This window comes from Panthera tigris, chromosome D1 (assembly GCF_018350195.1).
Source record: "Panthera tigris isolate Pti1 chromosome D1, P.tigris_Pti1_mat1.1, whole genome shotgun sequence".
Taxonomy (NCBI): domain Eukaryota; kingdom Metazoa; phylum Chordata; class Mammalia; order Carnivora; family Felidae; genus Panthera; species Panthera tigris.
This window is the reverse complement of record NC_056669.1, coordinates 11,990,241-12,278,598: the sequence shown is the minus strand read 5'-3', so window position 1 is coordinate 12,278,598 and position 288,358 is coordinate 11,990,241. Positions and strand designations below refer to the sequence as shown.

Sequence of the window (288,358 nt, the reverse complement as noted above, 5' to 3'; positions counted from 1 at the left end):
ATGATTCATTTACTAGGCTCAAAGGGAACCACGCAAAGAAAGTACTGCTCTGTTAGCAAGAAAGAGAGGGAATGCTATTGGGTAGGGAACCAACTTTGGCTGCCTCCAGCATGATGCAGAAATGATAGATACGATTACAGAGGGAGTGCTTGTGTTAACCAATGTGACAAGCACTCAGGTACTAAAGGAAAACTCTTACTGGGTCTTGCATGAAATTATGGAATCATTTTTTTTTCTTGTTCATAAAATACCTCCGGTGAGATGTGGGGTTATTTCAAGAATAAGCATTTCTGGGGAGTAACCTCCAAACATCCCCAAATTACACTTAAAAGTTCAGAGTTTCCCCTTGAAATTAAGTACTGTGCTTCCCACCTGTCACTAAAAAAATGAAAAAAACACCAAAAAAAAAAAAAAAAACCCAAAAAACCAAAACCGGCCTGGTCATGAATTCTGCCACATTTGCTTATATGTTGTTAATAATCTCTTGTTTGTTGATTGCTGCTTCCTGCCAACGCAAAAGTTAGCAAAAGTTTAACTAGAAAATGCTGTGTTAATGTCAGATATTAGTGGCCATTACCAAAACAAACTATATTTCTTTCCACAACTGTGATCCGTGTATAGATGACCTTAAACTTGGGGTAGTCACCCCCAAAGAGTGATATCTAACATCATTCTGTGATGTCCTGACAGAAAAAGCCAGATCTAATTAAAGCAAACAGCATGTATCCTGAAAACTATAGAGGACAAGATATAAGTGCCATGAGAACAGAAACCTTATCTTTTCCACAACTATAACCCCAGTGCTTAGGGATGGTAACTGATAAATAAAAGTGGCTCAATAAGTATTTGCTAAATAAATGGATACATGAATACAAATGGAATGAAATTGTTAATAATGTAAGCATCATTAATCCAAATCAGTTAATATTTCATCATTATTAGAATTGCTTCATCACTATCGGAATAATGAATTTAAATTTTATAAGGAAGGCAACTGAATAGTAAGAACATGTCAGTGCTTAGCCAATACATTCCAAAGGAGAGAGTGGCTACACCTAGTGAGCCCAGATTTCCCCATCACTCCTCTTTCTTCACAGTAAGAACGCTTCACGAGCCTTTTGTAGACTGAATGAAATCCCTCAAGACCATCCCAGCTCTAAATTCTGATTATCTGACCACCGAGCAGCCTTTTGGCCCTTGATACAGGTGGCCAGCTACTCAGTACCATAACGGGGCTCCTTTGAAATAAGTCACTTCCAGTCACTAGAAAAGTACAGCCACCACCTTAAGTTAATAAACTGACACTCTATGGTATATAAGAAACATCATGTCAATGCCTAAGTCTCTAATTTTGGGGGGAGATGGTCAGAGAAGGCCTGTCAGTGGTGCCAGTTAAGAAGTAGGCTATCATGCTCGGGGTTGTTTATTGCTCCCAAATCTCCAATTTTGTATCTGTCTCACAACTGCATCTTGCAGGTGCTAAGGTGGCTCCACTTACCTGGACCTATCTCCCTGAGTGAGTGCTGAGTGACAAGCTAACTCAGTTCTCCTTTGTGGGGCCCTCAGATCTGAAGAAGGTCCGAAGTCCTAGGTAACCCATCCACAGGGGTTGTCTATCTCAAACATGAAATGACCCATTTCTTCACTTTCCCACATAATCATAGGTCCTGGCTATAAATATTTATGATTTGGGGGCCCTGAGTGGCTCAGTCGGTCAAGCAGCTGACTTCGGTTCAGGTCATGATCTCACAGTTGATGAGTTCGAGCCCCACATCAGGCTCTGCGCTGTCAGCTCAGAGCCTGGAGCCTGCTTCGGATTCCGTGTCCCCCCCCCCCCCGCCCCTCCCCACTTTCTCTTGCTCTCAAAAATAAACATTTAAAAAATAAAAATAAATAACATAGCATAGATAAAGAAATACATATTTATGATTTGTAGCCGTTTGGACAAGGGGAAATTATTTTAAATTATCTTAAAGTGTTTGGGGAGTTAAGACTATCCCAAAGTCTCCACAAATGACACGAGGAACAGAACCTAGGTGTGCAGCGGTCCTGTCCTCGCTTCTGCTAATTACTTACTAAAGGTGGCCACCTGCCCGCAGAGTTGGCTTTCTCTACTGCACTCTGTCCAGGGACTACAGAGCACGTAGATCTTCTCACGCCCCCACATAAGTATGGCTCTAGAGCTGATGTGTGTCGTAAATATCTGCCATCCCCTGGAACTTCCTGGGAAGACATGTGATGCCTCTTCTCATGTAGGTTGCATCTCAAGGGACCATTTGAGCAAGGTTCTACCTGAGGAGGTTTAAGATGGGAACGTCTGGGGTGGAGTCTGGGTCCTTGCCATGGAGGGGATTGGAATAGCAGCAAGTTGGGAGAAGGTGATGAGAGGCCCGGGCCATTGCTATAAAACGCATGAGATGTTTCCAGCTTAACCTCATTGGTTACTAGTGGCACGGAATAGGAGTGCACTTTCCCCACATACAGATCCAAGTCTGGTTGAACATTCTCAAACACCCTCTGCCCAGCAAGGTACTTTTGAGACATCATCGGGCTGTCCCGGTCAATGCCTGTGATGTACTGTGGATATTCTCAAGGTAGTTTTTGGTTCCCAGGGCCACTCTTTGGACAATGCCTTCACCACTGCATCAGACGATGGAACTGGCACTGGTTCTGGGGAATATGGCTCCTATTCCACTGCATCCACTTCGGGTTGTAGAGAGCAGCTGAATTACGGTGACTGGCATCTGCTTAGGCCAAGGCACACAAAGAATGTTTACTAGGTAAATTGTGCCTTCATGGTGGGGAGAATGAGCGAAGCAAGAGATCAGAGAAAGGAGGGTCCTAGAAGGTGTCCCAAACAGTGTTGGCAGTTTGACTCTTACTGTTCAGCTTCTTGAGAGCCTAATCAACTCCAGACAAATGGATAAAACTCACTTTGTGGGTATCAAGAGCTGGGACCGTAACCTGGATCATTTCCCATGACACCATCAACGTTCTGACTTTAGAACATCCTCCTGTACCAGTGGCATTCCTAGTTAGTAACGATGATATTTCCTTTTTTTTTCTTCTCGAAAATATCTGAGATTTCCTTCTGATAATTTAAAATTCAAGACTTTAAGAATGTTGTATTTTGGCTATCTTATATTTGTTATTGAAGGATGCTTCAAAACTGACCTCGAGAGAAAGAAAAAGATCAGCAACGGAGCCACTAGGCATAGACCCAGGAGGGCAGGAAATAATCAGAAAGCGCAGCTGAGACATTCTCCATAAGCAAAGATAAAAATACACGTAATACCTCAAAGCTAATAACCCAGGAGGGTAACTGGAAGAATGGCTTTTCACAAACCTTGAAGACGATAAAGTAGTGATGAGGGTGTGGAGCGGAGGAGGGTGGTTACAAGCAGGACTGCAAATTGAAAGCATGGCATATAATTGGTTATACTAATAAGGGGTGGGGACGGAGGGACACCGTAGTTAGACATTTTGATAAACCAAATAAAGGATGCTCTGTGGGCTCCAAGGGAATTTACTCAGTAAAGGCAGACGGCTTCTACTACCAATTAATTAAAAGTAGGAAGGGACTGTAATTGTGGCTGAGTTTGTTCCCAAGTCAAAATGCATTAGGAGTGATTTCAAACAGTGGTTCTCAAACTTGACAGTGTGTCAGAATCACCTGGAGGGTTTATTGAACATAGATCACTCAGAAACCCCACCCCTAGAGTTTCTGATTTGGGAGGTGTGGAATGGGGCCTGAGAATTTATGATGCTAACAAGTTCCTAGGTGATGTGGGGTGCTACTGGTCTGGGACCACTTGCTGAGAACGACCGATGTAGAAGAACAGTAAAAAGGCTTAAAACAACCCTGTTCCTGACTTATACCCTCACGTTCCACAAAAATAAGGGACTTTTCATGTTGTGTATGTCTATAAGAATTAAAAATCATATTATGAAAAAAGGAAATAGAATGCTTTTTTCAATGATAAGGAGATTATTCCTCTTTATGATTTAAGACATGGGAGAAATTCAAAGTAAAAAAATAATGATGTGTAGAATTACATAAAAATGAAGACTGTGCAGTAATGAAATTCCACAAAACCAAGACAAAAAGAGATGTAACAGAATAAGAAAAAATGTTTGCTATAAATACGGCTGCATATTTAAAGTTTAATGTCCATAATGTATTGAGTCATTCAAACCAGATTCCCAGTGGAGACATAGCCTGGGACACACACAGGCAGTTCATACACCAGGAAAGCCAACATAAACCCACATTTGGAACACTAAACCTCACAAGTAATTAAAGAAATCCAAATGAAAACAATTATAAGGGGCCATTTAACACATATCAGATAAACATGTATAAGGATAAATGATAAAACTCAGCACCACTGTGACGGATGGGAATTGGTTGCTGGTACAAGAGTAAATTGCGTTTTGTTTTGTTTTAGAAAGAGCCATAAAAATGATCACACCAGAAAATGTATCCCATATAAGTAATTCATAAGAAGAGCAAACTTATAATTATAAAATATTTATAGCAGAATTATTTATAATAGCTAAAGAATGAAATTACCAAAATACTCAATAGTAGGGAAGTAGTAAAACAAATAATGTTATATGAACCTAATATTCATTCATTAGGAATGCAAGCACACGCAGACTACACACAGAGGAAGCGTCTATGCCGCACTGAAATGTTCGGGGGAAAGTACTGGGTTTGGAGCCAAGAGTCCTGAAATCAAGTGACCTTCAGCTAAGGATGTAAACTCTCCAAAGGTAGTTGTCTACCAATGCAGTTTTGCTCTAGCCCAGCAGTTTTCAACCATTTTGATCACTATCAAAACCTTAAAACTTTATATTCTCATCTACTACACACACGCACACACACACATGCACACACACACACACACACACACTACTGGTAACACATGGTGGTCTATTCTGTTCTGTTCTCCATTTCATTCCTTTCCATTCCATTTTAAAATGCGGGTCACTACATCGATTTCAAACCCACTAATATATCACAAGCAGCAGTTCATAAAACATCCGTCTCATTTACTGGAGTGCTGAGACTTTACTGCTATCCCTTCTCCACCTCTCCCTTCAATATCCGCACCCTCCCGCAACCACACACACATACACAATATACCCCAAGCTCTATGAGAGGTCGTGGCCCAGCAGAGCCGGGAGATGGCAGTAACCATAGTAGGCATGCAAATTTTATACCCCGCTAGGTATGAGGGCCTATATACCAGGAGGAATGGTGGTTTTTAATGCAGCTGGGGAGCTTGTTGCTCGGGTGGTATTAACAGCGATCTTAAAACTTTCTTAGGTTATTTCTTCCTTCCTATGCTCTCCCATAACTCCAATCTCAGGAACCGCATGACTTGGAAAAAGTCACATGATCAAATGCACCTACTGCTTCTCCAGGCCTGAAGGTACTAACCGGCTTCGATAAGGATCTGGCTGCCCATTCAGCTTCTAGTCTTGGCAAAGTCTATGATGGTCCGGCCTAGCTCAAAAGCCCTAGTTGGTAGCAGTGCTGCTTTTCTCTGTGTATCTTCCATGACTTAAGCTCTTCAAAGCAGTGGTTCTTGAATTTTAATATACTTAAAAGGCACCTAGGTAATTATTCAAGTTGCAAATGCATATGTTGCATCACCAGAGAGTCTGATTCAGTGATGTGGTGGGTCCTGGCAATTACATTTTTAACAAACACTCCAGGTGCTTTCTCCATATGTGGATAAATCCTTCTGTGGGTCCCACTGCCAAGGGAGAAGGCTGACTGGGATCCAGACCTGGGTTGTCTTGGCCACTGCTTTTCTTCAGGTATGTCTAGCGACCCTTAGTTTTCTAATCTGTAAAACATGGGGAATATACCCTATCTCTAGGCCTTTTGCACCTCTACTCTTATATGCTTTGGCTATGATATTCAATGAAAGAACAAAGAATTTTTTGTACATTGTTTCCAATTCCATTTTGTTATAAAAAAACTATAAATATAGTTAAAGTCTAGAAGAGATAATATAGATATACAACTAACTGCAATATGGAGAAACTGGAGATGTGGCTTTAAAAATAAGCTATTGAAATAGTACGTAATTTTTTAAGAAGTGGTCAAAAACAATGACAAAGACATCGAGGAAGGTGAGAACCAAGAATAGACCTCTGACTTTGAATGCAATAGTTACACCATCGCTGATGACCTTAGAGAGAGCAACTTAGTACAGCCATGGGCATGAACATCCTTCTGTGGTTCGACAGTAATAGTAAATAACAAGAGTGAGCAGTAGCTCAAGGGATGAGCAGAGTTAAGACAAGATCTCTTTCAAGGTAGAAGAGCCCTTTGTAGCCAGATCAGAGTCCCAGGAGACTCTGAAATTCAAAGGATTGCAAGGAAACAAACTTAGCAAGAAGATGGGTTTCTCGGAGAGGAGGTAAAAGAGGATTTTCTACTAACTCCTCCTCCGACACGGGAACATCGGTCAACCTGCGAGCAGTGGACTCCTCTTACACCATAACACACTTTAATTCAAGCCACATCTTGGAGGAGAAAATCTTGCAGCTAACAATCCAGGTGCCGGTGTCTGGAATGGGAATGTTCCTCAGAGAACGGACATCTGCACAAGGCCAGGTCCCAGGAGAGGGCACCATGCCTCACCTTATCAGTTTGGAGACTAGCACTACCTTAAATGTGTGCTCAGCTTTCATTTCCCAGAGACTCATATATGTAATTTCAATTCATCTCCACAACACAGTGGTTAGTGTCTGTTTCTTCCTTCTCTCCTCCTCACCCGCAACTCCTCAAGTCCAAGGTTCCTGCCAGAGGAGCCCATGACACAAAGGTCGGTAGCCCTCTGGAAAGGTCACTAGTTATTCAAGCTGGCAGGATAAGAGCCCACTATTCCACGGTAAGGTCTAGGAAAGCTGAATTGGGAGGGCTAAGCCCAAGTCAAGTGGGGTCTCCTCTCTCCAAACTCCTATCCAAATTTCAGAGCTGCACTCTCACGGGTACCTGTGGCTGGAGGGTTGGCCAGACCCCACAAGGGGTCTGTGTACCAATTGCACTACAAGGACGTTTGGGTGTGCAAGACAGATCCTGCTGGTCCCTCTCACAGCAACGGGAGGAAGAAGATGCAGAAGGTGTGCCGGTCTAAGCCCTGACCTCTAGTGCTTTCACACATACCCCCACCCTCCAGTGTAACTTGAGGAAGGATACATGACCCACATATCAAATCTGTAACTCTTCCTTCCTTTTGGGAAAGGAGTGCAGAGTAGGTGGAAATCAGGCTGGGAGGTCCCACTTTTATGGGCCAAGACTGAAACATGAAACAAAGAACAGAAACAGCCCCTCTTTCTTCACAAAACAGGCAAGGAAGTTATTGCGATCCCATTATCCCCATTTTACAGATGATGAAACGAAGGAACGGGAAAGTGAAATGATTGAGTTATTATCACACAGCTGGTAAGTAGTAATCTTGGTCTGCTGATGCTGATGCTGAAGGGCGAGAAGATGGCCAGCGCCCCGAATCCCTGACGCCCACCCTGACGCCCACCGGCTCATCAGCTTCCTACTGGTGCTGCTCTGTGGAGATCGCAAAGCGAACCTAGACAAGGAGGGCTGGCTGAGGCACGCAGTCTTGCTCTCAATCTGGTCTTCTGAACAGGTGAGCTGGGAGGACATCTGTGAGCCTGTTTGTCTCTTCAACCCCAGGGCTAGGATACAGGATGGCCTACTCCATGCTGCCTTTCCTCCCTAATAATACAGGGGCCTCATCCCTATCTGGACTGAGCCCCCATTTTTCCCCTCTCAAGACCAGAGGAGGGAAAGTAAAGATGCTTCTCTCCTGAGCGAATATGCTGTTTTGGAGCACATATCATCAGGTCCCACTGACTCAGTACCCTGGTTTCCATCTAGGTGTCCAACCTTCACCCCCTCCAGTACCACCCCCCCCCCCGCCCCCTGCATAGCCTGTGTATTTAAAGGGAAGCACACTCAGTCCCAAGGATGGACAGATTGAAGGCCATCAGTAGGTCCCACCCCTCCCCCATGACCGTGACTGGAACAGGAATGGCCATACAACCTAATCGGGTCAAGGACACACACACAACAACAACAACAAAGACAAAGACACATTTCCTAGAAGATTCTAGGGAAAATGACTTCACTTTTCCTTAGAAACGACTTGAGGGGCATTCTCTTTCCTTGGGATGTGAACACGCAGTACTTAGTCCTCAAAGCTACTTGCAGCCATCTAGTGGCCACTAGGGGAAATACATGTATTGGAAGGCAAAGAGGAGGAAGAAAAACCAGCTGGGTCTTGGGGTCAACGCCAAGTTGCCGGAGAAAGCCTTGACTGAGGCCTCGTATTTCTACTCTTTTCAGACATGTGAGCCAGTAATTTCCCTCTAGTGCTCTCAACACAATTTGAGTTGCGTTGTCAGTGACTGCAGATTTACAGTTAACATGTACTGCAAAAAGCATATGAATTTAGGGAGCCTGTCTCACTGTTTGCCGGATTCCTGCTTTAGTTTTCCAAGGATAAGATGACTGCCAGAGTTGGAAGTCAAATTTTCCTGTATCAGCCAAATGGGAAGGAAGAGGAAACCAAGCATAAGAATACAGATCTTTAATAACATTCCTCCAACACGCACAAATTTAAATGAAATAAGAGACTGGTATAGAAGCCTACACTCAAAACCAAATACCAATATTATTATAATTACTACCTTTGTAACACCCCCAACTGAACGTTCTATCCCCTGCAATGGTGGCTCAAACTCCATAAATTCTATTGTAACCTTGTTCTGCTGCTGGTGGGGAAAGGCAAGCTTTCGACTACTATCATATCTTAGAAAACCTGACCACTAGACCCCACTCGTGCTATAGTGTCTGTAAAAGATACAGAGCTCTGCCACATCAGATCTTGTGTCATCCCAGAAACTGCTCGTTTTCTTAATCTTTGAAAATGAAGCCAGTGAGATTACTACCTAGGACTCTTCAAATTCGAAAAACAAGAAGGATGATTCTTCAGCTTGCTTCAAAGCAGAAGTGGCCGCCACAAGCCTGCCAGGAGGGGGGGAAGAGAGGGCAAGAGTAGGTAAACACGCCAGGGATCTTTCTAAAGGAGGTCTGGGTCCTCTCCCCTCGTAATCAGCCATTTTTCTTACTCTAATGAAACCCAGATGCTTCCGATAAAAGGAATGGCTGGTGTTCAAGCCATTTGCTGATTCTGCCTAGAGGTAGAGGGAAAGCAAAAAGCTGTGCCCCACATCATTAATTTTAAATATCCTATTTTGTTTTATTTTCAGAATGAAATGGTATGGAACAGTGTAATGAGCAAGAGAAATATGGAACCAAGAAGCAATTATATCTTCAAAGGAACAAAATGAGAGCAAATAAAAGGCCTCGCACACGTTAGCACACAAACAGGCAGATCAGAACATCATTTACAGAGTCCAAATACATGCCTTTTGGTTATGTCTGTAAATTATCTTCCACAAACATCATGTTCTATCACCGAAGACTCATTTCTGGGTTACAAAAATTGGGTTTCTCGAGAGGCCCTAAAACATATCAGATTCAGTCTCACCAGTATTGAGTACCTCTGATCTGCAACCATTATGTTAGGTGCTAGGACAGCAAAATAAGTAGGGCGTAATCTCTGCCCTCAGAGTGCTTACCGTCTAGCTATGCACGAGTGACCATAACACAGCAGGTGCTGGGTGACACAAAGGAGCGTACTGTTAATTCTGTTTGAGAAGACAGGAGGAGGCTTTACAAAAAGGTAGGTGGGAGCTGAAGCCACGCAGTATAAGCAAAGCATGGGCTAAATAGAAGATGTGGAGGCCAGGTCTTCGAACTCTCCCTGAGAAGTGCCAAAGACCATTCCAGAAGTGGATGGGAATCAGAACCTAGCCTCCTGCCGGAAGCCTGGGGCCACACCAAAGCCATCCACTGGTGAACTGAAAATAAGACAGTTCCAACTAAATTTTTAGAACTGTTCTGGTTGGGATGACAGGAAGCAGTGATTCCTGTGTAGAAACAGGAATTGAGCCTGGGGCACCTGGGTGGCTCAGTTGGTTAAGCGTCCGACTTTGGCTCGGGTCACGACCTCGCCGTTCCTGAGTTTGAGCCCCACATCAGGCTCTGTGCTGACAGTTCAGAGCCTGGAGCCTGTTTCAGATTCTGTGTCTCCCTTTTGCTCTCTGCCCCTTCCCCACTCATGCTCTGTCTGTCTCTCTTTCTCAAAAATAAACACTAAAAATTTTTTAAAGAAAAACAGAAATTGGGCCTATGTATGGCATCCAAAATGGTGCTATATGGAAATGGTCAAATATTGGATCAAGTGGACATATGATATACATTGGACCAAATGTCCAACTGTGTGCATCTCAGAGGACCAGACTGAGCCATCAATGAAATCATTAAATAGGGAGGAGCAAGCATGAGAACAAAATTCCCATGCACAATCAGTTTTCATACAAAAATTACAGAGCACATAATGACACACATAACAACGAGAGCTGGCTAGCAGACCCAAGAAACAGGACAAATCACATCTAAGCATAGACATAATGGTACCACTCACCAAGGTGTTTAAAACAAGTTAGTTTAGGATCCTTAAAGAGATAAAGAAATAGCATGCTTACAATGAGAACAGGTCATTAAGTTGGAAAGGGCATATATGAATATGAACCAAAAATTACAGAAAAAATAAAAACTGAGAAAAAACTGAGTAGGTGTGATCAATAGACTAGTTAAGGTAAAATGAAATCCATATATTGGCAAAGAGACACTGGCTAGATTCTCACCGAGACCCTTTCCTGTACCTGGGCACATAAGAAAACTGTATTTCCCAGATGCCCTTGCTGTGACATCAGGGCCATGTCACTGGAACAGGAGTGAAAAGAAACTTTATCACTCCCAGGCCTGGCCACAAAACATCCCAGATAATTGTTGTGATGGTGGTGACATCACAAGATATAGGTCATACATTGGAGGACACCTGTCAAAAGAACCACCCCCCCCCAACCTGCCTCAAACTGTGACACAGGCAAGAAATATATCTTTTTAAGTTTTATTTATTTCTTTTGTGAGAAAAACAGAGACAGCACAAGCGGGGGAAGGACAGAGAGAGAATCCCAAGCAGGCTCCATGCCACCAATGCGGAGCCCGAGACGGGGACTGGTCTTGTGAACTGTGGGATCATGACGTGAGCCAAAGTTGAGAGGTGCTTAACCGACAGGACTACGTAGGCACCCCAAGAAATAAATCTTTGATCTGCTTTCTGAGTTTGTTTGTTGTACAGCACAGCATAGCTCGGCCTGGATATGCAGCAAATCACTCTGAAAACAATAACACCAGATAAATACATGGAAAAAATGAAAATAAAGGTATAGAGAAGAGACCAAGAAGTTCCAACATACGTAGAATATGAAACATATGTGTTCCAGGTAGCAAGAGTTGTTCACGTGGGGAAGAGAAAATACTACAATAGATAATCAACTGAGAGTGTGCCAGAAATACAGAAATCCTTAGGATACAAGAAGTCATTCTGTGTACTGGTATATTTGCAGTAGTAATTTTCACAATAATGATTTTAAAACTTGTTGACCAAAGCTTAGAAATACACTGTAATCTTTCTATAATTCTTCATTCATTCATTCATCCATATAAGAAACATCAAGAGCCCATTACCTGTCGGGTCCTTGTAAGGAACTGGGATTTTATAATCTAGTGGGAAATGAGAGAAGTCATTGGCAGTTACTATACGGGGCACACTACAGAGAAGAGTGGGCATGAGAGCATTTGGACAGAAAATGGCACAATACATTTAGGGGCGCCTGGGTGGCTCAGTTGGCTAAGCGTCCAACTCTTGATTTCAGCTCAGGTCATGATCTCATGGTTTGTGAGTTTGAGCCCCAAGTCAGGCTCTGCACTGGCAGGGAGGAGGCTGCTTGGTATTTTCTCTCTCTCCCCCCACTTCTGCCCCTCCCCCACTCATGTCCACACATGGGCGTGCCCTCTCTCTCTCTCTCAAAATAAGTAAATAAACTTTTAAAAAATAATAAGAAGAATTTAAAAAATTTTTTAAAGATGTTAGGGGCACCTGGGTGGCTCAGTTGGTTAAGAGTCTGCCTCTTGATTTCAGCTTGGGTCCTGATCTCACGGTTCACTATAACTGTGGAGCCTGTTTGGGATTCTCTCTCTCTCTCTCTCTCTCTCTCTGCCCCTCCCCTGCTCATGCTCTCTCGCTCTCTCTCTCTCTCAAAATAAACTTTAGAAAGAAATAAAAATAAAAAAGATGCTAGTAATCAGGAAAGGTTCAAGTAAAGGAAACATGTGGGCAGGTAGCTAGACGTAATACCAGAACAGTAGTCAGGAGCCCGATTCTGAACTAACGCATTTGCAAAATAGCTAGAAGCCTTAGAAAGAACGTGCTTCTGGGATGATTTTAAGAACAGTAGAAGGTTTTCCTAAAATATCCCTGGCCCACTCACCTACCTGAAAGGCCAGCGCCACTCAAAGCAGCCGTGGACCTTGACTGGGACCACACATCCTGCATTTCCCAGCATCCACCCGAGAGCAGTGTGTCTGAGCCAGGTAACAGCACTGCTGTGATCCAGTCCCCTTATTTGTGACAGTGTCTTCTTCACCACCTCAGAAATCTTCCTTCTGTAACTGTACCGCCAGGATTTCTATGTAACAAGTGGGGGAATGGGTCAAAATGTCAAACTTAAGAGGCCCAGAAAATGGGCAGAGCCTGGGGCTGCAGAGGGAAGAATGTCCAGGAGGCAGAAAAAATGGGTATCCGTGGGGTGTGACAGCCAATGCTCAGGGCAGAAAAGCTTAGGGGAGACAAAGGAGGAAAGAGGAGAAAATTGCTGTAGGGCTGTGGGCAGAGTTTCAAAAAGAGAATTTCTAGGAGGCCTCGCAGAAGACCTATGTTACTTTTTTTTTTTTAATGTTTATTTTTGTGAGAGAGAGAGAGACAGACCATGAATGGGGGAGGGGCAGAGAGCGAGGGAGACACAGAACCCAAAGCAGGCTCCAGGCTCTGAGCTGTCAGCACAGAGCCCCTCTCGGGTCTGGAACCCACGTACCATGAGATCATGACCTGAGCCAAAGTCAGACGCTTAACCGACAGGCGCCCCAGACCTGAGTTACTTTTCAATGCTTCTGGACTCAGGTGTTTTTGTTTTTGTTTTTGTTTTTATTTTCAGATGACATTGGTAGAGCTTGGCCACAAGTTTTACTTGGGTTACATATTCATACACTGTTTCCTCACCGTGAAAGTCCTGAGGAAGCAGTGCCCATCACAGTCAAAGGAACCTGTTGCTGCGTGAGAGACAGAGAAGAGGCAGTTAGCAGCCTCTCGTGAGCAGGAAGTTTCTAGAGAAGGAAGAGAGCTGGGTGGTGTGGGTTAATGGAGACAAATTTCATCTGCTTTGTCATTTTGACCAGATCCATTCTTGCTGTACAAATGATCCCAAGTCCATAGGCCAAGGCCTTGGAGAAATTAGATTGGTCTGAATAATAGAAAGTATAGTCAAGGGAGAATCTGTTGAAGGTGAAAAAGTCACCCGCAGAGCCAGGCTGTGGCTGTCACTGTTCTCAGGTGCCCCCTCAGAATGAGGGGGGAGTGGGGCGGTGGTTCTTGGAGAGGGTCAGTTACTTTAGAAGCGCTGGGAGTGGGGAGGGGGAAGGGGGCCTAGGTTCTTCCACGGGATGAACTCATCAGAGCAGCTCAGGAAGGTGGCCTGTGAGAGAAAGGAGGGTCCTCTATTCATCTGACGTGGCGGGGCGGGGGGGGGGGGACAGAGACCAATGACAAGCATTCCCTCTGGCAGGAAGAAATGTAGAAATGCGCATAGGCAGTGGCCACCCCTTCTCTAGAGATCCTGGCCTTTCCATTCCTGAAAAGATCTGAAAACTTGCTCTGAGGTGTGGAAATTGCTCTCACCAGAGACATTCCAGAGCCTCCTTCCAGCCACAAACATTCCACGCTGGCTCCCCTCATCTCCTGTGACCACTGGAAGGACTCAAAGGAAGATTGTAAGCAGCTCATAGTGTGAATGGGGACAGTGTCTTGGGGAATGGAGTGAACTTATGTTCAGAATCAGAACATCTAGGCCACAAATAGGGCTTTGAGTCTCAGCTCCCCTTTGGCGGGAGGAGTCACGCTGTCCCTGTCCCCAAGGTGATACTTCTTTTTATATCCAGCACAACGGCCAGTTCCTCAAGCGTCAGTGGATAACAGCAGAGGAGTCGATAGCCAGGGTTCTGGCCTGGTCCGAGGCCCAACTCGGACCCCAGAGACTGTGGGGGATGATTACTAAGGCGTCTTCCCTGGGCGGGGGGGGGGGGGGGGGCTTCCCTCCTGCTACACGTGGCCTTCTAGATCCTGGGTCGTCAAAGCATGACCTTACCCCTTCTCACATGACCCGGTGCCGGACTGCTACTAAAAGACTCTCATGGCCCAGGGTCATGCCCCCTCTGGGCCCCAAACTTTGCTGTCTGGGTGCCAGCCTTGGTCCCCACCCAGGTCCTGCAGTGCCTATGCCACTGTCTTCGGGCAAAGAGTTCAGACAACTCACCTGCCACAACTGACTACAAACCTTTCTTGTCTCCCCCCAAAGCAGAAAACCCTTCCTTTCAGACAATAATAGTCTTGGCCGTGTGCCTCTCCAGCCAGTGAGTGAATTCAGTTGTGGCCACACCTAGCGCTCCTGCCATCATTCCCACTGCTCCTCCCTCCCTCTCTCCACTGGGGTCTCCTGACACTCTCTGAGGCCCACTGGCTGATTCTGCTGAAGGTCCTCTATTTCCTTTCCAAACATTTCTCTCCCAGGGCTTGAATTCACAGGCAGGATAGTCCACCAATGAAGCACGTGGGCTCTTGAGTCAGAGAGCTCTGTGTGCAAAGCCTGCCTCCCGCACTACTTACGATGTTACCCCGGGCAAGAATTACAATCGCCACTAAGTCTCGGTTTCCCCACCTGTTAAGCGCGAATGATAACAGTACACCATTCAGAGAATTCTTGTGCGAAGATGCAACTGTAACACCTCACAGAAAGATCTCCCTGTTTTGTCGTCATGATTTTTGACTGCACACTAAGCACCTGAGGCGCTCACAGTGTGGTCACGGACACCAGCGGAAGAAACAGACACATAAATTACAAACTTCAACTCAGAGTAGCAAATGCCATAATAAAAACACAGTCGATTCTCATTATTCACAGAATCTGTATTTGCGGATCTGCCTATTCGCTAAGATGTATTTATAACCCCAAAATCAATATTTGCAGTGTTTTAGGGATCATTCTTGGACATGCACAAAGTAGTGATGCATTTGAGGTGCCCGACATGCACATTCCTAGCTGAGGCTGAACAAGCCAATATTCTGTCTTATTTCAGCGATCCTACTTTGAGTGTCCCTTTCATGGTCTATTTAGTGCTGTGTTTTTTGCAATTTTGTGCTTTTGTCAGTGATTTCACCGTTTAAAATGGTCCCACAGCATAGTGCTAAAGTGCTGAAGTCTCTTGTCACTAAGCAAAGAGCTTGTGATGTGCCTTACGGGGAAAATACATGTTACATAAGCTTCGTTTGGGCACGAGTTACAGCGCTGTTGGCCATGAGTTCAATGTATGAATCAGCAATATATATTAAATAAGGTGTCTTTAAATACAAACACTCATAAAACCAGGTTGCGTATTGATCAGTTGATATAGATGTTGGGACTAGAGGCTTTCAAGACACTAACCATGTGTTTCCCCCAGGAGCAATGGCTCAGCATTCGCTCAGCATTTGCGATGACTAGATGACCGTATAGACTGCAATCACCAAGAATAACCAAGAATCACCAAGAATAACAAGAATCAACTGTAGGTACAAAGAGCCCAGAGAACCCAGAGGAGGATAAGTCAGCTGTGCCAAGGGAAGAAGCTTCTCAGAGGAGGGACTTGAGCTGATTTGGCAAAGGAAAACTGAGAGCTTCCTGGTGGATCAGAGGGCTAGTGCGATTGAGGGAGGTGAGCCAACACACTCAAGGCTCGAGGGCCTGGAGGCAAATCTGTGAACTACTGAGCTAGAAGTCCAAAGGCAACCCATCATTCTTTCATTTAACAAGGAACGACCGAACATATCCAGAGCCAGGCAGGAATGGATGGGGGCTGAGAGTGGGGGCAGAGCTAGGTGGGGCCATTGAGAAAGACCCCAGACGCCACGCTGAGGGGTCGGAAATTAATCCATGAGCAACTGGAGGATCACCAAAGGATCTCAGGCAGAAGTATAGAGTGACCTAGTGCAGCCACTGTGCAAAAGGCTTAGGTAAAATCAAACGTTGTCTTATAGTTGCAAAGTAGACTAAGTCACCCAAAGAAGCTATGACATTTCCTTCCCCGGAAACGTTGAAGGGCAGTGGAATCTGTTTCTCAAGACCAGGTTTTGTTATTCCCTCACTAACAGCTTCGAGGGTCTCTCATCTGAATTAAATACAGATGCCTCCAGCCTGTCTGACTCGGCCCGCTTCTCAGAGCCTCTCTTACCACTTTTGCACTTCAACCCTGCACACCAGCCATAGGCAAGGCATCTCAGTTCCTCAGTGAGCCATGCTTTCTACTGCCTTAGGTCTTGGCTGCATTTGGTCTGGAATATGGTGGCCCCTCACCCCAGCCCTATGCCTGCAACACATGCTTTGCTTACCCTCCCTGTCCTCCAGTCTCAGATTAAAAGTCACTTTCTCAGGGAACCATACCCAAGCACGTTCCTACGGGATGCTTTTCACACTGCATTGCTTGACTTGATTTATGGTCCATCCTTGCCAAATAGGCCGTAAGCTCTGAGCGGGCAGGACCACAGGGTTAGATTTACTATCTGTATTCCTGGTACCTAGTACCTGGTACCCTAAAGGTGCCTGTGAGCCCAAAGGCAGGGAAAGAAAAGATTTACTCAGGGGACTTTGGCCTCCAGCTCACCTAATCTATGAATTGGAGGTTTTTCATCACATTGAAGGTTGAAGGTTCCATTCTGTTCTATGGGGATTGCATAGTCCCCCAGGATCCAAGCTTCCTTACACCCCACATTCTAATGATTATCGAGTCACTGAGAATACAGAATTTGCCCCCCAGCCAGCAGGACCCTCTGTGAACTGTGCAACAATTGATTCTTCTCCAATGCACTAAGTGCACTTAAATATCTATAATTACAGTTGTATTCTCTAGAAGGACACTAATTATCTTTAATTCATGGATTATACTTATTGCCTAGGAGCAAGAAAGGAAAAAACACATTGCAGTGGTGGGGAAGTGTTCTGCTTCTTTGATTCATAGTGGGGTTTTGTAGAATTCTTTCTACTCACCATTCGATGTCCAGCTGCCATCCTGTTCCACTATGGTAGGTCATTCACCCTGATATCTAGGGGCTAAGAGGAGAGAGGAAAACATGGAACACTTCCAGGTTAGTCTCCAGTTAACTTATCTTACTTCAGTGTGTGGTCTTCTAGGCTCTGAAACTTAATTTGTCACTGTGTCCATGGCCGCTCTGGTCATTGACTCACAGTATTCAGACTCCTAACAGATGGAGTCATAATCAGAAAGCAGACTGTTTTCACCTGGTGAGAGGAGTGTGCATTGCCAGAGTTGGTGGTTGTGATCCAGGGGCATTCCTGTTCTCATACCCCAGGTCAAAGGACATTAGATATCTTTGAGGTGTGTTTTAGTCTAGTTTACCCTGATAAAGCAGAGAGCATGATTATTCCCACTTTTCAAAAAGACTAAGGCTCAGAGAGGTTTCACCCAAAGGTCATGATTTTCTGGATCTTGTCATCCTTTAGAACAAATTCAGGTAGAGGCCTAAGTTTTATTAACTGTGATCTAACAATCAGAAATATAAATGGATATGTCATATGTGAATTTTTATTGAAAGCCCTAGTAACTTAAGTCAGTGAAGCCTTAACCTGCTAACAGGTGGGGCTCAAATTTGAACCGAGTGCATATAAAGATTTCAGTCTCAACAGTTTTCTCTTTGTCACTGTCACTTTGTGACTGTCACTACAGTCACTCACCCTGTGTAGTATCCCTCTCATCTCCAGGCATTTTGTGCTGCTCTTCTCTCTGCCAGGAACTTGTTTCCCTCCCCTCTGCTCGGATAAATCTTATTTCTCCTTTAAGCCTCATCTTACACATAACCTCCTCCAGGAAGCCCTTGCCAACCTTTCAAGACTTCTCTAGATTCTCTTCTGCTTTCCCATCTATACCACAGGACATATTAAAGCTGACTCCCCACTTGCCCATGCCCACTTGACTGTAAGCTTTGGGAGGTCAGGCACCAGGTCTGACCTACGTTCCTCTCTATCCAGCACTTAGAACTGTCCCTGGCATTCAATAAATACTTTCTGAGGTACAGGAATTAATAATAGCCTTCTAAGGGTTTAAATTTGGAAAAAATGAAGTTGCAATTTGTTAGAAATAAGTCCATCAATCCAGTCACTGGAGGGACACAGAGACTCCGAGCACAGTGAAGCAAGGCTTTAATCAACGTTCTTACAAGAGCCAGTGTCTGATGGAGAGGCACGATCTGGGCAGTTTCAGCAGACAATTTATCTCCTAGTGTGCAAGTCCCTCCCCTGGTTGCTCATTAGCTGAGCACTACAGAGGTAAGTCCCTCCCCTGGTTCCTCATTGGCTGAGTACTACAGAAGTTACAGCCTTACCAGAAGTCACCTATGCCCATGTAAGGCAAAAAGCAGTCTGATTGCAACAAATGTACATTCCCTGAGGTGATGCAGAGAATTTCAGTCCCCCCTCCCTTTATTCTTTGGCACATGCTGATTGCAAAGCCTGCAAAACTAAGTCGGCAAACAGAGAGGGGAGGAAGAACCAGGAAGTGAAGTGTCTAAGGGTTTGGGACTCCACTGGGGGAGGGGGCAGTTTGTATGCATTTCCAAAAGATTGTAAACCTACCGTTAAAGTAGATAGCACTGCTTTTTACTTGGTATTTCCGAAAATGAATCATCTCCCTTCTCACAGAGTGCACCACAATAGAGGCAGGTGGGTGAGAGTTGATGTCGTTTGGAGTGCTGGGGTTCAGATCTGACGGCCAAGAAAGAATTCCTGAGACATCTTTGGTGCAAAAATGTGGTTTTATTAAAGCACAGGGACAGGACCTGTGAGCTGGACTGGGATTGTGAGGAGTGACTGGTTGTATACTTGGGAGTTGGAGGAAGAAAGGATAAGGGGAATTTTCCCAAAAGATTTTCATATGCGAAAGAAGACTCCTAGGATCCTGGAGGCCCAGCTATTGTACAGCTAAGGTTCTTTTTCCCTCTAGAAAAGCATTAAGACAGTTGGGAGTTTCTGGAAGAATGTCATTCTTGGCCTGTCTGAAATATATGTCAACGGGCTTCAGATTATAAGGAAATTTAATTTTATCTACGTTTCTTTCTGCCTTTGTTTCCCACATCGAGTGACATATACATTATTGTCCCATTATCATGAACAGCGGGAGAGTTTTCGGGCCAGAAAATGTTGTCCTTATGCCGAACAACAGCTGACTTGTTTTGAAGTGACAAGCACAGTGAACCTTCTAACTGACGTTTTCCCTCTTTGCTTTGGGGGCTAGGAAGCTCACAGAACCAGCCCCCGATGAAGCCAAGAGGGCAAATTTTCTAATTCTAAATATGGGCACTAAAGTTTCTTTTAAGGAAAACACCCTGAAGTTGTGAAGGAAGTGAAGCCACAGGGGTGAGGTCTAGACCTGAAGCAGCCAAGTGAAATGAAGAGCTGGGTACAGATATTTGGAAGGGGAGGCAAGAAGTCAGGGAGAAGGGGACTGGAGACCAGAGAAGGGACAGCAAACCCACCTGATGAGAGGCAGCTAGAGAAAGTGAGTCACTGAGAAAGTCCCCATAAGGTTAAAGGCAAGGGTGCCCGTATTTTAAGCTGCCGCCATCCCACCACATGAACTCCTTCCATTGCCTCCAAGCCTCAGCAAAGTCTGTTATTCATATATGTTAAGTGCCATGGGATTCCAGAGAATGAAGGGATCGGGAGTGTGGTCAGAGCATCACGTGGTACAGAGAAAGATCAGCACATGCTCAAAGTAAGACGATTCGCAAACTGGAACTCAGTGCCAGCAGGAACACAGACTCAGGGGTCACCTGAAGAAACCTAAGTCACTGCCCCCAAGGCCCCCCTGGAGGAATCATGGATTGTGTGAAGGACAGAGTTTTGAGCCAACTTCCCTTGAGCCTTGAAGAATGAGATAAATGTAGGTGGCACTGTGTTAGAACTCTATTTTAATAAGTATTATTCTCTGATCCAGGAACCATCCAATGCTGGACCTCACAGCTACTTAATTCAGCCTCTCACTTTACAGCAGAGACACCGGCAGGGGAAGAGGAAGTTCCTTGCCCCTGGTCACCGTCTTAATTTTGTCCCCCCTAAAATAGGACGTTTTGACTTTCACTTTTGTAAACCTGAACTCACAAGGAAGATTACACATTCCATGAGGGTCAGGGTCCCTTCAAGTGAGTGGAATTTCCATGGCATTTAACTAATATTATAGGGCCATGAGAAGGAGACAGAAATACCCTCCTCCTGGAAACATCTTCTTCTTATGGCGCATGGGCACTCACTGTCCCTGCTCTTAAGGAAAATACCAGTCACCCTGCCTTCGGCTTCAAAGTGAGTTGGTCCCAGTACCGTTGATCTTTCTGAAGAGAAATCTTACCTTTGACAGTTCCCATCTCCTCTCCTTTTTTAAATGTTTGAAAACTCTTCTCTGGTCACTGCGCCCAGCGGTCCCCTGAATGTAAGTCTTGCTGCAACAGTGTTTGGATGGAACACACCCAGGGAGGCGCCTTCTTCCAGCCCCCGATCACCCTGCAACCTCCTCCATAGCAGCAGCCTTCTCCACCACCTTCACGCCCCCTGCCTCTGGGACCAGCCAGCACCGGCTTTTGAGCTTCGCCCCTATTGCCGACCAGCCAGGAGCTCCCAGATTTGCAGAACGATTCCACCCACGTGGAGGCCGTGGCCAGCTGCCTGGCCAACCTGCATCTTGCGGGCCTCCTTCCCTACCTCTCTCTGGGCTTCTATTCGCACCGCGACGATGTGGCATTTCCTCCGCCAGTGGGCAGACGACCAGCGCCAAGGCACTGAGAGCCCCTTGATGCCAACCCTGCACCGCGGCTGTGCCCTCTTCCAGGACGAACAGAAGCCTCCCAAGACTGACAGGGCAAAACCCTGAGCTCAGTGGAAGCCTCCGCCACCCCGCCCAGGAGAAAACCCTGAAGCAGGCCCTTCTAGATCTGCAAGCCCTGGGCCCCGCCCACACACACTCGGGGTCTTGCCGGAGGACCGAGTCCTAGAGGAGCAGGTGAACCTCATCGAGAAGATGGGGTGCACCTGCCTGAGCTCCGGGGGCCGGGCTGCGCAGCGCCTCTTCCAGAGACTCACCCTCCTGCCCCCTAGCAGCCTCCAGAGCCCACGGCTTTTGAGGGGCCCTTCTGCACCCCCTGGCGTGGGGGCTTCTGCCAGAGCCTCTCCCCGCAGCCCCTAGGCAGCTTTTTAACCACCCTGGAGCCCTCTCCCAAGCCCTAGGCCAGATAGAAGCAATAATGCTTTTTGCGGGGGGTGGGGGGTGGGGGGGTGGAGCTTTTCTCTAAATAGAGAAAGACCTCTATAATAACCAACCAGGGAAGAAAGTATTTCCTGAGGTCGGAACAAAGGCAATATTAACTCCCAATTATTTGGGGAGGGTTTGAAATTCAACTCTAACTGGTCCCCTGAATTCATCAGACACTACTCAGCTAAAAATTAAAGTTTTAAGTATTGCGGTTTGGCCAGCAATTATAGAAAGATTTCTTCACTTTTAAATATTAAAATTAAAAAAAAAAAAGCTGGGTTTTGAAAAAGCACAAAAAACTTCTTTTTCCTTTTTTTTAATAAACAGGAAATAGAAGGCGATGGTGAGTTAACTGCATAATCTAATATTTAACATTTCTTATGCTAATCTTGCCCAAAGCCTCTGTATGGTTTTATTAAAATTTGTATGTTCTGTATAGGCCTAAAAAGGAAAGTTTTACATGTATGTATCTATAAAAATAATTATACATATTTTTTTGTTAAAGAAAAATAGGTTGACTTCTCCCTTCCCCTTTCCCTGGCAGCCTCATAAGTGGAGTACACAAAAGGAAATAACTGTGGAGAGGTTTCCTGTTTTGGAAGGTTTAACTCAATTTAAATTCCTTGCAAATTCAGAAATGAGGGTCTCCAAAAAGAGCCACGTGCGCCCTCTGCTGGCGGCCGTACAGCCAAGGAAACATCTCCATTCAGGGCAAAACTTGCCTAACAACAGAGAAGAGACAATGGTGGAGAGGTTCCGGAAAACCAACTCACTGCTCCCACTGGAATACGTCAAGTAGAAAGCTTCAGTGATTTTGCTCACGGTGCTGTTTTTCTTTGTGACAGACTTCCTTAAAGACCCGGAATATCTAGCACTTATCCTAAGGTTCTGTGAGAGTGTGTTACTTTCTGGTAAGTCCCATGATGCCAGAGTCTGTGAGACCTTCAGCATAACATCCACGGCACCCAAACCCAATGCATGGCACATAACGGGGACACGATAAATGTCTACTGAATGAAGGAACAGCTATGAACAAGGCTCTGGATTCGAGGTGCCCGTGGTGCTGACTTCGATACGATGCATACTCGAGACAGGTTTCCCCAGTCATAGCTGGAGCCTCTCTATGACGTGATGAAGAGCTTTTGAAGAGCTTTTTAAAGAGCCTTTGAAGGCCATCCTTACTGATTCCATGAAGGGAATCTTAATGAACTTAGCAACATGTGGCTCAGCAGCTTTCCTAGCAGGGGTATCAAAGTTAATCTGGTAGCTATGTATCCCTTAACAGATTGCAAAGTGCCTTCACAGGTATCTCATTTGCTCTCAATAGCCCTGAGAAATGATTATCACCCCTATTTTACAGAAGGGCCCTGAGCCCAAGAAAGGTGGAATGATGCTTTCACAGCAATCAAGTGATAAGCTAAGATTCACACAGGTTCTCTGTGTCCCAGCTCTGAGCTGTTCCACCTCTGCCTAAGCTCCATAAGATGTAATGGTCCCCTTGTATTCTCCGTGTGGCTGAGGCTAAAATTAGATGGGACAGTCACAGCTTTTAAAGATCATCCCTGGGGGCACCTGGGTGGCTCAGTCAGTTAAGCATCCGACTTCAGCTCAGGTCATGATCTCGAGGTCCGTGAGTTCGAGCCCCACGTCAGGCTCTGTGCTGACAGCTCAGAGCCTGGAGCCTGCTTCGGATTCTGTGTCTCCCTCTCTCTCTGACCCTCCCCCGTTCATGCTGTCTCTCCCTGTCTCAAAAATAAATAAACGTTAAAAAAATGTTTTTAAAAAAAAGATCAGCCCTGTAAGTCATATCATGGGCACCTCCTCTTATTAGTCTGACAGCCAGATGATGGGAATTACAAAGGCTGGGCTGGTCAGGCTTCATGACACCAAATGGGTGAACAACCTTTTTAATAGCTTTCTCTTCCCCGGTCATTGACCAGGACATTACACACAGACTTGCGTCTTCCTGCATCATAAAAGTTGGCTCAGGGGGAGACTGTTGAACGCTTCCCAGAAAGTGGACCGAAAACACTTGTGCTGGGTCAGTGGTCAAAGAGATTTATAAGTTAGCACCAGAGTGACCCCAACTCAGTGTTTGTTACTGACTTGGTTGGTCTGTTTGATTTCAGGGAAAGCAAACAAAACCCAGCAGCCAAATGTTTGCTTAGGTCCTGACTTCACTTGGAGAACAAACCTATGAGGATCGTGATAGCAGGGAGTCATTTCATGGCTTCGTACGCAGTGTTCCTCAGCTTGCCTTTCACTTTCTGTCTGCCAAACACACCCCTGTTCGGCCGGCAAGACCCAGAGCAAATGCCACCTTTCCTGACATCCCCCGTCCAAAGCACCCTGTGCTTACTCATCTCAGAGCTCCTACTTCAATGATTTTCACCGTTTCACCTCAATTTCCCCCGTGACTCACATTTCTATAAGAACAGAGGTCGTATGTTTCATCTCTCTGTATGGAACACAAGTGTTGGCCTCCAGAGAGGAGTCCCAGGAGCTTCCAAACTTTTCTGATCACAACCTACAGTAACAAATACCCTAATCCAGTAACAAATACTTATGGTTATATGTACATACATGATTGTTTTACAAATTCGAAGAAACTTCACAAAATCATGCAATACTGAATTGCTACTATCTGGGATTTTTGTCTTCTGGTTTATTCTCTATTATTTTTTCAAATGTTCATTGATTCATTTTATGACACACGAATGACAATCTGCAGCTTGAAAAATTTTTGTATAATTGAATTCATCTGGCCCCAACTCCAGGTTTCTGTCTGCAGCTACGGGATGGCTTCAGATGGGGGGGAGGAGGGTGGGGTTCTGACCCAGGGATGCCACAGGGAAGAGAGTAATGAGCACGGGCCAAATAGGGAGAAAACAATGTTCTTCCAATTCCCTTTTCAGCCCCTTGACCTGGGTTTGGGCTCCTATTAGTAGGACTGAGTGTTAGAAACTACTAGAATGTGGGGACCCCTGGGTGGCCCAGTCGGTTAAGCATCTGACTTCGGCTCAGGTCATGATCTCACGGTTCATGGGTTCAAGCCCCGCATCGGGCTATGTGCTGATAGCTCAGAGCCTGGAGCCTGCTTCACTTTCTGTGCGTCTCTCGCTCTCTGCCCCTCCCCCACTCCCTCTCAAAAATAAACATTAAGAAAAAAAAAAGAAACTACTAGAACGTTATAAAACTTTGGGCACAAACCAGGCTACTTCGGGGTTCTAGATCAGGAATGAGTAAACTACAACCTTCGGGCCAAATCCACCCGTCCACCTGTTTTTATAAATCATGATTTATTGGAACACAGCCATGCCCGTTAATTTGCATATTGGCCATGCCTGCTTTTGCTACAACTAGAGATCTGGGTAGTTGGGATTGAGACTGCGATCGCATGTACTATTTGTAGATCGAGTAGGTACTATTTGTCCCTTTGCAGACCAAGTTTGCCCACCTCTGGTATAGACGGAAAGCGTCCCCTATGTCTCTGCGAGGAAACCAGCCTGGCTCTGAGACACCCAAAGGGCAGCTTCCTTTTCCAGACAGGCGATGTCATCCCTTCCCCAGCGTTCAGAGGCCAGGGATGTGTACCAGCAGCAGCAGAGCCCAAGCAGGAGAGGCTGCCCGGGGCAGATTCTGGTGTGGACCACGGTTGCAGGTTGGGGAGTGTCTGGAAGCACTTGGGGTGTTATTGGCGTGAGCCGGCTGACACTGGGGGTTCCATCTGCATTCCCACTGCCTGGTTCTAAATCAATAGTAAGTAAATGTATGGCTTCAATGAGAAAGGAATTGGCAAGTGACACAGAAACTATTATCAGAGCTCCTCTGGCAGGCGGTGCCGGAAAAGAGCCTGCGTGCCTGCAGCCCAGGACGATTTCAATTCTCTCTCCTACGTAGTGATTCAGGACAACTTTGCTCTGCAGTTTTGGCAAGTAGTTTGAAAGATGAAGACTGCAATTGGGACGCCCGAGTGGCTCAGTCAATTGGGCATCCAACTCTTTTTTTTTTTTTAATGTTTATTTTTGAGAGAGAGAGAGAGAGAGAGAGACAGTGCAAGCAGGGGAGGGGCAGAGAGAGAGACAGAGGGAGACACCAAATCTGAAACAGGCTCCAGGCTCTGAGTTGTCAGCACAGAGCCCGAGGCGGGGCTCCAACCCACTGACCGCGAGACCATGACCTGAGCCGAAGTTGGATGCTTAAGGGACTAAGCCACCCAGGCGTCCCTGGGCATCCATCTCTTGATTTTGGCTCAGGTCATGGCCCCACCGTCATGGGATAGAGCCCAGTGTTGGGCTCTGTACTGAGCATGGAGTCTGCTTAAGATTCTCTCTCTCTCTCTCTCTCTCTCTCTCTCTCAAAAATAAATAGAGAGGCCTGGGTGGCTCAGTTAGGTATCTAACTCTTGGTTTCAGCTCAGGTCATGATCTCTCAGTGTGCATGTTTAAACCCAGCATTGGGCTCTGCATTGACAGGGCAGAGTCTGCTTGGGATTCTCTCTCTCTCTCCTTCTCTCTCTGCCCCTGCTTGCGCCCTCTCTCGACTCTCAAAATGAATAAAATGAACTTAAAATATAAACAAACAAACTTAAAAAAAAGATGAAGAGTATGATTATCACTAACAATAAATATGATGTGTTTACCAACTGCTAAGCATTATTCTAGGTCCGTTATATGTAGCAATTCCATTTTTTTTCTCATGACAAGAAATTCTACTTGAATCTCAGTTTACAGTTGAGGAAACCAAAGCACAGAGAGGTTATGTCACTTGCCCAAGGAGAAACAGCTACTTGCTGGCAGAACCAGAATCTGAAAACAGGATGATCTTTGTAGTTGAAAGAAAGAAAAAAGGATTGCTGCGATGCCACAGATGTTGGCTCATTCATCAAATCCGGTGGGTTTTCTTGCTTGTTTGCTGTCACCTAAGAATTCGCTTAGCAAATCACCAAGCATGTGCCTATGTTTGTTCTCTTTCTATCTGTGATTGGTCTAGAGGTGGACGTGTTACTCATCTGGGTCAATAAGCTGTCAGAAACCTGCTGGGGGCTTCTGAGAAAGATCTCCTCACATGAAAACCCTACTCACAGGCAAAGGCAAGTGGAAAGATAGATGTGACCTGGCTGCTTAATGATGCTCTTGAGCCACCATTTTCTCCTGGAAGTGCCTACCTCTGAATTTCTTATTAGTGATACCAATAAACCCCTACTGTTTGGACCATTTTTAGTCAGCTATTCTGTCACTTACACAGTCTCCATTCCATTCCACTGTACTTTGTCCTTCATAGCTCTATTACAATCAGGAAGTATCTTATTTATTGATTTCTTTCCTTATCCCCCACTTTCTCTTCTAACACACAAACTCCCTGGGGCGCCTGGGTGGCTCAGTCAGTTAAGCGTCCAGCTACGGCTCAGGTCATGATCTCTGGTTTGCAAGTTGGAGCCCCACGCCGGGCTCCGTGCGGACAGCTCAGAGCCTGGAACCTGCTTCAGATTCTGTGTCTCCCTCTCTCTCTGCCCCTCCCTTGCTCGCACTCTGTCTCTGTCTCTGTCTCTCTCTCTCAAAAATAAATAAACATTGTTTTAAAGAGCTTTAAAACATAAATTCCCAAGAACGGAGTTCTTACATCCACCACTCACTGCTCTGTCCCTGGGGTCTAGACCATGTCTGGCCAATCTAAATGTAAACCCAAGAGTCTCACAGTGCAGTGGGGAAACAGAAAAATAAAGTTATAATACCATGTAATAAATGTAACCTTCGAGGTAAAAATCAGAGAAGATTGTCCACTAAGGGGCTGTGCTTTATAAAACTGTTGCCAGTGTGGTCTCAGATTTCCCCCTTTACCCAAATTCTCATAGATAAAAGCTCTATTATTTGAAAGCTTGCTTTTAAAAGAGATCACACAGCATCCATTTAAACCAGGCAATCCAGTTGTGCAAATGTGAGTAAGGACTGGTCCTTTGGGGAGGTGACCCAAATGCCTAAAGTTTCAGAAGCTGTGACCTTTGTTCCAGGCTAGGGAGGTACATGGCACTTGAGATGGACAGGACCCCAGTCTCCACAAACTTCGTTGCTTCTTTGGGGCCCTGGTGGCTCCTGGGGAGTTAAGTGCGTTCTTGCAGAAAGGAGGCACAGGCCTGGTCATCCCACCTGCTTACAGGAACAGGGATGGACTTGGCCTCCTCCATGCAGCCTGGGTTGGCCTGTTTGTGTCCTTCAGGATGGAATCTCTAGAAATTGCAAATGTGAATGTCCTATGAGATTGAACAATTGTAAACATCCCCAAAATGGACTGATACTGTGTTGTGACATGATCAGCCTACGCAACCAAATGAACAAACACGTGCTGATAATTGGCTCTCATGCTCGGACTGATTGCCAGTGCAGGTGGGGGGATGGGAGGGAAGGACTCTCGCTTGTGGGAAGCAGCGATGTCTGCTGTCAGCAGTCCTGGGAAGAGGGAAATCTAGGGATGAGAAACAGACCGGAGAGATGGGTCTCAGGCTTGAGGGAGGACACTCCTCTCTCTAGGAAAGGGGTAGGCAAACTTCCTCTGTAAATATCCAGATACCAGATATTTTAGGCTTTGCAGGCCACACCTCTGGTTGTTGTCACAATTACTCAACTTTGCCATTATAGCATGAAAACAACCATAGACAAGACATAAATGAACGGGCCTGGCTGTGCTCCAATAAAACCTCACAAGACAGGCAGCAGGCTGGGTTTGGCTCATGGGCCATAGTTTGTCTACCTCTGTTTTAGAGCACCGGGGTGAAGGGATGGGGCCTAGGAACCAAAGGAGGTAGATACACCATAGGCAGGTAAGCCTAACTCCAAGTAGGTGCTTGCCCAAGAGTTATGCCAACAGGCTACCTTCCAGAACCCTGTAAGGATGTGAGCTCTGAAGATACCTGTTTCTTATAGCAGCTATAAGACAGTACCTGTTATCTCTCTTGCTAACTCCTAAACTTGCCTTCAGGTAGAAGTCACAGCCTTGGCCTAGTGTCTTAAAGGAAGCATGAGAAGGGCCTGCCTTATATGGGGGACCCAGGAGCAAAAGGGATGGCTGTTCTCTGACCCCAGAGGCGGTGGTGGCACCAGTGGACCCCAGCAGAGGATGGGGTCCCCAGAGAAGGTGGCTGTCGAGGAACAGGAGAACCATGTTCCTGAGAGAGAAGGAAGCAGTGGAGCCCTAGGAAAGAAAGCCAATCACCGCAGACACTGCTCTGTTGGCGTGTGTGAGTGTGGGCCGCCATGACTAGGATGCTTAAGGAAAATGAGGTCTTCTTTTCTAATCACGGGCAGTGAAGACTGGGTGTGCTGGTTGCTCATCTTCGGACACACAAAGGAAGCACGGAGTAGGTGGTCAACCAGTTGTTCCTTCACTGACTGACCGTGCCCATCCCATCCTACATGAGCTGGAGAGCCCCTGCCGTTAGATTCAGCTCAGCATAGTGACCAGGCAGTTAGAACCAAGAAGTTAACTGCTTTATTTTCAATCACAGGAGTCATACAGATTTGCTCAGCTTCCGCCCCACCAGAGAGAAAAGCCCTTCGTTGTCGCACATGGTGGAAGAATACCTTCGAGAGATCACCTCAAACTGCTCAACTGAGAAGCCAGCCTCTCTCACGGCAGCTTCTATTGCCTCCCGGCCCAGGCAGAGGCTGGAGAACTTCTGCTCGCCGATCATGTAGTAGCTGCTCTTCAGGGCATCCACCACCACCAGGAAGCCCCCCGGCTTTAGCAGGCTGCTGAGGTTCCGGAGGGCTGTGCAGTAGGCAGGGAGGTCTGGGCAGGCGGCATCCAGGCACAGCGTGCTGAGCAGGCAGTCGGCTAGGGGCAGGGGGACGCTGCCCAGTGGCCGGCTCTGGGTCACGTCGCACTTGAGCACCTGTGTGACCACACGCCTCAACTTCTCCTCCTTCTCCAGCTCCTTGATTCTGAAATACACAAACCAACAGATACCACTTGCTACCCTATACTCATGATAACCCCGGATCTCTGCAATCAGGGCTGAAAATGGCAGTATTGTCCCAAATGTTATATCCTTGGGGCCATCCCTGATGGAAAAATGGAGGAAGAAGAAAAATGAAGGATGTTTAGTCATATTAATGTGACTACGTTACCCTGTGCTGGATTAAATCTCTTTATAACGTGAGTAATAATATGGAAATGATAACAGAAGTACCTAGCTGCCCGCTTCGACCATGGACTGTCTCCAAGAAGTTATTCTTCCTCCACTGCTTAGGATAGTGCCTGGCTCATTTATTACTGTTATTGTTATTATTATTATTATTATTATTATTATTACTTATTTATCTGTTTGTGTATTCATTATTACACTGGTCTCTTCTGCCAAACTGCAACATGGTGGTCATTCGACCGATACATATCAGGTAATAATGGCTTTAAAATGTGGAAACGGTATTTTTGCGTAGCTGCTGATCAGGCTGGGGCATGGGGTCATCCACAGACATTTAGAGAAACTGTTGATAAGCACCAAACAACGGTGGCCAGGGCCCCTCTAGAAAGAAAAGAACCTCTAGTTGCCATTCTCCAGCCACAAAACAAAATGCAGAGAGTGTGTTTTATGAAGGGGCTCATTTTCTTGGTAGCTTTGCTCAGAATACTTTCCTTTTCTGCAAAATCAGTGGGGTTTCCGGAGAGAAAACTAGTTCACGAAAGAGGCAGAGAAGGTGAGAGCTGGAGATGAAATAGAGTGTCTGGGATCCTTTCGGAATTTGTTAGGGGAGTCATGAAGGAACAGGCGGACAGAGGATCCAAATTAAATAAACATGTAGAGTACACAGGAGAAACTGGAGAAAAAAGAAAAGGAGAAAAAAGCAGAAAATCAGAGGGGTAAGAGAAAAGCAAGAATGAGTGTTTAAAGTGCCCAGAAGGCCACAGAGCCCAAATAATAGGAGCGATGAGTGGGTATCTAGTGCTTTGAGGAAATTAGTCAACAGAGCCCCAGGGGTGCAAATCTAGCCTTACGTTCAGGAAACACACAGTCCATTTGCTGCAGGAGAAGACAGCCTCTTCTTGACGGAGACCACAGAGGAAGGCCCAACATCAGAGCAGGTGAGAGAGGCACGTACTTCGGGACCACTTCGGGTCACAAGGAAGTCAGTGGTTCAAATAAAACTTGAAGATTTACCTCCACATGGAAAGATCTGAGATAATATCAATTGGTTGTGGACCTCCTATTTAAATATTTAGTTAAAATCCTAAGTCCCATGCATAGACTCAGCTATTTATAGACATCCTATATGTTATAATTTTCCTAAGTTTAACAATAAGCCTATGAAAAAAATTCTCAACATTTTTGGCCGTCAGAAAAATGCACATCAAACCATGAGATAGCACTTCGCATCCACTAAGATAGCTGTACTAAAAAAAAAAAAAAAACAGAAAATAACAAGTGCTGGCAAAGATGTGGGGAAACAGGAACCTCCACACACAGCTGGTGAGAATGCAAAATGGTCCAGCTACTTTGGAGAAAGTTCTAGAAGTTCCTCAAAAGATGAACACATAGTGTTGTGGATGACCATTGGATTAATTCTTTCTCCCCACCCCCTTCCGCCCTGTACTGGAATCCCCAAGAGGATAGGATCCGTTTCTCATTCCTTCCATCTTGGATCCCCATTGCCTGCCTCTTTCCTGCCACATCACAGAGGTTTTAAAAAAACAAATGTAAAATAAATGACTGAAAATGGGAGTTGGGGTCAGATGAAGTCAATTACACCAATATTTTTCAAACTGCTATTTGTCATTCATTCACGTCTCATAAAGTTAATCAATAAATACGGGGCACCTGGGTGGATCAGTTGGCTAAGCATCTGACTTTGGCTCACATCATAATCTCCTGGCTCATGAGTTCGAGCCCCGCATCGGCTTTGTGCTGACAGCTCAGAGCCTGGGGCCTGCTTTGGATTCTGTGTCTCCCTCTCTCTCTGCCCCTCCCCCGCTCATGCTCTGTCTCTCTCTGTCTCTCAAAAATAAATAAACGTTAAAAAAATTAAAATTTATCAGCAAACATTTGAAAAAATAATGGAGAATAAACCAGAAAACAAAATCCCTGATAGTAGTAACTCAATATAGTATTATTTTGTGAAGGTTTTTCAGCATCACTTTGTTTGTAACAGCCAAAAGATTGAGACAATCTAAAAGCCCATCAACTTACGAAGGGATTAATTGTGGTATACCCACGCGGTAGAATAATACTCAGTCGTAAAAAGGAATGAAGTGCTGATTCATGCTACAACGTGGAAGAACCTTGAAAACATTATACTAAGTGAAAGAAACCAGACACAAAAGGCCACCTATTGTGTGATTCCATTTACATGAAATGTCCAGAAAAGGCAAAGCTCTAGAGACCAAAAGCGGACCAGTGGTTTCCAGCAATTGAGAGGATCCAAGACGTGAGAATGACTGCCAGTAGGTACAGGGTTGGTTTGGGGAGTTATGAAAATGTTCTAAAACTGGCGTAAAGATTGCACAACTACGTGAAGATACTAAGAACTATCATACTTTAGATGGGTGGGTCTTATGCCAGTTTTATCTCAGAAAAGCTGTTATGCTAGAGAGAGAGAGAGAGAGAGAGAGAGAGAGAGAGAGAAGTAACATAGCAAGGTGTTAGTTTGAGGGAAGTCCTGCCAGACAATAAACTGGTCTACACAGGGAAAATTACCTCTGGTTGGGTCTACCTACTCCCCTATCAAGGGTAGAAATGGTAGTAGGGTAACCAGTTTGTCCCGGTTGGTCTGGACTTTCCCTGTTTTCCCACTGAAGATCCCATGTCCTGGGAACCCTTCTCAGTCCAGGCAAACAGGGAAGGTCAGTCATTCTAAAAGCAGGGAAATCCATTACAAAGCTGCCATTCAGCCTGATAGAACGGGGATGGTGTGGCCGAACTTTTTAAGAATAAAAGATAACAATTCAACCTTATGGAAGTCTGTGTGAAACACAGATTTGACTAGGTAAAATGAATCTAGAAGAGAAACATTCAAACAACCTATCTGCACATATGGATAGCCTGGGTGTATACAAAAAGCTGAAGAAGTGGCAACGTGGCAGGTTTGAATGTGTTTAGAGATGATCCTTCATATTCGGAACACCACGGGCATGTGTGTTTACGTGATTATGTCAGAAGCAGGTGGACCTCTGGGCCCTGTTGTCTATGAAGCTATTTGAAAGATACAAGTTACCACAGAACGAGTACCTGCCAGTCAATTTACGATGGAAATTGTTCCCAAACTGGAAGATACACTGTGAAGTCTAGAAAGCTCATGGAGAATGTGCCAATTTGAGAGGCAAGTTGGCTGGAAACACCCACTGTTGTGGAGACCTGCTTGTCTTTGGGCATCGAGCAAACACTGTAAACTTGGCTGCCAAGGTAGCTGTGTACAGATTACATCTCAGGGCTTCTCGGCACCAGGGAAATGAACTCGCCTGGAGACACAGGCAATTACCGCTCAGCTTCACGTCCAGCTCCAGGGGTAAGGAATAAACACACACCAGAAAAGTGTTAGGCAGTTCTACAGGGAGATAACAGCAGTGTGGCCATTTCTGTAGTTCCAAAGATCTACCCTTTCAAATGAATCACTATGCAAAAAAGGGCAGGTGTTTCTTCTGTAAATAAGCGATCCACAGAAGCTGGGGAGAGAGGGGATAAAGAGTAGGACTCCTGGGAAGAGCGCTTTGTGAGAATGTATTCCTGCACTCCAAGAAATTACCCCGAGGTTTACAGAGGTTCCTCCTGCCCCATCTCTGCAAGGCAGGTGGCGGACCAAAGCCCCGGGATGAGATCTTTCGATGACACTCACTGCCTCCCCCAAGCCCCATACTCAGAGGTTCCAGCAGGCCCTCCTGAGGGAGAACCAGCAGAATGTATAAAGGATATAAAAAGCTTCACACACTTGGATATCAATATAAGAATTGTGTGAGCCAGGAATAATCATTGGTAAGCCTCTGGTACAGGCAATCGCTGACTCAGGTGAAAGACAGACATTTCAGGAGGGAGAGGCTGGAAAACAAAATACATGTAGTCATTTGTTTGACTTTTTTGTTTTTTATAACCTCTTTGATGTGACAGGAAAGGGGCGGGCGATGGGGACCCAAGATAGAACAAATGAGAAATGGATCCTATCCTCTTGGGGATCCCAGGCTGGGGCAGAGGGGCGGTGGGGAGAAAGAACTTATCCAATGCTTATCCACAAAAATGACAAATTAATACTAGGAAGCAGAGGGCCGACAGAAGAATGTTGGGGCTTGACTTGGTCTGGAGTATCAAGGAGATCTCCTCCAAAATGGAGTCAGGTAAGCAGAGGTGCAGGAGGTAAATAAATAAGAGTTCACCAGGCCAAGGGGAGTAGGAAAGGGGAGATGTTCCAGCCAGGGGCAACAGCATGTGCAAAGGCCAGATGGTGGGAGGAAATACGGAGAGAAGGCTGATGAGGCTGGACTCAGAAAACAAAGAACAGCGTGGTAGGAAGTGAAGCAACGGGGTTTAGCAGGTGCCAGACGAGACGAGGTTTTGGGGACCAGGTTAAGAACTTTGCTTTTTACCCTAAAAGCTGTGGGAAGTTACGAAATGGTGCCACCAGATCTACATTTGAAGGTGATTGCTTTGGGACGAGAGTGGAGGTGGAAGGCCACTTAGGAGGGAGAGGATGGGGTCTTGGACCAGGAAAATAGCCTGGAGAGAAAATATTGGAAAACATACACTGGTTTGAGAGAAACTCAGAAGTAAAATGGACAGAATTTGGGGCACTGGGGTGGCTCAGTCGGTTGAGCGTCCAAATCTTGATCTCAACTCAGGTCTTAATCTCAGGGTCTGAGTTCAAGCCTTGCTGGGCCCCGCACTGGGCGTGAGACCTACTGAAAAAAACAAAATGGACAGAACTTGGTGCTGATCATAGACCATGACTGACAGGAAGAAGGCAAGAATGGCTTCCAGGCTCCTGGCTTCTTTAATTGATTATATGATGGCAACACCCAGGGCAGGAAGCATGCAGAAGCGGAGCAAACCTGGGAAGACTGTAGCTCTATTTTGGGCACTTTCAGACACATGAGTAGAAATGTTTACAGTTTGAAGGAAATGGCCAGGTGACATTTCCTCAGTCTGCCCTGTTCATTTTCCTAGGGGAAGAATGCAGGGAGAACATCTAAGAGAAAGGGATGCTTTTAAAAGGGAGAAACTTTTCCTAGGGATCGCTGAAACGATCACCATGACCGTGGAGATGCCAATTCTGAGAAGGAACATCAATCTTTTACAAGACATGAAAATACAGACGCCAGTATTTCTCAAACTGTAAAATGCATACAGCCCCCTGCAGATCTTATTAAAATGCAGATTCTGGTTCTGTAGGGAGGGAGCCAGGCCTGAGAGCCTACATTCCTACTAGACTCCCAGGCGCTATGGAAACTGCTTAGCCTGAGGACCACAAGGCAGGCAATGTGCTCCAAGCTGTAGGGGCCAGAGGTTAATCAGTGCCGTCTTTTAAGATCTTTTCAGGTAAAACAGGCTTGAGTAGTCATTTCTACCTTAGCATTTGACTCTCTGACCTGATAAATAAATAATGCGAAGCCAGAATTTGGTACCGATGGCTTACAACTTTTCCGAAGGTTTTAAAAAGGAGTGGTATTGGGGCGCCTGGGTGGCTCAGTCGGTTGAGCGTCCGACTTCGGCTCAGGTCATGATCTCACGGTCCGTGAGTTCGAGCCCCGTGTCGGGCTCTGTGCCGACAGCTCAGAGCCTGGAGCCTGTTTCAGATTCTGTGTCTCCCTCTCTCTCTGCCCCTCCCCTGTTCATGCTCTGTCTCTCTCTGTCTCAAAAATAAATAAACATTAAAAAAAATTAAAAAAAAATAAAAAATAAAAATAAAAAGGAGTGGTATTCTAAAAGTATGAGTCACACTCCAAAGGCAGAGGACCAGGAGACAGCTCAAATTGTCTTCGGCAGCACTCAGCACAAGAAATAGCTTCAGATAAAGAAGAAATAATCTCAGAGGAAATAGGTTGTGAGCTGATAGAGGTACTTGAAGATGCAAGAAAGACATACGTTGAATGGGATCGCTATCATTCTCAAAATAGTTGAAGCCACAGGATCTGGCACAAGGATAAGAGCAAGAATGCAGAATTTTCCTGCCAAAAATATAGTTCCTTCCTCTAACAGCGACTGGGAAGGGACACTTTCTCAAGAGCCAATTGTTAGGAGCTGACGATTCTGGCAGGAGATAAGCAATGCTTTTAGTATCCTGCTAGATTTTAAGGGTTCACTTCTGAATGAGATGGAAAGGCTTATGATAGCTAGGGAAATTGAGAAGAAAGTTTTAAAAGCCTTCTTGACATATGATTTGGACTTCAGAAAGGTGTATTGTCTGACTGACTGAAAACTCTTTTATAAACTTTCCCTGAAATTCTATAAATCCTGGGAAATTCCGTATTTATTGAATAATTTGGAAATATTGTCCGAATCCTCAGAGTTATGGGTTAGTTTTTTTTTTTTTTCTAGTTAGTACCAGTTCATTCTGTGGAATCACAAAGTCGATAGAAAAAAAAAAAGAAGTTGGAAATTACATTTATTTTGAAGAATGTATCTTTAGTTTGAAGACTATCGCTAGCATAAAATTCTAAGTAAGGAGTTTCTAGGATTAAAATGGCATTTGAAAGTAGTCTCTCTCAGCTTCTTGCCAGGAAAAAGTAGGGAAATATTTAGCAACATTAAACAGTTTTGCGTTGTTGTTCACTTATAAAGGCTACACAAATATATTCCCGACACACACAGACTTAGAAAATGTCACTTATGTGTTCTTCTCGAAAACACTATTTGAAGACCTATTCTACAGACTAAAAGATGCCTCAGAATTAAAAACTTAAAAACTAGAAAAATCACATTAAATGAACATAAAATAAAACTAAATGTTCGTATAACTGCAAATACGATTACAGACTGATAGCAAATATCCAAATTGATCCTTGAAAGGAAATATGAAAATAAGACTTTAGGGGCGCCTGGGTGGCTCAGTTGGTTAAGCATCTGACGTTGGCTGAGGTCATGATCTCATGGCTCATGGGTTCAATCCCTACATAGGGCTCTGTGCTGACAGCTCGGAGCCTGGAGCCTGCTTTGGATTCTGTGTCTCCCTCTCGCTCTGCCCCTCCCCTGCTCTCTATTGCTCTCTCTCGCTTTCTCTCTCTCAAAAATAAACATTAAAAAATTTTTTTTAAAAATAAAATAATGCTTTAAATTACTATATTTGGATTTAAAATCACCAATTTTAACAACAAACACTGGGGAGATAGATGCCAGAAGGACTTTGGGTATCAAAAAATGTTAAATTCCTCATATAATGAGGAACAAAAAAAATTACTGATTCTTACCTGGCCTTAACAAGCTGAATTTGTTTCCAGAAGACCTGCATTTTAAGAGATACTAAAAAAAAGTTCTTCAGGTGAAGGGAAATGATGCCAGATAGAAGCCTAGATCTGTAGAAAGAAATGAGGAAAACTATGCAGACAGATATGTGGATAAACATCAAAGACTTTATATACGTTTGTTTAAAATACTACTGACTAGTGTGCATATACTTAAACTACTGAACTGTCTACTTAAAAATAGTTCGGGGGTGCCTGGGTGACTTAGTCAGCTAAGCATCCGACTTTGGCTCAGGTCATGATCTTGTGGTTCGTGAGTTCGAGCCCCACACAGGGCTCTCTGCTGTCAGTGCAGGGCCCACTTTGGATCCTCTGTCTCCCTCTCTCTCTACCTCTCCTCTGCTCACAAGCCTGTGTTATCTCTCTGTCTCTCCCTCTCTCTCTCTCTCTCTCTCTGTCAAAAATAATAAATAAACATTTAAAAAATAGTTCAAATGCTAAATTTTATGGTATGTGTTTTTTAACCACAATAAAAAGTAAAATAAAATAAAATAAGTAAAAGCACTACTGACTTTTTAAAGCAAAAATAGTAACAAAATATCATAGTATTATCCTAGAAATAAAGTAAAATCTAGGACTAGTGCAGGGGCAAGAGTGGATGTAGGAATTACACTGTGGTAATGTCTTACATGGCTCATGAGGTAAAATGTTAAAAATATAGGGGCGCCTCGGTGCCTCAGTCGATTAAGCGTCTAGTTTCAGCTCAGGTCATGATCTCACTGGTTAGTGAGTTCGAGCCCCCTGTGGGACTCTGTGATGACAGCTCAGAGACTGGAGCCTGCTTCCGATTCTGTGTCTCCCTCTCTCTCTGCCCCTCCGCTGCTTGTGCTCTGTCTCTTTGTCTCAAAAATAAACAAACATTAAAAAGTTTTTTAAAGAATTAAAAAATATATATGTACTGTAATTTCTGGAAAAATTACACATGCACACACATGCATACACTCACACAAAACACAAAAGAGGTCAGTAGAAAAAAAGCCAATAACAGAAGATAAAAAGGAATACTAAAAGTGTTCATATTTATACTAACTGGAATACCAAACATTATTCCATTCACCAAGGAGAAGCAGGAACAAAGGCACAAATGAATAACAAAACAGACGGGACAAATAAAAAATACATACCAGGATGTTTGACTGAGACTCAACCATACAATACCAGTAATTACCTTAAATGTAAGTGAAATAAAGAATCCAGCTAAAGGACAGAAATCATCACACTGGGTTGAAAAGCAGGGCCTACTACATACTACTGGCAAGAAAAACATTTTAAGTATAAAAACACAGACAGATTGAAAACAAAAGGGTGGAAAAGATAAACCATGTCTATTAGTTATCTATTGCTGCATTATAAATTACCCCAAAACATAGCAATTTAAAACAGACAAACATTTATCTCACAGTTTCTGTGGGTCGGATATCTCGGTACCAATTAGCTGGGTACCTCATGAGGCAGAGTGTTGGCTATGTCTTCAGTCTCACCCGAAGGTTTGACTGGGGGAAAATTTGCTTCCAACTCCCTCCAGACAAGCAAGTGAGAGGGAACACCCAATAAGGAAGTCATGGTCTTTTGGTAACCTAATCTTTCAGAATTGATGTGCCAATACTCTGTTAGACTATACTTGTAAGCATCTAGTCACTAAATCTGATGGACACCCAAGGGAAAGCAATTAAAGAAGAGATGAATATTTGAGGTGAAGATTACTGGGGACCCTCTTAGAGGCTAACACTTCATGCAAACACCAAGCATAAGAAGGCTAATGTGGTCATATTAATATCAGAGTAGACTTCAAGACAAAGTATATTACTGACAGTAAAGGGATTTATTTCTTAATGACAAAATGATCAATAAATCAAGAAGACATAACAATCCTAAAAATATATGCAGATAGAGTACAAGACTTCAAGCTATGTGAAGCAAATATTAACATAATGATGGGGAACAAGAGATAAACCCACAATCATAGTTTGAGATTTTTAATACCTTTCTCTCAGTAATTGATAAACAAAAAATCCTGTAGAAAAATCTGAAAAATACTATCGATCTACCTGACCTCATTGATATTTATGAAACTATAACTTACAACAGGATGATATACATTCTTTTTAGTGTAGAAAGCACATAGATTATTCACCAAAATAGACCCCATGCTGACCATAAAATAAATCTCTGACTACAACAAAATTTAAATAGAAGCCAATAACAATATCTAGAAAATCTTGAAATTTTTGGAAATTAAGCAACACAACTCTAAATAACTCACCGTCAAAGAAGAAATCACAAAGGAAATCAGAAAATACGCCAAAGTGGATAATAATAAAAATATGACATATCACAAATCACGAGCAGCAACTAGAACAATCCTGAAGGAAATTTAGAGCTTTAAATGGCTACATTAGAAGAAAGAAATATGTGAAATCAGTGATCTAAGCTTCTATCTTAAGAAGCAGGAAAAAGAAGAGTATATAAAAACTAAAGTAAATGGAAGAGAGAAAATAAGGGGGAAAAAAGAGCAGAAATCAACACGACTGAAAATGGAAGGACAATAGAAAAAAATCAACAAAACCAAAAGTTGGTTCTTTGAAAAGATTAATAACATCAATCAATCTCTAGCAAGATTGATCAAGATATTTTTTAAAAGACAAATTGCCAATATCAAGAATGAAAGAAGGAAGATCATGGTAGATCCTACAGACATTAAAAGAGTAGTAAAGACGGGCGCTTGGCTGGTTTAACATCTCAATTTAGGCTCAGGTCACGATCTCACTGGTTGGTGACTTCAAGCCTTGTGTCGGGCTTTGTGCTGATAGCTCAGAGCCTGGAGCCTGCTTCACATTTTGTGTCTCCCTCTCTCTGTGCCCCTCCCGCACTTGCACTCTGTGTGTGTATGTGTGTGCATGTGTGTGTGTGTGTGTGTGTGTGTGTCTCAAAAACATCTCTCTCTCTCTCTCAAAAATAAACATCAAGAAAATTTTAAGAGTAATAAAGACATATTGTTAAAAAACTTATGACAATAAAATTGACAACAAAGATGAATAGGATAAATTCCTTGAAAGATACTATTTATCAAAACAGACAAAGAAGAAATGGAAAATCCAAATAGCCAGTGAAAAACATTATTCTTAATTTTAAAAACATCATACACATGAGACAACCCTTCAGGTACAGGTAGCTTTGCTAGTGAATTCTATCAATCATTTAAGGAAGAAATAATACTAATTATACACAAACTCCTTCAAAAATAGAGGAGGAAGAAATATCCTCAACTTACATGAATCCAGCATCATGCTGATAACAAAATCTGCCGGGCATATTTCTAGAAAAGAATATTACGGCTCAATATCGATCATATTTGTAGATGCAAAAATCCCTACCAAAATATTAGCAAATCACATCCAGTCATACCTAAAAAAGATACTACCTCATGACCAATGGGTGTATTCCAGTTAGATTTAAACAGTCAAAAATCTTCCAGTATAATTCACATTTTCGGAATAAAGAAGAAAAGTCATATGGCCATCTCAATGAATTCCGAAAAAAATTGACAAAGTTCAACATTTGAGTTAAAACTCCCAAGAAATTAAAATGTAAAGAAATTTAGTCAGATAAAGAATATCTGAAAAATCTAACTAATATTATACTTAATGTGGACACTAAAATTGGACATTTTTCCTTATGATATGCAAAAAGGTACATAGGTCGACTTCCAACCTTTCTATTCAATATTGTTTTGGAAGTCCTAGCCAGTGTAGTAGACCAGAAAAATAAATAAAAGGCATAGAGCTGGAAAAGAAGTAAAACTATTTTTATTTGCAGATGATATAAGAGTATACATAGAAAAGACTAAACTTAATTAATGAAGTCAGCAGGACTGCAGGACACAAGGTCAGTATATAAAATGCAATTGTACTTCCATATACTAGGAAATTTTTATATTTTATATTTTTTCACAAGGAATATCATTTTATTACTGTAATCACAAAATCGTAATTTTTGCATCTACAGAAATGCGTAAGTGGACATTAATCAGTGAATTGATAATTCGCTTCATAAAGAGGGCAAACATACTACAGAATGTATTGTAAAGAAAAAAAGATTGTAAAATTCTCTGGCCTTGCAGTGCACTTTTTAGTGCAAGTATTTAAGACACAATAGTGTTCAATTAAGCAAAGTATATACTAGCAAATTAACAATAACATTAAAAAAACATAAAACAAGATTTTTTTTAATGCTTAGTTATTTATTTTGAAAGAGAGAGAGGAGAAAGCATGTGCATGCAAGCTGGGGAGGTATAGAGAGAGAGAACCAAGAGGGCTCCACGCTGTCAACACAGAGCCCAATGTGGGGCTGGAACCCAGGGACAATGACATCTTGACCTGAGCTGAAATTAAGAGTTGGGCACTCAAATGACTGAGCCATACAGGTGCCCAAAACACAGGAAATTTTTAACAAAACATATATAGAATATGAGAACTACGAAACATTACTGAAACTAAGGAAGTCCCAATAAATAGGGGCGCCTGTGTGGCTCATTCGGTTGGGCAGCCGACTTCGGCTCAAGTCATGATCTTGCGGTCTGTGAGTTTGAGCCCCGTGTCAGGCTCTGTGCTGACAGCTCAGAGCCTACAGAGCCTGGAGCCTGCTTCAGATTCTGTGTTCCCCCCATTGCCGCCCCTCCCCCACTCGTGCTCTGTCTCACTCTGTCTCTCAAAAATAGATGTTAAAAATTTTTTTTAAATAAATAAATAAATAAAGTGATAAACCATGTTTATGGACTGCAGATTCCTTATGTCCATTCTCCTAAAGTGATATGTAAGTTCAAAGATCACAATCAAAATCTCAGCAGCCTTTTTGGAAGAGATTGACAAGTTTATTCTAAAATTTATATCAAAATGTAATGGCACTAAAAATGCTTTTGCACAGTGAAGGAAATCCTCAACCAGACAACAAGGCAGACTACTGAATGGGAGAAGTTATTTGCAAATGATATATCTGTTAAGGGGTTAATATCCAAAATGTATAAAGAACTTATACAACCTGACACCAAAGAAACAAATAATCCAGTTAAAATGGGCAGAGGACCTGAATAGATATTTTTCCTAAGCAGATATACAAATGGCCAACAGACACATGAAAAGATGCTCAACATCACTCATCATCAGGGAAATGCAAATCAAAACCACAACGAGATATCACCTCACACCTGTCAGAACAGCTAAAATAAAAAATATAAGAAATAACAAGCGTTGGTGAGAATGTGGAGAAAAGGAACCCTCATGCATTGTTGGTGCAGCCACTGTGGAAAACAGTATGGAGGTACCTCTAAAAAATTAAAAATAGAATCACCATAAGATCCATTAATTCTACTACTGAGTATTTATCCAAAGAAAACAAAAACACTAATTTGAAAAGATGTACACATCCCCATGTTTATTGCAGCATTATTTACAATAGCCAAGAAATAGAAGCAACCAAGTATCCATCCATAGATGAACAGGTAATGATATGTGGGGTTTGTGTGTGTGTGTGTGTGTGTGTGTGTGTGTGTTTGTGTGTGTGTGTGTATCCAATAGAATATCACTCAGCCATAAAAAATGAGATCACCTTGCCATTTCCAACAACATGGATGGACCCAGAAGGCATAATGCTAGGTGAAATAAGTCAGACAGAGAAAGACAAATACCATAAGAATTCCATATTTTTAAAATTCCACCATATGTGGAATTTAAGAAACAAAACAAAGAAAAAAGAAGACAAATAAAAGAAATAAACTCTTAAATACAGAGAACAAACTAGTGGTTGTCAGGACAGTGGTGGGAGAGGGGTAGGGGAAAAAGGTGACGGGGATTAAGAGTACACTTATCATGATGAGCACCAAGTAACTGAATCACTATATTGTGCACCTGAAATTAACATAAGACTGTATGTTAATTATACTTCAATTAAATATATATATTATACAAATATATACAAAAATTGCCAAAATAATTTTGAAAAATAACAGAGTTAGAGGATTTATACCCTCTGATTTCAATACTTACTTTCCCTGGTAAAAAGGATAAAAGACCCAGTGGAAGTTTAGTGACTCTACATGCAACAAAAACATTAACTGGGAAACACAAAAGAAAACTCCCAGTTCGTTTATATCACTATAGCCTAAGGAATTGTATAATCAGTGAATCACCTGGATAAATTATATCCGACAATCCACACTATCAGTTAGTGTAGTAACAATATGTAAGAAAACAAAGTATAGAATATTCCAACTAAGCTTGAATTCAGCACAGCATTAAAAAAATGAAAGGATTAAAGAAGTAGAAGCAGACTATAGAGTTAGTTTCAGAAGAGAACCTGATTCAGGAATAAATAAATTTGGTAGAGTGAAGAGGAAGAAAATTTAAGCGCACATATAGAAACATGAGTTGACCATAACTCCAGAGGAAGAGTATGGAGGTAGGCATACCCCTGGGGACATGTTAAGACCACATGATTTTAAATTTATCCCTGGAATTCCAGAATATTACTTCACTCCTGTTTCTCAAGTTCAGAAACATCAGAGTCATACCTGATACTTACCTCTCATCATTCCCCATGACCAATCATTACCAACTCTTATCCATTCTGTCTCAAAGATTCATCTTAAAATCATCTTCCTCTCTCCATCACCAACCAATCCATTAGTCCAAGTCATCATCATCTCTTACCTGGATTAAAGTGTCTCCTTTCTGCATCTCTCATTCTCCTCTAAACACAGCCATTCTCCACACAACAGCCAGAGATCTTTGTAAATGTAAATGGGGTCACATCACTTTCCGGGTTACACCTCTAATGCCTTCTCATCACACTTGAAGTACAGGATCTTTAGCCTGCCCTCAAAGCCCTAAGTGATCTGACACGTGCCTGCCTTCTCTGATATAAGGTCTAGGAGACACAGGACTTCCTCCATGTTGCCCACCAGTCTATCCGAGTAGCTAGAACTGTGTGGCACATCCTACATGCCCAATATGGGTTCACTGAATGAACAAACACTAGTTCCTTTAACCAAGAACCAAAAAGTGTTAGCACCTGTTTCTTGAGGGAGATTGTCTTGCTGGGAAATCAGAGCCCTTTCCTGACCAAAGAATGGGATATGTTAATTAAAAATACGTGTGCTTTTCCATTGTGAATGAAAAGCCAAGAACAGGAAGGACAGAGGATGATGTGCTGTGCAACACACAAAGTGTGCAGTCCATGAGCAAGGGTGGGGGTGCAAATACAGGAAGAAGTGGATTGGGGAAGGAAGGGAGTTATGTAAAAATTAAATCATGGGGAAGAAGGTGTGGAAAGACAGGGCGAAATGCACAAAAAAACATACAGTAAGAGCAGGGGGGAAAAAAAGAAATGTAAAGATAACTGAGCCTATAAGAAGTAGTGGACAGGTCTAGTAGGATCCTGGGAGGAATACTGAAGTGGTCTTTTTAGACAGTTTGCGAAGAAGCCTGTGGGGCTTCAGCAACATGCTTATAACAGCAAACAGTCAGGTGGGCGGGACAGCAGAACTGGGCTGAGCCACTGCAGGACCATTGCCAGAGGACGGAGGTACATCAGGACAAGGGAAAGACAAAATGAAATGCAGACCTCACCCTTCTGGCTAGTAAGCCATTGACAATTTCTCATGTGGAGAGAAATTAATCATTTAAATAAGACTTGTCCACATAAACTGACTTGTAGACAGAGTCGGCTAAGAGGTTGATCATTAGTCGTGAGTAGGTAAAGCTCTGATTTTTGTGGATGGAGAGGAACACATTCTTTTCAGATACTTCCTTTATGCTGCTAATCCCAGTTTAAAAACCTGGGCAGCTTTTAGTTGTCTCTGGTGGTGTCAGCATTAGCCACCCTCACAGCAGATCCCTAAGCACTTGGGTAGTTAGCAGCAGGATGGCACTGGGGAACACCCAAAAGCTGCTGGTTGAGGAGACAGTTTCCCCTCTTTGTTGAACTTGGATAAATGTCATTGTCTCATGGTATCTGACCTGCATGCTGTGCCCCCACACTGGTCTGGGAAGATTTTGTCTCCTCTTGGGTCAGTGGCCATTTCTTCAATTCTCGTCTGTGCCTTCTGCTGTTCTGGTGGGCACGCGTGCACACGTACACGTCCCTCTATCTCGTTCTCTCTCTCTACCTCTTCTTCTCCATCCGGATTTCTCTTTGGCCTCTCCCTGTTCCCTTTGCTTTTTAACTTGGGCTCTAAAGATAATTCTTGGTTCAGAAAACTGAACTGTCACTCAAGGACCGTCAGAAAGCCCGGAAGCAGACCCTGGTTTCTCTACCTGTTCCCTTCGAGCTCGCACACGTAGGTTACCACTGGGGACCAGTCAAAGGCCCCTGGTTCCTTCTTTAGCCATTTCTGCAGCTCCTGCAGGTTCTGCTCAGTGTAGTCGGTGACAATGATCTCCTTGAAGGATTCACAAGCAGAGAGGAGCTGGTAGATGGTAGGGCCAGAGCCAATGTCGATCAGGAGGTCCCCCTTCACACCATCTGGTTTAGAGAAGGGAACAAGGAAAGGGGATGAGGCCTCATATGACAGTGGACAGAGCTGGTATGCACTGTTTTCACTGGGACTGTGCTAGAAAGTCGCAAAGACAGACCATCTCTCTACTCACTCCTCTTCCCTCAAAGGTTTTTTTTTTTTTTTACATGATTGCATTTTCCATTATCCAATCCAAGCTGGAAGCATGTTGCTGGAATATTTTTAGGTGTAGGAGAAGAAAAGATTGACATCTGATGTACAGACCTTTAATCCAGATAGAATGCTACACAGAGAATATAAAAACTATTAAGAAATACTTGGGGAAAGTTAAAATTTTGTTTTTGGTTTTGACTTTGGTTTTGGGGAGAAGGGAGTTGAAAGTTCAATTAAAATAAAATTGACTTTTCATGTCTCTCTCTAAAAAGCATCCAATTCTTCACGTATTGGGAGGTCTTTATCTCATGCACATGTGCAACATTCCTTTGAGTTAGGAACAGAATAAGTATTAGAATCTCCATTTCTTAAGTGGCCCATCATGGTTCAATGGCTGGCTCTGGTCACCTAAAGAATTGATGTAGAATCAAGGACAGAACGCCTGTCTTTTGGTTTCCATTTGGCACAACCAAATGAGACAACACATAAAAAAGCACTTTGTAAATGGTAAGCTATCCCTATCAACATTAGTTTTCATCCTTGTTAAATAAATGAGTGATGCCAAAAGGGCTGTCACATCGCAATGTCTAGACACCAACCCAGCAGTGCCCTGAGATTCTATTTATATGACTCACATTTTGGTGGGGAGACATAGGGATAACACACACACTTACCGAGGCAGAATATCTTGAAAAGATTTTTCAGAAGATGCCTAAGTATCTCATTTTCTGCAGAGTGTCTTGACCCAAAGTTGTAATATTTTTCTAGGTAATCCCGAGGGTTAAAATGTCTCAGATAAGTGTCCTTGGAGGTGAAGGTCGATTCCATTGCGTTTTGCTCCTGTGTCCACTCTTGCTCTCTCTTTCTCCCTCTCCTCCAGGACTCAGGGACTCACCCTGCAGAAGTTGTCTTTTTAAGTCTCAGGCTTCAATCCTTCTGTTAGTCCAACCTACCCCTTAGAGACTGTTATTTGGTTAAACACTAACTGGCAGAAACATCCAAGAATGTTCTGGCTGTTCTGGGAAGTGATGAAATTTTTGGGTAAGGGAACCTAGGAGAAGTGGGTGTGGGAAGGGGAGGGCCATGAGCTGTATGCAATTCTCGGCCAAGGGGTGAAGTTCAACTGCAGGAGAAAGCATCTGGGCTCATCGGGGAAATCATTTGACTCAGAGAAGAACCACTAAGGCTAGAGAGGTGTGTCATGTCCCCAGAGCACCATCAGTTCTTCTTGTAATGATTTTCCCAAAAAAGAGCCACAAAGAATGGTTTAAATTAAACAGTCTTAAAGAAAGCAAAGAGGGGAAAGAGGAGGATTAGGAAATGTCTTTAAGGGCTAAGAAATGTTGGCTAAAGAAGGAAACTCAGAGGAAATTTGGAAAGAGGGTAAAAGTAATTTTAAAAATGGGATGAGGCTTCCTCCAATGTCTAGGCAAGCCACAATCCTGTGATCCTCTCCTCATGCTCTCACATCCCTCCCTCCCCTCCCTGTACATGTGCAGAGTCCCAAAGCTACCAGTTTTCAGCAGCTGGCAACTACTTCCTCCCTAAGCCTCCCCACTCATTTCAATCCATTGAAATCCTGATGGTTCTTTCAAAGTGAAATGTATGTTCTCTACTTCCTTTAAGAATGCCTTATATTTCCTGTTCTGAAGCTCGCATTGCCCTTAGAATTCTCTCACCCAGCCAAGCCCTTGATTTTGTCATGTCATGTATTTGTTCCTGGTTTTGTCTGTGTCAATCCTTCTCCCAAAACTAATTTTTTACATGAATGATACACTAAGCTACCAGCTCCTTTAGATCAAGGACTACGGCTCAGTTCTCTTTGTGGTCCCCTGCCTATCACATCTACATAGTAGGTTTCAAAACACTGGTTGATGAGTTGACTCTTGTCATGTTGCAGCAAATGCAATCGCAGTGAGTGCCCTATATTCCATGAGTGATGACTTAGTAAGGGACCATCTGGCTACAAAGCAGAGAAACTCACTCAAAGAAGCTCAAGGAAGAAAGGAATTATTAACAGAATATAATGGAAACACACTGGGGCACCTGTGTGGCTCAGTCAGTTAAGTGTCTGACTTTGGCTCAGGTCGCGATCTCGTGGTTCATGAGTTCGAGCCCCACGTCAGGCTCTGTGCTGACAGCTGAGAACCTGGAGCCTGCTTCAGGTTCTTTGTCCCCATCTCTCCCTGCCCCTCCCTTGCTTGCATTCTGTCTCTCTCACTCTCTCAAAAATAAACATTTAAAAAAAATAATGGAAACACATTGCAGGGTATCTCACTGGGTCTCACCAACCGAAAAAATCATTAGGCAGCTAATTTCTATCTCCCTCTCTCTGTCTTTCTCTCCCTCCTTCTCTCTTTCTTTTTGTCTCTCGTTGGAGGTATAGGGTCTTGATTCTCCACAAACAGGCTTCTTTTGCTCATCTACTACACATTGCTTCATTCTGACTGTTCCAAATGGTGGTCTCTGTGCCTGACCTTACAGAATCTTCTAACCCATCTCCTCACAGCTGGCTAACTAGGTCTGCATGGTCCAAATCCACAGACCTTAGAGAGAGAACCTGTCTGGTCCAGTATGGGTCAGTCATCGATGCTTCTCAGTAAGTGTTGGGGTACAAAAGAGGTATGTGTGATATTAAGACTGCCCATTATAGAGACTTAGATGGAACAGACAAGTTGTCTCAGATTATGTAATTGTTGGACCTTCAAAAGTCAGATCACAGACTGGAAGCACGTAGAATCAACACGAGGTATCCTTGTGAGTGGCTCGGAGGCACGGCTGCTGCAATGCTGATTATTTCCTGCTTCCCCCAACCACCCTGGTAGTGGAGTACAACCACCAGGGAGCATCCAGAACTCAAAGTCAAAAGACACAAATTGCCATCCTGATTTGCCAACAACGGTTTGTATGACAATGGCAGTTAGAAAAACTAATTTTTGGGTTTCTGAAGCCTCAGTTTCAATAGGGATAATAATATAGGAGAAGAGAAAAATTCTCTTTTCCATCTTGGGATCTCTGGCTGGGCCTAAGAATTAAACTGACATGAGACAGATTAATAGGAGAAATGAATGTGAATCTTAGCAATATTTTACATGGGGGACTTCACAAGAGAATGAAGACCTCAAGATGTGGCCAGAGTGAGAAGCTTTTATATATCTTTTGACAAGGAAACAATCAATTTGTGAAGAATTGACAAGACAAAGGGGTTTGGCCTAGGGGTAGTAAGTGATAAATAAGTAACTAAGAAAGTAAAGATTGGCTTAACAAGGTTTGTACAGATTTCTCAGCCCCAAATTTCCTGTGTCTGGTGATAAGAATGCCTTCCTTCCTCCTGGTACAGAGAGGGTACCTTTCACATGGGACTTTCATCTCCTGCTTACAGGAAGAAAAAGGAGGATCAGAGCAACCTTCCTATACCTACTGTTTTTTAAATGCCTTTAATTCAAAATAATCAAACGCCAAAGTGACATGTTTTGGGGTTTTCTTCAATAGTATCTATTCTGTTCAGTGTTCCCTGTTCAAGGTATTGAGAAACTTAATTCATAGTTTCCCTTACACTGAGTCCTTACCTTGGGAAATGTCCCTTTTTCCACCCATGAGTCTGTTTAACAGGGAATTTTAAAAATAGTGGTTATGTAGCTTATATGTGGCCTTGATACAGTAGTACCCCTCGCCCCCTCATCCCGTCATTAATTCTTTTCCTACCCTTTTCAGAAGCTGCCAAGATGGATGGTCAGAATCAAATTTTACTACAGATAGAAACCCGCCCCCGTGTTGGCCTGCTGCCCACTGTTCCATGAATGTCTGTTACAATTATGAACGTATGAATATACAAATACACACGTGGTGAAGACGTCCTTCCAAAATCAACAGCCTCTGGAAGTTTTTCTGGAAGGAAAATCTTCTTTTCTTTTTTAGGATTAACATATACTCTATGAAAACAAACTGTGTAATCATATAAAACAAAGGCCAGATTTTTAAATCAGATCCTGAACAGTTCAAACAAAAATTTAAGCGTGTGGCTTATTTCATTATCCCAAACTGAATTTTTCTTTTTTCCTTCTAAATGGCCCACTATGGAATTTTTCTTAGAAGCAATTAAACTAAAACCTCCAAATCCTTTCCTTAGTAGTTGTTATGAAAAAAACTAGAACCCCGTATCCCGTGTCTAAGAAAGATGCATAAATGAAATGCTTCCTTCTTTATCCGGATTATTTGGAGTCTCCGGAAGTCTTAGTTTCCTTTTGGATATGAATTCAGGAGCAATTCAACATCCCAATGGTGAAATGGGACCAGTCCTTGAGTGGAGTTGCAACAGTACCCTCATGGGCATCGAAGGGCACATCTGCTCGTCCACTGGCCTTCCCACTGGAACTAGATTCCACAGTGATTCTAACAGGCTTCAGTGAGCAAAGAAATTTAAAATGCCTAGGGTATTGGCTCAGAAAGGCAATCCTCTCATGGAGACAAAATGTAGTGAAGACAGAGTTCCAAAATCAATAGACTCTGGAAGAAACAAAGAGCACGAAGGAAATAGAAAGGGAGGAAGAGAGGCAGGGAGAGTGGAAAGTAGGGAAGGAAGGAAGGAAGGAAGGAAGGAAGGAAGGAAGGAAGGAGAAATGAAAGGACTCAAGAAAGCACATCACTGCCATCTAGCCTGGGAACTTGGTCTACTGGTAGCTGCTCTTCCCATGAGGTCAGTTGATAAAACATTTGCTTCATTACCTCAGGTCATGACCTCATGAGAAAATAGTTCTGCAATACTAGTGTGCAAATGATCAAGGTCTGAGATGAAAAAAAGAATGAAGAACAAGTAAGGACACTAACTTGTGGGTAATTCTAATGGATGTATAAAAAATAATGTCATATGTGGTTAAAAACAAGCAAGATGGAACTAAAATACACAATATCAATAGCCTATAAATTTCAGGGGAGGGTAAATACATGGAGTTGAAGTGTTCTGGATCTTTGAATTGTCCAGGAAGGGTAAGACCTTGCTGAGGGTAAGACGTTAGTTAGGCCTTGCTAAGTAGATTATGCATATTGTAATTCCAGGCAGATGATTATACACTGCCCATACTTCCTGAGCCTGAGAATTGTCTCTGGTTGTAGGAGTCTGTTTGGCCCCTACATAGAGCAGGTGAGAAAAGCTGGGCAGCAGCCCTCAGGCCCTCACCCAGTGACAGAGGAGAGTTGCTGAATGATTATACTGGCTTCCTTGGTCCTGGGATGAGAATGCCCAAACAGGTTCTATGAACTCTTGCAGAGGTCCGCAGCAGAAGTGAGCCCCAGTTGCCCACAGCAGAAACTGGTTCATGAATGGGGCCTGATTGCCTTCCTTTCTTTCTTTGTCTCACTTTCCCATGCCCTCACCAGTGCTTTGGGGGATCCAAAGTAAAATACCTACACTGCAATCTTAGGCACCACAAAAATAACACAATCAGATTAGTAGAGGAGAGGAAATGGAATGACAAAAAAAAATTCAGGAGGAGGCAAGAACTAAGAGAGAGAGGGAAAACAACAACAACAACAACATAGACTTGTCAGACAAATATAAAGCATAAAATAAGAAGGCAGTCGATGGAGAGTTAAAGATAGATAAAAACATCAGTAAAAATATGTAATACGTGAGTAGCAGGATTCCTCGACTAGACTTAATGGATGCATATAAAATACTTCACCCAACACCTACACACGTGTTTTAACAATACAAAGCACATTAGAAGTTACCCTATACTAGCTTACAAAGCAAGCCTCCACATATTTCAAAGGACTGAAATGAAACAGAGTATATTTTTGACCAACGTGTTGAAGTTAAAAGCCAAAAAACCAAAAAGATAACTAGAATACCCTGATTTGTTTGGAAGTTAAGGAACATACCAATAAAGAACCTGTGGCCCCCAAAAAGCAATCAGAGTGAAAATTATAAAATAGTTTGAACTCAGTAGTAATGGAAGTACCACATATCAAAATTCGTGGGTTGAAGCCAAAAGAGTATTTAAGGGGGAACTCTAACCCTCAAATGTACATACAGTAGCGTAAATGGGGGTGTGGAAAGAAAATAATATCATAGAGAAGAAACTAATGAAATAAAAAGCTAAAATACAATTGGGAAGATCAGCAAGGCTCAAAAATCGGCTCTCTGAAAAGACAAATATAATTAGCAAATTTCTGTTTTTAATGATCAAGGGGGAAAAAAAACAAAGGAAAATGCACATACACCCAATGTCAAGAGTGAAAATGGAAACTTCATGGCATATGGTACAGACCTCGCAAAGACGGCTATTAGTTACCGTGAATAGCTTTATGCCAATATACCGAATATTTAGATGGAGACGTTCCCAAGTAAACGTACAACACATGCAAAGCCTGAACTGACCTGTAACCATCAAAGAACTTAAGTCGAACATTGTTCCTTCATGAAACCCTCCAGGCAGATGGCTTCACAAGCGAGTTCTAGCATATATTCAAGGAATCGGTCATTTTATTTTTACCCAAACTCTTTCAGAGGATAGAAAATGAGAAAACACCCCTCAACTAATTTTATAAGTTGAGCAAAACCATAATGCCAAGGTTATTTATGAGAAAGAAAAATTACAAGCTAAAAATCACTCATGAACACAAATACAAAAATCCTAAACAAATTCTTGTCTAGTCCATAAAACAGCAAACACTTATATGGTGCTTACTAGGCGTAGACACCGGTTTAAGCATTTTGGATGTGTTACTAAACCTTACAATAGTTCTGTGAGTTAGGTACTATTATCCCCATTTCAGCGTATAAGGCACAGAGAGGTTAAGTACCCTGCCCAGGCCACACTGCTAGGTAGCTGTATAGCTGGGGTTCAGACCTACAACAGTCTGATGGGACAGCTTATTCATTTAGTCGTTACACTATGACCAAGCGGGTTTATTGCTGGAGTACAAGGCAATTTAACATTCAAAAATCAATTAATGTAAGGGCGCCTCGGTGGCTCAGTTGGTTAAATGTCAAACTCTTGGTTTCGAATCAGGTCACGATCTCGCAGTTTGTGAGATCCAGCCCCACAGTGGGCTCTGTGCTGATTGGGTGGAGGTTGCTTGAAATTCTGTCTCTCCCTCACTCTTTGCCCCTCCCTCACTCATACTTTCTCTCAAAATAAATAAATAAATTTAATAAAATCAGTTAATGTAAATCATCATATTTACATATTTAAGGAGAAAGGTCTTCTGATCATTCAATAGATATATGGAGGTGGGGGGAGCTCAAAATCCATATTCATTCACAACAGTAACAATAAAAACCACTTGGCAAATGGAGAGTAGGATGGAACTCCCTTCATGTGAAAAGGATTACCTACAAAAACTTCAACAAACATCATACTTCATGATGACACTTTTAAAAGCTTTCCCTCTGAACTGAGGACCGAGGTGAGAATGCTAACAATTGCCAAGTTTTATTTCTTCTATCTTAACGATTACCAATGTTATTCAACATTCTACAAGGGGTCTTGGACAGCACCGGAGGTAAGAAAAATAAAAGGTAGAAGCATTGGAAATGAAAAAGTTAAAATTATTATTAAAAACAGATAAGATAATATATAGAGAAAATTTAAAATAATCTACAAAGAAACTGCTAGAATATAAAAGTCTAGCAAAATTTCTGGATACGAAGTGAATATAAAAAATTAAATTCATTTTTAACCAGCAACAGTTATAAAATGAAATTTAAAACAGACTTCATGCACAATGGCATTAAAAAATGAGAAGTACCTAGGAATAAATCCAACAAAATATGTACAAGACATTAATGGAGAAAATTATAAAATTTTATGAAAAGACATTAAAGAAGACCTAAATAAATGGAGAAATAGACCACTTCATGGCTTGAAGGACTCAACATTGTAAAGATGTCATTTCTCTCCAAATTGATTTATAGACTCGGTAAAATCTCAATTAAAATCCCAATAGGTTTTTGTTGGAACTTGACAAGCCAGCTCTAAAATTTATATGACAGTGGCAAGGGCCAAGAGTAGCTACTCTTGAAGAAGAAAAATAAGGTAGGAGGGCTGGCTTTACCAGACATAATACTTATTATAAAGCTATAGTAATGAAGACCATATGGTATCGGTGTAAGGACTGACAAATAGACTAATGAAATAGTAGAGAGCCCATAAACAGACCCATAACTTTATCAACCCTTGATATACAGCGGAGGTGATATCCCAGATCAGTGGGGGAAAAGATATACTCTTCAGTAAACAGTGCCAGGGTAATTGAGTATCCATAGGGGACAAGATGGAATAGGACCTTCTTTGCACACTAGACACAAAAATGAATTCAGGTGGATTAAAAACCATAGACGAAGGGTAAGTCTCTGAGGATTTAGAAGGTAATGTAGAAGAATATCTTCATGACGTTAGGGGTAGAGAAGGATTTCTTAAACCGGATACAAAAAACCATTCATCAGAAATTTGAGATTTTTTAAGTTTGAGTATATTACAATTAAGACCATCTGTTCAACCAAAGACACATTAAGAGAGTAAAGAGACACACCACAGAGTGGGAAAAGTTCTCACAACTCATAAAACTGACAAAGGACCAGGATCCAGAATTTATAAAGAACTTCTGTGAATCAAAATGAAAATAAAGAACAACCCAGAAAACATGAACAGACCCTTTATAAGAACCCTATGAAAAGATGCTTAATCTCATCAACGAAATGCAAGTGAAGTCACAATGAGATACTACTACAGAGCCATCAGATTGGCAAAAATAACGTCTGCCAGCACCAAGGACCTTGAGCACAGATATTCTCATGTATTTCTGGTGGGCAAATAAACCGGTACACCGTTCTGGAAAACAGGCTGGCACGAACTAGGAGACTTGAGTTGGGCATACCCCATCTCCAGCAATTGCACACCCAGGATCATACCTAGAGCAAACCTGGCACAGGCACGTGACTGTTCTTAGCAGCATTGTTTGAAGTAGCCCCCAGCAAGAAACAACCTAAATGTCCAGCGACAGTCGAATAAATAAATCAGAGTATACAGCGATGGAACTGCACCAATTATAGCTACGGGTATCAACGTGGATGGTTCTCCAAAGACGGAGAGGGAGAGAAACAAGAAGATACACACTTTTATTCCAATGATATAAAGCTCAAAACAGGCAAAAGTAAACAAGCTTATCTAGTGATGCATAAAGGAATAGCAGACTATAGAGAAAAACAATCATTACCTTAGACGTCAGGATGCTGGTTGGCTCTGGAGGGGAAGAAGGGGGTGCTACTAAGACCCTTCACTGTTCTATTTCTCAACTTGGGGGGCAGTTACCTGGTGTTCATTTTATATTCATCTTCAGACTATATGCAAATGTTTTATGAGCATTTCTATATATGATCAAGCTCATGATAAAAAAAAAACAACAACAAAAAAACATCCTGCATGTCTAGGTGCAGGACTGCTTTTGACATGTGCACAGATGTAGAGATAAAGAATCCTTGGTCATTTAGGTGGCCCCAGGTTTCCTCCCTGAGGCGTGCCCAGAGAGGCTCCTTTTACTCAATTTCACCCAATGGGGTTACAGCATTCAAGGGCACCGAAGGATAAATGACTGGTTCAACAAAAACGGGGCAAGAATGGTGGGGAACATAACAGAAACTACCACTCAAGTTTCCCTTCTCCAACACCAGAAAAAGTCTGTGCTTCAGACATCAAGGCCTACTTGAGATCAGAGGCCCGGGATGCTCCAGAAATGATTCAGACTCCCGTAAGCACTGATCTCGCCTTTTACTCTCCCTGGCTTCTGCTTATCTCCAAGAGCGAGCCGCATCCCCAGGTACACCGCAGCAATTAGGAGCCTGCTTCTGCTGCCAGCGCGGGGCAGGGGTTTGCTCCTGCTGTAGAGACGGGCCTGCGCTGAGCCTCTTCCTCGTTCTCTGCTCAGACCAGAACTGAGGCCAGGTGTGAGGCCTGAGATTGGAATCCAAGGCAGAGCCAAATTGAGCAACTCCCAGAGTCAGAGGAACCAGCAATTTGGAGCCTTTCATGTGCTTGGTAATTAATAATAAACAAAATTACAAGCAAAATGATAACTCATCAAATTTGATGCGGCCCCACAGGGTCTGCTTTAGGTTTTAATGAATATGGATGGTGAGTCCAGGGATGATTCATCTGAGCCTTAATTGCAGGGAGGCGGGGAGCCCTTTCCTTGAGTCTATCACCTCTCTGTTCCCCTCTCTTGTTAGAGTCATAGCTCCCTGTGGGCAAGAAAGGAGGCTGTCCCATCAGAACGCGAGGGGGTCCTGTGTGTGCGTTTCTTAGGGTTCTAACAGCGCATCCTCTCACGGAGATTTGGGTTTTCAACCTAAAGCCACACAGCTACTGGTTCAGCCAAAAAGTTTAGTTCTCTACTTATCTATACTCATGATTTCCAGATTTCTTTTTTATGCGTATTTATTTTTCAGAGACAGAGTACAAGTGGGAGAGGGACAGAGAGAGGGGGAGACACAGAATCCGAAGCAGGCTTCAAGGCTCTGAGCTGTCAGCACAGAGAATGATGCAGGGCTTGAACCCACGAACAGCAAGATCATGAGCTGCCATCAGACGCTTGACTGAGCCACCCAGGTGCCCCGAGTCTCCAGATTTTAAACTGGCCACTGAATCCATTGCCTGGGGTGCAGGAAGCTTTGAGAAGGATGCCAGAGCAGGGAAGGAGAGGAAGGACACAGGATGCGAGCTCTTCTTGGAGGAGAAAAGAGAGAGCCGGGGTGGGGGTGGTTGAGGGAAGAGAAGGAGATTCCTGAGCCTCAGCTGGGCCCAGTTCCGTAATCCAGCAAAGAGGTGCCCAGCCCCAACTCACCCCCTTGGCATGGTTTGTGAACTGCAGCGACATGGCATTTGGGGGCTTTTGGCAAAGCTGGGGACCAGCAGCTTGGCCGCGGCAGGTGGCCGTCAGTAATGACCAAGTTCATGAGGCTGAAAATCATGGCGGGGCTTCTACAACACCCACCTGGCAAAAGCTGAGAACTGGGGTGGCTTCTGGGCTATACAGATGATTCTGCTTTGCTTCCCTGTGGTGTGATGTCCCTTTGTCATGCACTCACTTACCATAATTGCTACCTTCTGATTTAGGTCTATAGTCTCCGTTTCCACTGATTTTTTTTCCCCCTTGTTTCCTGCTAATTGCCATTTGCAGTATAATACATATATTTGAAACACCTGTCCTGCCAGGTTAATGTATGTCACTCTTTTCCTCTGCGTTTAATACAGATGTGAAAAAGCAGCTAGTCTTACTTCTTGTGTAAAAAAGCTAGACTAAGACTTGATGTTGTAATTCTGCTGTTCTTGTACCTGTCTCCTGTTTTGTTTTTGAGAAACCATGAGGTCAGGCGATTAAAAGGGAATGCTTAGGAAACTGGAAAATTAGCAGTGATGGCTGACCGTGGGGTTTTCAAAAAAAGTTGAGGAGAGATGTCACAGCCTCATGGGAATCCGACTCAGTAAAGGAAACCCAGTCTAGGAAGTAAAAGCTGTGACTATCAGTCTTCGGTCTCTTGTTAGAAAGCTTCGGAAAAGAACGTGTGTAGGGGGAGGGGATCCCTCCGTTCGATCCTATCTTCTTGCTCCCCACGCATCTCCCACCCTCCCGAGGATTTTCTAAGAGGTTTAGTGCGTATTCTTTTCGTTATGTGTATTTCCGTGAAATAGGTACTGTTGTTTTGTATGTATATATCTTCATTTACATCGTTTTCACTGTGCCCTTAAGGCCCGTGCACGTGGCTATGTGGACATGTGGGCCATACCTTCTTGCCACTTCCGTGACTTGAATCCCCCCATTTACGTATCTACTCCCCCAGGGATGGACACCCAGATTGCCTCTAACTCCCCCACACAACGTTTCTGTAGATGCCCAGGTCTCCTCTGTGCAGACCTGTGTGGGAATTTCCACAGGGTATATTCCCGGGAGTAGAAATGCTGAGTCACAAGCCAATTAAATATTTAATTTTAGTGAGAACCACCAGGGTCCGCCCCCCCTGACAAGCCTATACCAGTCTACATCCCCAGCAGCAGTACATGGGAGTTCCTGTAATCACCAACACACCCATACACACCTCTAACCCCTACCAAAATTCTTGGAATGATCTACCTTACCAGTTTTTTCAAGTCCAATGAAAATACATGAAGTTACACAATTTTTTTAAAGTAGGCTTCATGCCTAATGTGGGGCTTGAACGCACCACCCTAAGATCGAGTCACATGCTCTACCACTGAGCCAGGCAGGTGCCCTTATAATTTTTTAAATTTCACCTTTCTCTAACCAATTGGAGCTCATCTAAGTGTGCACATCGGTGAGGTAAGTTCACTGATGTAACAACCCACACATCTCAGTGTCTTCACAAAGTAAATGCTGATACATCTCTGTTCACTTCACAGTCCGGTGTGGAGGGAGTCCGGGGAGGGATACAGCTCCAGGCGGTCAGACTTCTACAGTGCAGCTGTCTCATTTCCTAGGGGCCAGAGGTCTCCACTGGATTCTCTGCATCCAGCCCTTGGAGTAGGCATGAGATGCGTTCACATTCCTGGGGCCAGAACCCAATGCCACAGCCTGAGGCAAAGGACCCAAGAAATGGGTGTGCCAGAGAAGAGAAGACAGAGAAATCAGTGAAGAGTTACACAATCTGCCACAAAATGTTTGCTAACTTTGGAGATTCCTCTTCTACAAATTTCCTAATCACACCCTCACTCCTTTTTTTCTTTGGACTTCCTCCTAGTCCAAATTTGTATATTTTGACTTGGCTGTTTTTTGTATATTCTAGAAGGTGTTGGTTTTATCCATTGCAAAGATTTCTTCCAGTCTGTCTGCCTGATCACTTTGGCTACAGGTCTATCATCAATCATCAATCTAATTTTTATGTAACCTAGTTAAGTAGTACGTAGCCTTATGGTTTTTGTTTTTGAAACTGCGTTTGTTATTTGCTTACAGGCTTAACCTCTGAATTCCTCTTAAATGCACCTTGTCACTTGTTAAGGCAACATGTAGTAGAAAGTCCCAAAGGAAAAAGCCCACCCCAAAACTAATTGCCCTGCTATGAAGTCTTTCCCCCAGCATACAGTTTCTCACAATCCTATAGGTCCTAGCCTGGAAAAACTCAATTCTCTGAAGCTTCTGTCTGAATGTACAAAACTGTTCAGAAAGCCCTTTCTACTGGCTGGAGAGTTGGGTGACAGCCAGACCACAGAGTGCGTGCCATTAAAATGGTTGCAACCTTCAAGGGTGTTGCATTGGAAATTTTTCAGACACACTGGAATGTCTTTTAATCTCCCTCCCGTGTTGTTTCTTGACTTTGATCTCTTGCTCATGTTTTCCCCTTGCCTAAAAAAGCCCTTGGCTAAACCTTCCTATCCTTAAGATAGGAAGCTTGGCTAAACCTTCCTATTCTTAAGACTCAACCTGGGCATTGCTTCCAGGAAGCCTTCTGTGACCTCCCTCGCCCCACCCCACATCTACGTTAACGCACCTCCTCTGTGTTCCCCAGTACCTGTCCTACTCTTGTGCGGAACAAACCACTCCGCGTGGCAGTGGCCATTTGCCCACCTAACTGTGAACTTTTTGGAAGAGCTGAAGCCAATTCTCCTTTGTTTCCTTAGCACCAGCATGAGACCTGACACATGTATTGGCATTAATAGCTGTCGAGTGGATCTGATGGACTTGCTGGGCCCTATCCACTGCACTTGACCCTCCTGCCCCTGCCTCATGAAATTTGGGGAGATTTTCACTACAATAGAGAGGGCCCAGAAGAATTCCACTCCAGCAGCCAGCTAGGGCACCTCTCCCTTGCTCTTTGTCCAAGCTACTAATGGGCTGATCCTTCAGCACAAGGACCTGGGCTTTAGTTTCTGTTGTGGAAGGGGAGGGGGGCATTCATCCTATATATGGTTGAGTGAAGGTCAGTGAAAATCAGGGTCCTCTGGCCGGGCCGTGGCCCTCCTCTTCCTGATTCCCACATTCAGAGGTCAGGTTGAACAGGAGAGCAGGCCTCAGGCAAACAAGGTTGAGGGAAGACTGTCCTCTGCCCCATGGACCTTGCAGTCCGCCAAGCTCAAGGCTCCACTGCCCCCTTGTGTCCGGAGAGTGAAGGACAAGGGAAATAATCCAAAACAGGTTTAGGACTGGTCCCCAGGGAGCCATCTTGCTGTCCTGCCTCCTTCCCCTGAAGGACACACTCACATACAGAGACACATGGTCAGGTGGACGGCCTGCCTCGTCTTCCAGGGGTGTGCCAGCCATCCCCCTCACTGCCTGCTCTTTCCCCTGGAGGTCTGAGTGCCTGGGATCCTCCTCTGGAAGGCAAAATAAGGGTGGGGGGGAGGGGCTTGAACATTGTAAAGGGGGTTTCTCCAGGGGAGGCTTGCAGACAGGATGGGAACAGGTAGGAGGGCAGCTCCCTTCTGCCTGTAGATTCTGCATCCAGAGGCGTCCTCCCCTGCAGCTTTGGGGAGCTCTGTTATAGAGAGAGGGACACTGCTGGGCTTGGCACCTCCCCTAGGTGCCCCGCCCTCATAGCCCTGTCCAGCTGTGCCAGACCTCAGTCTAGGTCTGTCCATCCCAGCAACTGTCTGAGCCCTTCTCCCACCCCCTCTGCCCCGGTTACTCTCCACAGCACCTCCCTGCTGATTTCCTTCTTAGTGCTCACTTTTTTTTTTTTTTTGTCTATTCCTTTATTGTCTGCCTTCCCTTCTCCAAAGTTGAATGAGGGCAGGGCCTTGCTGGACTCATTCACCATATCCTCAGAAGACAAAACAGGGACAGGAATATAATGGCCACTTATTCTGTTTCCTGACTGAGGTTCCCCAAACATGACTGATGTCCCCGCCCCCCAAGGCTCCCACCTTGGCCAGGCTGCTTCTTCCATCAGAAATGCTTTCAACACCGCAGCCTACCTCCACCCCACCTTCTGTTTGCCTGGCGATCGGGTACTCACTGTGAGTTCAAGACTCACTTTAAACATTACCTCTTGGTTACTGGAGGGGGTGTGGGAGGGAGGATGGGCTAAATGAGTGAGAGGCACTAAGGAATCTATTCCTGAAATCATCGTTGCACTAGATGCTAACTGATTTGGATGTAAATTGAAAAAAATAAAATTAAAAACTAACTAAATAAAAATAAACATTACTTCTTTGTGGTGTGCCTGGGTGGCTCAGTCGGTTGAGCATCCGACTCCTGATTTCAGTTGACGTCATGACCTCACGATTTGTGGGACTGAGCCCCACATCGGGCTCTGCACTCACAGCGTGGAGCCTGCTTGGGATTCTCTCTCCCTCTCTCTCTGCCCCTCTCCCACTTGTACTCTCACTCAAAATAAATAAATAAAACTTTAAGAAGAAATATTGCCTCTTTGTGATGCCTCCCTTATCTCCCCCAGATTAAGAATGACCTTCTGTGTGTCCTCCATTCTTAACACTGCTGCCATACCGTCTGTGAATGAGCCCAACAAGGGCAAGAATTGTGTCATATTTGTTTTCACCTTCTTAGGGCCTGACAAATGGCAGGTTCTAAATGAGTATTTATTGATGAACTCTGATTACCCCCTGGAGAGTCCAATGCCCTGAGCTACCTTCCTATCCTTCCTTGTCCCCCAGCGTTCTCTCATAGGGATCCCGCCCTCCAGGCAAAGAAAACATCACATCATTTACCTGGTATCTTCCTAAGGCCATGTTTTTTAGCAGAATTTCTTCCAGTGGGAGCACTTTTCCAACCAGCACCCTCTCTTAAAACTCATCTTGGCTACCACTTACTCCGTGACACCTTCCTCAGTCCCTGAGCAAGAATGAATCCTGCCCAGTGGCGTGGTTCCCATCACCATCCCTCTCCCAAATAAAGCCTGCCTTGCAGTAGAGTCCCAGGCCTACTCAGTGTCAACTTAACAAAAGTGTGTCCCTTGTTACTCCAGTGAATCGTAAACCCTTTCCGTACTTTCCAGGCCACGAGCCACGTCTTGCACATATTGGTATCTCTCTACCTCCCATGAAGCCAAACACAATGCTCACTCACAGCCCACAAAGTTTAAGGGGTAACTTGAATATCACGTAAGGGAGTCAATAGCTCCCTGAGGTGACTGCCCGTGTAACTGACACCAGGACCCCAGGACCCCAGGGGAACACACCCCGGGATGCGTGCCCACACTTGATGCAGTGAGGTAGAGCATTGGGCAAGTCGGTCCCACTGAGACCACCTGTGCCTGGACACCCTCCCCATATGCCCACCCACCTTGCTCTTTGCTTTATGTTTTCCAGCCCAGCCCAGCTTTCTGGCTGCACGCTCCAGTGTGCCCTTGGAGCTCTCCTTGGAGGAGGTGCGAACACTCAGCCTCTGGGTGCATCTACTGCCAGCTTTTAGTAGCTAACTCCTGATCTGATCCTAGCCTTTGAGAGTCAGCTTCTCCTATCACTCATGTGGTGACACCATGGAATGGATCTGACCCACCCTCTACAACCATCATCAGCACACACACACACACACACACACACACACACCCATAGCCACATATACACACAAGAACATACACAGATACACAGACATGGGGTAGAATGTGATCAAGGGCTTAGATATGGCAAAACTGTGTTTACTGCGAGGACCAGCCCTGGGCAAAGTTTCTGACACACCTAGCACAGTGCCCAGTATTTCGTAGGCACTCAACAAATATTTGTTGGATGAACAAATCACTTGCTTACCCATCTCCCAACCCCCGCCAATCGTCACTGCTTTGGCAAATTCTCTGCCCACTTGAAACGCTGGTCTGCTCTACCATGCCAGTGCCCAAGGTGTTTTATCAGAGATCTCCAGGGGCAGGGCCCCAAATTTTGCACCCAGGTGTCAGTTTTTCCTGCTGAAGTTCAGCAAACACAGCATGTTCTGTCCCCTCTGGGTCTCGGCACATGCTACTGCTACTGACAATTCCTGCTCTCCACAGACTATTCCCGCCCCGTTCTTTCTCCTGGCTTCCTCCTGCTCACCCCTCCCATCTCCTGGATCTGCTGCTACTTCCTTCAAGAGTCTTTCCAAGGGCCCCGTGCCCGTCCGCAACTGGCTTAGGTGGGTCGCACTGGACAAAAGAGAACAACGCCTCCAGCTCCCTTTAGAACTGCTTATTACCGGGGCGCCTGGATGGCTCGGTCGGTTAAGCGTCCGACTTCGGCTCAGGTCATGATCTCACGGTCCGTGAGTTCGAGCCCCGCGTCGGGCTCTGTGCTGACAGCTCAGAGCCTGGAGCCTGTTTCAGATTCTGTGTCTCCCTCTCTCTGACCCTCCCCTGTTCGTGCTCTGTCTCTCTCTGTCTCAAAAATAAATAAACGTTAAAAAAAATTAAAAAAAAAAAAAAAGAACTGCTTATTACCTGCACCTGCAAGGTCAGTGAAAACACATACGCCATCGCACACGTAGCTGTTCAGCAGGTGTGTTCATGTTATATATTTGGGGTGTCACAGGAAGCCTGGGGAGGGGTCTTATTATTTGCATTTCAGAGATGGGGAAACTGAGGCTGTGAGATACAAATGACCTACCTATCATCACAAGAGCCAAGTACCAAAACCCATGTCTTCTTGCGCCAAAGCCCGCGTTCCTTTCATTTTGTGGGACGGGGCGGCAGTGTCATCAGCAGGGGTGCAGCTGCAAATGATGAATGAGCTCAGAAGGCGAGCCGTCCCCAGATGCCTCAAGGAGGAGGGCACGGGGGACTCTACCCTCTTCGCTCCCATGCAACCCCAAGGTGCCCTCAAAACTAGGGGAGGCCAAGCTTTATTTTCTGGCCCAATTCTTCCCCAACCCCGGGACGTTAGTGGAGTATACTATGAACCTCTCTGTTTGAGAGGAACATCCCTAATTATCTGGCAATCACATATAATAAGACTCTAAAAGCATTTGCTGGCAAGGAAGAGTTCTAAATAAAGCCAACTGAGCGCAGAGGGAAGGAAATGGGGTGGCCAAATGACCCCTGCATGCTCACCCCCCTTCCAAGTCCAATACGTCAGTCATTTCTCTGGGCCACGACGACGAACATCGCGGTGTAGTCTGACTGCTCATCCGACATGGTCTCAGCTGCCCGCGGAGCCGTCTCCAGCTTCTCGATGGTGAAGCCGGACTTCTGCAGAGCCTCACACACGAATTTCTCCTTCAGGGGAAGGCAGGGGAACTTCTTCGCCCCCACCATGTAGAAGGTGGTATCAAAGCCCCCGCCCAGCACCAGATGGCCCCTGGGCCGGAGCAGGGTCCTGATGTGGCGCAGGGCAGCCCGGAAGGCCTCCTGGGTGAGGCAGGCAGCCTCAAGGCACAGGGAGGAAAGGACGCAGTCCGCCAGGGGCAGGACTGCAGGTTCCAGGGGCTGTTCTTTATTCACATCACACTTGAGCACCTGGGTCACGGTTCTCCTTAGCCGCTCCTCCTTGTCAGCCCACTTGTCTCTGAGCGGAGGGAAGAGGGAAGAGCGGCCAGCTGGGTCAGGCTCATCATGTGAGAGGCGTATGTCACTCCCGCCATTCTCTGCCTTCCACACAGACTCCCGGAATATCAAGTCACCAGTCTTACAGATCAAGAAACTGAGTCCCAGAGAGGGGCACGGTTGTGAAGCCAGCTGTGGATAAAGTCAAAGCCGAGGACCTGCAAACCCTGACCCCGAGGTCGCTGCTCTTTGCACCCGTGGCCCCTCGCTGAGCAACGTATGCCTTGTGCTTGGCCTATTCTGTCTCCACTCGGTCCGTGTTTAACACGACCCGGGTAAGTACAACCAGAAATGGAAAGCCAGCCTGAAATCAGCTGAGCAAAGCTATAATGCGAGCTTGGCCGACTTTGCTGGGTCCCCCAGCGTCTCCCGGTGTCTCTTGGCCACCCCACTCGACCTCCTCATCGCCTCATACGTTCTCTTCTTACCTACACCTGTTCTCAGCACACGGGGCTCATTCATACTGAGGTATGCACGGGGGCAAGCACTTAAAGGTTTACCCTTTCCAATTCTGTATTTTTAAAAAGTCACAGTCTTAAGCAAAAGGAATAAGAATCCAATGTACATCTGCAACCGTCCTACCTAACTGGGGAGAGTGGTATTTGGGGAGTGGAGGTGCTATGGTGGACCTTCCTGGTGCCCTGAAATGATCCAAGGTAAGTAGATTCTGTTCACTTGTGCAAGATGGGTCTTAATTCTAGGCCCAGCCCCTGCGATCTACAGAAAGATTCCCCAAGTCTGGAGCCACCTGGAGGTTGTAATTGGAACAGCAGGGCCACCTGCCAATCAGAACGGCTGTCTGCCCTCAAACACCAGCTGGCTGCCACCCTGCTCCATCCACATCGGCCTGGGGTCATGCCTTGGATTCTGGGTAGGCGCTCGTGACAATTCCCTTCTGGCTCTGGGTCTGTCTATAGCCATCTGTTTCTGTTCCCTCTTTTTGGTCTTTATTGTATTCATGTCACACTCTTCCTCCTTTCTTCTTCTTGGAACCCCACTAACTTCCTTCCTTCTTAGTCTCCACCTGCCTCGCCATTTCCACACGAGGCCCATGATAAATTCTTGATTCGGACAGCTAAGTGCAGCTCGCATCGTGGCAACCCCAAAGCAAACAACAAACCCCTTACCTGTCCCCCTCAAGCTCACACACATATTTCACCACTGGGGACCAGTCGAACGCCCCTGGAATCTTCTTCAGCCACTTTTCCAGCTCCAGGCGGTTCTTGTCCGTGTAGTCAGTGGCGATTATCTCCTCAAAAGACTCGCAGGCGGAGAGGAGCTGGTAAATGCTGGGCCCAGAGCCAATGTCAATCAGGAGCTTTCCTTTCAGCCCACCTGTTTTAGAACAGACACATTCTAAGCCGTCAGCACCAAACCACAGCTCTGAGGGCCTTCCCAAAGGCTCCGCTCTCTTTCCCACTTGGAGAGGCTGCGGGGAGTCAACCATCGGGGACTGTAAACTCCAGCGTTAGGGATTTCGCCTGCCTGGACAGTCTTAGGCGCTACATCACACAGTGCCAGCACTGAGCATGGGGAGCGTGGTAGGAGGGGAGAGTGAGCAGCAGGAGAGCCTATTTGGGGTGTGTAGGGGGGACAATTACTAGAGAAGCAGCTTTGTCATTTCAACTGCCAATTTAGCACTGTAAATAAGTGTTCAGAGAAGAAATCTGGTCACATTTCCGAGGACACTGGCTTCCACATTCCAAGCACTCTTCGCTGAAGGGTCCTATGACCCCGAGACCATCTATAACATTCCAAAGATCAATCAGCAAACATTCATTGAGCACCGCCTGCATTCCCAGAAACTCTCTTAGCAGTGTGAGGACTAAAAGGGGAATACAGACCTGCCGGCAGAGTCCTTGGCCTCCCCTTCTCTCCAGCCAGGGAGAGACTGGGTTAACACAAAATGGCAGCAGCATTTGGAATATGGCAAGGGGCTTCCGAGATAAACAACAAGGCAGCAAGGACAGAAACCCAGCTGGACCGAGGGATCCTGACCTGCTACTGAACTGAGCCTGCCCCTTTGCTCCTGGATTCTGCTGCTACATTTTGTTTGTTTCCCCTTCATTTGTGTTACCTGGAGGCTATAGTGGCAGATAAATTGAGCAAGCATCAAAAGTTTCAGAAAATGTGATAGCAGGAGATTGTTAATTGGGGAAATTCTATCTATTGGGTTATGTTTCCTTCTCATGTGAATCATGAAAAGATCCCCAGTATTTGATTTTAATAGTTCGGGCTGCCGAGCACCTTTCTTCCCCTAGGGGCAAATCTGAGAGCCACCCACCCACAATGTTTTCACGAGCCACAGCGGTAATCACACAAAAGAGTGAACGCTTCCTACACTGAACTTGGAAAGAGGCTTCCTACACTTTCTTATGCCCCATGCAGCTTCTTTTGCCAGGGACTTCTTTTGCTAGAAGATAGGACCACGCAGGACCATGAAAGATCACAGCTCCTCAACTTCATGGGAGGAGAAAATCTTGTCCCAGAGACCTCAGAAAGGTTTAGGCATCCCACCATGTACCATACATCAAGTACATCTAACCTGGTCCCATAGAGCAGTTCTACAAACTCCCCATCCAGGTCGAAAGTTCCAGTCAATTGGCCACCCTTCCCCCCCTCCCACCTCTACCCCCATCCTGAAACTTGCCCTAGGATTGAAGAAGACGAGCATCTGATTTAAAATTTGCATCACCACCCTTCCCCCCACAAACCTCCTCCAGGGTTCAAGGAAACTAGCACCTGATTTAAAAATGGTGTTGTAGTGTTTTAGCAGGAAGTAGAGGCAATCATCACCCACAGGGCTCTGGCCCATCTTGAAGTAGTCCAGGTAGACCATGGGTTCAAAATATGTCTGGTAGAAATCCAGCGCTGTGGATTCCTGAAGAGCCATAGAGAATCCTGAGTTTTGTCCAGGAAGGAGCAGGCAGCCTGATGCTCTGGGGCCTTCTTAATGGAGTTCAGACAGTCACTCCGCCAGTCCTCAAATACTCGGGGAAAGACCAGAACAGCCAATGAAAAGCACTCCCCGAGCCCTCCTCCCTTCAGCCATTTGCCTTTGCCACACTTGGCAACTCCCCTCCTGTTCTTCAGCTCCCTCTGCAAGTAGTCGACCTGCCCTTTCCCCCACCCCAGCCCCCAGGCTTTTCAGTGGATTTGGCTTGTGCAGCAGGATTTCTAGGCTCTCCTGCTCCACTGTATCGGATCCTCTTCTACAGCGGTTTTGCAAACTATTTTAAAAGCATGTCCAGTTTTTAAACTACTCCCCTGTGAACCGCCAGTATCTCTGGCTGTTAATAGGATGCATACATCTTAGTTGGTTTTTGATCTTCAGCGTTTTGGTTTTTTTTTTAATGTTTTAAAATATTTATTTTTGAGAGAGTGAGTGAGAGAGAGACAGAGCATGAGGAGGGGAGGGGCAGAGAGAGAGGGAGACACAGGATCCAAAGCAGGCTCCAGGCTCTGAGCTGTCAGCACAGAGCCCGACATGGGGCTTGAACTCATGGACCTGGAGATCATGACCTGATGCTTAACCAACTGAGCCACCCAGGTGCCCCAATCTTTAGCGTTTTCTGAATTACACCCACTCCCACAACACACGGTTTTTGCCCCAGACAACTTGTTGGATGCGGACAATATTTAGAAAGTAAAGAAGACAAGAAGAGCAGGTTTTAGTTGAGGGGTGAAGAGGACAAGATGATGAACAGAGGGTTTAGTTTCAGCTTGAGGCTGAAAAACCTAAGCTGACCCAGATCCAAGTCTGGACTGCACAGAGAGATCTGAGCTGGAGCTGCCGATGTGGAATGAATGTGCAAAAATTACTTATTCTATAGCTGAACTGAATTTCTTCTTTGAGTCCCATTCAGATCGTGGCAGACGTTACATCTCAATCACTCAGAGTCTTCCTTCACCAGGCCAAGAAGCAGGGAATTTATGTGGCGCCAGGCAGGGGAAGCTGGCATTTGTCCACACTGCTGGCATCTACTAAGATTCCATTGCATAACCCCGTCTTAGATTACTGATTAACAAGGGTTGCAACATCCCCTTTCGGTAACCTCCAGGCCTCTGTCTCTCCCCATGCCCTATTTCCATTTCCCACTCGGAAACAAGGGAAATCACTCTCCCACTCCTGCAGGATGCTCTGGGCTGTGAAGCAACCACAGTAACATTTCTTCTGCTCTGGGACCATATTGAGAGTCTGGGGTTTTGACCCTTCCTAGCCCATAGTCAGGGAAAGGGCCATAGGCTTCGTATGTTCACATTTTCTTCAACAAAGAAGGATAGAGGAGATATTAAAATGGAATTAATAACACAAATTTGGTTGATTTATATGTTGAGCTCTGTAGTCTGAAAACAGAAAGTAAATACCTTTTGTTAAAGCTGTCCATGGAATATTCAGGAATTTACTGTATATAAAACAACAGAGTAATTAGAAAACTCCCCCAAAGTAGAAATAATATACAATAAAATACTCTGATCAAAATGCAACAAAACAGATATTCATTACAAAACCAGAAGAAGAAGAAGAAGAAAAGATACTCTACCACACAAAAAAATAATTTATTTATTTATTATTTACAACATTTTTAAAATTTATTTTGAGAGAGAGAGCACGAGCATGGGAGGGGCAGAGAGAGAGAGCATTCCATGCAGGGTCCACACTGTCAGGGAAGAGCCTCATGTGGGGCTCAAACTCATGAACTGCAAAACCATGACCTAAGCTGAAACCAAGAGTTGGCCACTCATTCAACTGAGCCACCAAGGAACACCTATTTTTTATTTTGTTTTTAAGTTTATTTATTTATTTTGAGAGAGACAGAGAGAGAGGGAGACAGAGAATCCCAAGCAGGGTCCACACTGTCAGGGCAGAGCCTGATGTGAGACACAAACCCATGAAACCATTAAGATCATGACCTGAGCTGAAACCAAGAGTTGGACGCTCAACCAACTGAGCCACCTAGACAACCCCAGAAATCTTTTTTAGGTTTGTTTGTTTGTTTGTTTAGAGAGACAGTGTGAGTGGAGGAGGGGAGGGAGGGAGACAGAATCCCAAGCAGGCCCTGCACTGCCATCGCGGAGCTCGATACAGGGCTCAAACCCACGAACTGTGAGGTCATGACCTGAACTGAAACCAACAGTCGAACACTTAATTGACTGAGCCCCTCAGGCGCCCCTCTACCACACAGAAATTTTTTAATTTTCTCTTAAACACCCTTGGATCAATGAGAAAAGGAAAACAAGAATTTTTAAATATATATAGAAAACAGTCCCACAAATGAAAAGCTGTAAGACACACACAGCAGGGGGAAATTCATGATCTTAAGTAGTTAGATTAATGAATGGAAAAAAAATTAATAAATTAGGGATCCACATCCAGGAGTTAAAAGGATAACAAATACATTTAAAGAAAGCATAAGGATAAAATGAATAAAAAGAAAAGCCAACATGAATAAATGGACTGGTAAGGAGTACAGAAGCCAGACTGGAGGGAGGGAGGAAGTTGGAGGTGAGAGGGCAGGTAGGAACACAGGGTAGTAAGCGACACTTCCAAATGCTTGACTGGGGAAGGGAGGACACCAGGCAGCAGCCACACGTGGATATGCCTCAGCCAGAGAGAGAGAGAGAGCAACACTAAATATTTTGACAGCCGAGCAAAAGGCAAGGATAGGTGCCAATGCAAGTCGAATTTAGAGAAATGAGTGGGAATCTGAGAGTTCACAGCTGGAAATTGTGTTTTTCCTGAAAATGAGAAGGGAAGTACACACGTGTGAGATTCGAGGCAGAACCCACAGTCCACAGAAGGCAAAGATGAGGGCAAGACAGAAGTATTAGGTATTTTCAAAGGCTCAGATAACTTGGTAGGAGTTTGGTCTTGGTAGGAGTTCAGTGTGATTTTTCTCCAGAAAATGTCAAAAGTCTGGGTAGGGGAGAAATGAAGACACAAGGCTGATGTAATGTTGGGAGGGCACCTCCAGGGCAGGTGAAATATGTAAGGTGAATGGGCAACAAAGTAGAAGAGACAGCCATCTCTCTATTCATTCATTCAAAACACATTCATCGTGCACCTGTTACGTAAGATAACAGGTTAATATTGAAGAGCACGGACTCTGCAGCTAAACTGCCTAGTTTCAAAATCTAACTCCACCATTTATAGGATATATCCTTGGACCAGTGATTTAACCCTTCTTTGCCCCCCCCCCCTTTTTAAATCTGGAATTCATGACATTAATGACCTAGCTCGCAGTGGTGTTGAGAGGAGTAAATGAGTTCAAATACATAACTTACTCAAAATAAATAACTCCAAGAATTTAGAACAGCAATTTCACTTCTGGCCATGCCAGAGTAACAAATACTGGAATTGCCTTTCACCATAAAAACTACCAAACTGGATCAAATATGTGACCCTGCTGTTTTCAGGGATGGGACAACAGGCAGCACAGAACTGCTATCACAGGAAGTGAGCCCGAGCTTTACCAGCTCTCTGACTGGGGACACTCTCCTGAGACAGTGGAATCCAAAATGACTCCAGTAGTCCTGCTGAGCTGAGAAGGCCAAGATCTGGAGCTTCTAGAGCCTGTGGAATGTGTGGGGCTGGCGCCAGGGAGGAGGGCTGGAGCCAGGGAGGAGGGAGTCACGTGCATGGGGGGCCCAAAGTCCATGTGAATTCTTTTGCTAGGGTTGCTATAACAAAATACCACAAACTGGGTGGCTTAAACAACAGAAACTTACTCTCTCATAGTTTTGGAGGCTGGAAGTCTGAGATCAAGGCGTCCAGCAGCGTTAGTCTGTTTTGAGGGCTGTGAATGAGAATCTGTTCCATGCCTCTCCCCTGGGGGCTGGTGGTCACCGTCAATCTTTGACATCGCTTGGCTTGTAGGTGCATCACCTTGATCTCTCCCTTCACCTTCATGTGGCTTTCTCTCTGGGTCTAATTTCCCCTTTTTAGAAGGACACTGGTTATACTGGATTAAGACCCACCCTAATGGCTTCATTTTAATGTAACTACTTCTGTGAAAACCCCATTTCCAAATAAAGTCACATCCTAGAGTATTGGGGGATTGAACTTCAATGTATCTTTCGTTGGTGGGGGGGACACAATTTAACCCATACCAAAGGCTTCCTGTCAGTTTATGTCAAGAACTGGGCTGCACAGGCACAGATGGAGACTTCGCAACAGACTGGCTGCCGAGGACTTGAGTGCAGAACAGAAACACTATCGGTCACAGAGTGCTGGGAGCCATCATTTCAGCAGAGTAGAGAGATTCTCTTGTTGTCCCATTCAGCTGCCATACCAGAAATGTTTTGCTTCAGGAAGAAGGATCATGCCCTAGAGCAAAGGCTACTTTTGATTTACCCTAACAAACCCCTTGACCGGAGCAAGGAATACCTCCAAGAGATTAATTGCCTGCCAAAACCACACACAACACTCTTTAAAGGAAAACAACATAATCCAGACTCTTTCCAATAGATCACCCACAATATTTAGCCTACAATAAAAACCTCCCAGATGTTCCGAGAACCAGGAAAATTTTACCCATAAAAATAAAAGGTATCCATGGAAACAGACTCTGAGATCATCTGCATGATGAAATTAGCAGACCAGTACTTTAAGGTGGTTATGAAGAATGTGTTCAAGGAGTTAAAGAAAAATACAGCCTTAACAGCAAACAGGGAATCTCAACAGAGAAGTGAAACTTCTGTTTTGTAAAGAAATTCTAGACTGAAAATACCATTTCTGAAGTGAGGAAATCACTGGTGGCTTTAACAGCAAATTGTAGACTGGCAGAAGTCAGAGCCCATAAACGAAGATAGAGCCATAAAATCCATGTATAACCTTTGACTCCCTCCAAAGCTTACCTACTGATACAGCCTACTGTTGACCAGAAGCCTTACTGTTAATATAAACAGTCCATTCATAACCCATATTTTATATGTTATGTGTATAATATACCGTGTTCTTACAATGAAGCAAGCTGGAGAAAAAAATGTTTTGAAGAGAATCATAAGGAAGAGAAAATATATTTACAGCATTGTTCTGTAGTTATTGAAAACAGTCATGTATAAGTGGACCCGTGAAGTTCAAACCCGTGTTGTATAAGGGTCAACTGTAATTACTCCTTTTCGCAACAAGTCAACAACATGGGTGGGGTTGGAGCCAAGAGGAAAAACAAACAGATGCAGTATGTAGGCCTAGCTCGGCTCCTAATACAAACAGATCAACTCTAAAAAGTTATTTTTGAGGCAATCAGGGAAATCTGAATACGGACTGAGTGATGATACTAAGGAATCACTGCTAATTTTTTTTAAATGTTTATTTATTTATTAAGTTTATTTATTTTTGAGACAGAGAGAGACAGAGCATGAACAGGGGAGGGTCAGAGAGAGAGGGAGACACAGAATCGGAAGCAGGCTCCAGGCTCTGAACCATCAGCCCAGAGCCCGACACGGGGCTTGAACTCACGGACTGCAAGATTGTGACCTGAGCTGAAGTCGGACGCTTAACCGATTGAGCCACCCAGGCGCCCCTCACTGCTAATTTTTGAAGGTATATGAATGCCATTAAACTAATACAAGAAAAATTCATTTAAAAAATGTAGACATTGGGGGCGCCTGGGAGGCTCAGTCAGTTAAGTGTCCGACTCTTAATTTCGGCTCAGGTCATGATCTCGTGCTTCGTGAGTTCAAGCCCCCCATAAGGCTCTGCCTGGCAGTGTGGCTTCCTGTCTCTCTGCCCCTCCCCTGCTCGAGCTCTATCTCAAAATAAACAAACTTCAAAAAGAATGCATACATTGAAGTAAGTAGCGAGGGGAATGGCATGATGACTGGGATTTTCTTTAAAATACTTGAGCAGAAACAAAGAAGAGAAAAAGAAGAGAAACCAAGAAGGACAGACGGCGCGAGCATGGTAAAAGCCTGATAGTGTTGGATCTGGGAGACAGTTTTTATGAGAGGTTCAGTATTACCCTACTTTTGTGTATCTTTGAAACTTCTCAGTAAAACAAGTTTTCAACAAAGAACGAAAATTGTGTCTGGCACATGGTGTTATGGAAGCACTGGCATTTGTTCTCATAACAACAGTGTGGCAAGTGCCTTCCTGAACAGTAGAGATGTGGTGGCAGAGACGAACGGGACCCTGGACAGAGGTTCCATGGAGGAAAAACACGGACACGGACCAGGATGAGTAAAACAAATAAGAGAATGTCAGATGGTGATAAATGTGACGAAAATCAACCTTGAGATGGAATGGTCAGGGAAGACCCCATTAACAGGCAACATTTGAGCTGAGACCTGCATTACACGAGAAGGAGGCAGCCAGGCAAAGACTGAAGGAACAGAGGGGTTCTCAGCAGAGGGAGTATCACCTGCAAAGGTCTGTCCTGTCTGAGGGAAGATGGAAGACGGTGAGGCTGGGTAGTGATGGAAGGAAAGCCAAAGCAGATCAGTCAAGCAGACATAGATTATTCGGGACCTTCACCAGCAGTAGGGAGAGCTTGGCGAGAGAAAGTGGAGGCCCTTTGCTAGGCAAGCAGAAGACATTTGGGGAAATTCTTGCCTGCAATAGCCTGGAAGGCAGACCAAGTGTATTCCAAGCATGGAGTGAGGAAGAAGCAGAGGTTAGTGTATGTTGGTTGCCGTCCAGCTTTGTAGCAGGATATTCTCATCAAGGGATGAGTGCCGGAAAAAATGGCAAGTTTCCAAGAAGAAATGAAGGATAGTAGGGGAAATCCAGATATCTGTATTTTCTTGGATAGAAGCAAGCTCACTGCTTCTGCACACTAAATTACAGGAAATAAGGCTGGACGAGGCTTTAGGCAATAAAGGCTCATTATTTAAAATTCTCTTATAAAGGGATTTGGTTCTGTGGCAAACACCAAATTAAGAGTGTTGCCTTGGGGCGCCTATGTGGCTCAGTCAGTTAAGCATCCGACTTCAGCTCAGGTCGTGATCTCATGGTTCGTGAGTTCGAGCTCCGCGTCGGGCTCTGTGCTGACAGCTGACAGCTTGGAACCTGCTTCGGATTCTGTGTCTCCCTCTCTCTCTGCTCCTCCCCCCACTTTCACTCTGTCTCTCTCTCCCAAAAATAAATAAACATTAAAAACAATTTTCTTCTTTTTAAATAAAAGAGTATTGCCTTTTCAGGGGTGCCTGGGTGGCTCAGTCCGTTAACCTTCTGACTCGTGATCTCGGCTCAGGTCATGATCTCACAAGTTTATGGGTTCAAGCCCCACATCGGGCTCTCTGCTGGCAGCACAGAGCCTGCTTGGGATTTTCTCTCTCTCCCTCTCTCTCTGCCCCTCCCCTGCTCATGTGCTCTCTCCCTCCCTTTCTCTCTCTCAAATAAATAAATAAACACTTAAAGAAAAAGATGGCCCCAAGGTAGCCAACAGGAAGCTGACAAGGAGGCTCAGATTTGAGGGGGAAAATAATTAATAATAAGAATAGCAATAATAAAGGCATGTTTGACAGCTATGTCTAAGGAAGAACTTTAGGTGTGGTTACCAGCTTGAGGAACGGATTGGAAGTGAAGGTCTGAAGCCTGTTCTTAAAGAAACTGAGTTGCCAAATATCCATGAGCTCAGCCTAATAAAGCCGTGAACTGTGGGAGCTTAAAACCATACTCAGTCCCCCAAATTTATACAAGTGGGAATCAGGCTGGTGGTGAAACTGTAGTCCCAAGGGGGCCCCAAGTTCAAGGACCCACTTTGGATGTGGCCAGGGCAGATAACTGTCAAGAAATGCTCTCCCACAGGCTGGAGCCAGGAACTTCAGCCAGTGACAAGGGCACTTTTCCAAGACAGGAGATCCAAGGTCTAAGTAAAGAACTTTTTCCATTACTAGGGCAACAGATCTTTACAGGTGCCGGGGTACCAGGGCTCCAACAGCTCTGGACCAGGGTCTTGTGTGGGCTCCATTCTTCCCATTGCCAACGGGCTTTTTGGTGTAAAGGGGGCAAGGGGATTGGACACTGTCTCCAAAAAATTCATGTCCACTCTAACCTCAAAATGTGACCTTACTTAGGGGTGCCTGGGTGGCTCAGTTGGTCAAGCGTCCAGCTCAATTTCAGCTCAGGTCACGATCTCAAGGTTCATGGGACAGAGCCACGCACCCGGCTCTGTGCTGACAGTGCAGAGCCTGCTTGGGATTCTCTCTCTCCCGCTCTCTCTGCCCCTCCCCTGCTAACATACTCTCTCTCTCACAATAAATCAATACACTTCAAAAAACAACAAAAAGGAACATGACCTTACATGGAAAGGAGGTCTTTGCACATGTGACGAAAGTGAGGACGAAGCTGAGGGTGGGCCCTAAATCCACTGAGACAGTAAACCACACAGAGACACCCCCAGGAAGGAAGGCCATGTGAAGACAGAGGCAGAGGTGCTGAACAAGCCAGAGAATACAGGAACCACCGGGAGCTGGAAGAGGCCAGAAAAAATTCTCCCCTAGAGTCTTCAGAGAGAATGAGTCCCTACCGACATCTTGGTTTCAGGCTTCTGGTTTCCACAACTGTGGGAGGATAAACTTCTGTTGGCTTAAGCCATCAAGTTGCAGTAATGTCTCATGCCAGCCTCAGGAATCTAATGCAAGGTGTCCTGCCCCTTAAGAGACCCTGTCCAGGGGCCCCTGGGTGGCTCAGTCAGCTTAGCGTCCGACTCTCGATTTCAGCTCAGGTCATGATCTCAACGTTTCATGGGTTTGAGCCCCGCATCAGACTCTGCACTGTACTGACCGTGGGGAGCCTGCTTGGGATCCTCTTTCTCTCTCTCCCTCTCTGGCCCCTCCCCCCACATGGTCTCTCTCAAAATAAACAAAGTTAAAAAAACAAAAGCCTCTGTATAACAACGGCACAGACGACTCCTGTTCACACAGGATTTCTGGACCTCAGTCACCTGGCCACCCCAAACGGCAAGGGAAATACAGTCTTTATACCAGGGGAAGGAGAGAAAACCTATGGCCACAGAAAGCACAGTTCACTGCGTTGACATCACACAGGATGGACTATTGTCATTGACTTTAGCCATAAACCTATACAGATAGACACAAGACTCTGCAGCTCTGAGTTCACAGAGCTGACGGTAAGAACGGCAGAGACCCGGAATTTTGAAACAGATGCAAATGACAGGATGGGATTTTCCACTGTTTCTCTTTGGGGATGAGTATGTTCTCTGAGTGGGAAGAGGAGGGTAAACAGCTATTTGGTAACGGCTAGATTATGGCAGAAAGTGCTTCCTCTTCCCTGAAAATCAATCTGTCTGTCCTCTGGACAGAACTGGGCCACGTTTTCCAGTCTCCCTTGAGCTGGGTGTGGCCACATGATTGAGTGCAATCCAGTGGGGTGAGAGCAGGAAAGATCCATATACGTACACGTTTCTGGGAAAAGGCTTTTAAAAAGCCAGCAAGCCCTGTTCAAACTCTCTCTTCTCTCCTACTGGATAGATGAGTAAGATGACAAGGCCTCCAGGGAAAACAGAGCCACAAGATGTAGAGAACTCAGTGGAAAACTCAAGACTGGAGATAAACACTGGGGAGTCATTAGCACATTCTAAAAGCGATGGAAGTAGATAGACCAGGTAAGGGGCTCGAGGAAGCCTTCAGAGATAGCCGAATAGGATATCCTGAGTTCCAGCAGGGCAAGAGGAAGGAGCTAGCCAATGAGACTGAGAAACAGCAGCTGGTGGGGCAGAGGAAAACCCAGGAGAGTGTTTCCAAAAGAAGCCAGTTACGTAGAAAGCTGAGAGAGCAAGTAGGATAAAGACAGACAAGGAGTCATTGTATTTCGTAAGACAGAGCCACTGATGAGCTTAAGAAGACAATGTCCATGGAGTAACAGAGAAAAACTCAGATCAAAAACTGTAAGAAAAATGAAGAAGAGGGTGTCTGTATACAGCTCTGTCTAGAATGTTGCTGTTTGAAGGACGGGGTTTGGATGGCGACCAAAGGGGAAGGGCTTGTTAAACTGGGAGATGCTTGTAAACTGATGGGAATAATCTGGTTGAGAGGGAGAAATGGGTGCAGCAGAGAGAAGGGGAAAGAGGGTGCAGACTTGGACAGACTGACAGGATGAGACCCAGAGCCCAAGGGGAGGAGTTGACCTTCGACAGGACTCTTCCCCTCTCTGGGTCTGTCTTTGCTGGGCTTCTCCGTGGCAGGGATTAAAGATGGTCCCAGTCTCCTGAAGGCAGGCAGGCAGAAACCTGGGCTAATGTTATGTTACTCTTGGTGCTTATTTTCTTTTGCCGTCTTTGAGACTTCCAAGAAATCTAATTTAAATATTCCAGCCTGGTCTCGGCTGTGCTGGTTGTGCTGGGGGGAATTAAGGGAAAGGTCAAGTACTGCTGCTTGGGATAGAGTGTTAAGGAGGAATGCTAATTGGCAAGAGATTTCTGAGAATAAGGTGAATATTAATCAGGCCAACCAGTGAAGTCCAACCCCCCCCCCCCCACACACACACACACACACTCTCTACCCACTCCCACCGTTCTGTGACTCCCTCCCTTCCCAAATAGGGATTTATTAGGGAAAATCCTTACCTTGATCAGACTAACTTCATGCATGCATTTCCCTGTGGTCACCACCTAGTGTCACTAGAAGCTCACTTAAGCCAAAACCACAGCTAGGTGGAAGGAGAAACGCCTAGTGAAAATGCTGCTTTTCAAAGAAGTGCTAAGCTGTGATGTGGAGCCAGATGTGTCCTTTGCTCTGAGGGTTTTTACAGTTGTAAAGTCATAGAGTCAGAAATCTACTGCTGGGAAAGGTCTTACAAAACTTTTAGTTGCATCCGTTTGATCGCCAGAGGTGCCGAGAGACAGCTTCCTGCTGTCACCTCTCAGGCCCTCGGTGACCCAGATCTGGGCACTCAGCTCTGGTGCAATCCTTCCCTGGCCCGCCTGCTTCTCCCAGTAGCAAAGCCTTGGAGGAGCTGGTTTCCGATGGAGACTGACCTTCCCTCAGTGTAAGATGAGGTTCCATGGATGCCGGGGGTTTGGACGAGCTGATGGCAGCTTCCAATCCAGCCTCTTGGGGATGGGAGGAGTGGAATGGGTGTGACCAATTGGTCAGTGGGGGGAAAGGTAGGAGAAAAAGGGTCAGGATTGAAAAATGGACTCAGGAGAACTTCTGGAAAGTCCACTTGAACTTCCTCCCAAGTAGTTAAAACGTTCTTTCTCTGATGTGAGTCTGGGCCACATTCTCCCTTTATCCAGCCCAACTTGGTATAGCAGGGGGCCCAAAGACCCAAAGCCCCTTAGGACACCCCTTCCCAGCCCCTTTCCAAACCCTCTGAAGCGTCACAAGTGCCTGCAGCCAGTACCCACTAGGGGGCGACAGAGTCCCAGCAATGCCAGGAGAGGCTGCCTCCGCTCCAGGCGCCCTGGCTCCTGAGTCCTGGCTATGGGGGCTCCTGCCCTGGAAAAGACTATCTAGGCCAACAGCTCCCTCCCATGCCAGCCCTGAGTCGGCCCCCACCTCCAGTTATAACTTTCATTTTTATAGCACCATGGTTTTTAGAAAGCTCATTCACGTGGCTTCTTCCAGCTGACGACTGTCCTGAGGGTAGCAGGGGCACACATTACTGTACCCCACTTTACAGGTGACAAAATGGACCTTAGAGCCGTGATGAATTGCAGTCAAGGTCAAACAGTGAATGGCAGAGCTGGCCTCAGACCCAGGGCCTCTTGATGCCGAACCCCATGTTCTTTCTGCCAGACTCCCACTGCCCTCTTCCTTAGCGGGGGGTCCAGCACAGCAGCCACCTTGCTATTTCAAGACAAAGTCGAACCTGGGTGCTCAATTCCACGGGTCCATATGCTGCACCCTGATGAGGCCCATCTGGTCTTCAGAACACTGCCATGCCCCAAGGCCAGGGCTCGGATCTGCCTCATGGGACTGGAGGGCACACAGAGCCACGGGCTGTGCTAGCCAGCTCGGCCCCGGGCACGGCTGTCCCCAGAACAAGAGAACAGGCAGACGCTACCCCGTGGAAGCCCACCGCTGGCCTGTGCCCCTCCAGAATTGCCTCATGTGAGTCCTGGAGGGAGCTGGGGGGGGGGGGTGTGTGGCTTAGGTCTGCCCCTGGGAGAGGCTGCTAAGAATGAAAGAAAGGCTCTAGTGCCCATGTTTCCAACAAATTCTGGGCAAGCAGGTGAATGAGGCAGAAAAGGCTGGGAGACAGCAGTTTTGATTCAATGGGCCTTCCGCGTGGCAAGCAGGGGAAGCCAGGAGAACATCACGTAAAAGGGAAATGTCAGACCCGAGGAGGGGGCTAGGAGTGGGGGGGGGCATCTGGACAGGCAGCATGCTGGAGGGGTAAGAGCAAGGCTGCTGGAATGACAAATCTTGGCTTCAAGCCCCACCTTCACCACCCACAGCGGTAGCCACAGCCTCAGTTTACCCATTTGCTCAATGCAGCCAGGGCTCAGCACCTCGTGGGAGTTGTGAAAGCCCGAGGGAAGCTCCTGAGAGGCCCATAAATGGAAGATCCCTCTGCAGGGAGAGCTGGGCTGTCATGTGTCCTGGTCCCTATACGGGAGTCAGAACCAGAGAAGGAGCCCCCTCCCTTGGGCCTGGGAGTGCGTCTGGACAAAGACAGCTGTTCTCGCTGTCGTCTGGCCCCCGGGGACGCCGTGAGGGTGGCAGATTTGGGGGCTCCGTGCCAGGCTGCGTCTCTGCACCCCGCCTCCCCGAGGGGACGCAGGGCAACAGGGTGCAGCCAGCCGGCATACAGTCGGGAGCGGCCAAAAGCAGCGGCTTTGCTATTAATGTAGTCAGTAAATAAATAAAGGAGGGCTTAAGCTTAGTGTAGAGCCATCAGTTTAGAACTACAGGGTAATTAGCACTGCAGGGGGCGGCAGGGCGGCAGAGTCAGGTTTAAATGAGTGAGTTCACTTTCACGGAGGCACCCCCGGAGAGCAGAGAACACAGCCCAGAGAGGAGCCCGCCCTCCCTCCAGCCCGCAGCGGGCAGGGGCGGAGAGTGCAGATAGCAGGGCTGGACCCAGCACCACGGCAAGAAAGACCCGGGGGATGCCCACCCCCCCCCCATCTTGGCCAGGGAACAGGTGTCTCCATGCACACACACCCAGCGATGCCCAGGCAGCTCTCTGCCTGTGAGGTGCTGCTGTCCTGTGCCAGGGACATGCACACGGCACACGGCAAACAGTTCAGGCGTCTCCACGAACAGGCATGGGCGGCTGTGAGAGGAAGCAGGAGCGTCTCTGCTGAAGCGTCTATGCGGCCCATGGCAGGTGGGCACGTACGTGGAGGTGCCCGCGTGGGCACACGCTGTGCACGTACTTGTCCGGTTTCACCGGACCCTGGCAGCTGCAACCTCAGCCCCAGATGCTAATTGCCTCTCTCCTCCCTTCCTTCTTTCATCGGTTTCTCCAAATGGATGCCTACCACGTGCCAGCCAGTGTCAGGCTCCAGGAATATGAAGACATACACACACAACACACAATTCCGACCTGCAAGGAACTTAACATTGGGTTCACGGTGACAGTAAATCAAGTGGGTGATTATAGGGGTACCTGGGTGGCTCAATTAAGCCTCGGACTCTCGATTTCAGCTTAGGTCACGATGTCACAGTACGTGAGTTTGAGCCCAGCACTCTGTGCTGACAACCACGGAGCCTGCTTGAGATTCTCTCTCTGGCCCTCTTTCTGTCCCTCCCCTGCTCGCTTGCTCTCAAAATAACACTAAAAAAAAAAAAAAAAAAAAAAAAAAAAAAAAAAAGCAAGCAGGTGATTCAAGTGTGCTATGACAAATGGTCCCATAGAGTGGGACCAGGGAAGGTTTCCTGAATTGGTAGGGTGTGAGCGGAGACGTTGACAATGAGACAATGAGACAGCCAGACTGAAGGGAGGGGGACGTGTGGCAGTACAGTTCCAGAAGAGGAAACAGCATGTGCAAAGGCCCACAGGGGAACGCAGCTTAGTGTCTTCCAGGAACCACCTGTGGTCCAGGCGTCTGGAGCAGAGAGTAGAGGGCAGCCGCAGGATGCGGGGGTCATCCCGAGACAGGGCTGGGGTGGTGAGCACAGGGGCTCACTGAGGGTCTGTTAAGCCTTGTTAAGGAGTCTGAATTCCACCCTAAGAGTCCCCACCAGGGACTTTAATCACAGGAGTGACAGGATTCTCTCTGCATTTTTGGAAAATCCCTCCGGGCTGCCACACATCAGCACAGAGGAAGGAGCAGAGGGAGGCAGAGCACCTGGGGTCTGTCCTCCTCTGCCCTCTCCCCTTCCTGGTGGGCGGAGCCAGGGGCTCCCCAGGCAGCCGGGTGGGGAGAGCTGGACACAGACGGCTTCGCACTTGCCCTGCCATCTGCCTCTTCTCACCCGCCACAACGTGCCTGAGTCTTCAGCAAGCCTCCCCGGCTCTGGGCCTCCGCTCTCCCACCTTTTGGGGGGGCGGGGGGAGAACAGCCCCTCAGAGCTGCAAAGACAGCTGTTAAAGGCGGCGATGATGTGACCCGAGTGCCCACCCGAACAGGAGCAGCCTCAGCCGGGCAGGGACGCTGCCTGTGCGTCGAGGGCTCCCACCTCGTGGACTTGGAAACACATTTGGGAGGGACGCAGCCCCTCCCTCGGCTGCCTGGCCCCTCTCCTGACCCCAGCAGAGCGCCCCCGTGGCCAGCGCCGTCCTGGAGGAGGCGGCCCGCTGCTGCAGGCCAGGGCAGAGGGCAGCAGGGCCAGGCTGGCAGGGGCGGGAGGGTGGGGACTGAGTCAGGCCCCAGAGCGTTCTCAGGCTGGCCGGGCCAGGGCCCCTTTCTCTCCATGAGATCATATCTGGGTCAAAGAGCATGTAAAGCAGGCAGACCCCAGCGGCCACACAAAGCCCATTCAGCCCAGCCCTATTCACTTACCTCCTCTCCCCCAGAGCCCACACCACAGCGACCCCAGCGCAGCGCCTAAGCCCCAGCTTTGATGTCCAAGAACAGAAAACGGCATTAAATGTTGTTTTAAAGAGGGAGTGCTCGCTGCCCTCCCATCTGTCAAGAGAAAGCTGAGGCCCGAGGGGGAGGGACGTGGGGGAGGGGCGGGAGGCCTGGGGGACCTCAGAGAGGGGACCCAGAGAAGAAAGGGATGCACGCGGAGGAACGGGGCCGGGGTGGGGGGGGCAGCCCACAAACGCTCAAAATCAAACCAAATATATTTTTGGCCAAGGGCTGTTTTCCAAGATGAGCAATGTGGGGAGAGGAAAAAGAATTTGGGACAGAGAGACAAAAAGCCAGGAGAAACCTTCAAAAAAAAAAATAAATAATGCGAGAAGACAAGGTTAGAGGAATATAGAGAGACGATGGGAGAGAATGACGGAAGGGCAGAGCAGAGAAACAAGGAGAGAAGCAGAGAGCCAAGTGGTAAAGGGGCGCAGCTTGCCCTGCAGGGTCCCTTCCTCCTCCAGGGTCATCGGGTCGTCCCAGGTAAGTGTGCTTCCAGGTGGTTCTCTGCTGGCAACCGGGTAACGCAGCCCTTGGGCCTCGCAGAGTTGAAAGGCGCCCCTCCCGGTCCAGGCCCAGAGCAGGCAGGTGGGGCAAAGAGCCAAGCCTTCCGGGCAGGGTGCAGTGTGCGGAGGGGGTCAGGTGGCCCCCGAGGCTTGGCCCTAGTTTCATACCCCATGTGGGGACTCTGTGTCCCCCCAGTAGGACCAGATTATTTTGGATGGAGCCAGACAGGTAGGACTGCCTCCAGCAGAGGTGCTGAACCAGGGCACCTAGGATTTGGTGAGGCTGGTCTAACCACTCTGGACAACCGAGGCAATGCTGCCGTCCCCAGGCAGAGGAAAGAAGAAAAACCCGGAGGAGAAACCTGGGCCCGAGGATAGGGAGAGGACCCAAGAGGCAGCTGTCCCCATCGGAGTTTTGTGCGAATGCCTTATTCTGTTAGTGGGGATGTTGGGTCCGCACCCCAGCTCCCACCTGCCCCTCCTGTTCCCATCTCCTTTCTCCATGCCGCATGGCTGCCACACACCCAGGAAACTTAAACTGCGTGGAAGCTTCTTGAGAAATGACAGGGAGAAGTTGACAACGTCTCTAACGAAGACCAGACAGGAGGGGGCCCTGCCTGTGGAGTCCTGGGAAAAAGCAAACCTTGATTCGGCATCAGGAGATCCGGACGCGGGTTCCAGCTTGGCTCCTCAGCAGCTGCGTGATACCGAGCCGGTTAACACAAGCAAGAGGGTTCCGGCTCTGAGGCTCACTGGAATGTCTGCTCCTCGAGGACAGGGGTTCCGTCCTGTCCCCCACTGAATTCCCAGAGCTCACAGCAGTAACTGATCTGAGCTACTGCGTGAACGTCTATGGTGTTGACTCCATACATTGTTCCCAGGATCAAACGATAGTGTATTTAATGCTATCTTTAAAAGAAAAAGTATTAGAAACATACATTGCAAAGTGGGCATGTGCCTTGGAAAATATGGCATAAAAGGCCGCAGAACTACACCAGAACTTTCTCTTCCCCCATCCCCAGCCAGAAATCTCAGTTCCTCCAGTGTTACCCACCCCAGAAACGTCAAAAAAAAACAAAGCAGCTTTTTTCTTTTTTTTTTTTTTAAAAAAAGGGGACACTTCAAGCCAGAGACAACTGAATTAACTTTATTCTCTTCTAACTGCAGATTCAAGGTATACAACTGAACATTGCTATTTTTCTTATGAGACTTATAAATAAAAATACAAAAAATGTTCACTACAAAAAAATCTACTGTTAGTAGGATGTAAAAAATATTCTCTTTGCTATAGAAGGCACAAACTTCACTTAGTGACACATGGAGAGAGAAAAAAAACCTGCAGCAGTAAATTCATTTTTTTTCTTTTTTTTTTTTTTTTTTTCCTTTTTAAATCTTGTCAGAAACACTGAAATTACAAAGAAACGCATCAATCTACACGGAACGAAGGCAGATGCGGAAAGCTGCGACCAGGACCGCACTGACATTGGGGACTAGACCACAGAGGGACTGGCAAGCAGGGCTGGGGCTGGGCAGGGGCAAGGGGGGAGGGGGGAAGGGGGAGGGAGGGCGGGGAGAGAGAGATTTGTACAAAAAAAAAAAAAAGTAACCGGTAAAATTGAAGAAACAAAGTTGGGCAGCCTCCTAAAATTAGGCTAAGAGGAGGTGCTGAGGTAGACATGAACTAGAACGTCAATTAATTAAAAACACGAATTCTTGTGCTGTCACCACAGAAGACAAGCCACAGAAACAAACAAGTAACAAAACGAAACGTAATACCCAAACCAAAAGGCTTAGTTTTGCTTGGTCCAGCAGGGCAGCGGGGGCCCCCAGTGCTATAATTTACATACATATATATATATATTTATCTTTATATATATGGGTTGGATGTCATGGTGCACCACCACGGCTTTGTAACCTCACAAAGATCATGCATAACACTACGTGAACAAATTCTATGACACACACCAGGAGGCTGGTACCCTGTCTGCAAAGTGGGCCATCAAGGACCCAGGAAGGCAGGGCCGGCAGCCGACAGGCCTGCGAGGCCTGCACCCCTCTCTCCCCACCCTCTTCCCCTGACCCAACCTCCCTGGTCTCTCTTGCCCCCTCTCCCGGCTGGCTCTGCCTTCTCCTCCACCCATGAGCGCCACGGAGCAGGTCAGTCTGGCTTTCTTCCCTCCTACTGAAACGTCCAAGGAAGTGCTGCCATGAAGATCCAGGAAGGAGGAAACCAGATGGAAGAGGAAAAAGATAGGACAGAGGCCCAGGAAAAATGAACAGAGTCTGATCTTTCTCTGCTCCTCTAACACGTGGTGCCCCAGCTTTCACTCTTATTGGACTTGCAGGGGACTCTCCACAAATCTCGTCCTGCCCGCCACCCTCACTGGACAGTCCAAAGGCTGCCCCACCACTGCTCACCCCTGCAGCCGGCCGTACCAACAGCATCCAGAAGGGTACCATACACTTGTGAAAAATTGCAGCAAATATTGTGTTTTTTTTCTACACATGGAGAAACGTTCAGGCACAAAGACTAAACAAGCCCGCATTGCATCCCTGGATTGTACTGAATCACTGGGGCCTCCAGCCTCCCTACCCACCCCTGCACCCCAGATATACCTTCCCCATATCCGTGGCCTCCTCCAAAGCAGCCCAAAGCAGCAATGATATTTACTATTTTATATCTCTCTCTTGCTATATATATATATATCTATATATTTGTCTATCCTATATACACATAGGATTTTAATGCTTTGAATGAGTGAAGGAGTGAATAGGGAAAGAGCACATGATGGGTAAATGTCACCAAAAGCATTAAGGGACACGCCTGTAGGAGCTGAACACTAGAAAGGGACCATTAAGCAGCTCGGACTTTCCCGGCTGGAGAAGTTTCGCTAATGCTGGGTAAGGCAGTAGCAGGGAGGGTCGTCAGCGGTAACACAGCTAAAGGCAGCAGGTGGCCAAGGGGCCAGATGGCAGAATGGAGAGGGAAGTAACACTCAGCTCTCACCTGGGGAGACAGCACCCTCTGCCCTCCTAGTCTCCCCAGCCCCCTTTATTCAGACACATCTGAAAACTCCAGATAATTTTTGACCTTCGCCTTGGCCCTTAGGCCTGGCAAAGAAGGCCTTGGCAAGGTCAGAATTACTTCATCTTTGTGAGTAGGAACCTAGCAAAGAGGCATGTTGGACTCTATCCAGGTGTCGAGGCTTCGTCGGGGAGGAGGGGAGAGCAAAGCCAACACAGGCGTCTCCCATTCAGTATCCTTCAGAAACCACCCATCCTGACCCTCTGTCCTCATTTCCCTGCTAGGGTCCCTCAGGGACGGTGGGGGGCAGACAGGTGCTCACTTAGTACCATCCGATGCTGCAACACCAGATTACAACAATACTGCGTGACTGAACACACAACCACACACAAAAAGCACACGCGCGCACACACACACACAGAGGGGTATTTTGGTGGTGGCGGTGGTGGATTTTTTTTTTTTTTTTGTCTTTTTTCTTTCCTATTCACATTACAAAAGGAAAAAAGGGCAAGGTCCTGTAGAACTGACGAAGGAACTAACAAACATTACAAAAATATTACAATTTGTAAATATTAGCTCAACCCTCTCAGCTTTTATGAACAGGGCAGGAGACCCAGGCTGCGTGGGAAGGGTGGGGGCGAGTGAGAGGTGTCAGCTACGTCTATGGAATAGTTTCTTTTTTTTTTTTTTCCTTCCCCACCGAAGTTGCAAGAGATCTTGCTGTTAAAATATTGTTTTCGGGGGTTTACAGACCCCCTTCTTCCCAGGCTGGGGGAGGAAGCATAGTGCATAAACATTTCTTACAGACCGCCCCTCCCCCAGATGATTTGCCTCTTTTCACATTATCAACACAACTGCTCTAGTCACATAGTTCAACTTTTTTTGTCCTTTCCAAAGCACTAAGTCATTATTACAACTGCAAAAGAGCATCCTCCCTACCTGACCATCCCCGACCGACAGTCTAGTGACACGGTCCCCCCAAGTTCCAATCCCCCCACACACAATTTTTAAGGCCTTCAAATTTGGTGGGCAGGATTGCAGGGGAGGGCAGGAGGGACGGGGCCGAGGGACAGGGGGGTGGTCACAGCAGCACCCATCCCTCCGACTTCCCTAGAGCCCTCACAACCCTTCTCCCCAAAACCACTTCCCCAAAACCACTTTTAAAACCCTAAGATAAAAACGCAGCCACAACTTTCTCAGAGAGAGAAAGGAAAGAAAAAAAAGAAGACAAACAAACAAACACAACTCTTACAAATAAAGCATGAGATGAAACGGAGGGCCCATCCCAAAGCGAACCAAATATTGCAAACGTGCTTTCCAAAATTCAGGGTGGGGAGGTTGGGGGGAAGGAGGGAAACAGAGCAGCAGAAAGGGAGGCAGCAAGGGAACAAAAGAAGAACTGGAGGAACGTAAGAGGTAGCTTTTAGAAAAACAACACCCCCACCCTAACGCAACAAAACAGAGGCCGGCTCATCCCCACGCCAGCCCTGCAAATTAGACCCATTTTGGCAATGATAACGCACACAGAGGCGGGGCCACACGGTTGCAGGGATCTGAATAATACAGGCCCCCAGGCCCAAAGGACCCAGCAAATTCTAAGAAAGGTAGGATCTTCTCCAGAGTGTTTTAGGCTGAACCCTTGCTGGGTACAGAGGCCTCTGGGAGGCCCTGGGCAGAGCCAACGGTGACTCCAGAGTGCCCCTGACACACCCTCCCTTTCGCCCACCTTCTGCTGACCCCGGCTCTCACGTCCTGATCCTGAGTACTCCACTCCTTCCGTCCAGCTCTGTCCAGCTGGGATGGCAAGGGGCCGTGGCCAGCTGAAGTCTACTAAACCAACTATTAATTTATACAAGAAACAGAAAAGAACGTCCTCCCCATTTCCTCCAACCCCCAACCAAAAAAGAGATACAGGGGTTAAAAAAGCTCATGAGGTCACAAAAAACTGAGGTAATTCAAGTACAATGTGCTAACAGGGGAACAGGGGACACAGAAAAGAAGCAAAACATTTACATAAGGGCCAAAGCGCTTTCTACTCCTCTTCCTCCTCTCCTTCCTCCTCCCTGGGAACTTGTTGGGGGGGGGGGTTGCCCTGAGAGCCAGGAACTCTGTGCTGCTCTCTGGACCAGGGCTGGGGTCCCCACCCCCAACCAGCTAGCCCAATCCCCGGGCAGGGCGTCCCCTTCTCCAGGTGTAGGACACATCTGGGCACATCCTTCCCTCAGACAATGAGCCCTTTCACGGACGCCTTCTCCTAGGGCCTGAAATAGGGGTGGTAGGGATTGGTGTTGGTTTGCTTGGTGGGACGGTATAGGGTTAGTTATGTTTTCCCATTTTGGAAGCGAAAGCAGCTCAGCAGGAACCTCGCTCATCATGACAGGGCTTGACTAGGGTGGGGTACTCCGTTTATTTTGTGTTCTCAGAAAGCGGAGGGTGGGGTGAGGGGGCTGTGGAGTCCAATGCAGCTTCCCAGCTAGGGAGCTAAGCCAGGAGGGAAGGCGCTGCCTGATGCATGAGGGGCTGGGCACCCCTGCACTTGGGAGGGGCCTCTTGGAGGCAGGGAGCAAGGAGCTGGGGGAGGGGCAAGAGCCATGAGGCTTCCGAACACCTTGAGGGGACACCCCGAGCGGCAGAGCTGGGGGGTGGGGGGCTACAAATGAACTGAGTGGTGGGAGGGAAGAAGAGCCCCTCCCACTCCACTCTGCCCCCAGAGCTGCCATGTGACCTTCGACTAGTGACTGTGACCCAACCCAGCCCCACCACCTGCGGGCCCCCTCCCTCTGAGGGCGACAGGCAAAGATTGTTTGGCTCTGACCACAGCACCCCTCACCCCCTCCCTAGCCTCCACTTCTGGATGCAAAAGGAGGGTCTGGGTGGAGGGAAGAGAAAAATATACCACCAAGTGAGCTAAACAAACCATGCTCACCCCAACCCAAGAAAATGAAGCCAACCTCCAGCCAGGGAGGAGGGACAGAGGCCGCCGGGGAGGGGTGGTGGCGGGGCATCCAGGTCACTTGGAGCCCCAGAGAGAGTCCCAGGCCAGACAGCTATCAGGTTTCCTTTTTCTTCTCTCTCTCTCTTTTTTTTTCTTTTTTTCTATTTCCTTTTTTTTGTCTTTTTCTTTCTTTTTTTTCCACGGTCCTTCCTCGACTTCATCCTGCCCTAACTCTTCTCTCCCGGCTGCCCGCTCCCCCGCCACTGCCGCCGTCTTGCCTCACACGTAGCACAGGTAGAGGTAAGTCTTCTCTATCCTCCAGTCGGGCGGGATCTCCTCGGGCTTGTGGCCCTTCATGTGCTTCTGCATAGAGGAGAGGCTGGGGCAGTATTCCGTGCAGATGGTGCACTGGTAGGGGGAGGCGCCGTTGTGCGTGCGCAGGTGCTTAATCATGGCCGAGTAGTCCCGGGAGCGCTGGTGGCACAGCTTACACTCAAAGGGCTTCTCACCTGTGGGGGGAGGGCAGGAGAGAGCCAGGACACAGGGAGAGAGCCGTGAGGGTCTCGCCAGGGCTGCTCTGGGCCCTCGCTCGCTGGAGACTTGGGCCCCTCTAGTTTTGCACCTCCCACTAGAACTTTATGCGACGACAGATGCACCATCCAATACGGTAGCCACTGGCCACAAAGAGCTACTGAGCACCTGAAGCACGGAGGCACCATCCAGTATGGTCGCCCCTGGCCACACGGAACTACTAAGCACCTGAAGTGTGGATACACCATCCAATATGGTAGCCATTGGCTACAGAGAGCTACTGAGCACCTGAAGCGTGGCTAGTGCCTCTGGAACTACATGCTCAGTGGCTCAGAGGGACTCCATGGTTCCTCATTTCAGCAGCCACACATACCAAGGGGCTGCCCTGTTGCCAAGCACACCCTTAGCCCTGCCTCATTCTATTTAACCCTCCCAAAGGCCCAGAATCTTACCTTCCGAAGAAAGGATATGGGGGTCTAGAGAAGGGACAGTGAGGCCCTGAAAGTCCTTCGGGATATTCCTTCTAGGGGAACACGGGGATACAGTTGTTTTGAGGCTACAGCTGGTAGGGAGGAGGGGGATGAAAATGAGGGAATCCTTTCCTTCAAATGTGTTCCATTTGGGATGCCTACTCCTCTAAGGCTGGACCCTGCCTTCCCAGGGGGGCTAGAGAGCAGTAAGGGACAGAGAGCCTGGGAGTGCCCTGCCACACCCTAGCTGCTGCCCAGCCTCCTCCCAGTTAGAGTCCCCTGGAGCTGAGCAGAGGGTGTGAGGGAACCTTGTTTCGATACAGTAATTAACTGGCCAGCCATCTCGCTATCAATACTCCTCTGTGCAGAGGCCCCAGCAAATAATGAAGTAATGAACAGCCAAAGTGATCTAACTATCGACCTGCTATTTACAATAGTCACCACCAATGCATTTAATGATCGGCTCACCAGGTCACATCCCCAGCAGGGGGCTAAGGAAGCCCCAGGGCTCTGGAAAATACCGGGAGGGACTCTAGCTGTCAGCAGCAAGCACCCCACCCGAGGCTTTCCTTATGGCCCAGGCTGGAGGCAAGAACACACAGCTATGACACCACACATCCTCTTCTTGTTGCCTCCTTTATCCCCCCACCTCCTATGGAAGCATACTCTTCCCTCGGCCAGCACAACCTGTCCTCAGTCACCCCTCAGTCACCTCTCCCCACCGTCTTCTGGTCAGGATGGCTGCTTCCCCCGATCAGAGGAGGCTTCAAGTTTACCAGATTCCACTAGCTTCCACTACGCCTCGTATCCTCATGGGAGGTCCTTCTGAATACCCACCATCCCCCCAACCTGCAATGTGCTGCTGGGAAGCAGTTAACAACTGGCTCTCCAAAAAGGCCCGATTCTGTAGCAGTTGCCCATGGCCATGTTGGGACTACTCTGACCCCGGCTGCTTTTAAGCGACTGAGGTGATGTCACTGCACTTGGGAAGAGATGGGCAAGATGGGCTTTCACGGGCCACTGCAGGCCAGCTCCAGCCTTCCACTGCCCCCGAATCTGGCAATTCTGGACACCATGGCCATGTCTACTCGTTCTGTCCTCAGACCCCACCCTCTGATCACATTTCTCTTGCATAAAAAGGAATGTGAAAGCCCTGTGAAATGCTACAACGTTATACATGAAGAGGGGTTAGTAAATATACCTGCCCCTCTGATCTCTGAGAAGAACTCAACCCAACAGTGTCTCAGCTCTCCAGAGCTGAGTGCCTGGAGACCAGACTCAGTGCCCACCCCCCAGTTCTTACTCTAAACCCCAGTAACAAGAAACCATCCCAGCCTCTACTTTTCAGTAAGCAGGCCAACTTGACCCCAAATCAGGACGCACAAACTGCAAGCCGTTGGCATGGCTGCCTGGAAGGCCAGTCTGGGCCCCTGGAAAGCGTGCCATGATCAATTAGCAATGTCTGCCTCAGCCTTGACCCCGGGCGGTGGCACCTGGGCCATCGTGCTAACCTTCACCAGAGTCACGTTCCAGTCTTGGGGTAAGTCTTGGACCATCCTCGCCCGGGCTGCCCTGGAGAGCCACCTGCCCCTTACCCCTCACCCAGGTCCCTGCCCCAGCTCAGGTGCCCTCACCGGTCTTCAGTACCTGTATGCACCCTATAGTGCGTCTCCAGCTGGTGCTTGAGGCTGAACTTCTTCCCACAGCCATTGCACTCATAGGGTTTCTCACCCGTGTGGATGCGTTTGTGGCTCTTGAGCGTGCTCTCGTCCCGGAAGCAGCTGCCACAGAACTCACACTCATAGGGATGGTCGCCTGTGGGGACAAAGGGCTGGATCAAGGCCTTGCCTCTCCCCGCTCCCTCTTTAGGAGACCACAAGCCACATTCAGTATGCCAGGAAGAGGAGACAGCCTGCATTCACCACCATTCTCCAAAGACCATGGAAAGACCCGGCCCCCCCGCCCCACCTCCAGCTCCCAATGTGAATAGTGTGTTCACACAGGTCCGTACTTTACTGTGGCCCCTCGGTTGCCCATGGGTCAAGGGCCAGTCTCAGGAAGAGAGAGCCCATTTGGTTCAGGGATGAACAGCAATCCCTAGAAAGCAGGCCCTGACAAAGGGAAAGCAGACCTGTGGGCTTTGAAACCTTGTCCCCCAGCTCCTCAGGTTCCCTTCTCTTCCTTTTCTGTAGGTCAGGGGCAAAAGCCATGTTAGCCTGACTGACTCCCCCCTCCTCAAAAACAACCCTCCAATCTGAGAAACAACTAGATCACACTGCCCACCCCCCACCCCGCCCAAATGCTTTCTGCTTTCTCCCTCCTCCTTAGTTTCAGCAGCTATGCTCTCTGCTTGATTTCTTCTTTTCTGCCCAGCAAACTCCTAGTCATCCTTCAAAGCCCGGCTCACACATCACCATGGTGTGGAAGATTCCCTGTAGCCACCCCCCGCCCTCCAGACAAATTGAGTCACTCTCTTTCTTCTGTCCCCAAAGAGAAGAAATGTCTAGCATTTTGTTATTTTAGCAAGAAACACAGGATTCTCACTGTACAGAGGAGAAGAACGAGAGGCTGAGAGATAGATGGTGTGTAAGGTCAAAGAGCTTGTAAGCAGCTGAGTCGGGATTCAGGTCTGGTTCCAAGAGTGTGGACACGCGATACTCATCAGACCGCTAAGTGACACGCTGTACCGTGTGTCTCCTGTCATGCCCTCGGTGCCTCTAGAGTGGAAGCCCCTCCAGGGTAAGAAGGGGGTCTCATGCATCCCCTTTGCCTCGGTACGGAGCACTGGGACGCCCAGAGCAGGCGCTCGGGAACTGGGGGGTAGATGAAGTTGTTACCGGCTCCCTCCACCCAGCGGGGAGAGCTGTCGCCCATGGCCTGGAATCAGTGCCCAATCAGCCTCCCTTCCTGCGCTTCCCGCTCTTCAGTCCTCTGGAGGGTGAGAAGCCGGGGTGTGGGGATGCACCATCTCTTTCTTTGAACCACCCAACGCAGGGGCTTCGGGGGCTGAAAGGTGAGGACTTCAGCTACTTATTTATTACAGGAGTGAAGGCACAGACAATAAAGATAGATTGATCACCCCAGACTTTGTTCATGAATATTTAAATATCGCTGATTCGTCTTGTCACTGTAATTACAATTTCTCTGGGCTGCATCTCCAACAACCACAGTTTATGGTAAAGAATGGCCCACTGTATTTCACTTGTCCCTCTGCAGATGCGCGAGCCTGCCAACCGTGTAATGTCCTCTGCATTTCATACATTTTCTTCAGCTGCTGAAGGTTTAAGTCATCCACAATGACCTACGTTTTTTCATTATCCCCATGTCAAACCGCACTCGTGCCTGGGCATAAATTGTCCTCCTCGTTATAGACTCGCATGCCTGTGCCTTCACTTCCTCTTTAAAATGATATTTTACTCTCTTGTCTCTCTCCTCCTCAGGCCGCCAACCCAACCTCCCCCCTCTCCAACGCAGGCCCCTGTGCCCACATAAATTCTCATCTCTTCTGATGGTTCTGAAGGGTTTTTAGGGCTCTGTGGGGAGTGGATGCTGGGGTCTGCTCACTGCAGGCTCTCTCCCTACAAGAAGTCACGGAGGGGTAGGGTGGGAGCGCTCCCACGAGGCGCTGGACAGGAGAAGGCACAAGAGCAGAGCCGTCCCTCGACACGAATTCCTCCCGACCTACGGGGCCCAGCCCTGGCTCAGAGGTACGTGCAGATCCGGGGCCAGACTGAATCCTGGGGTTCTCGGCACCTGCCTGCCCTCTGGCTGCCAGGCTCGTGCAGACCACCTGGTCCCTGACCGCCAGCCCAAAGGGAGCAGAGGTCCGTGCACACGCTGGTCCTAATTAGCTGCGTGTCTGTCCAGCTGAGGGTCAGTCTGTGCGGGCCTGTGCCCGTGTGCCCCTCTCCCCGTGCAGACGCCTGCACACACAGCCACCCCCCGCCGTCTGACATCCGACTTCCCCTCCTTGCCGAATTGGCAACGATAACGACTTTAATCAAGGATTCAGTATCCTCATTAAGATATAAATAAATAAATAAAGCAAGGGCCACGTGAGACTTCAGCGAGAGCCCGGTAATTAAAACGTACATCGGCAGCCACCCGGCCGGGGGAGGCGGGGGGCGGAGAGCCACCGTCTGTGCCCTTCCCCTCCAGAGGGGGGCCCTGAGAGTTCAAAAAAACAAAGGGTTAAGGCAGAGAGGTTTGTTTGATCAGATTTTTATGAATTTAATTATGAAGTGGATCACATGTTAAATGAGTTTGAATAGGAAATCTCCAGAGTCAGCCCCGGGAAAGGAGTAAAGTGGAACTCGGAGGGAAAAAAAAAAAAAAAAAAGACACACACACACACATGCACTTTGAAGCATGGCAAGCACCTGGCCTAAAACCCTCACCCTGAGACTTAATGGTGTCACTGTGGCCAAAATGTACACAAAACTGGCTGCAGAACTCAAAATCCAATTTGTGGCACGTTGATTAACTCTGTACCCTCTTTAATGAGCTTGACATTAAGTGCAGGACAAACGAGACTAATTAGAGCCCCTCTGGCCTGCCCAGTGCATCTGTGACCCCAGCGGCCTGTCCTCACCTGGTGGTTTCCCTGGCACCAGCCCGGCCCCAATCCAGCGCCTCCTCTGGCCCCTCCCTTTAGCACAGCTGAGAGTTTATTATATGATGAGCCGTGTGAATCAGGGATCCATCAATGCCAAGAGCGCGGCTGGACTAACCTACAAAACACAGCTGCCGATGCTAAACACCCGGCCCCAGCAGCAACGGGGCCAAGAACAACGGAATATTAATGAGGCATTGTGTGTGGGGGTGTGCTCGGCCTGTATACATACAGCTTGTGTGCACAGGGCCTCGCCGGGGTGAAAATCGATGGGTGTGTATATGTGTGTGTGGGTAGCACATGTGCTCTATTTCCTAGATCAAGCAAGTTGCTTCTCCCAAACTATGTCTGGAATAGCCCCTCCCCACAGATCTGTGCATGACTGACACAGGGGCAGGTGATATTCTGACGTCTGCACTCCCAGAAGGGAAGAGCAGGGCACATCCTGGGTGGACTTCACAGGGCTGGGACCATTCAAGTCCCATGAAGCCCACACTGGTTCGACCCGGCAGCATGCTTCTAAGTGGTTGAAAGGTAACTGGCCACTTTGTTCATTAAGGTTGAACTTGGGGACCCAGTGGGGGAGGTGTGGACAGGCTGGTGCCTATACCACAGGGGATGCTTATACAGTCACTAGAGAAAGTCCTCATTGATATTCCCTCCTCCTGAGCCCTTCTTGTTGGGAACCTACCTTATGGGACCTCTCCTTGTCCTATGCCAGCGAGCCTGAATAGTTCTAAGCAAATCAAGTGATGTGAAGGCAATATGCTCCCCTGAAGTGAATGGCATCAAAAAGCATGAGCGGGGTTGGGGGGGGCTCCTTGATGAAGATGCACACCACTGGCAGGACAGGCCTGCTCGGTGCAGGATAAGTAAAGCCCCTTCCTCATTCCGCAAAGCCCGCCACCCACGAGAGGCCTGGCCTGTGTACTTAATCCCAGAGCTGTGATAAGACCCAAGAATGAGGAGAGAGAGGGTCCTACCATTTCCTGTCTTGAGGCACACAACTTTTTCTACCCCCTTCAACAGACATGAGCATACGCCCCATTATACACCCCGATATGGAGCGTGCCTCTCTGTCTCCCGGGCCCACCCTGTCCCCCACTCCCACTCCAAACCCAGGACAGAGCACGCACAAGCAGAGACACATGCAGACTCAGAGAGGGACACTCCTTTCTCCATGTACAGTCAGTAAAGACCCAATTTTGTCACAGAGAAAGGAATGAATTTAAGTCACCCATTACCTTGCTAGGGGATCGATCTGCCCCTCGGCCCTCAGGGTCCATCTAGAGGGTGGGGCACAGGGCCCAGCCCCCTGACTCACAACCACCTTCCTCTCCCGTCCTCTGGCTCATTGTTCATAAACCCTCATCATCTCCCCTAAGCAAGGTTAAGGGCTAAGGATAGAAAATTTGCTTCTGTTATTTTAGAGCCAGCAGGACCACTCCTGCAACATTCCCTTAGGAGCCCAAGGGGGACTTCAGGAGCGAATGGTCGTGGGGTGGAGGCTGTGGCAGATGGTTGAGACCAAACAGGTAGTTTTTTTTCCCGAACTAGGTTTTGGGTCCACCTGCCTCAGAGTCTTTTGAGAATATATATCAAGGACGCGTAGTCTCGGATCCCACCCACATCCGCTAAGTCAAAGTTTCCAAAGGTGGGACCCAAGAGCCTGCATCTCTAACGACCACCTGCTGTGTGGAACACACAGAGACTGGGAACCCCAGACCCCCAAGGTGGGATGGGGAGAACAACGAACACGTACGTGCACCATGGAGGCGCCCGCATGCCCACCTCGAACCAAGAAGGGCGGAGGGCCGACTCGACCTCACATCTCCACTCCACATTTTTGGAGGTAAATCCAGACATGGGTTCCCAGAGACCCCGACCATCCACCCGCCCCCTGCACGGGCCTACCTGTGTGCGAGCGCAGGTGACGTTTGAGGGCGGTGTGGCTGGGGAAGGTGCGGTTGCACTCGCTGCAGGTGTAGCTGCGGACGCCCGCGTGGACCTCCATGTGCTGCTGGAGCGCGCTCTGAGCCTGGAAACGCTTCCCGCACAGCAGACAGAAGACAGCCATGTCCGTGCCTGTGGGAAAGAGGAGCGGGGAGAGCCTCAGGGGGGGCGGAGCTCAAGGCCATTCTTTACTCGTCCAGGTCCAGATGAGAGAGCAAGAGCCAGGAACAGGACCAGTGCCTCCAATCCCCCAAGCTCAGGGGCAGACCCAAAGGCACACCCAGCGTTGATGGAGCACCCAGTGTGCCACTGCAATGGTGGATAACATCAACTTACCGCTCACCCTCACGGAACCTAAAGAGAGAGGAGAAAGAGAGGATCGGATGCGTCGCAACAATAAATGTGCGTCAGCAGCCGCGTGTAGTGCTGTGTCAAAGGCAGGGTACTGGGAAGTCAGGGTGGCTTCTGTGAGGAATCATGTAACGAAGACGGTAATACGCACCCAAGCCATTGCTCAAACATAACTGCTTTAAAATCCCATCTCTACCACCTCAGCTTTCAGATAAGGCAAATGAGGCACACAGACAGACTGAGCAACTTGTCCAAAGCTCCCCCAGAGTTCAGAAGCTGCAGACACGCCGTTCGAACGCCGGCTGCCTGGGTCTGAATCCTCTCCGGAGGCTAGCCACAGACTCTATTCTTTTCTTTTAATTTTTTTTTAATGTTTACTTATTTTTGGGAGAGAGATAGAAACAGAGTGTGAGCAGGGGAGGGTCAGAGAAATAGGTAGACACAGAATCTGAAGCAGGCTCCAGGCTCTGAGCTGTCAGCACAGAGCCCAATGCGGGGCTGGAACCCACGAACCGCGAGATCATGACCTGAGCTGAAGCTGAGCTTAACTGACTGAGCCACCCAGGCACCCCAACAGACCCTATTCTTTTAACCAGCTCTCTCTTCCTTTCACTTAAGAGTCCATTCATTCAAAAAAAAAAAAAAAAAAAAAGAGTCCATTCATTCAACAAATATTATTCTAGTACCTTCTATAAGGGGCACTCTCTTTTGGGCACTGGGGATATAACCATGGAAAACTGGACAAAGTCTCTGCTGCCGTTGTAGATGTCACCCCGCACCCGGGAGAGAGCATCCCTGAACACTCTGGAAAGAAACGTAGTTGATTGGAGGATCAGAGAGAAGAACAACACAGCTGGAGAGATGGGGAGACAGTGGAGGGGAAGGCCAAACCAGCAGGCAGGGCCAGGTCATGTGGGGTCTTGAAAACCACATGAAGATGTTTAGGCTGTGTCCCAAGACCAATGGGCAATTGTCAAAGGGCTTTAAGCTAAGGAGCGCCATGAGATTTCCATTTCACTCTGTCTGGTCATTCCCTGCACTCATCAGAAGCACAGGTGAATTATGGTACCCTACACAAACAGGCTGCTATTTTCTATTATCAGCCCACTTTCTGATCAACCTGTTCTGGAGCCACAGCCATTCTGGGTACAGCAGCCCATGAGGAAGCATCTACACCCACCATCTGAGTCCTAACTGGTGGCTCACTGCCCGCCATTTTGGATCCTGTTTCCCTCAGCGTGTCAGCTCCCCTGGGAAGCTCATCTCTCCCCTCTTGGTGGCATCTGGGTGATATAACCTGTGCTCAGCCCTGCATCGCCCTTCCCTGTGTGAAGGATGCAAGTAAGTGGGAAGGGTAGACAGGCCTAGCATCTGTCAACCCAGCCCAGAGGGGGAGGAAGGGCGGAGCTCTGTCTATTCTGTGTGGAATCAAGGAGCTTCACATAGGTAGTGGGGTGAAGAGAAGGACAGCATGAGGACCTTGCTGCCTCCCGGGTCACCCAACGGAGACAGCAAAGCGGGGGTCCGCTCTCGCTGCCTCAGTCCCATTCGTGGCTGGGTTTAAGATGAACTAGTGGGAAGGCCAGACCCTCCCCCTCCCTTCACAGCCACCCCTGCAGATACTCAGAGGCCTGGGCAGCTGGAGCCATGCTCCATCCTGCCAGCAGTCGCTGCCTGCATCCAGGTCCAGGGAAGGCCGGGCACAAAGCAGGAGCGCGGTTTCGCTCCCGGCCTCAGTGCGCACGAGGAAAAGGAAGAATACAGGTGTTGTGCCGCTGCTTACCTGTGCCGCCATCTCATTGAAAACTTGCAACCAACCCCACTAGGCAGGCATCCTCCTCCCTCTTTTTTACGAATGGAAAAACAGAGCGGTTAAATAACCTGCCTAAGGTCACACAGTCCGAAGAGGCAGAGCTGGGATTTGAAAATGCCCAAGGTCTGTCTGACTTTAGAAAGCGCAGGGCCAGGCCCCTATGTTCTTCTGGGTGTGCAATCTGTCCAGGCCTCTCCTGGAAGGGGCACAGTGATGACGCCACCACACCAGCACTAACCCAGCTTGGTCCAGCGGCCCCCGGACCTGCAGGGCCCACTCTGGCAACAGTGAGACCACCGTGGCCATTGGGAGGGGACCGCAAGCGGAGTCACAAGGTACAGCCCTCTGAGGCCTCCCAACCTCTGAGGGCCAGCAAGAACCCCAGGAGGTGCCAGGGTGCTCGGCTCCACCTGCCTGAGAGGGTGGTCTGTGGGACAGAAGCCGACAGTGAGCGGCTGGTGTCTGTCTAGCAGGTGAACACGCCCATGGGGGCAGTCCATCTGCAATGTGTGCAGTGAGACAGCTGCCCTGGCTGATTCATCCCGAGGGCCCCAAGCACCAGCCCCAATTAAGCCAGATGTCAAACAGCTGCCTTAAACTGGTCAGCTGGGGCAGGCCTCCTGGGCCAGCCAAGCCCTTCAGCGGCCCACAGTGCTCCTTCAGCATCCCCTGAAATCCCCGGCTGTGGAAGGTGCCTGGGTCAGAGGGATCGTGACAGTCCCAGTAGGATACCCCAAGCCTAAAAAGCCAAGCCCAGAGGAGTTCCAAGGGCTGGTACACCCAGCAGGACTGACTGGGGATACCGCAGCTCTCTGCCCTCTTGGTCTTCCGCAGGCTCCTCAAAGCTGCCCCCACTAGGCCATCCGTACTTCTCAGGATGGCCTGGACCCTCTTTGTGTCCGGCCGGCACACTCCATGAACGTCACTAAGTGTAGGCACTGTGCTAAGTGACCAGGGGGATGCTGAGTTCAAGCACACAAATAGGGACCCAGACTAGTTCCCAGGCAGATCGATGACCCACCAGGGACAAGACAGGGTGACCCCATGAAAACTTTGGCTTTGAGAAATCAAGAGCATTAACCAGCCAAGGAGCCGGAGGAGGGGTCCAGGGACCGGGATAAGCAAGGAAACACCTCAAGAAAATCTCGGAGCAGGCAGACACAGGACAGACCCTGAGGACGGACCCAAGCAGGGGACGTTAGTGGAGGGTCAGACCACCGGGGCCACATCGCCAGGTGGGACAGATCACACTTCATGCTACAGGCTATGCGATGCCAGGAAAGGACAGGGGTGCTGGCGTGACCCAACCTGCATGCGAGGACAACGCCCCCAGGGTCACGTGGGGACCAAGAGCAGCAGCAAGTGATCGGAAGCAGGCAGAGAGCGGATGGCTTTTTTGACAGCACTGGAGGTGGGTGGGGACGAGCCTCGGGTACGGGCGTGAGGACCGGAGCGGGGGGAGAGAACTGAGGCCCGGGCTGGAGATGGGAAGCATGGTACACCTACAGTCCCGGATGGTCAGCTCTGTGCCAGGTTTCAAGTTACATAATCACCACGTGGGAAGGAAAGGCTGCAATGTCCCTGCAAAGGTCCCTCTCCCCTTCCTGGGACATCTCACGAGGCTCAGGGGCTCTCCTTGGCCACTGACACACCGGCCTCGGTGCAGAGGTGAAGAGAAGGGGCCTCAGAGGCCCCATATCCACTCTCCCCTTCCTTCCGTTTGGAGACCAACAGCTGAGGAGATGGAAAAATGTTTAAAAAGCAAAAAGGAAAAGGTGGCGGGGGGAGAAGTGGGGGAGACACAAGAGAAGCCAGTGGTGCATGCAAGCTAAAAATCTAGAGACTAGATTTGAGTTATTAAACAATTTGCTGTAGTTTCTGCCTAGCTGATTGTTCGCATGTATGATGAGTCAAGGCAGATTCTATTACACTGGGAGATTAAGCAAATAAATGCTAGCTTTCGGAAACACATTAAAACGTGGGACTATGGAAATAAAATTATCTAGAAAATTGTATTAGCAAATTCATTAGCTGCAGTGAGGTGTGCAGCCGGCCAAGAGGGCCGGGCAGTGTTAAAACACTCGGCTCCTTTCAACGCCTGAGCTCCAGAGATACTCGGTGTTCTTCCTGACGCTACAGAGAGACTCTGTGCCCGAGACCACCCTGGGGAGACGGGAGGAGGCTCCACTGTCGGCAGAAAATCTTCAGTAATCATACTGAAGGAAGACAAAAGCAGCACAGAGGTCTTGGTCTGCCACTCGCTTGCTCTGTGATCCCGAGCATGTCACTGAACTTCTCTGGACCGGGCTGTGCTCATCCTTTGCCACACCGCCTGTAGTTGCTGAGACGGCGACGAACGAGATACCCGTGAGCGTGGCAGAACGATGAAGTGGTAGCAAGAGCCACTACCGGCCCGGACGACGCCCCTGTCTGACTTAGAAAGTCATGCCCCTTCCTCTGGGCAGACACCGACGGTCACCTGGGTGCACAGCTCTCACGAGCAAAGAGGCTGGATTCCAGCCTCCACGTCCCCCCCCTCAGCCTGGGCATCCTCCCACAGCAAGTGAGCTGCTTCGGGATCACCGCAGCCCCACACAACATACGAGCCTACATTGTTCCGTCGACTCAGGGCTGCTGCTTCCAGAAGTGCACTCTAGAGAAGGGATCCCGGATGAGTTACACCATTTAGGACGCAGGGCCAAGAACATCTTCTTCCTCTAAGCCTTCATGACTACAGCACATAAAAGCCTTTGATACATTTATTTTCGACACTCAGTTCTGCCTAAGAGATTGGAAACCCTCTAAAGCAGGAGCTGTTTGCTTCAGCTCTGTGTTCCCCGACACAGAGCGCAGGGCCCAGCACAGAGCGGGCACTCAGTAACTGCATGGTGCGTAAAAGAATAAGTAAGGAGCTGGGAGACAAATCGCAAAGGGCAGAGGGGGCAGGGGGTACGGGCAGTCCCGGTTCAGACAGCCAGACCCGAGAGCTGAAGAAAGCTCAGACCAAATGAAGCCATTCCTGAGCACTTCCAGGGAGACTCTCCTTGGCAATTAGTGATACTGCGTGACCCACAGCCATCTGATCTTGTTGGGGCCTCTCGTGTCCGTCTGGTGGGCTGGACAGGACTCCCCAGTTCTCACTCTGTGTCTGAGCTCTGTTGCTCAGAAGCAAAGACTGAGACCACCAGTGCAGTGAAAGAGACCTCCGTTCTGGCCCAGAGGCACCGCCTTCCTGGCTTTGTGACCCTGGGCCAAGCAGCTGCTGCCCTTGGCCTCATTTCTTCCTCTAGGAAACGGCATTCCTAACTCACCTGCCTTTTCCAACACCAACGTCCCAGGGCTGTGATGAGGCAAATGACAAATCTTTCTGAGTATGTAAATTCTACAAAATGTATTGTTTCCTATCAATCTGTAAATTTCGATGTAAATCGGATACATAAATTAGCCTTGGTCCAAGGAAATAATTTATCAGGTCAAAGAACAGTACCTCCTCTGCTCTTCTGAAGACTGACTGGAGCTCAGTCTTGGGCTGTGTTCCAAGGATGTCTGCCTGAAACGGCTTATAACTGGAGATAAGAGGAGGGTATGGAACGAAATAACCTCCTGAATGAAAAGCATGGTTCCGGGTAATGTGGGCAGAGCCCGTGCAAACATCTGGGCTTCCTTTTGCCTCACTTCTGTCTCTGGAGATGGTGACCCACACCTCAGCCATCCTCCACCCCCAAGGGTAGCACAGCCCGTTTTGGCTGCAGGGCACATACGACTCACAGACTCTCAATTTAAAACCAGTTTAATTATAGCCAAAAAATGGGAGAAAGCCAAGGCCAGGGTGGAACAGGAGGCAGGAGGGGTGACATAGACCCAGGATATTTATTTCACCCAGGTGATGACTGGGTCTGAAATTATGAGCCACAAAAACCCTCATGTTTACACCTGTGCCATTTACATACCAATTAGCTCTTTAATAGAAAGGAAGGAACAGGATCAGAGGGGTACACAGCTGGAGGAGATGTTCAGGTGCGACACCTTCTTGGAACAAGGCTCTTATTATCTCCAGCATAAGCAGTTTCTTAATCAAAAGAGCAAAGGGATCTAAATATACTCGGGCTTTTTTTGGTAAGCTAGCTATGACTGCCACGTGTGCATGTGCCGGACTGTGTGCACTCTGTGTGCGTATGTGCGTGCACACGCACCACGGATGGGCTTGTCATGTCCAACCCCACCTAAGCAAGCCAAGGAAGAGATGCTTCCCCTGCAACCGCCAACAGGTTTTTTTTTTTTTTGTCCCCAGAGGAAGAAAATGTCAACTTTCAGGGGCTGTGAAAACCTTGGTTTAAACTGAAACCGTCTCCTACCCTCCCTCCCGCCCCTCCCCCTGTCTGACCCCCAAATCCGTCAGACATGTCTTTCTATACTTCCTCTGACCTCCCGGATGCCATTGCCAGTCACGGGCAGCCCCAGTAGCCACACATCAAAGCTATTGATGAGACTGCCACCTCTCCCCGCTCCTCAGCTTTCTCCCTCCTCCCCCCACCCCCTTCGTTGGTAAAGAACACGGCAGAACTGCATCATCCACTGTGCGCAAGAAAAAGACGGAGACGAGCCGTCCAAGGCTGACTCACACCGAAGGCGGGAAGACTCTGTCTGCATCTCAAGAGGATGGAGAAGGCTACAGGTGTGGAGGGGGCAGGGACACAGAGCACACGGAAAGGAAATAACTGTCCAGCCATGACATCGGCAGGAGTGCCTCCCTTTTGGCTCCCCCTGTACCATCACTTAGGGTTTGGCTTCTTTTCAAGGGATCTACTGGAGAAAGGGTCAAGAGCTCCCTTGCTATCTCTTCTCTCAGGCACGTGTTGCAGGATCATGTGCGTGGAGCTCCGGAATTCCCAGGCTTCTTCAGGAGGCTAGCTGTGAGCACAGCGAGGGCTCAGTCTGCCCAGCCCAAGACAGTGTCAGCCCAATGACTCCAAGAAAGACAGCTTCTGAGCATGGGAGACCAGCCCCACTATTTCCTTCACTGCTGTCGGTCTCCCCACCACAACAGGTAGAGGAGGCTAAGAAAACATCTTGGAAGGCCCACCTCAAACCAGATGAGCCGCAAGTCTGGGCACGGGTGCTTGTCTCCGACATATAGAGTCACCTGCCGCTGGGACACCTTTGATCATCTCTGTTCAGTTACATCTTCTCAAACCAAGCCAAGAGCTAAAAACCTTAGCATCTAGTCTTCTGGTCAATTCCAGTCTCCTTATCCAGCCCTCCCCACCCCTTTTCCCTTTCTCTCCTGAAGCCTGGAAAGCGGTCTCTATAACCTTCCACTTCCACAAGGGAAAGGGGGACGGTTACGGCTTCATAGCATCAGTCCAAGGAACAGAGAGTTCTCAATGAATAACCAGAAAGGGGAGGAGCCAGAACAGCTGATTCAAATTTGTTTTCAAACTGAGCCGGGGACGGGTGAGCGATTACATTTCTCAAAGCACACACCCCTGCACACGTGCGTGCGCACACCCTTGCGGTCTCTGAGGGAATGTGGCCGCGTCCTCAGGCAGCAGCTAGCAATGCTGGCTCCCAGAAAGCCGTGTATTTGTTTAGCAGTGGGCTGCAGACACAAGTGCATTTCATTACTCGGCACCTCCAGCTACAGTAAACAAATTTGTCAGCTCACTAGCTCATTAAGGTGCACCCCGGACACAGGGGATTTATTGAGACCTGCACAATAAAAGTAACATGAATGGATTTACTAATTTTGTCAATCACTCCAACAAACGAGCCAGAGAGGAGGAGAAACTGGAAGAGGGGGACGAGAAAAAGGGGTAGAAGAGGAAGGAAAGGAAGCAAAACGGAGGAGGAAAAGTGGGAGTTTGGTTTGCAACAGAGTCAACAGGCTAGAATGAGATCCGGTCTGTGCTGGGCTGGGCTGTGCTGCCCGGTTACATGACCGCCTCCCCACTGGCACGCCCTCATGGCGGGCTACGCTTCCCAGGGTGTATGGCCCCTAGCAGGAAAGGCGCCAAGGGCAAACTCAACAGCACTACGTCAAACTGATGGGAACCTCCTCCTTCATTCCCCCCACCCCAGCATCTGATGCAGAAGTAGGGAACAGAACCCAGTATTAAAAGCCACACCAGGGGAAGCAGCAGCGACCTCCACACCAGGCACCTCTCTCCTCTTCCCACCTATACCTGCAGCCACTTCCTAGTCATGTACTTGAACCCTTTCAGACATTCCAGAGTGAATCCAAATTTCCACCACAAGAGCAAGAAGAGGAGGAAGAAGGAAAGGAAGAGAGAGAGAGAGAGGGAGAGAGGGAGGGAGAGACAGAGAGAGAATAGGGGGTGGGCTTGGGGTGGGAAGTAAATCCGGAGAGGTATGCAGCCCTCCGGTCTGTAACTTTCAAAATGACAGCAGGACTGGGGCAAAGGTCGCAGGGTCCGCGGCCTTAAGCACCTCCGCCAGCTGTGGCGGTGCAGCCTGGAGCCCGCAGGACGCCTGCCCGTATAAATCAGCGGTAAGCAGCCCCTGCTGGGGGCGAGGACAATGGGCCCACACGGGGGCGGGAGGCAGGACAATGGGGCCCGGCCAGTGCGCAGGCCCGGAACAAATGTGCCCTGGCACCACGGGGGCCCCCATTTGTGAAACTAATTGGCCCACGATTGAAAAATTGGACCAACTTCAACAGCCCTGAGAGGGAAGGGGCAGCCTGCAGTCGCCCAGCCCCGGGGATCAGAAGCTTCTCCCAGGTCCTGCCCATCTGGGAGAGGAGAGCTGCCTCTGAGACGGGGCCAGTCTGAGAGGAGACGGACAGGGGAGACGGACCGAGCAGGTGAACAGAGTGCTGCCTTGAGGGACCTGGGTGCAGCCTCTCCTCCTGAGATACAGAGAGCTGCCTTCCTCGATTCCTCTACACTGCCCTTCTACAGGATAGACAGGCAGTGGTCTACCCTCGGGGTTCCCAAAGGCTCTGGACTTGGCACCCCTGGGGTAGGTGGGTTGCACACACCACAAAGCTCCAGTGGGTTCTTCCTGCAATCCAGCTGGCATGCATTCCGCTCTGTGCCCTCAGCTCTCCGTAGACGGCATGAGCTGGACTGTAAGAAGCTAGGATCACCCAGTCTCTAACTCCTCTGGTCCTGGTGGCTTCTTGGAAAAGAGTCCCTGAAGGGTGTGATGTGGGAAAGGACAGGCCAGGGTAATTATCCTGCCATTGTCCTCCTGCCCTACCCTTTCCTAGGACTTTTCACCAACTGAAGAGGGTGAAGAATGGAAAGCACTGAGGTCTTCAGCCAGAAGGCCTGTCCTCCAATCCTGGCTCAGTGACTAAGTCACTGTGCACTCCTGGGTAGGTTACTAGACATCTCTGGGTCTCCGTTTCCTGACTAGAAAAATGAAGGTGATGATAAATGACCCTTGAAACTTTTCCTCCTACTGCAACAATTATTCTAGGCCTATGGAAGAGCATGCTGGAAGACTGAAAGATCCTTCTTCCCCTGAGATGTGGTGAAGGCATTTCTCCCTCAGAGTCTGATTAGAAAGCCTTCTTTTAGTTAAAGAGAATCTCAAGGCTTCACTAGAAACCACCGTCTTAGGCTCACAGAGGGACAGTCACCAGGTGAGGCAAAGAAAAGACCCACGTGGATCACTAGGGGCCAATCTAGGTCTATCACCCCTAAGTCCTTCTCAAGCCCTGTGAGATAGGGAATTTTAGGGGATTTTAGGAAGATGAGGAAAGCAAGACTTGAAAGAACGTACTGGGCCCTTTCTCTCAAGTGACCAGCAATTACCTGCTTAGTTCCTTTCAGAACTGGCCATACGATCAGAAGGGCAATTCTGGAGTCGCTGGGTCTGAAGATACCTCCAAGCCTCTGTACTAGGCAATGGTTTGGCCGATGAGATGAGAGAGAGGGGAGCAAAGCTTTCTCTCCCATGCCCCCCACAGTGCTGTGATAAAAAAGCCAAAGAGTGACCCTCGGAGAGGGTGAGCAAGAGAACCAGACTCTCTGAAGCCAGTGGTCTCATTTCCCTACGGCCCTGTGCCCCCACATGGCAGGTACCTCAATTTCTTTTTAAGTTTATTTATTTACTTTCAGAGAGAGACAGGTGAGAGGTGATTAGGGGCAGAGAGAGAGGGAAAGAGAGAGAATCCCAAGCACTGAGAGTGCAGAGCCCGATGCAGACCTCAAACTCATGGACCCTGAGATCACGACCTGAGCGGAAATCAAGAGTAGGACGCTTAACCGACTGAGCCACCCGGGGGCCCCAGGCACTGCAATTCGGAGCAGTGGTTCGGGTCCAGAGCTTCAGGAGGGGGTACGGCGGTTCTGCCTGAAGATGAGACCCGATGTCCTTATTTGTGTAATAAGTTCTTACCAGATCTTGTTTATCTCTTCTGTTCATCAAGTGGACAAGACATTTTCTATAGAGACTCAATCTCTCTGGTTCCGAGCATCCCCCAAGTCATCTTGAGGCCCCCAGGGGAGGAGCCAGGGCCCAGAAGAGGGGTCTCTGGGAAAAAGCAACTCAGCTTGGGTCTTATTTAAAGACCTGTAAACCCCGATGTATTTCACAGACAGTGAGGTGGATGTAGGAGGAGGTCCAGAGAGAAAGGCAGGGAGGGACAGACAAGGAGAGACAGTCAGAGGCCAGACAAAGACCCAGAGAGACAGGAGGGGTTGGGGAGGAGAGCAGGGGTTGGAGGGGGACAGATATTCAAAATAAAGTGAAATGTTGATTGTTTCAGGGCCATTTCAATATCTGACAAACATCAGGCAATGAAAAGAAAAAGCAACCGCATATAAATAAACAAAACCCAACCAAAAAAAAAAAAAAAAAAGAGAGAGAGAAGGACGTATTCATTTTACTGACATTTTAATGGTTCTTCTCCTTTCCCCCCCAGAAGATGATTACAAATTAAGCAGCATTTAAACGCTTTTTACTGTCAACAATTAAAAGGAGGGCTGGGAGCCTGAGACTGTGGTAGCCATTCATTCCCACGGTAACCAGGCTATCAGAGGCACCGCCAGGCTTCCCATACTGTACCGCACACAATGGCCAAAAAGGGAAGAGTGCGTACACCGTTAATTTTGCAGGACATTCAGAAGCAAATTAAAATATAAAAAGCTCCCGCACAAAGGTAGATACCAAGAGTGAGGGCAGGACAGGTCAAGCTCTTGGAATTAAAGTCTTAGCAACGGCAGAGTTTAAGCACAGCCTGATTACACCTTATTCAAGGCTGCCCTGCCTTCGTTTTATGGAGACAGAGACACAGAGAGAATTTCCCAGGAAGGATGGAGGGTGGAGGTGGCTTTCCTAGACAGAAAGGAATAAACAATTAAAAGGACCCGGCAGCTCCAGGCCAGACCCCAGGTCCCAGGGAGTGAAGGGCGGACCCACCAGCTCCCTCAACCTGCACTTCACCGATGGGCACTGGTCCACTGACATCTAGCCCTTTCGCACCTGTGCCATGGCTTTCTCTGTTGCATCACAGAGAGGAACCAGGTGATCTTCATTTCATTCTGCTCAGAGGAAAGGGTTTCATTCCGGAGTGAACCAAACGAACAGAGGCAACTGTTCAGAAACTGACCTGCCTTCCGTCCCCACCGATTCACTCCCACCCCTGCCCACCCGAGCATGATACTACCCAACACTCACGCCTTTCCGAAACGCTAAAAACCCTCTGGGTTGGGTCCCGGTAAATTTTCTCTCGCTAGAACCCTTGTTTAGGCTACTCAAAAATGGATTCTAAGAATCCACATCATCTCAGGTACCTTTTAGAATAATGGGATAATGAAAACTCGCCCCCTGGATAAAAGGGAGAAAAGAAAGGACTGAAAGAAGGAAACGGAGTCGGGTGGAGAAGCAGGGGATGTCGCTACCCGTTTCCTTTCCAGTTCTTCGGAGAGCAACGTGGAAAGTCACAGAAGCGAGCTGGCTCCAGAGGATGAGCCGGGTCCGTTTCTGTACCGTAAAGTTTAATATGCAGGAGGGGCGACAGAGAAATAAAAGAGACACGTCCCCTTTAAAAGGAAATATAATTTACAGTGTGCAGCCAGGCGGCCCATAGTTTCAATCTCGTTTACTATAGAGAAAACTCTGCTAGCTGTTCTCTATCCCACAAATCCGATTTAATCAGACAAGCCAGCCAGCGTGGCTTGGAGTAAAAACGGATAATTAGTAAACAGAGAGCTACTCCAGTGCTTCATTGGCATTCGAGTTGGGCTACTGTGTCGCATTTAAAATGCAGTCTGATGAAGTTTACAAAATCAAACCATTTGTTACTCCTATTGAAGAGGCTTCAGGCCACTTGCAATTAAATTGGAATTAGTGCTCAGAATGAGACACAGCAAATTCATACTAAAAAGGGATCTGACTTTGAGACATTTGACTTCACTTCAACAGTTTTCTGTGTGAGTGTGTGTGTGGGTGTTACCGAAAGACGCCTCACTCACCCCGACTCTGCAGAGCTCCCCGACTCGGTGAGCTTGTCCCCCACAACCTCCTACTCTTGGGGCTGGCTGCGGGGGGAGGGGGATGGGGCCACAGGGGAGGGACAGCTGACACTGGAGAGCCAGGCCCTGCATTCACACCAGGACGATACTGTACTAGGGAAAATGTGTCCACAAAGGACCATATGGCTCCCTTCTGCATTGAGCCTTTGGACAAGGGGGTGGAAGGGGGGGCGGGGAAGCTGCCAGAAGGCACACTTCCAGGGGGCACCGGCCCCGCCCACCTCAGACAGCAGGCTGGCGGCTCTGGGAGAACGGGGGCACCTTTTCCCCGTTGGCCGGGTTCCTGTCACGCTCCTGCCTTCCCTCCCTCCAAGGCGCATGCACAGGGAGGGTTTCTGTCACCATGTCCTAGCCCATCAGCATGCCCCCGGCCCGGTGCGCTGCCCTTATAGGCAGAGAAGACTAGACAAACTCTGTCTTGGCAGGGATCCCTAACCTAGAGCCCACAAAGCCCCCAAGCCGTCCAGGGACAGAATTCAGGAGGCTGGTGAACTTGGAGAAGAAAAAAAATTGTAGCTCTATTTTCACCAACCTCTACCTGAAATTCGGCAGCTCCTTCAACGGGGAATTAAAGCAAAACAACCCCAGCTGCATTAGCCGTACATGCGGCTTGGTCGTGGACAGGGCAGATATTTGCGTACCCACACCACATGAGAAGTGTTGCATTTGCAGCCAAACATTCATGCAAACCGCTCCTGCAAAAATACAGTGGACGTTCAACCACTGCCTGAGCTTAACAGGATAACAAAGAACCACACATAGGTGTTACAAATGATTTTTTAAAAATATTTTTCTGTGTTTGAAGTTTCCATTTATAATCTCAGGTATTTTACTTGATGCATGGATTTCACCAGACTTCCCTGGGGCCCCATAGCACAGAGCTTCAGTTTGGGAGGATGAAACAGCTCTGTGGATGGATGGCGGTGAAGGTTGCACAGCGCTGAGAACGTACTTAACGCCGTTGAAGTGTATGCTTAAGAACACTTAAAATGGCAAAGCCTATGTTATATACGTATTTTGCCAAAATAAAAAGAATCCTTGGTCTCGACCAGTCAAAAGTTACCTGTACAGGAGTACAGGTACTCTGTACTCAGATGCTCAGATGTATCCAGACAAAAACTGAGTTTCGCCCCTCCTTCACCTCCTCCACATCTCCATCTGCGGTGAAGAATAGGCCGGAATGGCTCCTGGGAAGCAGGGAGTGGCCACGTGTGGTTCCTTGGAAAGGACCCCGCCGGAGGCCCAGACTTCTCAGCTCTGACACCAACCAGCCTTGGGCGAGTGGCTTCAAGTTCAAGGGTTACTGTCTCCCTCTCCCCATCAGAATGAAAGCCACCTGAGAGCAGGGGCCTCCTTTCTCTCACACACCGCTGTTCCCTCTTGGGCCTGACAAGTGTTTCATGAGTATTTATTGGATAGAGGGAAGAACGAATGGGTGGATGTGGGATTAAACAAATGAATTTGGTCTCTCTGGACCTCAATCTCATCCCTGATATAAAGAGGATAGGCTCTGTGATCCTTTAAAGCTCCTACAGTTGGAGGGGGTTCCATCTGCTCTCTTCTAGCTACTGCTCACACACATCCTCCAGTGCGCAGCCCTCCGAGACAGACAGCGGGTGGCGCACGTGCACAGGTTGGGGATGGACCGTGGCAGTAGCATGTCTGACGTGACAGGGCACCGCCCTCAGGCCCCAAGACTTTCATGCGGTCCTCAGGGATGACCCCACACTGGCCCACTAGGCCTCGTGGCCTGCCACCCAAGGAGGAAACGAGCAAGGTGAATTTACAGGCTGGCTGAACACACAACGAGAAGGAGCCACGGAGGCCTGAGGAGGAGGCTCCTACGTGGCATCAGGCGGCCAGCCGCAGTGGCTCTGAAAGCCTGGGGGGAGGAGATGCTCCTTTTGGCCATTCAGGGAGGGAGGGGGAGGAATCTGATTATGGTCACAAGGAAAAACAAAACACCGTCCACCAGACTTTCCCACTTCCCCCAAATCTGGAACCGGCCTCCCTGTAAGTAGGCTGTGTTCCTGACTCACTACATCTATCCCAGGGAGAGGAGGCGGAGCGTCCAGCAGGCGCGTGCCTGGGCCTCAAGGCCCTGTTAGATGGTGTGTGTGTTCCTCGGACAACGGGTGGGCAACCTAGTCCTCCCCCACACCACACACGTGCCCGTATGCACACCGGTGGCGTCTGAAGAAAGGTCTGGAGAGACACTCCAGCTCGGATTCTAAAAAGGAAACGCAAAGTTCAATGTCAGTGGTTTGGGGTTCTTCTTTCCTCCATGTAAATTTTGTTTCCTAGGTACCTCCCCTTTCAGTTCCTCCTCTGGAGCTTCTGGGCCACTCCCTGGCATGACTGGGGCCTGAGGAGGGCCCCAGGACACACGGGAAACTTTATGGCTGACGCTCATGCCACGGCCAGGTGTCCAGCACCCCGGTCGTAAACAAAGCGGCCCCAAGAGACTCCTCTCTCGAACACTAGCACTGCTGGGTCACCAAATCCTCCCATCCTGTTCTCCTGCTTTCTGCAAGTCCTCACTTCTCTCTTCAGGTGGTGTTACTTTTACTCCCCTCGGGACACAGTATGGAAAGCCACTTTGGACACCCCTCAGGCATTTTCTCACTCGCGCCTGCACCTGGCCTTTTTTGAGTTCCCATTCTATGCAGGTGTCAAATCCTAAGGCTGTAATCCTGAGATACTGCTCGCCACCAAGATGCTTACAGTCTAAGAGGAGCTCTGCAAAAAGCCCGGACTTTGGAGTCAGGTGAAACCTGGGTTCAAATCCTGTCTCTGCCATTTATTTACCAGCCATATAGTCATATGCATGCCCTACTAGCTCTGGGTCTTGGTTCCTTCATCTGTTTTAGAGTGCTAATACCCAAGTTCAAGGATGCTAGGAGGACTGAGGATAATACACGACAGGTGCCCACCACAGTGCCAGGTGGAACCGAGACATGGGCGCTGCTTAGAACGTTGACCCAGGGGACGGGGTGAGGGTCATGGAGAGACAGGTACGTGAGAAAGTGGACGGTGGTGTTGTAGCCTAGGTACCACGAACCGAATCACAGCTGGAGGAGCTTACAAAGAACATTCCAGGCCTTCCATCACCAACCAGAGCTTTTCCTCGAAAGCATTCACTTTAAACCTCCTTCCCACCCTCCAAGTTCTCCCATCCACTTGATCTCCGTACATCCCTGGCAGCCCTTCCTGTCCTCACTTCTGTCGCCATTCAGTCCAACCTTCCATGCCCATGGTTCAACTACCAGCTGCCTCTTTGCCAATTCCTGAATTCCCCTGCCCGTTATCCCTGCATCGTTCCCACCCTGTCAAACCCAACGTTGGCTCGGTTACCTCCTCCCTTCTCCACTCCTAGGGCTGCCTACATGGACTGCCTCTACTTCCCAAGGCTCACTAACCCCTCCACCCATCATGATGTCCGTGCTTCCACTGTCCCACCAAGACCAAAACCGTTTGCTTCTCATAACCAGTGACCCCCATGTGTCACTAAATTCAACAGACGTTTTCTCGTCTTCCCCTCAGGGGACTTCTCAGCAGTATTAAGATTGATGACCACTTTTTCCTCTCTGAAACCTCTTCCTTAACGCCACACTCTCCTGGGCTCTTTCCTATTCCTTCCAGCGATCCCTTTTCAATCTCTGTGTGGGTTTCAATTGTTCTGGAGAGGCAGAACGTGGGGATTCCTCCGGATTGTGTTTTAAGCTTTCTTCTCTTCCTGTACACTCTTGCTTTATAACCTCTCTTCAAAGATCCTTTTACATGCTGATGACTCCCAAATATACATGTCCAGAGAGTCTCTCTCTTCTGAGTTCCCAACATAACTATATATCCAAATACCTCCCAGAAAGTTTCCCACTGGACACGTCACTGCTGCAATATTAAAACTGTTCATTATCTGAATGACAGCGACAACAAAAATGTTCTGCTCTCCTCTTCCATTCCCCGTTTCAGTAAAGAGCTCAACCACCATCACCCAACCACCGGAGCAAGAAAAGGGGCCACCATCTTTGTTTTTTTGTTTTTTTTTTTTTTCTCTCTCACCTCTCACAACAAACCAATGACCGTATTTCCTCTGCCTTCTAAATGTCTTGATTTTCCCACTTCTTATCCACCCCAATGCAACGACACGGGCTGAAGCCACCATACTTTCTTGGCTAGATTATGGCAATGGCGTCCTAACTAATCTCCCGCTTCCCACCTATTCACAACCGTGTAGTGTCAGTCGCTTTTCTGAAACATAATCTGAGGTTACTCCTCTAAGATCTTTTAATGGCTCCCTATTGCCCTCAGGAAAAAGGCAGAGCTACTTAAAGTGGTTTTCGGGGACCCTCCCGTTTCACGCCCACTCACCTCTACAGTTTCTGGTCTTTGCCCTTTTCCCCACTCTGTTTTCAGTTCCGTGAACTTGCCGGATTCTCTCCCAGCTCTGGACATTAACCCACGCTGACCCCAGCCTGGCATTCTTCCCTTTCTCCCCCATTTGCTTGATCTCCTTTACTTAATAACTTTGATGACACCTCCCTGGTTGGGGGCCTTCATGTGCGCCCTTATGACATCTTACACACCCACCATAACAGTATTTATCCCGTCTATGACTTGTGTACTTACTCATCTGTCCCCCTATAAAGCATGAGCTTCATGAGCACAGGGATTCTGTTTTGCTCATCACTGTGTTCTCAGGACATAATATACTATTAGATACATAATGGGTGCTTGATAACTATTTACTGAATAGATAAATAAGCAAATAAATGAATACATTAAAATGTCACCTATGGGGGCGCCTGGGTGGCTCCGTTGGTTAGGCATCCGACTCTTGATTTCGACTCAGGTCATGATCTCATGGTTCGTGAGTTTGAGCCCCACATCAGGTTCTTCACCGACAGCATGGAGCTTGCTTGGGACTCTTTCTCCTTTCTCTCTCTCAGTCCCTTCCCTGCTCTCTTTCTCTTTCTCTCTCTAAGTAAATAAATAAACTTCAAAAAACAAACATCACCTATGAATACCTCTGTGGGCTCGGGCCACTGTCCTTGGTAGATTATAATTTCTTGAGCCCAAGCCATTAATATTTCAGACTTGGGTTCACTGTTACTCTCGGCTCCGGCCCGAAACCCCAGTCCTTGTGGCTCTAGGGAGGGATAACTTGTCAGTGGTGAGTGCAGGTGTCCTTGTGAACAAACGGGACGGCACAGGTGGCCCCAGGACTCACTAGCTCCCGGGCAAAGGTGCCTTGGCCCTGCCCGGATCAGGTCCCTCCTTTTGTCCAGACATCGTGCTCACTCGTACTTCCTGATTCCCCACCTCTCAAGTTCAAAGAACCCCTAAAAATGAGAGAGATGAACAGTGTTTACTCAACTGTCTATGCGTCTTTCCTCACTATTTCATTGATGGCACTTTCTGCTCATTCAGGTCAGTCACTGTGGGTTTCGAAGATTTTGGCCAAACTCACTGAAAGGAGTGAGCAATCTTTAAAACGTTCCCCTTTGACCTCAGATGGAAGCACTGTGGAATTCTCCAAGCCTCCGGAATCAATGGCGAAAGCAAGAAAGACAGACCCTATCCTGCCAAAGATGTCTATGTCAAGAATGTTTTCCCACCAGCCCTCACCCAGGCCTGGCTTTTTTCACGAGCGTTCTCTCCATGCAGGGAACATCTCATGGTCAAAGCCACTTTCCTCGGCCCTTACCAACCCCCTATCTGTCCTTGGCCCCTCCGTTCTCCGAACACTTCCTGGGCCACCCACCCCAACCTGCCTTCCCCTCCCTTCCTCCTCCCTGTGGCACTCAGATGCAGGTGTTTTCTCTAAAACAGTGGCCTGTTGGGAGACGACTGCAGTTTCCTAGTAACAGCACACAGTAGGAGAATACTAAAGGCCCCCTCTTCATCTGAGGGGCCGGGAGAATAAAGCACTTGGGAAATGGATGAGAGAAAACCACCACCATCTCCCCACACCAAACCGCAACATCTCCCAACGACGACCCTGGCAGCCTGTGGGCTGCGGCTCTTCTAAATGCAGTGAGGGTGGTGGACATCAGGATGGCCTTAGAGGAAGGCAGAGTGGTCCCTGCAAGGGCTCTACTTCTGTGCATCCAGGCATAAGGCACCTGCACCTACCCCTGCTGCCATTTAATCGGAGCTAAATTTCAGACAAAGCAACTTACCTAACTCTCAACCGGCAGGATCCCCCCAAAGAGGCTCACTCGCCAAAAGACGAAGACCCCAAAGTTACAATTCACTCGGGGCTGGGTGAGCAGTGGTGCGCGGTCGGCACAGAAAAGCTGACTCTGAACGCGCGGCCAGGGCGCTCGTATTAATTAACATCTTCATAGAAAGGAAACTCTCTCCAGGGAGTGTCTGTTTGATTATTGTTATTTACTCAGTGATGCTGCTGTGTGCTTATTGCCTCCCCTCACTCCTAAGGAGCCTAAATGGATTCTCTGGAGGAGGAGGAAACAGTGCAGACTTGGGACGGAGACTCCAGAACAAGCAAGGTGAGGGAATCGGTCCTTCTGTTTCGTGTGGGCATCGGTGCTAAAAAAGCTGTCCCAAGGCACAGTGGTGCTCACATACACTCTGTGTCCTACGCACCCCTGCAAATCTTCAGCCACGCAAACTGGGAAGACGTCTACCTGGACAATGTGTATGACAAGGTCCTGCACCTTCTAGAACTTTCTCAGTGATTGCTGTGTGGGTATCCCTATCCCATCTCAGTCCTCACACCCGTCCCTGGATGGGAGCCATGTGACAAAGAGCAGGATTATGGAGTGATTTAGTTATGTACTAATTAATTGTTAGCTTGATTCATTAACGGGTGGTTATGACGAGGCAACAGAGCAAGGTAAGAATGCTGCTAGAGCTTTCTTTCCTCCCACTTATAGGACTCGGCACCGGCCGAGTGAACCGGCCGCTGTGCTACACGGGGCCTGGGATGCGCTGATGCCTCCGACAGACGCAGTCCCTGGCCTCAAAGAGCGTCCCCTCTACTGAAGGAGACAAACTTAAGGCTCAGTTTATGAAACTCTCAAGGCTGGAATCTGAAGGTGAGAAGGGATCGGGCTTCGAGTTAAAAGTCTCCCTGCATCTGCCTCTCACAACAGAAAGCCATACACTCTTCTGTCAGAGGCTCTGAAAGGACGAATTTACACATGCACACGGACACGAGTGTGTGCACACGCACGCTCCCACTCAGGCACCCACGGCAGAGATGTGAATGGCTGCCATTCAGGGCCGGGACCTGGGTTATGTCATTTCAGAAGAGCAGGCAAGCCACTGCCCAAACTTGCTTGTACTGGAAGTCTGCTTCTGCCTGAGCTGATTTATTCCAAGGACCATCTGGGCGCAGAGAACAATGTGCTCTCCTATGTGAATGACCGGCCGTATTAGTCATACCCTCTTAACTCGACCCCTCCGTCCCTAATCTTCACTCTCCTTCACTCCCTTTGACGGAGGCCAAGGACTGGCTCTCTTTTCTCACCTCTCCTGAGGCTAGAGAACTTCATCTGGGACAAAGAGCTCTGCCTTCACGCCTGTGGGTCCAGCAGTCAGACCGGGACAGGCTGTACGAAAAGGGACCTGCACCCCCTCCAGCACTCCCCTGCCCCCCACTGCCCCGTTTGGACAGGGGGATAAACTCCCCCAACGACGCTTCCCCGGGCTGCCCAAGGCATCCAGGATCCAAGCCAGATGGACTCAAAAATTAGCTCAAGGCAACTCACGTCCTAAAAGCTGTCCGCGAACGGGCCCCATGGCACTCTAATAACCACGCGCTGCCCAGTGCTGCTGTCTGTGACGCACCACCGCCTCCTCCAGCTGTCCGCTAGCTGCTTCACCCGGGACTACTTTCTCAGTCCCCCCAGGAGCAGGGGAGAAGGATCGTGTACTTTTTCTCCCTCACAGCCTAGCACACAGCTAGCTCCAACCAGCCCCGAATGACCCCAATACCGAAGCCCTGACTCTTCTGGCCCGAGTAACGGGTTTAAGATGCCGCTTCATCCCCGGCGCTCTGCCCAAAGACTGGGTCCGTCTGGGATGGGAAGGAGCCAGGACCAGCTCAGACACTAATCCATCATCTTACACCTGCGCCCGGGAAATTGCTTTTTATCATTTCACTTGGATGCTACAAGTTGCTGTGTATGTGTGTGACCTGTGGATTTTGTGGCCGTTGGGTTGTTGTGTTTTGGTTTCTGGTGCTTAACTAGGAAGAATCAAGAGAAAAGAGAATACAGATCCACGGGGATGTGCTGCTCCCTCCCCATCCCTCCCCCACCCTGGCTCTCACCGGATGACCCCGATGTTGTGGTCTTCTCCATGCAAATAAGGTGGGTCTCCAAGCATGTGCCATCCTGCCCGAACCCCACTCCACACTCACCAGCACACGCTCACACGTGCACAATGCGCGCACACACACGCACGTGCACATGGCTTTCACTTTCCGCCTCGCCTGGTGCCAAGACAGAATTGATGGTGATGAGCGAAGGAGACAGGGGTAAAAAAAAAAAAAAAGTCAAGCGGACGATTAGCTGGGTTAGGTTTATGGCAACAGGCAGCAAACTCATTCATTTCATGTTCTGCAGAATATAAAAGCGCTGAAACATTTTAATTTTAAATTCTTATCATTGAATTTACTGCTTTTCTCTCGCAATGATTTGTGTTGCTTTTTAATTTTTACAGTCTCTACAGAAGCCAGATGCTACTGCCTAAGGACAAAATAATAAAAACCTACTGCAGTCATGAGTTACAGAACAAAAAAGAAACAAGCAGTTGACAGAAGTTAATATCTCAATTTAACAGTGCTGCTTTGCTAATGATCCTTTGATATGTGTTTATTTAGAAAGGTCTGGCCTTGACCTTGAAGGCAAACTCCACCACAAAGTCTTTATAAGAAAAGAAAAAGACTTTATTTATAGATTGGCTTTATGTCAATCACTCTGGCAGCTGGTCCCAAAGTGCCAAGCCAGGGGAGGAGGGCGTAGAGAAGAGTGGGACACACATCCCGAATGAACTGTCACCGGGGGTGTGTGTGGGAGAGGGCAAGTGGGAAAAGGGGCTTTAGGGGAAGTAAAACCCAAATGCTCTCTGCTTCCTTTGGAAGCAATCAGGGCACTGATGTTCCCTCTAGAAAACGAGACCGAACCAAGCATAGTAAGCCTCAGAAAAGAGGTACACGAGCAAAGGGGTGGAGTGCGGGGCGATGGGACAGCAGAAACGATGCACCTGCACCGGGTTTCCGGGGAGGTCTGTGCAGCAGTGCAGGTCCTTCTCGAAGAACTTACCCAGAACCGCACGGAGGACTGATTGCCACCCCCTCAGAAGCAGGAGGGTGGACCCTAACCCCGTAATGCCCAACGGTTCTGAGACTGCCCACTCAGCCCGCCAGTCTCTTGCCTCCCACACCGGGCCAGGAGCTGGGCCAGCACAGTGACTCCCGGCCCGCAGAGCAGCGTCTGTCTGTGGGAATCCCGGCCCCAGGCCACATCTGCAGGTTCCTCCAGAGTTTGCCTTCCACACCCAAGGCCCTGTGCTCCTGTCTGTGGAGCCTGAGGAGGTGGCCAGGGCTGAGGCCCTTCTCCGCAGAACAGGGCCTTTCGCCCCCAGTGTTCTGCCCACGGTGCTTCCAGACCACCCCATCGGTCCCGGGTGAACTCTAGTCTCGTGGTGTCAGTGACCACTCCAAGGCTAATTACCACACCTGTAGCCCGGACTTCCCTTCTGTTTTTTGTGTTTTTTTTTTAACGTTTATTTATTTTTGAGACTGAGAGAGACAGAGCATGAATGGAGGAGGGTCACAGAGAGAGGGAGACACAGAATCTGAAACAGGCTCCAGGCTCTGAGCTGTCAGCACAGAGCCCGACGCGGGGCTTGAACCCACGGACCGTGAGATCACGACCTGAGCCGAAGTCAGGCGCTTAGCCAACCAAGCCACCCAGGCGCCCCCGGACTTCCCTTCTGAATGCAAACCCCGTAACTCCACACATTCCTTGACGTTCCACAGACACCCTCAACGTGTCCAAACCTAAAACCCACCGCTTCTGCTCCCAAACCAGCTCCCCTTCCTGGAGCTCTGTCTCAGGTGTCCCCACTAACATCCACTCTGTCACCCACGCTAGATGGTCGGCTGCGATCCCAAGGCCTCTTGTCTTCCTTCCCCACATGTCCCGATCCAGCTAACTTTTGTTACCTACGTACTTCCTATGCGTGTCCCTTCCTTCTCATCCCAGAAAGGCACCGCCTCACCCAAGCCACCAGTGTCCCTCACCGGGATCCTACGGGGGCTCCTAGATGTGGCTCATCTGCCTCAGACCTGCTCCCCACACAACCACCACACTGGCCCACCATAAACTGATCGGACCTGGTGACCCAAATTCCTTGTAAAGGCTTCCCAAGACTCCCCGTCATTGATGGATAAAACCCAGGCTCCATAAGACGGCCCAGCAAGACCTCTGTGGTCCGGGCTTGCTTGCCAACCTCCAACACCCTCTGCCCCATCTCGGACAGGATGCTTAAGCCATACCACCACTGTGTCCAAACATACATGGTTCAGCCTCTCTGGCAGATTCCTACTTCCTTAAAACCTTATGAGGTCTTCTTCTCTAGGAAGTCTTACCCGTCCCCTGGGAATCCACTGTGTCCTCCCCCTAGAAGCCCCCACAGTACCTTCCTCGTGTGCAGACATCTCCACCACTGCACCCAGCACTGTACATTATAATTAGCCGCTTATGCGTTTCCCTTCCCACCCGTGTTCCCCAATCGAGACAGCAGGATTTATTCACCCTGGTGTCCCCGGTGTTTAAGCACACGGTAGTCATGCAATGAATGTTGAATGAATGAATGAATGAACGGCCAGGTATTTCCTCTGAAAATAACATGAGTGGGGGTCATTTAGTGATGGGCCAGCTCAGGGAGAATCCAGAGTTGGTGGGGGAGGGGGAGGGGGTGCTTCCTACTTCCCTATGTCACCAGCCCTTCCTAAGTCGAAGAACGCATGTGTACTACAGGCTGTCCTTCAGTGTAGATGTGTGCGGGCTGACAGAATCAAGTTTTGTCAGGCTTCTGTGGGGGCCCATACAGGTTTCTCCAGACCAGATGGGTGGGCATTTCCCTGCAAAAGGTCATCAGCAGGGCTTCTCCCTGTCCTTGTCACCCAGCTTCCTTCTGACCAAAGATCACAGCCACATCAGAGGCCCTAACAGCAATTCATCAGCTTGGTGAGCGTGGGACAAGGGAGAGGAAGGTCCACCGGCCAGTCTGGGCACAAGGCCAGCTGAGGCAAGACTCAAATCATGGGCAATAAATGTTCCAGCCCACCACCTCTGTTAGAAAGTACTTAGCACCCAGATCAGAGACATTTCTGCAGTGCTCCCCACCCATCCAAGATACCAAGGCTTCAGGCTTTACAGGTGCAATGCATACGAGGGAAAGGTAGGGGAGTGTTCTCTTCACAGCTTAGCAGCCCCCGGAAAGGTTTGCTCAGGGCCCCAGGGCCTGAGATAAAGCAGGAAAAGTAGTAACAAGTGGAAACCACAGCATCATCTTGGCCATCCTTCATCTATACTCCCACACCCCCATCCTGGCTGCTATGTTCAAGGGCTTCCCTATGCCAAAGGGTGTTCCACTTCTGGGTTGGCACTATGGGCAGTTATTGGCCACTGAGTCTAGGCCCCTGCCTCTGGCTTCCCAGATGGAAGTAACCAACCTTTCTTAAACCATATTCATGGATGATGGCTTCGACTGCATGGCCAACATCTATTATTAATAGGATCTGTAATCATCTTTTAAATAGAAAAATGACCAAAAAACTGTAAAAAGCTAAAGGCACACGTATGTGCACATACTCAACAGAAGCAGCTCTAGAGATGGAGGTTCCCCGGTCTTTCTTGAAAATGTCTTTTCAACTCAGGAAGTTCTTTCTAACATCTGACCTAGGCTTCTCTTCACCTTCCACCATTTTTTGACCTTTTTTTAAAGCCCACTGCCTCTTGTTGTAGGGTAAAGATAAAAGGAATTCTTTCTTACATCCCTTGTGCATCTTTCTGTTCTGTTTCTATTCTCTTCCCTAGCACAGCTGGCAATGCCTGGGTGGAGTTGATATCCTACACCCGAGAGAGGTTAGAATAAGCAGTATTTTTCCATTCCTCTTCTTGGGAAGACTCGACTCCAAGAGGTGTGAGTTTCTGATCACCGTGAGCTGATGAGCCAGGTGACCCTTCTCCACAGTCCCCCAGAATGAGCCTGGTCCTCTACCAGAAGGGGCGAGTGGAGAAGGGAAAAACTGAATCCCAGGGCCACTCACCAAGAGCAAGATGGCAACTTTAAAACAAGTCCTTTTACTGCAGGCAGCCAGCTTCGGTCCATGCTGAGTTATGAGTCCTTTGTGTTGAACAACTACTAGTTATCAGGTAAGTCATAAAGGGTCATTCATAAAATTAGATTCACCACTTGTTTTTATAGCACTCATTAAGGGACATAAAAGACCATTCTTTTCAGCATTTTGGTGCTGAATTATAAATTCAATTAACTGGACACAGTTAAGTTCACAGATCCAGAAATCCTTATATCAAAGAGATAACTCCCAACCACAAGCAAAATAAAAAGTGGATTTGCTCCTCCCCGTTGGTATTCCAGGTCCCTGGGCCAACTGGGCATCTACAGTCCTAACTTCTGCCTTCTCCCCTTCGCTTGTGACTTTGCCTCTGTGTTAGGGAAGGAAATGGAGGGACGCCTGGGTGGCTCTTTTGGTTGAGCTTCTGACTTTGGCTCAGGTCATGATCTTACGGTTTGTGTGGTCAAGCCCCACGTCAGGCTCTGTGCTGACAGTTCGGAGCCTACAGCCTGCTTTGGATTCTGTATCTCCCTCCTGTTCTCTGCTCCTCCCCAGCTCATGCTTTCGCTTTCTTTCTCTCTCTCCCTCCCCCTCTCCGTCCTTCTGCCTCTCAAACATGAACTCCAAAATGTTTTTGTTGTTTTGTTTTTTTAAGAAGGAAAGGAAATGGATTTTGAAATCAGGAAGAAAAAAAAAGGCTTCAAGTCCTTGGGCAAGACACGGAGAGTCTCTTGGGCGTCGGTTTACTCTACAGATAATAACGGCCATAGTACTGTTGTAAAGGGTTAAGTGCAGCATAAATAATAAACCTAGCACAGTACTTTGGCACCTGGTCGGCACACAATAAAAGCAAGGTCTCAACATCACTGTCCTAAAAGGTAAATTCGGTTTAGTCCCACCTCCCCCATTAAATCTTTCCTAGAAGTTGAACCAGCTTTTATGGAATGCTAATGTGTCTCAGGCTCTGGCTTATGTACTAAGGATGGAGAGAATAAAGCACTGTGCCTTTACTATGGGATTCCAGAGATGGGACTCAGTAGTGTCCTCATTAGCATGTCTGTCCTCTGAATTCCTCTCCATGCACCACCGAGGCTGTCATCTGATCACACAGCGACCTTCTGCTGGTCTCTGGCTGATTTATATATGTCCAGATCTAATGTCTCCCAGCAAATTCACATTAGGATAGTGGGAAAAGACCACATGAGCACTGGCATCAGAAAGCTCTGAGTTCCAGGGGCACCTGGGTGGCTCAGCAGGTTAAGCATCTGGCTCTTCATCTCGGCACGGGTCGTGATCTTGTGGGTTGTGGGTTCAACTCCCACATGGGGCTCTGTGCTAAAAGTGCAGAGACTGCTTGGGATTTTCTCTCTCTCTCTCTCTCTCTCTCTCTCTCTCTCTCTCTGTCCCTCCCCTGCTTGCTCTATCTCTCTGTCTCTCAAAATAAATAACTAAACTGAATGAAAGAAAGAAAAAAAGAAAGAAAGAAAGAAAGCAAGCTCTGAGTTCCAACCTAGCTCTGAAACCTGCAGAGGCAGAGTGATAAAGCAGGTTAACCGTGAACTTCAGCCACTTACTACGGTTGTGTGACCTCAGGCAAGTTACCTAACTCCTCCGTGCCTATTTTGTCCTTTGTGAAACCAGAGTAGTAACAATATGTACCTCACAGAGATTTTATGTGGACTCGAGATTAATACTACGTAGCACAAAGCAAATGTTCAGTAAATATCAGCTATAATGGCTACCGGATATATATCCCCAGGAAAAACTGTTCTCATCTTCCTCATCCTGGAAAAAAAGAATGTTCACCTTAAAAAGTTGTACACATGGCACATGGCACTCAGTGAATTCTTCAGAACCCCGCTAATGCTGGATTCTCTTCTCGTGAGCAAGAATCAGATCTTATACCATTTTAGTACCTTCCTCACAGTGGTGCCCCATCAGTCCAAATTAGCATTCACTAATTTAACTTGAATGGGAATGGAGGGAATAGAAAGGAATTAGGATTTCTAAAGCTATTCTTTGGAAAGACGATTCTTTGTATTGCATTTTTTAAGGGGGGGGGCGAGCAAGACAAAACGAGGAATATGCGGAATGGGAGTTTCCCATGACTCCCACAAATAACTAACTCTAGGCAAATAATCTCTCTGCCTGGGTTTCCACCATTGTTCGATGAGCCGACAGCCATGGGCAGTGTCCCACCAAGGTCTCACTGGAGTATCCTGGGCGGTGACCAGGCGAGGGGCCTGGGTGAGATTTCAGAGGGTGAAGGATTCCCTGAAGCAGCGAGGTCGCAGCGTGGAACAGAGTGAGGTGCCCTCCTGTCCCAGCTCTGCAAGGTCCCCTGTGGGCGTATGGGGGGACAGAGGGACAGCTCCCATTCAGGCCACTCCTGAGCTATGGCAGGATGAAATTGAGTCACCTGTTCTGAAGGACATCCAGATGGCCACAGTGACAAGGATTTGGAGGAAGAGTGCCTTGATTTTCTATCAAGCAGAGGACACGGAGCCTCTTTCCCTGCAGGTTTTTAGGAATGGGACACAGAGCAATTCCCATAGGACGCGAGAGCACAGACTGCCTGTTTCCAGGTAGGGAGGTCCTTCACGAGTGACTCTTAAGTCTCAGATATGCAGGATTTAAAAACAACAACAGCAATATCATGCTTGTGCTCGCTTGGTGTCCTAAACTTTGGGGAATGACGGGCTGTGCTAAAAAAGAACAGCTGTGGGGGGCGGGAGGGGGCAGTCAGAAGAACGGATCCCTGTACCGGACTCTGGAACCGACTAGCTGCGTGACTCTGGGCAAGGCTTTCTATCTGCAGGGACTCAGTTTCTTCGCCCAGAACAGGACAAAGCTGGACCAGAGGGAGTGCGGACCCTTTCTCAATTTCTTGACCATGTTAACATCTTCTTCCTGCTTCCCAAGCGGGGGCCACACTCGGTGAATGCAGGGGAACGCTCCAGGGGACTTTGAAGATGCTGGGGAGGGGGAGAGACTCAACAAAAACCCTCCCTTACTTTCTTTTTTTTGAAAGTCACTCCCAGCTTCTCGGGACACAAAAGTATCTGTTAAGGTAAGTTAAACCTTCTCAAGATGAATTTTCCTGCTACTTTTAATTAAAAGTTCTTTAGAATTAAAAGGACACTATTCAGAAAAGGCTGGAAAAAAAAATTTCATTGACACTCCCCCCCCACACCCCCTCCCCCTTTTCCCAAGGTAAAGAAAAAGCCGTTTTGTGCACAGCTCGCCCGGTCCGCACTGTACAAAAGGAGGTGGATGGGCTGCAAGACACATGAGATGACCCTTTGACCCCGAACCGCTGACAAGTCCTCAATGGCATAAATACCAGATAATCAATCACATGCCAGGAGGGCGAGTCCCCCTGCCCTCGCCCCAGCGTTGGGGTTTATGAGAGATACACTGTAAATAGACACTGGCTTCTTAAAAGAGGCCCCCTCGGCATTCCATGGGGCCGGCCATAATCCTGAGCCAGGCCCGGCCAGATCTTTGACCATCTCGCTCCACAGCTTTCATTGCGAGCTTATAAAGAGCTTTTCCCCGCTACGCCCCCGCTGCAAGCTGGACTTCTGGTATGACACGAGGCCAATCCTCCCCCGCCCCCACCCTGACCCAAGAGGGGACTCTAACGTGACTGCAGAGGAAAGCTAGAGAGCTGAAGGGGAGGAAGTGGGGCAGGGCGCCCGTAAAGCCCCCATGTGCCGGGGACTAGCGACGGGGGTATGGTGGCAGGAGCCGGCCAGGACCCAGGGAGGTGGTGAAGGATCAATAAGGATGATGCCAATGACAACGGTTAACAGCAGCCGGTAGTCGCCGAACGCTTCCTGAGGGCCACAAACCATTCTGAGCACTTCACGAGTATCCTACTTATCCTCAAAAATAACTCTAGGAGGTCGGCACTATTATTGCTATGCCCATTTTACAGATGAGGGGGCTCAGCGTTCAAATAATTTGCCTGAGGCAACGATGACTAAATGGTACAGAGCACAGGACGTAAAGCTCGGTGAAATGACTCTGGTCCAGATATACCCCCACCGTGTTCCCCGAGTCTATGGATTTCTGTCTTGAAGAGGAAGATGCTGGAAATTAATCCTTCAGATCAACCAGTATCTTTAGGTCATATAGCGGCCGCGTAGAAGAGGCATTCAAGAAAGTTCTGATGGATGCGGGTCTACATATCAACGGATCACCCGAACGGAGTCAAATTTCCCAGGTGGCCAAGAACCAGGCTGGTTTCAGAGGAGAAAGAAGTTTAAACCCAGCTCACAAATTCTGACCCCCACCGGAGTGCAAGACTCCCATCTCTGGCCTTCATGCCACCTTGGACCCCGAGCGCTCTAGCAGAGAGCGCCAGGCCCGGCGTCTCTACGGCAACAACATTTTCAACGGTTGCTCTCGCTTGGAAGGAATTTACACCAAGCTCCTAAACCAGCCCCTGCAAACAGGGACATGGGGGCAGGGAGGAGGACGACGGAGCCTCTCGGTAACTAATTTTGATAATGCTTTTGTGTCAGGGTCAAAGGTTAAATATGGCCACACTAATCCGTTTCTTCCAGAATTCAAGCACAAGGGAGATTTTTCTGCAGCTTAGCAAGAGGGCTTTTTCTCCTTGCTGGAGAAATGGTACCGTCCAAGCCCAGTGAATGGGGATGGCTGGCTGCTAGAGACACGTCCTTGCTCTCGCCTGGCCAGAGCATCTCAGCTCCTGGCTGCACGCGTGGAGTTACTGTTGGTGGAAACGGAGGTAAAAAGGCTGCAAAGTGGCACTTAAAAATGGCCCCACTCCACCGAAATGCTCTGGAAAGGAAAAAGGAGGAGAAAATGCTTGGGAACCTCACACTCAGAAACTGGAAGAATCACACCAACACAACGCCAGCCTTGGCTTTAACGGAAACCGTAATTACCAAACCGTACAACATCTGCTTCACGGAATCCAAAGTGCGTGCAAACGCGTGCTTTTATGTGAGCTACACAGAAGCCCTAGCAGGTTACGTGGGGGGTTTTGGAACCCATTCTACCAATGAGGAAAATTAACTTCGAAAAGGGCAAGTGACTTGCCCAAAGCCTCACTCCTGGTTAAGTGGCAGCCCAGGACTAGGAATATTCTTTGTTCCTGAGACCGCGGGAGACGGACGAACAGGCACCCTTCATGAAGACACAGAGTCTCCTCGACAAACAGGAGACCCCCAATAAAAGGGCAGAAGGCCAGAAACACATCTCCTGGATTGATTTTCCTGAAGCTCAACCCTGGGGAGGGGGTGGGCACCTCTGAGCTGGCAGGTGAGAGAGGAGAGAAGTGTGGAGCTGACCGGGAAGCGGCGGGGGGAAGCGGTGGGGGGGGGGGGGCTCAAATTCAGGAGCCCCCTCCTTGCCTCCCAGTCTGACGGAGAGCTAATTTCCCTCCTCCTTCACCGCCCCCCTCCCTGGTTGGGGGAACAGTCACCACCCCAAGGCAGAGAGGGGAGCTCCCAAGGGAGGCAGTCGCCTTGCAAGAAATGATTGTCCAAGTGTCAACAACCTGCTGCTTCCCAGAGCCTCGGGGTCAGAGGCCAGGACAGAGCACAATGGCTTTCTCGAGCTGAAGGGTCCAGGGAGAGGGGCCTCTGGGGGGTCTCCGGAATGCAGAGGCTCTGAATCCAGGCACTGGGGTCTCCTGTCTTGCCCTTTTATATCCTTCCTCCCTCTGCAAATCCCAGACACCACTAGCCTTAGAAACAGGAGACCAAGAAAGGAAGGGGATTAGGAACGGCCTCCATACCCATGCATACACACAAAGGTTTATTCTACTAGGCATGGTGAGCAAATCACTCATCATCCCCCACAAAACAAGTTTACCCTAAAGCAGGAGAGACAAGGGTGAGAAGAATATTCAGTGTGAGTATCTCTTCCTGCCTCCAAGCCTTCCCCGCCCACTGCCCCCGTCAGGGTATGGCCGGCACCTGCTGTTCTTGCACGCTGTGAGGGCACGCCTCTGTCGCCTCTGTCGCAGTCCTGCTCTTGTCTGCAAGCTCCCAGCAGGCAGGCGAGGCACGCTACCTTTGGATGCTGGCACCGATGTCCCTGGTTGGTGTTCAAACCACAGCTAATGAATGAGGAAGGGACGACGGAGTCCAGGGAGCCTCCTCCTTCTCAGACTCTCCCCACATTAGAGGTTATGGATCAGGGATGGCGTGTATGTGGGATCTTTCTCACTGACCCAGTTGGATCATGTTCCATCAAAAAACCTACAAGACCGCGCCTCCTGGTTTCCACCCACCATGTGACACTGAATCCTTAATTACTGAATGGACCAAAGCTGCCTCCCTCATTATTTTCTCCATAAATCAAAACGTACCAGTGAAACCTTGGTCTGTGAGCATAATTCATTCCGGAAACATGCTTGTAATCCAAAGCACTCGTATATCAAAGGGAATTTCAAGAACCAGTGGCTCAGTTGTGATCATGTGACGTTCGGCCTCACGTACTAGTTGTACTGCAAGGCATCCCTCGTTTATCAAATTAAAATTTATTAGAAATGTTTGCTCGTCCTGTGGAACATACTCACAGAACAAGTCACCCGCAATCCAAGGCTGGCTGTATTAGAATAGTAGGGGGCTTGATTCCACACAGCACTCCCTGTTCGTGCAGGGGGGGGCATGGCAGGTGCAACAGAAGAAGCCAAGGGAAGGAAAGTGTGTGGATGAGCTGGGATGGGCGGTGGTGTGGAAGGCACAAACTGGGGCACCTGAGGGGTACCCCAAAGCCAGAGACCCCGAGGGCATCGAGAGATGTCACAATTATAACAATGCCTGAAATATAAATTGTGCTTCTCACCAGTATCTTTCAAAAAGATCATTCTGGTCTTCACATCCACCTCTGAGGTACACAGGGCAAGTATACAGGACTCTCATTTTTCAGAAAAGGAACCTGAACCTTGCAAAAGTTGACTTCTCTAAGGACATAGAGCCGGGAAATGAAGAGTCAAAAAAATTTGAATTCAGACAAGGATAGATTCCCCTCTCCTACTTCTCACCAGGAAGCTCCCTTACAAGCTGACCACACAACAAATAAAAGCGTGAGGGCCTGTTCTGACACAGCACACGGGCGGGGACCCAGGATGCCTCAGACGTCACCTCTAACACGCAGAGCAGCAAAAGGACCAAGTCCACGTACAGATGACCAAAAGGAGGAAACTCTTTCCCCTGCTTAGATGGGGCAAGGGTGTGGCAGAGAAGGACACAGTCTTAGTCTGTTCTGGCAGCTATAACAAAACACCATGACAGGGGGGCTTAAACGACAGAAATTTATCCTCACAGTCCTGGAGGCTGAAAGTCTGAGATCACGGTAGCATTGTGGCTGGATGCTTGGTGAGGCCCTCCTCTTCCTGGCTTACAGACGGCCACCTTCTCCGGCTGTGTCCTTTCACGGTGGAAAGACAGGGAGCCCCAGTCTCTTCCAAAGGCCCCACCTCCAAATACCATCGCACTGGAGATCAGGGCTTCAAACCATGACTTGGAAATATCCAGTCCATACCAGACACGACTGGGCTGACAAGAAATATGCCAGGAGGACAAGGTACATGAGCATGTGGGAGTGAGGGTGAGGTATCTGGAAAAACAGCAGGAGAGTGTGTGGCTCACCGCAGGGGATGGCGGAACGGGAGGCCCAGCACTCTCATCGGGAGGCACTTTCTACGCCACAAAATGCAGTCTGACCTTACCCCATCCAGAAGTTCTCAGCCCTGGCTATACACGTTAATCTCCTGAAGGCTGGAAGACACATCCGTGCTGGGGCCCCATGCTGAAGCTTCTGATTCAACAGATTTGGGGTATGAGTCCTCGCTTGGTATATATTTTTTAAAAACGCTTCTCCAAACGATTGTCATGTGTAGCTGGGGGAAGACGGCAAGGATCTTTTGAGGAAAAGGCTGAGAGGCAACATTGGGTATGCATTTTATTTTGTTGTTGTTTTTTTAACAGTGCTTCTTTTTAATGCTTTTATTTATTTATTTGGTGGAAGTGGGGGGGAGACTGTGCATGAAGGAGGGAGGGGCAGAGAGAGAATCCCAAGCAGGCTCCACACTGTCGGTGCGGAGACCAACATGGGGCTCAATCTTATGAACCCTGAGATCATGACCTGAGCCGAAATCAAGGGTTGGATGCTTTAACCCAGGCACCCTGGGTATGCATTTTAGATGCCAGAGCATCCTCACTTAGGATGCAGCGTATGAGGCCGAGGACCCAACCCGGCCTGGATCCTCCAACGTGGCACCCACCCCTCCACTGTCACCTGGGCCTGAGACAACGGGGTACGGCATGCCAGCAACCTGGGGTCTCAAATGACAAACCTGTCACCGGGGGTCCTTTCCCAGAGTCAGCTGCCTGCAGACCAACAAGCTGTGGCCCATGTAACTTTGAGGCTGAGCCGTAACTAGAAGAAACGCTGTGTGTAAAACTATGAGTTTGGGGCCACAGCGATCAAAGGAATCCAAGATGCTACAATCACCACCTAACACCACACAGTGCGTGTCATGTTCAATCACCTCCTATTGTTAGTGCCTCTTTCGACAGTTGTAGGTCCCTCCCTGGCGGTTAGCTTTCTGAAGGCAGGGCTCGGGCCTGATTTTTTAATGTGCCAAAATTTACAGAGTGCTTGGAACAGCACAGCTGGTAGGCAGAAGGAGATCTGAGGGACTGCAGAGCATCGGATTGCCAAGCAGGGCCGTATGGGACAGAATCTCCTATTTTGGAGATTTCCAGAGAAGGGCGGAGAGTATTATTTTTCGGAGATGGCAGAGTTGTGAGTATCCTGGGGGACAGGAGGATTGGACCAAGACCAGGATTCCGGGGTTCTGCCCCCCAATGTCTCTCACTTGCTGTGTGATACTAGGCAAATCACTGAAGCTCTCTGAGGCTCAGGACCGACCTCCGCAAGGCCCCTCGCTCTAGTGCTGAGGTCTAGGCGTCTACAGATGTTTGAATCCTAGACCTCAAAATGGCCTCTCCCAAAATGAACACATCCCAACACAGGGCCTAGTACATGGAAATGCTCTGCTCCTGCAAGGTGGGGGATGGGGCACCAGGATGCACTGCTGGATGGGGCCAAGTCCTCTCTCTGAGTAGAAGCCAGACTTGCCTCTTCCTGGCATCCAGGAACCTAAGATGGGGAGCCCAGAAGCATTCTAGAAGGAGAATCCAAGCTAGGCAGGTTGACGAGGGCAGGGGCCAACACCCCGCCTTCTGGACCACCTCTCTGGAGATAGGGATCCCAAGTCAATTCAGAATAGAAAAACACCTGGTGCTCATTCATTTGTCAAAAACCTCAAGTGTGTTTCCCAGAGGAGAGAAGTCAGAGCGACTCCAGGGCCCAAGGGGGCAGCTTTCAGATGCAAAGTCTCCCCCTTTTCAATTCCTGTAACTAAAATGAATATGGAAAAGATAATTACCTTTAAAACATACTTAATACTTGAACACATTATCTCTACCTGCAGAAAAAGAATGTTATCTGATGGGATCTTCCCCATAAGCTTAATCAAATTGCTATCTTAAAACTCTCTGGAGTCCTGTGAAACAGTAATAGAAAATCCAAGGCAGAGGCTGGAAGCACTTTATATTTGTTTGGTTGAGGGGAATGTGTATCCCCTCTGACAATGAGCACTTAGAGACAAAGTCATTTCCAATCTGTAATGGATCTTCTCCTAGTGGGGGCAGGGAACATTTTGTCTGACCCAAACCTGCAATCCCGCTGCTAAGTAACTTTTCCTAATGTTCACAGGAGGAAATTCCAACAGAATAGCCTTTTTCCTAATACCTGTCCGGGGCCCTGCTCCTGTAGGACATCTTCCCTAGTTGGCCCTGGGACACTTAACATATGGAGATGCTTAACTTGCTACTTGACTCTGGGTTTTAACTTGGCAAATAAATCGATGCCTCTATTTTCCTTGGTCTGCCCAGGCCGTGGGCGGTGCCATTCATTAAGTGAGCAGAGGAGGTAAATCACCTGCCCAGATCCTGCCCAGGGCGAGTGGCCATTTGCAAGGCTGGAGAAAACCAAAGGGAAACACAGCTTTTAAGAAGAACAAATGTGAGGACTGGCTATGTTCCCAGCATCTCAAGCTGTGGCCTGGAATGGTCAGGCACACAGCTGCTGCAAACGTGCCTGGCCAGCCCAGTTTATCTTGCTGACAGAAGGAGCGATAGGTAAGAGGTGACAATTCTCTGCTTCTCTGTTAGTCACTACTGCCTGTGGTCCCTGGAAGGTCCTTCAGATGTGGGGCCTGGCCCCCAACCAAACCATGGAAGGCAAAAGGGGTGTCCTGGTGCACAAGCAAGGCCCATCGCGACTTAGGGGAAAAATGAATAGGCGTAGGGGAGAGTACTAGGAGACCGCTAAAATGATCACCACAACACAGGTCTGTTGGCAGGCAAGTAATAGATTAAAAAGCACCCTGCCGTGCATCCTATCGCCCTGTTTTTGTTTAAAACAAAAAGATGGGGGTGTTTTTGTTTACATGTATTTTCTAATTTCCCCACACTGAGCACATATTACTTATATGATTCTTTTCTTAAAACAGGCTCCCTGGGTCCACATCAATCATGACCTGCCCTGGGCAAGAGTACCTCCTCCCTGGTAAGGTAAAGACTAGCTGTTCTAGAAATCTACCCAGAAGGCAGCTCCCTGGTGTCCCAGACGGCCGATGTCAGATTCACATCCTTCTTCCAGGGAGGGTCTGGACCAGATTCTCTCCTCCTACCTGCACAATTCTGAAGATGGAAGAATGGGGAAGGGAGGAGGTTCCTCTGAGGCCAGGAGGGCTGAGGCCCCTTGGCACCTTCTGTTAACACAGGGACTGTCTGAATGGTCACTGCGATGCACACTGCTACCAATCTAGAAAGCCCTGTGATGCAGCAGGTAGAGGGGACCGGGCTGAGTCTGTGCAAACCCACAACATACCTGAAGAGTCCCTTTTTGTTTTAGTTGACACATAACTCACAAACCCTAAAGTACTACCTTTTAAAATAAAAACTTCAATGGTTCTGAATGTATTTGCAAAGCTGTACAGCCATCTCCAACACTATCAATTCCAGAACATCTTCATCACCCAAAAAGAAACTCCATAGCCATGAGATGGCATTCCCAACCATGGCAACCGTGGGCAGCTACTAATCTGCTCTGTCTCTACAGATTGGTACTGATTTGCATCTTTTGAACCCTTTGCATAAATGGAGTCATACAACATACAGCCTCTGTGCCTGGCTTATTTCACGTTGGTTTCCACACTCATGCACGTTACATAGAGCATGTTACTAGCACTCCATTCCTTTTCATGGCTGAATGATACTCCACGGCAAGGCTACACCACACTGTGTGTGGCTATCGGTTGAGGGACCTCCGGGTCGTCTCTGTTTTTTGGTCACTGTGAATAATGCTGCTGTGAACGTTCATGTACACGTTTTTGCATGCATGTATGTTTTCAATTGTCTTGGGCTGGAAGCTGTTTCTTAAAAATAAATTTGTTATGAGGTCTCTCCCTCACATTAAAAGACAAGGAAGAAAAGACAGAGCATACAGGATATTTAAAGGATGGTTTATTTATTTATTAGAGAGAGAGAGAGAGAGAGAGAGAGAAAGTGTGTGCACAAGTGGGGAAGGGGCAGAGAGCGAGAGGGACAGAGGATCTGAACTGGGCCCTGCACTGTCAGCACAGAGCCCGACGCAGAGCTCAAACTCCTGATCCATGAGATCATGACCTGAGCCAAAGTCGGATGTTTAACCGACTGAGCCACCAGGTACCCCTTTAAAGCATGGTTTTTTAAAAAATCTGAGATTTCCAGCAACTCGGGTTGCCATTATCTGATAGCAGCCTGTCCTTGTCGCTGCCCAGTCTCACTCATACTGCAAGTCCTCTGTGTGTCCACCCCCAGACACCAGAGTCCCTTCCTCACCCACGGGCTTCCCCAGCCCAGTCCATCCCCTCAGGAGAAATCTGTGCTAGAGCATATAAAATATTTAAGCTGTTTTCTAAATATATATATTATTTACCCTACAGTCTATAAAATATTTACATTGTTTGTCCTTCCCACCCCCAAATAGCTGCATTATTTACAGTACAATCAGGAAAACACTAGCCCTTGTTTTCTCATCCGCACATTTCCCCCATTCCACTGTGTCACCAGATGTGTGCAGTCACGAGAGGCAAGAGTGAGTCTTCCTGCCCAAGTCATGGAGCAGGCCCTGGGGGTGTGGGACATAACGGGTCCAAAACCAGACAGTTAGAACCATAGTCCCGCCTGTCACCCGTGCAGAATCAGGAGGCATGCACCTCAGAATTTCTAGGGGGGTGGTTTTAGATGCCAAGCTCGTGCCCCACTGCTGTTGGCATCACGCTGCTCCCAGAATCTCCCATTTATCCCCGGCCTCAGTCATCCCTCTGGATGTGACGACAGTTGTCACTTAGGTGTAATGAAAATCTCTCTTGCTACCTACTTCCTCTGTCAAGGCCCTTGGTGAAGAAGACAGCAGTTGTGAACTGAGATGGGAAACCGAGGCACCTGCCAGTGTGGCTGGGACGCTCATGTCCTACTTCTCTCTTAAATTCCATTTACTCAGACACACAGCCTTTTAAGAAGTCCTCCTTTTTAAAGGTGCTTTTTTCTTACTTACAATGTGACCTGAGTTGGGTTTTTTGTTTGTTTGTTTTCAAATTTATTTATTTCTTTGAGAGAGAGAGCGCACGAGGAGGGGAAGGGGAGAGACAGAGAGAGGGAGACAGAAACCCAAGCAGGTTCTGCGCTGTCAGCGCGGAGCCCTACGCAGGGCTCAATCTCACGAACCATCATGAGATCATGACCTGAACCGAGATCAAGAGTCGGACACTTAACCGGCTGAGCCACCCAGGCGCCCCTGGATCTTAGTTTTTAGATGTTTATAAATGATACATGCCTATAAATACTAATTATTATTCAGAAACAGATGAAGCAGGAAGTAAAACCTTCTTTGCTCTGTAACCCAATTCTCTAAAGACACTGCTAAATAGACAGAGCCTTACACAGTCTTCCAGGATGGCCGCTACGCTCGGTAGTAAATGGCATCACACTACACAACCTGTTTTCTCTATCCAGCTTCTATCACACAAAACATCACAGGCATCCTTCCACGTCAGGTCCCATAATTAAGAGACTCCTTACCTTTGGACATTTAGGTTATGCTCAATGCTCTGTAATTACATATGATGCTGTAATCAGCATCCCTAAGGGAAGCTCAAAAATTGATCTTTAGTACGTTGGAGGCCAAAGCTGGGGATGAAACAAATACTGTGGGTCTCTGAGCATGTGCTGCACGGTCCCAGGGCTTGGCTGGCCCGGGCGAGAGGCAACCTGGCTCAGCAGGACACCCCTCCTTCACTCACACACCCCCGGTGAAATGTCAAGGGTGTAAAATCAACTCTCGTCTCCTGATCGTTTAACTCAGGAGAGCTTTCCCCTTCCTCTCCTCCTCCTCCTCCTCCTCCCCCACCTCCACTACCTCTACTTACCCTGCTTCTGTTTTGAATCTCTAAAATAATGTGACAAGTTAATGATGGTACAATTATCTAAATGTTTAACAGACATGTTATCTAAGTGAGTCGGATTGAGATTCCATCCCGCTGACAATAAACATCAATGGTGGAGCAGAAAGCGATAGGCAAATTATAGCAAACCCTGCAATTTCAATGCTATTAAATTTGGAGGAATAACAGCCTTGAGGCCTGTAAACTCTGAATAAAATAGGCCCTTGTGTTTGTCCAACTATTAAATCAAAATGCTACCAACATCCTAGAAAAAACAAGGCGATTTATGGCTTTTCAAGTTTCAGTTACACATTGGTTTTTATTAACTCCTTTCGGTCATCGGGCAGTGGTGGTGTCAGGAGGGAGACAGGAGAGCAGTCACAGAGGAAAGGGTGGGGCCCGGGAGAGGAGTCCCAAGGGATCAAGGAGAAACATGAGGGACCAAGAATGGGAACGCAGACAGCGGAGGGGGACTGGAGTCGGAGTGGGGGGCTGAGGCTGAACGTGGGGACTCAACACGGAGTGGGACGCAGCTGCTCTGAACGGTGGGACTACAGGAGTCCCAGAAGCCCATCAGACTCACCTCCAGGGCCCCTTGACTTGAATTCTACCCCTTCTGCTGCACGGGACATACTATTTCAACCTCCTGAGCCTGGGCTCCTCATCTGTGATGCAGGCAGTGAGCCTGCCTGCTGGTCCTGCTGTGATGATGATACACTAGGTTAGACCGTCTACAACAACAAGCAGAGGTGCTGGGCGCAGTCCAAGCTCTAAGCAGCGGTCCTCAAATACCAAATTCTCTCATCCCCCTTTAAATTTCTGGAATCATTTTTAAAAGGCAAAAGAGCTTTGGGGGACCTAGGTGGCTCAGTCGGGTGAGCATCCGACTCCTGGTTTCGGCTCAGGTCACGATCTCACAGTCTGTGGGTTCAAGACCCAAGCTCAGCCTGCTTGGGATTCCCTCTCTCCCCCGCTCTCTGCCCCTCTCCCACTCATGCTCTCTCGCTTGCTCTCTTAAGTAAAAATAAAATTTAAAAATGAATAAAAAACAGTAAAAGGCAAAAGAGCCTCATCTTTAATCCCTTTTTCAGACACAGCATACACTTAAATTTTTATTGAGTAAGATTCTAAAAAAATGAAAGAAATCCATGTCTTCTGGTGAGGGACAGAACCTGTAGACATCTAAAATTCATCATAGTAAGAAGCCACCACTGAAGGCGTGTGCAACTTTCCAGGCACCAGGCTCAACCCGTTACATGTAGTATTTTACTCAGTCCTTACAACAGCCATGTATTACTTACTCATAGCTTACAAACGTAAAAACTAAGGTTGAGAAAAATGTCTATCAAGGGCAATGTCTTAGGCTGTGCTTGGAACCACAGGATCCCCCAAACAGCAATTTTTCTTGCCCAATTCACACACCCAATATTTGAGAGAGGAAGAAAAACAAACCAATGTGTCCCGTGTCACAAAGCAAGTCTGTGACAGAGTCAGGACAGGAACTCAGTTCCCATCTTGTAACTCATCGTCACTTCCATATAGTACGCTACTACCCTCAACACAACAATGACAGTCACCATCATTCTGTGACAGTGGGAGGTAGGTGAAGGCAGGGACCCTATGAGTCCCACTGGCTGCTGTATCCCTGTGCCAGGGGCCAGCATAAATGTCTGGCACAAAGCACACACTCAAGATGTGTATCTACTGAATGCATGAGCTTCAACCTTTTCCAACCCAGATCTGCCCTTGGGTGAACTTTCCTCCCCAACCCTGAGACAACCAAATACCACCAACCCCCTTCAAGTACTGTTCACGGATGGGCAGAGTGTGGAGGATTCCAAGGGCGGTGAAATTATTCCGTACGATGCAATCCTGGTAGGTTCACGTTGCCATACATTTGTCCAAACCCATGGGTCACGCAACAGCTAGAATGAACTCTGATGTAAACTGTAGGCCTTGGGTGCTCACAGCATGTCAGTGTAAGGGTCACGGGTTCTAACAAAGATCCCACTCTGGCAGGGAACGCTGATAGTGAGAGAGGCTATACATATGTGGGGGCAGAAGGCATATGGGAACTCTCGGTACTTTCCACTGAGTTTTGCTGGAAACCTAAAATTGCTCTAAAATATAAAGTTTATTAGGGCGTCTGGGTGGCTCAGTTTGTGTCCAACTCTTGGCTTCAGCCGAGGTCATGACCTCACAGTTCGTGGGTTCAAGACCCATGTCGGTCTCTGTGCTGACAGCGTGGAGCCAGCTTGGGATTCTCTGTCTCCTTTTTTCTCTGTCCCTCCCCTGCTTGCTCTTTCTGTCTCTCTCAAAATAAATAAACCTTAATATATATATTCATCTTTAATATATTATTAAAAATATACTTCTAAAATAAATAAAAAATATAACTTATATTTATTAATTTTCTTATAAAGCATCGGGGCCCCACCAGAAAGTGGCCAGAGGGGCCCAAGAACCACTAGGGTAAAGGATGGCTTATCTGGACCAGCAGGCGACAGCTGAGTTCTCCTTCCCTATACTCCACAGCAAGAAACTCCAACAAAGCCGAGAGCCCTGTGCTTGGAAAATAAAACTATATTAGGCATCAAACATGCCTTTATAGTAACAGCATGAAATGAGGTCAAGAGTAAGTCTATGCTGGTGCACCGACTGTACAAACAGCAGCATATGACTCTCCCTCTCAAAGTGCCTGTGACGTTCCGTGGCCATTCCCGAGCCTGGGCTTTCTCATGTTCAATTCTTTGGCACACCACGTGAAATGCTATACAGATCACCCCTGATATTTATAAAAGTCAAATGCTATTATGCTTTCAATGGGGAGGTCGGGCCAACTTGCATGGAATCCACGTGTTCCTCCGATGACCTCCTGCCCCGTCCTTCCCCGTTGCCCTCCAGCTCAGGCAGAGGGGTTTGAGGCTCACTCTGACTTTTTGTGCACGTAAAGTTTTAGGTAGATGAAGTCGTTTGCCCTCATGGGGCCCTTCTCCCACCGCCCCCTCCCCCACCAAGGCTGGCACCTGGCTGCCCTTAGGAGGTGGAGCCAGATCGGTTGCTGGTTTTCCGACTGCTGTGGGACAGGAGCCAGCACCCCTGACACGGCTCCTCAGTGCCCAGCGCTGCCCCGGTGCCAGATCTGGGGCAGGAGAGGGGCAAGGCGGGCAGCCATCCTGAGGGACGGAATGTGGCTGCTCGCCCTTTTAAATCCTCTGCCCCGCCTGCTACCCCGGCCGTCCCCTGCATGCTCACTCACTGCAGAATGTCCTCCAGATAAGGACTTCATTTTCTGCTCTGAAGTTCAGAGCCAGACACTGTCCCTGTACCTTTTTCCAAGCACCATTAACATATGAGGAATCAGAAAGGGGCCAGTGTAAGCAGGTAGCTTACAACACGGAGGTGGGGGTGCAGCTCGAAGGGGAGAGGACGGTCCTTCGAAGGGGAGCGGACGGTCACCCAGCTGGAGTGTGCGTGTGTGTGTCCTCACTGCCTCCTCCCTCCAGAGCTACCGCAAGATGCCTCCTAACTCCTTCACAATGACAAGGACAGGACTCTGGGGCAGGGCTCTCTCTCCAGCACCTGTTCTACTTTCAGGGGACAGCAGATCCCTTGGCATGGCTGCTCTCAGCTACCAGGTAGGTTAGCGGTTTCTAGACCATAGGACCCTCTTGCAGCCAATGCCAAGACAATGAGAACCAGCATGTCAACATTTGCATCTGCCCCAGTGGCTTCCTCAGTGACCCAGGAATGTGGAAATGGAGGAACTTTTTCTAGGCCAGCAAAAGAAAGCCCTTATTTTGTAGTCAGAGTAAAGAGAAGTTTGGAGTGGAAGAACTCGTGGGTTCCAATTCTAGTTGGGCTTCTTTGTTCGTAACTGACCCTCTTTTACAAATATGGGCTTCTGAACCCTGATTTCATAGGCTGCTGAATAGGCAGAGTTGACTGCTGGTCTGTACATGAGGTTCGATGTCCAGCCCCGTTGGGAGAGGGAAAGACAGCCCTGAAACATGGGCTTCAAGGTGCAGAAGCCCAGGCACACATTCTAGCTGCGCCCTGGACTGGTCTTCCTTAATCTTTCTGGGTCTCAGTTTTCTCTAGCGAAGAATAGGTAAGAAAAAAGCGTAGGTATCGGGACTGCTGTGAACACTTAATAAAAGTAGAACTCCAAAATATCCAATAGAGTAGAGCTATTTTATTATCTGCACACAAAGCAAATGGATTTTATTGGTTCATGTACTTCACAACACTGTAATCTTCAGGGAAAACAGGGACCAAGTTTTGTTCACCATCAGGCATTGGGTCCATAAAGCCGCCTGCACATAGTAGGCACTTTACAGCTTAAGGAATAAGTCAATGAAGGAATGATGAGACCAACCAGCTTCATAGTCTCCTCTGGTTTGCAGCAAACTCAAGTCACTAACCAAGCAGACCTAGTGGGGCACATTGGGGGCTGATGAGAGAGCTGAATGTGTTTGGGGCAAGTGTAGAGGTCTAGTTCAACCCCATGTCCTGGGCCTCCAAGGCATCCCTTAAACTTCCTAGCCCCAGAATTCCCAATCTTGGCAATGACTTTAGCCATGTTGTGTCTGTCTCGTTTCCTCACCAAGGAACTGGCAGGGCCTAAGGTGGGATGACACAGAAAGTCCTACTTGAAGAAGGCAAGGATCCAGAATTCCCAGGCTCCTGATGGTAACAGACATAGGCCAGAAGACTAGCAAGAGATTCAAGGTTCTTGAGCCTTCAAGGGTACCAACCAAGGAGGCCTCCTCCAAAATGTGGCAGGGCATGCTCCTGGTGCTCCTGGAGGGTCAAGTATCTGCTTGGTGCTATCCCCAGCTCGGCACTTGTCTGGCCTAGACTTCGGTGTCATCTGTTTAGATACTGGTAAGCAGCGGTTCCCCTGGGAAGCTCTGAGCATTCACCCGGTACCACGGCCGTAACTAAGGCCTACCGAATCTGCTCTGTGGGACTGTTCAACATAGAGAACTCCATTCTGCCCTCGCCTCTCCCAACTGCACTTAGCTCCAGTGGCTGTTGGCTCTCTGGGTACACTGGAAGTGTCCTCCTGGCCAGAAGACAAGCCTGCACGAGCCCGGAAGATCCCACCTCCACCCCGGGAAGGCAGTTATATGCTGCTGCTATTCCTCCACCGCCACTGCCACCAACACGGCCCCTCCCTTCTCACCCACCCAGTGTGGGGAACAGGTGCCCTCTGAGGTCTCTGATGAAGATCCTGATGATGCGGTGACCATAACCAGTACCACCATTTCCTGAGACCTTCTCTATGCAAGGTCTGTGCTGAGTGCTTTGCATGGATTATCAAATCCCCACCATACCCTGTATACGACAGACACCATCATTGCCCTTGTGTTATGAAGGAAGAAACTGAAGTTTACAGAAGTTAAGCAACTTGTCCAAGATCATAAAACTAGGTCGTGATGGACGGCGCGAGGATTGGAATCTAAACAGTCTGATACCAGATCCCAAGTTCTGGGGGTCACTATGCATAGAATACTCTGAACTTCAGACTCTTGGCTTCAAGCCCTAAAGGGGCACCTTCTTCCCTGAAGTCTGTAAGACAAACCCAAGTCACGCTATCAGCGCCCAAACTTGCCTCATGAATAAAAGTCCTCGAAGAGGTCATCCTTTCCACTTCCCCAAGCAGCCATGGACATCCAGTCCACCTTTCCTGTTCCTTGGGTTCTCACAGTCTCTCTGGCCTGACCTCCACAGATAGGCCCTGGCCCAGTCTTGCTCAGGGCATAGCCAGGCGGCTGCCCTGAGTTCCCCACATACGAATGAAAAGGCTGAAAGTTCCTATAGGTCACCCCCAAGGCCTCTCACTGAGACCACTTCCTTCCCACGCAGGGCATGCTCCGACCATCTCAACCCCGTCGCCTTCAGCTCAGCAGCCAAGGTACCTCCCCTGCCCTCTAATTAATGCTACCCGATCCCGTCTGTTGCCCCCAGGCCTGTTCAGGTCCCAAATGGGGATGTACAGTGGCTTGAACAACATTATGATTTGTAAAACCCACTCCTAATTAGTTTGACTTTGAATAAAGAGGGTAATTATTTTTAAATTTATTAACTGCTGCCTGGCCGGAGAAGTTTCCAGATCAAATGACACGGAGAAGCTATTTCTGTTCAGTGATGCAGCAATTTATATTACTGATCGGTCATTAAAACCTCTGGCACAAAACCACTTGTGTTTCCTGAGCCAAGATAGTGTCCGTGTGTCAAATTTCAAACTCAGAGTATAAATTAAGCCATTAATGGTATTTATCAGTTTATCTGGACTTAAAGAACTCCTTACTAATTTAAGACATTCCCGATATAGAAGCTATGCGGTGCGCTGGGTGCACACGGACGTGTCTACATGCATGTGTGTGTGCGTGTTTCCTCACTTTTTATTTTACCGAACAGTTAAAAAAAAAAAAATCTGACGTGTAAATGAAGAACAGGCATCTCGGGGAGGCGCGTAGCTGTTAATTCCTCGCCGTTCTGCAACCCAAACATTTTGGAAGCAGCAGTGTTTTGCAATATGTATTTGTCATAATATAAAAGGTGTAAAGTGATCTCTGTTTATCTCCTCAAAGTCTTCGCTGTACCAAAACAGAAAACCAAAGTCTGACAACAAAGCCCGAGCCCAGCCCAACCGTAAGCAGGCCTCCCAGAGCACCAGCTTGAGCCCACCAAGATGTCAGGGCAAGGGATGTAGGAGAAGTCACACACACCCAGGAGAGAAGCCAGGGTAAGTGGGGTCAAAAGGGTGGAATGGGAAAATGCCATTCATTTGGCTAAAATGGAATGAAAACTACTTTCTACAAAATTCATTTTTCAGTTTCAAGCCCCCACCCCACCCCACAAAGACACCATGATCACCCATCTGATGCATTACTACAGGTTAGCTGTCAGTCCCCAACATGGCGGCCCTGGGCATGGCACTCCTAGAAGCGATTCTTTTCAGGGAAGTTCTATCCCATCCAAGGAGGGAGAGAGGGGGAATCAGGGTGTTGAGGATTCTTAGTTAAATGGGTCACAGGGATCCAAAAGAGCTCTGCCCAGACAGGGCCCTGAGCAAAATGATCTCTGAACAGGCACTCCCTAACTGTGCAGCCACCCACTCGTGGACAACAGTTAAGTCACTGTGGAGGCACTGGGGGGCAGTAGAAAGAGCAGTGGAGTTGGAGTTGGGTCAAGTGCCAGCTTGCCACTTCCTAGCAGGTGGCTTCTAGGCCTCCACTTTCTCATCTATCAACTGGGTATGAGACAGAAAAGGATTTTATCAACTAAGGTATCAGAAACACAAAGCAGCAATGCCATGGTTTTCCTTCTCCCCAGGGTCTCCGCGGCTCCTCTCCCTCTTCAGAACTCTCTCTGCTCTCCTGGTGGCTCTCCAATGGCACCTGGCACCGCAGTCAGCTGCTCTCAATCCAGCAACTTCAGTGTTACTGTCAGTGTTCCTTATACTTAGGCCTCTCTCTACTTCGTGGGCCCCCTTTCTTACAACAGAAATGGAAGACAGATTTCAAGCTGTGTTCCTTCAGGGATTCTGAGGGGAGGCGAGGGAGCTACCTGGGTTCTGCAGGCAACACAACTATAAATGAGCTCCGCCAGGTGTCAGAAGAGTCACCTCCTTGCCAAAGGATAAGGCAGCCCAGCCCGCCAGCCTGCACCAGCAAGTGTCCCAGTGCTCCCAGCCAACCGGGGGAGCTGGCCCACAGCTCATGCCCAGGCGCGGAGGGAGCCTTTCCGGAAGCACCCACCTTCATCTGTCATCCCTCATTTGGATTCATTTTCCCATTTCTCACCCCTTTCAAGAGCTCCACTGACTCAACCTGGAGAAAAAGTGGAAGTGAGGCTGGATGGGCCGGGCCCGCCTCTGCCATAGGAAGGATCACACTATTTTCCTTTTGCAGGGGAGGTGACCTCTAGGGAAGAAAGGATGAGGAACAAGTCAAGGTCAACCACCTCCCAGAGAGCGGAGTCAGAGCCCCGTCCCAGGCTTCAGACTCAAACTCCAGGCTCTTTCCAACCACTGAAACAAATATCCTTTTCTGGAAGGTGTTGGCCACTTTCAAACCCTTACTCAATTTAATAAATCCTAGAAAAGCATTGGACCTAAGACGGCTCCCAACTTTCAAAGCCGCATCAACCCAGATTCTAAAAAACTAGGTTGAAATGGCATTCACGCCACTGAATTGTATGCTTAAAAATGATTATTAAATGGCAAATTCTATGTGATAGATATTTTGCCACGATTCTAAAAATGGTGTAATATACCAAAAATCATTAAACTGTATACTTTTAACAGGTGAGCTGTATGGTATGTGAATTATATCTCCATAAAATGGGTTGAAAAAAAATAGAAATCATGTCTGTAATGATCACTGCTGTATCCGCAGTGGGTGCCAGGCACACACAAGGTGCTCAGTAAGTGCATGAGGCCTGTTTGCAAATAACCTCCCCCATGTGCTCACCCCTCGGGGACTCAGCCACCTCCTCTGATCCCAGCTGAGAGGTGGCTTGCTCCCTGCTGCTGATTTAATCTGTGTGGACAGATTAAGCTATTTGGGAAAGCTGGCTCACCACTCAGTCTCCACAGGCCCCAGATCAGAATTCTCAGAGCGAGATTCTCCACTTCATGGGGTCCAGCATTAAGAAGCTGGCTGGGACCTGGGGACACCTGGGTCTTCCCCTGGCTTTCAAGATAACCAGGTCTGGAACCCTGGTCAAAGTCACCTGGCCAAGTCACCTTCTCCATAACCAAGCCAGGGAGATGCTCACCTAGAAAGCACTCTTCTAGTCGTCACGGGCCAGGGCGGAACAGACCGAGACTGTGTTTTCCACTCAGGAAAGGCAGATTTTGTGAGATCACAGGACGAGGAAATATTGCTGAAAGTAATGGTACCAGCAGCAGACCAGGAAAGACTTCTTTCTTCCATGCTAGTCCCCTGCGGTAGCTTGGCAGTCAGTCTCCCAAGATGACTGCCATACAACACTCAGTATGTGTTTGTCACTACCCCTAGAGAAGGGGAGTCGAGTCTCCCACCCCTTCAGTCTGGGGCCGCTTTGACCAATAAAACATGGCAGAAGCGATGCTAGACGTCTCTAGCCCGGCTTTTAACAGAGCTGACAGCTTATGTTTCCAGACTCCTGAGGCCCTGAGCTGTCATGTGAGAAGTCCAGGCCACTCTGCTGTAGAGGAAGGCCACATGGCAGAGCACTGAGAGTCACAGACGTGAGCGAGGAAGCCATCCCAGATGTCCAGCCCCGTCGAGCCCTCAGATGACCCCAGACCCAGACAGCGCCTGACTGCAATCTCGTGAGAGACCTCAAGTGAAAACCACCCAACTGAGCCCAGTCAACTCACAGAGCTGTCAGAGATCATAACACTTTGTTGCTTTAATCTAGTGTTGGAGTAGTTCACTACAGCAACCACCATGGTCAATTCCCAACACAGGAGCCAGAGTGCACTTTTAAACACATAAATCAAGTCATGCCACTCTCCCACTCAAAACCCTCCAAGGAACCATTATTTCCTTTCTTTTACAAATGTCTATGCACATACATTTGTGTGTGGTGCATGTAGGGTGCCATGATTTACTGAGGTATCATTTATATATTTCATATAACACATAATTCACGCATTTCAACTATATAGTTTGGGGAGCCCTCTGGCTCAGTCGGTAGAGCAACTCTTGAGCTCGGGGTTGTAAGTTCAAGCTCCACGTTGGGTACAGAAATTACTTAAAAATAAAAATCTTCAAATAAATATAAAAATAAACTGCATTTCGATACTTTTTAATACATTCCAAATTGTGCCACCACCATCACCATCAATTTTAGAACAATGACATCACTCCAAAAGGAAACACCATACCCATTAGCAGTCATTCCCCAGGTCTCCTCAACTCACCCAGCCTCTGGCACCTGCTAATTTATTTTCTGCCTATAGATCTGCCCATTCTAGCTGTTTCCTATCAATGAAACCACACAACACGCAGCCTTCTGTGACTGGCTCCTGTCACTGAGCATCACGTTTGTGAGGTTCATCTACGTTGCAGAGTGTGATCAGTACCCCATCCCTTTTTAGAGCCAAATAATACTCCATTCTGCACATAAACGACATTTTGTCTATCCATCCATCCGTGGACACTGGGTTATCTCTACCTTTTGGCTATTACGAATAATGCATCTATAAAGTCACGTGCAAGTTTTTGTGAGGACACAGGTTTTCAGGTGTCTTGATAGACACCTCGGAGTAGAACTGCTACGTAAATGGTAACTCTGTATTTAACTTTTGGAGGAAGCGCCAGACGGCTGTCCAGTGCGGCTGCATCATTTCACCTGCTGACCAGTACTGTATAAGGGTTCTGATTTCTCCATGTCCTCGCCAACGCTTCCTACTGCCTACATTTTGTACCGCAGCCACATCCTGCTAAGTATAAAAAACTACTTCGTTGTCACTTCGATTTGTATTTCCCTTACAATGGCCTAATGGCACCGAGCATCTTTTCATGCGCTCGTGGACTGTTTGTCTGTTTTTGGAGAAATGTCCATGCTGATCTTCTGCCCGTTATTTCTATTTTTATTATTGAGTTGTAAGTGGACTTTATATTTTCTAACTGTAAGTCCCTCATGAGGTATGTGATTTGCAAATGTTTTATCTCCCTCCAGTGGACTTTTAGCATGTGCAGAATAAAATCTAAATTCCTTACTAGGGTTGAGAGACCCACCTGATTTATGACCTCCTGTGCCAACCCTCTCTGCACCTCACCCCCTGCCACCTCTCCCCTGCCCCCTGCTCCTCATGCTGGTCCTCGAGCTGGTCAGGTTTGGCCCAGCCTCAGGGCTTTGGCAAGCACCTGTTCCCTCTGAGTGGCTCACTCCCTCACATCAGGACTCTGCTCAGATGTCACCTTCTCAGAGAAGACAAGCTATTTAATATAAAATACCACTTTTCTCCTATCACACTCTTTCCCTTATCCTGCTTTATTTTCTTACTCTTATTATCATCTGACATTATATCATACACTTATTTGCCTAAACTGTCTCCCTATTAGAATCTCAGTGCCACGAGGGGACAGGAATGCTATCTGTCTTGGATGTTACTATACCTTATATTCAACAAGCATGCCAGGCACCTGGTGGGAAATCAATAAATATTTACTACATTTTAAATACATTTATTTACCCCTATTTAACAAATGCTTACTATGAGCCAAACACTCAGCAAAGCACTTCAAATAAAGTATTTTACTTCATCCCCACGACAATACTCTGCTGTGGAGGTAGGTACTATCATGACTCCACTTTTTTAACAGATGAGATGACCACAGTAAGAGAGTTTAAATAATGGACTCATCAGGGCACCTGGATGGCTCAGTTGGTTGAGCGTCTGACTTCAGGCTCAGGTCATGATCTCACAGTTTGTGAGTTCGAGCCTCATAGTGGGGTCTGTGCTGACAGCATGGAGCCTGGAGCCTGCTTCAAGTTCTGTGTCTCCCTCTCTCTCTGCCCCTGCCCTGCTCATGCACAGTCTGCCTCTCCCTCTCTCTCTGTGAAAAATAAATATGCATGAAAAAAAACCTCAAATAACGAATCCATGATCTCACAGACAGGAAGGTCAGAGCCAAGGAGAAACCCAGGCTGTCCAAGCTGCAACACTCCTGGCCCCACTATTAACTTGGCAAGTCACTGACCCTCCTTTGAGCCGCAGGGTCCTCATCCATGACATGGGAGTAGCCTCCTGCTTTACAGAGTTACGGAAAGACAGGCCAGGTGAGGTCAAGTACAGCACTGAGCTACAGCAAAGAAGACGGAGTAAGGCGGTGGTGAGAGGCACTGATGCCATGCAATCAGTGCTCTGACAACAAATACAGTGACATCGCCGGCTAAATGGTTCGAACGCGTCATATGTACACACTGCTTTCTTTTAGACAATGACTCGACTCACAGATGGCAGACCGGCCCCCTGTGGCCACTGAGGGTTTCAGAGGTATACAGATGGAGTGCGAGAGGTTTCCAGAACGTTCACCAAGGGAAGGGGATGCTAGGTAACATCACGGACCTTCTAAGACTTCAACAAGAATGTGCTACAGGGCTCTGTGAAGACGGGACGTCAGTGGCCTGTTAGACGCAGAGACGGTGGGCCTCATCCAGGGCTGCTGTTCTTACAGGGCAAGGTCACACTTGGACATTCCTGCCATCCAGCCCCACACACGGGAGTAGCTGACTGTGGCACAAGCCATCCCCCCCCCAACAGCTCCCCAGGACAGGAATGGAGGTCACATGTGCTGAAAGAGGGTGTCGCCAAGTCCCTTGGTATCTGTGTGCTGGCACATTGGAGGAGCTGCAGGATGGGAAGCTGTCAACTCACCAGTATGGGTCTGCCTGTGGGTCTCCAGGGCATCCTCCTTCGAAAACTGGGCTCCGCACTGGTCACAGACAAAGGCTTTGGCACCCGCTGGAAGAAAGGGGAGACGTTACCATGAGAGTGATATTCCACTTGTGGGGAAGGGGTCCTGGGCCAGAATCGTGCAGAAAGACACTAGGGAAGGTGGCTGGACACCTGTGGAGATCAAGGCAGGGCCAGTGCTTGGCCCTGGCAGCCAGCCCAGCCCCTCCTCCAGGTTGTGACCAAACCCCCAACTGAGCTCCAGATGTTGCCATCCAGGGGTCTCCCAGAGAGAAGAGGCAACAAAATCAGAATAACCAACACAAGCAGAGATGGGGTCCAGATGACATGCCCCAAGAAGCAGGCAGATTCTGGCGGGGGCTGACTCCAAGTGAGGAACAGAGAGGGCTAAAGAATATAAGGGAGGGGGGGGGCGTCTGGGTGGCTTAGTCAGTTAAACGTCTGACTCTTGATTTCGGCTCAGGTCATGATCTCATAGTTTGTGAGTTCGAGCCCCGCGTTGGGCGCTGAGCTAAACAGGATAGACCCTGCTTGACATTCTCTCTCTCTCTCTCTGCCCCTTCCCCCCCTCTCAGAAATAAATAAACATTAAAAAAAAAAAAAAGAATACGAGGGGAAATGGGCCCCCTTGCTTAGGTTACACCTTATGGGAAGGTAGGAAATGCTGACGTACCTCTACTTGGATAGCCCCTAACTCAGTATGTCCCAAACTAGACTGTCTGTCCCAACCACCCCCTGCACCTGACCACTCAAAAATCCCTGAACAACTCCCCTGTGTCTTCAGGATAAAATCTAACCTCCTCACCAAGACACACAAAGCACTTCCTGATGCGCTCATCTTCCCTGCTTCATCTCTCTCCCCCTCCCTCACTCTCGCTCCCTGGTCTCCAGTCCACTCGGCCAGTCTGGTTCCTGGAGGAGCCAGGCTCTCCCTCACTGACAGGCCTCACCCTTCCTCCCGCTCCTCCTGTGTCTGACCTTCTGGTCGCTCACTCCCACCCCAGTTTAGCACCAAGTATATGCACCAGCGTCCATAACCTCTGCCCCCTCGTCCTGATGACGTAGCCCCTCCTTACGCTCCGGCAGCACCCTGTATGTCCAGATCGACGGCTCACCATGCGCTCTTCTAAATGCCTGTGGACCCGTCCCTGTCTCCTGCCACACTCTAAGCTTCCCAAGGGAGGGACTGTGTCACTCCACACACAGAGCTGCATCTTCCTGACACCCAGGGGGGGACCCTATTACTGGACATATTTGTGGAATAAACAAAATCAATTCAGTGCGATTCAAACCGATCAACTTTTGTAGAACTATTATTTTTACGAGGCTCAGAGAGACAAGGCCACAGGATCAAGACAAACAGGATTTTTTCCCAGTCGCTAACGGTCTTCAAGGCTCTCATATGTTATTCAGCCACAGGGCACCTGCCACAAGCCTAGGCAGCTTTCATTCGAAGTATCTTCGAGGGGCGCCTGGGTGGCTGGGTCAGTTAAGCGTCTGACTTCGGCTCAGGCCGTGACCTCGCGGTTCATGAGTGTGAGCTCCGTGTCGAGCTCTGTGCTGACAGCTCGGAGCCTAGAGCCTGCTTGGGATTCTGTATCTCCCTCTCTCTCTGCCCCTCCCCTGCTCCTGCTCTCCCTCTGTCTCTCAAAAATAAATAAATATTGAAAAGGGGGGACATGGATCTATCCCCCCTTAAAAAATACCTTCCAGGTGCATCTCTTCCGACGCGTACTGTCACTGCCCCTACCCAGGCCCTTGCCAGGTGGTGCCCAGAACACTGGTAGACTCAATGGCTGCCCCACCACCAGATGTCCTCTGATTCACCCCACAGATACCGTGCCTTAAAAGGCTACTTGTTTCCTTCATACTCGTTGCCCGAGAAGTTCTACGGGGCTCAAAATTTACACTGATTCTGAATTCCTCCACGTCACTTCGAGGCCCGAGAGGTTAGCCACCCAGCTCCACGGACATCGTCTTCACCGGCCCTGACGGGAGCCGCTCGTCCCTCCCTGAGTTGGAGCACAGCTGGGTCCCAGTTCTGTCTGTTGCTGCCCCGTTCCATTCTCAAGACAGGTTGTGCACGCACAGAGCACACGGGCTCTGCCCTGCCCTCTCCAAGAGGCCCCACGCCGTGCTCCTTTCTACGCATCTGAGCACTGCCTTGAGTGTGTCTGTGTGTTACTTTTGTATTAGAGTCTTGTAAGAGGCAGAACTTCTTACACATATTCGTAGTAGAAAACTAGTGCTGCTTTCCAACCATCTCAGATTTCCTGAGGCTTTACCATGCAGCAGGCATGATGCATGCTGTATCATCTCCTCTGATCCTGCCGGCTTTTAAAAGTCCAAACTGGGGGCGCCTGGGTGGCGCAGTCGGTTAAGCGTCCGACTTCAGCCAGGTCACGATCTCGCGGTCTGTGAGTTCGAGCCCCGCGTCAGGCTCTGGGCTGATGGCTCGGAGCCTGGAGCCTGTTTCTGATTCTGTGTCTCCCTCTCTCTCTGCCCCTCCCCCGTTCATGCTCTGTCTCTCTCTGTCCCAAAAATAAATAAAAAACGTTGAAAAAAAAAAAAATTTAAAAAAAAAAATAAAAAAAAATAAAAGTCCAAACTGCTGGAGCACCTGGGTGACTCAGTGGGTCACGCTTCCGACGTTGGCTCAGGTCATGATCTCACGGTTCGTGAGTTCAAGCCCCGCATCGGGCTCTGCACGGACAGTGCAGAGCCTGCTTGGGATTCTCTCTTTCTCCCTCTTTCTCAGCCCTTCCCCTACTCGTGCTCTCCCTATCTCAAAATAGATTAAAAAAAAAAAAAAAGATCATACTGTTATTACTCCATTCAGCAGATGAGAAAAGCGAACCTCCAAGAGGTTACGTAGCTTGACCAGTGTCGCTCAGTGGGCACCAGAAGTGGATTCAAACCCAGGCAGCTTGACTTCAGACCCTCTGCTCTTAATCTCTGTACTCTAGGGCTCCCTCTGAAAAGATGCTTCATGGATAAGAAGGGGAGGTATGGGCTTCTTCCCCCCAACTGAAAACAATAAAATTCCAATACATCCCGTTTATACATCAAAGTTTTGCATAAAATTCTAGCTGGAAAAATGGTTCCACTACTTTTTAACAAGTTTTAAAAACCTCCGCCTTAGAGTAATAGCACGTACTATAAGGAACAGTACTAAGAATACAATTTGCACCAGTATAGGCTTAAATTAAACAGCAATAAACAGTTCTTGCCAGTGAAGGGTAGAAGGAAAGGTAGAAGGCAAACCCTGTGAGGACACTGACCTTGTCTACTGATGAGCAAAATTTACCCTCTACTAGGTGCTCAATAAATATGAGTTGACTAAATAAATGAATGATAAAATGCCCTTAGGGAAGATATGGAGTCACTTTTCCTTAACAGCCTTCAATACAGGGGCACCTGGGTGGCTCAGTCAGTTAAGCGTCTGGCTTCAGCACAGGTCATGATCTTGCAGTGAGTTCGAGCGCCGCATCAGGCTCTGTGCTGACAGGTCCTAGCCTGGAGCCTGCTTCAGATTCTGTGTCTCCCTCTCTCTCTGCCCCTCCCCTGCTCATGCTCTCTCTTTGTCTCAAAAATAAATAAAAACATTTTAAAAATGTTGTTGTTTTTTTTATAAAAAGAGCTTTCAATACAAATACTGCCATTTGTATTAGGTGTCTCGAGTTGAGTTTTTCCTGGAGACTGGGAGGTCTTGATCACTTCCAGGTATCTCTTCAAGCTGCTGGGTATCCTTGGGCCAAGGACCTGCACGTGGCTTCTAAAGCTTTAAGAAAGAGCTTTCGAAGAAACTCAGTGGAAAGACAGTCACAATGTGTGATCACTCAGGTGGCAGCCAGGACCACTTTTCATCCATTTATTCTGGAAATGCAGCCAGGACCTCAAAGAGCACAGTGGACCAGAGGGGGGTAGAGGAAGCCACAGCCTTCTAGAAATGAGGAACTCTCTCCAGTCCTGAATCATTAGCCAGCAATGATTTTCTGTGATTTGTAAGGGATCGGACTGTAACTGCATTTCTTTCTTTGGTTCTAAACAGTTCTCACGACTCCCTAAAGAAGAAAGATGATGGGGAGGCCCAAGGAGGAAAGCAGGGGCTGGAAAGCCCTGGGAGCTCAGCCTCGTGCAGGAGCCCTGCAACCAGGTGAGGAACCTCTATGCCGCCACCTTGAAGGGATGTGGTACGGAGGGTTCTTAGAAAACAGCCATCAATAAGGTCATCGCAGCATCTGTTTCAATGACTGAGAAGCAGAGAGAAAGGAAGGAGGCCAGGTAGGAAATAAAGGGCCGGATGTGTACCATCAGACAAGTTCAAGATGAAGATAAAAACAGATTAGCACATGTGATCTAGTCAAGGTTGCCGGCTTGGCCCAAGCCTGACCACATCTGGTTGCCCTCAGAGCTTCCCGTCTCCACCCCTGCCTTGCTGAAGTCACAAAGTCGAGCCGAGTAGGTGAAAGTCCCCTGGCCTCGTCAGTGCAGAGTCTGACCCACCCAGACTGGTTAGAACCCTCAGCACACACAGACACCACAAAGGTTGGCTCCCACTTCAGGCCCCATTCATGTAAGCCCTAGTACTCCCCCTCCCCCACTGAGACTCTCCCCAACTCCCCAGGGTGAGCCCCGCACCAAATATAGGCAGTTCCAGGGCACAGGAGCCCAGCAGAGAGAGGCAGAACCCCCCTCTTCCCAAGGAGGCATGTGCCTTTAAATTGTCTCTGTAATGGCTGGCTCAGAGGCAGAAATATTTGGCAGCCCTGAAATTAAAAGTGATAAATTTCCTCGCCAAGCTTTGATCAATAATAGAGGCCTCATCTGTTAATCAATAAGACAGTCTCTGCCTGTTTACTGTGCATATGTTGTTCGTTGCTGCCTTCAGTATGATGTCAGGTTTGCATTCAAAGCAATTCAAGTGTGTATAAACCACATGGGTCTTCCCAAAACGCATTACGGTGACATCATTCAGCCCCTAATACATTTATAAAGCATCAATGCGAGGGAGGGATGGGGGGAAGGAAGGAGGTCATGCCAGTTGAACACAATGGGTACACGTGGGTAGATCAGCATTTATCCCCCACAGAATTTCCTGGGGCTCCTCCTGGAGTGGGAAGAACAGCACATCACAGCTCAGGGATGACCACACCTTGTCGTATCTTTCCTATGCACAGGGATGCTTTTTGCATGTCCAGTAAGAATATGCCCCAAGGTGGATTACAGCAAATGAACAAAAGAGACAAAAACCCCTGTCCTCAGAGAGCTTACATTCTAGAAGGAAAGGCACATTTTAAAAAACCCAGTAAATACAAACTAGGTAGTGATAAAAAGAGACACAAATGAAGTGAATTGGGACCCAGAGGGCCGGGGGCCACCATTTTATATGGGGTAGGCAGGGAAGAGCTCTCTGATGAGCTGGCCTCTGAGCACAAAGCTGAAAGGGGAAAGAAGAAACAGCCCTGTCTATGGAAGCCCATTCCAGACAGAGGAGGAGTGAGGAGGCCAGCGGGTTGGAATGGAGTCAGTGCAGGTAGAGGGAGAGCTGGGGAGCAAGGGGGTGGACCGCAGGGACGGGAATTTACAGCAGAGAGGGAACAGCCAGAAGATACAGCGGGCTGGACCATCGCCATCCTCCCTAGCGATTACAGAGCTGAGTGAACAGCGCCACTCGGAGTGGGGAGAACTGGGTCCCAGGCCAGCCCGGCCACCAGAGTGGCCCTCCTTCCGAGCTGTGAAACAAAGATGGCCGTACCTGCTGTTGCGAGGGTCAAAGGGGAAGATGGACATTAGTGAACACACACTCCTTTGTCAATCACCAAGCACTCTGCGGGACACAGGAGCTCACTGATGTTATTTATACCTCAGCGGGCAGGAGAGCGTGCTTAAGAGCTCAGGATTCTGGTCAGATGGATCAGAGTTCAAATCCCAGCCAGGCTAGTCATGAGCTGCAACCCTGACCCCAGAAAGTTGCCAGGTCTCAGTGGGTCTGTCACCTCCTCTGTAAAGTGGGAAGAATAAGGCCCTCAGAGGAATTGGCAAGGTGGGAGAAGGGCTTGGACCTCTATCCAGGGGATCCACACAGCCAGCAAGGAGTAGCCATCATCACCACCAGTCAGCCCAGGGTTACGATTCCTTTAAAGAACTCCTCTGTGCAAAATAGGATTGATTTTACTGAAGTTCAATGTACAGTTATTTGGAGGCCATTTATCTTGTGTAAAGTGAGTCTCCCATTTATAAAGACATATTTCACTCTGACCTCTCGCTCGCTTTCTCTCTCTCTCTCTCTCTCTCTCTCTCTCTCTCTCTCACACACACACACACACACACACACACACACACACACACACACACACCTCATCCCTCTAATTTAAAGGTGAGTGGTTGTCTTGTTGAGGGGAGCAGGAAAATCTGTCAAAGGACCAACATGTCAGTACGGGCAGCTATTCACCAACCTGGCTCTTAAATCCTCCCCGCGTGAGCCCCAGGAGCCCAATTCAAGTGTCCTGTGCTGCCCAGCTCTCCTCATTCCTCCCCGGCAGACCGTAAGCTCCGTGTGAGCAGGGCTGCAGTATGTCTCTTCCCTGCGCGATCCCAGTCCCCTGCTCTTTACCTGCCCTGCAGCTGCGGTCCTAAAGGCTTGATAAACACAGAAACTCTCCCGAGGCTTCCAGGCACAGAACTGGCCCGGGAAGAGGGCAGTGGCCATTCAGGGCACTGCCAGGCTGTCCCCTAGGGGGTGGCAGAGTCCTTATTCCACACACTCTAGGTTCTCCACTGCCCCTTTTTAAAACTCAAGGACATGGTCTTGGCTGGTACTCAGGCAGTTGGGAGCGGAGAAAGGAAAGGTTGGGAGTGGGCTCTCTGCTTGCCCTGGATCACGATCTCCTCCCCTTCAGCCCTTTGTTACCCACCGGCTGCCCAGGACTCAGACCCCCGCAAGAAGAGAAGCAACCCCTCCCCCAGGACACTCAGAGTCTCCTGTCTGAGGAGGCCTCTGATGGCCAGAGTGGACCCTCAACCAGCTGGCAGAAATTTGTGTGGCCCCCACCCACAGCCCAGGCAGAGCGCTTATCTGAGATTCAGTGGTAAAGAGAGACAGACAGACAGACAGATAGACATCCTTGCCCTGCCAGTCTCCCAGGGATCCTGCAGGTGAGGGCTCAAGGGTGCCTTATGTGTTATACTGGGGGAGCAAGAGTACCTGACCACTCAGAATATCCCAGACTCCTGCCCTGTCCCATCTCTCCCTGACTTCTCGACACCTCCAGGAGGTCAGACCGGGGCTATTGGAAGGAGGAGGGTTCAAAGCAGGTTCAGGCTGGGTGAAAAGAAAGGAGGCAGTCACCACGGCCCTCAAGGAGGCTGGAGATGGTCTAAGGCGTCCCTGTGTCGGGGCCACTTTCACTCAGTGCTACGGATCATCCCGACTCGAAGGAATCGAAAGAGACACGGCCAGGAAAGCACTTTCAAAACCACAAAGCTTTCTATAAACGCCTAGCATTCCAATGACAACAGCGCAGAAATCCCGCAGAAGCTCGCTCGACAGGCTCCCCACAGCTGTCCTCCCCCCACCACCACCTTGGACGCCACCCCCCCTTCCCAACCAGAAACAGGGTTGGGGGTCCCAAGCATCCAGGAAGGAGGGTAGACAAACAATGCTGAGCACAGTCAGATGTGGGCTGGTGTCTCTCTGAAGTCAATACGGCAGAAGCCAATGAAAGAAGAAAAAAAAATTCAAAATCCCTCCCTCTCCCCCCCCCACCCCTCCATGCTAATAAGAAGGCGGGGAGGGGGTGGGGGAAACCGCTGAAAAAACACTTAACATTTGCCAGCATCTAACGCTGAGTAGTGTGTCCTTTTTCTTTTAATTCCTTGAGATTTTAAAATAAACATCTTGAATGTTCTGATGAGATATGCATGCCTGCTTACATAAGGAAGTACAGAGTGTACCAAAACAGCAGACCCAAAAAAAGCATAAGCTGTCAGAACAATGAGTACAGACACGGGGCATTTTACAGCGGGCCATGGTGGACAGTTTTATTTACAGTACCTCTTATCAGACAGAGAACAGTACTCTGGCTGCCAATTCCAAAGGCCAGCACTGCGTGTTCTTTTGCTCAGGGAGATGCGTTCTCTCCCCGAGAGGAGCTGGAAGGCGAGCTTGCCCGCTCTCTTTCTCGCTCACCATTTCTCCTTTATCAACAAAACAAGAACTGATCCAGAACCAGAATCTCTGTAAGGGGCACTCATTCGGGCGAGAGGGGAAAGGGGAAGCACTGGGGGGCAGATGTGGACTGATCAGAAGACGTCCAGCCCCTACCGACTGGCTCGGGATATGGTCCAAGGGCTGGTCTACCCGACAAGGAGGTGGGAGAAGGGCATCTGCTACAGGACAGCGGGGTGAATGGACTACGAGTGCGGGCCCCAATCAAAGTCAGGACTGAGGAAGCCACCAGGCAGTGTGCAAGCTGTGCAACAGAGATAGAGAATAATCGGGGCCCACAACGGGCAGGTGTTCAGATCCCTAGAAGTCAATTTCCCATCAATAACATGCTCCGTGGCTGGACCCCCCAAATGTGACTAAATGTCCACTCAGAGGAGACCGTGGAATGGGTCAAAAGGAAATGATGAGGCCTCTCTAGTCTGAGAGAGCATTTCTTACCCTACCCCGTAAACCTCATGCTATCAGGAGGTCCCCATGGTGCGCTGGTGCCCTTGGCTGTCACCAGGATCCTACGGTCGGTCCTGAGCTCATGTCCCACACAGAGAATAGGTCCACCTTGTCCCTTATCCCTGAAACTCAGTTCTCAGAGGGCCTTGCTCCTCTGTCACCACTTTCAGCACCAGCAGGAACCCAACAGGCTTAGTAACACAGCCCCTAGCCAGTACAAGCACGTATGCTCAGTATACAGCTGTGCCCCAGACAAGTTAAGAACCCTTGCTTGGGGATCAAGCAAACCAGGAGCAAGTCCTGGTTCTATCACTTCTAGCCACCACCCTGGGCAAGCTAATTCTCCTCTCTGTGCCTATTTCTTCACCTATAAAACAGGCACAGACCAGCCGCCTCACAGGGTTGAGTGACAATTAATTTAAACAGTATATGTAAAGTCTGCAACACCGTGCCTGACCCACAGGAGCTGCTCAATCAATGTGAGCTGTCATTAACATCCTCACTACTGCCATTACTTTCTCCCCCACTGTCAATGTGTGGGCTCCACGCACACATCCGATGTATGCACTAAACATATCATAACATTCAAAGTATTCTTAGGCCCCTGAGCCAAAATACAAAGAACAAAAAAAGGGAGGGGGCACATGGGTGGCTCAGTAGGTTAAGTGTCCGACTCTTGACTTCAGCTCAGGTCACGATTTCATGGTTGTGAGACTGAGCCTCCGGTGGGCTCCATGCTGGGTGTCCTTCTCTCTCCCTCTCCCCCTGCTCCTCTCTTGCTCATGCACTTGCTTTCTCTCTCAAAAAACATGTTTTTGACATTTAAAAAATTACCTTAACAAAGGGAGAAAAAGCTCCTACTCTGGACAAGTCTTCATCAGACTTTCTCTGGGAAGAGCAAGATAAAAGAAGGCAGTAGGCACTGTCGATTGTGCATGTCCAACAATCCCCTCTACAAACCAACAATGTGGAAATAAAGGCAGGGCCCAACCACACCTCCTTGGGAGAAGGTCAAAGAAATGGCGCCTTTCCAGTCGGCCCTCAATACTCACGGCCAAGTTTTGACTATCATCCTCCTACTGGAATGAGTGCAAACCTATTTAAGGTGAATTATTTTAAATAAAATACAAGTGGGAGGATAAACCTGTCACTGTGAAAACAACATGCAACTCTCCTGAAGTCTAAGTAGGAGTATTGATTTGGGGGTTCCCCTTAGCACTGCCTTTAACCCATTTCTTCCCCAGGCAACTTCCATGACTGGCTAATCAAGGTATGGTGGTGATCAATGCAATGACACAAAAGCCTCTCTCGTTATGAGAATGTCAGCCCCCACTCTGACAGAACGGACTTCTTCCAGACATGTTATGCCAACCAGACAGCTCCCTGAGGTGAAGCCCCCGGCAGCTAGTGGCCAGACCTGCTGTAGAGTTCTCCTCGCTGGCGATAGGGTCCTGGGACCAACTCTGTACCCTCGCTTCCCTCTTTAAGATGGGATTATTGGGGCATCTGGGTGGCTCAGTTGGTTAAGCGTCTGACTTCAGCTCAAGTCATAATCCCATGGTTTGTGGGTTCAAGTCCCACATTAGGCTCTGTGCTGACACCTCAGAGCCTGGAGCCTGCTTTGGATTCTGTCTCTCCCTCTCTCTCCGTCCCTCCGCTGCTCATGCTCTGTCTCTCTGTCTCTCTGTCTCTCTCTCTCAAAAATCAACATTAAAAAATAAATAAATAAAATAAAATGGGGCTATTAGCCCTATGAAATACGTGGTATGCAGCAGGTGCCTGAATAGTTATGGATAAAGTTCCACTTTATCAAGCTGTGGAGCTCTAGAAGGCCAGCCTCTGGCCTGAGCCTTCTAGAACTTCAGCCCATAATATTCCAGCCCCACAGTTCCTGGGGGAAGGTCTGCCTATAATGAATGCCCTAGGAGAGAGGACACCTTGCATTCCCTGGGGATCTCCCACACATGGTACTCTCATGTTTGGGACGACAGAGGGGCATCCTTGGATGAGGCAGGTGGATAACGGGCTCAAGGGGGGCCCTGCTGGCCAAGAGCACCCCAGCTCTCTTGAAGCACCACAGTGAGAAATGGATTCAGAGCCCCAACTGCCCCCTGCCTGAGATGTACAGCCCTGGGGGAGCCACTTAATCTCTCCATCTGTAAATGACAAGTTTTAAACTGGGACACCTCTAAGGGTGAAGAAAAGACGAACGGCTGTTGTGGGAGAAGAATCTGGAAGCACATGGCAAAGAGAGCCCGCGGTAGCTGTAAAAGCGAGCTCCTATGCTTACAACCCTTCGCAATGGGGAGGTGCTGGCTAAACTGAGCTGGGGCTGCGTTCTCCGGTTCAGTCAGGGGATTCCTTGTCAAGGAAATACCTTGCTCTATCAGGGAGGCAGAGTGGAACAGACAGTCCAGACACCGGGAGAATCATTAGCCAGACAGAGCCGGGCCGAGCCAATGAGGCCAAGGGGAAGGCTGACCCCTGGGTCCCAGGGAACACCAAGGCTTTCAGGTGCTCGGCTTTTTGTTTAAGAAAGATAACACCACAGTCTTGGCATTTGTGAGAGACTAGGTAAAAAGGTCAGTGGGGACTTCTGCCATGATTTTATGGGATATTCCCTCAACCTTTGGATACCAACAACTGCCTTCCCCCCGCCAGACCTAACTTGGGTGTTCTCAGGTGAGAGATTCAGAATTTTGTAAAGACGGGTTTCTACTGGCATCCAGCAGCTTCAAAGCTCTGTCAGTTGCCTGACCCTCTGGCCTCCTCCTCTCAACCTCAATTACCCTGCTCCTTTCTGCTGAAGCACTTTCAGAGTCCCTTGTCACACGCCTTCACCCAAAATCCGGCATGGGGCCCCTCCCCCGCTACGCCTCCTGGGGAAAGAGTCAGGAGGACTGTCTGGACAATGGAGAAAAGCAAAACCAGGCCACTCCAAGGGCAATGGCCAAGATCAAAGCCCGGTCTGCCCACAAAATTTCAAGTGGAGGTCTGCCACCACCCCGGCTCCCAACATTCCCTGACACTCCCTCTGACTGAACACTCACTTGAGTTACCTTCAGAGGGAAGCCAAGGCAGCCTCCCCTGGCCCCAACTGCATTCTGGTCCTCCCACTAACCTGTGGGAGCCGCGGTGTCCTCACCTGCCAGGGAGGCACTGATGCACCCCTCCCACCCTGTAAGCAGGACCTCGAGGCCACACAACTCCAGAGGGCACCACTCACTCGGCAATGGGACCACAGGGAGTCGGGAGGTTTAAGTGAGGCGAGATGCACATGAAGGCGCCTAGCAACAGAACTGGCTCCAACCCTTCCCCTCCTGGGGCCCTAGGGGTCCCACAAGGGCCGCCCTGCAGTGAGGAGTAATAATGCTGTCGCACTGACGGGAACAACAAGAATACAAGGAACTGACATCTATCGAACATTGTGGAATAAGCACCATACTAACTGCTTAACGTGCCACATACTATTCAAGTCTCCCATCAGTTCTAAGATTATCCCTGTTTTATAGACGTGAAAACTGAAGTATAAAAAACTTAGTTCAGAGGGTGCCTACAAGGCTCAGTCAGTTGAGCATCCACTCTTGGTTTTGGCTCAGGTCATGATCTTGCAGGTTCGTGGGTTCAACCCCTGGGTCAGGCTCTGCTCTGGCAGTGCAAAGCCTGCTTGGAATTCTCTCTCTCTCCCTCTCTCTCTGCTCCCCGCCATGTTCTCTTTCTCAAAATAAAGAAATAAACTTTAAAAAAAAAGAAAAGAAAAGCTTAGTTTGCTTAGCCAAGGTCTCACAGCCAGTGAGCATCAAAGAAAAAGAAACAAAATCGGGGTGGCAGCACGGACAGCCCACCGAACTAGAGGGCTTTGACAATATCAAGGGTTAAAGAATAAAGTGTTCATATTAAGGGCAGGAGAAAAAGATCCCAAAGGAAGGAGCTCCAGTCCTCTGTCATCCTCCACACCCTGGAGCTGGCGGGGTCTTTCCCACAAGCTCTGAGGCCATCCTCCTGCAGTCAGATGCTCTCCACTGAGCATTTGCCCTGCTAACAACTCCTTCTTGGTGCAGAGATGTGGCATTACAGTCCATCGGACAGGGAGCCAGAAGCACCAGGGTCTAGATCTGGCTCTGGTGAGCACGTGGGTATATTTTAGAAGCCTGACTACCTGGCCACCGTTTCTCCATCTGTAAAACATCCCCACCCTGCCACCTGATGCTGGTACGGAGACGGACGAGGTCAAGGCCATGAAAACTTGTAGGGCTCTACAGGAGAAAAGGTACGACTGACCCTCAGGAATGACTTACAATAAAACCCCAATTAGAAATATCCTTCCAGACTGATGTTCGTTGGCACTCTCCATTTGATTTCTAAGCAAACAAGATAGTCCATCATAAAAAAAAACAGCAGGGGCACCTGGGGGGCTCAGTCAGTTAAGTGTCCAACTCTTGATCTCAGCTCAGTTCCTGATCTCACAGTCTGTGAGATCAAGCCCCATGACAGGCTTGGGATTCTCTCTCTCCCTCTCTCTGCCCCTCTCCTGCTTGCGCACTCTTTCTCTCTCAAAATAAATGAACTTTAAAAAACAAAACAAAAAAATCAATTGTCTTCCAAGTAGAAAAATGGACTCTCACACTGATGAATGACAGCAAACTACAGAGACTGAAATAGACCAAGTTTTTCTTGGTTGACCTTCACTTAACCAAAAAGTCTCTCCATCCCCCACCCCCCCCTTCCTGGGCAGCCTAGCCAGCTAGGCAAGGCTTTACAGAACAGATGCTCACTCTTGGCTCCAAGGGTCTCCCCCTTTCCCCACCTTCTTTGCAAGTGCCCCTTATAACCTGCCCTTTATTCACTGCCCAAATGGGACCCCTTCCCCCAAGAAGAGCAAACAAATCCAATTCATTTGGGGGGCTAAATATGTAAATTTTAGGCTGAGGTGTCCATTCTAGACTCCAGAGTTATCAGTTGCTATAAATTCATTCACAGTCTCTCTCTCTCTCTCTCTCTCTCTCTCTCTCTCTCTCTCTCTCTCTCACACACACACACACACACACACACACACACACACACACCAGCAAAGACCAAGGCAGAACCAACCAATGCACAGCTCTCACTGTTACTCTCTTCCTGATGACAGCTGGGAAGGAGGCCCGTCACCTGGCTCGACCGTCACAACACCCACCGCCCCATCTCAGGCCGAGCCCAGGGGACTGCCACCCTCCCTCCCCCTTCTGCAGGCCCCTCGGTGGCACATCGTGGCTGCCAGGCTCTCCAGGGCCTGCTGTGGCTTTCAGAAAACAGAGCATTTCTATTTTTAGCCCTTCTCAGCCTAATAATACCCCCCAACACCCATTCGGCTTAATCACTTTATTGAGGACAAGAAGCTGGCTCTCCAGCCCGGGTGCTTCTGATGTTAGGAAGTAGTAAAATGTTCAAACTGGTTAAAAATGACACTCATTGGCTTGCCTTTGGTGTTTCTGAACCCGTAATTGAGGCCCAGGCTGTGGATCTAAAGAAGCTTGCAGGTTTCCGAGTCTTTCTTTCTTACCCCCTGCACCATAATTGAGGTGTTACATTACAATTCCGGCACTGACGTCTGCAGGCTCAAAATTCAGAAGCCTTCAGACTCCACACTTTTCCAAACAGAAATATGGCCTGTCACACTTTCGTGCCCATTCTTAGCATGAACCACCACCCCACCCCACCCCCCCCCGCCTGACCCCAAACAACAAAACGCAGCTCGCCTCTTCTGGCTGACCTCACACAAAAGATGCAGGTGGGCTGGCTCCTTCCCGTGTCGAGCGTTATTAAGGCGAATCGGACCACTAAGTTGACCTCGGACTGCTGCTGGAAAACAGGCAGGTCTGTTTGGTGTAATTAGAGGACCTGAGAATTCGGTGCGCTTAGAAAATAGACTGTTGGCAACCTTCCGCACACACCTTTGAGACCGTGATTTCCAAAGCTTTGGGGTGACGCTCGCCAGCGCACAATCTGTCCCTTGTGAAGTAGGGGCTGGGGGGGAGGTGGACTGCCTGGAAAAGGAACGCCAACACCTTGGCCTCAGAGGTTAAGATGTGTGGCTATGGGGGCAGGCCAACCTGTGTTTACAGCCCAACTTGGCCTCTTAATCGAGGGGTGCTCTTGAGCAAGTCAACTCCGTGTCCTCCTTATCAAATGGAATCCTAACGGTACCAACCTCGGAGGGGGCTGGTAGGGAGGGAGTGAGATCATGAGGTGAAATGCTTGGCCCCTGTCGGCCCTGAGTAAATGTTAGATGCCACTGTCACGGTCTCTGATCGTCTCCGTTCTGCTGTGGGCACCTCCTGAGTCAAAGGGTTCAGTCCTGGTCTCTGCAGCCTTGCACAGGACAAAAAGGGAATTTGACGCCAGAAGGGATAGTCACAGCCGGTTGCGTGCAACCTTGGGAGGTCCGTGGACAAGGCGTGCTAAGGAACTCCGTGGACTCAAACTGGCTGACGGAAGCTGTCTCAAAGGAGAAGCTCTGAGGGGCCACACGACCTCTCGGGACTCTCCAGCTGGGTCCTAGGCCTGCAAACTCACCTGAGGAGGCTCTTCCGCCTTCCCAGCCAGCCCCTCCTTCCTCCCTTCCTCCCTCTCTCCCCTTCATAGGCAAGGTGCTCAGAGCCCCTTTATAAACTTCTTGCTCTTCAGAAGGCAGAGGCGGGATGCCTCATTAACTTCCCTAGCTAATTTTACAATTTAACCAAATACCACATTCCTGCCTTGCTGCAGCCAGCCTCTGCCTGTGACCAGCTTTTATAGCTGTGAGATAGAGGAAGAAGGTGATCCGGGCCAGAGACAGGGCAGGCAAAGCCTTTGAAAACTAATGGAGGAGATGGAGAATAGAAGAAAACAGAATATCTATAGACTTTTTTAAATTAAGTATATATTTATATACACATATTTTTCAAAAACCAGTCCTGAGGATGTTCCAGAGTAGATTTCTAGGCTGTTTGGGGCTCAGGAGTGAGGGAAGAAAGCCATACGGGGCCCGTGTGTCAGAAAGATGGAGTACTCTGGTGACAGCAACTCTTCCTATCCCCCCGTCCCAGGAAGCATGGTTACACGCTGTCCTCTGAGGGGCATGATTCCGTGCTGATGGAAGCAGCAGGCCAGAGGCTCAACAGGGCCACCCAGAGGACACATTCAGCTTGGCCAGGCCCCAGCAGCCCTGTCAAAGGGCACTGAGAGGTCCCACTCCCGACCCACTTAGCCCAGGACTTCTGGATGGCAGCTTCGGGCTCCTACCTCCTGATGAAGGTTCTGGGTGCTGGGAAGGCAGCATATGTAGGAGCATTCCATCATAAAGAATCCTCTGGAATAAGAAAGACCCCCAGAAGTTGCTGTATTGGCCCCATTTATGCAGGCCCACACCTCACCCACCCATGACACAGAGAGAGTGAGAGTGGGGGGGGGGAGGGAGAGAAAGAGAGAGAGAGAGAGAGAGAGAGAGAGAAAGAGAGAAAGAGAGAGAGAGATTCAGGGATTCTTACTTGCAGTCAGGCCTTGTTCTCAGAACACAGGTCCCTGATAAAGACACTGGCCTGTGACTCTCTTGCATCTGGTCAGCTGTTCCCAGACTTCCAAAGCCTGCCATCTGTCCCTTACTATATTTCAGAGCGTCTGACTCTAGACCCCCAATATCTCAATCGATGCAAAACTGGCCCAGCAGGGCTGTCCCCCATGTACTGGCTTGTTCCCATCAGGCCATGACAAAGGGACCATGAGATCCAGGCCATGCAGGCAGAAATCCCGAATGGATAGCAGCCTCCTCAAAGATCTGGTCTTTGGGCCTTTGTCTGTCCTTGGCTTATGTTAGTGAAGGCAAATGAGGAAGACTCCAGCAAATCTAAAATTTCAGGGAGTTCTCTCCTTACCTGGAGTTACCTTGTTACAGAGAACGACGGTGGCCTTGCATAATTACCCCAACAAAATGCTCATTGCAGCCGCCAATGAGCTCCTGGTGCTCAATTAGCTTCTAATAGTCAGTGAGAGAACTGCCGGGGTTTAATCCAACTACCCCAGAAGACATCTTATCCCAACTACCTAATGGAAAGTTTAGAACTTACTTCCCCCCCCCCCCCCCCCCCCGCCTCCTTTTCCTAGCAAGTGAAAGACTTTCAATCATAATGGCATGGTTTGGGGTGGGGCCTCCGAGGGGAAGGAGGAGGGAACATGTTAACTACAGGGGAAAGGCCTAGAAGAAACCTCTCTGCCAGGTTGAATCCTGGAGAGGTTCCAAAGAAAGGAGAACCTAAATACAGAGTACCCACCTCTCTCTCTCTCCTACTGGCTTCCCATCTATGGGGAGAACGCCCTCCACCTTCACACAAGGTACAGAGGGCTGGGGCGCTCGCCCTCCATGTTCCTCCACTTCCCTCCAGGGCAGGCAAGCTTCTGATGAAAGCACAGCCCTTCTGGGCTGCTATGTGTTCTCAACCTGGGCTTGGTGGAGCCCCAGACACTCACAGCCTAGTTTGGGGTTCCGCTAGACTTGGTGAGAAATACAGAATACTGTGGATCTGTGTCCAATCTGAACCTCATTTGCACATTTGTGTTTGTTTTGTGGATACCTCAACATGGCAGGAACACCTATGTGCCAGCTTATCATTTTCAATGCAAGATTTCTCAACCTGCAGGCCAAGGACAGTCGTAACATCCTTAGAACTCTGAGGATTCTCAAGTACTAGAAACTCTAAACCTCCTCAAGACCATGTGGACAGAGGAGGAAGAAGGGGAGGAAGAAGAGGAGGAGGAGGAGGACGAGGAGGAGGGAGAGGCACCCCTGCCTGGCTGGTGGGAGAGGCAACCCTGCCTGGCTGACTGTGACTCACAGAAGTTCTTGCTTTGTCTTGCCCAGAAACACAGGCCCCTCACCCACCATGAAGCGCCATCTGGACAATTCCAGCAAGTACTCGAAATCCCACAGCCCTCCCTCCTGAAGCCATTCCTCATCACCCTGGTCTTTGGGAGTTTCTCCCTCTTGTCTGTCCCCTTGTGGGGACGATGACCACACCCAGGCCTGCCAAGGGCTCACCTCGTCGCCTCAGCCAGACTGACAGCCCCTGCAGGAACCCTGGCTTCAGCCCCTCTGCCTCTCCCGATATGGTCCACGTGCCACGGGCCTTCAGCGGCTAACTGCTATGTAATGAACCCATTCATGAATGACTTCTACCCAAAAGAACCCAGAATTGTCGCAGGGGCTTCTCTGCTGCCCAGCCTTCATCAGCACCTGGCTCCCATTTGGTTGACCCTGTGGTCCCCGGAGAAGGCTCTGGCATCCACAGTCGTGCTAGGGAAGATGAGGGTGTTGGAGAAAAGATACAAGGAGCTTCATGCCAAGTGGTCCAGTTACACTAGACAGAATCCGAAAGGTGAGGGAGACAGGGCCCAATGCAAGACACTGGAAGTCTGTGGGGGCTAGGGGCAGCCCAAGTAATCACAGCTCTGACATTTCTGGGATGCGGCACTGGTCAGCTGACCCTTTCACTCCTGACTCATCATCCCAGAGGGCCTCTCCCAGGAGCACAGCTCCCAGTAGAGGAGCCACGGGCAGCTCTTTGGTCCTGTCCCTCTTCTCTGCGTGGGGCAGTGTTGGGAAAATGACAGGACCAAGCTCTCGCCTGGGTGGGAGGGCCGAACACTGACCCACGGGGCCTGTAGCAGTGCTCACGGAACGACCCTGCCCCCAGCCCTATGAGGCAGTTGGGGCAGGGGGAGGAATCCCTAGGGACAGGGCCTTCCAGGTTCTCCCCAGCTCAGCTCCACAGTCTCTGAGATATGGCTGTCCCCACAAACAGGACAGAAAGCTGGAACAGGTACAGCAGAATGATATACAAGAAAAGCAGGAGTGTCGGGGGCAGACGGCCCTGGCTCCCAACCCAGTTCTGCCACCTCCCGGCCGTCGGACCTGCCGCAAGTGACTTCGGCTCTTTGTAAGCCTTCACGTCCTCACCTGCAAAATGGAATCACATATCTACCCTCCAAAGTCAACGTGGGATACCTGGGTTCAGACATACAGAGTGCCAAGCACCATGCCTGGAACACAGTAGACATTCGATACATATGAAGTGTGCCTGTTCTCCCCTGCCCTCGTCCCTACCGCCCTGAGCCATTCATTTATCGAACAGATATTTACTGAGAGCCCATTACGGTGTTTGACCGTGGGGATGCAACGGAGCAGGCTACCAATAAGGTCTTCCATTCCTGGTCTTGTCATCCAGACTGCTGAGTCCCAGGCCTGGAGGGAAGAAGGAGGGGCTTTCCGGGCCATTCCCTACCAGACGCCTATCCACCCACTCACCCACTCACCCGTTAGTTTATTCAAAAAACGGCTGAGCTATAACCACAATGCAGGTTACTCTGCTAGGTAGTACGGGGGACATGGAAATAAATCACATGTTGTGAGAAGCTCAGAGTCTAGCAGGCAAAAAAGGACAAGCAAATAAATAGCCCTGACACAAAGAAGGTGACAGGTGCCATAAGAGGGGGTAGATAAATGGCTATGAGCAATCAGATGGGGGGGGTGCCTCTTGTCCTGCCCAGACAGACACATCCTATGGCTGAGCCGGCTGACTTTGAAAATAGAAGAGAAATGGAGCATTCGCCGGCTGGCACCATTCCTAGCACGGGAAACCAGCAGGATCTATTTAAAAGGACTAGAGGCAGGTTAGAGCCTTTTCTGGCAATTCCCAAAACTCGTGCTTCCTCGAGCTGACTGGGTAGCTGGACAGAACTAACCGTGTCAAAATCCTACAGATCTTTTTAAAAAAAAATCATTTAGCTGTTGCCAGGATGATAAAAGCAGCTTGCCACTCAAAGGGAGGGTCCACACCGGGCCGGTGGGAGGTGGGGCTGGATGGGGGGGGGAGAGAAGGAGGGGATGGGGGAAAAGAGGGGGATGCCCCCCCCAAATATGGATCAGGGAGACCAGCAAAGAAATTTATGCATTGTAGTTGCTTTACTACCTAATTAATTCAGTAATTTCAAAAACAATTTTATTTATGTTCCATTTACCACATCAAAAGTAAAAAAAAAAAAAATCCTACTGATGCTAAAATAATACCTCAAGGCATCTATTTTTAATCAGTTTAAAAAAAAAAAGTGGGGGGTGAAAAAAAAACAGCCCTGGTTTCTATACAATCTCTCCTGGGCAGACCACCAGCCCAGAGAGAGGGAGAGAGAGGGAGAGAGAGAGGGAGACAGAGGGAGAGAGAGGGGGAGAGAGAGAGAGAGACAGAGACAGGGAGAGAGAGAGAGAGAGAGAGAGAGAGAGAGAGAGAGAACACAGCGAAGCCCTCTCTGAGAGCCTTCCTGGCTGCTCAAAACCGAGCTTGTCAAAAAAAACAAATCCATAATGGCCCGAGGCTCCTCTCCAATCTATTTTCTGCTCAGCTGGTTTTAAATGAAGTTATTATGAGTCATTAAAACACCCGCAAGCCAGTGGAAGTCAGCCAATTACAATTTTAAATTTAGCCCGTTCTCTGCCCCATTCTCTTGTTTTCTTCCTCTGCCCACAGAATGCTGCTGCTGGTACTTCTTCCCTCCTTTCCTTTACCCAAAGTGGAAGAGACAGTTAAGAAAATGCAGAGTATCGCACGGCACGCAGAATCATTCACATGAAACTCAAATTATTAGATTAAAAAATGCAAAACGTCAGCCCCCTCCAAAGTCAACCCACGTCCCGCCTCAGCACACTGGATTCCTCAGAAACTCCAGATTCAGCCCTAGAGGTCACGAGGCTTTTTTTTTTTTAATGAAAAGGTTCTTCAGTGGGGTCCTGTTGAGAAACATTCCCGCATCCACAACACAAAATCAAATCATGCTCCTGGTTGAATCCAAGAGGGGGAAACACACCGCCCACATTCAGGAATTCATAACAAACAATGAAGTTGAAATTCAAAGGTAACGCAGGCTTTGCAATCAAGCATGAATGTCGGTGGAAGTCACTAGATATGATGAGCTCATTTAGTTTTTAAATCTGCAAGGTAATGGTCTGTGCGGGGCCATTACAGCAAAGGAACAATTTTGAGTATTTCATGTAAACGTTTCTTCTCCATCTCTTTTTTTCTCATACATGCACATGGACGCACACACACACACACACACACACACACACACACACACACACACACACAGCTGCCCCTCATTTCTGGGAACCTAACTGTAGCTTTTGCATAGCCTCCATGGAGTAAATAGTGTTCTTCCCAAAGAACCGACCAACTATGCTTTCTCCAGGGCCATAATTAACTGGGGTGTCTGGAAGTTCCAACGAATGGACTCCCAGACCTTTATGTACACTTGCCATCACCTCCAGGGCCCATCACCTTCATGACCCCTTCCAAGACAAACAACACACACACACACACACACACACACACACACACACCCATAAGAGAACCAGTGCTCTGCCCAGCAGAACCAAAGGCAGACACCGAAGCAGACCAGGCACCGAGGAAAAGGGCTGTTGTCATGTCATTTCACGGACAGTCACTGAAGGTTGGCTTGGAGGCCAGGATACTACCATGCGTACTGATCTCCCTGGTGGCACTAGGTGAGTGGGACACAGTGTCTGTCCCCACCAACCAGCCTCAGGGAGAAGAGAGCGTGAAATACAAAGAAGCTTCTAGGTCCACTGTGACCAGAGGCAGTTTACCAAAGGCAGGAGGAGCTGTCTCATCCTTGTGAAACGCAAACCTGAGGCCTGTGACCACAGCTGCCACATTTCGGGGGACCCCAGAACTGAGCAGATCCTGTCCTTAGCTTTGAATCTCGCTACTCACTCACTCCCACGGTGGGACCCTCCACCAGCAGCTCCTCACAGCAGATCAAAGAAGCCAGTTCTCCCTGAAGTGAATAAAGCTGGGTGCTCACTTTACAGCAGCACATACATTCAAATAAAGCTGAAAAGTCACAGGCCCCTCCCTAAGGGCCCCAGCCCATTCCGGACGCAAGTGTTCTAACACTTAAAATTCATAATCTTCTCCCGAGAGATGGCTCCCCAAATTGTGTAAGCCTCAGGCCCCAGCAAACCTAGGTCTGCCCCAGGAACACGATCGCTGTAGTAACTGGGGATTCACTTACTCCACGATTCCTTATCAAAATGCTTCTATATGCCAGGCACTATGCCAGGTCATGGGCATGTGAGGATGCACAAACCACATGGCGCCCAGCGGGCACTGCACTCAGGTGGTTGGTACAGACCTCGGTGAGCACAGCGGCAGCAAGATGGGCTTTTTCCGCAGCAAAGTCCAATACGGACCTTGCAAAACCTAACCCCGTGCATCCATGCGTCCGTGCTTGGCTCAGGTTGAAGACACATCCAGGGACCCAGGAAAAGCAGAAGCAAAGCCAGAGAAGATCCATGCTGGTCCCCGAGAGGCAAGGGCAGGAGCACACAAGGGTCCAGGCTCTGGGAGCACTCTCTGGGCACTCACTCAGGAGTCCTCCCCAGGCCTTCTGGGCCAGAGGGCCATTCTGTTCCCCCACCCCAACCTCGTCCAACTTCCAAGCTAAAAAGCTTTGAGGAGTAGGAGAGAGAGACAGAAGATCAACCAAGACGGATGGAGACAAAGACAGATGAAGATCTAAGAAAGGAGAAAGAACATACAGAAGAGCATCAGGACAGGGCTGAGGTCGACGCAGATGCCAGGACAGAGACAAAGAGATGGTGTGAGAGGAGACGGGGAAATAATGGAAGGAGAGAAGAGCCACCCTGAAAAATAGCCTCCTGCCACCACAGAGAGCCCAGAAGAGGGCGCTAAGAAGGACATCCCCCAACCCCGCAAACTGGGCCCAGGCATAGCAGCTGGGGGGGGGCGGGATGTGAGGGCCACGGAGGAGAGCCCTGGATGACCGACCGCCCCAGAATCCTGGCAGGGGGTGCGTCTGGGAAGCAAAAGGCAGGTGAAAGGGCCCTGGAACCAGGAAAATGGCATTGCCTTGGGATGGAGCCTACACCATCACCCTACCCTACCTACAACCCCATGATCTACTCATCCTCATACCAAAGCAAGGGCCAGCCAAACAGCCCAGAACTTAGGGAGGACAGAAGGAGCCAGGGAGAGAAAAGGAGAGAATGTAAGAATAAACAGCAGACAGACAGATGTCCTGGCATCCATGTCTCTGGGGGCATTCATTTCCCCATAAGAATATCATCACCCAGCTCTACAAAGTCTTACGGTGTTGGGAGGGGGTGCGTGGGGGGAGAAACCACCCTACTTTGGGGTTGAAAAAATCAGAAATAAACACACACGCAGAGAGAGAGAGAGAGAGAGAGAGACGGAGGGAGGGACGCAGAGAAAGAGAGAGAAGGTTATTACATAATTTCTACTTTCTTTCCTCCACCCTTAAAGTAATGTTCTATCTGACAAGCTCCTCTCTGAGGGGGGAAAAATGACAAATCCAATCCAAAATTCAACAGCCTGTGTTCTGTTCGGAGAGCACACAGTGTACTGTACAGCCCATAAAACTCCAAACAGCCTCCAGACACTGCCGCAATCGTCCCCCATCAAAACACTTTGTCTTGCATACAAAAATAAGATACCGCGCTGAACGGAATACAAAATCAGCCCATTACAGTACAGGGAGACTGCTACTTAGCAACGAGGGGGCTCTAAAGCCTCAGTGCTCGACAGGAAGCAAAATCTGTCGAGCCTGTTGGGCAAATGATAAACATTAGCAGTATTAAAAAAACACAAAAGCCATGTAAATGGATAGACATAATGTGGAAGCGAATTTATAGAATAAATTGGGACGGGGGACCAGAGCGTAGGGGGAGAGAGGCTGGGATCCAGAGGGGTAGAGGCAACGAGCTTCCCAAACCCCTGCTAAGGCACCATATGGAGAGAGAGACGTGTGTATTTGGGGGGAGGAACATGTGAACCCTTCTTCACCCAGGGGCTGTAGGTGCACGGGGGCAAGAGAAGTGGAGGAACGCTGTTTAATACAATGACCTGCATTGAACTTGGCGAACTTCCTCTGCTCGGCTGGCCTGACGTACAATCTTCAGAGCACACATACCCCGCAGCACCAGGGTGGACAGACCTGGGGCTTTACCTGCCCCGGGGGCCAGCATCATACCCAGTGCTGTTACAGGACCTGTCATTTGCTGTAAACAAAATCCCTAGCCAGAAAAAAAAAAAAAAAAAAAAAAAAAAGTTAAAAAAAAAACAGAGGCAACAAATCCAAAAGCACCCCATCTGGGCTGGAAAAATCAGTATATTTCATCAGGTAAAGGGGGAAAAATACTCTGGCTGTGAATCAGCAGCTGGGTTTCGGATCCTAGCCAAAACAGGAGCTAAAAAGCAAAACCGTATTCTTCTGGTCTCAGTTTAAGGCTCTTGAGGCAAAGAGGGAGAAGGGGCGGGGGTGGGGGGGGGCGGTGAGGAAGGGGGCAGAGGGGGGGAAGAAATGTATTTTTCATCAGCCAGTGTATAATTTATAAACAGCATTAAACAGTTTTTGTTTTCTTTTTCCTCTCTCCCGTGTATGGGCTTGGACAGCAGTCAAGCCTGCATTAATTTCTGCTTTGGGTACAGTGTGTTCTTGGAGGCACATCTGCAAGCGATCATAAACTCTCTGGAATGCTGGCAGAACATCCAGACCTGCCGGCAGGCCAGTGACGACACCACTCTGGGAAAAAGTTCGGGAAGCAGGCCAAATTCAGAGCGGGGGGGGGGGGGGGGGGGGGGGGGGGGGGGAGGGAGCGCAGTGTGTTCAAGACAGAGCCAGGGAGAGTGGCTGCTTTCTTCCCTCTTCCCCTCATTCTGCACCCCGTCACCACCACCCACTGAAGGGAAGACAGTGGGCTTCTGAGCCTCTTCTGTCTGACCCTCTCTGTGCTCTTAACCCCAACCTCCATGGTGCCTGCTTCTGAAGGCGTGCCGAGGGCGATACAGGACCTGAGGAAGTTTCTGGTTTACCCCGATGGCAGAAAGCTACTCTGACGAACAGACCGCGACATTCACTTGAGAGCAGGCAGAGAGGGGATGAGCTGACCACAGCTCAGACCTGCCTGGATAACACCCAATCTCTTGCTCTTAGCAGATACCTATCTGGCAAGAGAGAGGTGACAGAGACAAGCAAGTCCTGAGAGGCCACCTTTAAACCCTAAGACGCCTCTCCAATCCTCAGCCTGGGGACCATACGTTGCCACCACAGGGAACCATCCAGCTGCCAGGCTCCCCCCTCCCCACTTGCCCTGTCTCTGGGAAGACCCTGAACCCCAAAGCTCAGTGTTCCGAAAAGAAAAAAAAAAGGAACAAGTACAATCCACAGGTCTTTGACATCTGTAATTTTTTTCCCCCTTCCATTGGACCAGGACATGGGAAAGCATGAGAGAACCAATCTGGTTTCTGGTCCCAACCCTTCCAGCCCTTTTTCTGTCAGACGGATGACCCAGGCCCCTGATGATATGCCCTGGCCACCCCCATGCTGCTGCTGGAATCAGAAAATCCATCAGCCAAAGACCATATTCCTTCCCAGTGGCTCCGACGATGGGGACGAGACTGGTATCAGGGGAGATTTCTCAACAGCCATGGCTCATGGCGCCCAGAAAAGGGCAGGAGGATGGAGAACAGGGGACCTACTGATCCCTGGCAGGACTGGACTCCCAAAGAAAGGCCACCCTCAATCGGGACTAGAGGCACGGGCCTATCTACCTTCCAACCACACCCCAAGATTGTCAGGCATGCCATTTCTCCAAGGGGTCTTATAAATCCTATACTCCAGGCTAGTCTACATCAAAAAGCCCACAGTCCTTTCTTTCCAGGAAAAAAAAAAGTGTCACTCCCTTATTCAACCTTCCAGTGGCTCTCCAGTGCTGCAGGTAAAGTGCACATTGCTTTGCTACTCAAGGCCCCCACAATCTCACCTCATCCCTCCCTTCCATAGCCTACCCTCTCCCCCCCCCACCCCGCCCCCGACCCCAACACAGCCTGTACATCCCGGCTACACTGCATGTCATCGTGGTGGCTTGGGTCTCCCCTACCAGTTCCTTTCAAAATTCCATTATTCCCACCAGTCATTTTAAGTTCTACCACCCTCTGGAAAGGACACTCTCCTCCTGCAAGTTCCTCCTAGAATTCTCCCTGACTCTTTGTGTCCAACACCTTCTTTGGTCATTTCAGTCAAACATCTCTCCTACTGGGCGTAAGCTCCTTGAGGGCAGGGATGCTGTAAAGCTCTCTCCAGTGGTGCTTAGTCAATGTCTGCTGGCTGCAAAAACGAATGACGCTCCCAGGACAGGGGCAGGCCACAGAAACCTGCAAACCCCTCAACAGCCTGCAGTCAAGTCAAAAACAGGAGCAAGGAGTTCTGGGTGTGCTCACTTACAATCCACCAGTACTGCAGCCAAGCCGTGGGAAATCCTACCTAATGGGAAACCTTACACCAGCAAATCCCAGAACCAACCCGAGCCACCGCCTGGGTCTGCGGTCTCTGCGTGCACATCTCACAGCCAGGAATCACCTCTTCAGTGACAGCAAGGAGTGGCAAGGAGACAGCAGGTCGCCGATTCCCGCAGCAAAGGGTGGGAAGGGAGCTGTCAGAGCGAGCCCAGGAGGAGCAGCTTTGCAAAGCATCCAAGGTGGTCACTCCTCCCACCAGGCCTTGTTTTTTTCCCCAAACCGTCCCCATCCCAAACGCACCTCTGGGAACGCAGGGTGTGGCCAGATCTATCCTCATTAGTTAATGAGTTAGGTTATTTGTTCATTTAAACTTATCGTTATCATCAGGTATATCTCATAAACACTTGATTAGTTAACGCACTCAAATAGAAATAAAAACTTCAATTAAACTGAACATTCACTACTACCATTTAGGGTCTTAAAAAAGGAAGGAAAAAAAAGACAGAGAGAGAAAGAGAGAGAGGGGGGAAGAGAAAGAAAGAAGTGTCTCCAAGAAGGGCCTCCTACAGGGCAAACTTCTAATTAAACAAATTGTCGATTTCAACACAATGAAAACTGATTTAGGAGTGTAAATTTAGTATTCTAGTCACTGAAAATAAAACCTCATGTTGTCGGTCTCCTACAGGCTGATTTCCTCAGATAGGGAAACGCAGAGGAGAGGAAGACAACGTGAGAAGGGGCAAGAGACAAGAAGGAAGAGCAAGCCAGAGCGTTTCATTCTTTCATAAATAACATCTCCGCAGAAATCCGCGCGGCCTGTTCTCAAGCATCAGAGCAGCTCCCGTCTTGCGTCCTCCTTCACCCCACCCCTACCAGATTAGAAAAAAAAAAAAAAATTAATCGCATATGATGACAAACTTGGCTCAGCACTCACTGTACCCACTGTACCCACAAGGCTGGCTCACAGCCAGGCCTGGCCGGGTGCCAGAACTACAATAACAAACACAGGCCACGCTAGCCAAGAGGGGGTGGGGGCAGCCAGCGCGCCCAGCAAGGAAGTGAGCCAGGAGGAGCACCGTTCAAGCTCGGCCGAGCACAAGAAAACAGCAGGAATGTGCCTGGTCCGAGGGCAGCAACCACATTCAGGGGAAGGCGGGGGCACCGGGACCCGCACCCAGATCCCAGACTCGCTTCTCCACGGCCTGCCCCTTGGTATGGTCCCCGAGGTCCTGGAGCATCTATTGTTCTGCTAGGCTCTGCAGTGCGGCCCCAACCCTCGGGGGCGGTCTGTAAAGTGGGTCTGCACAGCACATGCTCAGGGGCCGGAGCCTGCTGACGGCTCCCAGCAGGGAGCCTGCAAAGCCGGGCAGCAAGAAACATCTCGAGTCCTCTAAACCGTCAACAGAGTTCTGTGATCGTGCAATGGAGAGAGGAGTCAGAACGTGTAAAACCCCACTTCCCTTGGCCCCTAGAATCCGACAGGAGACCCGGCACTGCTGCCTGGCCCTCCACACCCCTCCTCTGGGGCCTTCACTGTTTCACAGGGGGCGTGAATGATTCAGGAAGTGGTCCAGCCTCCCTCTCAGCTCGTGTTGCTATTTTATTTTCAAGACATCCCAACGCAGGGGCGACAGGTACGCGGGAGAACGACACGGAAAGGAGCAGCAGAGAACAGAAATATCTAGCTCCTTTGCAGGCAAGGAGCTGTTTGCAAAGGTGAATGAAAGCACTATGACCCTCCCCCCCTCCCCCGGCCAAATCCTCTCTTCCAAGGACACTGGCAAGTGGGTTTCAGAGAGACAAGTCATTTTGCACAATCAGACTCTGTGTCGAGTAAGATATGAATGGAGAAGAAAGCCTAGGGAGACAGGACCCAGCTCCCAAAGCTGCCAGGACATCCGGAGGAGACCATGGGAGCCCAAAGTGGCATCTCAGGCAGAGCACATCCCTAGGCGGTGGCTGGCTCCGGAGGGGGTGGTGCAAAGTCACTCATCTTGTCTGAACTGGGGGCTCTGGGCCCACCAGCAAGTGCATAAGCAGTGCCTCTCCTCTCTGCCACTCCCACTGAAGCCACCAACGCTGCAGAGACTAGCTCGCTCACATTCAGCCGATACGGGTCGGCGGGCTCCCACCAGTGAACCTCTGGGTCACAGTCTAAACCATTCCTCTTGTAGGAGGGAGCGGGCAGGAGACTGGAGCTCCCCTGACACAGTCTTAGCCCTCCCAGGCCACACTCACTCATCTGACCACCATCTACTGACTCCAATAACGTGCCTAGCAATGTGCTGTACATAACGGGGACACCCCATCCCCAGTAGCTTACAGCCCAGCAGAAGAACGAAGGGAGAGGGAAACTACTTTTACAGAGAGCCTATCACGGGTCAGGCCTAGTGCTCAGGGTCTGAGGTGAGCCTCACAATTTCTCCAAGGTAGAGTCAAGCGCTCTCATCTTACAGATGAGGATACAGAGGCTCCAAAAGCTTACGTTTTTTGCCCACGATAACGTGGGCAGGAGGTAGGTTTCCAAATTTCTACCCCGGACTCCCAAGGAGGGGAGATAAGGCAGGTCCCTAAACAACCACAGCACAAAGAAGAAAGACTGTGCCCGGAGAGCTTCAGATAAAGAAATGCGGACACCCAGAAGCAGGCAGGACTGCTCCTGGCTGAAGGTGGGGAAGTGTGGAGGATGGCATTGCTACGGGACCTCAGAAGATCCGGCAAGGCCGGGGAAGGGTTATTCAAGCAGAGGGAAGGGGGTGAACAAAGCCACGGAGCCCAGAAAGCAAGCTGTGTCAGTATGCACGGGGAGCAAACCAACAGACGAGACGGGTCTGGCTAGCGTGCTGGACTCAAGGAAGGGGCAAGGAGGAAGGATGCTCGCTGGGCCAAGTTCCGGAGTGGGCGAGGAAGCTTTAACCACAGGCTGAAAAGTGTGTTACCCGCGTGGAAGTGTCCAGCACCTCACTGTTGGAGACCACACAGGGGCCCGCACCAGGAAGCACATAAAACAGAAGACCCACACTCTTGGCACTTGGGGGGTGGCCAAGCCGGTTGGCAGACAGCTTTGAAACCCCACACTGAACCCTAAACAACCTACCAAACTGAAGGGAAGCGAAAAGATACAGGGTGCAATTTATAAAAACAGGACAAAAGGAGTCCATGAGTCCCGAGCAGCTGCTGGACACAAGGGTATATGGACTCAGGACTCCAGGCCAATGTGGGATGGGTGGGCAGGATGAGGACGGTTCAGTGGAACAAGGGGTGAGGGTGGGCGACCCCCCCGGGAGAAGAACGGAACACACGAAGATGTGCGGACAGAGAGCGCGTGCTGAGACAGACACCACCTGGCGTGGCACAGTGCCTGGATCTGGAAGGGGTTGGGGCACTTGAGGAGACGCCGTGAGGGCCAGGGAGAGAGCATCCCATGCAGCACCGAGCCACACGGGCTCTGCAGCCAGACTGTGGTGACTGAAGCATAAAAAGCACCAAACAGCATTGACATGACCGTGCGAGCCACGGGAAGACAGACTGCAAACAGCCAGCCAGACCAGAAGCTTCTGGGGTAAGGTGATGGGAACATGCTCCAGGGGCAATGTGGGGGAAAAGGAAGGTGAAATGGAAAATCGCCATTTACGACACACCACATATATGCCAGGGCATGTACAACAGATGCTTTTAACCTACATTCTGTCCCACAGTTTCTTTAAAAAAAGGACACAAGTTAGGCAACACCTGCCCTTTACAGATGCACAAAACGGGGTTCAGAGGACAGATCCACCCCAGGTCACAAAGCACGTATTACAGACGAGGTTTGAACGTGTGCCTAACCCCAAAGCCCGTGCTCACTTCACTAGTGCTGGGCGCAGTGTGGGACAAAGACACCCACACGTGTCAGTAAGAAGATGGCCTCAACTCTCCCCCAAAATGTGACCCTAAGGTTGAAAGGCATGGGAATCAGAAGAAGAGAGCACTGGCCCTGACAGGGAAGTCTGAAGGCCTCTGCAACTGAACCCAGACACCCCGCTGGCCTCAGAGCAGCACCATCAGACCCGGTGTATCCTTCCCTCCGCCAAGGAGAGCTGGGCACGCTGCATGCCAGGTACCACTCCGTTTCCCGTGCTTCGGGGAACAGAGCAGCTTTGCCCCAAACATGGGCAAAACCCCCCGCAGCCACACAGCCAACCCCCTGGAACTGGGTAAAACTACCTTGCAAAAGACAGCACGAGGTAACTAGCTCTGTGTTCCTAACCTGTTCAATTAAAGGCTCCCGTATTAACATGACCCCAACAGTCAGATTCATGAGACACTGAGAACCGAATGCCACAACTGTTGTGCTAATGCAATTGTCGTGTGCTTTTGGAAGGGAGATCACACACAGGGCACTGGGGGCTAACAAAGCCCTAGGAATCCCAAGAGAGCACGAGGACAGGTTTGTGTGGACGGTCACACCATTAGGACGAACTCTCTGCTCCATGAACCTGGAGAGAGCATCCACGAAACACGGTGGACCACAAGCCCCGGCTGGCAGTGGGGACATCCGGGCTCTGAGCGAGGGCAGGGGCAGTTGCCTGGGCTCAAATGGGCCAGTCAGGGCAGCATCGCCTACCTGAATGAGCCAGTAAGTGCATTCTTAGTCGCAAACTATCCAGGAACCGCTTTCCGCAGAGTTCACACCCGTACGTCTTCATCCCACTGTGCAGCTTCCTGTAGGGAGAGGAAAAAATAGGTTGCGGCTGCTCTGGCTGGACAGGAGGCAGGCCCACCCTCACCTGGGGGCTCTGCGGACATCCCTCCAGTAGGTGGGCAGGAGGGAGGGGAGGTGGAAGGCATGGGGGCTACAGATGGGCACTGACGGAGACATCCCCACATGCTCAGACAGCCGAACGTGCCCCTCTTCCCAGGGACCACTGCCAAGGAAGAATCTATTCCTGGTCTTGTCCAAGAGCTAGAGAACAGGGCACTTCCTACTGCTTTACCCACTGGCACACAGACCAAGGGGGGAAAGAAATCAGATCCGATTTCAGGGTGAGAAGGAAGAAGCACGGGACAGTCAGTCAGACATAACGCTCACTGTCGAACCAGCACTGGGCGTCCTCGGAGGCCACCGGGCCTCTGCTCCCCTCGGTCAGGTCATGCCCCCCACTGCGCTGCAATTGTGCACGTGCCGAGCTCCCCCACGACACCGTCAGACTCTGAAGCGGTAGCACATGTACCCTTTCTCTCTCCCATCCCCAGCTCCCACGACAGTGACTGACACATAGTAGGCTCCGAATAAGCTTATTAATGAATCGGTGCCTTTATGGGCACAATAAAGCCGCTTCTCTCTTGGGGCATCCAGATGTTCTCAGAGCCGCACGTATGTGTCTCTAACACGCATGCCCTTCCCCTAAGGCCCAGCTTAGAAGACGTCTTCCTTCTGTTTTGACCAGAGGTTGAGCCCTGACAGGAAGATTTCAAGAAACTGGGTAACATCACCCTACAAATGCAGAATGGTGCGGAGGGTAACGGTCATTTGGTTTTCCAGGTGCTTTCACACCCTTCATCTCATTTTACCAACACTGCAATTCTGAGTCGGGCCTGACACACAGGACCACCCCAAGACGACAGAGGTCCTGGTAACAACTGGCCAGAGGCCCAGTCTGCAACAGAGCTCCGATCCCGAGCTGGACCTTTCGCCCCAGGCGAAAGTCAGAGGCCTGCCTCTGCTCTGTCAGAGGCCGGCAGCCGAGTCGGGTAAGATGCAGGGGAGCAGGCGGGTAGCAAAGAGCTGAGCGGTGGGAAGAAGGTCTATGTGCTGTAGGCCGGCAAGGATCTGAGCTGCTGGCTGGCGTGTGGGCCATCTGGCCTGAACACTGACTTTCTTCCCACCCACACTCCTGTTCTCAGGCCCTTACTTGCCACTGCCAGATCCGGGATCCACCTCCGCCCCCGTCTCTGTACCTTCTTGCCCTACGGAACAGAGCAGGGAACGGCAGCCAGAGGCACGAGCTGATGGCAGTAGGGCAGAGAGTAGAGCATACAAAGTCCCCTTGGAGTCGACAACCCATTGCAATCAGACGGTGACGGGCTAGGATCACGGTAAAAGGCTGGAGAGCTGCTGGTACTGATATACACAAGACCGCGGGTGTGGAGGGGAAGTGTTACACGCCCAAGTCAGCAGCACCCGGATCTGAGCCTCGGAGCCCAGATCACGACCACTACACCGAGCCACCCGCCGCCACCACCTTCCAAATCCCCTAACGAGAACTCAGTGGTAAGTCAAAACCACGCAGGCCCCCAGGTGAGCCTCCTGAGTGCCACAGTCTATGGGCCACAGTGGCTTGAGGATGGCACGCCATGTCCATGCCCAGCCCCCTTCACAGAACTCTTTCTCAATCAGGCTGTTTTGTTTGCTCGCTTTCCCTTTACTTCCTTGCCAAAAGCAACAAATAATTTCTCAATCACACACACACACACACACACACACACACACACACACACACCCTCATCCCTGATACTGTAGTGCGCCCCACCCCCATATTATCTTACTCCTGGCCATGGCTGATCCAACCCAATTGGGAAATAGTAACCGTACAGAACATTTTAACTGAACATTCTTAACTCCAAATAGATTTCACAATGCTGGACACTGGGACATGTCCTAATAGCGTTCTGGGCAAACCATGTTTTTAAACACATGCCCAGGCAACTAAGTGTGTATGTGTGCGTGTAAACACATGATAGACAGTATTCCTGCCACTCACCCAGGCATGGCAAATGTTTGCTTTCCTAAGACATGTTCTGTGGAGCAGCAAAAACTCAATTCACAAATGGTTCGGCCGGTGAACCTCTTGCACGCATTCACGGTCATGTGTGGTGGAGGGCAGGGCATGGGTTTCCATCCCATCGATTTCCATCTTTTTCTTCACTCGTGATTTCTTACCTTCCAGGAGTGCCCACCTCTCAGGGAGCAGCTAAGCGGAGGACCAGCACCTATTTAGACAGGTTTCCCAAAAGGACCCTGGAGTGACCAGTCTTCCAGTATCAGCAGCCATCAACCAGGGTAAGCATCCCAACCCACCTCTTCTCCCTGTAGGCTCCAGACCAAATCTCTGACCCCGATGAATACTTTCTGGGTGACCCCACTGCCTTTCTTCTGGATGTGAATGGATTTGCCTGGCAATCAGTGAAAGTGACTTTCTTGGGCCACTGGACTAGCCTGGTGTGAAAGGTGGTAGCCTCTTGCCCTTTGCTGGAGAGATAGCAAGGTACAGGGAAGGCTGCGGGGCCAGCAGCCAGAAGACCTGGCTCCTCAGCCTTACTCGGCCATTAACTTGCTTTATAACCTTGGACAAATCATGCTGTAACAACCTCTCTGCATCTTTTTCGCCTGTGAAGGGATATGGGGGACTTCTAAGGCTTTGATCCCTTATGGAACCTAAATTTTAACAGTCAAAACTCTTACTCATGGGGTGCCTGGGTGGCTCAGTCGGTTAAGAGTCTGACTCTTGATTTTGGCTCAGGTCACGATCTCATGGTTCATGAGATCAAGCCCCACGTCAGGCTCTGCTTGGGACGTGTTCTCTCTCTCTCTCTCTCTCTCTCTCTCTCTTTCTCTCTCTCTCTCTGCCCCTCTCTCGCTTGCAGGCAAGAGAGTGCTCACATGCGCACGCACTCTCTCTCAAAATAAACAAACATTATTAAAAAGATCTTCTTCCTATCATTTTGCCTAGTTTCCAAGGAATTTCCCTAAAGGGCATTATTATTATTATTCTCTCTGAACCACATTCCACTGTGCGATGTCCCATGACACCTAGGCAGCCAGGCTAGGATAGCCTAAACAAAAATCGACACCCAACCCTAAAATCGATACTCATTTTAAAACCTTCTAATCCAGACAACCTGAGTTTCTTCCTTTACTCACTTGTGGTCTATTTTTCAGTGAAAGAAACTTCTGGAACCCATCAGCAGCCTTTCTTTGGAACCATTCCGCTGCCACGCATTTCTCAGCCTTCAGAGACACAGATGTCCTATCTTGTCTGATCCTTGGGGTAAGGACACTGCCCTGTACCTGACCCACTAACTCAGCATCCCACACAGGTTGCCAGAGGTGAGTGTGGCATCCATGTGATCCACACCAAGTACAAGGACAAAAGTCCTGCCCCACTGCCAGAGAGACAAGGGCAAAGCACACTAAGTTCAGAAGAGAACAAGGAAGCACTTCATAGCCCTAGGAGTTGAGTGAAGCCCAGCACTGGTTTGCTCCTATCTTTCGTTACTGTTCAGAGCCCCAAAGGAAGGATGTGGAATGGAAAGGTGAACCCTTCCAACCCATAGAAAAAGGAAACGCCAGAGAAGAATCTGAATGCCTTCAAGAGACTTGGCTACCAGCAGACTCTCTGTACAGCCTGCAGAATGACCAAGGAGGAAATAGAATTCCAGCTGGCTTCTGAGCAAAAGTGCAATTTGTATGAACCCATGGTCTCTCACTCTGCAGACCACAACCCCTGCCTTGCCCCCCGCCACTACCACTATACTATGCAAGTCATTTTGATGAAAATGGAAATTCTGTCCACCTCCCTCTTCCTCACCACACACACATGTTTTCCCAGTCTGGTCTTGTCTTTTCGCAAGGTCTAACTGCTCATGGCCATCTGAGGTCACCAGCCTCCACTACAGCACAGGAAGGAAGGACAGGTGGGGACATCTTTGTGCCTGTCTGCATAAGTCCCTCGGTTTCACGCTCCCTTGAGAAGCAGTCCTGTTGCTGAACGCCATTTTCAGAGTAACCCAGTTTCAGCATGGCCCCAACACTTCTGTTCCATGCTTGCTGGAGGATCCATCCCCACTCATGCGTCAAGTCCCCGCCACGCCCTCCCCACCTCCTCCCGCCAAGCGGTAGTGCTGTCCCAGCACGGCCCACAATTGGCCCACTGGGCAAACCCATCTTGAATGGAACAGATTTTCAATTATGTCCAAAAAGACAAAGAAAAAATTAACCTTTGGCAGGTTTCTAGCTATTTTCTCAAGAGAGCTGAATCATTATGAGAAATTAGAACTAAGCAAATCTGAACCTTTTAACAAGTAACCAGAGAGAAAGACTCATTCCTTCTCACTGATTCTCAACCACACAACCCTCGCCAGTCAAATCAAGCTAGCAAGATACATCGAGCCATCTCTGTGCTACTGGGAGTCTGACAAGTCAGATTTTGTCTGCTCTGGACTATAAACTACGTAACGGCAGACGCCATGTTGATTTTCCCTCTTCTTCAAGGGGTCTAGTTTTAATTTTTTAAATTTTCTTGATGTTTTTTATTTCATATTTGAGAGAGAGACAGAGACAGCAAGAGGGGAGGTATAGAGAGATGGAGACAGAATCTGAAGCATGCTCCAGGCTCTGAGCTTTAGCACAGAACCCGACGTGGGGCTTGGACTTACGAGCAGTGAGATCATGACCTAAAGTCATCATCTCAGTGAGATCATGAGCTAAAGTTATACACTCAACCGGCTGAGCCACCCAGGCGCCCCACGTAGGGTCTAGTTTTCGAAGGGATTTGCTCATTTCTGCTAAAGAAGCTCCTCCATCTAAGGTAGGCTCGAGGCATCCCTCCTCTCATCTTTAACAGCATTCCAAGCACAAGAACTTCGTGGACACCTCCAACCCAGTGCTGAACTCTTGTCCTATGGCTCCTGAAGTCTGCAAAAGGAAGGCCAATGCTATTTCACAGCCACACAAAGCCTGAGCTTCAGACCAACCCCTCATTCTCAAGATGAGCCTTCATCTCCCCAGTGTACCTAGAACGTAAGAGCAGAATGAGTGGCAGCAAAGAGAGACCCATGCCGTACTCCATCCTCCCCTCCAGACCCAGCTGACCGTAACAGTGCTCCCTAAGAGCACCTTCTGTGTCTACTCTCTGCAGGAAGAGTTCAGCCCGTCTCTATCCCACAGAGCCAAGGGCCACAGGAAAAATGCTAGGAGAAGGGCCTGAAGGGGGGCTCCAGGCCCAGCAATGCCCACATTCCATTTCTTCCCAAGTTCCTTTGGCCAGAGACAGAAGCAGTCAAAGCAGGCCAACAGGAAGGTTTAGAGAGGGAATTCAGTTCCAATAACCCAAGAGCTACACTCCCTCTCTCCCTCCCTCTCCTCCTGGGGATCTGAAAGTGCCTGAACTGTGAGTTTTGCAAGGTAGACCAGCAGTGAGAACTTGAGTCTGTCCACAGGGAAAGTGAGTGGGAGGGAACTGCCCATCTTTGAAAAATAAAGTGGGGAATCCATCTTATAAGGACTTTTTTTAAGGTCATATTTTTCTTGTTCTCAGCTTAAGTGATCCCATACCCTGAACAGCACGTGGCTCCGGCCAGTGCAGCCTTCACGGTCCTTCCAACAATTCACCCCCTTCTTGGTCTGAGCTGTTCCACATGCAGAAGCCACCCTAAAGCCTGGGGCTTTTGCTTTCTGATCCCATGACCATCAGCTTGACCTATGCAGTGCTTCTAAGGGGTACTCAAAACAGGCAAGGACAAGACAGGAGATTCTGAGAGTCAGATCCCAAATGACGCTCTTCTCTCAAAGCCTGCTGCCCACATGGAAACCAATATTCTCCAAGGTTCTCTTCTTACCATGGGAACCTAGCTACCACCACACCACCTGCTTCTTCCTCTCCCTGAGCAGGACCTGACCAGCTGGCAATGGCATGCTGCCTTGTGCCCCATGTGGCCATGAGACGAGGCAGGTCCCTTCACAGAGCTCTGCCAAGACTCTCAGTCTCAAAAGCAACAAATGATTCCCAAGCACCATGGTCAGAGAACTCCACCCTGGCCTTGCTCACCTCTCCAACCAGAAACAGAACCAAGAGAGGACAGAGGAAAGAGCTTATATACTTCGGCAATGGGCTTATTCCTTTCTCTAAGACTCGTAAGTTCGAAACACACCTCCAATGTCCACTGACCTTTAATTCAAATGGCAAGAGGAAGACCAAACAGCCAAAGCATTCTGGGCTCCAATTTTTAGAAGGCATGAATGAAAACTTATCAGACTATCAGGAATGTGCTCCCCAGAGCAACTTCCAGGGAGATTTCAAGGTGTTTCCATATTCAGTTCAATCTCCTGAACTTTCTACACATGCCTTTCTGTGGGGAAGGGGTACTCTGAAAAGAGCTTGCTCTACTGAAGGCCTCTGCCCTAAACCAGGACAACTGGAATACTCAAGGAATGTTCCTACCTTCTAAGGGTGACATCATCTTGTCCCAAGGGAAGGTCTCTTACGGCTACCATCAGTGACACATTCTAGTCCGAATGGGTCATTAGTCACATCCAGTATCATTCTCCTTAGGAACAAGCCATGTAGAAGTTCTTCGAAGCTAGAAGCTCTTTGAGGACAGGGAATAGGTGTCTATTTCTGCGCCTAAACCCTCAGCACAGGTGCAGACAACCAGAGCTATGAGAGAAGCTACTGCTAGGTAAGCAGGAGCCAACCAGCCTGAGACAAAAGGATACCTGGCCACTGAAACCCCGCCCTGGGACTGCCTGGGATCACAGAAGGGGCCTGGATTGCCCAGGGTTGGGGTGGGGGAGAAAGATTAGTTCTAATCTTGGTGGGGGAGTGGGTCACTTTCATTTTCTCAAGGCATAAAGGAAATTATCCTTTTACCCACTTTTTTTTTTTAATGTTGAGATTAGACAGTCATTTGACAAGCTGTGAATGGGGAGCTGGTATTACCACAAATTATCCTTGTAGCGATAGAGTTCCTTGCTCCCTGACTAGTCAATATTAATAAACATTACCGAATGCTTTTACAACACAATTTATTTTTTAATATAGCTCTTTATGTATGCCATAAAGTAAATATACCAATAAAAGGCAAGGATTTCAAACAACAGATTAAAAAAAACAACCAAGAACTAACAGAGGGCTAGTTAACGCCTTCCACGCCACAAGATAAGGGCTGACAGGACCCACAGAGTGCGCCCCTCTCCTGGGAACCCAGACCAGGGGAGCTCTGGAAAATGGTGGCCATTTGGTTGCTTTGGGGCCTTTTAAAGGGAGAGGGAGAGAATAGCAAAGAAGGCACATCTTCTCAAGGATCTAGAATAAAAGTGTAACACATTGGCTAAAACACTCTTCTGGGGGAGGGGGTGCGCAGGAGACCCAGTGTTCACTCCAGCTCTGCTGGTAACCATCAAATGACCTTGGTCGAACCACTTACCCTCTGGAGGTTCCACTTTACGCCCTCTGCAATAATACAAGGGTTGAGTTAGAGGATTTCTTAGGTCCTTTCCAATCGGGCTGACAACACTGAAAGGCTGTGGGGCCGACAGGAGCCTATGCTCACCAAATTATAACCACCTTCATGAAGGCTCCATCCCTGATTCAACCCCTCAGCCTCCATCATTGAGCCCAGAACAGAGGAAGGACTCGGTGCATTTTTGCTAAATGAATGAACAAACCAACATGAAGGGGAATGCAAAAAGAAAAACATAGAGGTAAAAAAAAAGAGAAAGACACAGAACACTTCCAACATACACACATATCCGTACAAGAACAGCTGTCTCTATTGTCCGAAAGAGAAGGCCTCCATGGGGTTCTTAGAAGAAGACCATGCATCACGCATGGAGCTGACTAAAAAGTGGAAGGAGCTGTCCTGAGCCTTGAAAACAGGGGAAAGGACAATGGCATTCCCCGCGGCCATAACCACACCAAGTACAGGGCTTTCCGATAAGGCTGCCCGTGTGGGTGTTAAAATACCATGTCAGAAATGACAAAGGGGCACGCTAATCTCCCTGCAGCAAATGCTCCTTGAAGGGTCTTCGTGGCCACTGAGCACCAGGAGGCCTGGGCTTCAGGCTGTTACGCAACGGGGCCTTTGTTTTAGAAGACCGAGTCCTTGTAAGTCATTTATTTGAAATATCTCCATCAACAAATTTCACCAAGAACAAAAGTTTTTCATTTGGGCGCCGGGCTACAGGATGATCTTATCACACACAATCTCATACAGTCTCTTTCAACAAGGTCTTAGCGCGCTTATCTGTGAAGTTCCTAGTAGCCAAATATGATTGAAATGTTCTATTTATGCTCACTGGATTAAGGAGATGTTGCAAAACTGCACAAAAACCTGGCACGTGTAAGCAAGGTATTACAGCGTGGGCAGTTAAGATCTGAGGGAAAGGAATCAATACACACTTTTGTAGTTTTCTTTCTTTCTCCTTCTTTTTTTTTTTTTTTTTAAAGAAACCAGGAAAGTTGTGCTTTTTGAAAAGGGAAGAAGAAAAATAGTAAAATGCCTTAAGATTTATAGCTTTTAGAGCTTTTTCCAAACCCAAAACAGAGCACCAGGATGCATGCGTGGTGACGTCAGCCCAAAGAAAACAAAAATAAATCCCAAATATTCTCTCCAGACCCTAAAAGGCCCTATAAGGGAACTGAACTATGGTTCCAGATGAGCAGGCGTTTTGGTTTTTTGCCCCTCACACCCATAAGAGGCTTCCATCTTAACCAGCACGAAGAGACAATTTCTCGGAAAACGGTATTTGAAAAGCTACAAATTCCTCCTTTATCTTCCTGTGGGGAGGCAGCATTGTTTCCTGGTAATCGAGGTTCATTTTTACACACTCTCACTTCGGCCACGAAGCCAAGATGCTACCTTCAAATCCCACACACCAGCCACAGATCCTCAGAGACTGTGGAAATTAACTGAGGTTTATTAAGGGCCTAAGAAAGTTCCCTTCGAATTAAAGCCCTCTGAAAACCTCCTTAATGTATATTGCCTCATTCTTTCTGCTTTAGTACACTGAAAATTAAATTACTTCTCTATGAGGATTCTAAGCCGTTAGAGCCATCTTTCTCAACATCAGTTATGAACACAAGATAAGAGATTGGGCAGATGAACCTGTAGGGACACCAAAGCACACTGTGGAAATTACTGTCATTTTAATGAAAGAAAAGGGAAAAAAAAAATAGATATCCACCTCTTTTGCCGATTATTTTTTTCTTCCAGAAAAATGTAAAAAAGAAATCTAGTTAACTGAGGTTTTCTAAGAATAATGCTAATGCATTTGTAGATCGCATCTGACTTTGAAAGGGATGCTCAGGGTCATCTCAACCATCCTGTGACTGGGGAAGAAAGTGCCACCCCCATTTTGTGGATGAGGAAACGGAGGCCAAGTGACTTAACTCTCCTCTCCCATGGGAGCAGGTGGAAGTCTCTAGACTTCTCACCTCAGGATCTACATTCACATTTGCCCACCTGCAGAGGGTCTATCCATCCCACCCAGAATGTTCTCCCAGAGCCCCCCGGTAAAAGGCACAGGAAAACCACCAGCAGGAAAGGAGGCACTAAGAGCACACCCAGAATTCACAGGACCCTAACCAGAGGAAAGCAAGAAGAAAGGAGCCGCTAGGAAAACAGAAGCCAAATGATGACACCCAGGGTCCACAGACAGGCTGAGTCTCGGGGCAACTTTATAACCTCCTACAGAGAAGACCTCAGGGAAGGCACACCGCCCTCATCCCTTGATGCTTCCTATTTTACACTCCGTCTGTTAATAGCCTACTGTGCGTGCCCAGCTCTGGAAAAGTAAGACTGCACTTGAACGGTGCTCCGTCAAGGTGGGTTATACATCAACACTACTCTGCATTACTGCACTTGACTGGTTCCCTTTCCAGCACTTGGCACAACTTACAGTTAACATAGTGGGTTTCCTACGAGAGTTCCTCACCTCTCCTGGACTGCACGCCACCTGGACAGAGACCACTGTCCGCTGCGTCCTCACAGTCTGGCACAGTGCCAGGCTGCTTTGGTACAGAGCAGGCATTCAATGCATTTGTTTTAAAGAAACGGCTTTACTGAGATACCATCCACATGCCGTAAGATCCACTCTTTTAAAATATACCATTTGGGGGGTTTTAGTCCATTCACTGAGCCGTGCGACCATCTCACCACCGTCTACTTCCGGAAGATCTCATCACCCCCAAAAGAAACCCTGTACCTATTACCAGTCACTCCCCATTTCCCCTCACTAACCCCCCAGTCTCTGGCAACCCCTAATCTACTATCCTACTCCATGGATTTGCTTATTATGAACATTTCATACAAATGGAAGCATACAGTGTGCGGCTGGCCTTTTACGTCTGCAAGAATTCACTTAGCGTGATGTTTTCAAGATTCATCCATGTAGTAACATTTATCAGTGCTTCCTTCCTCTTTATGGCAAGATAATATTCCATTGTATAGACATACCACATGTAATTGACCCATTCGCCAGTCAGCAGACACTGGGTTGTTTCTGCCTTTTGGCTGCTATGAATAACGTGGCCAAGAATACTGGCTTACAAGTTTTATCTTTGGACATGGGCTTTCACTTTCACTTCTCGTGGGTATATGCCTAGGAGTGGAACTGTTGGGTCATCCGGTACCACTATGTTTTTAACCTTTTAACTGCCAGACCGTTTTCTAAGGCGGCTGCATGATTTTACATTCCCCTCGGCAATGTACCAGGGTTCCGATTTCTCAGTGCATTTTTGGACTAAATGAATAAATGAATGAGGATTCCTTCTGCTGTAGAAGCCAGCCGGGAAGCGGATAAACTTCCAAGGCTCCTCTGGTAAACTAGCATCTTCGTCTGCAGACGTGACATGCCACACTTGTGTTTAACAGAAATCCCAAAGAAGGCTATTTATATTTAGCTCATTCCAGAGAGAGAATCGAATGAAAAATTAAGACAAGGAAAGGAAAACACCAGACAGCCCAAAGCGGGTACTACCTTCTGCCTTCGCATGTGACTCCAACCCCAACCCTCCACACCCCATGTCCAGGCTCAAAAATTTAATAACACACGCTCCTTAAACACATTTAGATGAAAAACCAGGAGCAGGATCCCAGCTCAACGGCAGCTGACTTTGATTTGGTCGGCAGTGAGGGGAGCTTTATTTGACAGCCCTGTTGTCTGTGACAGGAAGCTTGGAAATGTATTTAATAATACTTAAAACCAAAACACACACACAAACAAAAATATCGCAGGCAAATCCAGGAGGGAGACCTACAGTGCTGGAAACGACTAAGAACATGGGCAAGCCAACAGCAAGGTCTGGCTTCTCTTCCTGAGCTTGCTGGAGGGGGGCAGGGTGTCCTGGAGCAGGCTTCAGGGACAAGTTCTGCTGAGGGCTCCCCAAACTTCTCTTTCCCCCTTGCCTTTCTTTGTCAAGAGAAGGCAGCCGTATTCCTTTCTGCACAGACTCCTTGCAAAGAACAAACAAACAAAGCCTGGGACAGAGCAAGGCCCCTGGCAAGCTGCAGGTAATTAAAACGGCCTGTAAATGCCCCAGCAGAAAGCACTTCAAAGAGACAGTAATTCCAGCAATGGCCAGTCAAGACTGTGTGGTGTAAAAATTATGAGTTTTCCCAACAGGGAGCTTTGTGTGAAAAGGACAGGGTTTGGTGGCAAAGGGAGGGCGAGCCACACAGAGGAGGCTTACAATTGGTGTCCGGACCCAGTGTGTGAGGGAGGCACTGTGTGTGTGTGTGTGTGTGTGTGTGTGTGTGTGTGTGTGTGTGTGGCATGCATGCAGGCAAGAGAAAGGGGGACGGTGTGCATGTGTATGTGTGAGAGCACACATTTATCAATGCCGAGACGCTCCAAGCGTGTGGGCATGGAGATAAAAGGCAAAATAAAATAAAAGCAACAGATACGCATCCTCTCCCCTGCTGGGCCTTGTTGTCACGGGGTGTAGCGGGAGGCTCCTCGGGCTCCTGCCTTGGGAGCCTGCAGAGCTGAGCCCAGGGTGCTGGAAATACTGAACACCAAGCACCCCAGGCCCGACGATGGCCAAGGTGCGGTCGGCTCTCTGGATGCGACTGTGTCCTTTCCATCTCGCTGAGACACACGCTTACCAGCAGCACTCCGCATGCTACATTGTCTTACAACAGGATGCAGAAGAGAGGTTCCCGAATCTGACCCTGATCACACTTGCCGCATCTTCCATACTGCCCGCCTGGTGTCCCGGGCTCTGAGGATGCTACGGCCAGCCCACGGCGTGGGACTGATGCACACTCATCATATGGGTGGCAAGCTCCATGCACAGGGACTCTGGTCTCGCTCTTCTAACACAGAAAATCCAGCCTGACGTGCTTGTCGGTAATCACCTGACCACGACACTGTACATCTTTTTTTAAAGGCTTGTCGCTAGTGCATTTTTTTTTTGCCTGTATTTTCCCTGCAGAGCCCTGATCACCACAAAGAGACATTTCACCAGGCAGGGGAGCCAGTGTCATCCTGAGGGAGCCCCCGTGGTCCCTCCGCCCCCAAAGCTGGTCCGCATTACCCCTAACCTTTGACGCGTGTCTACTGCCACACCAACGGCACTCGGGCTGCACCTGCTTGCGTGTCTGTCTCTTGGACTAGATGCAAAAGCACCCGAAGACAGAGCTTTGCCTCATCCCTCTACATCGTCAAGCCCAGCAAAGGCACAGCATCGGTGGGTGCTCACAACATGTTTTGGGTGAGTGGGTGGGGACGTGCGTCCTGGCCACAGTGCGGGTCATGAATCAGTCAGGACCTGTGCAGACAGCATCCTGCGTGCAGCCCAGCACCCCACTGTTCCTCACCTTCCTCGGCCAGCCAGGAGTGCACGTGGCCACAGGAGCCCGCGGAGGGAAGGTGGAGGCGAGCCCAGGCTCACGGAGGCAGCACAGAACCAACACCAGCCAGGGGCTTTATTTCCCCATAAACCAAGTCCTGCTCTGCCTCCCTCACAGCGCCACTCACTAACTCCTCCCCGACATCACTGGTTTTAAGCCCACACATAAAAATGTCCTTTACTATTTTTATTTAATGAGCTTTCATTTTCCTCCCCCTCTTCGTAAATGAGAAAGGAAAGCCCACCTCCTAATGGGGATGGGGGAGAGGAAGCAAAGTGGAATCTTTTTAAAATGGGCCGTAACTTCATGAAAAGCTTTCTCCTCGCCAACACCCCCCCCCCCGCCATCCACGCCACCCCACCCCCTCCCCCCACCCCACGCCCTCATGCCCTTCCATCCCTCCCGCATCCTCCATTCTCGCCATTCAAAACAAGATGCATGGATTCTGGACATTTGATTACTTTTAAGTATATATTTTTCCCTCAAATAGACTGAATACAATGGTTAGGAAATGTGACAGAAAACTATTCTGAGTCATTTATTGCCTTAATACCCACCTTTGTCCAACAGGCAGTTTTGACAACAGCGATAAATTCCAAATTTATGTCAACAGAGCATATGTTGAACACCTCATTTCTGAGCTAAAGCGGCATGCTGCCCTATAAATCACCGTTCTGTTTGAAATGAAAGTAGATTACAGGCCTGTGTTATTGAGCAGTTAGAGCTATAGTCATATAAATCAGAACTTTTAACTCTAGGCAATCCGTTGTGCAATTAACTAAAGGGTACTTTGTCATTTCAAGGCTTGTGCACAGGCTTGGCAGGGCTCAGAGCTACCGGGGAAGGGGCAGGAAGGAAAAAAGTTTTTAGGCCACAGGAAGGTTCTCGACTACTGATACACCACACCCCACATCGCCTCATCCCCCAGCCGCCACCGTGAGAACCTGCCAACACGGAACCCTGGCCAAGGCAACCTCACAATGAGAGCTGCCACAAAGACAACATCACACCGAGGGTTGCCACCAAGTCGGCTCTGGATGCCCGAGCGCCTTCTCGTTCATTAACTGAGCATTTCCTGGACACAAGCCACGTGCGTAACATTGTCTCAGGTGCTAACATGATGCCAGAGACACGAGAAGTGATAACAGTAATGCCAATGACAATACTAAAATGACACTGATCAATGCAAAAGAATTAGAAGAACCCTAGACCTAGCTGAAGCACCATTCTGTGCATTTTTATGCATCATTTCATCCAATCCTCAGAACAACCCTAGGGAGCCTTTGTTTTTATTTTGTTTTGTTGAGCTAGAAACTGAGGCATCGGCACCCTGGGTGGCTCAGTTGGCTAAGCATGCAACTCTTGATTTCAGCTCAGGTTATGATCCCAAAGTCGTGGGATCAAGCCCCATGTTGGGCTCTGTGCTGAGTGTGGAGTCTGCTTGAGATTCTCTCTTTCTCTCTGCCCCTCTCCCTGGCCCACACACACTCTCTCTCTAAAAAAGAAAGAAGGGAAGGAAGGAAGGAAGGAAGGAAGGAAGGAAGGAAGGAAGGAAGGAAGGAAGAAATATATTCCTCTAAGCTAATTGGGCCATTCAGAATAAAAATATTTTTTTTTTAAAAAAGAAGAAACTGGGGCACCTGGGTGGCTCAGTCAGTTAAGCATCCAACTTTGGCTCAGGTCATGATCTCACGGTTCATGAGTTCAAGCCCCGCGTCAGGCTCTGTGCTGACAGCTCAGAGCCTGGAGCCTATTTCAGATTATGTGTCTCCTTCTCTCTCTGCCCCTCCTCTGCTCACACTCTGTCTCTGTCTCTGTCTCTCTCTCTCTCTCTCAAAAATAAAATAAACATTAAAAAAAATTAGAAAAAGAAGAAACTGAGGCACAAAGAAATAAATAGGCTGCCAGGGGTCACAGAACTTGTAAGAGGCAGAGCCTAACATAAACCAAGTTCACAGAGCAGATAAGTTTAACAACTCGGATTCTGATGCCGATCCTGACTACAAATTCGAGGTCTACCAACAGAGTAGCTTTAAGACACTGGGGCTCTCTATAAGCCTCAGTTTTCTCATCTGTCAAGGGGGGGTAATAAATTGTTGCCTCAGAGGGCAGAAAAATGACACTGTGCACACAAAAGACTGAGCACAGCCTTAAGAACATAGTGTTTTAAACAAATGTTAGCTAGTATGAGGCTGAAGAAGAAAGATAAACCCTGTCGCTGCCTGGCCAGTTCACAACCAGGCTGGTGAGAAAGAGACAAAGAAAGAATCTTGAAAGCAGAATGCAGGCATGTGCCAAAACGTCACCAAGCGGGCAAGTGTGAGTGCACAGAAGAGAGCAAATCAGCAGCGGGTGGTGTGGTTGGAGGCGACCTGAGGACACGGTGAGACTGGGCGGGTCCCTTGAGTGGGGGGGTAGGGGGAGGTGGGCTTTGTGGGCTCTGAAGGGCTCTGTCTACCCATGTCAGGGAATAGTGAAAATGGAAAGGCCTTGGATGAGGGAGATCTCCATGTGATGGGTGCACCACAGGAGCCAAGCCCTGCCAATATGAACCAGTCATGCTGGACCAGCCCGTGGGAGCCCGGCCCGGTCATCCACAGTGGTCAGGTGGAGAAGTGCGCAGGGATGAGCCCACAGGGATCACACAGCGGTCTGGTTATGCAGAGTCCTGAGACACAGGCAGACTTCACTGCAGTCCTTAAGCAGCTGCCAAACATGCTCCTTGGAACAGAGGGGCCGGCTGGGAAAGGAAGGCTCCGATGGGCAAGGACTGTGGAAAAGGAGGGACCGAGGAAAGTGTACAAATTCCACATCGAGGATGAGGAGACATCCAGAGATAGTAGCCAGGTCAGCCTTCGAAAGCAAAATGCCAACATCCCTGCCATGCACCTGTAAGATACCTCTGTGCCCCGCCACCCCCACGCCCCCCCCCCCAGAAGGTCCAGGAAGAGAAATCCGAACAAACTGCCTGTATCACCTGACCGGCACCCGTGCCTGGCTCCGTGGAGTACAAGTTACCACGGAAGGAACTCAAACGAGCTGCTGCCTCTGTCTGAAACCCGGCCGCAACGTCCACCCGATTCAAGACGCCAACATCTACTCATCAGGATGCAGATGGAAAAAAGGATGTGTGGGGAGGGGAGCCGCGGTGTTACTTCTTTCCCTCTGTCGCCCTGAGCTGGTCACCCACGCAACACGGCTGGAGGGGGCAAGAACATGCAGGTCCCCTTTCTCTCTCATGAGCCTGGACAGGCTGAGAATCAGTTCGGTGTTTGCTTGGCATGGTGCGTGATACCACAGCAGCACGAGACCATAATCTGCCCCCGAAAACTTACCACCTAAAGAGAGAAGATGATACACGACAGAACACAAATCAGTTCTGAGCCCGCGCGCCAAGTGGTAGGTCCTGACTACAGTCGCCACATGCAGAGTCCATGGGAATCGAAATCCCAGAGGCCTCCCTGAGTAGGTGGGCTCTGGGCTGGGCTCAGAAGACACCAACGATCAGGGCATCTGGGTGGCTCAGTCGGTTACGCGTCCGACTCGTGATTTCAGCTCAGGTCACGCACGATCTCACGGCTCGTGGGTTCGAGGCCCGTGTCGGGCTCTGCGCTCACGGCGTAGAGTCTGCTTGGGATTCTCTCTCTCTCCTTCTCTCTCCGCCCCTTCCCCACTCTCTCCCTTTCTAAAAAAATAAATAAAGCATTTTAATAAAAACTAAAAAAGAAAAGGAGACACCAAGGATCATGCAGGCAGAGAAGAGAAGGCACTTCAGATGAGGGTGAAACAGGCACTAGAAAAGCATCGTTCCTGCACAAGGTGGGGGAGGAGGGGGCAAGCCAGGGACAGGTGAGCGGGAGGCGAGCTGGATGTTGAGGAGTCCGTGAAAGGAGTTTAGCCCAGTTAGGAGTTAGCGCTAGGATGGGAGCAGGTCGGGTGCAGAGCAGGCACAGAGGGAGCCATCCCAGGTCCCTGACAGAGGGGGGAGGGGGGCCGTAAGGACAGCGGTGGTTCCAGAGCAGAGGTCAGGCGTGCTCCAGAAGCCCGCGAGGCCCACCCTTCCGGTCATGACATATGGCACTGAAGAACATCTGGCCTGGGATGCCGGCCAGACACTCCCTGACTTCCCCCACAGCCTCCCATTCACAGACAAGTGGATTCCACGCAGGGATAGCAGGGTGACGGAGCCTTCCTGCCACCCACTCTGTGTCTGGTCACTTGCCAGGGTGCTCTGTCTTGCTCCGTAGCTGAATGCCAACAAAGCAAGAGAGCGCCGGCCAGAAAGCGGCACCCTCTCTGAGAATCCCCTACTTCATACATGCGGACGAGCAGGCCATGTGGCCACCACACGCCCCTTCTCTCACCATCTGGCTGAGCGAACGGCTGGTCTCTGAGGAAAAGGACGCAGGGGGGAGGAAACACGGGGGAAATCTCTTAGAGAGATTTGTTTAATATCTGAAAAGTCGGGGAGCAGACGAAATGTGCAAGTTTCACTGAGAAAATCTTTCAGGAACCGTTATAGTAAAACGAGGCTTCCGATTTCCAAACAAAGCTGAAGCATTCAGACCGACCAAGGAGGCAGAGCCGGCTCGTGGAGGGCCCTCGGACAGGGCCAGGAAGGGCGATAAAAAAAATTGTGGGGTGCCGGGGGGTCACAGGGAGGCCCCTTCACCCTTCCTCTCAGAGGACCAGCTTGACCAGTGAGCACTGGAAGGTCCACAGATCAAAGGAACAGCCTGGAAGAAGGGTCCTGCAGCCGCGCACGTGCGGCCTGCATGTTCTAGGGACCCTTCATTCTGACGTGTCCGCTTGCACCCATGCTTTTCATCTTATAAGTCCTCACAGAAACGCCTCTGGAGGAGGAAGAGGTTGGCTCCACCTCTATTTGAGACAGAAAACTGGGCAGAGGAGACAGGTAAGGAAGAAGACGGTGGGGATATGAGCAAGGAGCTACCCTAAGAGGAAGGAAACAGGGGCCCGCAGTTCCATTCATTCGAGCTGACAAATATTTATTGCCTACTAAATGCAAGGCATGGTGTTAGCCACCGCGGAAAGGTGCAAAGAAATGTAATACGTAGGCTGTACCCTCAAGGACCTTAAAACTTAGTAGGAAGCCCAACATGTATGCATGTAAAAGATGAAAAACCAGTGCCAGCCAATAACAGACGAGGGGAACGGGGGAGACGCAGGGCTAAACGTCAGATGAAGATGCTAGAAGTTTCTAATGTGGGCTCCTAGCAACAAAGCAGAAAATAGCCCCTTCTCCGTCCAAGGCTTGTTGCTGTCTGGGACAGCAAACTCCCATGTATCCCTCCTGCAGCTCTTACGACCTCTCCTGCTCCATCACAAAACCCTAAGCCCATCAAGCTAGAAACACTAAGCCTACACACTCTTCAATCACATGGCTGGCTTTCCTCTAAAATGGAACCTCCCCCCTACCCCCCCGGTTAAACTCCAATGGCCCTAAGAGTTGTCCCCTGCTCTCCCATGCCACCTGCTTTTCATTTCATCTGGGAAAGAGAGGACCAAAGGTGGGCCTACCAATACCTCCCAGTCCTGACAGGCCACTCCCCAAGCCACCCAGAGGCCACTTCCTCGCTCGCTGCCTTTTCTTTTCTTTTTTTTTTTTTAAGTTTATTTAAGAGAGAGAGAGAGAGCGAGAGAGAGAGAGAGAGAGAGAGAGAGAGAGCATGAGCAGGGAAGGGCCAGCAGAGAGAGAGGGAAAGAGAGAATCCCAAGCAGGCTCTGAGCTCTCAGTGCAGAGCCCAACGTGGGGCTCAATCTCACAAGCTGTGAGATCATGACCTGAGCCCAAACCAAGCGTCAGATGTTTAACCTACTGAGCCACCAGCTGCCCAGGAGAGCAGTGCTCACCCAAGCCATCTCCTGCCTACCTCTCACCAATGCAGAGCGTGGGACTGGCCACACTCATCACCAGAACAGCAGAATGTGCTGAGAGCAGCCAGGCAGGACCTTCCCCCAACTCCGCACCATTCAGTGGAGGAGGAGGGACCCGCCATCATGGTCTCAGAAAGCCCCCTACTTCCAATGGACTAGCTCTCCATCAGCACTGATACACTGTTTCCTCCACAGACCCCATCCTTCTCCTCTCTGCCCAAAGACAAGAACCTGGTCGACCTTAATGAGATGAACTGTAACAGAGTGGACAGAGTACTCTGTAGCCCTTCCAGAAGACACAATCTAACTCACGTGTTAACTGTCTTGCCAGAAGCCTCCAAGTCTCTTTCTACCGGGCTAGAAGGATCCAGATGTGACATGGCCTGGAAATCCTCAGATCTAGTCATATAAATACTTATTTGCCATATAAACATCCATATCGTGTAACTTGGGTATACCCGTGTGGCCAAATTCTGTCTCCAGTGAGGCTGAGACATGGAAAGTTCTATGGGCAGCCTGCTCACTTTTCTCACTTACTCCCACTCCCTTTCCTTCCCAAGACACCTGCATCTAGAAGAGGACAGGACAACGGGGGAGGAAGGGAGCAGGGGGTGGGACTCAAGGGCTTCTTTAACAGGCTGGTGGCTGTGACCTTCATCATGACAATGAGGTTTCATTTCTCTTTCGGTAGCGAGATGAGAGCAGCAGACTTCAAATGGTAGATAATGGTTGGTCTCCTGAACAATGTACCCCAAAGGTCACCCCTGCACATAAGAAATAAGAAAAGATACAGATGCAGTGTCTGTCTCCATAATAGTTTAACCTTCTAAGAAGCAGAAGGTCTGGGAGGTCCCTGGGCCTTCTATGCATCCAGGAATAGACGTATTCAAGCATTACAGACAGACCACCTGGAATATTTGTAAAGACTTCCAGAGAAGAAATGCCACACGGGACATGGGGCAATTGTGGAGATCTGGGGAGGAGAAAGAGGACAGTTAAGAGCTGTCCGAAAGCCCAGAGACACACTGGCCCGACCTCCGAGAGACTGATGCCCTTCAGTTAAATCTACACTGGAATGTTAAAAATAAAACTAAGACACCCAAGACAAAGTCAACCTCAGGAGACGCTTTTCCCAGGTTCCGTGAAGGGGAGTAAAACCCCCCAAACCAAACCTTTCAATGGACAATATTCTACCTGATGATTCGTTTCATTCATCTCTAACAGTGGGAAGCTGAGCTCTGTTAACTACCACACAATTCACCCACAGCCCCCAAGCTGACAATACGAGAAAGACAAGAATCTTAGAACATCCCAAAGCCAGTAGGGAGAAAAGCTCTCAGACAGTCATGAACTCGTGAGATCTTCCACAGGCCACATGAGTTCCCGAAGTCTGTTTCCCCATCTGTCAAATGAGGATGGTCTTTCTGACTCTGATGACCAAAGATCTGTGATCTATGAGCTCATGAGCCCTTCCCCTTTATGGGGACAAGAGACCCCATTTCTACAGCTGTTCTTGGGTGGCCCGTGTACACGGAGCACCCTTACCCTCCTAACAATGGTAAATAACTTCCACAAAACACCAAGACAGAAGGATAATGCTATTTTTAGCCCTCCTGGGACAATCTACTTATTTTTAAAACTTCCACCAGGTTGTTCATACAAGGAAGACCAGTTCATTGAAAGAAGGACCTGAGCAAAGGAAGGCAGGGAACGACATCAGAACCCCAGACATCACTCCCGTCAGGCTCCAATCCTATGGCTGTCCCCCAAGGCAAAAGATTTCAACTGCATTCCATGCAACCTACCTCCCTTATTTAGCCAGAGCCCCACCATGACGTTCCAAACCCACAAAGCGGATTCACAGCTCTGCAGAGGGGAGCCATCCCAGAAGAAGGACCTGAGGTACAGGGTAGGGAGGGGTGCTTTCCTCTGAGCTGCACAAGAAGCTGGGCAGGATAAGAGTCAGTCCCGCTTGGCTTCCCTGGGAGAGGGGAGAAAGGTCGCTTCCTGCTGCTGGAGCTGCTGAGAACAGTAGAGAGAAGCGCGCTGGCGCCCATTGGCCCCGAGGACCAGCCGTTCAGTCTTCTCCCACCTTGCCGTATTAGTTTCTCGTGGCCGCTGTAACAAATTACCATAAATTTTGCAGCTTACGACAACACAAACGTATAAGCTCACAGTTCCGGTAGGCAAGAAGTTTAAAATCGGTCTCCCCGGGCTAAAGTCAAGGTGCCGGCACACCCACGTGCCCGAGGGAGGGTCTAGGAGAGCTTCCAGAAGTTGCTCTCATTCTTTGGACTTCATTCACCCATCCTCAAAGCCACGGACCTCAGGCTGAGTTTCTCCCAGGCTGCCGTCTCTGGTTCTCAGCTTCTGTCCTCCCAGCTTCTTGGATTCTGACGCTGACTCTCCGGCTCCCCTCTTCTGCATTTAAAAGCCTTTGTGGGTACAGTGACTACTCTGGACTCACCTGGAATAATCAAGGATGATTTCTCTACTTTCAAGCCAGCTCACTGGCAACCTTACTTCCTTTTTGCCAATAAACTAACACATTCATGGGTTGCAGGGATTAGCATATGGACATCTTGGCGGGGGGAGGGCACTATCCTGTCTACCGTACTCACTAACCATACATCTTTAGGAGCAGGTTTTTATTCTAATCTTCTGCCTGATGCCCTGAGGCTGTCCACACTTTCCATCATGGCAGCTCACAAGGCTTCGCTAAGGAGGCAGGGTCTCCCATCACCGTCTTGATATCCCAGTGACAGTGCTCTGTGAATTTCTGGAGCACTAGAATACACAGCACACATGACCCACTGGCTGTATCCACCTCTGTGTATACACACGTGTGTGCACAGGCACATGTGTGGAAGGTACGTGCTCTCAATCCCTAAGAGAAGAAATTATAGCACCTATGTCCTTGGATCTTACATGGGATCTGGCACAGCTCTAGACACTGAAGGAGACAATACTGGTGGCTTATCTACTCCTGGGACCAATAATCCTATCTATGGATTATCCAGGTCCCAAAACAACTGAATTGCTGAATCTTGGCTTTGGAATTCAATTGAAAGGCATTTATTTAAAGCACATGCCAATGTCTATTAGATCACAGACACTTAATAAAAATCTTCCCTCTTGGAGCACCCAAGTGGCTCAGTCAGTTAAGCATCTGACTCTTGGTTTTGGCTCAGGTCACAATCTCATGGTTTGTGGGTTCGAGCCCCGCATCAGGCTCTGTGTTGATGGTGCAGAGCCTGCTTGGAATTCTCTCTCTGACCATGCACATACTTGTGCTCTGTCTGTTTCTCTCTCAAAATAAATAAATAAACTTAAAAAAAATTTTTTTTGTAAATTTTTTTATTTAGGGGCGCCTAGGTGCCTCAGTCGGTTAAGCATCTGACTTCGCCTCAGGTCATGATCTCACGGTGAGTTCAAGCCCGCATCAGGCTCTGTACTGACAGCTCAGAGCCTGGAGCCTGCTTCAGATTCCGTGTCTCCCTCTCTCTGACCCTCCCCGTTCATGCTCTGTCTCTCTCTGTCTCAAAAATAAATAAACATTAAAAAGAATTTTTTTTATTTTTTTTATTTAAAAATAAATGAATAAATAAAAATCTTCCCTCTTTCTTCTCTCTCTGGTTACATTTCTTTTATCAATGTTCATTGTTGACTTCACAGATGAGGAAGGTGAGTTAACATACGAGTGGAGCTTTTACAACACATTGAGGATTTTCAATCCTTTAAGGCTTGCCTATACCCCACCCATCAACTTGGTGGTCACAGGAACCCTAAATGTCAACTGTTCAATACCCTAACTGTAGAGTCAGTTCTGGGTATCACAGGCTGTACTTGATTTCTCCAGAGGGCCAGTGGCTGATCCCATTCCCATTTATTAAAAATAATACGTAGGGGCACCTGGGCGGCTCAGCTGGTTAAGCATCTGGCTCTCAATCTTGCCTTGGGTCATGATCTTGTAGTTTGTGGGTTTGAGCCCCACATTGGGCTCTATGCTGACAACATGGAGGCTGCTTGGGGTTCTGTCTCTCCTGCTCTCTGCCCCTCCCCAGCTTGCGTGTGTGCGCTCGCTCTGTCTCTCACTCAAAATAAATAAATAAACTTAAAAAAAAATAAAAATAATAAACACTCTTTCCTCACCTTCACCACTGTAGACACCACTGAGCCCACAGGCCTACAAGACCCAAAGTCTTCTACTCCCCACTCCGCCTCGTGCCACCACAGATCTGAAGACCAAAAAGTAGGAAAAGAAGAAGGAAAGAGACTGAGCCAAGACTCAATACAAAGCCGTAGTGAGGAAACACAGGTCTCTTTGGCGGTAACACAACCAGAGTTAGGAGATCAAACCAAAGCCACCCACGGCTTGCAAATCACTTTGTCCCTGTACCATTCTGGCACTGAGAGCAACAGCAAGGACAGAAAACAGCAGAGGTCAAACAGAGTGAAACTGGTGAGCTCCCAGAGTCCCACGAAGTAAGTGCAGAGCCCATATTCAGATGACACGAAGCATTTTCCGTCCTTGCTAAGAAAAAACTGGCCTGAGCCAGCGCCAAGGCACAACCAGCTTGTTCCTGTGTGTCTCAGAGAAGCCACATTTCTCGCCTACCAGCCTGTCCCCAACAGTCCCAGGCCACTGAGCCCACATCCACAGGAGTCTGAAGTATGTGGGCAGCCTGTGAGGGCCTCCAAAGAGCCACGTGGGCTAGGTACGTGAAGTCCAGTGTTCTTTGATAGCATCATCTTGCCATAAACCCAATATGTCCTACTGCCATAGTCCTCACAGGTTTCTGAGGACCGTCAGGCCAACCTAGCTGAACACCATGCCAGGAGGGCCTCATGCTGCCCGAGGAGCCATTTCCACAGACGACGACCCGGCAGGAGACCCATTTTCTCTACTTAAGATCCTGTACCTAGCAGCAAGCCAAGGCCAAGACCTTTGAGGCCCCACCTTCGGCCTTACTTGTGGGGTCACTGAAGGGACCACAGTAAGAGGGCCTGACAGGGAGATCTCATCAATATGGCCACTCAGGGTTAGGCCTTCAGAGGGAAAAGTGCCTTGGGCTCCATGGGACCTCAAATTCACCTATTCCTTTTTAATTCCAAGGATAGTGGGCACCCAGCAAAGTAAGCATGGCAGAAAACGCAGGTGGCGACCCTCAAGTGGAGAACCTAGAGGGCATCCTGCCAGCATGCCTGTCAGACCGGGGCTGACCAGCACCATGAGGTGCCAGGAGGGGTGGGAACCTGGTAGGCGGCCAGCTCCCCTGTTTTAAGGCCTTAATTAGGACTGGAAAGCGTAACCCACACGTTTCATAAACGGCTCCATTCACCAAGAGAACACGGACACCTCAGCAAGGCAGAGGACCAATGGATTTGTGAAGAAGGGAGCAGAAAGATGGACAGGCAATGGTTTTGATTTGGGAGAGATCTGGAAGGTTACCAGCCCTGTGAGTAGCTGCACTATAAAAAGAGTCAGACACGAAGTATTTCCTTTCCCATAAAATATTCATTGCTGCACGGTAGAGCCAAGAAGCCAAAACCTCAAGCATTTCTAACTTTGTACTGCAGTAATAACAGAGTTTTAGAGGAACCTTCTGATTGTATTTATACCAGGCTATAAATACACTTCCATCTAAGTCAAAGGAGGGGAGATACATCTAGCCCCCACCTCAAAGTCTGCACTGTAAGGAGAAAGACCCCAGGTACACCCACGACTCCACTTAGCATTTCAGCTACAAAACAGCAGATGGAGTGATCGTGACACCAGTTCTCAAAAAAGTGCACGAGGAGAAGCTCGGGTTCCTCTCACAAACAACGCTCGGGATGCGCTCGAAACCTGGTTTACAAACGGTATTGCCCTTAACGATGGAACCACGTCCAGTGCGCCGGATCCGTACTCCACTCTATGCAATTTACAGAACATTTTCCCATCATTGGTCCCGAAAAAGGGCCTGCACAGGGGGTCGGGGGGGGGGGGGGGGAGGGGAGGGGGCGGGGCTGTGGTCACTACAAGGGTCAGGGACGTTAAGCAACTTGTTCAAGGTCACACAGCTAGAAGGCAGCACAACCAGAGAACCTAGGCTGTCTGAGTCCACCTCCAGGGCTCTCCCTGCGGCCGCCCCTACGGACACACTGCAAGGAAGGCAACTCGAGAGGTGAGCCATGCTTTGGCTGCCTGGCTCCACCCTCTGTGATTGCAGGGACAGCTTTTTCCTTTTCGGTTGATATGAAATAATGAACCCCTGCCAGAGGTGACCATGGATTGGTAAATTGCACATTAAACCAAGCGTTGAATGTTCTCTAACTACTCACACGCACTCACCAGACACATAGACACATAGGCCTCCCAGAATGTTTGAACGCTGAAGTTTCAGTTGAGGTTAAGTTCACAGTAAAGGCTTTTTCTTCACTCTAACAAAAGGGGCTCTTCCGTCTTCCCAACTCTCCAAAACCAGTTAGATTCTCCTTAAAAGACTGTCATAGTATGTGAATTCATTCACTTCCAACAATGTCGCCAAAGAAAGTGAGTCAAAGATGTAGCAATGTGTGCAAAATCCACCCCCCTCTGCCCTCGGGTATACCCATCACACCAAAACCAGATGGATTCCGCCAAAGGTTCACTTGGGGCCATTCAAAAACCAATGAACATGTCTACATATTTTAAGTATGTCAGTGCCAGATTGTCTCTGACCTGCACCGCAGTCAGTGGAATAAACCTTGTATCACCAGAAAGTTCTGTTGGAAGTTTCTGAGAATTCAGTCTGGGTTACAAAGACAAAGAGAAAAGGGTAAATTATGGCCCCTCTGGGATTCTTTATTCTGCTTAGTTCCATTTAAAGCTAGTGTGGCCCTAATGGTTTTTAATGGTCCTAAATGATTCAATGAATCTGGGCATTCACTGGCGAGACATCTGGGGACAGGCCTGCCTATCTGCAAACTGGCAGGTTTCCCTATTTGTTCTGTGGAACAATAAATGTCAATGAATTAGAAGCTTCAATTATTCAAAACATTTCCAGCACCTGACTCTTATGAAAAACCAGATCAGCGAAAACAAAATATTTTGTGTGCAAGAATTTAGTAACAATTTTCTTTTCCGAAAATCTTTCAAGATATGTCCTAAATTAGGGTTTCTCAATCTTGGCACTTGTGTCATTTTAGACCAAGTAATTATTTGTCGTGGGGGCAGGGTGGAGGGGGCCTGCCCTGATCATTGTAGGAAATTGTAGAAGCATCCGTGGCCTCTACTCACTACAAGCCTGCCCAGGGGGTCAGGGTGGGGGCTGTTGTCACTACAAGGCTCATCACGGAGGATCAAGCAAATTGTCCGAGGTCTCCCTCAGTTGTGACAACCAAAAATGTCTCCATAGATTGCCAAGCGTGCTCTGGGGGACAAAACTGGCCCCGGTTAACAACCCCCCTTTTTAGGGTACACATTAATTCATGCTAGTTCTACACCTTCCACGTGACCCGCACAATCATAAGGGATAACCAAAATACCAGCTGTCGTGCGCCGGAAGATCACAAAATGTCAAAGGATTCAGTGACTTCACCGTGTGGTACTCACAAAAGCAGGAAAATGTACTGTTCTGTTTTTCAAGGCATTGTCGCAGAGCTCATAACCAAAAGGATTTTCCAGTTAAGCCTTAGTTAGCCAGAAGATGTAATGAATTACCACCGCTCCATCCCCAGTATTCCAGTTAACCGTGTTTTATTACGTGAGCATACACATACACCCACGGTATCACCTTAAGCCATGCTTATTTAGCCTCATAAAAAGATTCAACTATCAGCTCGCTTCTTGGATCGAATAGATGCTGAAAGCATCTATTTTATTTAGGAGCAGTTGGGAGAGGGGAATTGGGAAAGCAATTGCAGAGGAGAGAAAATGAAGTTTTGATCACCTCACTGGATACTGTCCTTTCGCTTGCCCGGAGCTCGCTAATAAAAGCCACGGCCAGCCTGGAGATTACTGTCCACCCGCATCCACACTCAACCCACGCCCACGGCCCATACGGATCCTCATACGCCTGTGCTTGCAAGCACACGTGCACACAGACACACGCCCGTCCGCTGATGTGGACGCCTACGAATTACACCTGGTCAAGCACATCCCTGTGGCTCCCCTGGGTCACAGCACAAGTCCTGGATTCACAAGCACCGCATCTCAGCTGACCTGACAAACAAACGTGGAAAATGGCCAGGTGGATGGTATGAAGGTCACGTGCAGATATATCTCCCCATCCAGGACCCCACCCCCACCCCCACCGCCCCCATGCTGCTGGGCCTCCAATAGGGCTTGAGATTTCCTCTGCTCTCTCCAAGGACAAAGTAGCTGGGGGTATCCAGATGCAGGCTCCCCCCAAAGACCCACTCAGTCACTGGGACAGCACAGCCCTGTCTGGGGTCAGGTTACACCCCGGGGTGACATTTGCTCTTTCCTCCCCGAAAGCCGGGTGAACCGACAAAACCAAGAGGCCTCTCTCTCAAGCTAACAAGCAGAAACTTTTCCTAAGTGAAAGAAAAACAAAGCCCACTCTTCCCCAGGCATCCTGCCTCTCTAGGACTATCATTAAGAGGCTCTGGATTTCCACACACACCCTGCTCGTCCAAGGAAATCAATATGAAAATCAATTCATCCACTGATATATTTTATCAAGATACATGTGGCAATGCCACATTTCATTTACAGTGCGGTACTCGAGGAAGCCAAGGTCACTAGATAGAAAGCAGTCTGCAGGAGGGCGGGAGGGGGAGAAGCCGGGGTTCTGTGCTGGCTGCAAATAGAAAAGTGAATGAAACAGGAGCAGAGATAGAGAAGGGAGCCTGGGGATGTGACAATTACTGTGGGGGGGGGAGGCACAGCATCCGTCCAGCTTGCCAGCTTGTTTAAATGTGAAATAGTTGGTAGATTCAGAATTCGAAGTATTTTTCTTCTGACTGTGGCAAATGAAAAACGGTTTCACTGGCATGCCGGTCAGGAGAATATAAAATATTTGAGCAAGAAAATGAAGAGGGGTGTGGGGAGAGGGGGGGAGGAGATAAAGGTGGGTGGGGCCGAGGGTGAGAGAAACCGGAGAGAATCTGGCTACCAGGAGGACCAGGACAAAAGAAGGAAAGGGACACGGGCAGGGGGACCAGAGGGCGCGTGCTGGGAGCCAGCCTACGCCAGGAAGCAAACGGGAACTGCAACAAGCCTCAGGGAGGAAAATTATGATATCTGCATGGCTGCAAAGGGGCATATTTTTAGTAAATTCGAAAGTGATTTGCCACACACGACACCATCCCACTCTGAGGGCCCTCCACCGGCTCGGGTAGCTATGCCTTGGATCAAATGTACTCCGTAATTGCAGAGTCATTGCTACCCTCTTACCTCTAAACAGAGCAGATTAAAATAGCATGAACAGCTATAATAACAGGTTTGGGATTCAGCTTTTTACAGCCAGAAAAAAATGCTTATGGAAATAAGGATTTTGCTGACTCTTTTCAAAGCAAAGAAGAGAGAAGTAGCCCCTGGAGCTAAAGAGCAAACTGTATGGAGCCCGTCCAGACGGGCCCCCGCGCCACACCGCGCCCCCTCCCATCCAGATCCGAGGCCAAAACCAAGCTTCAAGGCACCTGGATGCAGGCTGGGACCTGGCTTTCCACCTCGCCCACCCGGTCCCCACTCCGGGGCCTGCCAGCCTGTCCGTTCCCTTCCTGCTCCAGGGCTCCAGGTGCCTGAAGACTATTTCACCCCGGTGTTGGGCGTCAGCCTCCCTTGGGCTGCTCCAGCGCCCGAAAGAAGGGAACTTGGGTAGGACACATGGCAATGAGGGGGCAGATGCCAGGCACATGTGCCCACTTCCAGGGAAGGTGAACTGACTGCACCCACTTGGGCCCCTTACAAATCAGCCAAGCGGTGCACCGGCCAGAACCCCAAACCAGATGCTGCTTTACCGTTGCGGGCCTGAGCTCCACTCTGCACAAGCAAGAGCCTTTCCTAACACACGCAGGATGACCACCACTTCCAGACCTCATGTAGTGCTCACTGTGGGCCAGGTGCTAGGAAAGGTTTAATAAAAGGCACCAAATCCTCAAAACACATCCTGGGGGCTACTCTTATTGCCCGTTTTGCAGGTGAGAAAATTAAGGGCCAGATGTTTAAGCTATTTGCCCAAGACTCTATAGCTGAAAAGTGCTGGAGTCAGGATTCAAACCTGGAACCGACTGATTCCTGAGGCTGAGATCTTCACCCTCCCACCCCGTGCCCATGTGGAGGGCATCCCTCTTCTCTGGAACCGTGGCTCAGCCTCCGCAGAAACGCCTGGGGAGCTGCCCCGGATAAAGTAAGAACGGCCCATGTTGCTGACTGCCCCTCCACAGCCGGGGAGGGGTCCCCCCAGCCAGAGGTGCTTCTGGGCGTCAGTGCCAGTGTGGGGCAGGCATGCAGGTGAGAGGACACTGGGTCACTCAGGTGCATTCCGTCCCCGAATCACTAACACCCTGGGATCCCCCCAGGCCTTCCTAAGGAGGTCACGTGGCTCTAATGGCTTCTCGCTCCTCCTTGCGGTTGTAGACGCTGCACTAAAGCCAGTGGCCAGGAAGACTGAGCTCCCAGAGTGGGAGAGAGATTTCCTAAAGTCCTATCAAAACTAACCTAGAAGGCCTAGACCAGGGCAGGCCTGACTTCGAGGCCTGTTCCCTCCCACAAGATCCTGATTAACTGGCCTCACGTCCCAGGGATGCAGTCTCGAGGCCTACCCTGCACACAGCGCCAGCCTCCAAGCCTCTGAGAGGAGACGTATGGAGATTCTGCAGCCCTGTCTGAAGGCACGTGCTAAGCTGAGCCCTCCAGGGCACACGATTAATCACATAACCCCTCCGGAAGCCAAGGGAGCCGAAGTGCCATCTGATGAGAGAGTCGGAGCTGTGCACGGCCACGGGCTAGCCACGCGGGCGGCAGCTTTAGGCTTTGCCAGGGATGGAGCAGGCCCCACCCCGAGCCCCTCTGCCTCCCCAGCAGTCCCACGGGAACCCCATTCTGAGATGCCCCTGCTATCCTTCCCCACACTGACCTCCCACACCAGTCCTAATACAGAGCCCGTGCACCCCCATACTCAGGATCTGCCTGCCACACCTGTGAGGCAGAGCCTTCTCACAGCAGAAGCAGCCTTTTCACAAGGGGTGTGTGTGTGTGTGTGTGTGTGCACGCTCGTGGGAGCAGGACCAAGGGGGTTCACAGCATTACAGTGGTTCTCTAATTTCAGTGCGCATCAGAATGACCTGGGAGCTTATTTAATACAAATTTCTGTTCCCGCTCCAAGGTTCTGATTGCAGCCACACTTGCGGGCCGAGGGATTTTCACCTGTACCCTGTGGGAGTCCGGTACAGGTGGATCACAGGTCACTTTGAGAACCCCTTGATCTACGGGCTGCTGTGTAAGAGAACCATCAAGGGCAGGGACTTTCAGGAGAGGATACAACAAGAAGGCATTTTACACAAGAAGGGGCTTTTAAAATATGCACATATTTCCCCTCCCACCTTCATCCTGAGATAGAAACTGTCCCTCAGGACACTTCTATCACCAGGCTCTGTGAGCCAAGGGTGTGGCCTGAAGTCCTTGGGCAGGGGAGGGACAGGGAGGGAAGCAAGTAAGAAAAGGTAGTGCAGCCCTGAGCCAGGAGCCAGAGAGCACGCCCAAAGCGGGATCCAGGAGCCAGCATTCCCTGCCTCTGTTCAACGGAAAAGAAAGGACAGGCCTTGGCCTTCAGGATGCTTCTGATCTACAGGGGGAAATGAGGCTATGACACAGGAACAATGAGGGAATGCCACAGCTAGTCCCCAAGTACATGCGACTCTGTAGAGCAGATACTCAGGTCAGCCCCTCCCAAGACCGAGCTCTCTGGCTCCCGTCAGGAACACACACAGGGTCTCACTCTGGTTCATGCCAGTCTGGGTTACCAGCTTTCAGAACCTTCCTCAAGAGGTAGTATGTCTGAGCACTGCCCCAGCTCTCACATCACTGCTGCCCCTGCAGCCTAGGTCTCTAAGGGGATGGGACCAAGCCCAGGCTCGTGTCACACCAAGGGCCCCAACCACCCCAGTGAGTGGTCATGTTCCCAGAGGGAGAAACAAGGCCAGAAGGTGCAGCCAGGAAAACTCCGCACAGATAATGAAACAGGGAGAAGGGGATCACGGGGCTCCTGTTTTGTGGTTCCCGTCTAGATAGTTCGGTACAAGCAGCAGATTCACCTCGTTTTAAGAGCAGATGGGGCAGAGCTGGCATTAGATGAAAGCATTGTCCGTGCCTGGGCAGAAGGGATGGATTCCAGTGACAGAGCACAGAAGGGAAAGGTTCAGAGCCAGAAAGATCCTTCCAATGGCAGAACCTCTGGGCATGGCTTGCTCCAGCCCTTCCATCCAGGAGCACACATTCAGCAGGGGCAGAGGCCGTGAGTATAACCAAGGGCAGGACCCCCACACACTCCAGGCCTCTCCTTTTGCAAGGTGGACACAGCAGCTCCAAGAGCAGGAATGTACAAACCCAAATCTGGCCAAAAGGCCATGGTAACTTCCCCTCTCCATGAGAGGGGCCCCTGGGGTGGGTGGGTGTTCTCTGTGGCCTCTTCGTGGAAAAACAGGTGCATCTGAGGACCGAACTTCCTTGATGGGGGTTGTGTCCGACCCCACGAGACCTCATTGTGCTATCCAAAGCAAAATGGGTCTAAAGGAAGTGCCACTCCTACGACAAGCCACACCCTGGCCCCCCACCTGCCAGCCAGCCTGTCCCCAAGAAAAAAGCAAGGTGGGGGAGGGGAGAGGTCACTGGTCTGGAAGGACAAGGAGAGGAGGATTTCCATCTTCCACTTTCCTCCTTGTCCCCATCTCCTCCTTGTGAAGGAAAAGGATGAGCCTTCTGCAGTCTTGACTGAAAAGGAAGTCCTGGGAGGAAAACAAAAATGAAAATAAGAGTGAAGTCATAGGGGAATCGTGTGGGAACCCTGGCAATGCCTTTTGAGAGTTATGCGACCTTGGGCACATTGCTCAACAACTTTGGGCCAGGGATCCTCATATCTAAAATGGAAATGGACAGCGGTGCCTGGGTGGCTCAGATGGTTAAGCCTCCGACTTCGGCTCAGGCCATGATCTCACAGTTCCAGAGTTCAAGCCCCATGTAGGGCTCTGTGCTGACAGCTCAGAGCCTGGAGCCTGCCTTAGATTCTGTGTGTCTCTCTTTCTCTCTCTGCCCCTTCCCTGCTCATTCTCTCCCTCCCTCTCTCTCTCAAAAAATAAACATTAAAAAAATTAAATAAATAAAATAAAATCGAAGTGGACAGGGGCGCCTGGGTGGCTCAGTCAGTTGAGCATCCAGCTCTTGATTTCAGCTCAGGTCATGATCTCATGGTTCATGGGTTTGAGCCCCACCTCAGGCTCCACACTGTGAGTTTGGGATTCTATCCCCCTCTCTCTGTCCCCAGTCTCTTTCTCTCTCTCTCCCTCTCTCTCTGTCTCTCTCTCAAGATAAACAATAAATAAACTTTAAAAACAGAAATGGATAATACTACCTATCTCCTATAACAAAACGCTGCTGTGTGGTTATATTAAATCAGGAAAGACACCCCCAGTGGGCAAAATGTTAAAAATTGGTAAACCCTAAATTGGTAAAGGTGATGTAAGATTTCTCCAGAATATTCTTGAAGCTTTTCTAGAAGATGAAATTAATTCATAAAAACAAAACCCATATTAATTTCCTTAGAGGGGGTTGAAATGGGGGGGGGGTGAGTAATATTAACTCTTTATATATCTTTGTATTGCTTCATTTTTAAAAAATGTTTATTTATTTTTGAGAAAGAGAGCGAGCACAAGAAGGGGAGGGGCAGAGAGAGAGGAAGACACAGAATCTGAAGCAGGCTCCAGGCTCCGAGCTGTCAGCACAGAGCCAGACGTGGAGCTCGAACCCAGGAAATATGAGATCATGACCTGAGCTGAAGTCAGATGCTTAAGTGACCCAGGTGCCCCTTTATTGCTTCACTTCTTAAAATGAGCGTATGTGTTGCTGTTGTGTGTGTGTGTGTGTGTGTGCACGCGTGTGCATTTTTAACTGCAACGAGGTTTTAAAGGAAAACGAGAAGATGGAGATCTGTGCCTGACACAGAGAAACGAGTCAGGGGTAGTGGCCTCCTGCCCTCGACCACATGGCTGCTCCCTGAGGGCTGGGCGAGCATGTGGATGGCCACGTCCTGGTCACATGCAAGCTCCCTGAGGGCAACTGGCCGACTCCGTCTTGCCCTTGAACCCTCTCCCTCCACAGCCCCAAACCGCAGTCCGCACTCAGTAGTCATTCAACACCTGTGTCCAAGACCCACAATGAGTGAGTGAGAGGTTGGAACAGGTGTGCAGGCAGAGTCATTAAGGACGGAGATTTTCATCAGCCTGGCTTGGCTTAACTGTCTCCTTCTGGTGCACAAAGCTCAGGTTTCAGGGATGTGGCCAGGAGACGCCAATCTGCCAATGGCCGGAATGCTGAGGCCTCTCGGGGCTATGGGACCAAAGGGTTAATGTTTGGGTATTTTTTCCTGTCCCACAGTCCCCTTTCCAAATAACCGGCCCTAATCCCACAGCTTAGCAAACGTGGCATTCCAGAACACCTCAGTTCCGGACCTTGTTTAGTAGAAGGCTGGGGGCCGAGATGGAGGGGGAGACACAGAGGGGCAGGGGAGGGTAGGAGAGGCATTTGGGACAGACCTGAGGAGTCTGCGGCCGGCGCTGCCTTTTCTGTCACCGCCGTCATGAAGACGTGGCCACCAGAGCCCATCTTCCTCTCACAGCCTCTGCTGTAAAGCACGGGTGACACTGATGTATTAAAAAATAAAGAAGGCTGTTTGCTTCCACGAGCTACCCTGACCCCGCGGCGATGTGCCTCGCATAACACCCACGGTGGCTGGTAAATTGAGCAAACATGACACGGATGTCCTACAAGTCACAGAATCAAACTGGACTTTGCTCCCCGTCACCCCCAACCATCTCCCCAAAGCAAAGTGACCTTAAAAGCAGAATACATCTGCTGAAACCCTGTTGAGATTATTCATATGTTTTGATTCTTAATTCAGAAATAATAAGTGGTTCATCGGTCCCAAGTTTAAAAATATATTCATCATCCGGTCTCTGTAGTAGCATATATCCCACCGGCTCGCGGACACACGCCACGAAAGACTCTCTACACCGGCCTGGTGCCCGATAGTCATGTAGCCACAGATCATGGGAGCGCCTGGCCTCATGCCGCCTCTTTTTATATTATTAAAAACCCTATTTTAAGGCCACCGTCAACAAGAGCCTTATTTCCTCTGGACGGAAGAGCTAAGAGATGGGCCAACTGTACATCTAGCTCACTCTTGACGATTCCTCGGGACAGAGAACCCACGAGCATAAGAAATGGAATTCATGCTTCATTTCAAATCCACACGTGCACCAGTGTGGAGAGCAGCTCACACCAATGTGTGTTTAACAGCCAACAGGACCCAAGGCCACCCTCACACATTCCTTCATTCCTTCTCCAAAAAAGTCCTCTCTAGTTTTATACATACACACACACACACACACACACACACACACACACACACACACACACATTTATAGATGTATGAAGCCACTCACCCCCAATGTAGTACACTGACAATGAGGTTCAGAGTCTCATCTGGCATCAGCATCGTCTTGGCATTGTGTTTGGCCTTCCCATCTACAGCAGTCTCCCTCTGGGGGACCCAATAAGCCTCCTTCCAATCCACAGGCCCCACGGAAGATCCCAGCAGCCGTGTGGTACTACATAACTGCTCTTGTGTGTGACTGTACCGTGTATCCCCAAAATTTGCAGGTCAAAGCCCTGACTGCCCATGTGACTTTATTCAGAGATAGGACCTATCAAGAGATAATTAAGCTTAAATGAGGTCATAAGGATAGGACCCTGACTGGAAAAGATTAGTGTCTTTATGAGAAGACACACCATAAAGGTTGCCTACTCTCATTTTCTATGTCTCTCTCTCACTCCCTCTCTCTCCCCACTCTCTGCCACATGAGGACACAGTGAGAAGGCAGCCATTTGCAAGAAAGGAAGAGAGCCCTCACCACATTCTGACCATGTTGGACCCTGCTCTTGGCCTTTCCAACCCCCCGAGCTGTGAGAAAAAGAAATCCGATTGCTGAAGCCACCAGCCTGTGGTGTTTGCTATGGCACCCCAAGCAAACAGCCCTCCCCACAGAGCCTTCAGTGAGTGACTAGCCAAAGGCAGACACCCACCCAAACTACATCAGACAGATTCCCTCTCTTCTACAATCTGGGATACAGACAGGGAAAATTCAATTAGGCCTTGTCACCCGTAACCCTGGGAGTGTCCTGGGACTGTCATTTTTAGACCTGCTCTGGTCTGCAGAGAGATAAAAATGAAACTAGATGTACCGACTAAAGCAAGGATGACTAAAAGAAAGAGAACACTGCCCGAGTTTCTGACAACTCGCTTTTAGTTCCGTTCACCTGCCTTCAAACGTGGGGCCATATCTGTGCCCTTGGGCTCCACCAAACACTCCCTGATCATGACAACAAATCCTGTTGTTTGGCTTAAGCCAGCACAAATTGGGGGGGTTTTGCGGGTTTTGTTTTGTTTTACCTACAATCAAAAGAGCCCGAAGTAATATATGTGAATGGGGACTTTGAGACCCTTAGAAGTCAACACAGTGTCCTTCTCCGTGTTTATTTAGCTGCCCTACCCCAATGGTTAAGTGTTCACATTGTACAGAAACCAAAAGGACAACCATCCACCACACTGAACCAACCAGTACATGCCGAATTATGCTCCTCCAAGAACCAGAAACAGAATACAGCCCAAATCGAGCTCCAGACAAAAATCACTCTTAAGTAACAGTTACCTCTATGCCAGGCCATAGATTTTGCACAGATTCTAAGGACACCATGTTTTTTCTCTCTTATGTGCCTCGCATAGCGGGGATGCGTTCAGCAAGTGAAGAATAAAAGGCCGTTTCCATTTCTGATCCCACCCTCTGCCAACCATACCAGGCACACATCTGCTAGAATAAATGGTTGCTATAGAAATCACCATTTTTGGAACAGGCAAACCCAGTGTCTAGGAAGAATGCAGCCATCTCAGTTCTCTGTGAAATCTGTGGGCCTGGGGCTCAGGGAGTGTCTTAGAGGACAGCCAGGACCTTGCAACTAAACTGACCTAAGACGAGGTCATGACACCTCGCATCTCAGAGAATCTATCTTGACAATCCAAAGTGAAGAGTTGCCAACCGGAGCGCAAGTTATGCTAGAGGTCCCTCCCTTGGGAGCAGAGTCGCAATGTGGAGACATCTGTGAAATGCTATAAAACTGGCAGAGTAATAGAGGGGGTGAAGCTTTGGTATCTGGGATCAGATGGCTGTGGTTTCAAATTGTGGCTATTACCCATTCTGCGTCTCCTTCCTCATCTATAAAATGGAGACAGCAATAGTCCTTATTTCATGGGACTACTGCAATTATTAAATGGGATAATATACAAAAGTATTCAACTAATGGCAGCGACGTCCACGGTATTTTTATGAAATGCCCATGGCGCTAGCCAGAATCAAGAACCAGACTCGGGGACAGCAAAGACAAAGAACAGAGCCATGGATTTCGTGTTTCGATTTGGTGAGGAAATAACCTTCTCATCTCACAGGAAGCCCAACCACGGGTCAGACTTCTGTTCTGGAGCCTGATGAGGGGTTCCGGGACTTCAGTGCTCCCACTCAGGAGCTAGGGTGCTCCCCGGCCAGCTCGCAACCAAACTCTGCCTTCAGTGACTTCACATTGGCAGCCTCAAGTCAGCCGTGGTGGGAGCATTTACATCATGCAAATCAGTAAACGCTACAAATCAGGTGCCTTTTATCTGGGAGAACTGCTTGAACAATTCCCAGCACTCAGCCCTCAGTGTGAGAGCTTCTTACCAGGGAAGGGGGATCAGAAGTACATTCTGTACCTAAGAGTCGGGACGATCCTAAGGTTTCTCTGAACATGGGTCAGCAGGACTTGACAAGACCCAGTAATGCAACTGAGCATCCCTGACTGGCCCTGCGCTTTCTTTTCTAGCCATTAAACTACGGAGACTGGCTCGCCAACAAGGCCCTGTCATAGCAGGTGCCACCTTGGAGAAAAGAGGGAAAGAAGAGTCCTGAAGATCTGGAGAGCAGAAGATTGGGAGGTGAGGGAGGAGACAGAAAGCAGAAGGTCCACCTGGCCCTTCCCATTCTCATTCTTCTTGGTCACCTCCTACCACTTCACCTCTACTCCAGGCCAACCACCATCACCGTAAGCACAGACCCTGGCAAAGGCCCTCAGGTCCCAGGGAAGGCCCTGGCTTGGCCCCTCACACACCAAAGCCACCAAACAAGCAAGGCATCCAAAGTGCTGCAGAGAAGGGGCACGGGGGAACTCAAACTCAGGGTTCCCAGGAGGGGGTTGGGGGAGTATGGAGCTGGCAGCAAGAGGGAGAGGAGCTGAGATAAATGGGCCAATCCAAAGAGAAACTCTCTCCCGCATCAGAGCAATTACAGATAGAAAGAGAATTCGGTTTTAAAGGGTGGGATGCTGAGCAGACCAAGGAAGAGAAAATGGCAGAGGGAAGGAAGATGGGAGGAGGCTGGAGGGAGCCCAGCTGAAGTCCGGGGGAAGGCAGAGCCTGTGCCCTGCATCTTGTCCCGGCCACATCCCCATCCCCGTCTAGAGGTGCTGGCTCCGCTGTCCCGAGAGAACCTGGGAAACAGGCCGGAGGGGCCTAGGGCGGCTGGGGAAAGTGGAGAAAGACTCTGGCTGGCCTCAGACCAGACGGGGGGGGGGGGGGGGGGGACCACCTCTGCTCCCGCAGGAGCGCCCAGGGGCCACCAGCTCATTCCTCTGCCCCCAGACGAGACCCACAGCCGTGCCCACAGGACTCCGCCCCTCTTGTGACCATCAGAGAAGACTCTGCCATCTTCCTCCCCAGAGATCCCTCCTCTGAAGAGGTGCCTCTGGCTCCAGGGTGAACAGCCCGCCGTGAGAAGAGCCGTCCTCGCCAGCAGCACCCCACGGCCCTGGAAGCAGCTGCCGTGTCCCAGGCCAGGTCCCAGCTTCGCCACCTCCTAGCTGTGTGACGCTGGGTGAGGTGCTACACCACTCTGGGCTTTGGTTTATTATCTGTCCTCTGATTTTACCATACTCACCGCACGCCTGTCGTGAGGATGCAGTAAGACTTGGCTTTTAAAGCACCGAACACAGGACTGACCTAACACAAACGTTCACGAGAAGAATGTATACTGGTCGTTGCTAAAACCCACACTCCCCATCAGTGCACAGACCCATGGGGCCCGGGTGCCATTCAGGAGAGCAGTGGGTACAGGGGCGCCTGGGTGGCTCAGTCGGTTAAGCTTTGACTCTTGATTTCAGCTCAGGTCATGATCTCGTGGTCCGTGGGTTCGAGCCCCGCATCAGGCTCTACACTGACAGCAAGGAGCCTGCTTGGGATTCTCTGTCTCCACCCCTCCCCTGGCTCACATGCACTCTCTCTCTGTCTCTCAAAATAAATAAATAAACTTTAAAAAATACAAAAAGAAATGGAAATAGAACTCATTACAAAAAAGCAGTGGATGCAGAATTAGCGGGTCCTTAGTGGGGATCTTTCAAAGGAAATCCTACAGGTGAGTCCAGGGCTCCCAAAGGGGAAGATGGAGTCGTGGAGAATGATCATTCTGTCTGTCTCTCTCTCTCACTTACATACACCATCCCCTGAATTCTTCATCACAAAGGTCAACCTGGGGGGTGCCTGGGTGGCTCAGTAGGTTAAGCTTCAACTCTTGATTTCAGCTCAGGTCACGAGCTCACGGTTTATGGGTTCGAGCCCCAAGTGTGGCTCTAACACACACAATGAGTGTGGCTCACTGACAGCACAAAGCCTGCTTGGGACTCTCTCTCCACCTCTCCCCCTCCCTCTCTCTTTCTCAAAATAAATAAATAAACATTTAAAAAATTATCTATTAAAAAAAAAAAGGTCAACCCGGAATGTCACCTGAACTCCAAGTAGCTGTCTGAGCGATGGGTATATACCCCATCCTTTTGCTGCTCTGCTCCAGGGTCCATTACCTCGAGAGAAGTAAAACATGAAAGCTAGGACACTGTCTCATCACAGACACATGCCCCACCTCCTCATACTAGAAATATTATTCTCTCCCTAACCCCTCACTCGAGACTGATTCTGTTCTCCTTGTTCTGCAAGGGCCATGAAGCAGGAAGCCAAGGTTCTGTTCACCTCACCTCTTAGAGCCTAGGTTTCCTCAGGGACAATAACCACGTGCTCTCCAAATTCTAAGGCACCATGAGACACATTTGAGAATGAGTCAAGACTACAAAAATAAACATAAAAATTCTCCCCACCAAACCCTAGCCTCTTTCCCCCAGATCCTGGAGATTTTATAAAGCAATCAAGTATGCATTTGATTCAACACACTAATTCCAGACACACACCTGGGGTCCTGTGATAAAGTCAGTTGTGTCTATGCAACCAAGGATGAAAATTTCATAGAGCGTGATTTCATCAGTCACCAACTACAAAGGATTAATTAGGAGCGAGCAAAAAGCCCATGGCTTGGGAACCCAGACCTAAGGAAAATCTCTATCTCTACTCTCCAGATGTCAGCACACACACGAATAAAGGTCTTTGATGAAAACACTTCTCGTTATTCAGGGGACTCCAAAAATACTGTTTTCTGTCACGGAATTAAGATACTTCTGACACTTATACACTCTATCATCAAAAGTCAAAGAACACAACTGAATTAGTACACAGACTTCTGCTTATCAAAGTTTCTTTCCTTTAAGACCCATTGCAAACATAGACTACCTGTGACAGAATTTTTATGAGACCTCCTCAAACAGCACGTCCAAAATACAAACAACCACTCTTCCACCCAGAAGTTCTTTCATATTCCCACTATCGACCATTTCCTCAAGCAAAAACCCAGGACTCTCTCAACTCTCCCTCTTTGTGACCCTCCCTTCCAATCAGTGAGACCCATCCACCCACCCTACCCTACCCTTCCCGCTCCACCTCCTTTTCTGCTGCCATGATTCAGCCTGAATTCTCTCCCCCCTCAACCACGGGACAGGTTCCAGAAGCGGGGCCCTCATTCCAGGCTAACTCGACCTCTTTGACCTCAGTGCCACACTCAGGGACTTTTTTTTTTTTTTTAGTTTTATTTAAGTAATCTCTACACCCAATGTGGGGCTCGAACTCATGACCCTGAGAGCAAGAGTCCCACGCTCCTCCAACTGAACCAGCCAGGTGCCCCTCAGAATGCTCTCTCTAAAACACACTTCCTGTTATTTCACTCCCCTGATAAAATCTTTCAACATCTCACAAAATGAAATGTAGGCCCTTCTGCTGAGCAAGCAAGACCTTCATAACAGGCTCAACATCACCTCCAACCAACACCTCTGCCTACTTTCTTACACATCTCAAGCTCCGGTGAAACCAAATGGCCGCCCTCTGCTCCTTCCTCCCTGGGCCTTCGTACATGCCGTTTCTTCTACCTGGAATGCCTTTCGCTGGTCTCATCGGGGATCTTCCACTCTCATCTTTCCAAATCCTGCTGAGACGTCACCTTCCCGCGGTCCTGTCTGCATCCTTCCTTCTACGCCTTGTGCCAAAACAATAATGTGTTGCATATCCGTCCCCCACTAGCAGATAAGATGCCTGGGGACGAGGACCACGTCTTCGGATTTCTGTACCCCCATTGCCTGGTATATAGTGGGACTCAATAAATGCTTGTTGAATGAGTGAATCAGATGTGTTCATGCCTTTCCTGGAGCCTCTGATGCATTTTCTAATTAACAGTTGTAGGGAACGGGTTTTACTCTACCTTTTATTACAGCCTTTTGAGTACTAGTTCGAACCCCAAATTAAGGGCTAGGAAAAGGAGTGTGCTTCGCCATTACTTCTCCAACAGAGCCCAACACATCTAGTAGGTATTCAGTAAATATTTGATGAATTGAATAAAGTGAGTTCAAAGCTACTCCACAGTGGAGACCTACCATTAAAACACACACACACACACACACACACACACTGCTCAATCACCTACTTAGGAGGCCTGAGAGGCTTCCAAATGCCCAAATATCTATCTTCTGAACAGAGGGTTACAGAAGGTCAGATTCCAACCTGAGAATGAGGAGAAGTTCCACCAAGCTGAAAAGAAGACTAGACCATCTCAGGTCAGCGGCTCCCAGATGTTCATCACCCCCCACTTCACCTACAGCGTCCGTTAAGCACACTTAAGCGCAATACTTCTTTCTTCCAACACTTTCTGCCACCAATTTTAGCAAACCTGGGGGCTGGGAGCCGGAAGTGGACGTTTTCTTGGCCAAAAAAAAAAAAAAAAGGACCATGAAAACCCATCTCCAGCGTCTGCTTCCGGTGGTTCTGACCCCCTGAGGAGCCGGCAGGGAGGGCGGCAGACGCGGCCTGCAGCCCATGGCTCTGAACAAAAACGTGGGAGCAGCACGTGAACACACGTGTGCCCGCGAGGGGCCGGCGTGGCGGTCCCTTCCACGGACACCCCGCCTCTCGGTCCTTCCCCCCTCCCGCTCCCCAGGAAAGATAAATTAGCGGGCTGTCAGCAGAGGACAGCCAAAGCAGTCGTGTTTCTGTAAAGGGGCAGTGGAAGTGTCTTTGATTAATGAAAGCTTAATACTCGCCTGTTAGACAGCCTCTCTTCAGCCCTCTGAAGGAAGACAGATCCCCTCAGACAGGCTTTAAAAGGAAGGGGAGAAAGTCCTGCCGCACACCCGCTGCCCGGTCGCAAGAGGCGCCGGGGCCTGGCAGGCCCAGGCCAGGTGCCCTCCTGCTCCTACCTCCCAGGAGGAGCCCCCGCTCCCAGGAAGGAATGCGTGGGACCCCCGGCTCTCCCCTAGAAGAATGCAGACTCTCGCCTTCTCACTAAAACCAACACCTGCCGATGTGCTAAGAGTCCTCTTGAAGTCCCAACAATGGACATCAAAGCTTGATGTTTGGAAGTTGAGATAACAAGGGAGTTTTAAAAAAAGAAGAAAAAGAGGAGGAAGAAAACAACACCAACAAAGGTCTGTCTCACCTTTGACCCCTGGAGAGGAGACAGACACCGCCCCCCCCCCCCCATCACGTTAAACTGTGCTAAAGGACACACTCTCCCCGCTCAGGTCACATTCACATACAAAAGCTATGGCTCCTTTCTCTACAAGGTATTTCCCGGAGACAGTAATACAAAGAAGGCTTCGGCTCCTCAGGTGAGGGTAGACCAATTAAAGGGATCTGCGGGTTTGAGGCAATATTCTATCCTCACACAACCTGCTCCTACCTCCCCCACAACAAAAGAAGGAAAAGTAGTGAGGAAGGGAGAGAGCAGGGAGGAGGGGGAAGGGAAGGCAGAAATCTCTGCCCCTGAGATCTTCATTACTGGGCCCATGTAGTCCCGACAACATGGGCTGCTCCATAGGACTCCTGTGAAAATCAGCTCAGGACCAGAACATTCAGAGAACACCTTAACTTCCCCCCGGGGTTTCCATCCCATGTGCTGAAAAATAATGTATGTTCTGTTCCTGGAAAAGAACTCTAGTAAGAACAGAAGCAAACTTTTTTTTTTTAACAGGCACTACAGCTTAACTATGGTCCCTCTAACAGCACTAAGGCTGGAGCCCAGCAGCAAGGACACAGACCAAGCAGTTCCAAGAGCAGTGAGAAATGTTTTATGTCTTTTTAAATTATTTATTTATTTTGAGAGCGAGCGGGAGGGAGTGAGGGAGGGGCAAAGCAAAGGAGAGACAGAATCCTAAGCAGGCTCCGTGCCATCAGCCCAGAGCCCGATGCAGGGCTTAAACTCGCAAACTGTGAGATCACGACCTGAGCCGAAATCAACAGTCAGGACACTTAACCGACTGAGCCACCCAGGTGCCCCTGTGAGAAATTTTTTAATATTTCGGACATGCAAAGGTCTAGAGCTTGGCATAAAAACCAACCATATACACTAAAGCCCCCTGTGTGTCCCTCCCTGGTCAGATTTCCCTCCCATCCCTCGTCCCAAAGTAACTTATCTCTTTGATTTCCTACTTCAAGTCTTCATCCGTTATTCTGCTTTCCAACAAACATTTACTGGTCCCCTACTTTCTGGCAGACATTGCACCAAGTATGAGGGACAGATATATTCTCCAGACATCATCTCCAATTAGACTACCAGGTTCTTCTAGACACTTAAGAGAAGAACCGTAGTATCTCCACTTATTTCCTGAAAATATGTCATGGGGACAGAAATAGCACTATTTCTACTGAATCACCCTACCACCTGGAGGTTAGAAGAGCCCATGGGATGAGACTTCCAGTAACAATTTTATCCCCACCCTCCATTACATCTACTAATAGATCAGTTTTCTAACAGAAAAAGAGCAGGAGCTTAGTTGCTTCATGTACTTAAAAGTTGACTAATCTAGTCAATATTGATTTAACAACTTTTTGTTGAATGAATAAATGAACGTGCAAATACAAGAATGAGAGCCAGGTTTCAGTGAAAGACCCATTGGATGACTAGACAGCTAATTTATGGCTGTCCTAATCAACAGATTTGATTTTGAAAAAGACAAACCCAGGTGCCTGGGTGGCTCAGTTGGTTGAGTGTCTGACTCTTGATTTCAGCTCAGGTCATGATTTCACAGTGTGTGGGACTGAGCCCTGAGTCAGGCTTTGGGCTGACAGCATGGAGCCTGCTTGGGATTCTCTCTCTCCCTCTCTCTCTGCCCCTCCCCTGCTTGTGTATGCACGAGTGCACATGCCCTCTCTCTCTCTCTCTCTCTCTCTCTCTCTCTCACACACACACAAAATAAACAAACATTAAAAAAAAAAGATAACCCCAGCCAGCTACATTTAAGTAAAGGAAACAGAGAACAGTTGATCAAAATAGAAGGAGGGATAACACGGAAGGGTCATTTACAGAAGGTCTGTATTGTTTTAACCTGCTTTCCTGAGCAAATCCCAAACTAAGAACTACGTCACAAGGGCAAAGATCATGACTATTTGTCCTACACCATCTCACTCAAAGCAAAACACTTACTTGTCAGATACTCGATAAATATCTGTTGGATAAGCTACCACAAACTCACCTGTGCCTGGGAAAAGCACATGACTGGATTCATTTTCAATTGGGAATATCCAGGGATCAATGCTAGGAGCTCTGGAATTCCTTCTTCCTTAGTTCTCTCCCCTCTCTTCTTCCCAAAACCCTAGTCACCATCTGAGTCGATACCTCAACCATATTTATGTAAAAAACACGCAATGTTGGACCTTGAGGCCCCCCAACACCTCTTCTGAAGGATGGACCAGTCTAAGAGGGTGTACAGGAAAAAGGAATGGATGAGAGTTGATCTGTTTGGTAAATCACTGATTCATAAATCATTATTACTCACAAACTGCTAAGACAGTGCAGAATTCAAGTAAGTGAAACAGAATGACAGGGTCTCTACTCTCCAGTGAAACTCTAAGAAGGAAGAGGAGATAGAAGTATTTCTGCCACGTCAGGAAGCAGTAGGGGCTCTGAGAGGTAAAGATGGAGTATATGGAAACAGATGGTTTTACAGAGTTTTCATTTCAAGTAAGACTTAAAGACTGGGTAAGACTAGTAGGAAGGATGGGGTAAGGCTGCCTTCTTTGGAGAGTCAGCTCTTAGGAAGAGTGTCTTCAGAATAGGGAAACTTTGCGCTGCAAGTTTGTGCTAAAAGTACCACAACAGTGTTCGCCATAGACAGAAGGGGGTCCTGAGTAGACTTCTCGACAGAGAAAAATCAACCTTTTAACACAGTTCATTCTCTCTTCTCTTCCTCTCCCCTCCCCATTTCCCTCCATCAGACCGCCTCTCTTTCTCAGTATCTGCATATTCTCCTCAAATGCAAATTCCGAAATGTGACCATCAAAGGCTTTATACTATCCATTCTACAGACGTCATTGTGACATCTTTAAGTGAAATAAACTATTAAGATGTTGTACGCTAAAAGGAACCACAGTCAGAACTACAGCACAAATTATCCACCAGGAAAAGTATCTGCTGTGCGTTCAATAGATAACGGATTTTTTTTTTGCATTTTTTTCTTGAAACTTTTTAACTTATTTTTTAATTCAAATATAATGTTAATTATATTTGTATAATTATAATTGTAATTATTACTTATAATTGTTAATTATAATTGTATAATTGTTAATTATACAATTGTACACTATAATGATCCAACAATACTATGTAAGAATTTTACTAATGTTTATTTTTGATAGAGACAGAAAGCATGCAAGTGGGGGAGGGGCAGAGAGAGAGGGAGACACAGAATCTGAAGCAGGTTCCCGGCTTCCAGCTGTCAGCACAGGGCCCAACGCGGGGCTCGAACCCACGAACTGTGAGATCATGTCCTGAGCCAAAGGCAGGCGCTTAACTGACTGAGCCACCCAGGCGCCCCTCAACAATTCTGTACACTACTCAGTGCTCACCACAGTGAATGTACTTTTCATCCCATTCACCTATTTCAACCACACACCCACCCCCCCCTCACCTCCCCTCTGGCAGCCACCAGTTTGTTCTCTATACTTAAGAATCCGGTTTTTGGGGGGGAACACCTGAATGGCTCAAGCGGTTAAGCGTCCGACTTTGGCTCAGGTCATGATCTCACAGTTTGTGAGTTCGAGCCCCACATTGGGCTCTGTGCTGACAGCTTGGAGCCTGGAGCCAGCTTTGGATTCTGTCTCTCCCTCTCTCTCTGCCCCTCCCCAGCTTCCGCTCTTTCTATCTGTCTCTCTCTCTCTCTCTCTCTTAAGAATGAACATACATTAAAAAAAAATTTTTTTTTTAAAGAATCTTGTTTTTGAGGAGTCTGGGTGGCTCAGTCAGTTAAGATTCTTGATTTTGGCTCGGGTCATGATCTCACAGTTTGTGGGATAGAGTTCTGCGTGGGGCTCTGTACGGATAGTGCAGAGCCCGCTTGAGATTCTCTCTCTCTCTCTCTCTCTCTCTCTCTCTCTCTCTCTCTGCCCCTCCCCCACTCCTGCTTGCTCCCTGTCTCACAATAAACAAACATTTAAAAAAATAATAATCTGGTTTGTCTTTTTCTTTGCTCATTTATTTTACTTCTTAAATTCCACATATGAGTGAAATCATATGGTATCTTTCTCTGACTTCTTTCACCTAGCATTATACTCCCTAGACCCATCATGTTGTGGTAAATGGCAAGAGTTCATTCTCTTTTATGGCTGAGTAATATTCCAGTGTGGTGTGTGTGTGTGTGTGTGTGTGTGTGTGTGTGTGTATACACACCACATCTTCTTTACCCATTCATCCGTGGATGGACCCACGGACTACTTCCCTCTCTTGGCTATTGTCAATATTGCTGCAATAAACACAGGGCTCCCTAAGTCTTTCCCAATCAGTGTTTCCATTTTCTTTGGGTAAATACCCAGTAGTGGAGTTACTGGCTGGTAGGGTAATTCTATTTGGAAATGTGAGGCACCTCCACACTGTTTTCCAGAGCGGCTGCACCAGTTTGCATTCCCACCAACAGTGCAAAAGGGTTCCCTTTTCTCCACATCCTTGACAACATCTGTTATTTCTTCAACAGAGCAAAGATTAAGATTTCTGACTAGGATAAAAAGAGAATTAATACATGTATAATGAAAAGACTACGACACAGTAGAAAAACATGCAAAATGTTCCAAATATTTGAAGTAGCCAAGTTTTTTTCCATCTTTTCTTGTATATACTTTGGGTTTTGTATATAACTTTTCAAAATCATGTATTATTCAAAATGTGTATTTCCACATACATGCACCCAAGAAAACACATCTGACAAGTGCTCGCAAGAAAGAAGTTCTTTCTTTCCTGAAGTGGGTCTAAGAGTCTCAAAAAAGAACAGAGTTAGGGTAAAAAGGGAAGAGGCAAAATGTGTCTCAACAGTAGCCAACGAAACACCAGAGAGAGATAAATTCAGTGTTCTGGCATCCGTGGACCCTGAAAAACTAGACTACAGATTAAATGAATGAGGAGAACCTCCCATCACAAACCAACAGCACCAGACGAGGGAGACAGAAGAAGGAGAATGCAAAGATGAAGCTCTGTCAAAACAAAAGTGTCAGAAAAGCTCGTGTAAAATAACTCCCAAAGGAATTTTCAGCCCTTCATGGGACGCGGTGGTCTCTGTATCTCATTCATAATGTTTGCCTTGGCTAAGGTCCTAAACCACAAAAACATCTGTAGAGAAGGAAGCAACTGATTTCAGTGAAATCATTCTGGAAATTTCTCACACATTCAGAGTAATCTCATGAAAGGACAATGCAGTTAATGTTACGCACGGGAAGGACAATCTCGCGGTCAGCAGCGCTGGCCGGTCGCGCCCTCTCCCTGTCCATGTGCAAGTGCAAGAGGGAGAGAAAGGGAGGGGGTGTTCAGAGACGGAGGGCAAGAGACAGAAACAATTTCAGGAGCACAGCCAGTTATACAGGTTGGTTTTAATTTTGAAACTAATGCTTAAATACCAATGGTATTGCCTTCAGCTCTCTGGAAACTACAGTGTAATTAGGTTCACTCAACTTAACTTAAAACATGTCCAGTCATTAAAATTTTTCTTGATCCAGCCAAGTTATTACACATACAGGCACACACACACACACACACACACACGCTCAGATCTCTAAGCCAAAAGTACATCAAGTCCCTAAGAAATAGCAAAAACATGTCACTGCTCTTCAGAAACCACGTTCGTGTTTCATGACCTTCCTTAAAGATAATGTTCTCACGATTAATTAATTTATTGAATAGCCCCCCCCCCAAATGCACAACAGGTTCCATGCAAATTCTTGAGCTTTTAAATTATACTGTTAATGAAAGCAAATAAAGGCAGTTAAAAGGCAATTTGCTCAATTGGTGTTAATATTTAAGCACAGCATGTGTAAAAACAAGATCACAGAATTCAGTTTTTACCAAGAAAACTTTAACCCAACTTCATTTCCAAAAGATCAGACCCGTTACCAAGAATCTTTTCTTCCCCTTCCCCTTTAGCATCAGGTAATGAGGCTTTTTATTAAGTAAATATTTCACATTAACCTCATCAGTTTCTATCACTTAGAAATTCCAATCTATAAAATCAAATCAGCTTAATCATGTTTAGATTAGATCCTGCATCCTGAAGGCAAACTAAATTGTTTACATCCTCCCTCTCCTTGGCACACTCGAGCACCGAGACTCCAAAGGTGTGAGAGTAAGAGGAAGGTTTCTGCCGCGTCCCTGTTCCCGGGCTCTCCCCCGATGCAGGACCCTCACTCCTAGACCCTGGACCAGCAAAACCAGCTTTCCAGCCTTGGCATCTCTACCAGCTCTTTCAAAAGAGCTCACACAAAGGGCCTCAAGGTTTACAAGCCGGGCAAGGGCAGCTGCTGTGGTCTTACCTAGAGTGTGCCCAGATCCCCCTACACGGAGGTCAGGTCGGCAACACCGACCTCTCCGGGTAAAGTACCCCAAATCTCCCAGAAAGCCTGAGCCCCTCAAAGAAGAGGAAAATGGGGAGGGGGTACACACCGAAGGTGCCCCCCAAGAGCCCTATGCACCCTGCAGCTCACATGTGCACACATCGCTCTCCCGCACTCTTCGTTCCCCTTTCTCTGGGAGTCTGGTGCCCTCAAAACATAGCATTTCAGAGTAGTGTGATTTTTCAGATGATCTTGGAGGTCTTTAAAGTACCTAATGGCTAGTCTCCCTCCAGAAGTCCTCACGTGGCCCCCTCCCGCTCCCTCCTCCCAGTCCTGGCTCTTCTAGCACACCTCCTTTTCCCTCACTGCTCTGCCCAGCTGTTCCACTGAACCACAAAGCCTACGCTTTCCTTCCACATATCGCGCTGCCTTCCAGAACCAAGCCCCCGGAGAGAGCCAGCCCTGTCTGTACTTCACCAACTCCGCACAGCCAGCTCCTGCCCCGCATCTGCCAGGGAACCCACTGGAAGAACACCCCCAGGACAGTCTTCTCTCCAAATTCAAAGGCTTGATCTCACCCCTCCCCCGTTTTCCTCCCTTCCCTCCCCCCACCCCCCAGTCTGCTTATCCCCAAACCATTTCTATTCGATTAAGGGGACTGGCTGCTGCTAGGATGTTTACATTAGGCTCACTTCCAGGCCATAACCCATCCTGAGGGAACACATTCCTGATCAGGGCAATGGAAAAAACTATGCAAAACATCTGGGCCTCTCTGTGCTCCCAACTCTGGCCTTGGGGAACTCCAGCAACCTCCAGGTCTCTGCAAGAGTGTGCAGCACCAGGGTTTGAGGGACAGAGAGTGGTTTCAAGGGTCAAGGATGCCAGGGAAAGCTGCAAATATTTTCAGGCTAAGCCAAAGATGTCATACCTCAAAGCACAAAGAACCGATCTTACTCAGCACAGACCAGTTAGTACTTCTGGGGAACCAGGACTTTCCAAAAGGCCAGTTCAGCACCGAGACAACGTTCCTTAGACACTGCCACATTTAAATGGAGAGCTACTGAAAGGCCAAAGTGAGTTCCACTGGAAGAAGAAACAGACATCCCAATAATGGGGACATGCCCCACACTCTCCCCTTCCTCCTCTGACTCCCTCCCATGGCCTCCCCTCCATGAAGCCTTGGGTCAGGACGACAAATGTGTCCAAGCCCCAGCCCCAAAACGAGACTGGCCCACTGAAGAAGCTAATTATAGTTTGGTGAAGCCACTCTGGTCAGGTGCCCTTGTCTACCCACCAACATTAAAACCAGTCTATCCCAATACCAACAGAGAAAATCCACAAAGGCAAGAACACAGGCTAAACTTGGGTTTGATTTCCCAGTTACCCAACTTAAAAGCATGGGCTAACTACACAACCTCTTTGAATTTCTCTGGTGTACAAATGAGGTTTCTCATCTGTAACACCAGGATGCCAAAGGCCCATTGTGGGGACTGAACGAGGTAATATATAACAATGCTGAGCCTGCCCCACCACAGGTGGTCAACCCACAGGAGCTCCCTGACACCTAAGGACATCAGTCACCACCACCATCTACCCTACTCAACCCCTATGGGCAATTTCCAATAGCGTGGGTGTCTTATAGAGAGTTGAGTGGGGAAGGGAGAGAGGGAAGGAGAGGGAAGGAGAGGGAAGGAGAGGGAAGGAGAGGGAAGGAGAGGGAAGGAGAGGGAAGGAGAGGGAAGGAGAGGGAAGGAGAGGGAAAGAGAGGCAGAAAGAAGGAGGGAGATCAGCTCAAAGTTTCACTGTGATGTTAAAGAGAACTCCTTCCAGAACGAGGAAGCAGACAGCTGTGACTGAGGAGACCCACAAAGAAGCACATGGAAACCAATCCCACTCTAAAACTAAGATACCATGACTGCTCCTGCAAACACAGAAGTTGGCTCGCTCATTCACACTGGGCTTCTTCTAAAAAGGAAAAGGACCAGAAAAAAGGTTCCTAAGATGCTGGAGATGGTCGGTGTTCTAGCTCGTGAGCCACTTTCTAATGGCTGCAAATATTTTGTACACTCAGCTATTCTCTGTGCCCTCTTCTGTCAGGGCCTGGGGTCTCTGCGCTAACTCTGGCACCAAAAGGCCATCTGGACTGCTGTCTTACACACAGAAGTTTAAGTAGCGCGATGAATGAACCTAGGAATTAATGAATGATAAAGCCGTATGGTCCCCGGCAGCAAACCCTCCCAGAGTCTTCTACAATGAATGCTTCCTAAGTACAAGCCAACAGTAATAATAATGAAAGTGGGAGGGGGAGAAAGGGATCCCACTACAAGGCAGACTTACACAACAGAACAAAACCTAGTCCCAAATCTTCCACTATGTTCTCTAGTCACACCAGGTTAATTTGAAAATCTCCCCAAACAGGACAGAAAACAAAAACAAAAACTCTGTTGTACTGCACATGGTCTCCAGCTCTCTCCACCCAGCTCTGCTCCTCCTGCACAAACATCTATCCCCAAGGTCATTTTTACCAACATATCATGGAATCAAGAGTATAGAATTGCCCCACAATGCACGTGCATACGTCCACATCACGGGGTTGAGAAAAAGGGTTCCACACCCAGGCGCAGGGAGAGAAACGATTTTTTGGTCACTTCTAATAAAGAACACAATTGTTGGGGCATCTGGCTGGCTCAGTCGGTTAAGTGTCCAATTTCAGCTCAAGTCATGATCTCGCAGTTTGTGGGTTCAAGCCCCACATCTGGGATCTGTGCGGACAGCTCGGAGCCTGAAGCCTGCTTCGGATTCTGTGTCTCCCTCTCTTTCTCTCTCTGTGCCCCTCCCCTGCTCGCTCACTTTCTCTCTCTCTCAAAAAATAAATAAACATCAAAAAAATTTTTTAAAAAAGAACACAATTGTTTTTCAGGGGCAGAAAATTTTCACCATCACTGTGAGAGGCTGGAAACTCATGTTCTTTGGAGAACAAACGCCTGGGGAGTGAGGAGTCCTTTGAAAAGTGACCTGCACGACCACACAGAGAAGCCCTTGGCACAGCTACTGGGTCTGTTCACTCCAAACAACCAAGCGTTTCGTCGCCAAGGAGGCCAGAGCAGGAGGAAACAGGGTTCATCTGAGAGTGAAATTAGATCTAAACGCAAAGTGTTTTACAGCGCGTGTTACAAGGTCCATAAAGCTCTTCTCTGGACGTCACCAGAGCCAGACAACGAAGACGACACAAGCAGACTTTGAGGCAAGTGAGTGAGTCACGTGACTCTTGAGGTCCCTTCCAGGGCCCAGGTCATTATCCAACAGAGAAAATCCAAGAAGGCACGAGGAGAACAGGTAAGTGGGTCTCATTCAAGCAGAGAAACTATTGGCAATTCACTGTCCCCTCCAGGGCTCCATCCCCTAGCTACAAAATCAAAGAGACCCTCAGGACTCCTTCCACCTGTTGGCTGGCATCACTACACCAGGTAACAGCTGTCTTACCGAGTAGCTTGTGGATGGATGTGCATGGACCTCTGTGTGGACTCCTGCCCCTCCCCCCAAGCCCAACTGGTGAAGATAAGACTAGTCAACAGGACTGCACTTTCAAAAACCCATCTGGTAGGTACTGGGCTATGAAGCCTGGTGTTAAGTGCCAACTTCTGGGATCAGAGGAACCTCCAGCAGAAAAGCAGACACACCTAAGGTGGGGAGTTTGCAACAACGTGGGCAGCGATAAGGTAGGCTGCATTCCTTTTCAGTCAAAAAGGGGAAGGTGGTGAAATCATCAACCCTGGGGCCAATTCAAGGAGGCTTCTCCTAGCGAATGTCCAAACAAAACCAGAGTTAAGCACCAGGGTTTTATTTTCTTTCCCATTTTCCCATCCAACCCACCATAATTGGGTTTTTTTTTTAAGCTTGTTTATTTATTTTTGAGAGAGAGAGAGAGAGAGAGGAGAGAGAGAGAGAGAGAGACAGACGTAGAGACATAGACAGGTAGAGAGAGAGAGAGAAGCGCAAGCAGGCTCCTCGCTATCAGCACGGAGCCTGACTCGGGACTCGATCCCATGAACCGCGAGATCATGACCTCAGCCAAAATCAAGAGTCGGATGTTCAATCGACTGAGTCACCCAGGCGCCCCTCCACCATAATTATTTTTAAGGGAACAACAAGACCAGAGGCCCCGTGACCCCTAAAGAGGGTAAATAAAGTCACCTCCTCTTCACGGAAGTGACATTTCAGAAAGGAGTGGCCGCCCTATCACTGTGGAGAGTGGAAAGAGAAGGCAAGGCAGACTCACCATCAAGACCAGCATTTTCCTCCAAACAACGCTTGGTTGCTAAAGGTTAATACAGACTGGAGGGGTGGTGGGCGGGGGCGGAGAGGAGTGGGGGAATAGGAAAACATTATGCAATATTAGAATGCTACTTTTATTTTAAAAGCCATCATGTGTAAAGCATTAGTGTTTTTGAAATTGCATTCTTGAGTTAATTAAATGGACAATCTTTTATACATAAAAGTGAAAGAAAGCAATTAAAAGCTAAATGAAGAAAAACCGCCTTCCCCTGGTGATCAGGGCTACCCCAATCCCTTCGTATTAACACGGAGCAAAGACAAGGATCTTCCCGGCACCACTGTCCAAATGTCTCTTTTATGGCACCCACGGTGACAGTTTGAGAAGTATCTGTCTTCCTTCTAAGTTTACCTAGGAGACTGTCAGGCTGGGAGAAGGAAAGAACCTCATTCAAGCACACTTTATAAACAAACAAGAGAACTCAGAGAGGCCAGCTCTCTGGCTAGCCTGAAACCAAAACATATACCACACCTCTTTTTTTTGTCACCTCCACCTAAAAACAGCCACACCCACGGTTCCACCCAAGAGAATTAATTCTGAGTTTTGGGCTGTCCAGCCAGCCCAGCTCACAGGCTTGTTGCCAAGAATCAGAGGGGTATATTCAGATTACAACAAGAGAAAGATCAGATGTCAGAAGGAACTTCCTAAACGTACTGCTGTATCCACCTAGCAGGTGCCAAAACACCAAAACACCAATGGTCTAAGTTTTTACAAACAGGTCTTCCCCAGGTGGGAGGATGGCTGTGGGTCAAGTCGGTAGCTCCCCTGGCAAAACGGGTCAGAAAAAAAGCAAGGATGATTGGCAGTATGATAACCAACCATGATCTCAGAGAAAACACTAATGACAAAGTCCCCTTCTGATGCCCAAATGGACTCAGTCCCGTTACTCGAAGTGGTTGAGATTACTCTGTGCCCTACAAGAATGTCCCAATGATAAGAGGCACGACCTTTCTCCTTGGTGTCAGCTGGAAGGAGAGCAAAAATTAGTCAATGTCTGTTCAGCAGGGTGGTTCTCCAGCGGACACGTGATGCAGACTCTAGAAAGACGTTCTCTCTTCCGGAAGCAGGTGGGACCAATGCCACGGTGAGTTGCTCCCAGGGCCCGGGCCTGGTGGTTTCCAGGCCACAAGACCTCCTACCTCTTGGCTTCCAGAAGGCCCATCCCTTCACTGAATTTGACAGTCATAGCCAGAGAAATCTGGAGAATTCTCAGCAAACCACAACAACACAGCACCAATCCACTGTTCGTTCTGTCCCCGCTCACCCTCTGCCCTGGTAACACGGAGCCTCCTGGGGACACAGCTGACCGTGGCTGTTCTGGGGTATTTTCCTTTCCCTTCCTGCTGCAGAAAAGGGGGTAGAAGGGAAGAAAAGGCTCAGGAGAGATGGGCGGCCCTCCGAAAGAGAAATGCCCAAATCTGGGGTGCTGGATGTCCTTGCCCAGGTAGCAGGCGCCACATACAGGCTGGCACATGTTTGCTAGTTACGCACAAAGCTGTGTTAAGCCACTCCCTATTCTGTTTCCATCCTTTCTGCCTTGAAAGTAGGAACTCCAGTAGGGCCGAATGAAGAGTAGAACCTGGTCAGTTCCCAGCTGTCCATGCCCGTTCAACCGGGGATAAACCCAATTGTTTAAACCTCTACATAATCCAAATGCATCACTACGGAAAAGGGCTGCTGCAGAGACGCCTGAGCTGGCCTCAGCTCCCTTCCAGAACCCACACTCGGCAAGTGTTCAAACCCGGCACCTCGACCAAAATGTTGGGGAAGGAAGGAGGAGAGAACTGGTGTGGATATCCCACAAATTCGATTACTGAGCCCACACACAAGAAAGAATCGTTTGTTCAATTTCTCTTTGATTCCTCGGGCTCTAAACCCACACACTGGTGTCAGGGAGGGGTGTTAAATAAGCCACCGAAATGAAGCTCCTTTGTGCACCCTACCGCAGGCCTCCACGCCTCCCTTTGATATAGGAAGCCCAGCATCAGGGGCTCTAGCCAAGCCCTCCCTCTGTTCTGCAGCTGAGCTCACCTTGGGCCCCAGCTCATGAAAGGAATTCAGGATGGGTTAAACGTTACCTCTATCTCCACCCTGCATCTCCGAAACCATCTGATAAGGGCTACAGAAAACATCCTGTGTACAGAGAGTTAGATGCTGACACAGGGTGGGGGTGCACCAACGACATGGGGGCCACAAGGAGTTAATCCCCCGAGAGATAGGGGCCCACTCTCTGGAAAGTTCAGAGAAAGCAAAGGGAAGAAAGATTCCACCGCTGTTACATGTGGTTACCAAAACACAAATGCAAGTAGAGACTTTTATGTTCCAAAGTTAAAAAAAAAAAAAAAAAGAAAAGCCAAACCTCTTCGGTTCCTACCAGACGGTACACACGTTAAAAAAACAGACGGGGCGGGGGGGGGGGGGGGAGGGCATGGGGTGGAAGTGTGTTTAAGCAGAATACTCAGCCAACCCGCAGCCCCTAGGCAGTCCCCACCCTCTGTGCCCATCACCGAGTTAATGGTGCTTTGGTCTGTCTCAGGCTGGGGGTGAGGGTCTGCCTCCTGCATTCCAACCATTATTTAATTTCCCTCCCCACACAATCCAGTTCACTCCCTCCTTCCTTCCACACAGGGCCTGGCCTAAAGGCAGGACAATGCTCCTGATGACCTCAAGGCTCTCTCGCCCCTACATTTTAACCTCAATAATCATAGTGTTGTGGCTGAAGCACGAATAATTATCAATGCGACCAAGCGCCGTTTTACATCAGTAAAGCAGTGCCTCCTGTTTCAGCATCATTGACACTGTAATGCTTGCCTTCAAATAAGGCCCTTTAATGTTCCCAGCAGCTGAGAGGAGCAAGACAGAATGGTCTGAAAGGCAGCCACATTTGAGCGGATCGGTTAACACGGCACATGCCAAGGAAGGACGTCAGCTAACACTTCTGTCCCCACCTGACACTCGGATGGCACTGGGGGCTATGATCCATGGCAGGAAGCAAAGCCTTCAAGCCCAAGAAGGAAGCAGCTAGAAAAGCTCCAGGATTGGCCTTTTTTTTTTTTCTGGAATTGCCCTAGGCTCTCCTGCCCATAGAATTCTCCAGGCACCCCATAAATAATTAAATGCCTGTTCACCTCTGGCTAAACCACACCTCAGGGGTACAGGACCAACCCCAGGGCTATCAACAAAAAGCATCCCTCTTCCTACATATGCCAAGATCATCCCAGAGGCACCAGTCCAAACGTTTCCCAACGGTTTCATTTCCAGAAAGATGGGGGCTGGGTGGGGGGGAGACTTACTTACCTAGAAGAAAGAAAAATTTGAACAACTGATTCCACCTTTTCCTTCTAACCACTCTTACTGCAACTGTGATGGATGAGGAGCGTGATGACGAATGACAAACCTTTCTCCTAAAAACCCCAGAGTGAAAAATTCACCAAGGATCCCAAGGACGGTCCATGCATACAAAGGCAAGAGCATGTTAGGAATAGCAGTTCAGCAGCCTCAAACCCCAGGGAGATTCAAACCCAAACTTGGCTGCCCACGGCTCACCATGGCCTTACGGCCACAATGAGAAAGCTTTCCCAAAGCACTTTTTAAGGAATTTTTTTTTTTTCCTGGAAAGGGAAATTGCAACAGAGAGAGTGTCTGCAGGGAGAAGCGGCTGAGGCTTGCGCCTCCGAGGTCTGTGAAGGAGGACATCCCAGCCACCATTGATGGTATGGAATGCCAACCCCAACATGCCAGGCAAGACCCACAACAGAGCTGGACACAGACCACCCAACCAAAAAAGAAAAAAAAGGAGGTCCCTGATGCTGAAGCCAAAAGGCAAGGGAAAATGCGACTCTATCGAGGACTCCTATCCCCTATAGCAGCCCCTGATTGCATAAGGAAGAGAAACCAGGGCGCCTGGGTGGCTCAGTCGGTTAATCACTGACTTCGGCTCAGGTCATGATCTTGCGGTTCATGAGTTTGAGCCCCACGACCGGCTCTGTGCCGACAGCTCAGAGCCTGGAGCCTGCTTCAGATTCTGTCTCCCTCTCTCTCTGCCCCTCCCCTGCTCACACTCTGTCTCTCTCTCTCTCTCTCTCTCTCGAAAATAAATAGACATGAAAAAAAAATTTTTTTAAATAAATAAGGAGGAGAAACCAAAAACCATTGTTAAAAATCTCGCCCAGTTGGGATGCCACCAGTTCCTTTATCACCACCCTGATGTACATAAAAATGTGCCACAGGGGCACCTGCGTGGCTCAGTGCGTTAAGCAACTGACTCTTGATTTCGGCTCAGGTAATGATCTCGAGGTTCATGAGTTCCAGCCCCATGTCAGGATCCAAAGTGACAGTGTGGAGACTGCTTGGGATTCTCTCCCTCTCTCTCTGCCCCTCCCCCACTTCCCCACACACATTCTGTCTCTCAAAAATAAATAAACTTTCTAAAAACTGAGCCACAGATATTTGAATGCATCTCCACTGTGTGCAGGGACATGAAAAATATGAAGAAATGAAAGCAGGTCCTCTGGCCTAAGAGAAAGGAGCACACAGGAACTAACATTCATTGGGCACAACAATAGTAGGAAAGACATCTACGTAGGTTTTTCTCCTCTGATCTGCACAATAAGTGATGGGTCTAAGGACATATAATTTAAAAAGTGCCCAAGGGACACCTGGGTGGCTCAGTCAGTTGAGCAACCAACCCCTGATTTCGGCTCAAGTCCTCAGGATACCATGGTTTGTGAGTTTGAGCCCCGTATCCGGCTATGTACTGTTGGCACAGAGCCTACTTGGGATTCTTTCTCTCCCCCTCTCTCTCTGCTCCTTCCCCCCTCCTCTCTGTCTCTCCCAATAAATAAACATTAAAAAAAATAAAAATAAAAAGTGCCCAAGCTCTCAATCTAAGTCTATCTTGACTCCAGAACTTGGGTTCTTTCCACCATACCATATCATGCTGCCCTCAAGTTTCCAACGAATCCCTCAAGTAAAACCAGTGAAACAAATGAAGCAGGGGAGGAAAACGTGCCGGTATGGCCCCAAAGACCGCCAATGCTGAACTGGAGAATATAGAAAGGGATGGGTCATAAATGAATGAATATTCCAAATCCCTTTACAGGAGGAGGTAACTGTCCAAAACAAACAAAAAGCAAACCAGATTGCAATGTTCTGGCCCTAAGGGCGCCTCTAGACCCAAGATGCCAGCTCACAAGACCACCTCCTCATTAACAACTCCTCTAGGGGCTCCCGCCAACCCAGGGGGCCTTCTGGATTCCCAAGCCAGCCTTCAGTTTTGTGAAAGCAATAAATACCTGAACTTTCAAAGCCAGGAATCTGACAGCCGCTGTCTGGCCTAAGTTTATAATTATCCCAGTCTTATAAAAGGTTAATCATTTCGTAAAGGTAGATTCGCCCTATCTCACAAAAGTCTGTCAGAAAGGTCAGAGTCACTGCAGTTCTCAGCACTGTGTGAGGATTAAAAATCTCCCAGAAAACTAAAATAACTGGAAAGGTCCGAATTCCATTTCACCCTTTTCCATCTGCGGCTGAGTAAACTCAAGAGGAGAGAGGCCAGCTCACCAACACCCTGGAATTCGTACCCTGTTGTATGACCATACTCTCCCAACGAGAAGGATGAAATACTTGAACCGGTCTCAACTTAAGACCTTTTTTTAATTTTTTTTTTTTATTTTTGAAAGAGAGAGAAACAGAGGGACAGGAAGCAGGGGAGAGGCAGAGAGAGAGGGAGACACAGAATCCGAAGCAGGCTCCAGGCTCTGAGTTGTCAGCACAGAGCCCGACACGGGGCTCAAACTCACAACTGCAAGATCATGACCTGAGCCGAAGTCAGACGCTCAACATACTAAGCCACCGAGGCACCCCTCAGACATTTTTGTCATCCAGCCAGACCAGGACCACAAAAACTGAATATACATCAAATACATACAGACTAGCCTCCTCAAAATAGGTCACCTGTCATGTCTACTGTGTGCTGACCCTTGAACAACACAGATTTTTATTTTTTTTTACAGTATGGCCCAGGTATTTTCTCTTCCCTAAGATTTCCTTACTATTTTCTCTTCTCTAGCTGACTTGATTATAAGAACACAGTATGTAATACATGTAACATACAGAACATGTGTTCATCAGCTGTTTATGTGGGCTTCTGGTCAACAATACGCTATGAGTTAAGTTGTTGGGAAGTCAAAAGTCCATATGGATTTTTGACCACGGGGGTGGTGGGGGGGCGGTTGGCACCCCTCACTTCTGCACTGTTCAGAGGGTCAACTGCATTACTGAAGAATAGGGTGTGGGGGATGGCAGGAAACAGATTTTTGCCCTGAATGCCTGTTATCACTACTCTCTCCATCAGCCATGCGGACACAGCTTCAGCTGCCCTGGACTGGGATTGGTACAACTCAGCTCACCAAGCCCTCCTTCCAGCCACTTCCAGCCAGGTTTACATCTGCCTGGGCTGAACATGCGCAGGGAGAGATGACTGCATAAGCCACTTACTATCACATGGAAAACAGAAAGCAAAGTAACATTTTGCCACTAGCAATTAAGGAGAACCTGACAATCTGGGTTTAGAAACACACAAACGAAAATCAGATCTCCGAATATATTAGCATCATTAAGAGATCATCTCCCCAGTACAGGGCAACATGGCAGGAGCCCAGACACGGCGGCCTCTGGAGTGCTCGACGAGGGGGCTCGTGTTTCTTCCTAAACCCTTAACTCACTTTTTGGCAAGAAGAACTGTTTCTGTGTGCGTCCACTGCAAGTCACGAACACTGACGGGGTGGAGGCAGCGGAATAATTCTTAGAAAAACACTGGGAGGGCATGTGCTCCTGGTACCCCAAGGACACCAACACAATACCAAATTCATTTGAAAATTTATTCATTCTACTGCATCCCGAAGGCAAGGAAAGAAGTTGCATCGCGGATGCTCTTTTCCAAAATGGGAGGCCAAATGAAGCAGGTGGTCTCCCTGCTGTCTCCAAAGATGACTCCCCCATACGCCCCCTCACCCTCCAACACACACACACACACACACACACACACACACACACACACTCTTTCACTGGCCTGAGTTGACACCACACAGCCCCTAAGGCCCATTGACTCACCAGCAGGCAGGATCATAAGACAACAGTTATCACCCATTAGTTAAAATAAAACCACCCTGGAGACTTAGGTTAAAATGTTTATTTACCAACAGCTATAGCTATGTTTCTCGTTGCCTTTGCTGCTCTTGGAAAAGCACCTATCGGGGAGGACCTGGAGTTGGGAGAGAACGAAACTGGCATGAGCCAGGTAGACAAAGAACAGATAAATCTGAACACCACCTACACTTCCTTATTATAAGCCGCACTCCTCCTTTTAACTGACCACATCGGAGGCGTTATAAAATAGATTTATGATACATATGTTCAGAGTATCTACCTCCTCCTCCTCCCTCTTTCCAACAGTGGCGGGAGGGGGGATCACAGGCTGTGAGACCACTGTTTAGAGTGCAATTCCATACTTAGAGAAGTCCAATCAATATCTGCTGTAGCACTACTCTCTCCCCAGTAAGATCGCGGTTGTTTTAGGAGGATACAAGCTTCTGAAATGCAGCCTTAACAAACAGAACATTGCTCAACTGTTCCAGAAGCAGGTGTCATAAACAAGCAGCCACATGGCAAACATATTGATTTCCTAGCCCTTATCTCACGGCAACCGGTGCTCAGTTACCAGGCTACTTTAATATGTAATTTACTGCAGGGAAAGGGGAGCAGGGCCCAGGATGTCTGAAATATTTACTGTAGAACTCGACAGTGGCGTGGAGGCCTCCCACCAGGGGTGGCGACGTGCAAGCAAAACAGGAGGCATTCTGGGCTGGAAACCACAAGCGGGCACTGGCATTGCCTAACTGCTGAACCCCAGAGCCCGACCCCAGCCCTCTCGGCCTGAGCCCAGAGCCCGTTACTCTGCTGGTACTACTGATCTGCAGCAACTATTGTTTACGCGATGGAAACCCAGCTCGCCACCCTCGTCATTTTAAATGCAGACGTTTCCCTTCTGCCAAAACACTGCAAGAAAATTACCTCCGTCCAGGACGTGGGTCAAACTGGACTTTTTTTCACTTGGTCCTCGGCCCACCCAACCCAAGATGAAAATAAAGAGGACGGGGAGGTTAGGATTTCAAAAGCTCCCGTGCTGGTTTCTGCGACACCCGTGACAATGTCTCAAGTTTTCTTTTTTTCTTTTTTTTTTTTTTTATATTTAAATCAGACTTTTTATATATCCCAAGCTGCAAAACACCAAAAAAGATCCAACACTAATTAAAAGCAATCAATGTATGGCTACATTAAGTGGGAAGGCAGCTCTGTGTCTGGCGTTAAAGGTTGTAGGTTTAAAATAAACCTAGAAATGCCAAAGTTAAGCTTTTTCAGATCAGCGCCAACGTGCCCACACGCCCGGCACTATATATATGGCCCGTACCTTCAGATGCTGGCCATCAAACCCTCAGAAGCACAGAGCGAGGCTGCTGGCAGCAATGACACCACCGAGTAGAGGAAACTTCCATTTCCAGAATTTCTGTGCTTTTCTTGAAATTCCGACGGACTTGGGCACCGAGTTCCCCTTTCAATTTCCTTAGGAGTTTTTAAATTTTCATTTAAATTAAAACCAAACTGGGGCACCTGGGTGGCTCAGTCAGTTAAGCATCCGACTTCAGCCCAGGCCACGCACGACCTCATGGTCCGTGCGAGTTCGAGCCCCACGTCGGGCTCTGTGCTGACAGCTCAGAGCCTGGAGCCTGCTTCGGATTCTGTGCGTCCCTTTCTCTCTGCCCTTCCCCTACTTGCGCTTTGTCTATCTGTCTCTCTCTCTCTTTCTCAAAAAGAAATAAAATAACAAAATAATTTTTAATTAATTACAACCAAACTAAGAGGAAGGGAAGAAGGGCCAGAAAAGTTGCTCTTCAGAAGCTCACAGAATCTGTGGCTGCATGCGCGCCTGTCACAGGGCCCCAGAGGACAAACACATGGGCACCAAGTCAGAAAACACAAAACTCCTCTTCCGGGAGTTTCAGGAATTCTGAAAACTGGGAATGAATTTCCTTCCTCACTGAAACCTCCCTGTGTTGCAAAGCCACAGACATTTTTAAAAAATTATTTAGTTAGGAAAAAAAATCAAGAGTGGAAGATTTTCCTCAGGATCACCCATGGAAAGTGGTCAGCTAGAGAAAAAAGTTCCAGAGCCAGAAAGGAGGAGACTTAGAATCACAGGAGTAATAAAAACACAGGACCCCAATCAATAATCCTATCACCTTACAGGAGGCATCCGATAGAAATAACCTCACCTAGCAAATAAGCATGATGATGGTTGAACGGGAAGGCTAGGTTGACCGCTGATACTCAAGACTGCATACAGGTTAACACGTGGTTGTTTTTACTCAGCAAAGGATTTTTGTTTTTAATTTCTTATTTTATTTTGAGAGCGACAAGGTGCGAGCAGGGGAAGGGCACAGGGAGAGAGAGGGACAGAGAATCCCAAGCAGGCTCCACACTCAACACAGAGCCCAACACGGAGCTCAAACCTACGAAACCATGAGACCGTGATCTGAGCCAAAGTCAAGAGTTGGACGCTCAACCAGCTGAGCCCCTGCAAAGGATTTTTAATAGTATAATGGTCTAAGTATTTTCCAAGAAATATTGTCTCCAATGCCAGGTATGGCAATTAACATCAACTACATTTTCTTACTGTGGTAAAACAGAACATAAAATGCACGATTTTAGCCCTTATTTAAGTGTGTAGTTCAGCAGCAATAAGTACATTCACAGCATCGTGCATCCATCCATCCACCCACAGGACCATTTCCTTCTCCCAAACGCCCTTAAAACATGGACTCCGTTTCCCTCCCCTCAGCTCCTTGGTTACCTCTGTTCTACCATGTCTCTATGAACCGGCTTCTCAGAAGCAGGACAATACCTATCCGCTAATGTCTAACTCATTTCACTTAGCATGATGTCCTCAAGGTTCATCCACATTGTAGCATGAGTCTGTCAGAACTTCGTTCCTTTCTGAGGCTGAGTAATACTCCATTCTGTGCATCCACCACATTTTTATCGATCCATTCACCTACCTATGGGCATCTGGGTTGTTTTCCACCTTTCTGTTGTGAGGAATGCTGCTATGAACGTGGATGTGCAAGTTACCTGGTTAAATCCCTGCTTTCAATTCTCTTGGATACATAGTCAGAAGGGGAATGGCTTGGGGTGCCCCGGTGGCTCAGTCGGTTAAGCATCCGACTTCGGCTCAGGTCATGATCTCACCGCTTGTAGGCTTGAGTCCCTCGTTGGGATCTGTGCTGACAGCTCAGAGCCTGGAGACCACTTCAAATTCTGTGTTGCGCCCCCCCCTCTGCCCCTCCCCCACTCACGAGCCTCACTCTCGCTCTCTCTCAAAAAATAAACAAACGCTAATAATTTAAAAAGAAAGGGAAAGTCTCACAAAATACTTTTTTTTTAAAGTTTTGTTTTGTTTTGTTTTTAGTAACCTCTACACCCAACACAGGGCTCAGACTCATGACCCTGAGATCAAGAGTCACACGTTCTTGCAACTGAGCCATCCAGGCACTCCACAAAATACATTTTTGTTTTTGAAATAAATCCATCACTTGTGCTTTGGCATCCAACACCTTCATCAGAACCACAAGAGAAAAAAAGAGAGAATGAGAACTGGAAAACTAGTCAATAACGTTGCCGAAGCAGAAAGGCACATGGAGAGTGTATGTATATGTGGTCACCAAAGTGCCCGTGAAGTGCCACGCATCCCCTACCCCGCCTCTAGCCGGGGCTGCAGCCAAAACCCCCCACTTCCTCACCTGATGCAGATAAGAGTCTGGACCAGAAGTGTGCCTTAGAAAAGAAGGACTCAGGAGGCGCCTGAGTGACACAGTCGGTTGAGTGTCCAACTCTTGATTTCAGCTCAGGTCATGATCTCACAGTTCATGGGATCGAGGCACCGTCTCAGGCTCTGCACTGACAGCATGGAGCCTGCTTGGGATTCTCTGCCTGGCTTGCATTCACTCACTCTCTCTCTCTCTCTCTCTCAAAATAAATAAAATAAACTTAAAAAAAAAAGAAAAGAAAACGAAGGAGTTGTCAGGTACAGGCAATGCGGGTGAACAGCTTAATGAACGATCTTAACATGTCATTACCTCCTGGCACCTTTACGAGCCAACAGTGTTAAAAACACAAGCATATTTTTTGAGCAGACCTTATTTAAACCTGCTGGGCATTTACTGGACCAGACAGCCCGTGGAAACTAGCACGCTGATATTTTGAGACATGCAAGCATGCAGGAGTCACAGAGATCTGTTCTCCCATCTCCTCAAAAGCTTAATAACTTAAAATGCCAAGATAAAAAATTGCATGTGTATCTTTCAGATAGGCATATTTAGAGGTTTATGTCCTACCACAAAATCAGAAATCATAGATAATCCGAAAACCTCCAAATTTTAATGGAAACTCTGGACCACATCAACCCTCCACCATCCAAAGCCTGGCAACGTATTTCAGAAGCTCCTCTGGAAATAAAAACTGAGACAAGGAAAAGGCAATTTTAGGTTCCTTCAAGAGAAGCCTGCAGCTTTAATATTAAAATGGCCCTGGGATGCTCAGACCATGAGAAATTTACTTTTTCATAGAATAAACTTTTCTTTCCAACTCCCTTTTTTTTTTTTTTAAATACAGTGTCTTCAGTCGATCTTTTGGAATTTACAAGATAAATACTGGTAATTTGATTCTTATCTTCTCTACATCCAATTCTAAGCCAATTTGGTGTAAAGGACACTAATTATAGCCTACAGGGAGAGAAAAGGTAACCTATCAGAGAGAATACACTCGAAACATTTAAAAGGCTATGGGACCCTGAAAAGTTAAATAGATTTCAAATCTGTTGCGGTAAGAATAATAATTAGTTAAATGGAAATTATTCTCAGGCCCTGGTCTACTTACCGTGGGCACTTTAGAGTCTTGTCAACACTGTGCCCAAGTGTTCTGGGGCTAAAGTGACCTCAGGCATATTGTCTCCCGCAGGCCTATGCCTAGTGGTTGCTTTTAAACAGCCGAGCCATGGGGAACTGAGCTCCAAGGAAAGGGGCGAAAGAATCCGATCTTCTTGCAGAGGGCTAAATGCTGCCTTGTTAACTGGTCTCTCTCCCTGCTCCCCATCTACGTGGAAGAAACTGGCTGGTGAGAGGTTGTGTTTTCCCAAGCTGAACCCCACAATGCAGTGACACGGAGCGTGGAGCGTGTACAGGTGCGCCCACCTTCTCTGCCACTCCTACCCTTTCATGCTGTTTCCCTTGGCCCTGATCCCAAGAGACACTCCTGCTAGAAGGATCCCATAAACCCCACCTCACACTTCTGGCAGCTTTAGGGATGCCGGGACATGCAGACAGGCGCCCTCACCCACTTCTACAGAATTGAGCCTGGTGCTGTGGGTGCAGTGCCCGGGAAGCTCTTGGCTAAGGGGGCACACAGGCTGGTCAAGGGACCAGTGAAACAGATCCCTGGAGGCCTTGGCCTTTGGCAACTCTTGCTCTCCCCCACAGATGCTCAGTGAGGTGATGGCCCAAAGCAGTTCATCCAAACAGCCTGTGCTCTAGGACCCCTCCAACCACTGAAGCCCCTTTGCGCCAGGGACCTTGTGCACTGACTGAGGGGAAGCAGGTTTGAAATCCAGCACCATCCACTTCACCAAGTGAAGCTCCTGGTAGGAGCTGCACCCGCCTGCAAGAATGGGGCACCTTTTCTAATCCACACGAAAGCACCACACAGACTCCTAGCAGTCAGGCTGGGGCCCACACAGAAACTTCCTGAGCAGCAATGGCTCTCTCTCGAGGCGACCACACCTCCTTCCTATTGTCCACACGCCCAAGTTTCCCACTGACCCCCAGAAGCTGGGTGACCAGCAGCCACAGCACTGCAATCCACGGGGTAGGCCACACTCTCACTAAGGGGGAGAGGAAACCTTTCCACAAAGCTTCTTTCAATATCCTAATGCATAAATGAACCAACATCTCAGACTGTTAGTGGACCAACAGGTTTGGTTTTCTTCTAGTGACAAGTCCAAAAATAAAATACCATTAAGGTACTACACTGAAGAGTTGAACCAGAGAGGGGCTAACAATCTGAACCAATGATGTCATCACTACTCCAAACAAACAAATGCAGAAAGGAAATGTGCCTCTTGACGACACAACAACCATCCAGAACCAGTCAATCCTAGCATATGATGTATCGTTCCAACGTGCTAGTGTGATGCCTTTTCAATAAACCATCTAGAAAATGGACATGAGTTAAGTGGTAGAAATAAGATCCCTCCTGCTGGTGGGACAGGACACAGAAATGGCCTGAGTACATGGTAAAGAGGTTTTTCTGAGGTTCTAATTCTACATTTCAAGCCCATGGTCTCCCATCAACACTCCACCAATGCTCTGCCATCAATGCCCCACCACCAACACTCCACCGCTAACACTCTACCATTAGGCCTTTCATTCACCTCCTTCCAGGTGTCCTTTCCCTTCCTCTTGTCCTGCTGCTTATCAACCACCTCTCTGGAACACGAACAAGGAAGACAGAGGGGATCCCCCTTGGGAGCAGCAGTGATTAAGTGTGAGGGAGGAAGCGGGGCGGGGGGGGGGGGGAGCCAGAGAACAAAAGTCAGACAGGAAGACGGCCCCTCGGTAGCTGAAGGTGGCAACCCCACCCGTGAGCTGTTCACTTCTCCACAGCGCAAACCACCCAAGGCGTCTAGTGGCCCAAGGCTCTCTAGGATGGGCTTGAACAAAACCATTTTGTGCTAGTGCTAATCTGTGGCCGATTTTTGTTTCTGAAAATAAAATCTCAAAACTAAAATTAAAAGGCAGAGGCAAAAACACTTGGGACACCTATCTGCTCTCAGAGTGGGTCCACAAAGAATGTACTGCCGGGGCTGATCAGAATTTACCAAGGCGGGTCAGAAACTGGTGGTTTCTGATCTGCTTTTTTTTTTTTTTTTTATGTTTATTTTTATTTTTGAGAGAGAAAGAGAGATAGAGTGCAAGCAGGGGAGGGGCAGAGAGAGAGGGAGACATAGAATCTGAAGCAGGCTCTAGGCTCTGAGCTGTCAGCATACAGCCCGATGTGGGGCTTGAACTCATGAACCATGAGATCATGACCTGAGCTGAAGTCGGATGCTTAACCAGCTGAGCCACCCAGGCGCCCCTCTGATCTGCTTTTAAAGGGCAATTTTTGAGTGTGGTATGTAGTATGTATGTGTTTTCATGTATTCTACAGCTTGAAACCTTAATCCTTTGAATGTTCTTCTGGAAAACTTCCTTTCCCTTTATCATGTACTGCAGATGAGAAGGTGCCAGGTATGAAGATTCCCAAGAGCCAGAGGAGGGTAAAATGAAGACTGGAGGAACTACAAAGTGGGGTCCCCAGTTTGGCTCCTCAGACTCATAAAGGGACCACAACCTGGTCAGTTTACAAGGGAAGAACTCTGTGCAAGACAATCCCATGTGTTATCTGACCTGATCCTTACAAAAACCCTATACATTGGGCAGGTGCTATCACTCCCCCCATTTTAGAGATGGCCGAACTAAGTCTCAGAGAGATTATACAGGGAGAAGAGGAATCAGGAAAAGGCCGCTATAAAGATCAAAGGAAGCCAGTCTCTGCCTATGGAATTGCTCTTGGGAGAGAGGAGAGTGAGGGAGCAGATGGGGTCCCCTCTATTCTACCTCCACCCATAGCTCACATGAGGACCACTGGACCATCAGGAGACACATTCGGGAGAAAGGAATCCTTTGCTCCAACAAAAGAAGACGGTCAAGACCAACTGCCCCCCCCCCCCCCCCCCCCCGTCGATCCCAGACACAAACTCAGTTTTAAGGAGCAGCTGAGAGCCACAGAAACCCGCACACGTTCGCGGTCCCGGCAGCGGCCCCCACTCTCTGGCCCCTCTTCCACCCCAAGCCAAACTGTCAATGACAAAAAGCCCCTTCAGTGCTCCGGGCGCCCCCACCTTTTGTAGCAAGCCTTGGAAGGCCTGAATGCACAAACACAGTCCCCTTTCACGACAGCCTCTCGGGGCTCCTGTTTCACTGGGGCCGTGAAAGAGAGTACTGTAAATAAAAGAGGCCTGTCTGACCTGCCCCTCCGGCCCCCAGACCTCCTCCTACTCTACTGTAGCGAGCTGCTGGTCCACAGAGCCCCAGAGGCTCTGCTCAGCCCCGCTGCCCGCACCCACCGGCCACCCCGGGGCAGGAAGACAAAAGGAGGCAGCCCCAGCTGGTTTGAGGGTGCCGGTGAGGAGGAGGTGGAGGGGCCTGGCCGGTCCCAGTGACTTTGGATCACTCAAGCACTTGGGCGAAATGGCCGGAGGAAACTCATCTCGGACGCCACTGCCTGACTGGTTTGGGGGGGGAGGAGGGAGGCCTTTCGGGGCCCTTCTCTTTGTCCGGCCAACTCGACAAAAGCAAGGAGAAGGGGCGGGCGGGGAAGGCCCAGAGGCTGGCGTCCACCCTTGACCACAGGCCCCGGATACTGTCCCGGGGGGGCTGAGAAGCACCCAAGAACTGTACCACCCTAGGTGTGGTCACACAAAATAAAGAAGGGACGACGCGGAGGAAGAAAAAAAGGCACGAGGAAGGGTAGAAGCAGCACATAAGCTCACAGACTCAGAGGAAACGGGCCAAGCCCCCAGGTCGGCTCAGCCACCCACCGCAGCCACCGGCATCAGCATTCACAGAAGCCGGCACACGCAGCCCTGACTTGCACATATATTCACGATCCGAATACACTGAGGGGGTGGCAGGGGATGCCGTGACAATACGGTGAAAGATTCTTTATCAAAAATTCATTGCCGGGGTGCCTGGGTGGCTCAGTCGGTTAAGCGTCCGACCGGCTCAGGTCATGATCTCACGGTTGGTGAGTTTGAGCCCCACGTCGGGCTCTGTGCTGACAGCTCAGAGCCCCCTTTAGATCCTCTCTCCCCTTGTCTCTCTGCCCCTCCCCCACTCACACTCTCTCAAAAATAAACAAACATTTTTAAAAAACTAAAAACAAAACAAAAAAAAAGTTCAATGCCTCAGCCTCTGCAGCCAGGTAGGAGCTGTAACCATCACACCCGCTGTGACTTCGCTACCACCACCCTGGGCAGGGCAGGGCAGGGGTTGGGAGGACAAACTCTGGAACTTGGGAGAAGAAAACGGGAAGCAGAAACAAACAAGGCCACATACAGTTTTCTTGAACTTCCCACAGAGACAAAAGGGCTGCAGGGAAGGGCAGAAAGGACCTGAGAACGTGCTGGAGATGTTACTATCGCGGGAGCAAGGGCGGGCAGCCACAGGGCACACACACCCGGCCCCGCCGGGAAAGCACAAACTCTCTCCGTGGCTGCCTAGGACCAGCCCACACAGCCTCCGAGAAAACCAAGTCCTTCTTTACATTTTAAAATCAGTTTCTCAGGATTGAGGGACAAAAAGCCTGGGCCTGGAAGCCACAGATTGGGAAGTTCTGACCCACATCTCGGACGAGCCCCAGACAAGCCCTCAACCACACAGGCACTATCTTGTCACCACCAAGAAGTCCAGGCATTTCTGTGATGTGGGGTTGGCACAGAGGAGACCAGCTCTCTGGCTAGGCGAGGCATCCCTACTTTGCTTCCCCAAGTGCCAAAAGCCTACCAGGCCAAGGCCTCAACTCAGAGAAACCCAGAAGTCCAAGAGGCCACCCTGACTTCCCAGCGGCCCCCTGCATTAAGGCGTCTAGGAATAACGGACAGTCTTCCTGCCCCTCTCAGGCCTCAGGCACCTCAGTGATGAGAACGGCCTCACCCCACAGAAGACGGGATCTCTCCCGCAGCCGTCCACAACACGAGCTGCCGAGGAACAGAGGACAAGAGCATGAGGAGCCACACGGAATGACTTGCAAGAGCCACTTGTCACCCTGAGCCTCAGTTACCTGTCCAAGAGATGGGCTTGAGAGAAATCATGCCACCTTTCCTGCCTGAAAGGGCAAGATAAACGAGATCACCTCCCAATACCCCTTCCAGATCTAAGATCTTGATCACAGGAACAATCTCAGCAGCAAACCAGAGCAGCCAAGTGACCCAGAATCAGCCACTTCCTGCCCCGAGCCTGGCCGGCTGCCCCAGGGAGGCCCCGAGTGGGAGCTACAGACCCACACCTGCCCTCCGGCTGCCTGTGAAACTCCTGCACCTTTACATTGCAAATACCTTGCGATTTGCACCTTGCAAAGTGCGGGAGGAAGGAAAAGAGGAGGAGCTGCCCTGCCCCACTCATCTCCAGACGCAGCTCCTACCTGTGCCAGGTTCACAAACCCTGCACAGAACACAGGACTTCAGGACTGTTAGCCAGATCATCATCCCCTCTGCCTCCCACCAAGCTAACCCAGCAGCCTCCTGCCTCCCACCCAAGCCCAAGTAGGAGAGGGGACTATTTTTAGGAGTCTGCAGAGGGCAGATCCCCTCCCTGGGTCTTAGGAATCCACCAAGCCCTCTACAGTTCCACACTGAATACATCACAGATCACGGCCTGAGCTACCTGCCAGGTTGGGCACTGCGATGAAGAAAACAAAAAGACACAGCCTCTGCCCTCAAAGGGTTCTCGATCCTACTGAAGGGACGGCGTGGAAGTAAATACAGTGGTGGGATCACTGCACTAACCAGCGAGCAGGAGCCAATGAGGAGTCCCCGGCTGGGCCCCTGCCCTCAGGACTCGCTCCTCGCAGCTTCCGTGAGGCCACCAGAGAGCCCCTCTATGGAATCAGAAGTGTTCACCCCTTGAGGCGTGCCTTCCGCCCAGCACAGCGCTCCCCAGCTTTTCCTCAAAGACTGCTTCTCGCTGGGATGTGGCCCAGTCGGGTGGGGTCCTAGACGGCAGCGCCGGAGGGCGAGGGAAGGGGAAAGAGGATCCAGCTGCCGGGGCTCACGGTCCTCGGCCCTGGCTAGCCTGCTCGTTGTCACCTGGTGAGTAAACACAGGCGTGGGACATTAATGCCCGTGCCTGCACAATCAGGCATTGTGTGTGCAGCCCCCGGCCACCTCCCTTCACACAGTGTTCACACTCTCCCAGCCCTTCACGCCTGCCTGGCCTATTCCTGCCATAATAAAGATGCCAATTAGGACAAATTTTCCACTGATCAGAAAAAAAAAAAAAAAAGAAAGAAAGAAAGAAAGAAAAAAGGACTGAAAAAGAAAAGCTCCAAAAGAAAGACAGTTCTGCTTTGATAATACCTGAGCCTGGGCCTGCCGTCCTGCTCCCCCCTTGCTACCAGCTTCGCTCAGGTGGTTAACCCTTGAGCGCCACACCGCAGAGACAGAAAGTTCAGCCCACCCCTGCATCCCGGAAGCACCGCTGTTCACCACACGACCTCCAGTTCACGAAGCCAACGCGATGTATGGAACAGCTACCACGTGCTGGGCACCACGAAGGACCCTGGGGAGGAAGGAGTACAAAGCAGATGGTCGTGTTACCGGACAGGACTCAGATCCCGCCCACAAACACTCAAGAGTGTCTTGGGGGAGAAGTCAAAAGAGGGAGTGCTGATGAAAGATCAGGTTTTATCTACACCTCTTCAGGCACGGGAGTTCCGAGGACGGATGACACGGTCTTTCCAACCGGCGGAATGTATCAAGAAAGGAGAGAGCATCCACACTGCAGCTTAAAAGCTCTGGGCTTGCCGCGACGCGTGGAGAGGGAAAGGGCAAGAGAAGAAAAGGAAGCAGCAAAATGTACGGAGCGGCCATGCACAGATAATGGACTAAAAGGTGGTAACACAGACATAAAAGATGGTCCCTGCCCTTGACGGGGGGGGTCCATCCTCAGAAGGGCGGAGGGGCGGAGATGTGGCTGGAACCCAGGATCTGTGACGGCTCTGAACACCAAGCTAGGAACGCTCTAGCCTATTCTCTAGAAGAGGTACTAGAGAGCCACTGCAGGTCTTTGAGCACGGCAGCAACATCATCAGAGTCCTGCTTCAGAGGCCAGAGGCGGGGACTCTGCAGGAAGGCTGCTTAGGAGACAGACAGCCATCTGGTTAAGTGAGAGTGAGGAGATGGGGCTGGAGAGGCACAGGAAAGGTGGGAGCCACAGAGGACACCAAGGTCTAATTTCTGTCAGAACTGATGTCCACAGAGGCAGCTAGAAAGGAAGGCGTGTGACGCAAAAAAGACCAAAAAACAAGCAAAAAAAACAGAGGTGGAAGACTGGAAGTCACCCCAAGAGAGGTGATCCCAGAAACGAGACTGCCGAGGAAGAGACTGGAGAGAGGAGGCATGGCAAGGACATCTTCTTAGCAAACACCTACATTATGGGATGAGAGGATCGCGTTCAGCATCAACTAACACCCTGACAATCTGTCAGCGAGGAAGAGAAACTACCAGCATTTTGCAGGTGAGGAAACAGACCACGAGGACGGAAGCGTTCGCCGCTCAGCAAGAGGAGACATCAGCATTCAAACGTGGATCCCGCAGGGCTCCAGGAACGATGCTGCCTCTAGGGAAAGAGTTTCAGGAAATACAGGGAGGGGAGGGCAAGGGGATCAGTGCGTGAGTCCAGGAGGGTACAATGCTTTTGAGAACCCGGAGACCACAAGAGACCGTTGAAAGAAGCGCGTCAATGCGGTTACCCTGCAGGATTGAAATGGAAGGGGTAAGGAGCTCCTTGGGGCAAACGAACCTAAAGTCCAAAGCTGGGGAGAGGAGATTTTGCAAGCACCCGAGTACTCCTTTTACTAGTACCCACCTCCTCCAGGGTGCATCCCGAGGATGCAATGTGTCGATGCGAGCCAAGTGCTCAGCACGCGGCCAATGCTCACTTAGCTGCGCTTTCCTGAGCACCTATTACGTGCTCGGCACGGCACCAGGAAGTACAGGGAGAGAGGGTGGATGTACCACCATCGCCGTCCTCACAGAACCTGTGCTGCTGGTTTAGGTGGGGAGACAAAACATAAGGTCAAACAGGTCAGTCACGAGGCAGCAGAGCCATGATCAAACGGTGCACAGGAGACAAGACAGGCGACACCGGGGTGCCCAGATCAAGACCACACTTCCCAGAGGAGCCTCGCTTGAGGAGGTCTTGAAGGCTGGCAGGGACAGGAAGACCAGGAGAAAGGGAGGGACAGCCCAGGTTGGGGGTGGGGTGGGGTGGGGGTTGTGGCAAAAACCAACAACGGAAAACACCTGCATTGCAAATCGGGCTCCCCTGGAAACCACCTGGCTCCTCAGAGTTTGCACTGCCCCTTAATGTTTGCAAAGGGAGAGCACGAATGTGAAACAGGACAGGTGTGCACCAAGTCTCACGTGATCCCATCCGATGCCGCGGACAGTGGGTTCTGCAGGACGTTCTCTCCCCCCCAAAGTGGGGGTGTGGACTGCGAGCAGGATTCCATGGGAAAGAACTTCAGGAAAAGAGCAAGCACCCGATCCAAGATGCCTGCAAAGCTCTTGACTACCCCACTCCCCCATCCCCCAATTTTCAGAGGCCGGATGACAACAGAGAAGCCTGGCATTCTGGGTAATTGCACAGCCTCACCGCCCCCTGCCTCTCCACACTCTCCCCCGTCTGTCTTCTGCTAAAATCTCAGTTCTCCAACCTCCAACCAACTAAAAGCTTTACAAATGCCCAGAATTGCTAGTGTGGCATTTGAAGCACTCCATGACCTGGTTTTGATGCCATGGTCTTTTCCTGCCTGGTCTCCCAGCCCTTCCCACGCCCATCCCCCACTTAGGCACACCACCCTGTGTGTGGGCTCCCTGCCCCCGCTCAGACAGGGCCACAGTTGACTCACCTCCTAGCTAAAAAAGAGAGTTCCTGTCTCCACTTGGCCAAAGCCTAGCCATCCTCCAGGGACTGGCCAAATGCTACCTCCTCCATGAAGCCCTCCTGAAGCTTCCATCAGAATCATTCAATTCCCCTCCTGTGCTCCCCCAGCACACCACTCACATAATAATTGAGAACAAGGACCAACACGCACACACACACACACACACACACACACAGCCAAAATGCATGTAAGCTTGTCATTTCTGTTTCAATATCAGCTCTTAAAGGGATTTATTAATATCTCTGCACCACCCCACAACAGCACTTAGCAAACCACCTAGCACACAGTAGGTGCTCACTAAATGTTCTTTCAATTGAATACCCATGGCTAAATCCTCACTGTATCAGGGTGTTCTGCAAACTAGGGATGGCAAACCAGTAGTGGGTCTTAACATTTTTTTTAATTTTGTTTTAATGTTTATTTATTTTTGAGGAGAAAGAGAGAGAGACAAAGCAGGAATTGGGGAGGGTCAGAGACAGGGAGGCACAGAATCTGAAGCAGGCTCCAGGCTCTGAGCTGTGAGCACAGAGCCCAACACGGGGCTCAAACCCGTGAACCACGAGATCATGACCTGAGCCGAAGTCAGGCGCTCAACCGACTGAGCCACCCAGGCACTCCTTGATTCACATTTTTAAGTGAAATAGACATAGAACAGGAAAAAAAAAATATCAGAGTCCATAACATAAAGCTAAAATCAAAGTTCACTGATCCTTCAGTTTGAGGTATGTGCCCTGGGCCAGCATAAAAAAGGTACTGTTCCCTGTGGGCCACAGCCTCCATTCCAGGATCAACCAGCAAATAAAAAAGCAAGTTATCAGAAGTTTTGTCCTAAACGGAAATTCTGAAGAATTCCTGGGGTGGGGGGGTTGGGGGGGTCATTACACGCTGTTCACCTTCCAACACCTGCACAGTTTCAGAACAGAATCATCATGGTAGGGGTTTGGCATTCAGACAAGCATCCTCACTCATGGATCATTCCAGCAGGCCCTCCAGACTCTGCTTACCAAGGCAGGAAGGCAGAGCAGGCTGTCCCTGGGCAGATCTGTAACTAGCTTTAGGAGGAAAGGGAATGGAGAGTTTAACCCTTTGTTAACTGGACACTGTTCCCGAGCAGCAGTCAGTCTAAACACTTTAACCCAGTGTCTAACCCGGTGTCTAAACATTTTAAACCCAGAAAGCAACGTTCCCGGAAGATCCAGAACGATGAAGCCTGTTCCTAGGATTGCTAACTTGGGCTCCTCTGGGACAACAGCATCTGACCTGGTGTGGCTGCACAGGGCTCTGGGGTGATGCTTCCCGGCCACCTTCCTGACCCTGGCATCACTCACCTACCAGCAACCCTCCCCCCCAACACCAACACCCACCACCCCGGGAAGCATGAAGTCTGGCCACAGACCTCTGTTCCAAAGCTTCCCTCCTCTAAATAATGAATTTTCCAGTCATAATTGATGCAAAGAAAGAAATACTATACATTTCTCTGTTGCTTTAAGTTAGTTAGGTACTTGGATGGAAGGGCAGCCTATGCCTAACAGGTCAGATAAGTTAAATCGATATAAGCCACCACCTCTGAATCTCTTAAATCACCACCTTCCCTCCCCTGACCTCCCCTGACCACCCCTGAGCCAGACCCCTGCAGTGGACATGGAGCAACCTGCAGGCCTGCAAAGGACCATTCATTCAAGCTAATATTCAAAGAGATATCATCTCCTGTCCAATTCCAGATTCCTGACACCCCCCCATTCCCTCCCTGACCAAAAAAAAAAAAAAAAAAAAAAAATCCCTGCAATCTCTGGGAGCAGCCAGCCAAGAACAAGGGAAATGACTTCAAGAGTACACCAGGGAAACACAGAAGGGAGACAGAGGACATATGAATAGAGGCATAACATCTCGAACAATGGAGGTGAAAGTCTGGTTCTTCTCCAGAGTGGTCAGACCCATCTGGTTTTTTCACGGCATATAATCACCCTGATGTGATCAGATCCAACAGTGATGTAAAACTTACAAATCTGGAAGTATCTGAAAGAGGGCTGTGAGAATGGTAGGAGGGACTGACATCAAGGTATAGGGAAAACCAGGGTGTAAAAATAGGGAACACCTGTAGCTACCTCACAACTATCTCGAGGGCTATGGCTCGGAGTCTCAGTGACTCTAGGGAGCAGGATTAGCGGGGAATGCTAAGCACACTCTGAAAATGGAATTACCCGTTCAGCAAACAGTGGTATCCCTCTCCTGGGGGGTCTGAGGAGAAGGCGAGGTGGCTCGAAGCACCTGCCGGCCTCAGAACGGGGGCTGGCCTCAAAAATCCCTTCTGGCCCATCCCCCATCAGGACAGGGCAACACCAGGACTCAGGGCACTGCTTTCTGCCACCCCTAAAGGGCAGGGTCTATGCACTGTGGCTTACCTATTCGTCCTGAAAGGGGAGTGAGCATCTGGGGGCGGTGGAAGGAAGAAGGTAAATAGAGTCTCTTTCCACCACTGTTTCCTACACCCAACCACCGGCTGAGATATTAGCAAAGCTGTTGCGGTGTTAAGGTTCCAGGACAGGAATTTCCAGGCAAGACCGAAGAGTCCCCAAGACCCAATTTCTTAAAGCTGGCCTCAAGGGGGACTGGGGGGGGGGGGCGGGTGGCTGTCGAGCAAGGAAGGAGGACATCTCTACCGCCTGTTGAATTTTAACTTCGGTTTAGGAACTGTTTGTTTTATGTTGTTTTGGGTTACGGGGCAGGCGCCAAGCTAGACTGCCCCCCCCTTTCAGCTCCTCTTTTTTTTAAGAAAGACAAAGAGAAAAACAAAACAACCAAACACCCGTAGCCCAAGCCCGTGTCTGCACTGTGGGCGGCCTACATGAGCTTCCTTTATCCAACCACAAAAAGGCATCACTGGAACCAGCGAGGGGCCCTGGAACGGCCCTTCCAAGCAAGGGCCTGCCGCTCCGTTGAGGTTAGCAGTTAACCAGGGGCCAGGAGCCGCTCGGGCAAACAGACCGTGCCCCTCATTACACAACGCCAGCCCTTATCTCCCCGTGCCACCGTCGGTTTGCAGACCTTGCGTAGTGCTACGACCACAGCCGAGACTGGCCCGTGAGAGATAGCTGTCTCCCCGCTTGCTATCAGGGAGGCAAGAGGGGTCCGGGACGGTTAGCCTGACTTCACACATTCGGGTTGCTATTAAAAGAGAGCCAGAGAGACGGATAACAGTCCGGCCGGCCAGCTTCACGGTGTCACTTCCTCTGACCGTGACAGCTGAAGGCCCCCCTCCGTCCACCTCCCTCTCCCAGGCCCTCCAGCCAGCGAGAAGTAGTGGGAAAGGTCCATTTCATGTCATTTCATCAAATCCTGGGGAGTGCCAGGTGTGAGACGCCACAGGACAAGTGGATCACTCCCTGAACTGCTTTCCTGGCCCATAGCGGAGGGCAGGAAGGGAGCAGGGCAGCAGAATACAGTTTTGGTGGAAGGTACCACGAAGAGACCTCTCACCGTGTCACACTCCTCCTCAAACGCCTTCAAAGGCTCCCAACTGCCCCAGCATGAAGTCCAAAACCAAACGGCAGTCACATTCACTAAGCAACTACCTTGTTCCAGGCACCACGCAGGATGTGTTAAGTGCATTATCTGCAATCCTCAGGCCGCCCCACTCGATATCCCGCACATCAGCCCCACTCGAGGGGTGAGAACACCCCGAGTCACAGAGCTCGGGCGTGTGGCCACGATCACACAGTTTGCGATTAGCAGCCTGAGAGTCCGCACCCAGGTCGGCCCGTGTTCTTTGAGCTTCTCCGTGCTGTGCTGCCTTCGCCCCTCCCTGGCCTGGCGGCGAGGGCACCCCCCCCCCCCGCCCCTGACCCCAACCTCCCCTTCCAGTACCACCGCCCTCGTTCCAGCCAAAGGAAGTTACTTTACGGGGAATCGGAGCGCTTCTCACAATTGTAACTTCATAGCTTCTCACAGGACTGAGGATCTCTCCCTCATCAGGAAGGTCCCCAAGGGCAGAGGTCCTGTCTTGCTCATCACTGAACTCCCAGGGCCCTGCCCAGTGCCCAGCACACAGTAAGTGTTCAACCGACTTTCTCAATTACAAGCGAATCCCGGGGCACTTAGGTGGCTCAGTTGGTGGAGCTTCCGGCTCTTGATTTTGGCTCAGGTCATGACCTCATGGTTCATGGGCTTGAGGCTTGCATGTGGCTCTGCGCTGACAGCACAGAGCATGCTTGGGATTCTCTCTCTCCCTCTCTCTCTGCCCCTCCATCTCTCTCTCTCTCTCTCTCTCTCTCAAGATAAACTTAAAAAAATTTTTTTTAAAGGGAATCCCTCCAGGTAGAAGGTATTTCATCTCTAAATTTCCTCTGCTTTTTCTATAGATCTATATAATCTTCCCACTTCCTACTTTCTATCATAGTTATCAACACACACATACATGTTTAAAGTATTTTAATCCCTCAGGGGCGCCTGGGTGGCTCAGTCAGTTAAGCATCCGACTCTTGGTTTCTGCTCAGGTTATGGTCTCACAGTTTGTGAGTTCGAGCCCTGCATCAGGCTCTGCACAGGTGGTGAAGCATACTTGGGATTCTCTCTTTCTCTTTCTGCCCATCTCTGGCTCTTGTGTTGTCTCTCTCTCTCTCTCTCTCTCTCAAAATAAATAAACTTTAAAAAATTAAACAAGGGGCGCCTGGGTGGCTCAGTCGGTTGAGCATCCGACTTCGGCCCAGGTCATGATCTCACGGTCCGTGAGTTCGAGCCCCGCGTCGGGCTCTGTGCTGACTGCTCAGAGCCTGGAGCCTGTTTCGGATTCTGTGTCTCCCTCTCTCTCTGCCCCTCCCCTGTTCATGCTCTGTCTCTCCCTGTCTCAAAAATAAATAAACGTTAAAAAAAAATTAAACAAATGAAGTATTTTAATGCCTCTACTCCAATTTTATAATTGCCTTGCTTCTCAAGGGCAAGTCCCATGTCTTATTAATCTTTGTATCTTAAAACCCCTCACACAGGAAGATATTTGCAAACGACCTGTCAGATAAAGGGTTAGTATCCAAAACCTATAAAGAAGTTATCAAACTCCACACCCAAAAACCAAATAATCCAGTGAAGAAATGGGCAAAAGACATGAATAGACGCTCCTCCAAAGAAGACATCCAGATGGCCAACCGACACATGAAAAAATGCTAACATCACTCATCATCAGGGAAATACAAATAAAAACCACGAGATACCACCTCACACCTGTCAGAATGGCTAACATGAACAACTCAGGCAACAACAGATGTTGGCGAGGATGCGGAGAAAGAGGATCTCTTTTGCATTGTTGGTGGGAATGCAAGCTGGTGCAGCCACTCTGGAAAACAGGATGGAGGTTCCTCAAAAAATTAAAAACAGAACTACCCTACAACTCAGCAATTGCACTACTAGGTATTTATCCAAGAGATGCAGGTATGCTGTTTTAAAGGGACACATGCACCCCCATGTTTATAGCAGCACCATCAACAATAGCCAAAGTACGGAAAGAGCCCAAATGTCCATCGATGGATGAATGGATACAGAAGATGTGGTATATATACACAATGGAGTATTACTCAGCAATCAAAAGAATGAAATCTTGCCATTTGCAACTACGTGGATGGAACTGGAGGGTATTATGCTAAGGGAAATTAGTCAGAGGAAGACAAAAGTCCTATGACCTCACTCCTATGAGGATTTTGAGACAAAACAGATGGAACATAAGGGAAGGGAAGCAAAAATAATATAAAAACAGGGAGGGGGACAAAACAGAAGAGACTCATAAATATGGAGAACAAACAGAGGGTTACCGGAGGGGTTGTGGGAGGGGGGATGTGCTAAATGGGTAAGGGGCATTAAGGAATCTACTCCTGAAATCATTGTTGCACTGTATGCTAACTAATTTGGATGTAAATTTAAAAAAATTTTTTTTGTAATAAATTAATTAGTTAATTAAAAAACCCTCACACAGTGCATCCCCTGTCAATCTAAAGGACTCATGTACAGTAATCTACTCAGGCTGAGCAGCAAAGAGGTTATGAGTAAAAGACAAGTCACCGTGCCGAAATCCACCCAGCACCCTGCCCATCCAAAGATTTGAAACTGCTCTCAAGTCAGATTCTCTCCTCACCTCGTCCCTGGTGGAAGCAGGGAGCAGATGTGGAGAGTGGTAGGCAAATTTGTGAAGGCAAAATGAAAGCAGGCAGGGAACGAAAGACATGGCTTCCAGACCTGGTTTGGCCACTAGCTTGCTGTGTGGCCTTGGGCAAATCACAGAGCCTCTCTGGACCTCCATTTATTCTGCCCTAAATGAGCATGTTGATAATACATGATTTTATGAGCCCTTCCAGCTCTAACGTTCTGTGACCACCCACACCTGTACGGCCGGTAGAGTGTTAAGAGTACCTTCCTCAACAGGTGGCAAGAAGGATGAACGGGGACCCTCAAGATTCCCCCTCGCGCTATTATTCCTCAACCCTCAAAAAGAAAAAAAGAAACCTCAGCTAGTGAATCAGCCAGTCGGTCTCCCTCATCAGGATGGATGACAGACGTGATTTGCATATGGACCTGAAGTAAACAAACGGGGAAAGCAGCTACGGAAATGGATTGTCAATAAATAACTTCCAGTGAAACCTGAATTTTTTCCCACATATGTATCTTTTCGCAGATCCAGTTGGGGAGTGTTCAAATTAGCACAACCTGGCCTTAAATACCGTGCAAAACACATAGTAAGCATTTTGCTTTCATTTATGTCGTCAATGGTTTCAATGGGGATGACTCATCCTTCCTCTTTAACACTCTGTTCTAATATGGTTTACTATAAATAATGCAGAGAGAGAGAGGCTGAGGGATTGAACACCAGGCCTCTGCACAGCCAGATCACTGAAGACCCAGGTCCCACAGACCCTCAGGCAGAGGAAAGGAAAACGCCTCTCTCCACTCTCCAGGTATTCAGGGCACATAAGACTGTTAGAGAAGGGGACTCATGCGTGCTGAGGATGGGCCAGGTGCCAAGCTGGGATTTAATACACAAGCCCCTTTAACCTTCTAGAGCCTTCCCAAGAAACAGAGATTGGGTGCAAATGCAGGCCACCAGCCTCCAAGGCCTACTCCCTTAGAGTGTCAAAACCCAATGCATTCTTTCTAACCCCAAGCTACATATCCTGATGGTGGTACATTTTCTAATGACAGAAGTGCCTCTTGGGACCCCAAACTCACAGGAGGTCAAACCACAAAAGCAGAAACACCACAGCAATAAGAGGAATCCGCCCCAGGCCCAGGCAAACGGTGACGGCCGTTGGAAATCGCCAGCCCCTTGGCCTTGTTCACCTCCCACTTAAGAAGTGAGGCCGACGTTCACCCTGGGGCGGAGCGGACAAGCACTCTCTGCACACTCTTTCCAGAACCTACCTTCAGAGTCAGACACAGTCATCCAATGTCATCACTCACAATATTCACCAGATCTGTCATCGAATTATTTTGACCATTTCCAAAAGTCACATCTACTCTCCCAAAGGGCAAGGCAAAAAGAACGTGGCACAGACCTTGGGAAGGATTCCAAAGGAAGATTTCCAAAGTGTTTAGGGCTGTGGCGACATCCCAGGATTATGTGATCACTTACTGGATCTGCAGGCTTCTTTAGAACAGCAGCAGAACCTCACTTAGGTCATTAGCTTATTATCTGGTCTGCGGGCTGCCGGCACAGGGTCAGAACTCTCAGCAATTCGGCAGTGCCCAAAACAAAAGATTTCATAGATTCCCTCCATAGTTTCTCCTCTGGGCCAAAACAGCAGGCTTCTCAAGGGCCTAGTTCATAGCACAACAGCACCCATTTACAAAGAAGCTCCATTGTGCTACACACTTCACACGGTCTATCCAGACAACCACCTAAAAGGTGTTGATCTCACCTTGTACAGAACAAGGAAACGGGAGCTCAGAAAGGCTAAGTCACCCGTTCAAGGCACAGGGTAAATTCTGGAGCCTGGGTTCTCACCCAGGACACCTCATCCTAAGGCCTCTGCTCCTCCCATCATCACACGGTCCCTAGCAAACACCACCCCTAGCCACATCCTGGACAGCCTCTTCCTTGAGTAAGGAAACCTCACCTTGTGCCCTGCAATTCCTGGGCTCTATCTATCTTCAGCATTGCACGGACTTTGTGCCAGCTGTTTTCAACTTCCCGGTATGTCTGTCCCAGCAGATACCCCCTGCTCTAAGCAGCCCCCTCCGTGATGTGCAAACATTACAAGGACATCAAAACAAAGCTATCAGCTGGGTTCCTGGCTTTAGCAGCCAGTCCAAACTCTTTTGTCTGACTCTCAGACAGCTTATTGACTAGGTGATGGGGTCAGAAGTTTGCTTTCCACCTAGGCTCTTGGAGAACAGAGTCCTTGGCTGGAAGAAGGAACTGCAGGGCAGGTGGGAAAAATCCACCCAGTAAAGATTTCAGATTTACCCTGTCAGCAAGGAAAAACGTGCTTACCAGCTGACAGCTTGCCGAAACAAGAAAGGGTTAAGGGAGGAAAGGGTAGGAACCGAAGAAGCAAAAACCACCTACCCCTTTCCCCTCTTGTACTAACACGGGCATGGGCAACCCACTCACTGGAATGTTCTCAGAGACTCTGCATATGTCCACATGAAGGAGAAGGAAAGTAGGGGAGGGCAGGAAGCTGATAAGCCGCATGACACATGCAGCTGCATTTTAGAAGATACCTGTTTTCCCGTCTCAGGTGTTTTCACACATCTCCATCCCGATCTGAAAGAGGGTCCTGGCTCCCCACCCGGTCCCTCCTTCCTAACACACACACCCCTCACCCTGACCCCGACAGTTTATCTTTGCCTATTGGGAAAACTGGCATTTATCGAGTAATCTACTCCTCATATATTGTTAAACAGACCACAGGGGTTATCAGTGGAGTTGATACAGGAAGATAAACAGCAACCTCTTATGCAAATAGCACTGGGAATGGGGGACTAGCCACAGGACAAAAATCGGAATTTAGGAGAACATGACTTCTCCCCGGGTGCAACGCTAGAAACCGCAGGGTCCTGGAGAAGGTTTTCTGGATGGATTCTCCTCTTCCTTTCTGGCAGGGAGGGGCAGGTGTGCCTGTGTGTAGGTCGAACCCGCTCTGCAAAGATGAGCAGCGTCTTCGTGTCTAACAGCTCTCCTGTCTGTGACCACAGGCTTCTCCTTCCTGCCCCAGACACTTCATTTCTCCGGGACTTCAGACCCCCTGGAACGAGCTTTGTTCAGAAAGGGAGAGAATCATATTCTCCAAGGTGGGAGTGGAGTCAGAGGGTGGAGGGGAAAAAAAATGCATGGAAAACCGGGAGTTCTGGGCTCTGAGACATAATCCACACAATCAGGAGACACTCCCTCCCCGTGGCTCTGCAGATCTGTCTCTCCCTGGCAACGAGCAGGTCCAGGGGGCATCTTCTGAAACCCTTCCCATTATTTTAAGGGCAAACTCACATCAAGAACCCAGAGGTGAGTGGCTCCGAGTGACAAAAGAATCGCATTGAGAGGGACAGGGCAATCTGCTTCTCACACCAGGCTGCAGGCTGGGGAGGGGGAACCGGGAGAATGACAGAATCCAGGGCTGGCCAGAATGAAAGACTGAATGGAATAGCCTAATTTACACAGGAAGTGAGCACTTACCAGACCCTTCATCTCAACACACAAAACCCTCGGCCATATCTGGAAGCAATTACATCCAGTTAACATGATCTGCTTGCCACTAAAATTAACTGCAAACAGAAATATTTTTCACTTTTCCAACAGGGGATGCCAAGGTTTGGCCCACACCAGCTACCCCCAAGCCGTCGAACGTGGCTGTTGGGGAGTGTTCAGCAGCTACCCAGCTCACAAAAACAAAACCCACTCTTGTACCTGTCAGGACACAACAAAGTAAAAGAGTGGATAATTATGAAGGGAGGAAGGGGAGGGAGGGGGAGTGAAAACCATCGTGCTGGAGATTGAGGAAAGAGGCCAGGCACGCGGGCCCTAAATGGGTCTGCAGCACTCACGAGTCCAGCCCTGGCTTTCCACACTCAACTTCAAGGGAAGGAAAATGTTTTTAGAGACGCTCAATTTAGCAGCGCTTCACATTGTTTTTAGGTCCCATCTTTTTCCCTTCTGCCAAGGGGACCGGGGGTGGGGGTATGCAGGGAGGTAGACTCGAAAATGTTAGCAAATCCTTAATTTAGCAGAGCATTTAGGGGACAACTGTCACGATTTCACTTCTGCATTGAGCACTTCCCATCCCTACTCCGTGAAAACACCTTCCAAGCAGCCTTCACCTGCTCCGGGAGGGGCAGGAGCCTCTATTTATTTGAGACGTGAGACGTGCACGGTTTTCCATGCAGAGGATGGAGGAGAGAACTTGCCTCCCGTGGGCACATACACCCCGAAATGGGCCAGCGCCCCATCTCCAAACTCTTCCCCCCCCGCCACCCTCCCGCCCAGCATCAGCTGCCTGGATTCGCTGACCACTCCCGTGCTTTCTCTCTGCACCCAGCCCGCCAACTGGAGAATTTATTTTCCCTGGAGCGACTGTCCATGATGCCAGAGACAGATGGGACAGATTTGCTTTAAACTTCCAAAAGCAGGCATCATCTCCAACCGCTTCCCTGCCACAGGCCCATCATCCCTGGGCTGGTTCACTCCTCTGTCACCAGGGTCCTCTAAAGCAGCAGCAGAGGCCAAGGCAGAAGTAACACATCCATTTGCCAGACGGCTCACAAACATCTTCTCTCAAAGAGGCAGGCCAAAACTTCCCTAGGGAAGCAGGTCAAACCCTGCTCTTCTCCACAGACCTTTTACAAACCTTACTCGCACACAGAAGAAGGAACAACTAGGTAATTTTTCTTTGATTCCAAGGCTGTGATGAGGAAGGAAGTCTCCGTAGGTGAGACAGGCCCTCCTTTCCAACTTTTTTAAAAACAATATTACAGGGGCACGTGGGTGGCTCAGTCGGTTGAGCGTCCGACTTCAGCTCAGGTCATGATCTCACAGTTCATGGGTTCAAGCCCAGCACTGGGCTCTGTGCAGACAGTTCAGAGTCTGAAGCCTACTTCGGACTCTGTGTCTCCCTCTCTCTCCCTCTCTGCCCCTCCCCTGCTCGTGCTCTGTCTCCCTCACTCTCAAAAATAAACATTAAAAAAAAATTTTAAATAATAGGACAATGAGGAAGAAAGAAAGAGGCACATCCTTTCAACGCCGGCCACAGACCGTGCCGCCCCCGGGCTGTATATATCCCGAATGTACCATCCATGGGTAAGATCAGGACAGCACGATGAAGTCCACATTAGAACTTCCTCTCAGATATGAGGAAGCGGGTGGTTAGGTATCTCGCCGGAGCCACAGAGCTTCTAAGAGGCAGAGGATAAATTCAAACCCAGGTTCAACCGCAGACCCAACGCCTCCTTCCCAGCTGCCCAGTCTGCAGCCAACAGTTCCAGAAACTTCTGACACTACAGCAGTGCAAAAGCCAGCCAATCATCGTCCCCTGAAATCCCCCCTCCCGGGCACAGCCGTGCATGGGGGTCTCTCCTCCACCCACCCCCAGGCTCCACACACCCACAGAGGCACACGCTCAGCTCTGACACTGCACAGCCATCCAGGCATGGAAACGGTTAAGTCGTCCTCACTGAATAAATCAAAAGTTCAAGGCTGCAACATACCACAATGATTCCCTCTTTACATATGACAAGAACCAGAGAGGGGCTGAAATCCCAAGCATCCTGAGCAGGGTCTCCCCGGCCCGCACAGGTTACGCAGCCAGGGTCAGGGCCGCGGACCTTTAGCGGCAACATTCATTTCCTGAACAGGACAAGTTCTCCTGACCATAAAGCTAATAGGAACTTCCTCGCACGGCGAGCTCCGGCTGACAGGGCTACTTGTCACTGGCCACGCAGGAGGAGAGTGCTGGTTCCCATTAGTGGGTTATGATGCCAGGTGCTACTAATAAGGTACATCGGCAAGAAACAAGAGCCTGCTAAGTTGTCTCTCCAACTCTGGAAGTAATCAGGCCCGGCCTTCGGGGTTGGGGAGGGGCCTTATTTCAAGAAAGGGTTGGGGAGAGGGGACGGTGGAGCCACAGTAGACCCCGACAGCATCTAACCTGCTCAACGGCTAAAATAAATACGTTTCAAACAAGCCCTCCGCGTTTCCCCCAGCTACCATAAAAGACTCCCCCAAATTAACACTAATAATGTTCCCCACGCCCCGCACTCCAGGCCTGATGGATCATCGAGGGCCGTTACGGTCAGCCACATCTGCTTCTCACTATGGCAAAGAGAGTCGTGCCAACACGTTTAATGGCATTAAGATCACAACCCTCAGCTAATCCACTTAGAAGCAGACACTGGGCCAGGGTGGCAGGGGGCTCAGCGAGAGAGCGGCCCCCTTGTCAGGCTGGGGTCACAAAAGAAGTGGGAAGCAGGGAGGCGGCCCCACATGGGAGTCCCTGCTGCGTGCTTTATGTTACCTGGTACCTCGTTTAACATGTTTAAAACCGCACTGGGAGGTAAAGGACTAAGCTCACTTCAGAGGAGAAGAGCGTGATGATTTGGACAGGTGAATTCATCTGTCCAAATTCACAAGGTAGCACCAACCTTCACACCCACGTCTACCTGATGTCACACCTTGTCCCCTACAAACACGACGGTCTGGCAGTGTGTCTGTCTTGCTCTTGACATGCGTGGTGGTGGTGACCTGTGTACGTGTAACACCCAGTCCTTACTTATGATTTCTGCGGAATCGAAACGGCCCAAAAGGGGCACCTGGCTGGCTCAGTCAGAAAAGCGAGTGTGCAACTCTTGATCTTGGGGTCATGAGTTTGAGTCCCATGTTGGGTACAGAGATTACTTAAATAAATAAATAGACTTAGAATAAAGGAATAATAACTTAAAAATAAAAAATGGCCAGAGGCACCTGGGTGGCTCAGTCGGTTAAGCATCCAACTCTGGATTTCAGCTCAGGCCACGATCTCAGGGTTCACGAGACCGAGCCTCGCGTCAGGATCTGCACAGACAGCACAAAGCCTGCTTGGGATTCTCTCTCCCTCTCTCTCTGCTCCCTCGCCCCCTCTCAAAAATAGATAAATAAACATTTAAAACATTTTCTTTTAATTACTAAAAATAGTAAATGGCCCAAAAGTGGGGAGAAGTCTAAGAAACAATTCTAACTGGCCCACAATTTCTCCTCTTCATCAAAATTTCTGTGACCAGGGATGCCCCCACTCTTTCGGGAAGTCCTTCCTCCTAGCTAACTTGGGTTCCTCCTACTGCAAAGCTGGACACAATCCATTCCTGCCGAAGGAAATGGGAGTCTTGAGATCAGAGTCGACAGCCAGCTAGAAATTTAGAATCGAGCAGGTTCTGGCGAGTTTCCAGCCGAAGTTTCCATACTGACAATAAAGTACCGAGTCCCCTGCTTGCAGCTGCAGAGATAACCCTCACGTAGGCAAAACCCAACCATAGTTTTTCCAGACTGAGCCAGCATAATAAGGACACTGGGGCTTTTAAGGGGAAACAGTAGAAAGGGGAATTTCTGATTATGCTGGCATGAAATTAACAGCATGGAATTTTTATTTTTGTAAGTGGGTTTCTTTTTCTCTCCCATTTTCTGTTTTTTGAGTCAGCATAAAGGGCCCCCATCACCAGAAGCTGGTCTCTCCGGGTCGGTAAGAGATGATGCAGGATGAAGTTCTCCTGGCACTTGTGTGGCCCCAACCCCCGAAGACCTGAACCCTCTGAAGTAAACAGCCCCCTCGCTACTTTCCTCCTCGCGAGCCACCAGAGGGGACCGAGCGATGAGCCCCCTGGTCACCGACTGCAGGAAACACGGACCCGGTCCTTCCTGATCCCTCCTTCCCTTCTGATTCCATCAGGGGCTGCCGGTCCAAGCAGGACATTATAGGAAAAACAGTGAAGCTCAAAGCCCTGAGCACAAGCCCTGGCCCCACCACGGACACATCCATTGACCTCTCGTGCTTCCCTTTGCCCATCAGGGAATTCACAACTAATGTCCCCTTTACAAGGCAGCCAGAGCATGTGAGAGTCTGCCTCTGAATGCTCTGAGCACAGAACCTGGTAAGTACCAAGCCCCGAAAATGCCGTTTGTCAAACCCACCATCAGAAGCATCCTGCACTGGCAGTGGGGTCAGGGAGGAGCTCTGGAAGGCCCGGCCACCGCAAGCCCAGACTTCCCTCAGTAAACTGGAGCCTGTGCTCCTCGTCTGTGCCTCGACCACAGCGATGTGCTCGGCGGGCCACACGCACGGGCTCTCGGGTACTGGGTGAGCCTGCCTGGCAATTGGAACTGAGGCCGGTGGAGTGCTGCCCAGCTAAATTTAAATGAGAACTGGAATGACTCATCAGGCCTCAGGTCAATGGGACAAAGAGTACCCTGGCCACCAGGGTACAAGGAGATCAGCTTCTGGGGGTGGGGGGAATGCACGAGCTCACGGTCGTCAGCCCCACATGGTGTCTGAGCCGCAGTTTTTAATCAAATGCCTCGGGGGGAAAACAGGACATGGCCCAACACAAACACAGTTCCTACCCTGCACTGCCTGTGTGCCCCGTTTCACAACAACAGCAATAAAAACACAACAGCAAACATGTAGGGAACACTTACTTCGTGCTACCGTTCCTTGCATTTGACGTGTATTTGCTGATTAATCCTTGTAACAACCCAGTGGACAGGTTCTGTCGTTATTCCCCTCTTACCAGGGAGCAAATAGGCACAGAGAGGTTAGGTAACATCACCACGGTCACACAGCTGGTGAGCGGTAAAATCAGGATTCTGGCCCAGATAAGTCTGATTTGCTCAAAATGCACATTCACCATGAGTAAAACATCAGAGGGTAAGGCAGTGAGGTTGCTATGGTCAATTTTTCTTTCTACCAAAATAACTGCCATTGAGTCACGGCTTCCACCTAATGCTGCTGAAACAGAACCTGAGAACACCTTCTGTTATTGAGGAATGTTCTGGAACCCTCCAACAGGCACACTGAGGCACACCTGCATTCATTTATCAAGATTCTTAGCTCTCACCCTTGGGCTTTCAGATAGACTGGTTTTAAAGTCATTTATTTAAAAAAAAAAATTAAAACTGATTGGAAACGTTTGCCTCCTGAATTAGCAAGAAAGGAAAGAGTTGTGAATGGAGTTTGATTTTAACGGTTTAGGATAATCACTATTTTAAAGATTCATAAATAGAGTTCCTAGAACAAGCAGAAGGAAAACGTGTCGCTGAGCTGAACACTCTTCCTCTCCCTCCAGCAATTAGCAGCTCCCTCCAACAGTGACAGCAAACGTAAATGGGACTTTTCGCACGGAGACGAAAGACGCAGTCACTTCCCTCCACTGGAAATAAAACAGAAGAAATCGTCTTCAAAATTTCCCAGAGTGCCATCTAGATCCCAGACGACTCCGCAACCCTACGCGAGTAAAAGTTTTAAAAAACAAAGGGCGGACAGAATCAAATCAAAGAGACCCCCGCCTATTTCAGCTGGCTGACTGCCAACCCAGATTCCAAAACAGAGCAAAATTCAATCAGCCAAAAGGACTTCACGAGAATGTGAGTGAGTACGCATGGAAGGGGCAGAACTCAACAATCCAGAAAGAGCTCATCCAAGCACCTAGTTCTACAAACCAAGGGATGAGCCTCCAGATGAGAGAGAGACCAACAGTGGTCTCACGGCCAAAACCCGTGGAACAGAGGCTAGAGGCCCGGTCCACGCCCCAGCCCCACACAACGCCACGAAGCCTCCTGCCATCCTCCGAACTTCACAGCTAACGACTTCTCCAAAGGAAGACCTCCAAGAGTACAGGAGGTTATAATCGCTAAGTCATTCATCATGCCCCAAAAGGCCACTTCCTGGAAATAGAAATGGATTCGGAAAGGATTGGGGCAAATCTGTGAATGACAGAACCACCATAAATAGCTACTCAGAGAAGTCGGGCTCTGCCTGACCTTTAGGATCGACGTCAAGAAAGATGGCCACAGCCTCCGACGGTGGTATCTTCGGGATGGTGTTGGCACCCAGAGACTAGGTCAGATGGATCTGACCCAGAACGGCAATGCCCATGTGCTTATATGGCCTGGCGCAAAGTACCCAGGACTGGGAATCAGAAGGCCAGTTGGGCTCCTGGCTCTATCCATTTATAGCTTCGTGACCGTGGCCAAGTCACTTACTGGCTCCAAAGCTCAGTTTCCTCGTCTGCAAGTTGGGGCTGAAAATGGTCCACAGTCCCACTAGATTACCCAAAACCCTTGGGTGCTTCAGAAATCCAAACTGTTCAGATTTCAGAAAAGTACTACGGGTCCTATGGTATTCGCCAGTCCCAGAGGAGTCTAGGGAAGCATTCTGTAATCAAACACATTAATATTTTTGCAGCAAAACATATGAATATTCAAAGTAGGTGGGATAAATATAGCCTCACATCGGTTCAGATCAGGTTTTGCCACTAAATGAGTTGCACAAAACCTTTCAGCTTTCAGGGCTTCTCCGACTTTACATTCACAGATATGGAATGACGGACCTGTACCCGCTTAGGGGGAGGCTGTGGGGCTGAGAAAGTCATTAAAAGTGCTTTGCAAAGAAGAAAGTGCTACAGCTGATAAAAGACACGGTTAGTATTACGGCTGCGTCACCAGCAGAGTTTGGTGTGACCTCAGAGGTGCCTGAAGCACCGGCAGAAGGATGAAAGGCGACCAAGAGTTAAAGGCAACCGCTAAACTCCCCAAAGTGGCCGAAACCAAGGTCAACAGCTGCTGGCCCTCCACATGGTCAACCACTGAAAACAGAACAACTGGTCACCTGAGACAGACCGAGGCAAAGAGCCAGGCCAAATCTGTCATCTCAGCTATGTGGCTCATGCACCCTAGAGCTGGCCCCAAGAAGCCTCCAGGAAGGGCTGCACACACAAGTCCAGGGAGCTGGCTGGGATCACTTCTTGTGTTTCCTGAGCATCTCTTCGAGACCCAGGCTGGAGTTCCTTCTGTGCACGTGCAAGAGAGCCCCTCTAGCTGGTCTAAGGGTCTGCTGTAGAAGGTCCAGAGGCCCCTGGCAAACCAGACCCCACAGTCTGATTCTGCAGCACTCGATTCAGAAACATATTCAGACAAGGCTGTGGGAGCCTGGGGAGGCTGAGGGCTACGAATGAAGACTGGGTTCACACCTAAGGCAACCACACTGCCCCCTGTAATCTTATCAACACGGGTAGAGAACTCTGAGAAAGAGTAGGTGCACCTGGCCCAGGTGAGCTGATGCCTGCATCAGATCCAGATAAGCCTTCACGCAGAACAGCTCCAGCCTTTCAGAGACAGAGAAAGGAGAGAGATGAACATAGAGGGCAGGCCAATCCCAATCTTCCAGAAGCGTGCTGTGACCCTGCCTCCCTCAGATACCGTCCCCTGTGATGTGAGCACGGTGGAGAAGGTTGTAGTATCCAGACCTTTCTCCTGAATCTGCCCGGAGAATGCTGTTGGTCTTTGGGCGTGCTGCCCTTCTGGATCCTCCAGGTAAGTAAGCCCCATTTCATTTACGGAAGGAGTGTCTTTGTCCAGTCTCTCCATCAGCCTGTGACTACAGAGGATACTGCCTGCGCAGGGACCCATTGCAGGGACTACGACTTCGCTGTTCTGTCTGCGCGAGTCGCGCCAACAGGCTCTCTCTCATCAGCCTGGGACGGAGGGAACCTAGTGGCAGGAGTCACACCAGGCTCTCTCCCTCCTGCACCACTTCCCGGCCCACCCCACCTCCTGCCTCTCCATGCCCTTCACGACCACCGCAGCACACAGGCAACAGGTAACTGCTGGGTACTCAACCTTCAGCGACACTTCAGTCTATGGCTTAAAAGTAAAATAAAATCAAACCTGTCGCTTGCTACTTTGTCACGTTCATCACTGCTATGTTTCCAGTCAATTGCACAGCCTCCCAACCAAACCTCCCCCTCCCATTGTTTTGTCTCCTCCTTTTGTTTGTACTAGTGGTTGTGAGAAACAGGAAAGTAGCACCCGCACCCAGGAGCTTGGAGGGAGAGAGGAAAAGCCTCCCCCAAAGTACATCTCATCAGGAGCCAACGGGCGGCTAGGGGGAGCAAGGGCCTAGAAGCCGCAGGAACATTTTCTCCCCTTCCGGCTTTCTTCAGTCCTCACAGCTTTCCACCCGGGGCACTGTCCTCAGCTCTCGTTTCTCAGGCTGCACCAACTTACTTTCCACCCTCAGTCAAAAGCCCATTTGCCATGTCAGCAGCCCACAGCTGAGGATCCCTGGACCAGTGCCTCGCCGTCATAAGTTCCCAGGGACAGGGACATTCTCTGCATCGCCTTGCGGCCAGCACAGCCCCAGCGGAAGGCAGCACTGTGGATACTACACTCTAGAATTCTAGAAGCCAAGGGAGGCTATGTGGAGGCCTGAACAAGATGGGGGACCAGCAGGTCGGTCCATCACCAGCACACAGTGTCACTCACTGCTCTGGGGGATTTCTAGATGTTCCTTCGTCAATTCAGCCCCACGCTGTGCAGACCATCTCCATTTTTAAGAATAAAACAAAACTCGGAAAGGTTACATAACTATCCCACGCTCTCCCGGCGAGATGTGGCTAGGTCCACAGCCCGCCCTCTGCCGAGTGTAACACAGCCAGGCCTCCGCCTCTCCCCAAGAGGACAGAGGGTGCCACAGAATGGGAGCCTGGACGGACCTCCCGGGAGAGTGGGATCTTCTGTGGCCCTCCCAGAAAAAGACGCCATCAGGGCCAGAGGAGAGCCAGACCCATAAGTACTTTCCACCAGACCCCATTTCTCATCGCACCTATCTGAAATAATCGACATCCGGAGAAGATGAGAAATCTATCTGGTCAAGTTTGGGGAGGGGGGTTTCCTCTCTAGGAAAGTTTGAGCAGACACTAACACATCCTCGGTCTATTTCTGGGTGGTGCAAGCTTCGAGAAGATACACTCAGCGGTGGTTATTTTTCGCACCCACCGGAAAAACTCGGCTACGGTTAGTTCAGCGGCACTTTCCGCAAGGTAGGTCTCAGAGCCACGGATCAAGCAGAGGCGTGGGAGCAGGTTCCGGCTGGTGTCGGGTAATCGCTGACCCCCAGGTGCCTGCCCGGCCCCTACACCCTCTCACTCACATGCCCTCCCGTACCTGAACGGGCAACAGAGCAACAAGGAACGGGTGGAGGAAGACGGTTGCTCAAGAATCCACCCCAGATCAGCCAAACAGCAGGCAAGACGGTGTGTAGGAAATGTTACCATGGATGACCCCCAAACTGGATTTCCTGACACCATTCACCTGACCCAGGGACCAGAGGATAAAATGATGGATGTATCATCACAGCAGGTGCAAGTGAAAACCAAACCCACTACTGATCCTGCCCATGTTTACTCTACTCATGAGCAATTCTCAAAACCCTGTGTTCTGTAGACATTACCCTCTTCAGCACGGAGCGACTCCAAGAGGCAGCAAAGTACAAGGAGGCTAAGACCTGAATTTGAATCCAACCCCGTCTCTTACTCTGTGTGACTCTGGGAAAAGGTCTTAGCCTCCTCCTACGTGAAAGAAGGACATCCCCACCTCAGAGGACTGCTGTAACAAAAATGTGACTCCACGTAAAGCATTTAGTATTGAACCAGGCAGGTCATAAAAGCTCAACGTATGGTCATTTCATAGAGAAAGTGACAGGAGCCAGAGGGGAGCCAATGCTAGCCTGAAGTCGCATTCCATTCAATGTGAGCAGAGATGGGATAAGAGTAAGACGGGTGGCTGCAAAACCAAGACTCTCATACCCATCCTTCCCTCTTGAATTTAAATCAACTCCCTCTAAATGTGCTGGCAAAGGGCAGAGAATGAGCAGGGAAAGGAAACAACATCCCTGGTGAGAAACGTTCACCAGGCATGGCTCACATGGTTTACGTAGCATCCAGCCCCCGCCCCCGTGCCCTCCCCACACTCCAGAGCTGTGGGGACCACAGTCTGGGGACCTGGGGACCTATGTGCCTGAAACCCAGCAACATGGCCAGATCCAGGCCATGGGAGACCTTCTCCCCCAATCCTACTTCTCCTCTTCCTTCAGTTTATCAGTCACTCCAGGCAAAGGGAACCAGACCCAACAGGAGAAAAATCAAAAAAGGAGCCCGGAAGCAAAAGGAGAGGAAAGAGCCTAGTAAGAGTCTGGGCCCATCAGTTCCCCAACACTTAGGAAACACCCAAGGCCCCTCTCACCACATTTGAGACTGTGCCCTCCCCTCCCCTCCCCCCCTCCCCCCATCCCCCCAGCCCCCGGGACTTAGAAACTAAGTGTCTTTTCACAAAGAGCACGGAGGACAAGGGGCCAGGCCCCAGGGCTAGGGAGTAGCTGGGCACGAAGGCACAAAGGCAGGGTGTCAGGAGCCAGAAGCCTGGGGCTGGGCTGCGGGATGCGGGGCTACAGAGGGCCCTACCTGTGCTGTTCCACGGCCTCGTTGTCAGGAAGCTCCACCCCACACACACTGCACTGCTCCCCGATGGTCCGGCTCTCCGACTTCATGCCCACAGCCAGCTCCCCCAGCTTGCTGAACAGCTCCCTCTGGATGAAGCCCTGGGGCAGCAGCCCCCCGTAGGTGCTGAAGTCCATGGACACGGCCAGGGCAGGCTGCACGTGGAGGCCAGAAGTCACTGAAGACGGCATGCTCAGCACGGCGTCGGCCTTGTGGTTGGGCAACACAGAATAGATGCCCAGATGTTTCTCGGCCGGGGGCGCAGGGTGCTCCGGTCGGCCGGGGGGGCCCTGGGCAGCCTCGACCGGGGGCGGCAGCTGCTCGGCGCTCTCCTCGCGCCCATAATGCAGCTCCCGAGCGCTGGTGATGACGCTGCTGCGAGTTGGGGTCCCGGGCCCTTCTTTGCTCCTCTCCTCAACCTTGTCCCCGACCGCGCCCACCGTGCTGGACTCGGTGGCCCCAGGGCTGTCCTGGCCGGGCACCTCATCCACCTGCATCATCTCCGTCTTCACCTCGGCCACCCCACCGTGCCTGCCACCCCCGGCCAGAGCTGGCTCCTCAGGCCCTGCGGGAGGCTGAAGAGTTCCCTGCAGGAGAGACTGTCCTATGGTCATCAAACTGTCCACCGCAGCCTTGGTGGGACTCATGGCCGAGAGACCAAATGAGCTGGAGACGGAAGGGCTCTGGTCCACCATGGGTCCAGGGAGGCTCTGAGCAGCCACGCTGGCGTACCCACTCCCCTCGCTGGAATGCTTCGAGATGAAGATGTTCTTGAGGTACCGAGCTTTGCGGTCCTCCTCCTCCTCGGCCGCGCCGTCCGCCATGGTGGCCTCCGTGTCATTGTCGTCTGAGGCCTGGATGGTCTCCAGGATCTTCAGGCACTGCTCCTCCAGGTACTCGATCTCTAGGATCTCGGCTGCATACAGTAGGTCATCCAGGTCCTCCGCCTTGGCTTGCAGTGTGGCCGTGTACGCATACTCCAGAATCTGCTGGAAGGTCTTTGGCGAGAGGAAGTCCAGAGTATAGTGCTGGCTGTTGCGGTGGAAGAGGATCTCAAACATCTTGCTGGTGCAGGCCAGCACGGTCCGGTGGGCATGGAACTCCTGGCTGTCCACCATGATGACCACATCGCACAGCGTCCCGGCCAGACGCATCTGGTTGGCCTTGCACAGGAGCCCCGTGGGGTGGCTGGGGTTCTGCAGCTGGATCATGCCCATCTTTGTCAGATCCATGGTGCTCCCCTCGGCTCAGGCATGAGGCTCTCTTTCCTTCCTGGCTCTGCGTGACGGGGCTGGGTGGGTTTCCTGGGCCAACCGAGAGGGCTGGAGGGGACGGGGCGGGTGGAGGGATGAGAAAAGAAACCAGAGAACGAAACACAGATTAGTTAGCGTCCTTCAAAGTAACAACTCAACACAGAATACCCATAAGCCGCCCCCCCCCCCCGCCCCCGCCGGCCATGAGACAGCCTTGGTGAATTTAACGGAAAGAAGGGGAGAAAGCTTCCTAGAACTCTGCACATCTGCCTTTACGAGCCCGGGTACGAAGAGGGTAAAGACCAGGTTCTGCCACAGCATCTGCTTCATTCGCTGCTCTGTGACATCTGTTAGATGAGCTGAGACGAAGTCCTAGGAGTCCTGGGCTTGCTTTGCATGGGAGAGCGAGGGGCTCCTGCACATGGGCAATGTGCATTAGGAGGAAGTGCCCAGTGCAGAGGTTGACCCCTTCCTTCGGCCAACTAAAGTGATCAATCTTACTCTGAACCCCCTGTGCAGTAAACCTCATCTTCTAAACAAAGTTTTTCTAAATCCTGCCTCACTGTGGCAGCGGGAGGAACACGGACAGGCCCACCTGGAGCCGGCAGCCTATAGTCCCGGCCCCCACAAGTCCGCAAGCAAGGGCTCTCTGCTGGCCCATCTCACGGCCAGCCAATGCCTCGTAGGCCTCTGCCCTTCCTCTCTTCTCAGGGCTGCAAGGGATAGACACACCTCCACCCCGACCCCCTCCTTAGGCAACAACAGGAACACACACACCCCACACTAGCCTGGCTTACTTCCACCCGTAGGTGCCTCAGAGCTACTGTAGATGCGATCCGAAACCTGCACTGTGCCTGTGCACATACTCATAAGAGATGCCGCACCTACCTCCTGCCCACAGGTGCCGAGGGGACGAGAGGATCTACAAAACGTAGGAAGATGGGTCACAAAAGACCTAGAGAGAGAGAGATCATAGGAAATGTGCACCCCTATAGCCCGGAGTGCACGTGCAAAGTACGTGAACTCCAAGTGTGTCCAGAGACTCCCAGGTCCTGTGCCCAGAACAGCAATTGATGCTGGACGCTGCATGAAGGCACCAGAAGTGATTCTGGCACCACCATCTACTATGTGAGTTACTACCAGTATGAAAAGAGCGCAGGCTGGGAGACAAAGGCCTCTCCCAAAGCCTCCTTTTGGGTCAGTAACAGGGCTCTGGGACTCCCTAACCGGCTAAAAGTGTTAGAAAGACCTCACCCAGATCCAGGTGTCCCTCAGTCTATGCCTTGCCGAGGCCAACACTGCAGTGAAACCAACTGGAAGCACAGCACAGGCTCTCCCTGGCTCTTCAAACACTGTTTGCCTCCGCCCCCAAAAGGAGCCCTATTGGCTCCGGAGCCAGAAATCTCACGCAGAAAGGGTTAACAAGACGGCTAGTAAAGACGCTTTTGCTGCCCTCCATGGGGTGGGGAGTAAGGCCGTCAAGAGTGGAACTGCCACTCACCGGCGCCTTGCCACCGTGCACCTTCCTGCAGACCTAAGGGCTTCGGAGAACTAGGACGGGCAATGGAAAGAATGGAAGCTGAGCCACCCGAATTCCTTCCCCAAAGCAAGCGCCCTAAGTCCTGCGAGCAATCGGGGTGCTCTCGGTCAGCCGACCCCCACCCATGGCTCGGCGCCCGCGGTTGTGCGGGCGCTGGCTGCAGCGCCCAGCGCGGCGGCGCGAGGGAACGCCGGCGCTAACCCGCAGGAGCTCTGGGGATCGATCCCGCTCTCACACGCCCCCAGTCCCAGCCACCCCCACGGAGACTTGGAAGCGACTTCTGCAAAGTTGGGGAAACAACTTTTCCCGGGGAGCCGGACGGCAGGGGAGGAAAAAAAAAAAAAAAAAAAGGAGCCGGGTTAAGGAGGAGGAAAAGCAAAAGAGACCCGGACGAAAGGCGAGAGTCCGGGCGGGCTGGACGCCTGGGCGAGAACGCGAGGAGGCGGACCCGCCCCGCCGCGAAGGGGAAGCACAAAAGCCCGACAGCGAGTTGTGGTGGAAGGAAAGGCGAGAAGGGATCTGCCCGCCCTCCCTCTCCGCCCCAGGGCCGTGACCCCCGGCAGCGACAGGCAGGGCGCCCAGCCCCGGCACGCTGCGAGCGTCCCGGGGAGCGGGCCAGTGAGTCGCCGCACCGCGCGTCCGTGTGTTCCAGTGGGTCTGCGGGCGGGCGAGACGGTGCGCGTTTCGAGCGCATGCGGGAGCGTTCGAGAGGCTGTGCGAGCGAGCCGCCGGCGCGCCAGGTTGGGGAACGCATCCCGAATGCATCAGGTGCAGAGCCGAGGCACCCACCGAGCGCGGCTGGGCGCACAGCGAGCTCCGGTGCCACGGCCGGTCCTGCCGAGAGCCGAGGAGGGCCCGGAGCCCAGGAGACCCTCTGGGACTCCGCCACGACCGCCCCTCCCCCCCCCAAAACGGGTGGGGAGTCAAGTCCAATCCAGAAAAAAGCCCACCACGTTTTTCAAAGAGAAAGAAAACCCAAGTGAATCCGAGTCCTGCTCCCCTCCTCCTCCAGATCCACTCCTCGGATCCTAGCTTCCCAGCCGGCGGGCGAATAAACACAAATAAACCACAACCCTATCGCGCCCGCGCACCGGTCCGCATACATATGAGCACCCACCGGCTCCCCGCTCCTCCGCCGGCCGCTGGTCGTACAAAGCCTCCGGTTCCCCAACCCTCCGCTCGCGCCCTCAGCCTCCGCAGAACGCTCTGCCCCCCACCTCTCGCCCCGACCCTGCCCTAGGGCGGAAGGGTCGGGGAGGCAGCTGCGCCCAAGCTGACAGCCGGGGCTCCACTTCTAGCCGACCCCCAACCGGCGGTGGCGACGGCTGCCGCCGCAGGAAAGGAACAAGCCAAATAAAATAAGGCACGAGCCCAGCGGCCGAGTGGCCGAAGGGAGCGCGCCCCTCGGACCTCTCCAGCCCCGGGGCGTCCCGGCGCGCGCCTACGGCTGGGCGGTGCGCCCCTCCCGGGCCCCTCACTCACCGCTGCCGAGCCGGGCGCTGGGGGTGGGTGTGCGTGCCTCTTGGGGGGGGGGGGTGTGCCTGTGTCGGGGAAGGGTGTTGCTGGGAACTGTTGCTCTCGGTATCACGGCGGCAGCGGCGGCATCGCCCGGCAGTTCGCAGTACCCGCTCTCATCGCCCTCAACTCCTCTCTGCTGCGAGGTTAGCAAATCACCACCGGCTGCGGCGCCTCCGCCGCGTCCCACGTCAACGCCGAGCCCCCTCCCCTGCGAGGCCCCGGCGCCTCTCCATCTTTAGTGCTGGCGGCCGAACCCGGCTCGCTGCCCACAGCTGCCCCCCTTCCCTCCCCCCTCCCGCGCCGTCCCCGGGCTCAGCCCGCCCACCCCGCCCCCCCCGCCCCCCCCGCCCCCCCCCGGCACTGGCCGAGCCCGCGCGCGCTCCCCGCCCCACCCCTCCCCTCCGTTCCGCCGCCTCCCCTCCCCTCCCTTCTCCGCGCGCCGCGCTCCGGGCTTCGCCTGACATCTAGCTGCTGCTGGGGCGCCGGCGGCTGCCGCTCACCGGCCCAGCGGAGAGGGAAGAAGGAGCTCGCGGAGAGAGCAGTGTCGGGGACTCGGAATCCTTGGCGGGGGCAATGGAGGTGAGGGGCGAGGAGCAGCCCCCACCTTCGATCCCAGGTTTTTAATTTCCTTTGGACGCGGGTTTTGTTCTTCCCTGCTGCCCCGGGCGCGGAGTGTCGTCCCCGGCTCCGGTGTTCGCCCGGATTCAGTGTGTGTCATCTCGCCTTTCACTTTTCTCCGGGCTCGGGGCTGCATCCCCTGTACCCCGACATCAGTTGCAGAAGGGCCCTTTCTCAGCCCGAGCCCAGGCCTTCTGTGTCTCCAGGCATTGAGCAGCCCGCTTGCGAGAAGTCTCCAGGCGCAGTTCCCGGGCCCTGGTGAGCCTGGTGCCAGGGGGATCCGCGGAGATCAGTCGTCGAAGGGAGACCCCTCCCGCATTTTAGCTGTCGCGATCCCTGGAGGCCGAGGTCGTGAGGCCCCCTCCCAGTCTTGAGCATCCCTTGGGCTTTGCCCTCCTGGGAATAGGTTGGAAGCGGTTCCCAACAACTGCTCCCTGCTCAGCGCAAAGTCTTCAGGGGGCGAGTGAAAGCTTGAAGAAGCTTAGAGCCCCCCTCCCTCCCCCCACCCCCCGCAAGTGCCGCCTCCTCTCAGCTGGCCGCTCCACTTAGAGGGTGGCGTTAAGATCACTAAGCCAGGGGTAGAGCAACCAGAAGAAATCTGTCTTTCCTCCGGCGCTGCAGAGTCCCCTCTCCCCTCCCCCACCCCCCCTCACCCCCCGCAGTTTCTCTGGACTTGGCGAAAGTAGGGGGCACGAGGTGGGAAGCTCTCTTCTGGACACCGGCCTTTGAGGCCCAGTAAAGTCCGGGATCTTGGGAGTGAAGGTGGTGGTGGAGAGCGCCCTCCTTGGGTCTCCGGACAGTCAGCCTTGGAGGTCAAACGGTCTTAGCAACGCGGGGCTTCAGTCCCAGAGACGGGTCCCCACGCTCCGTCCCCGACGCGCCGGCGGGTCAAAGGTTTGCGCTGGACTCACACATAATCGCATTCCTATGCTTGCCTCTGGTACTGTCCCAGACCTAAAGTCAGGCCCGAAGGACTGTAGGGTCATGGAAGGTGGCAGACACCAACTAGAAGCAAAAACCTGCTTCTGGGCAGCTGAAGGCCAGAATTGGAAGTGCTCAGTGTTAACTAGAGTGCTGAGCCAATTCCATCCCCGCGAGTATGCTCCTGTCTCTTCCTAGCAGGGAAAGTGCTCAGCCCTGCAGGAGTCAGGAGAGGAGAAGAAGGCAGAGAAGCACCCTTGGGAGTGAAGGGAGGCAGCCAGTTACCCTCTGATAGCAGTGAATAGAGCAACGTCCAACCCAACCCTGGAAACGCCTGGTCCCTGGGTGTTCATTTTGATTAACAATAAACAGCAATAATTCCTGTTTACAAACTGTTTTCTCTAGCTAAGGTCTGCACTGTCTGCAAGGGGAAAGAGACTTAAAGAACTGGTCTGCAGGGAGAGCACGAGGAGAGGGACCTAAGAGAAGAAAAACCTCACCAGGAAAAGAGAAGAAACTCATTGAACTTCTTGAGCCTCTGCCCAGACGGTGCCTGCTGAGGGTTGCTGCCTTGCTGTCCACACCCACGTACCAGCCCCTCCTAAGTGCAGTAGCAGCAGAAGCCCGCAATTAACCCTTGATCCTAATCTCCTATTAATCCTCAAATCAGAGTAAGGGAGAAGCCCCGGAAACAATGGGAGAGCGAGAACAATCCCTCCGTGGCCCTGGACTCCCCCCCCCCCCCCCCCCACTCCATGCCACATTCACTCTATGTGAAAATCTCCCTTGCTTCATAAACTCTGCCCATTAAAAAGCCCAGCCCTTGTTAGTAAGTGTTAAAGAGAGATTAATGCCTGAATTTAAGAGGTGGAGGAGGTAACAAAAAGGCGAGGCTGTAGGCTGAGAGCCAGCATTGGGCTCCAAGCATTTCCACTTAGTGCTGCAGGCAGGCTGCGCAGCGGTTTGATAAGGTTTATTGGGCCCAGATAAAGTAGCAGCTCCCCCACCAAAACTGGCACCATTTGTAGCCAGAGCTGTGTCCTTGGGTCCCCTGAAGGCTGATGAGAATCCCCAGTTCAGAGAGCTCATATGGCGGGGCACCTAAAAACAAGCAGGGTGGAAAATTACAGGAGAAAACTCTCTCTCTCTCTCTCTCTCTCTCTCTCTCTCTCTCTCTCTCTCTCTCCCCCTCTCATTCTGTCTCTCTGTCTCTCTCTCTGTCTGATTTTCATGTATTGGTTGTGATTTTCTTTCTTTATTTTCTTTTCTTTTTTTTTTTTTTTTCTTTTCTTGAAGGGTATGGTAAGGGAAGCTGGGACATCAGCTCGGACAGGTCTAAAAATAGGAGAGACCTCAGTCTTGTGGGGAGGTCATGCTGGAGACAGGGGAATAGATGGATTGACCTTTGAATAGAATTCCATGTTAAATCTTGTCATTCCCTCATCTCCTTCTTTATTCCCATACCTCCCACAGGTAGCAGCCTTTCAGAGCTCAGTTTGTGGAAGAAGGGGATATATTAGGTCTAAGGGATCTTATAGGGAGGAGACCGTGGGAATAACTCGTTGTGAGCACCGACTATGAATCTTAACACATTACCTATATTGTATGATGTAATCCTAGTAACAACCCTATTCAGGCAGGTGCCATTATTTGCCCCATTTTTCAGATGGGAAAACTGAGGCTTGAAGCAGTTAAGCATTTCACCCAAGACTGTAGGGCTAGTGAACATCAGAGCTGAGGCTTCAAATCAGACCATTCTGACTGCAAAGCTCTTGATCTTAACTTCTAGATTGTATAAGCCTCTAGCAAGATAGAAAAAGGAAAACAGCTTTTGATTTTCCTTCTCTTAACTCCACTGAGGCCAAGAGCTACACAGCCACCAGGCAAGCTGACGGCCAAACCATTTCCCATTGAATCAGACCACCTGGTAAACAGACTTAGCTCACTTTCCCTCCTTCCCCAAAATCGCAGGCAAAAGTTGAGGAGGGAGTTTTGAATTACAATAAAGCTTCAACCGAACAGATTGCCCCTGAAGAAGGCTGTGTTATTCTGTATTCTGATTGTGTGTTAATGAAATGTTGCAATTCATTTCCTTCCAACACCTCAGCTGGAAAATAGTTGTAAAATTTAAAGGTAGACTTTCCTATCATGATAAATAAATCAAGGACTCCTACCTCTGGGCGAGCAGCAGCCACTTTGCATACTAAAACCTTGAGATGAGTGCGAAATAAAGCCTTTTTGAGGAGGGATACCAGCAGTGGAGCCCCTGAAAGGAAAAAGTCTCCAGAGCAATTGAGAACTCCAGGTTGCCAATGGAAGATGCACCAGCTGTCACATGCACTCTTAGATCTTTGACCCACTGGGGACTCTTGGGGGAAGATACAGTAGACTTATTGTGTCCTTTCTTGGAGGCAAAGGACCTTATAATGCTTCAAGGTCATAATTGCAAATATCTACCAGGTAGATGCAGATGACGTCAAAAACTATACAAAACCAAATTTATCTTCCGTGCGTATCTTGATGGTTCTTTTGGTTCGTCTTTTTTTTCCCCCGAAGTTTGTTTATTTTGAGAGGGCATGAGCAGGGTAAGGGCAAGAGGGGGGGGGAGAGAATCCCAAGCAGGCTCCACACTGTCATCACAGAGACAGATGCAGGGCTTGAACTCACTGACCATGAGATCACGACCCCAAACGAAGTCTGGACGCTTAACCGATTGAGCCACCCAGGTGCCCCTCATCTTTTTTTTTTTTTTTAATCCTTCCATGACACTTTTTTAGATGCCCCCTCCAAAAAACAGAGAGGGAAATAAAAAGGTGACCTGTAGATTCTGGTTAGTTGAAGACAGAAAACCAAATAAGACAGCTCCTCTGATTTAGTAATTGCCATCTCTTTTCCTGGTGGAGTCCTGGCTAGTGGTGTTTACAAAATTGGGCTTCTCCTCCAGGTGCTAAGTATGGCCTTCCTCTAGTCTGCTGGGCAGAGAGTGATTCTCAAAGGGAGAAGAAGGGTTATTTCTCTTAGCTCCTAAGGTCTTGGGTCACTTGACCCCAAGATCTTCCTGCTTGCGAAAGAGAAAGCTTTTTCTTCTCTCTCTCTCTCTTTCTCTCTCTCTCTCTCTCTCTTTCTCTCTCTCTCTCTCTGTCTCTCTGTCTCTCTCACCAGCATACTGCAAATGGTGTTGAGACCTAATGTTGTCAACTCAGATAGCAAATCTGAGTTGTTATTAGTGCAAAGATGCCCTGAGGGGGTAGGCAGTGTGGATGAAATCTGCAACGGATGTTATGGGGAAGTGTGTTTATAATTATAATGGGATTTAATGTACACTGGGACCAGATGATGGCGGCCATTTAAAAAAGAGATGTTTAATAAGAGAGGTCCCTTAATGACAGGCAGCAGGGTTCAGGTCATTATGGAAGCAGCACGGTGTTTCACTGGGTGTCACAAACCATGTGCTAGTTTTATGGGGTTCCTGACAAAGCTTTGGGATGAGACATAGCGACCATTGCTGTCACCTATTGGGCTATTGGGCATAATGTTTTAATGTTGTCTTTGAAAGGGGCTCCTGCATTTAGGAGAGAGGCATTTTCTCTCTTTCTCAAACACACATAAGCACAAACACACGGGCCTGGGGGCCAACACTGAGTAATTTGGGTGCTTCGGGAAATCTGCTTTGCTCTGAGAAAAAGGGCCTCAATTTCAAAACTAAAATTCTGTAGCCGTCCAAGGGTGAAGGGTGAGGTGCACATGCAGTGTGTGCAAAATGAAGCAGTATGACTCCCATTCCTTGTAACGGGAGTCCCACAGCTAAATCCCCAGGCACCATGCTGAAAATTAACCCCCAAGTCCTCATCACAAGCAGGGCCTTCTTTTAACACTTTGGTAGTTCATCGCAGGGAGGCCTGGGAGAGGGGGAAGTATGGACCATTTTCCTTTGCTGTTTAACTTTAAATAGCCAACTGTTTAATTTTTGAGGTGTTTAATGGTACAGCTTTCAATCTAAGACAGCTGTCATGCACCATGAGTACTATCATTCCATTCAAAACCTACAAGGGCATGCAGAGAGAAAGGGTCACACATGCTCCTAGGAGAGGCCACGGGATGCACCATGGTCTGGAAACACAACTCATGTCCAAGGCAAATTATTCTATTTGTCCCCTGATGTGAGAGAAGTGCGTGAAAAGTACGGTGTTCCTCTTATGCAGGCCTCACCTAGGATCACTGTGTTAACTGCTCACAACGCACACGACCAGTCTCCGAGTTTTAGAAGCAGAATATTTCGTCCATCCCGCCAAGGAGAAAAGCTCTGAAGTTCGTGATACCTGAACTTCCAGGGTCAGAGGCTGAATTTCTGGAAAAGTACTCCGCAAATTAGAAGTGGTATGTCAGGGGCGCACAAGCCACCAGATGAAATGATTTTCCTCAATGACAGGTAATTTAAGCCAATTATATTAAAATTATTATAGCAAAACAAACGTTGGTATCCTGTGGAGTGGAATTCAAGATTTGTACGAATTTTTAAGATAAAATGAAAGACCGCCATGGAGTTCTTCTTTGAGAAAAGCTCACTGACTTTTCTCTTAGGGCTGAGTAGGTGGGAGACCTGGGTGGGGGGGGGGGGTGTCCTGTGGGCTCAGAGCCAGATGCTTTGACTCAGCCTCCCCTTGCCAGGGCAGATCCATGGGTCTCTTTGGGAAGTCACTGTTGGCCCTTGGTGCAATCTTTTTCACCCCACCCCTGAGTCAGAATTAATTTCTCCCTCCTCCCAAAGTCTCTTAGCACTGTTTGAACATTTATCATAGCATTTACCACCATCTGTCTGGTATCTGAGTTCTGTGTATTCGGACTACCCCCCTCCACTGTGAGTTCCTAGAAGGCAAGGTCTCAGTCTTGTTCAACTTGGTGCTGCCACTTCCCTCCCACAGAGCCCAGCACACTGTCAAACAGAACAGATCTTTGCTTGTTGAATTTTGGTGAATGAACTAATTGAATGAATGCATAAACACGTTTGTGCATGGATGGATGGATGGATGGATGGATGGATGGATGGATGGATACAGACACCAAGTGTTTTAGGACTTTGGGAGGCAGGGAGCATTCTGTATCCCAGCACTTAGGGCCAAATTCTTTGCAGCTATAGGTCTTTCACCAACCTTTGAAAAAAGTCAATGGGATACAGATAAGAGTTGAGGATAGCTGAATTTAATTGTATGCAGCTCCTTGAGGGCATACTGGGTTCTATTTCAATTTATGTCTCCTTCAGGGGCCTAGAACCAAGCGTTTCTCAATATCCTAGGAGCATTAATAAATATTTATTAAATGGCATTGGATTAAAATGAATTGATTTGAATCACCCTGCTCGTTACTCCCACAATGGCCTCATACTCCCAGTCTGGGAGAGCTGTTACTTAACCAAGTCCAGGGCTGAGAGGAGAGCATCTGATCTCCTTCTAGGGACACCAGTGGGTGGAGGGCTGCTTACTGAAGCCAACAGGAGAATGTGACACACGCGTGCAGCACAAGTACCAGCAAAGACTAGCCAGCTGTTCTCCAAATATCTTTCGGAGCACACACTGGCTTACATTTTTCATCTCACCTTGCTGTTCAGTACAAGCCATGGAACTGAGTTCTGGCCAACCGATGGATTGTGAGAAGGGCCGCTTCCAGAACTGGCCCATCGAATCTCGCACATGGCATCCCCCACGCCCTGTCCCTTTCTGCAGCCTGACCCCATGAATATAGATACCTTGGACGGTGAGTAAGGAAAATGGCAGAGCCAAGCTGGAAGGAGCCTGGATCCCTGAATCACAACTTGCAGGGGAGCTGTCTCCTAAGAACACCCGCTGGGAACTTATATAAGCAAGAAATAAACCTTTGATGTCTTCAGTAGGGTTGCCAAATAAAATACACCCAATTAAATTTGAATTTCAGACAAACTATGAGTAATTTTTAGTATACGTATATCCCAAATATCGTACGGAACATAGTTACACTAAGAAAAGTATCTGAAATTCAAAAATTAGGATCTTTTTCTTCTTAACTGGCAACCGTAGCCTTTCCCTATTTGGGAGTTTATTGCAGTAGCTAGCATTACCTTAATTAATATACCTTGTTTTGTTTATCAGAAGCAGAAGGGCCACAGTGCCTGAGCTGGGATTCTGGCCTGGGAGGAGGGGCTGTCTCCAAGTCCTCTTGACAATTCTTGACCCTACGACAGGTCCTTCTGGAGACTGGAGCATCTTGTGTGGACAGGGCCAAGGGGAAAACTGGGAAAGATGGTGACAGTTTATAGTTAGTTCATCCTTTTTTCCTATGAGCCTATTTTTCTTTAACTGCCTCTTCTGCTATGCCAGCTCTATGGGAACGAGGATGGTCGTGGGTTTTCCTTCTGTATCTGCCTTACTAGGTACCTGGTGAAAGCTGGGTTCCTGCTTGTGGTGGGAAAGTGGCATAGCCGCTGGGGAAGAGCATATAGGAAGGCATCCTAGGATGGACCTGCCTAGGACCTTAAGGAATACAACCGGAAGTGTGCAGAACACTGTCAGGTCAGTGACGGCCTCCACAACTCCCTCCTCTGTCCCGCAAATACCCAGGGCAGCATAAAGCCTGGGAGCGTGGGCTCTGATTTACTCTCACGAGCCTGTGTTCAAATACCACCTCCCACCTCTTGGGTCCTGGGTGATCTCGGGTCAATTATTTAACCTCCCTGACTTGCAGTTGTCCTTAGCTGTAAACTGGGACAACAATGATCCTCGCCTCGCCAGAGCCTCTTAGGAAGGAGACCCAAGGGGTGCTTGACCTACAGTGAAAGGAAGATCTGAAAATGTGCACGCTTCCTGACGATGACGTCAGGTCACCGCTCTTTCCACCCTCCCCCTACAAAATGCCTTCGTATAACTATCTGGGGTAAAGTGTGTGATAGATAACTTTAAATCACATTAAAGAGGGAGCGGTGACCTGGGAGCATTGATGTCACCATAGCCACGCACGTCTGTCTGCGTCCCCATTCTCCCAGTCTTGTCCCGTTGATTAGGTTGGGTGAGGCACAACAGGCAAATGGAGAGCAAGGTGGGGAGTGGAGGGGGGTGGCACGTCGATTTCCACCCCGTAGCATGACGTGTTTATTAGTGTGTACATACGTTAAACCCAGCAGCTGGTTTTCCCTGAGTTAAATAGCAGTCATGCCCAACTGGCTCTCCATGTACCATTACTCCAAGTGATTGAGCCAATTTCTCCCTCTGCCATGAGTTTAAGTTGTAAACCTCTCAGCCAGACAAGGAGGCAATGATGGGCTGCCTGTTGTGATTATTATTAACCTCTAGGATTATGCTCACAAGACCAGGGGGTCTGAGGAGAAGCCCAGGGTGAGGCTGAAGACCTCAGACTCCCACCCACCAGCCTCTGCGCAGTCCACAGGCACGTACGTGTTCACTTTGGCCTTGCAGGGAGGCTCCAGCCCACCCGCCTGGGGTGAATGACCCCTTGCGCTGGGGAAGGGCACAGTGTTGGACGTCCTCTGTTCTGTTTGGCTGGGGACAGGAGGGGGGGTTTTGGGAAAACTGGGAAAGTTGCAGAAAGCTGGGTGCTTTGATACTCAAAAGTCATTTTCCAGCTGTGATTTATTTCTTTTTGCCATATATTTATTAGCCAGAGGCAAAGTTATCCATCTGAAACTTGCAGGGACAGTGGCCACCTCCTAGTTGCTAGCTGGTTCACACGGATCATAATTGTGCTGGGGACCAAGAGTCAGAGGGTCGCAGGGCTGCTATAGAGTGTTCAGCAAGCTCTCTCCATCCCAAATCCATAGCCCTCCTGGCTTTCTGTCTTCCATTCCCTATTTCTTTCCCCAAAGAAGTGCTTCCTTGTTGTCTAATCAGAAATCAGAGGTGGCATTCCCTGAATGCAGGCAGCTTGTTTTGCTTTTCTCAACATTTTGGAATCTGCAAAAATCTCTGGGAAGGAACGACCCACCCCCCAGCCCCTCCCTCCCCATTGCTTAGGGGTGTTGTTGTTGCTTCTTTGTTAAATAGCCAAGTATACCTGTTGTGGCACACTGAGCACAGGATGCAGACAAAGCAAACATAATTTGGCCCTTGGAAGGTTACTGTCTCATAAGCAAGGCTGGAATCTCCAAGTGCAGATGGTGAGCATGTGGGGGCTGTACTGTTGCTTCCTTGTTGTCCAAAATAAAAGTTGGGGGTAGAGGGGGTGGGAAGGTGCTTGGGTTCATAGGTACCCAGCCTCCGCCCCCCCACCCCCAGCCCCCACAGGAACCTGTTTGGGATTAAAAATAACAAAGTAATCAAAGAAGCCCAAATCTGACCTCTCCATTTCCTCTGATTTTGTTAAGCTCCTTCCCAGTCTCTTGGAGAGGCCCCTGCCCACAGATTGATAAACTCTGTAGTTTATGTAGAACGAATATTGATTTGATAGGCTTAAAAAATTTAAGTCATGCCTCCAACTTATTTCTGCCATGCCCCGTACTGAATACTGCTTACTGCTTACTAACACACAGTGAGGAATTACTCAAGGGCTCTGGCCATTTACTCCTCCAGACAACTCCATGAAGTGGTCACTGCCCTTATTCCTACTACAGCTCAAGAAACTGAGGCAGAGAGATGAAGCAACCTTAGCCACATAGCTAAGAAGAGGGGCAGCCAACACCCACACTCTCAAATCCAACCCCTTGGGTTTGGGCTCTGTTGCGGGGGGTGGGGGTCTGTTTTCCTGGGGATTGAACACTGAGGACTGCCCCCTCTCCCCAAAGCAATTGCTAGGGGGCCAAGAGTGTAAGTCTGGAACAGGATTCCCCTGTGGCCTGAGTTTCTTCACAATTCCCTACAAATGATGAGGGAAAAGTTAAGTTTTCAGCTTAACCCACTAGGGGAAGCAGTAGAGGAAATGGTGAGGAAAAGCTTTACCGAGGGACATCCTTTGTAGTGACGGAATTTAGGGAAAGATATTCACAGTGCTAGTGTAACATGTCAGGAATCGTGAGAAGAGAGCCCAGTCCAGGAAAGAGGTAAAGGCCCTGAATATGTTGGTTGCAGGAAGATGGGGCATTGCAATGTCTGTCTTTCACACCCTGGGGCCTCTAGGTTGAAGGGAAAAAATCGAAGCAGGAGATTAATATGAAAAATGGATAGGCTGGTAGAGCTCTTGCATTAATCGCCAAACGAGGACCCCCAGGCCCTTGTGCCCCCTTATATACATTAGGCATGACTGGAAAGCAAGGCAGTTAACTTTCCAATGAGCACACTAGAGCTTAGACAACCAGGAAGGGTTGCCCTCTTCAAAACGCTTCATAGATTCCAAACCGAAAGGAACTTAAAACATCATCTAGCCCAATCTCCCCATTTGGTCAGAGAGGAAGCAGAACAGAGAGGCACTACGGTGTTCCCCAAGCCATAGGCCACTTCGAGCCAGGACTTGGGACCAGAGCCCTTTGGGAGCCATCCTGAGGCTGTCCCTGAAGTCAGCCCGTCATTCTTGGAAATCTTGTGAAACTACCTGCGAAGTATGTACATACATAGCATGAATCTTTGCCAACTCTCCAGCTGTGGCATATCTTGCCCATAGAGGAAAGATTTGATTTTCAAAACAAGCACAAGGGGGTGATGAAGCTGGATAATAAAATTTGAGGTCAAAACTGGTGGGACAGGAGAACAGGAGGCTGAGATTCTCCTGTGGCTCATAACCTAGCATAATAGCAATAGAGTTGTAAAAAGTGTATCAGCTTTCCCCTTGTGGCCAGTGTGAAGCATGTCATATACATTTGGAGATATATTATCTATCTGTATCTCTTTATATATATGTGCATGGGTATACATATAAATACTTACACACACACACACACACACACACACATTCTGACATGCTAGTTTAAAATTGATCCTGGTGCTTCGTAGTCATGATTCCCACAGGCAAAATCCATGAGCGTGTTCTTTTGGGGGTTAGCAATGGTGATAATCCTACAAAGAAGCAGTGTGCCTTACCATCTGGGCTTTGGAATCAGACTAACATGGTTGTCAAACCCAGACCTGTCATTTAATAGCGATATAAAATTTTGCAGATTTCTTAACTTGAGCCCTGAGGTCTGTTACCTCAAAGAAGCTAATGAACTTGGCCACGATCCCACAGTTTGTGAGGGGCAGAGCTGGGACATAAACGTGGGTCTATCACATTCCCCAAGCCACCCCTCTTTCGGGCACTCCCTGCCTGTCCCCCATGCTTACAGAAGCAGAGGACTCTTCCCTCTGAGGAAGGTGGTCGTCCAGATTGGAGGGGAGCCCCATAACTTGCCCAACCTTTTCTTTTTAAAGCCATCTCTTCTGTGTGTGCAAGGAGCAAATAGGTTAAATCAGATATGATTCTAGTGGTATGTATGTCAGACTGAAGCTTTAAAACAAAGTTCTCTCCCACTCCCTCACCCAGGTCTAAAATTAAAATGCCAAAAATATTGCCAGGAAGAGAAATTTGGTGAAGATCAGGAAAGACTATAAATTGACTACAGACTCTACTGCAAGACTAGGATTTCTCTGGTTTATTAAAGCCCCAATATATAGGAGCTCCCAGTCATCTGAGGGGATTTTCTTTCAGGGGAAAGACC

General features: G+C 49.1%; 3 protein-coding genes across 10 annotated transcripts; all 3 read right to left on the bottom strand.

Annotated features, from left to right (window-relative positions):
- Positions 1–29,098: 29,098 nt before the first annotated feature.
- Positions 29,099–65,407, bottom strand: LOC102965649 (nicotinamide N-methyltransferase). The gene is made up of 4 exons (XM_007075565.3): positions 65,334–65,407; positions 46,403–46,624; positions 45,376–45,583; positions 29,099–29,568 (listed from the first exon to the last, which is right to left on the bottom strand). The coding sequence occupies exons 2-4, from the start codon at positions 46,554–46,556 to the stop codon at positions 29,136–29,138; spliced, it is 795 nt and encodes a 264-aa protein (XP_007075627.1). The 5' UTR covers positions 46,557–46,624; positions 65,334–65,407; the 3' UTR covers positions 29,099–29,135.
- LOC102965347 (nicotinamide N-methyltransferase-like) lies at positions 46,574–67,181 on the bottom strand. 4 transcript variants are annotated; one of them, XM_042958064.1, is made up of 4 exons: positions 66,949–67,181; positions 65,334–65,541; positions 63,715–64,168; positions 46,574–46,624 (listed from the first exon to the last, which is right to left on the bottom strand). In XM_042958064.1, exons 1-3 carry the CDS (start codon positions 67,097–67,099, stop codon positions 63,736–63,738), a joined length of 792 nt encoding a protein of 263 aa, XP_042813998.1. In that variant the 5' UTR covers positions 67,100–67,181; the 3' UTR covers positions 46,574–46,624; positions 63,715–63,735. The 4 variants fall into 4 exon arrangements, with proteins under 4 accessions (XP_042813998.1, XP_042813997.1, XP_042813996.1 ...); XM_042958063.1 differs by lacking the exon at positions 46,574–46,624 and adding an exon at positions 57,955–58,316; XM_042958062.1 differs by lacking the exon at positions 46,574–46,624 and adding an exon at positions 63,088–63,377.
- A 21,188-nt stretch (positions 67,182–88,369) lies between these two features.
- On the bottom strand, positions 88,370–277,003 carry ZBTB16 (zinc finger and BTB domain containing 16). Of its 5 annotated transcripts, none has more exons than XM_042959569.1 (8): positions 276,178–276,480; positions 274,044–274,110; positions 271,867–273,224; positions 177,794–177,891; positions 147,109–147,195; positions 96,133–96,303; positions 91,254–91,421; positions 88,370–89,114 (listed from the first exon to the last, which is right to left on the bottom strand). In XM_042959569.1, exons 3-8 carry the CDS (start codon positions 273,132–273,134, stop codon positions 88,885–88,887), a joined length of 2,022 nt encoding a protein of 673 aa, XP_042815503.1. In that variant the 5' UTR covers positions 273,135–273,224; positions 274,044–274,110; positions 276,178–276,480; the 3' UTR covers positions 88,370–88,884. The 5 variants fall into 5 exon arrangements, with proteins under 5 accessions (XP_042815503.1, XP_042815504.1, XP_042815505.1 ...); XM_042959570.1 differs by lacking the exon at positions 276,178–276,480 and adding an exon at positions 275,813–275,831; XM_042959571.1 differs by lacking the exons at positions 274,044–274,110; positions 276,178–276,480 and adding an exon at positions 276,818–277,003.
- Positions 277,004–288,358: the final 11,355 nt, after the last annotated feature.

Bases quoted from the DNA above. Each gene is read 5' to 3' on its own strand.
- ZBTB16 (XM_042959571.1), bottom strand. From the start codon at position 273,134: ATGGATCTGACAAAGATGGGCATGATCCAGCTGCAGAACCCCAGCCAC. The intron at 177,892-271,866 runs GTAGGGCCCTCT...CTCTCCCTACAG, and splicing joins GAGGCCGTGGAACAGCACAG to GAAGCTGCACAGTGGGATGA. The intron at 91,422-96,132 runs GTAGGCCCGTGC...TTGTCCCCACAG, and splicing joins TCACCTGCGCTCGCACACAG to GCGACCATCCCTATGAGTGT.
- LOC102965347 (XM_042958064.1), bottom strand. From the start codon at position 67,099: ATGGCTCTTCAGGAATCCACAGCGCTGGATTTCTACCAGACATATTTT. The intron at 65,542-66,948 runs GTGCTAGTTTCC...GTTCTAAAACAG, and splicing joins CAACACCATTTTTAAATCAG to GTGGGCTGAAAGGAAAGCTC. The intron at 64,169-65,333 runs GTAAGGGGTTTG...CCCTCCGCTCAG, and splicing joins TGTGAGCTTGAGGGGGACAG to AGACAAGTGGGCTGACAAGG.
- LOC102965649 (XM_007075565.3), bottom strand. From the start codon at position 46,556: ATGGAATCGACCTTCACCTCCAAGGACACTTATCTGAGACATTTTAAC. The intron at 45,584-46,402 runs GTAAGTGTGTGT...TCTCTAAACCAG, and splicing joins TTTCAAGATATTCTGCCTCG to ATGGTGTGAAGGGGGACCTC. The intron at 29,569-45,375 runs GTAGAGAAACCA...TGTGTATTTCAG, and splicing joins TGCGAGCTCGAAGGGAACAG to AATCAAGGAGCTGGAGAAGG.